This window comes from Choloepus didactylus, chromosome 1 (assembly GCF_015220235.1).
Source record: "Choloepus didactylus isolate mChoDid1 chromosome 1, mChoDid1.pri, whole genome shotgun sequence".
NCBI classification, from domain to species: Eukaryota; Metazoa; Chordata; class Mammalia; order Pilosa; family Megalonychidae; genus Choloepus; species Choloepus didactylus.
The window spans coordinates 190,386,486-190,601,428 of record NC_051307.1 but is presented as its reverse complement, the minus strand read 5'-3'; the positions used below and the strand labels follow the sequence as shown (position 1 = coordinate 190,601,428).

At 45.9% G+C, this 214,943-nt stretch overlaps 6 protein-coding genes across 10 annotated transcripts; 2 read left to right on the top strand and 4 right to left on the bottom strand.

The window, feature by feature from the left end:
- Positions 1-55,280: 55,280 nt before the first annotated feature.
- On the bottom strand, positions 55,281-56,204 carry LOC119528065 (stress-associated endoplasmic reticulum protein 1-like; the record flags this gene model as incomplete). The annotated part of the gene is made up of 1 exon (XM_037828720.1): positions 55,281-56,204. A coding segment is annotated over one exon (225 nt), but the record flags the coding sequence as incomplete, so codon positions are not given.
- Positions 56,205-58,009: 1,805 nt separating this feature from the next.
- On the bottom strand, positions 58,010-62,356 carry MYD88 (MYD88 innate immune signal transduction adaptor). Its single transcript, XM_037847370.1, has 5 exons — positions 61,959-62,356; positions 60,940-61,074; positions 60,366-60,546; positions 60,128-60,219; positions 58,010-59,877 (listed from the first exon to the last, which is right to left on the bottom strand). Exons 1-5 carry the CDS (start codon positions 62,284-62,286, stop codon positions 59,723-59,725), a joined length of 891 nt encoding a protein of 296 aa, XP_037703298.1. The 5' UTR covers positions 62,287-62,356; the 3' UTR covers positions 58,010-59,722.
- A 1,401-nt stretch (positions 62,357-63,757) lies between these two features.
- ACAA1 (acetyl-CoA acyltransferase 1) lies at positions 63,758-73,606 on the top strand. Its single transcript, XM_037847369.1, has 12 exons — positions 63,758-64,005; positions 64,184-64,277; positions 65,171-65,228; positions 67,138-67,217; positions 67,497-67,539; positions 69,327-69,425; positions 70,465-70,545; positions 71,694-71,881; positions 72,023-72,202; positions 72,495-72,550; positions 72,656-72,801; positions 73,189-73,606. Exons 1-12 carry the CDS (start codon positions 63,817-63,819, stop codon positions 73,262-73,264), a joined length of 1,290 nt encoding a protein of 429 aa, XP_037703297.1. The 5' UTR covers positions 63,758-63,816; the 3' UTR covers positions 73,265-73,606.
- Positions 72,892-169,381, bottom strand: DLEC1 (DLEC1 cilia and flagella associated protein). 4 transcript variants are annotated; one of them, XM_037847358.1, is made up of 39 exons: positions 168,935-169,381; positions 168,461-168,533; positions 167,821-167,926; positions 142,182-142,338; positions 128,101-128,211; positions 126,545-126,744; positions 126,107-126,324; positions 125,798-125,876; positions 107,874-107,961; positions 106,969-107,142; positions 105,968-106,104; positions 104,611-104,703; positions 101,295-101,385; positions 100,413-100,575; positions 99,040-99,232; positions 98,158-98,216; positions 97,423-97,591; positions 96,863-96,956; positions 96,591-96,721; positions 96,313-96,471; positions 93,713-93,852; positions 88,056-88,209; positions 87,297-87,407; positions 86,125-86,255; positions 85,483-85,674; positions 84,269-84,339; positions 83,636-83,787; positions 81,715-81,833; positions 81,148-81,218; positions 78,328-78,521; positions 78,107-78,223; positions 77,901-78,026; positions 77,700-77,794; positions 77,396-77,480; positions 76,989-77,207; positions 75,700-75,861; positions 74,514-74,667; positions 74,148-74,271; positions 72,892-74,055 (listed from the first exon to the last, which is right to left on the bottom strand). In XM_037847358.1, exons 4-39 carry the CDS (start codon positions 142,297-142,299, stop codon positions 73,932-73,934), a joined length of 4,818 nt encoding a protein of 1,605 aa, XP_037703286.1. In that variant the 5' UTR covers positions 142,300-142,338; positions 167,821-167,926; positions 168,461-168,533; positions 168,935-169,381; the 3' UTR covers positions 72,892-73,931. The 4 variants fall into 4 exon arrangements, with proteins under 4 accessions (XP_037703286.1, XP_037703280.1, XP_037703283.1 ...); XM_037847352.1 differs by lacking the exons at positions 167,821-167,926; positions 168,461-168,533; positions 168,935-169,381 and adding an exon at positions 148,166-148,593; XM_037847355.1 differs by lacking the exons at positions 72,892-74,055; positions 74,148-74,271; positions 74,514-74,667; ... (1 more) ...; positions 168,461-168,533; positions 168,935-169,381 and adding exons at positions 75,287-75,359; positions 148,166-148,595.
- Positions 169,332-192,516, top strand: PLCD1 (phospholipase C delta 1). 2 transcript variants are annotated; one of them, XM_037847368.1, is made up of 15 exons: positions 169,332-169,516; positions 178,757-178,921; positions 182,294-182,522; positions 188,318-188,447; positions 188,552-188,783; positions 189,419-189,620; positions 189,716-189,860; positions 189,943-190,092; positions 190,186-190,344; positions 190,556-190,703; positions 190,886-191,002; positions 191,362-191,540; positions 191,635-191,767; positions 191,844-191,993; positions 192,159-192,516. In XM_037847368.1, the coding sequence occupies exons 1-15, from the start codon at positions 169,483-169,485 to the stop codon at positions 192,242-192,244; spliced, it is 2,259 nt and encodes a 752-aa protein (XP_037703296.1). In that variant the 5' UTR covers positions 169,332-169,482; the 3' UTR covers positions 192,245-192,516. The 2 variants fall into 2 exon arrangements, with proteins under 2 accessions (XP_037703296.1, XP_037703295.1); XM_037847367.1 differs by lacking the exon at positions 169,332-169,516 and adding an exon at positions 174,689-174,914.
- A 290-nt stretch (positions 192,517-192,806) lies between these two features.
- On the bottom strand, positions 192,807-210,835 carry VILL (villin like). The gene is given in 21 exon segments (XM_037847349.1): positions 192,807-193,080; positions 193,345-193,632; positions 193,839-193,853; positions 193,855-193,911; positions 194,120-194,302; positions 195,905-196,049; positions 196,753-196,898; positions 197,466-197,639; positions 198,054-198,212; positions 198,311-198,448; positions 200,340-200,440; positions 200,554-200,692; positions 201,394-201,492; positions 201,595-201,673; positions 202,022-202,221; positions 202,506-202,616; positions 203,877-203,985; positions 205,262-205,467; positions 205,737-205,811; positions 205,935-206,001; positions 210,749-210,835. Coding segments are annotated over 20 exon segments (2,604 nt in total). The 5' UTR covers position 206,001; positions 210,749-210,835; the 3' UTR covers positions 192,807-192,966.
- Positions 210,836-214,943: the final 4,108 nt, after the last annotated feature.

Sequence of the window (214,943 nt, the reverse complement as noted above, 5' to 3'; positions counted from 1 at the left end):
CTCCACCTGCCGACACGCAGCGCGCTGACGTCAACACGCCGGGCACGCCCTGCCTCGGTCCCGCCTCTAGCCGCCATCTTAAGTGTGTCTGGATGGGCAGCGAGCAGCCAAGAAGCCTAGGAAGGTGGAAGTTGACAGTGAAAAGGAAGAAATGGTCAAGAAAGAATTCAGCAAGGACAGCACAGAGCTAGAGAAAAGCCTAAAGTAGAATAGGGGCAGTAGCCACACCAAGCATGGCGACCAAAGAGCGGAGGGGGAGGAACCACTTCTAGCGGCTGGGGCACGTTGCCGTCTCCGACATCGCATTCATTGGTTCGTTTGAGAGGGAATCAATAAGACAGTGGGTGAATGTGGACGTCAGTTACAAATTAGTCCCGCCTCCAGACCTTCAGCGCACTTTTCAGTGCTAGGGCTTATAGGCCTTCAAGATATCCAGTACTCAGCTAGCCTAACTCCTTTCACGGCCGTGACATCACGGCGTAACCGTCACACCCCTCGACACGTGCAGACGACTCCGCAGGATGTGGAGAAGCCGGAGGGAGAAGATGGGTGGGGTTGTCTTTGGGTGGGGATCGCCTAGGCCAACTAGGATAAAAGGCCTCGGGCTACGGGGCTGAATGGAACCGGAAGCTTACCCGTGACAGTTTTTTCAAGGCGGAAGTTCATTCTGCACACCCGGTCGCGGCGGTTTCTGCGGCGTAATGGTCGGGCAGGTACTTTTCTGTCCATTCTTTACTTTGCGTATGGACCGTAAATGAGCACTTTCCTTGGGAGTCTCGGAAAGTTTCTTTTTTTCCTCGTGGCGCGGCTTGGGTTATTAAACAGGTGAGATTCCGCCCATGCGGTTTGTGGTTGTTTAAGGGTCTTAACTTGTGTGACCTCACTGAGCTCGTTTTCTCAGGTTGACTACTCAGGGCTGTTGGAGAAATTTATGAGCTGAAGACTGTGAATGCACTTGGTAAATGGAAAAAAGAGCATCAACATGAATAGGTGCAAAACTCTTCTCAGTTGAATATCATTCGGGCTGGTAGTCATTATGGAAGGCTCTACCAGACACTGTAGGAGGTCCACCGACCACAAAACCGAAGCAGCCGACGAGGAGCTTTCAGAATCTGGAGCTGTTGGCAGGTTTTCATCTAGTTGGTGGAATTGGAGAACGGTTCATGGAGGAGGTGGCATTTGGCCAGCCCTTGCAAAGTTAACAGGATTTCAACAGGTGGAAATTGAGAGGATAGAATATTCAAGTCACAGCAAAGGTGCCAGAGTTCCAAGTTTGACATTATAGGATAGGTCTTGCTATAGAAACTGGTTTCAGCCATTGCTGCTGATACTTTTATTTACTGCACATGCTGCCTTTTTCTTTTTGCAGAGAGGAGAAGGGTGGGATCACATATGTGAGAGAGGAGATAAATCTGATAAGTATTAGAGATCTCAAGATTTGTAATAGTAGAAATACCTATAAAAATAGTTCTTTTTTTGTTAATGGAATTTTTTTAGATATGTTCACACACCATATAAGCCATCTAAAGTATACAATCACAGTATCATATGTTTGTGCATTCTTTGCCAAAATCTATTTTAGAACATCTTCATTACTCCAAAATAAAGAAAAAAAAATAAAAAAGGACATCTAAAATATCCCATACCCCTTATCCCTCCCCCCCCCCCACTTATTTATATATATTTTTTGTCTTTATTTTCTCACTCATCTGCCCACACACTGGATAAAGGAAGTGTCAGTCACAAGGTTTTCACAATCAACAGTCCCATGATGAAAATTTTATACTTACACATAATCATCAAGAATCAAGTCAACTGGACTACAGTTCAATGGATTCAGGCATTACCTTCTAGCTATTCTAATATACTAGAAACTAAAAAGGGATCTTTATATAATGCGTAAAAATAAACTCCAGAATGACCTCTCAACTCTATATGAAATCTTAGTCACTGAAACCTTATTTTGTTACCTTTTTTCCCCCTTTTTGTCAAGAAGGCATCTTCAATCTCACAATACCAGGGCCAGGCTTATCCCTGGGAGTCATGTCCCACGTTGCCAGGGAGATTTATATGCCTGGGATCATATCCCATGTAGAGGGAAGGGTAGTGATTTTATTTCCAGAGTTGGCTGGGGGAGAGAGGCCACATCCTAGCAACAAAAGATGTTCTCTGGGAGTGACTCTTAGATACAATTATAAGTAGGCAAGAAGGAGGACTCAGCCTACTAAATTGGGAGTCCCCAGTGCTTGCAAGAATATAAGTAATTCCCCAAGTGGGTAAGTTTAATATTTCCACATTTTTCCCCAGTCCCTCAAGGGGCTCTGCAAACACTTTTATTCTCTGCCCAGGTTACTCTGGGATGTATCAGGGCTTCACACTAACCTGTACAAACCAACCAGATCTCACTCCCTGTTCAAGGTTCCATATAGTTATGGTGGTTAAATAAGCTGACCATATGTTCCAGTTTGTTAGCACTGCTGTTATGCAAAATATCAGAAATGGATTGGCTTTTATAAAGGATATTTATTAGCTTACAAATTTACATTTCAGAGGCCATAGAAATGTCCAAACGAAGGCATCAAGGAGAGGTTATCTTCACTGAAGAACATCCAATGGCATCTGGAATGCCTCTGTCAGCTGGGAAGGCATGTGGCTGGCACCTGCTGGTCCTTTGCTCCTGGGCTGTGTTTCAAAATGGCTTTCTCCAAAATGTTTCTGAGTTTGTCTCTCAGCTTCTCCAGAGCAAACTCTGAACTAACATCTCCAAAGGTCTCCAAGCATCTGCAAGTGTTAGCATCAGCATCAGCTCTTAACTTCTGTCCAAAATTTCGCTCTCAGCTGCTCTGAGGTCCTTCTATCTGTGAGCTCTCTTATAGGACTCCAGTGATGTAATTAAGACCCACCCTGAATGGGCAGGGTCCACATCTCTACGGAAATAATTTAATCAAATGTTTCCACCCTAATCAACAGACTAATCAGTCTGCCCCCACAAGACTGCATTAAAGAATATAGTTTTTTTGCAGGGACATAATATATCCAAAGTGGCACACCATATAAGTTAAACTATATAGAATGCTACAGAAAATACGGATTTTCCACCAAATAATCATCTCTTCCTTTAATCTCATGCAGAAGTTGAAGTTTTAAAACACAGTCAATATCATCCTTTACCGTTTAGTCTGATTTACCTGAGTCCTAACCAAATCCATTTCATTCTTATCTCTAATTGAAGCCTGATCTCTTTTTTGAGTTTCCTTAACATTTGCTGCACGGGGTAACACTGATATTCATAGCTGCTGAACTCTGGCTCTGAGTCTTAGTTGTCACACAGATACCCAAAGTTCCACGGACCAACCAGGTTATACACAAAGAGCTCAGCATCTCACAGTTTAGAAATAACCATTGCAACACAGGAATGGATGTAACTGCTGTAAGAGCTTACAATCTAGGAACCTTTACCATAAGCCTTCCCATGATAACCTATGTTCTGAGAGTCAATTCGCAGAGTTTGTACATTACTGTTAGTCCATCTTAGTGAGGCATTCTAATGTTTGTCTTCTCATTCCTGGTTTATTTCCCTCAACATATTGTCCTCGAGTTTCATTCATCTAGTTGCTTCCCTAACAGAAGTGTGTTTTTAATGGCTAAATAAAGGAATCCACCCAAATGTCTATAGATAGAATGTGAGAACATTAATACAGGGGATACTAAACATTAGCAGAAATGTCTTACAGCTCCATAAAATTGCTTGGATAAATCTCAAAACAATCCTGATAGAAACAAAATAATAAAACATACAGAGAGAGGGGCAATATGTCAGGGTGGTGAGGTGTAGGTTTTAGTTACTCCTCCAGGGCAGTAGGTAGAAAGCCAGGAACTGCGTGGACTGGGCACTGGAGAGCTAAGAGAGCTCTGAGACACAAAGCAATGAGTCCAGTGGCTGAGAAAATTCACTAAACACCACAACTTCCCAAGAAAAGAGGGGGAGTCCCCTTACAGCCATCTTTCTGGTGGGCTGGGAACGCTCCTGCCCGGAGCCAGCGCCACAGCCCAGAGCTGCCCCAAACAAGCCAGTGTGACAGGAACTGTTTCCAACAACACATGCACACACCATAGTATCCAGCATGGACAAAAGCCTTTCCCACACCCTCAGCTAATTGTCCTGGAGCTGGGAAGGTGGAGCCGTGTGAAAAGGGGGAAATTAGCACACCCTATTCAGCCATCTTTTCAGCAGACTGGGAATGCCCCTACACAGCCCTGCAGCCCAGAACCTCCCTTGGGGGATGGTGCTCACCTGTGATGTAGCACAGTCATCACTCAGCAGAGGACCTAGGAGTGCACGGCTTGGAAGAGGGACCCACTCGCAAGTCCCAGGGACCATATGGCAATACCATGGACTTGTGGGTCAGCGGCAGAAACAAACTGAGGCAAAACTGAACTGAAGGATTAGACTATTACAACAACTTTAAATATCCAGGAACACCTGGGAGATTTGATTATTAAAGCCACCCCTCCTCCCTAACCGCTCAGACACACACCCCATATGCAGGGCAGGCAACACCAACTACACACACAAGCTTGGTGCACCAACTGGACCCCACAAGACTCACACTCTCACTCACCACAAAGACAAAGTGGGGGAGAACTGGCTTGAGGGGAATAGGTGGCTCGCGGATGCCATCTGCTGGTTAAAGTGTACTCCACGAAGCTGTAGATCTGAAAAATCAGAGATGAGGGTTTGAATCAGTCTACATACCCTAAAAGAACCCTATCAAGTTAAGCAAATGCCAAGAGGCCAAAAACAACAGAATATCTTAAAGCATATGAAAAAACCAGATGATATGGATAACCTAAGCCCAAGCACCCAAATCAAAAGATCAGAAGAGACACAGCACCTAGAGCAGCTACTCAAAGAACTAAAGATGAACAATGAGACCATAGAACGGGAGACAAAGGATATCAAGAAGACCCTAGAAGAGCATAAAGAAGACATTGCAAGACTAAATAAAAAAATAGATGATCTTATGGAAATTAAAGAAACTGTTGACCAAATTAAAAAGATTCTGGACACCGATAGTACAAGACTAGAGGGAGTTGAACAACGAATCAGTGACCTGGAAGACGACAGAATGGAAAATGAAAGCATAAAAGAAAGAATGGGGAAAAAAATTGAAAAAATCGAAATGGACCTCAGGGATATGATAGAGATATAAAACGTCCAAATATAAGACTCATTGGTGTTCCAGAAGGGGAAGAAAAGGGTAAAGGTCTAGGAAGCGTATTCAAAAAATTGTTGGGGAAAACTTCCCAAATCTTCTAAACAACATAAATACACAAATCATAAATGCTCAGCGAACTCCAAATAGAATAAATCCAAATAAACCCACTCCAAGACATATTCTGATCACACTGTCAAACACGGAAGAGAAGGAGCAAGTTCTGAAAGCAGCAAGAGAAAAGCAATTCACCACATACAAAGGAAACAGCATAAGACTAAGTAGTGACTACTCAGCAGCCACCATGGAGGCGAGAAGGCAGTGGCACGACATATTTAAAATTCTGAGTGAGAAAAATTTCCAACCAAGAATACTTTATCCAGCAAAGCTCTCCTTCAAATTTGAGGGAGAGCTTAAATTTTTCACAGACAAACAAATGCTGAGAGAATTTGCTAACAAGAGACCTGCCCTACTGGAGATACTCAAGCGAGCCCTACAGACAGAGAAACAAAGAAAGGACAGAGAGACTTGGAGAAAGGTTCAGTACTAAAGAGATTCGGTATGGGTACAATAAAGGATATTAATAGAGAGAGGGGGAAAATATGACAAACATAAACCAAAGGATAAGATGGCTGATTCAAGAAATGCCTTCACGGTTATAACGTTGAATGTAAATGGATTAAACTCCCCAATTAAAAGATATAGATTCGCAGAATGGATCAAAAAAAATGAACCATCAATATGTTGCATGCAAGAGACTCATCTTAGACACAGGGAAACAAAGAAATGGAAAGTGAAAGGATGGAAAAAAATATTTCATGCAAGCTACAGCCAAAAGAAAGCAGGTGTAGCAATATTAATCTCAGATAAAATAGACTTTAAATGCAGGGATGTTTTGAGAGACAAAGAAGGCCACTACATACTAGTAAAAGGGGCAATTCAACAAGAAGAAATAACAATCATAAATGTCTATGCACCCAATCAAGGTGCCACAAAATACATGAGAGAAACACTGGCAAAACTAAAGGAAGCAATTGATGTTCCCACAATAATTGTGGGAGACTTCAACACATCACTCTCTCCTATAGATAGATCAACCAGACAGAAGACCAATAAGGAAATTGAAAACCTAAACAATCTGATAAATGAATTGGATTTAACAGACATATACAGAACATTACATCCCAAATCACCAGGATACGCATACTTTTCTAGTGATCATGGAACTTTCTCCAGAATAGATCATATGCTGGGACATAAAACAAGCCTCAATAAATTTAAAAAGATTGAAATTATTCAAAGCACATGCTCTGACCACAATGGAATACAATTAGAAGTCAATAACCAACAGAGACTTAGAAAATTCACGAATACCTGGAGGTTAAACAACACACTCCTAAACAATCAGTGGGTTAAAGAAGAAATAGCAAGAGAAATTGCTAAATATATAGAGACGAATGAAAATGAGAACACAACATACCAAAACCTATGGGATGCAGCAAAAGCAGTGCTAAGGGGGAAATTTATAGCACTAAACGCATATATTAAAAAGGAAGAAAGAGCCAAAATCAAAGAACTAATGAATCAACTGAAGAAGCTAGAAAATGAACAGCAAACCAATCCTAAACCAAGTAGAAGAAAAGAAATAACAAGGATTAAAGCAGAAATAAATGACATAGAGAACAAAAAAAAACAATAGAGAGGATAAATATCACCAAAAGTTGGTTCTTTGAGAAGATCAACAAGATTGACAAGCCCCTAGCTAGACTGACAAAATCAAAAAGAGAGAAGACCCATGTAAACAAAATAATGAATGAAAAAGGTGACATAACTGCAGATCCTGAAGAAATTAAAAAAATTATAAGAGGATACTATGAACAACTGTATGGCAACAAACTGGATAATGTAGAAGAAATGAACAATTTCCTGGAAACATATGACCAACCTAGACTGACCAGAGAAGAAATAGAAGACCTCAACCAACCCATCACAAGCAAAGAGATCCAATCAGTCATCAAAAATCTTCCCACAAATAAATGCCCAGGGCCAGATGGCTTTACAGGGGAATTCTACCAAACTTTCCAGAAAGCACTGACACCAATCTTACTCAACCTCTTTCAAAACATTGAAGAAAATGGAACACTACCTAACTCATTTTATGAAGCTAACATCAATCTAATACCAAAACCAGGCAAAGATGCTACAAAAAAGGAAAACTACCGGCCAACTCCCTAATGAATATAGATGCAAAAATCCTCAACAAAATACTTGCAAATCGAATCCAAAGACACATTAAAAAAATCATACACCATGACAAAGTGGGGTTCATTCCAGGCATGCAAGGATGGTTCAACATAAGAAAATGAATCAATGTATTACAACAGATTAACAATTCGAAAGGGAAAAATCAAATGATCATCTCAATAGATGCTGAAAAAGCATTTGACAAAATCCAACATCCGTTTTTGATAAAAACATTTCAAAAGGTAGGAATTGAAGGAAACTTCCTCAATATGATAAAGAGCATATATGAAAAACCCACAGACAGCATAGTACTCAATGGTGAGAGACTGAACGCCTTCCCTCTAAGATCAGGAACAAGACAAGGATGCCCGCTGTCACCACTGTTATTCAACATTGTGCTGGAAGTGCTAGCCAGGGCAATCCGGCAAGACAAAGAAAGAAAAGGCATCCAAATTGGAAAAGAAGAAGTAAAACTGTCATTGTTTGCAGATGATATGATCTTATATCTAGAAAACCCTGAGAAATCGATGATACAGCTACTAGAGCTAATAAACAAATTTAGCAAAGTAGCGGGATACAAGATTAATGCACATAAGTCAGTAATGTTTCTATTTGCTAGTAATGAACAAACTGAAGAGACACTCAAGAAAAAGATACCATTTTCAATAGCAACTAAAAAAATCAAGTACCTAGGAATAAACTTAACCAAAGATGTAAAAGACCTATACAAAGAAAACTACATAACTCTACTAAAAGAAATAGAAGGGGACCTTAAAAGATGGAAAAATATTCCATGTTCATGGATAGGAAGGCTAAAGGTCATTAAGATGTCAATTCTACCCAAACTCATCTACAGATTCAATGCAATCCCAATCAAAATTCCAACAACCTACTTTGCAGACTTGGAAAAGCTAGTTATCAAATTTATTTGGAAAGGGAAGATGCCGCGAATTGCTAAAGACACTCTAAAAAAGAAAAATGAAGTGGGAGGACTTACACTCCCTGACTTTGAAGCTTATTATAAAGCCACAGTTGTCAAAACAGCATGGTACTGGCACAAAGATAGACATATAGATCAATGGAATTGAATTGAGAATTCAGAGATAGACCATCAGATCTATGGCCGACTGATCTTTGATAAGGCCCCCAAAGTCACTGAACTGAGTCATAATGGTCTTTTCAACAAATGGGGCTGGGAGAGTTGGATATCCATATCCAAAAGAATGAAAGAGGACCCCTACCTCACCCCCTACACAAAAATTAACTCAAAATGGACCAAAGATCTCAATATAAGAGAAAGTACCATAAAACTCCTAGAAGATAATGTAGGAAAACATCTTCAAGACCTTGTATTAGGTGGCCACTTCCTAGACTTTAAACCGAAAGCACAAGTAACAAAAGAAAAAATAGATAAATGGGAACTCCTCAAGCTTAGAAGTTTCTGCACCTCAAAGGAATTTCTCAAAAAGGTAAAGAGGCAGCCAACTCAATGGGAAAAAATTTTTTGGAAACCATGTATCTGACAAAAGACTGATATCTTGCAGATATAAAGAAATCCTACAACTCAATGACAATAGTACAGACAGCCCAATTATAAAATGGGCAAAAGATATGAAAAGACAGTTCTCTGAAGAGGAAATACAAATGGCCAAGAAACACATGAAAAAATGTTCAGCTTCACTAGCTATTAGAGAGATGCAAATTAAGACCACAATGAGATACCATCTAACACCGATTAGAATGGCTGCCATTAAACAAACAGGAAACTACAAATGCTGGAGGGGATGTGGAGAAATTGGAACTCTTATTCATTGTTGGTGGGACTGTATAATGGTTCAGCCACTCTGGAAGTCAGTCTGGCAGTTCCTTAGAAAACTAGATATAGAGTTACCATTCGATCCAGCGATTGCACTTCTCGGTATATACCCGGAAGATCGGAAAGCAGTGACACGAACAGATATCTGCACGCCAATGTTCATAGCAGCATTATTCACAATTGCCAAGAGATGGAAACAACCCAAATGTCCTTCAACACATGAGTGGATAAAGAAAATGTGGTATATACACACGATGGAATACTATACAGCAGTAAGAAGGAACGATGTTGTGAAACATATGACAACATGGATGAACTTTAAAAACATAATGCTGAGTGAAATAAGCCAGGCACAAAAAGAGAAATATTATATGCTACCACTAATGTGAACTTTGAAAAATGTAAAACAAATGGTTTATAATTTAGAATGTAGGGGAACTAGCAATAGAGAGCAATTAAGGAAGGGGGAACAATAATCCAAGAAGAACAGATAAGCTATTTAACGTTCTGGGGATGCCCAGGAATGACTATGGTCTGTTAATTTCTGATGGATATAGTAGGAACAAGTTCACAGAAATGTTGCTATATTAGGTGACTTTCTTGGGGTAAAGTAGGAACATGTTGGAAGTTAAGCAGTTATCTTAGGTTAGTTGTCTTTTTCTTACTCCCTTGTTATGGTCTCTTTGAAATGTTCTTTTATTGTATTTTTTTTTCATACAGTTGATTTAAAAAAGAAAGGAAAGTTAAAAAAAAAAGAAAGAAAAACAAGGAAAAAAATATGTAGTGCCCCCTTGAGGAGCCTGTGGAGAATGCAGGAGTATTGGCCTACCCCACCTCGATGGTTGCTAACATGACCACAGACATAGGGGACTGGTGGTTTGATGGGTTGAGCCCTCTACCATAGGTTTTACCCTTGGGAAGACGGTTGCTGCAAAGGAGAGGCTAGGCCTCCCTATAATTGTGCCTAAGAGTCCCCTCCCAAATGCCCCTTTGTTGCTCAGATGTGGCCCTCTCTCTCTAGCTAAGCCAACTTGGCAGGTGAAATCACTGCCCTCCCCCCTACGTGGGATCAGACACCCAGGGGAGTGAATCTCCCTGGCAACGTGGAATATGACACCCAGGGAGGAATGTAGACCTGGCATCCTGGGACGGAGAACATCTTCTTGACCAAAAGGGGGATGTGAAAGGAAATGAAATAAGCTTCAGTGGCAGAGAGATTCCAAAAGGAGCCGAGAGGTCACTCTGTTGGGCAATCTTACGCACAATTTAGACAACCCTTTTTAGGTTCTAGACAATTGGGGTAGCTGGTGGTGGATGCCTGGAACTGTCAAACTACAAACCAGAACCCATGAATCTCGAAGATGATTGTATAAAGGTGTGGCTTATGAGGGGTGACAGTGGGACTGGGAAACCCATAGGACCACACTCCACTTTGTCTAGTTTATGGATGGATGAGTAGAAAAATAGGGGAAGGAAACAAACAGACAAAGGTACCCAGTGTTCTTTTTTACTTCAATTGCTCTTTTTCACTTTAATTATTATTCTTGTTATTTTTGTGTGTGTGCCAATGAAGGTGTCAGGGATTGATTTAGGTGATGAATGTACAACTATGTAATGGTACTATGAACAACTGAATGTATGATTTGTTTTGTATGACTGCGTGGTATGTGAATATACCTCAATAAAATGAAGATAAAAAAATAAAATATAATGAAATCTAAAAAAAAAAAAGAATGTGAAAAAAAAAAAACTGAACTGAAGGATTAGACTATTGCAGCAGCTTTAAATATCCAGGAACACCTGGGAGATTTGATTATTAAAGCCACCCCTCCTCCCTAACCGCTCAGACACACACCCCATATGCAGGGCAGGCAACACCAACTACACACACTAGCTTGGTGCACCAACTGGACCCCACAAGACTCACACTCTCACTCACCACAAAGACAAAGTGGGGGAGAACTGGCTTGAGGGGAATAGGTGGCTCGCGGATGCCATCTGCTGGTTAAAGTGTACTCCACGAAGCTGTAGATCTGAAAAATCAGAGATGAGGGTTTGAATCAGTCTACATACCCTAAAAGAACCCTATCAAGTTAAGCAAATGCCAAGAGGCCAAAAACAACAGAAAATCTTAAAGCATATGAAAAAACCAGATGATATGGATAACCCAAGCCCAAACACCCCAATCAAAAGATCAGAGGAGATGCAGTACTTGGAGCAATTAATCAAAGAACTAAAGACAAACAATGAGAGCATGGCACAGGATATAAAGGACATAAACAAGACCCTAGAAGAGCATAAAGAACAAATTGCAAGAGTAAATAAAAAACAGATGATCTTATGGAAATAAAATAAACTGTTGACCAAATTAAAAAGACCCAGGATACTTGTACAAGACTAGAGGAAACTGAACAGTGAATCAGTGACCTAGAGGATGACAGAACAGAAAATGAAAGAACAAAAGAAAGAATGGGGAAAAAAATCGAAAAAATCAAAATGGACCTCAGGGATATGTCAGATAATATAAAACGTCCAAGTATAAGACTCATTGGTGTTCCAGAAGGGGAAGAGAAGGGTAATGGTCTAGGAAGATTATTCACAGAAATTGTTGGGGAAAACTTCCTAAATCTTCTAAACACCATAAATACACAAATCATAACTGCCCAGTGAACTCCAAATAGACTAAATCCAAATAAACCCACTCTGAGACATATTCTGATTAGACTGTCAAATACTGAAGAGAATGATCAAGTTCTGAAAGCAGCAAGAGAAACACAATTCACCACATACAAAGGAAAAAACATAAGACTAAATAGTGACTACTCAGCAGCCACCATGGACATGAGAAGTCACTGGCATGACGTATTTAAAATTCTGAGGGAGAAAAATTGCCAACCAAGAATTCTTTATCCAGCAAAGCTCTCCTTCAAATTTAAGGAAGAGCTTAAAATTTTCACAGACAAACAAATGCTGAGAGAATTTGCTAAAAGAGACCTGTCCTACTTGAGATACTAAAGGGAGCCCTACTGACAGAGAAGCAAAGAAAGGAGGGAGAGATATGGAGAAAGGTTCAGTACCAAAGAGATGCAGTATGGGTATGCTAAAGGACATTAAGAGAGAGAGGGAAAAAATATATCTGACAGACATAAACCAAAGGATAAGATGGCTGATTCAAGAAATGCCTTCGTAGTAATAACGTTGAATGTAAATGGATTAAACTCAGAAGATATAGATTGGCAGAATGGATAAAAAAAAATGAACCATCAATTTGTTGCATACAAGACTCATCTTAGACACAGGAACACAAACAAATTGAAAGTGAAAGGATGGAAAAAAATATTTCATGCAAGCTACATCCGAAAGAAAGCAGGAGTAGCAATATTAATCTCAGATAAAATAGACTCTAAATGCAAGGATGTTATGAGAGCAAATAAGGCCACTACATACTAATAAAAGGGGCAATTCAACAAAAAGAAATAACAATCATAAATGTTTATACACCCAGTCAAGATGCCACAGAATACATGAGACAAACAGTGGCAAAACTAAAGGAAGTGATTCCCTGGCAAGATGGCAGCATAGAGAGGAGTGGAAGCTAAGTAGTCCCCCTGGAACAACTACAAAAAAGCAGAAACAACTAGTAAAGAATCCAGAATAACTGCGGGGAGACAAACGAGACCGTCCACTCATCATATACCAACCTGAATTGGGAGGAATGCACGAGAACACAGCATAAAATCTGTAAGTAAAACCTGCGGATCCAAGTCGTGAGACCCCCTCCCCCATAGCCTGAGCTGCAAAGCCTCGTGGTGCCAGAGAGAAGCTCTCTCCCAGCAAGCAAATGTAGCTCAGCTGAGCTCCAACTGGGGTTTTAAGTAGTGAGTGTGAACTGCTCACTACAGATACGAATCCCCAAAAAACAGACAGAGGCTTTGGGTGATGACTGACCTTGGAGAGCCAGAGAGTCGCCTTGGACTAGGTCTGAAGGGGACTATCTGTTTCTTTTTTGGCTCAGTGGAGAAAGCCCCAGTCATTTTCAGTTTCCAGGGCTGTGACCCAGAGAAGGGTGGAGACAGCATAAGCAGAGAGAGACACCATTGAAATACTAATGACCTCCCCCTAGGGGGTCTATCTTCTCTAAGAGGAAAGGGGTGGGGCCCTTTCCATTCAGAACCAGATCCCAGAGCCTGGGGGAACACGGCCATACCTCCTCACACTAGTCAAGAATTATACGCTAACAGGCATCACCTGCTGGGCAGAAAATCACAGTGACCTCACAGGGTGGAGCAATTTTCTAAGACACACTTGCAGGGAAACCAGATACTGAATATTTCTTCCCTCTGGGACCTGAGCCTGTTCTGGTCTGGGAAAACCTGATTTGGATAACCAAGGAAACCATGCCTAGACAACAGAAAATTACAACGTACACTAAGAGAAACAAAGTTATGGCCCAGTCAAAGGAACAAATGTACACTTCAACTGAGATACAGGAATTTAAACAACTAATGCTAAATCAATTCAAAAAGTTTAGAGAAGATATTGCAAAAGAGATAGAGGCTGTAAAGGAAACACTGGGCATATATACGGCAGAAATTGAAAGTTCAAAAAAACAACTAGTAGAATCTATGGAAATGAAAGGCACAACACAAGAGATGAAAGACACAATGGAAGCATACAACAGCAGATCTCAAGAGGCAGAAGAAAACACTCAGGAACTGGAGAACAAAACACCTGAAAGCCTACATGCAAAGGAGTAGATGGAGAAAAGAATGAAAAAATATGAGCAACGTCTCTGGGAACTCAAGGATGAAACAAAGTACAATAATGTACGTATCACTGGTGTCCCAGGAGGAGAAGAGAAGGGAAAAGGGGAAAAAGCAATAATAGAGGAAATAATTAATGAAAATTTCCCATCTCTTATGAAAAACAAAATTACAGATCCAAGAAGCGCAGCGTACTCCAAACAGAAGAGATCTGAATAGGCCTATGCCATGACACTTAATAATCAGATTATCAAATGTCAAAGACAAAGAGAGAATCCTGAAAGCAGCAAGAGAAAAGCAATCCATTACATACAAAGGAAGCTTAATAAGACTATGTGCAGATCTCTCAGCAGAAACCATGGAGGCGAGAAGGAAGTGGTGTGATATATTTAAGATACTGAAAGAGAAAAACCGCCAACCAAGAATCCTATATCCAGCAAAGCTGTCCTTCAGGTACAAGGGAGAGCTCAAAATATTTTCTCACAAACAGACAATGAGAGACTTTGTGAACAAGACACCCACCCTAAAGGAAATACTAAAGGGAGCACAACAGAGTGATAGAAGACAGGAGTGCGTGGTTTGGAACACAATTTTGGGAGATGGTAGCAGAACAATGTAAGTACACTGAACAAAGATAACTATGAATACGGTTGAGAGAGGAAGGTGGGGAGCATGTGAGACACCAGAAGAAAGGAGGAAAGAGAAAGACTGGGACTGTGTAACTTGGTGAAATCTAGAGTATTCAACAATTGTGATAAAATGTACAAATACGTTCTTTTACAAGGGAGAACAAGCAAATGTCAACCTTGCAAGGTGTTAAAAATGGGGGGCATTGCGGGAGGGATGCAATCAACGTAAACTAGAGACTATAACTAATAGAATCATTGTATTATGCTTCCTTTAATGTAACAAAGGTGATATAACAAGGTAAATGCAGATAAATGGGAGAGATAGGGGAGGCATATTAGACACCTGACATTGGTGGTGGTATTGTCTGATTCTTTACTCTACTTTGATTTAAGGTTATTTTTCCTTTTGCTGCTTCCTAGCTGTCATTTTTTTTCCTCTTTCTTTTGCTTCTCCACCTTCTTTGACTCCCCCTCCTGCCTTCTGGAAGAAATGTAGATACCCTTATATAGATAGTGGTGAAGGTGGTGAACACATAAATATATGACCATACAGAGAACCATCGATTATTTACTTAGGATGGAATGTATGGTGAGTGAACAAAACCATATTAAAAAAAAAAATTGGGTTGATGACAAAACCTCGAGGGCAATATACTGAGTGAAATAAGCCAGACACATAAGGACAATTATTGCAGGGTCCCACTGATAGGAATTATAATATGTAAACTCATAGACATGAGATATAAGGTACCAAGATATAGGATGAGGCTTAAGAATGGGGAGCGGTTGCTTAGTATGAGCAGAATGTTCAACTAGGATGAACTTAAATGTTTGGAAATGAACAGGGGTGTCGGTAGCAAGATGTGAGAATAACTAACAGTGGTGAATGGTGTGTGAATGAGGTGGAAAGGGGAAGCTCAGAGTCATATATGTCACCAGAAGGAAAGTTGGAGGTCAAAAGATGGGAATGTATAAAACTGAATCCTATGGTGGGCAATGTCCATGTTCAACTATACAAATACTAGAAATGACTTCTATGAACCAGAACAAATGTATGACAATACAAGTAGAAGTTAATAGTAGAGGGGCATATAGGGAAGAAATATATACCTATTGCAAACTGTATACTACAGTTAGTAGTATTTCAACATTTTTTCATAAACAGTAACAAATGTACTATACCAATACTATGAGTCAATAATTGAGGGGTGTTGGTTAGGGATAGGGGAGGATTAGAGTTTCCTTTTCTTTTTTTCTTTTTTCATCTTTCACTTTATTTCTTCTCTGGAGTAATGAAAAGTTTCTAAAAATTGAACAAAAATTAAGTGTGGTGATGGATGCACAGCTGTATGAGGGTACCCAGGGGCAAGTGATTGTACACTTTGAATCTTTGGATAATTGTATGGTATCTGAACAATCTCAATAAAAATGAAAAAAAAAAAAAAGAAGATAGAATTAAAAAAAAAAAAAACTAAAGTAAGCAATTGATGTTTCCACAATAATTGTGGGAGACTTCAACACATCACTCTCTCCTATAGATAGATCAGCCAGACAGAAGACCAATAAGGAAATTGAAAACCTAAACAATCTGATAAATGAATTGGATTTAACAGACATATATAGAACATTGCATCCCAAATCACCTGGATACACATTCTTCTCTAGTGCTCATGGAACTTTCTCCAGAATAGATCATATGCTGGGACATAAAACAAGCCTCAATAAATTTTAAAAAATTGAAATTTTTCAAAGCACTTTCTCTGACCACAGTGGAATACAATTAGGAGTCAATAACTATCAGAGACTTAGAAAATTCAAAAATACCTGAAGGTTAAACAACACACTCCTAAACAATCAGTGGGTTAAAGAAGAAATAGCAAGAGAAATTGCTAAATATATAGAGACGAATGAAAATGAGAACACAACATACCAAAACCTATGGGATGCAGCAAAAGCAGTACTGAGGGGGAAATTTATAGCACTAAATGCACACATTAAAAAGGAAGAAAGAGCTAAAATCAAAGAACTAATGGATCAACTGAAGAACCTAGAAAATGAACAGCAAACCAATTCTAAACCAACTAGAAGAAAAGAAATAACAAGGATTAAAGCAGAAATAAATGACATAGAGAACAAAAAAAAACAATAGAGAGAATAAATAACACCAAAAGTTGGTTCTTTGAGAAGATCAACAAGATTGACAAGCCCCTAGCTAGACTGACAAAATCAAAAAGAGAGAATAAGAAAGGTGACATTACTGCAGATCCTGAAGAAATTTTAAAAAAATTATAAGAGGATACTATGAACAACTGTATGCCAACAAACTGGATAGTGTAGAGGAAATGGACAATTTCCTGGAAACATATGAACACCTAGTCTGACCAGAGAAGAAATAGATGACCTCAACCAACCAGTCACAAGCAAAGAGATCCAGTCAGTCATCAAAAAGCTTCCAACAAATAAATGCTCAGGGCCAGATGGCTTCACAGGGGAATTCTACCAAACTTTCCAAAAAGAACTGATACCAATCTTACTTAAACTCTTTCAAAATATCAAAGAAAATGGAACACTACCTAACTCATTTTATGAAGCTAACATCAATCTAATACCAAAACCAGGAAAAGATGCTACAAAAAAGGAAAACTACAGGTCTATCTCCCTAATGAATACAGATGCAAAAATTCTCAACAAAGTACTTGCAAATCGAATCCAAAGGCACATTAAAAAAAAATCAAACACCATGAACAAGTGGGGTTCATTCCAGGCATGCAAGGATGGTTCAACATAAGAAAACCAATGTATTGCAACACATTAAGAAATCAAAAGAGAAAAATCAAATGATCATCTCAATAGATGCTGAAAAAGCATTCGACAAAATCAAACATCCCTTTTTGATAAACACACTTCAAAAGGTAGGAATTGAAGGAAACTTCCTCAATGGTAAACAGCATATATGAAAAACCCACAGCCAGCATAGTACTCAATGGTGAGACACTGAAAGCCTTTCCTCTAAGATCAGGAATGAGACAAGGATGCCCACTGTCACCACTCTTATTCAACATTGTGCTAGAATTGCTAATCAGGGCAATCTGGCAAGACAAAGAAAGAAAAGGCATCCAAATTGGAAAGGAAGAGTAAAACTGTCATTGTTTGCAGATGATATGATCTTATATCTGGAAAACCCTGAGAAATCGACAATACAGCTACTAGAGCTAATAAACAAACTTAGCATAGTAGCGGGATACAAGATTAATGCACTTAAGTCAGTAATGTTTCTATATGCTAGAAATGAACAAATTGAAGAGAAACTCAAGAAAAAGATAACATTTTCAATAGCAACTAAAAAAATCAAGTACCTAGGAATCAACTTAACCAAAGATGTAAAAGACCTATACAAAGAAAACTACATACCTCTACTAAAAGAAATAGAAGGAGACCTTAAAAGATAGAAAAATATTCCATGTTCATGGATAGGAAGGCTAAATATCATTAAGATGTCAATTCTACCCAACTTATCTACAGAAATGCAATCACAATGAAAATTCCAACAACCTAGTTTGCAGACTTGGAGAAGCTGGTTATCAAATTTATTTGGAAAGGGAAGATGCCTCGAATTGCTAAAAACACTCTAAAACAGAAAAACAAAGTGGGAGGACTTACACTCCCTGACTTTGAAGCTTACTATAAAGCCACAGTTGTCAAAACAGCATGGTACTGGCACAAGGATAGACATATAGATCAATGAAATTGAATTGAGAATTCAGAGATAGACCCTCAGATCTATGGCCGACTGATCTTTGATAAGGCCCCCAAAGCCACTGAACTGGGACATAGTCTTTTCAACAAATGGGGCTGGGAGAGTTGGATATCCATATCCAAAAGAATGAAAGAGGACCCCTACCTCACACCCTACACAAAAATTGACTCAAAGTGGATCAAAGATCTCAATATAAAAGACAGTACCATAAAACTCCTAGAAGATAATGTAGGGAAACATCTTCAAGACCTTGTGTTAGGCGGCCACACCCAAAGCACAAGCAACAAAAGAAAAAATAGATAAATGGGAACTCCTCAAGCTTAGAAGTTTCTGTACCTCAAATGAATCTGTCAAAAGGGTGAAGAGGCAGCCAACTCAATGGGAAAAAATTTTTGGAAACCAGGTATCTGACAAAAGACTAATATCTTGCATATATAAAGAAATCCTACAACTCAATGACAAGAGTACAGACAGCCCAATTATAAAATGGGCAAAAGATATGAAGACAGTCCTCTGAAGGGGAAATACAAATGGTTGAGAAAAAATGTTCAGCTTCACTAGCTATTAGAGAAATGCAAATTAAGACCACAATGAGATACCATCTCACACCAATTAGAATGGCTGCCATTCAGCAAACAGGAAACTACAAATGCTGGAGAGGATGTGGAGAAATTGGAACTCTTATTCATTGTTGGTGGGACTGTATAATGGTTCAGCCACTCTGGAAGTTAGTCTGGCACTTCCTTAGAAAACTAGATATAGAGTTACCCTTCAATCCAACTATTGCACTTGTTCTAGTTTGCTAATGCTGCGGAATACAAAACACCAGAGATGGATTGGCTTTTATAAAAAGGGGGTTTATTTGGCTACACAGTTACAGTCTTAAGGCCATAAAGTGTCCAAGGTAACACATCAGTAATCAGATACCTTCACTGGAGGATGGCCAATGGCGTCCAGAAAACCTCTGTTAGCTGGGAAGGCATGTGGCTGGCGTCTGCTCCAAAGTTCTGGTTTCAAAATGGCTTTCTCCCAGGACGTTCCTCTCTAGCAAGCTAGCTCCTCTTCAAAACATCACTCACAGCTGCACTCTGTCCAGTCTCTTTGAGTCAGCACGTTTATATGGCTCCACTGATTAAGGCCCACCCTGAATGGGTGGGGCCACACCTCCATGGAAATATCCCATCAGTTATCATCTACAGTTGGGTGGGGCGCATCTCCATGCAAACAACCTAATCCAAACGTTCCAACTTAATCCCCACTATTATGTCTGCCCCACAAGATTGCATCAAAGAATATGGCTTTTTCTGGGGGACATAATACATTCAAACCGGCACAGCACTTCTTGGTATATACCCGGAAGATCTGAAAGCAGTGACACGAACAGATATCTGCACGCCAATGTTCATAGCAGCATTATTCACAATTGCCAAGAGATGGAAACAACCCAAATGTCCTTCAACAGATGAGTGTATAAATAAAATGTGGTATATACACACAATGGAATACTACGTGACACTAAGAAGGAACAATGTTATGAAACATGACAACATGGATGAACTTTGAAGACATAATGCTGAGTGAAATATGCCAGGCACAAAAAGAGATATATTATATGCTACCACTAATGTGAACATTGAAAAATGTAAAACAAATGGTTTATAATGTAGAATGTAGGGGAACTAGCAATAAAGAGCAATTAAGGAAGGGGGAATGATAACCCAATACGAACAGATAAGCTATTGTGGGTAAATTTAACGTTCTGGGAATTGTCAGGAATGACTATGGTCTGTTAATTTCTGAAGGGTATGGTAGGAACAAGTTCACAGAAATGTTGCTATATTAGGTTATTTTCTTGAGGCAGAGTAGGAACATGTTGGAAGTAAAGTAGTTTCTTAGGTTAGTTGTCTTTTTCTTACTCCCTTGTTATGGTTTGTTTGAAATGTTTTTTTATTGTATGGTTTTTTTTTTATTTTTATTTTTTGATATAGTTGATTAAAAAAAAGAGTTAATTAAAAAAAATGAAAAAAATATGCAGAGCCCCCTTGAGGAGCTGGTAGAGAATGCAGGGGTATTGGGCTTCCCCACCTCGATGGTTGCTGATGTGCTCACAGACATAGGGGACTGGTGGTTTGATGGGCTGAGCCCTCTACCACGGGACTTGCCCTTGGGAAGACTGTTGCTGCAAAGGAGAGGCTAGGCCTCCCTATAATTGTGCCTAAGAGCCTCCTCCCGAATGCCTCTTTGTTGCTCAGATGTGGCCCTCTTCTCTCTAGCTAAGCCAACTTGGCAGGTGAAATCACTGCCCTCCCCGCTACATGGGATCTGACACCCAGGGGAATGAATCTCCCTGGCAATGTGGAATACGACTCCTGGGGAGGAATCTAGACCCAGCATCATGGGATGGAGAACATCTTCTTGACCAAAAGGGGGATGTGAAAGGAAATGAAATAAGCTTCAGTGGCTGAGAGATTCCAAAAGGAGCCGAGAGGTCACTCTGGTGGGCACTCTTACGCACAATATAGACAACCCTTTTTAGGATCTAATGAATTGGAATAGCTAGCAGTAAATAGCTGAAACTATCAAACTACAGCCCAGAACCCATGAATCTTGAAGACGATTGTATAAAAATGTAGCTTATGAGGGGTGACAATGTGATTGGTAAAGCCATGTGGACCACACTCCCCTTTGTCCCCTTTGTCTAGTTTACGGATGGATGAGTAGAAAAATGGGGGAAGGAAAAAAAAAAGGCACCCAGTGGTCTTTTTTACTTTAATTTTTATTCTTATTATTTTTGTGTGTGTGGTAATGAAAATGTCAAAAATTAATGTTGGTGATGAATGCACAACTATATAATGGTACTGTAAACAACTGAATGTACACTTTGTTTTTTATGACTGCATGGTATGTGAATATATCTCAATAAAAATGAATTAAAAAATAATATATACAGTATGATTGCATTCACTTAGAGGTTAAAAGTAGGCACAGTTAAATAAATTTTATGTATTAGATATTAAGAAGAATGAGAAAAGAACAGAAGATTCAGTTTAGTGGTTGGCTCTGGTCAGGGGCATTGGGATACCAGGGAAGGGCAGAGGACTTATAAGATACAGGTAATACTCTATTTTTTAATCTGGGTGGTGGGTGCACAAGTGCTCAGAATAGGTTTTTATGCTCTTTTAAAGTGTATTTCATAACTTAAATTTTGAATTCTTTTTCACATCTCAGGCACTGCCAAGGTTTATGGAACCCCACATTCCCACTGTTTCCCTCTTTCAAACTGATCTTCCACCTGGGCCTTTCCTATGCTGTCCACTCCAGCCTGGTCTCACTGTGTATCCCTCTACCCCTTTAGTAAGGCCATTCTTCCTTCCAGGAATGCCCCCTTTCTTCTGCTCTACATGTCCAAGTCTTATCTATTCTGTCAGGTTCTGCTGATGTTCCACCTACCAACCCTGGCCCCAACTGCTTTTTCTGAGATTTTTCCAGCCCTGAAGAGAGTCTTGTACACTTACCACCTCACCCAGAATGTTCCCAGGTATTTAACCTGTGCCACTGTGTACCAATAGTCACCTCCTTTTATGACTATTCTGTATTTCATATTAGTTTGTGGGTCACTTGTGAAGAGTGGGTGATACCTTGAGATGAGTAAGTAAAGTATGTTTGTGGGGTTTTGTTTTTGCCCATCTTAAGCCCTGGCAGCACAATCTGAAATTGATGAGGGGCTGCTTTTCATCCCTTCTTAGGAAAATTTGCAAAAGTATTATAAGCCAGTTAAATCTCAACCTTTGGTAGGGGTTTATCAGAATCTCTTAGGGGTGGATATAGTTTATAAAAACATTCAAAATGCAGGTATTCCTGTCTAAACCAAGGAACTAAATAGTCATATTCTGATAATTTGCTCTCTCTCTCCATCTGAACTCAGGAATTGAATAGATTCAGACAACATGGCATATAATGCCTGTTTTCAAAACATAAAACATAGCTAATAATGCCTGTGCTGGTTTGAATGTGTTATGTACCCCAAAATGCCATTATCTTTGATGCAATCTTGTGTGAGTAGAATTATTAGTGTTGATTACATTGTAATTCTTTGATTGAGTGTGTCCATAGAGATGTGACCCACCCAACTGCAGGTGATAAATCTGACTGGGTAATTTCCATAGGCTTTTGGCCCTGCCCATTCAGCGTGATTACTTTACTAGAGCACTACATAAGCTCAGACAGAAGGAGCAAGCTTGTTATAACCAAGAGGGACACTTGAAGAATGCACAGGAGCTGAGACAGACATTTTGAAGATGGCTGTTGGAAGGTGATGCAGACATCTTGGAGAACGCCCTTTTGGAATACAATCTGAGAGCAAGCAGACGCCAGCTATGTGCCTTCCCAGTTAACAGAGGTTTTCCAGATGCCAATGGCCTTTCTCCAGTGAATGTACCCGATTGTCGATGTGTTACCTTGGACACTTTATGGCTTTAAGACTGTAACTTTGTAACCAAATAGGCCCCCCTTTTATAAAAGCGAATCCATTTCTGGTGTTTTGTGAAAAGGCAGCATTAGCAAACTGGAACAATGCCCAACAAAATCTTCATAGCAACAAATGGATTTACGTGCTTATTGTGTGCCAGGAGATGTGCTAAGGGTTATATATACCACAGAATCCATAAAATAACCTTGTGAAGTATTTATGCCAGTTTTACAGATAAGGAAACAAACACATGAAAGTTAAGAAACATGCCTCCAGAGATTCTTGGAAATGCTTAGCGCAAGTCCTGGCTGGCTGTAAGTATGCAGTAAGTGATAGCTGCTATTTATTAGTTGATGGAATAAGAAAGCATTATAGGGACAGACGTTGAACCATATGGTTTGACTCAGATCTTATTCAGGAAAAAGAGGTTTCAACCACCATCTGCATGATGTCATCCACATCACACTGCTGTTGCATCATTGCTGCCCCTACTATTGCCTAATTTCTTACTGTAAAATCTGATTAAGGAATAAGGGCTTTCTCTTTGATTCTCAGTGGATTTTCAAGCTTTGCCTTTAGCACTCAATCTGAACAGGTGAATTAGGGTTTAGGGCTACCAAAATTAAAGAAGCCTCTCCCTGTCTAGGCACTGAGTCAGTCTAGGCACTTTAGTGCCTATCAAGTGCAATGTCTCCATGTGCACAGCTGTCAGCAGGTTACCTGAAGAGAAGTTCATCTTCCATCATCCAAAGGGACCTGGCCTTGGGACTGATGTTGCTTCCCTGGTGAATGGCCATGGACCATGACAGAAGGAGGTTTCCCTGTTACCTTAGAACTGAGTCTAAAGCTCTGGCCACCCCATCTAGCAGACAGAGAAGGTATTATCCTACTGTTGTAATATTCTTCTGGTTCAAACACTCCCTCTGGGGTAACTTAGTGTCTCTTAGGTAAATGCTGACCGTTAGTCCCCATGTCCCATGCCATCCCTCCCTCGGGGCATCTAGTTGGACATGAGGATAATAAAGCCCCATATTGACCCCTTAATGTGTTCAAGAATTACATAAGAATGTCTTGCAGAATGCCCTCACCAAGTTTTACCTGCCCAAATCCTAAAAAGAAAAATAATAAATTTTAAGGATTTGGTAGATTTGTGGTAACTATTACAGAATATTTGGTGCTGTCATCAGTCTTCTTATGCACTTGATAAGCTGTTGGATACAGCCTGAAAGCAGGAAAACAGAGGAATTAACTCTGCATAATATTACACAAGCACTGAGTCTGTCTTCAGCAAGTAAAGCTGTATAGACTAGGTTGCAGTTAGAAAAAAAGTCTTTCTCAACTCAATATGGAGTGGGGTGATTTCTGTTCTTTAATGTGTGTCCTTGGGAAGTTGATGTGTGCCTTTGGTGTGTATGGTACGAGTATTAACATTTCACTTGACAGGGAAACCTCAAAAGGAAGCAAATTTGGAGTACTGAGGGTTGATTGGACAGTCCTGGTGAAGCATGTGGGTATGCACAGGCATATGAAAACATGTCATTCTTCCAGACTGAGTAACCTGTGCGGTAGGAAATGTGCTGCCAGGAGATGAATGTGTCCACAAATTGCCTGGGGGAAAGGAGTAGATCCCAGGGCCACAACCATGGATATAGAAAGGATAGGGAAGGAATTTGCACTGTGAAGGATGGAAGAAGAGAAGTTGGCAGATCTGAGGGCAGCAGAGTAGAACAAGCAACTGAGATGCTTCCACAAAACACCCCAGCAAAGAGTCTTACCTTTGAAACAGGGATAAAATGTGGGGGGGGGGGGGGGGCATCAACATTGTTGTCCTTGGAGGTCCCAAATTCACAGTCATCCTCAGCCCCCATATCATTCAGATTATGGCATCCCTTCCATACTGTCAGAAAAAACCCATCCACCTGTAATGTCCAAACCACAAAGCACTGCCCTGGAAAAAAAAAAAAAGGGAAAGGGAAGTAAAAGTAACACTTGCTGTTTCCTACCTGTAGGCATGTAGACAGAAGAAACAGAAGAAGGAAAGCCAGGAGGGCAGGCAAGCCCCAGGGTCCTCATTCCCCCTATTCATTCCCCACCAACAGCAACCCATCCCAGTCTTGAGAGGGGTGGGCTACAGAAATATCCAAGACAAGTATGGAAACTATGAAGAACCCGAGAATACTGAATCACTTCCCCAGGTATGATGTGGGAGAGGCTTCAAGCCACTAGGAGAAGCCCTGCACTTGACTTTGCATATGTCCAACATACTGTAGGAACAGTAATGTAGTAAATGATGGAGAGCAAAGTCTAGGCCAGTGAACACCAGGATACCATACCAGATTCCCCACAACCTATCAGGAGATCAAATGCTTCCCTGTGCCCAAATGAAGCACAAGGAGGTGTTGTAGGGGCTCATAAGCCAGCAGAAACAGAGAATTGATTGGAATGAGGAGGCTGCAGAGGTGGGACTTTGCAGCCAGAGGAAAAATGGTTGGGACCATGGACTTTTTCTCTGGGTACTGGCATCACACTCAAGGGCCAAATGAGGCCCAATCTCAGCAGATGATGCATGAGAGCTCAGGAATCAGGCAATTGCAGGCACTTGAAGACAGAGCCAGATGAGAATACAAAAACCTGCTCACAGGGATTCCTTCCACCACAAGGTCACAGGAGTCTTCCCTTTCCAACTCCCAAACACCATCTTGGCAAGATGAAAGGGGAAAGGGAAGAGATCTGAAAAACTAGGCATTTATCTAAGAGAGACCAATTTACTCCAAAGACACTGTTTGAACCAAAAGAATCTGGAATATTGTTAATTGGCAAGCCTAAATTTACCCCTCCCACCCAGCATGGCAGGAGCTCAAGGGAAAGATTAGCTTATAGAAAACAAAGAAGCTACATTGCCTCTGCATTTATGAGTTATAGGGTGAGTAAATATTCATCCTTGCTCTAGCTCTTTTTGTGCTTTAAATGATAGGGCAAATATATGAAGGGTCCAGTTACATCCAGCCCTTCAGTGAAACCTGTTGCACCCAAACAGTTAGCAGTGGAGCAGGAAAGGGGGGCTTTTGTGATGGGAGCAATAATGAACCAAGGCTGACTGTGGGCCCGGGGTTCAACAGCAAAGTGAGTAAGACCCACAGCAGAGCAGGGAGGAGACCATCAGTGGACACGGTGGGCCTGTGGTTGGATGGGCACTGCAGGGGGCTTGAGACAAACCCACTTAGTTAATTAGGACTCTGGGTTGCCAGTGATAGAAAATCCAAACTGCATTCAGGTGCCAACATTCCTTCTGTAATCATGGTCAAAATAGAAACGTGTTTCTCTGATATCGAAGTCTTGAGTGTAAGCAGTCCTGGGCTGATAGCTCAACTCCATGGTGGCAGGGACCAAGGCTCTTTCTATCCTGTGTCTGCTGTCCTCAACATGCAGCTTCTAGCTCCCACTACCACACCCACATTCCTGAAGCATGAAGGGGGTAGAGGAAGAAGGCACACACCACTCCTTTAAGGTCATGAACTAAAAGTTACACATATCACTTCCTCTTACATCTCATTACCCATAACTTAATCATATGGGCACGCCTAGGGTCTCAGCTGTTACTACGAAAATGCTATGCAAGGAACAACCTATACTAAAGATCATCAACAACCTCCTAAAGATCATTAACAACCCGGAGATTATCAGTGACATATGACAGTAAGCATTTATTTCTTGTCCATGTGTCTACAGACCAGCTGGTGTTTGGCTGATCTATGCTAGACTCAACTGGGCTTGACACCAGGCTGCAGATTGGTTTCAGATACCAGCAGGGTACCTAGGGCATGTGCTTCTTATGGTAATGACTTCATGTTAATAGCAGGGCACAAATGCCTTGGTAAGTCATATACATAGATTAGGAATCATGTGGAAAAGGGGGTCTCAGGGCAAGATTCATGGCCCATCCACCTGAGCTCACTCATTTCTGAACTTCCCTATCAGGGTCAAGGCAAGATGGAGGCCTCAGCCCACCCAACTGCACCAGCATATTTAAAGCCTTTGCTTGGATCATGTCTGCTGACATCCCATTGGCCAATGCAAGTCACAGACCCAAGCCTGACATCAATAGGGCAGAAAGTATACTTTCCCAGAGAGGGAGGTGGAGGGGAGGGAGTAAAGGTTTTATAAACAATAATCTAGCTATATAGGAGTCTGGGAAATTTGGTCTTTAGCAGGGTGCCCATATGCCCAGCTAAAACTCTGGAGTTCTGTTCCTAAAGGAAGAAAGGGAAGCTGGATGCTGGGGACAGTCTGCCACAATGTATCAGTCAGGAGGGAGTTTCCATTCCTAGTTTAATGGAGCCATGATTGTGTTCCCTGGTGGAAGCATACTTCCCTGTGGCATTAGGACTTCCTAACCCACTGGCCCCAAAGTTGCAGAGATGGAAAGCACAAAAACTGCTTTTTAGTGGTTTATTGGTATAACAGCAAGAGGGTTCACACCCACATTTACCCCTTATTTCCCAAACCCATGTATTCTGGTTATGGGGGAGATGGTACCCTATATTGGCTAATGGTTTAAGGCTTATTATCAACTGAGACTTAGATGGGCCAATCCACTGTTCTACCAAACCAGTTCTTTCTGGGTGATAGGGCATGTGGTAAGACCAGGAATTCCAAGAGTTTGAGACTCCTGTTATAATCCCTTTGCCATAAAATTGGTGCCTTAGTTGAAAACAGTATCATGTGAGATATCACAGCAATGGATAAGACATTCTCAAGTTCCACAAAATATTGGTGCAAAGAAATACCCATGATATGTGTCTATTCTTGTGAAGATACATCGCTGCCTCCAATATGTTGAAAGGGATCTAATAACCAGGTATCTGGTTGGTACCCCTGGAAATAGTGCCATTTCTGGGCTTAGCAGAGCCTCCTCACAAACCAGTTGGGCGCTCAACCGCAGTACTTAGGGAAATTTATAGCACTAAGTGCCTATGTTACAAAGAAGGCTGTTCTCAAATCAATGACCTCAGCTTCCATATTAAGAAATAGAAAAAGAAGAGTAAATTTAACCTAAAATACACAGAAGAAAAGACATAATAAAGACCAGAGTGGAAATTCAATGAAAAAGTAAACAAAACAAAGCAGAGAAAAATCAATGAAATCAAAAGCTGATTCTTTTAGAAAATCTATAAAATTGGTAAACCTCTGCTCATACCAATCAGGAACAAAAGAGAAAAGACAGAAATTACAAATATCAGGAATGACAGGGGTAGCATCACTACAGTTTCTACAGGTATTAAAGGGATGATACAGGAGTACTGTGAACAACTTCATGCCAATAAATTTGATAACTTCAATGAAATGGACAAATTCTTTGAAAGGCATCAACTAACAAAGTTCACTTAAGAAGAAATAGACAACTTGCCTAGATCTGTATCTATTTAAAATTTTGAAATTATAGTTAAAAATCTTCCCACACAGAAAACTGTGGTAGTAGACAGAGTAGCTTGGTAAGAACAAGTCTATGGTGTCGTTCCCATGCACAGTCTCCTTCCCTGTCACCATGGCTACTCTGTAAACAGGCCTATTGAGGAAGCACCAGAGCGACTGAGAAAGTGTTAGGTCGTCTTGTCCTCCTGATTACTGTGAGCCTCATCTATAACAGATACTCTTTGATGAACATTTATGTGGGGCATGAAAACCTTTATGCTCTGCATGCATTGTGAGAAATCCATCCATATATCTTTCTCCTAGACATCCCTGTTATTATTTTTTTTTTCCTAATATTGTTCTTTCCAAATCCTCTGCCCATGAGTCAGGGTCGATCTGTAGAAGACTACTGCCCACTGGAGGATATCTCTTTACCACTGGCTTTTGAGGCCACTCCAAAGTGGGCTGTGATGTGGCAGTTGTCCACTTCCGGCTGGTTCCAGCATACCAAGCATTAATTGATCATATGGTATTCCCCTTTAGGGCATAGGTAGTATTTTGAAGGAGACATAGTAAAGCAGTGGGATTGGGTAAGAGAAAAATTAGATAGTTTACTGTGCCTTCTGGACCCGCTTGGTATCACTCTTTCCATTTTACAATAGCAGACTGATATGCCCAACCAATTTTATGACACTATAAGAAGACATTATAAGCTTGGATTGCCAAGGACCCACTCCTCCCCCCCACCCCCAAAAGGCCACTATATTTGTCATACTCAATACGCCACTCAATTCCAGAATCTTACTTTAAGGCCACACCTGGTACTAATTACTGTTATCAGTTAAGGTCCCAACAGGAAATTAACTCAAAATGAATAATTTGAAGATAGTTTAAGAAAGGAGCTATTTGCACAAGCATGGACATGGTATAAGGAAACCAAAAGGCATAGTGCAGGACTCCATGGCCAGCAACCTCAGGGAACCATTACCACCCTTAGACCTGAAGGGACAAGAGGACAAGGGCCACTGGAACCAGAGAGGGTAGCTGAAGGAGAGGGCCACCTCACCTTATCTGTGGCCTTTGGTAAAGAAGCATAGTGATCCCTCAGCAATCCCACAAAAAGGAAACCAAGAGAATGAATACTCTGACTTCATTTTCCTCTTGCTCTCTGATCTCCTGCTGGTGCCTCCACTGGCCAAGCCCAATGGGAAATCAGAGGGCAAGGGGAACCTGTTGATGTAATCCTTGAAGCTCAATATCCTAGGGCATAGAGCCTGGTGGAGAATGTGCAGAGGAAGTGTGGAGACAAAAACAGACAATATCTAGCACACAACACAAACCAGTTTAAGCAAACAGGAAACTTACAGGCTCATATTCTGAAAATTCCAGCACTAAGGCTTGAACAGGGCTCAAATGATATCATCATTATCTGGTTTTCTTTCATTCACAGTCTTCATACACAGGCAAGCTCTCCCATCATGATCCAAGGTGGTTCCAGAACTTACAGTCTTTCATCCAAGTATGATAGTGTGATGGTTAGACTCATGTGTCAACTTAGGTAATTGTACCCGGTTGTTTGGTCAAGCAAGCACTGGCCTGTTACTATGAGGATAGTTCATGACCTTAAATCATCAGTAAGTTGATTGTATCTATGACTGATTACATCTACAATTAACTGAGAAGATTGCCTACAGCAACAAGAGGTGTTTCATCCATAGTATTTACAGATATCTCCTATTGGTTCTGTTTCCATAGAGAACCCTGACTAATACTGATGGGATCCATCAAAGAATTCACTGTGTCTCATTGACTCTGGTTGGGTCACATAACATTCCTGAAATAATCATTGAGCTCAGGGGAAGGAGAGGCACTGCTTGGTTTAGGTCTCCATAGGGAGTTGAGGCTGAGGGGAGCCATGGCATGGAACCTGAATGAAGAAGAGGAATGCTGGTGGTCGGTAGCCAAAACACCATGTACCTTTTCTCTCTTTCCCCAAATGTGTAGATCAGAGTTTCTGTGCCTATGAATGCAGGTTTTATTAAAGTACAAATTCTGATTCATTAGGTCTGGAGTAGGTCTCAAGATCCCTTATTAGTAACAGGTGATGCCAAGACTACTGATCCAGGGACAACTCTTTGAGTAGCAATATTCTATAGCTGCCCTATCCAGTATGATAGCCACTAGCCACATATGACTATTGAGATGTGCTTTAAGTACAAATTACACACCAGGCTTTGAAGACTTAATATGAAAATAAAAGAATATAAGATATCTAATCAATAATTTTTATATTGAGTACATGTTGAAATAATATTTAGATATAGTGGGTTAAATATATTATAAAATTAATTTCACCTGCTTTTTATTTTTTTAATGTGGCTATTAGGAAATTCAAAATTACATATGTGGCTCATTATATTTCTATTGGACAGCACTGCTCTAGAAGGAGGTACTTGAAGTATGTGAGGCTGGTGTTCTTAAGACACATCTGTTTTTACCTATGGATACAGTATTAGGCAGGGTTCTTCAGAGAACCCTGGATTTATTTATTATTACAAAGAAATTTATTATAGGAATTAGTTCATGAGTACTGACAAGTCCAAACTCCACAGGACAGGCCATAAGATAGGAAGTCCAATGAAAGTGAGGTTGAATTCCCTAGGAGAAGCTGGTTGGCTGAAGTAGAGGCAGAAATTCTTCTTCTTGACTTCTGAAATCCTCAGTTCTGGCTGTTAACACCACCAAATGATTGGATGAAGAGACTCCCCACATTGCTGAGAGAAATCTCCTTTGTTGAATGTAAATGCAATCAACAGTAGATGCAAACAACTGATTATGGATATGAATCCGTGTATGAAATACTTTCACAGTAACAATCAGGCCAGTGCTTGCTTTACCAAACAACTGGATACCGTCACTTAACCAAGTTGGCACATGAAATTGACTATCACAGCTATTCAACCAGAAGAATCTAACTAAAGCCAAGACCACTGTGCTGGTTTGTATATATTATGTCCCCCAGAAAAAGCCATATTCTTTAATCAGTCTTGTGGGGGCAGACTTATTACTGTTAATTAGATTGGAACCTATTGACTGAGTGTTTCCATGGAGATTGACTCAATCAACTGTGGGCAAGACCTTTGATTGGATAATTTCCATGGAGGTCTTGCCCTACCCAGTCAGGGTGCATCTGAATTAAATCGCTGGTGCCATGTAAAGAGTTCACAGACAGAAGGCACTCAGAGCAGCTAAGAGTGAAATTTTGGAGAGAGCTTGGAGAAAGCCATTTTGAAACCAGAACTCTGGAGCAGACGCCAGCCATGTGCCTTCCCAGCTAACAGAGGTTTTCTGTATGCCATTGGCTGTCCTCCAGTGAAGGTATCCGACTGTTGATGCCTTACCTTGGTCACTTTATGGCCTTAAGACTGTAACTTTGTAACCAAATAACCCCCCTTTTATAAAAGCCAATCCACTTCTGGTATTTTGCATTTTGACAGAATTAGCAAACCAGAACAACCAGATTAGACTTACCTCCTGGACCCATCCAGGACCTCATGTCCTCAGGGTCAGGTAATTGCAGGTTGAATCAATAGGTGAGTGCTTAGGACGGGGGAATGGAGCTAGGTGAGGTTTGATCTGAGGAAAGAGGAAAGTCCAGGGATCTCAGAGTCCTTCATTCCAGCCAATAGTCAATTCACATCTCAATTTTGTGCAGTTACCTGAAACAGAAATACCACTGTGCCTATCAACTTCTCTAATTTATCCTGAACAGAACCACCTCAAATAATCTTCTCCTCACTCTGGTTTCTAGAGTCTTCTTCTGCCCAGACACAGTCAATGCACACTGTTGCAGATGGCATCCCAGGGGCCCAGCCCTCCTTTCCAGGCCTCCCTAATGAACCCATGGGTCCTACCAGTTTATTTCCTGCCCTGAAATGTGCCTTGATTTTACCCATCTGCCTAAGTTATTCCCTTTCAGCCTGAATCTCCTCCTCATCTCTACCCTGTCAATTTCACCATCTTTCAAAGCCCACCTCAAGACACCTGCTCTGAGGCCTTTTCAAGACTGCTGACCCACAGAGGCCTATGCTCTGGACTTGTAGCATGTGCTGTCTTTGACACAAGGATGGATATCTGCTACAGAGGGTTCTAGTGTCTAACTCTTGGGCTACTCAGGTTTTACTGCATTTGTGCCTTGATTCTTCAACTGGGCTCTGAGTTTCTTGAGGACAGAGCCCAGCCTAGTTTATGTTCTGTTTTTGGCCTGCACCAATATAGTAAGCAAACCCTCAAGAAATATAATTTGGTTTATTTTCCCAACATAAAATGAAATAATGGTTTAAAATAATATACTTTTACATATATATTATCAGTGATCATTTTATAATGAAATTTCTTTTTTTAAAAAAAGCAAAATGGAAAACTAAACCTCAGACATTGCATGAAAACCCAAGGACCTTTTTTTTCTTTTTTTTTTTTAATTGAGATTGTTCACATTCCATACAATTATCTAAAGATCCAAAGTATACAACGAATTGCCCACAGTACCATCATACAGCTGTGCATCCATCACTACAATTAATTTTTTCGAATTTTTAGAACATTTTCATTACTCCAGAAAAGAAAAAAATTAAGAAAAAAAAAGGAAACTCAAATCCTCCCTTACCCCTAACTACCCCCCTTCCATTATTGACCCATAGTATTGGTACAGTACATTTGTTACTGTTGATTAAAAAAATGTTAAAATACTAACTGTAGTATATAGTTTGCAATGGGTATATTTTTTCCCTATATGCCCCTCTATTATTAACTTCTAGTTATAGTGTCGTATATTTGTTCTAGTTCATGAAAGAGATTTCTAATATTTGTACAGTTAATCATGGATGTTGCCCACCACAGGATCCACTGTTTTATACATTCCCATCTTTTAACCTCCAACTTTCCTTCTGATGACATAGGTGACTCTGAGCTTCCCCTTTCCACCACATTCACACACCATTCAGCACTGTTACTCTCACAATGTGCTACCATCATCTCTGTCCATTTCCAAACACTTAAATTCACCCTAGTTGAACATTCTGCTCATAATAAGCAACCACTCCCATTCTTTAGTCTCATTCTCTATCCTGGTAACTTATATGTAATAATTAGGGTTCTCCAGGGAAACAGAATCAATGAGAGGTGTCTCTGACTATCAAATTTGTAAAAGTGACTCACGCAACTGTGGGTATGCATGAGTCCAAATTCTGTAGAGCAGTCAACAAACTGTCAACTCCAAGGAAGATGTCCGAAGAACTCCTCAGGAAATGAACCGGGATCTTCGACGAACGTGTTCGATGAACTCCTCAGGAAACGAACCAGCAACTTCGACGAACTCCTCAGGAAATGCTTCGCTGGGCAGCCGAAGAAGAAGTGAAGGTCCTCTATCTGCCTCGCTTATAAGTCTTCAACTGATTAATTGGATTAAATCCAGCCAATTTCATTCTCTCACTGTGGAAGACATTCCCTTTGGTGAGTCATCAGTCACAGCTGCAGTCAATTGACTGATGATTTAATAAACCAGCCTGTTGGTTTATTAACCAGCCACAAAGGTCCTCACAGCAATTGTTAGGCCAGTGTTTGCTTGACCAGACAGCTGGGTACTATCACCTGGCCAAGTTGACACATGAACCTAACCATCACATTATACTTCATGTCTTTGAGTTTACATACTATATAATTAGTTCATATCAGTGAGATCCTGGAATATTTTCCTTATATGTCTGTCTTATTTCACTCAATATAGTGTCCTCAAGGTTTCTTCACAACCCATTTTTTTAAGACAGTTTTGTTCACACCCCATACATTCCATCCTAAGTAAACAATCAATGGTTCCCTGTATAGTCACATATTTATGTATTCACCACCATCATAAGAAAAGAAGAAGAAAAGTCAAAGAAGGTAGAGAGACAAAAGAAAAAAAAAAGAAAGAAAAAATAACAGCTAGGAAGCAACAAAAGGGAAGGTAGCATTAAACTAAAGTAGAATTAAGTCAGACAACATCACCAATGCCACAAGAGTCCCAAATCCCTCACTTACGTCCCCCTCTTATATGAATTTAGCTTTGATATGTTGCCTTTGTTACATTAATGGAAGCATAATACAATGTTGTTTTAATTATAGTCTCTAGTTCGCATTGATTGTATTTTCACCCAATACCACTCTATTTTTAATACTTTGCAAGGATTCATTTTTTCTCCCTCATGTAAAAACACATTTGTACATTTTATCACAATTGTTGAGCACCCTAGGTTTCACTGAGTTATACAGTCCCAGTCTTTATCTTTCCTCTTTCCTTCTGGTGTCCCACATGCTCTTAACCTTCCTCTTTCAACCATATTCACAGTCATCTTTGTTCAGTGTACTTACATTGCTATGCTACTATCTCCCAAAATTGTGTTCCAAACTTCTCACGCCTGACTATTCCTTTCTGTCTGCAGTGCTCCCTTTAGTGTGTCCTGTAGAACAGGTATCTTGTTCACAAACTCTGTCATTGTCTGTTTGTCAGAGAATGTTTTAAACTCTCCCTCATATTTGAAGGACAGTTTTGCTGGATTTAGGATTCTTGGCTGGCAGTTTTTCTCTTTCAGTATCTTAAATATATCACACCACTTCCTTCTTGCCTCCATGGTTACTGAGAAATCCACACATAGTCTTATCAAGCTTCCTTTGTATGTGATGGATCACTTTTCTTTTGCTGCTTTCAGGATTCTCTTTTTGTCTTTGACTTTTGATAATCTGATTATTAAGTGTCTTGGCATAGGCCTATTCAGATCTATTCTGTTTGGGGTATGCTGCACTTCCTGGATCTGTAATTTTATGTTTTTCATAAGAGATGAGAAATTTTCATTGATTATTTCCTCTATTATTCTTCTGCCTCTTTTCCCTCCTCTTCTTCTTCTGGAACACCCATGACACATACATTTATGCATTTCATGTTGTCATTCAATTCCCTGAGACATTGGTCATATTTTTCCATTCTTTTCCCGATCTGTTCTTTTGTGTGCAGGATTTCAGGTGTCTTGTCCTCCAGTTCCTGAGAGTTTTTTTCTGCCTCTTGAGATCTGCTGTTGTGTCTTTCATCTCTTGTGTTGTGTGTTTCATTTCCAGAGATTCTGCCAGGTGTTTTTTGTTTTTTTTTTGACTTTTGATTTCGACCTTATGTTCACCCAGTGTTTTCATTATACGCTTCATCTCTTTTGCCATGTCTTCCCTAAACCTTTTAAATTTATTTGGCATTGGTTGTTTCAATTCCTGTATCTCAGTTGAAGTGTAAGTTTGTTCCTTTGACTGGGCCATAACTTCATTTTTCTTAGTGTAGGCTGTAGTTTCCTGTTGTCTAGGCATCTGGTTTCCTTTATTACCCAATCAGGTATTCCCAGACCAGATCGGGCTCAGATCTCCAAGGGGAAAATATTCAGTATCGGGTTTCCCTGAGAGTGTGTCTTAGAAGACTGACACATCCTGTGAGGCCTCAAGCCACTCTGCTTTTCCTAACCTGCCCAGCAGGTTGTGCCTGTCAGCCTGTCGCTTCTGACTGGTGTAAGGAGGTGTGGCCCCCTTAGTCCTTAGTTTCTGTTTTGGCTGTTTTCCCCCAGGGTCTGGGGTCTGGTTCTGAATGGGAGGCCAGGTAGTAGGGCTGGGCACCACCTCTTTCCTCTGAGGGAAGAAACACCCCCTATGGAGTGATCATCAGCATTTAAATATGTTCTTTGTCTCTCTGACTCTGCTATCTCCACCCTTGTCTGGGTCAGAGAGCTGTGAACTGAAAATGGCTATGGCTTTCTCCACTGAGCCGCCCAGATTGAAAGGGAGCAAAAGGGACAGAAAGCCCCCCTTCAGGGCCAGTCCACAGTCCCCCCAGCTTCACCTGCTGGCCAGAGATAGCACCCAGCCTCTGGACTCCCCCTCCCAGTACAGAGAAGTGCTCTCGCTCTTTAAGGTCAGTCATCACTAAAAGCCTCTGCTTGTTGGGGATTTTTAGTTTGTATTCAGCACTCGACATTTGTTAATTAAAACCCCAGTTGGAGTAGGACTGAGGTATATTCAGTTGTTCATAGAGTGCTGCTCTCTAGCACAGTGAGGCTTTGCAGTTTGGGCTGCCATGGGGTGGGGGTGGGGGGTCACACAGCTTTTACTTACAGATTCTATGCTGTGATCTCAGGCATTCCTACCAATCCAGGTTGGTATACGATGTGTGGACAGTCATGGTTGTCCCCCAGCAGTTATTCCAGATTATTTACTAGTTGTTCATGGTTGTTTATTAGTTGTTCCAGGAGGACTAACTTCCACTCCTCTCTATACCACCATCTTCTTGGTCTCCAAGGACCTATTTTTTTTAAACTTTATTTGTCTATTAAAAATTTTTAACTTTTTAACATGAGATAATTAAAGATGCACAGAAAGTTGCAAAAATGGTACAGAAAAGTTCATGTACTCTTCACACAATTTCCCCCAATGGATAAATCTTACCCAACTATAGTACAATATCAAAACCAAGAAACTGACTTTCGTGCAATATGTGTGTGCCGGTTTGAATGTATTGTGTCTCCCAAATGCCATTGTCTTTGTAGTTTTGTGGGGCAGACGTTTTGGTGATGGTTGGATTTGCTTGGAATGTGCCCCACCCAGCTGTGGGTAATGATTCTAATGAGATGTTCCCATGGAGGCCTGGCCCTGCCCATTCAGGGTGGGCCTTGATCAGTGGAGCTATATAAATGAGCTGACTCAGGGGGGAGGGAACTGAGTGCAGCTGGGAGTGATGTTTTGAAGAGGAGCAAGCTTGCTAGAGAGGAACGTCCTGGGAGAAAGCCGTTTTGAGGCCAGAGCTTTGGAGCAGATGCCAGCTCCCTTCCTAGCTAACAGAGGTTTTCCGGACGCCATTGGCCATCCTCCAGTGAAGGTACCCGATTGCTGATGTGTTACCTTGGACGCTTTGTGGCCTTAAGACTGTAACTGTGTAACGAAATAAACCCCGTTTTGTAAAAGCTTATCCATCTCTGGTGTTTTGCATTCTGCAGCATTAGCAAACTAGGACAATGTGTATAGTTCTATGTCATTTTATCACATGTGTAGATTCATGTAACCACCATTACAATCAAGATACAGAAATGTCCCATCACCTTAAAGATCTCCTTTAGCTGCCTCTTTATAGTCACACGCATCTTTATTACCACCACCCATCCCTAACCCCTAGCAACCATGAATCTTTTCTCCACCTCTATAATTTTTCATTTTTAATAGAATTTCATTTTGATTTAAAGTGTTTTTTGAGTATGCTTCTACATAAAAGATTTTTAATAGGTGCTCTTGGTGTTGTATTATATGTACACAACTTATCACACTCTACTGGTGTCAACATTTTACCAATTTGAATGAGGTGTAGAAATATTCCCTCTTTTTAAGTCCCTGTTTATAATAGAATTTCTTAAATATTTCCTCTATATAAATCAAGAACCACATGAAATAAGCACAGTTGCTTAGGACAGAGGACATGGGATTGGCCCTGGTAGGGTTTGCTCTTGTGAGGAAAGAGGAAATTCTGCGAACTCCAGAGTCCCTCCTCCAAGCAAGAGTCACTTCATTTCTCTTTTTCATTTGTGAAGTTGCTTGCAGCAGAAATTACCACTGTGCTTATCAACTTCCCTAATCTATCCTGTGCACAACCACTAAATTAATCTTTTGCTTACACTATCGGATATAATTTAGAAAAATAAAGTGAAGGAAAGTATATTGTGATTATCCATATTTTTACTCATTCTGATGTTATTTTTTCCTTATTATGTTCCAAGATTCCTTCCTTGTATCATTTCCTCTCTATTTTAAAAGCTTCCTTTAGCCATTGTTTTTTTTTTTAATTCAGTTTTGTTGAGATATATTCACATATCACACAGTCATCTGCAGTGTACAATCAGCTGTTCATAGCACCATCATAAGTTGTGCATTCATCACCCCAATCTACTTTTTGAACATTTTCCTTATACCAGAATAAGTAAAAATAAGAATGAAAAATAAAAGTAAAAAGGAACACCCAAATCATCCCCCCATCCCTATTTTTCATTTAGTTTTTGTCCCCATTCTTCTACTTATCCATTCATACACTGGATAAAGGGAGTGTGAGCCACAAGCTTCAGCCATTGTTTTTGGTTAGATCTGCTGGTGACAAATTCTCTTACCTTTTCTTCTTCTGAGAATGTTTGATTTCCCCGTTATTCTTGAAGGACATTTTTGCTAGATACAGGATTTTGCGTTGACAGTTCTTTTCTTTCAGCACTAGAAAATGTTTTGCCATTTCCTTCTGACTCCATGGTTTCCGATGAAAAATTTGCTGTCATTCAAATTGTCTTTTCCATTATAGGAAAGGTGTTGTTTCTCTCTGGTTGCTTTCAGGATTTTTTCCTTGTTTTTAGTTTTCAGAAGTCTGACTATGGTGTGTCTTGGAATTTATTTGGGTTTATTATTTGGAGTTTGCTCAGTTTCTTGGATCTACAGGTTTATATCTTTTGGCATATTTATGAAAATGTCAGTCATATTTCTTTAAATATTTTTTTAGCCTCATCCTCTTTTTCCTTTCCTGCTGGGATTCCGATGCCATGAATGTTGGATCTTTTGTCATCGTCCCACATGTTTTGAGACTCTGTTAATTTGTTTCAGTGTATTTTCTCTGTTGTTCAGACTGAGTGATTTCAATTTTGTACTTTCAAGTTCACGGATTCTTTCTTCTCCCATCTATTCTACCACACGGCACATCCAGCAAATTTATTTCAGCTATTATGTATCTCAGTTCCAAAATTTCTATGTGGTTCTTCTTTATATCTTTTTTTTTTTTATCATCATTTTATTGAGATATATTCACATACCACGCAGTCATACAAAACAAATTGTACTTTCGATTGTTTACAGTACCATTGCATAGTTGTACATTCATCACCTAAATCAATCCCTGACACCTTCATTAGCACACACACAAAAATAACAAGAATAATAATTAGAGTGAAAAAGAGCAATTGAAGTAAAAAAGAACACTGGGTACCTTTGTCTGTTTGTTTCCTTCCCCTACTTTTCTACACATCCATCCATAAACTAGACAAAGTGGAGTTTGGTCCTTATGGCTTTCCCAATCCCATTGTCACCCCTCATAAGCTACATTTTTATACAACTGTCTTCGAGATTCATGGGTTCTGGGTTGTAGTTTGATAGTTTCAGGTATCCACCACCAGCTACCCAATTCTTTAGAACCTAAAAAGGGTTGTCTAAAGTGTGCGTAAGAGTGCCCACCAGAGTGATCTCTCGGCTCGTTTTGGAATCTCTCTGCCACTGAAGCTTATTTCATTTCCTTTCACATCCCCCTTTTGGTCAAGAAGATGTTCTCCGTCCCACGATGCCGGGTCTACATTCCTCCCCGGGAGTCATATTCCACATTGCCAGGGAGATTCACTCCCCTGGGTGTCTGATCCCACATAGGGGGGAGGGCAGTGATTTCACCTTTCAAGTTGGCTTAGCCAGAGAGAGAGGGCCACATCTGAGCAACAAAGAGGCATTCAGGAGGAGACTCTTAGGCACAAATATAGGGAGGCCTAGCCTCTCCTTTGCAGCAACCGTCTTCCCAAGGGTAAAACTTATGGTAGAGGGCTCAACCCATCAAACCACCAGTCCCCTATGTCTGTGGTCATGTTAGCAACCATGGAGGTGGGGTAGGCGAATACCCCTGCATTCTCCACAGGCTCCTCAAGGGGGCACTACATCTTTTTTTTTTCCTTGTTTTTCTTTTCTTTTCTTTTCTTTTTTTAACTTTCCCTTCTTTTTTAAATCAACTGTATGAAAAAAAAAGTTAAAAAGAAAACAAACATACAATAAAAGAACATTTCAAAGAGACCATAACAAGGCAGTAAGAAAAAGACAACTAACCTAAGATAACTGCTTAACTTCCAACATGTTCCTACTTTACCCCAAGAAAGTTACATAATATAGCAACATTTCTGTGAACTTGTTCCTACTATATCCATCAGGAATTAACAGACCATAGTCATTTCTGGGCATCCCCAGAACGTTAAATAGCTTATCTGTTCTTCTTGGATTATTGTTCCCCCTTCCTTAATTGCTCTCTACTGCTAGTTCCCCTACATTCTACATTATAAACCATTTGTTTTACATTTTTCAAAGTTCACATTAGTGGTAGCATATAATATTTCTCTTTTTGTGCCTGGCTTATTTCGCTCAGCATTATGTCTTCAAGGTTCATCCATGTTGTCATATGTTTCACGAGATCGTTCCTTCTTACTGCCGCGTAGTATTCCATCGTGTGTATATACCACATTTTATTTATCCACTCATCTGTTGAAGGACATTTGGGTTGTTTCCATCTCTTGGCAATTGTGAATAATGCTGCTATGAACATTGGCGTGCAGATATCTGTTCGTGTCACTGCTTTCCGATCTTCCGGGTATATACCGAGAAGTGCAATCGCTGGATCGAATGGTAGCTCTATATCTAGTTTTCTAAGGAACTGCCAGACTGACTTCCAGAGTGGCTGAACCATTATACAGTCCCACCAACAATGAATAAGAGTTCCAATTTCTCCACATCCCCTCCAGCATTTGTAGTTTCCTGTTTGTTTAATGGCAGCCATTCTAACCGGTGTTAGATGGTATCTCATTGTGGTCTTAATTTGCATCTCTCTAATAGCTAGTGAAGCTGAACATTTTTTCATGTGTTTCTTGGCCATTTGTATTTCCTCTTCAGAGAACTGTCTTTTCATATCTTTTGCCCATTTTATAATTGGGCTGTCTGTACTACTGTCATTGAGTTGTAGGATTTCTTTGTATATGCAAGATATCACTCTTTTGTCAGATACATGGTTTCCAAAAATTTTTTCCCATTGAGTTGGCTGCCTCTTTACCTTTTTGAGAAATTCCTTTGAGGTGCAGAAACTTCTAAGCTTGAGGAGTTCCCATTTATCTATTTTCTCTTTTGTTGCTTGTGCTTTGGGTGTAAAGTCTAGGAAGTGGCCGCCTAATACAAGGTCTTGAAGATGTTTTCCTACATTATCTTCTAGGAGTTTTATGGTACTTTCTTTTATATTGAGATCTTTGGTCCATTTTGAGTTAATTTTTGTGTAGGGGGTGAGGTAGGGGTCCTCTTTCATTCTTTTGGATATGGATATCCAACTCTCCCAGCCCCATTTGTTGAAAAGACCATTATGGCTCAGCTCAGTGACTTTGGGGGCCTTATCAAAGATCAGTCAGCCATAGATCTGAGGGTCTATCTCTGAATTCTCAATTCGATTCCATTGATATATATGTCTATCTTTGTGCCAGTACCATGCTGTTTTGGCAACTGTGGCTTTATAATAAGCTTCAAAGTCAGGGAGTGTAAGTCCTCCCACTTCGTTTTTCTTTTTTAGAGTGTCTTTGGCAATTCGAGGCATCTTCCCTTTCCAAATAAATTTGATAACTAGCTTTTCCAAGTCTCCAAAGTAGGTTGTTGGAATTTTGATTGGGATTGCATTGAATCTGTAGATGAGTTTGGGTAGAATTGACATCTTAATGACATTTAGCCTTCCTATCCATGAACATGGAATATTTTTCCATCTTTTAAGGTCCCCTTCTATTTCTTTTAGTAGAGTTATGTAGTTTTCTTTGTATAGGTCTTTTACATCTTTGGTTAAGTTGATTCCTAGGTACTTGATTTTTTTAGTTGCTATTGAAAATGGTATCTTTTTCTTGAGTGTCTCTTCAGTTTGTTCATTTCTAGCATATAGAAACATTACTGACTTATGTGCATTAATCTTGTATCCCGCTACTTTGCTAAATTTGTTTATTAGCTCTAGTAGCTGTATCGTTGATTTCTCAGGGTTTTCTAGATATAAGATCATGTCATCTGCAAACAATGACAGTTTTACTTCTTCTTTTCCAATTTGGATGCCTTTTATTTCTTTGTCTTGCCGGATTGCCCTGGCTAGCACTTCCAGCACAATGTTGAATAACAGTGGTGACAGCGGGCATCCTTGTCTTGTTCCTGATCTTAGAGGGAAGGCTTTCAGTCTCTCACCATTGAGTACTATGCTGGCTGTGGGTTTTTCATATATGCTCTTTATCATGTTGAGGAAGTTTCCTTCAATTCCTACCTTTTGAAGTGTTTTTATCAAAAAGGGATGTTGGATTTTGTCAAATGCTTTTTCAGCATCTATTGAGATGATCAATTGATTTTTCCCTTTCGAGTTTTTAATGTGTTGTAATACATTGATTGTTTTTCTTATGTTGAACCATCCTTGCATGCCTGGAATGAACCCCACTTTGTCATGGTGTATGATTTTTTTAATGTGTCTTTGGATTCTATTTGCAAGTATTTTGTTGAGGATTTTTGCATCTATATTCATTAGGGAGATTGGTCGGTAGTTTTCCTTTTTTGTAGCATCTTTGCCTGGTTTTGGTATTAGATTGATGTTAGCTTCATAAAATGAGTTAGGTAGTGTTCCATTTTTTTCAATGTTTTGAAAGAGTTTGAGTAAGATTGGTGTCAGTTCTTTCTGGAAAGTTTGGTAGAATTCCCCTGTGAAGCCATCTGGCCCTGGGCATTTATTTGTGGGAAGATTTTTGATGACTGATTGGATCTCTTTGCTTGTGATGGGTTGGTTGAGGTCTTCTATTTCTTCTCTGGTCAGTCTAGGTTGTTCATATGTTTCCAGGAAATTGTCCATTTCTTCTACATTATCCAGTTTGTTGCCATACAGTTGTTCATAATATCCTCTCATAATTTTTTTAATTTCTTCAGGATCTGCAGTTATGTCACCTTTTTCATTCATTATTTTGTTTACATGGGTCTTCTCTCTTTTTGATTTTGTCAGTCTAGCTAGGGGCTTGTCAATCTTGTTGATCTTCTCAAAGAACCAACTTTTGGTGATATTTATCCTCTCTATTTTTTTTTGTTCTCTATGTCATTTATTTCTGCTTTAATCCTTGTTATTTCTTTTCTTCTACTTGGTTTAGGATTGGTTTGCTGTTCATTTTCTAGCTTCTTCAGTTGATCCATTAGTTCTTTGATTTTGGCTCTTTCTTCCTTTTTAATATATGCGTTTAGTGCTATAAATTTCCCCCTTAGCACTGCTTTTGCTGCATCCCATAGGTTTTGGTATGTTGTGTTCTCATTTTCATTCGTCTCTATATATTTAGCAATTTCTCTTGCTATTTCTTCTTTAACCCACTGATTGTTTAGGAGTGTGTTGTTTAACCTCCAGGTATTTGTGAATTTTCTAAGTCTCTGATGGTTATTGACTTCTAATTGTATTCCATTGTGGTCAGAGAATGTGCTTTGAATAATTTCAATCTTTTTAAATTTATTGAGGCTTGTTTTATGTCCCAGCATATGATCTATTCTGGAGAAAGTTCCATGAGCACTAGAAAAGTATGTGTATCCTGGTGATTTGGGATGTAATGTCCTGTAGATGTCTGTTAAATCTAATTCATTTATCAGATTGTTTAGGTTTTCAATTTCCTTATTGGTCTTCTGTCTGGTTGATCTATCTATAGGAGAGAGTGATGTGTTGAAGTCTCCCACAATTATTGTGGAAACATCAATTGCTTCCTTTAGTTTTGCCAGTGTTTCTCTCATGTATTTTGTGGCACCTTGATTGGGTGCATAGACATTTACGATTGTTATTTCTTCTTGCTGAATTGCCCCTTTGATTAGTATGTAGTGGCCTTCTTTGTCTCTCAAAACATCCCTGCATTTGAAGTCTATTTTATCTGAGATTAATATTGCTACACCTGCTTTCTTTTGGCTGTAGCTTGCATGAAATATTTTTTTCCATCGTTTCACTTTCAGTTTCTTTGTGTCCCTGTGTCTAAGATGAGTCTCTTGTATGCAACATATTGATGGTTCATTTTTTTTGATCCATTCTGCGAATCTATATCTTTTAATTGGGGAGTTTAATCCATTTACATTCAACGTTAAAACCGTGAAGGCATTTCTTGAAACGGCCATCTTATCCTTTGGTTTATGTTTGTCATATTTTTCCCTCTCTCTATTAATATCCTTTATTGTACCCTTACCTAATCTCTTTAGTACTGAACCTTTCTCCAAGTCTCTCTGTCCTGTCTTTGTTTCTCTGTCTGTAGGGCTCCCTTTAGTATCTCCAGTAGGGCAGGTCTCTTGTTAGCAAATTCTCTCAGCATTTGTTTGTCTGTGAAAAATTTAAGCTCTCCCTCAAATTTGAAGGAGAGCTTTGCTGGATAAAGTATTCTTGGCTGGAAATTTTTCTCACTCAGAATTTTAAATATATCGTGCCACTGCCTTCTTGCCTCCATGGTGGCTGCTGAGTAGTCACTACTTAGTCTTATGCTGTTTCCTTTGTATGTGGTGAATTGCTTTTCTCTTGCTGCTTTCAGAACTTGCTCCTTCTCTTCTGTGTTTGACAGTGTGATCAGTATATGTCTCGGAGTGGGTTTATTTGGATTTATTCTATTTGGAGTTCGCTGAGCATTTATGATTTGTGTATTTATGTTGTTTTGAAGATTTGGGAAGTTTTCCCCAACAATTTCTTTGAATACTCTTCCTAGACCTTTACCCTTTTCTTCCCCTTCTGGGACACCAATGAGTCTTATATTTGGACATTTCATATTATCTATCATATCCCTGAGGTCCATTTCGATTTTTTCAATTTTTTTCCCCATTCTTTCTTTTATGCTTTCATTTTCCATTCTGTCATCTTCCAGGTCACTGATTCGTTGTTCAACTTCCTCTAGTCTTGTACTATGAGTGTCCAGAATCTTTTTAATTTGGTCAACAGTTTCTTTAATTTCCATAAGATCATCCATTTTTTTATTTAGTCTTGCAATGTCTTCTTTATGCTCTTCTAGAGTCTTCTTGATTTCCTTCATATCCCGTACTATGGTCTCATTGTTCATCTTTAGTTCTTTGAGTAGCTGCTCTAGGTGCTGTGTCTCTTCTGGTCTTTTGATTTGGGTGCTTGGGCTTGGGTTATCCATATCGTCTGGTTTTTTCATATGCTTTATAATTTTCTGTTGTTTTTGGCCTCGTGGCATTTGCTGAACTTGATAGGGTTCTTTTAGGGTTTGTAGACCTATTGAAGTCCTTATCTCTAATTTATCAGATCTACAGCTTTGTGGAGTACACTTTCTCTAACCAGCAGGTGGCGTCCACGAGCCACCTGTTCTCCACAAGCCAGTTCTCCCCTGCTTAGCCTTTTTGGTGAGTGGGGGAGTGAGTCTTGTGGGGCCCAATTGGTGTATCAAGCTTGCGTGTGTAGTTGGTGTTGCCTGCCCTGTATGTGGGTTTGTTTCTGGGCAGTCGGGGAGGGGGGGGTGGCCCTAACAATCAAATCTCCCTGATGATCCTAGAGTTTTAAAGCTGCTGCAATAGTCTAATCTTTCAGTTCAGTCCTGCCACAGTTTGTCTCTGCCACTGACCCACAAGTCTTTGGTATTGGCGTATGGCTCCTGAGACTTGCAAGTGGGCCCCTCTTCCAGGCTGTGCACCCCGGGTCCTCTGTTGAGGGATGACTGTGCTATGTCACAGGTGAGTGCCGTCCCCCCAGGGCAGTTCTGGGCTGCTGGGCTGTGTAAGGAGGCTCCCAGTCTGCTCAAATGATGGCTGAATGGGGCTTTGTTAATTCACACTGCTCCACCTTCCCAGCTCTGGGACAATCAGCTGAGGTTGCAGGGAAGGCTAATGTCCACGCCCAGTTTTGTGGTGTGTGCCTGTTATTTGAAGCACTTCCGTCACACTGGGTTGTCTGGGGCAGCTCTGGGCTATGGGGCTGGCGATGGGCAGGAGTGTTTCCTGTCCACCAGGATGGTGGCTGTGAGCGGACACCCCCCTTTTCTTGGGAAGTTGTGGTGTTTAGTGAATTTTCTCAGCCACTGGATTATTGCCTTTTGTCTCAGAGCTCTCTTAGTTCTGCTCTTGACTTGACGTGCCCAAATTGCAATTCTTTGAAGCTTTCAGAGATCTAATGGGTTATTGAAATGCTAATAGACAAAGCAACCAGGGCCATTAAGGAAAGGTCCACAGGGCAGAGAGATCAGCTTTTCTTCAGAATTTGCATATGCGCCTCAAGGCCTGAGCTCCGCCCTTCCCCTTTCTGTGTTCACCAGAACTCCAAAAATCCTCTGCTTTTATTTTGGAGTTTTTCGTGTTATTTTTTTTTTTTTTCTATGCCTGTCTCCTCTCTGTTGGGCTGGCAGCTCTCAGATTCTCTGGTGTCTGGTCTCAGTCTATCTATGGTTGGAGTATGGATCAGTAGAATGAGTTTCCGAGAAGGGCTACCACTGCAGTTCTCCCTTCTCCTTCCCGGAGCTGGCAGCCCCTCCTCCCACGGGACTGAGCCTGGCAGGGAGGGGCGCGGGTCCCCTAGCCGCAAAAACTTACAGATTTTGCTGATCTCAGCAGTTCGACATTTTCATGAGTGTTGTATGAAGTATGCCCAAAGACAGATTGCTCTGTGGTGTCCAGTCCACGCAGTTCCTGGCTTTTTACCTACTTTCCTGGAGGAGTAACTAAAACTTACAGCTCACCAGTCTGCCATCTTCTCTTTATATCTTTTACTTCTTTATATCTTTCTATTTTTTCAAATGTTTAAAGTGTGTTTGTAACTACTTGTTGAAGCATTTTTATGAAGGCTGCTTTGAAATCCTTGTCAGATAATTCTAACATCTGTGTAATCTAAGAATTGGCATCTGTTGATTGTCTTTTCTCATTTGAGCTGAGATTTTCATGGTTCTTTGTATGACAAGGGATTTTCCATCCTGGGCATTTTTGGTATTATGTTATGAGACTTTGGATCTTCTTTAAATCTTCTGTTTTAGCAAGTCTTCACTGACACTGCATAGATGAGGTAAGGGGAGGGGTGCTGCCTTATTGCTATCAGATGAAAGGAGTAGTTCAGGTTTCACACAGCCTCCATTGACATTCCATGCAGGGGGTGCACCTAGTTCCTGCTGGGCCTGGGTGAGAGTACAGTCTCCCCACTAAACCTCCACTAATGCCACCCTGGCAGGGAGGAGAATGATGACTTGTTACTGCTTCCCAGGTGGACTCCACTGACATGGTGGAGCTGCACATCACTGCTGCATGGTATTGAAAATCCTGACTCTTCATGAGGCCTCCACTGATATCGCCCCAGCAGGAAGGGGTGCTGTGGGAAGTCCAGGCTCCCCATTCGGCCTTGGCTGGCAGGGTGGGGGTGGGATTATAATTGTTTTCTGTGGTTTGGCTGGAGTAGGATGGTTATAGCCTAGAGGTTTTCTGTCTTGCTAAGTTGCCCCTTCCTGATCCGTAGGCTAGAAAGAACAGACTTTCATGTCTTTCTTTATTTGCCTGCATCCATTGGTTTCTGGGTTTCTGGCTTCTCTAGTACTCAGTCTGGGATGTATAAGGTAAAACAAAACTGGTCCCTAGACAGTCTGTCTTCTTCTGTCCACCTTCCAGAGTTGTCTAATGTTTGTTAATATATAATGTCAAGGGTTTTCCAGCTGCACTTAGTGGGAAGAAGAGGGAAAAGTGCATTTACTCCATATTGTTCTGAAACTAGAATCCCCAGGGGCTTTTAAAACATGTACTTGTCATCATCTGGCAAACAGCAACCAGTGGGTGTAATGCTCCCCTGAATTGATGGTGAGCTGCCTCCTCCCCCACCCTCAGTGACCCACTGCCCCTTCCTGTGCTCTGCTCTGTAATTCTAAGTTCACCTTCTGGAATTTGGAATAATCCCAGCCTAGTCTGCATGGGCATTCTTCAATTTTCTGTCATTGGCAATTCCCAGCCCCACTGCTCAGAATTCTGTCAACCAGAGGCCCAACACGGGTGCTCCTGCACTTTCTAGGGAGGGCAGTCGGTCCACCTCTTCCTGGGGTTGAAGAGTCCCGGGTCCCCTTTGCCAGGAAGCACTGCTTTCAGAGTGGCATAAGAATTCCGGGCAACTTCTCCCTTTGGGGTTGATGGTCTGTTCCCTTTGACTCAAAAACACTGCGGTTCATAAGAGTCTGTTCTAAGTTAAAGTTCAAGAATATATTTTGAGTTAAAGAAAATATTTCTGGTATACTTTTTTCAAGCCTCAAAATTAATGAATAATTTTTTAAAAATTGTCACAGCCAAGGTTTTTAGATGTCTTGCATATATGTTGTTGAACTTCCACTCCACTTCTTCACCCAGAGAGGAAAAGATTATTTTCTGTTTTGGTCATTTCTAATTAAAGATTTTAAACCTACATTAGGAATATTCAGCAAGAGAGACATCTGTCCAAATAGAGTAGCAGCAATCCTTCTATCTTTTAACTTAAAAATATATTGATCGTGAAAAATTCCAAACACAAAAGTATAGAGAAGAAATTAACCTCCAGATTTAACAATTTAAAATGGCCACATTTACTTCATGTATTCTTTTTTCTTTATTCGTTTACTTAAGTATTTAAAAGCAAATCCCAGACATCAGTCATTTCACCCCAATAATACTTCAGAATTGGTCTCTAACAATTATAGGCATCTTCTTCTGTAATCAAAATGCTTTTATCACATTTGACAAAATCATTGAAATTCTTTGATGCCATAGAATAGCCAAATTTCCCCAATTGTCCCATGAATGTCTTTTTATAACTGATCTGTTTGAATCAGGATCCAAATAAAGTCCACACTATATTCATACATTTGATTCTTTTGCATCTTAATACTCATCTAATGTGGGGAAAATCCCTCTTCCTGTTTTTCTACCCAGTAATTGTCTTGTGGCAGAATTCAGGTCTCTTTTCATGTAGACTTGTAGTCTTTTGTTCCCCAATTTACTGTGATATATTCACACACTACATTCACTGGCTCACAGTATCATCACATAGTTGTGCATCCCCATGATCAATTTTAGAACATTTTCATTACTCCAGAACAGAAATAAGAATAAAATAATAAAACCCAAATTCTCCCCTACCCTTTACCCCCCACCCAATGTTGACCCATAGTATTGGTGTAGTACATGTGTTACTTGATGGAAGAATATTAAAATATTACTGTTACTTATAGTCCTGTAATATTAAAATATTACCATTACCTATAGTTTGCAATAGCTATGTTTTTTCCTATATACTCCCTCTATTATTTTTTTACATTTGTTGTAGTTTATGCAAGAACTTATTTAAAATAACATGACTTTAAACAGCTACTTCAAACAAATTCACCTACAATACGTTACTATTTCTTATAATCCCAAGAATGAACTACCATCACATCTATCCATTCCCAAACATTTAAGTTGACCCTCATTAACAATTCTGTACATATTAGGTAACCACTCCTTCTTCTCTAGTTTTTATCACTAGGCACTCTATGTTCTACATTTTTTCCCCATGCGTGTCTTTATTATATTACTCATCTAACCATAGACTGGATAAAGGGGGTATCAGTCACAAGGTTTTTACAATCGCATAGTCACAAAATAAAAGCTATATAGTCATACAATCATTATCAAAAATCAAGGCTACTGGGTTGCAGTTCAACCATTTCATGTATTTCCTTCTGGCTATTCTAATACACTAAAAACTAAAAATAAATATCTTTATAATGACTCAACAGTGATAATCATTTGTTAAACCCTGACTTCTCTGTTACAATTCCTCCCTCTCATTTGATCGATCTCTCAATCTTCAGAAGTATTTGGGCAATGACTATTCTAACTTCTTAATGCTGAAAAGGGGTGTTGACATTATGGAGTAGAGGAATGAAACTGGTTGATGCTCTTGGAGATTGGTACTTCTGGGTTTCAGGGCTTATCTGGAGATTTTAAGTTCCAAAAAAAATAAACTTAATAAGTAAAACGTTTGTAAAGTCTTAGAGCCCAGGGTATTTTTTTTAGAAGGCATGAAATATTCAGGGAGCTTTATTTTTTTAAAGGACAAATCAAATAAGATACAATTTTCATTTACCCAAACATTCATAATCCATTCTTAATATAAAATGTACTCAATTGGTTGTATAAAAATGTAGCTTATGAGGGGTGACAATGGGATTGGGAAAGCCATAAGGACCACACTCCCCTTTGTCTAGTTTATGGATGGATGAGTAGAAAAATAGGGGAAGGAAACAAACAAACAGACAAAGGCACCCAGTGTTCTTTTTTACTTTAATTGCTCTTTTTCACTTTAATTATTATTCTTGTTATTTTTTTGTGTGTGCTAATGAAGGTGTCAGGGATTGGTTTAGGTGATGAATGTACAATTATGTAATGGTACTGTGAACAATCGAATGTACGATTTGTTTTGTATGACTGCGTGGTATGTGAATATATCTTAATAAAATGAAGGAAAAAAAATAAAAAAAAAATTCAACTACAGCCAAAAATATATATATATACTCAATTGGTAAATTACACATGAAATACAAAGGGAGTGCAATTTTACATATGTAAAACGATTGTGTCTATACCAGTTTAACAGTCAAATTAATCAAAACATTGTACATTTTTAAAAAACCCAACATTTTAAAGTCAATTATCTACAGTAATTTGAGGGAAATTCTGGTATGGAATGGTTTAACTCAAAGCAAAAATTAAGGCACCTGTTAGGAATTAAGGCACCTGCTTTCATTTTAAAATTATAAAATACATTTATTTAACCAAGACACCTGCTTCAAAGAAAATACCAAATATAGGGGTTGATTTACTGGGTGAGAAAGGCAGGTAACAATGCTGGCCCAAGGTCAGCTGATTCCTATTCCTTCATTTGGAGCAGCTCAGCTAACCAGAGTAGTCAACTTCCTTAACTACTCCTCTCCCTTTTTCCCATACTCAGGGAGTTATCAGAAACTCTCTCTAAGGTTCACACTGTTTATAGACTAGGTAGCAGACTTCCCTTCTGTTCCTCTTAACTGTTTAAAAAAAATATCCTGAAACTATTAACAAAACACATAGAAGCAGCTTTTTTTTCCAATTCATTAATAGACATCTCAGCCTTTTTTTCACCAAGTTATGGCTAAGAATATAAATAGCCAATACTTGCAGTTTTTCAACAGTACCAGAAAACCCAAAACCTACCTTATCACCCTCACCCTTATTAGTAAAAAGGATATTTGATTAAAACCTGTAAAATCATATGACAAAGGAGGATTAAAGACTGATCCTTATCCTTAAATCTAACTTCAGATGTTACCCAAGTCTGATGTATATAGTAACAAACAGCATTTCAATCATAAATCCAGTAAAAGCATTTCTAAATTAAGTGTAACTTTTGGTTTTGTTGATGTGCCTTTTTTGGTATTAAAAGTGCTGGTAACATGCCAAGATGTCTTATGGCACATTGGGCTCAATAGACTGTCCTGATGAGGCATCCACCTTTAGTAGTACTTTTTCCTTAAATTTTGTCTAGCATAGTAAACCCCTCTGACATATTAAAATAATTCTAGTGAAATCAATGATCAGCGCAGACAAAACAACCTTCCCTGACTTGTCTCCATGATAGCTTTTAATGAAACTGCAATGCCAAGTTACAAAATGCTCATTTTATTTTTAATGGCATCTTAGATCAGTATATTCATGCATGCAAAATCCAAGGCAGTATAATAGAAAGACTATTGTTAAAATAGATGTTGTGGAAGGGGCTCTAAGGTGGTGGCATAGAGAGGAGTGGAAGCTAGTTAGTCCCCCTGGAACAACTAATAAACAACCAGCAACAACTAGTAAATAATCTGGAATAATTGCGGGGGGACAAACGTGACTGTCCACTCATCATACACCAACCTGAATTGGGAGGAATGCCCTAGATCGCAGCATAAAATCTGTAAGTAAAGACTGCAGACCGAGCTGAGAGCCCCTTTTCACAACAGCCTGAACTGCAAAGCCTGGCAGTGACAGAGGGCAGCACTCTCTGAGCAAGCAAATATAGCTCAGCTTAGCTACAACAGGGGTTTTAATTAACAAACGTGGACTGCTCAATACAAGCTATGAATCCTCAACAAGCAAACAGAGGCTTTTGGTGATGACTGACCTTGGAGAAACAGAGGACCTCCCTGGGAGGGTGGGGGAGCCCAGAGGACCAGGTGCTGTTTCTGGCCAATGGGTGAAACTGAGGGTGGCCAAAAACTGGCCATGAGGGGGGGCTTTCTGTCCCTTTTTCAGATCAGTGGAGAAAGCCTCTGCTATTTTCAGTTCCCAGTGCTCTGACCCAGACAAGGGTGGAGATAGCACAGGCAGAGAGACTACTCAAACGCTAATGACCTCTCCCTAGGGGGAATATCTTCCCTAAGAGGAAAGAGGTGGGGCCCAGCTCTACTACCCGCCTTCCATTCAGAACCAGAGCCTGGGCAAAAACAGCCATGGGCCATACTTCCTTACACCAGCCTGGAAATACAGGCTGACAAGCGCCACCTGCTGGGCAGAAAAGCACAGTGGCTTGAGGCCTCACAGGATGCATCAATCTTCTAAGACACACCTTCAAGGAGATGTGATATTATTTGCCTCCTTCTGAGACCTAGCCCATTCTGGTCTGGGAAAACCTGACTGGGGTAACAAAGGAAATCAGATGCCTAGACAACAGAAAACTACAACCTACACTAAGAAAAATGAAGTTATAGCCCAAAGGAACAAACTTACATTTCAACATACAGGAATTTAAACAAATAATGCTAAATCAATTCAAAAAGTTTAGGGAAGATCTGGCAAAAGTGATGAAGCATATAATGAAAACATTCAGCTACATAAGGTAGAAATCAAAAGTTTCAAAAACCAACTGGCAGAATCTATGGAAATGAAAGGTAAAACACAAGAGATGAAAAACACAATGGAGACACACAACAGCAGATCTCAAGAGGCAGAAGAAAACACTCAGGAACTGGAGAACAAGATATCTGAAAGCCTACACACAAAAGAACAGATAGAGAAAAGAATGGAAAAATATGAGCAACATCTCTGGGAATTATAACACAAAACGCAGAAATGTGCATGTCATCGGTGTCCCAGAAGGAGAAGAGAAGGGAAAGGGTGCAGAAGCAACAATAGAGGAAATAATCAATGAAAATTTCTCATCTCTTATGAAAGACATAAAATTACAGATCCAAGAAGCGCAGCGTACCCCAAACAGAATAGATCTGAATAGGCCTACACCAAGACGGTTAATAATCAGATTATCAAACATCAGAGATAAAGAGAATCCTGAAAGCAGCAAGAGAAAAGCAATCCATCGCATACAAAGGAAGCTTGATAAGACTATGTGTGGATTTCTCAATAGAAACCATGGAGGCAAGAAGGAAGTGATGTGATATATTTAAGATACTGAAAGAGAAAAATCACCAACCAAGAATCCTATATCCGGCAAAATTGTCCTTCAAATATGAGGGAGAGCTTAAAATATTCTCTGACCAACAGACAATGACAGAGTTTGTGAACAAAATACCTGCTCTACAGGAAACACTAAAAGGAGCACTGCACACAGAAAGGAAAAGACAGGAGTGACAGGTTTGGAACATAATTTTGGGAGATAGTAGCACAGCAATGTAAATACACTGAACAAAGATGACTGTGAGTATGGTTGAAAGAGGAAAGTTAGGAGCATATGGGACACCAGAAGGAAAGAGGAAAGATAAAGACTGAGACTGTATAACTCAGTGAAACCTAGGGTGCTCAACGGCCGTGATAAAAGGTACAAATATGTTTTTACATGAGGTAGAACAAATGAATGTCAACATTGCAAGGTGTTAAAAATAGGGTAGGGTTGGGGGGAAAATACAATCAGCAAACTAGAGATTATAATTAACAGAAACATTTTATTATGCTTCCTTTAATATAACAAAGGCAATATACCAAAACTAAATGCATATGGGGGGGGGTAGGAATAGAGGAAGGGTATGGGACTCTTGGCATTGATGATGTTTGCAAGGACTGTGGTATGGACTAGAAAACTCAGAATGACTGTTGAAGAAACCTTGGGATGACACATGAAGGATGACATGAAAAGTCATTCTGAGGCAGGATGCTTTACTGAATTGTTCTACTTTAGTTTAATGCTATCTTTCCTTTGTTGCTTCCTAGCTGTCATATTTTGTTTTGTTTTGTTCTCTCTCTTTCTTTCTTTTTTCTTTTTCTTTTGTCTCTCTACCTTCTTTGACTCTTCCTCCTTCTTTGTGGAAGAAATGGAGATGTTCTTATACAGATAGAGGGAATGGTGGTGAATACATAAATACGTGACTATACAGGGAACCATTGATTTACTTAGGGCGGAATGAATGGTGTATGAACAAAACCTTAAAAAAAACGGGTTGATGAAGAAAGCTTGAGGGCACTACATTGAGTGAAATAAGACAGAAACGTAAGGACAAATATTACAGGTTCTCACTGATATGAGCTAATTATAATATGTAAACTCATAGATATGAAATATAAGTTACCAGGATATAGAATGAGACTAAAGAATGGGGAGCGGTTGCTTATTATGAGCAGAATGTTCAACTAGGGTGAACGTAAACGTTTGGAAATGGACAGAGGTGAAGGTAGCACGTTGTGAGAATAACTAACAGTGCTGAATGGTGTGTGAAGGTGGTGGAAAGGGGAAGCTCAAAGTCATGTATGTCACCAGAAGGAAAGTTGGAAGTTAAAAGATGGGAATGTATAAAACAGTGAATTTTATGGTGGACAATGTCCATGATTAACTGTACAAATATTAGAAATCTCTCTTGAACTAGAACAAATGTATGACACTATAACTAGAAGTTAATAAAAGAGGGGCATATAGGAAAAAATATATCCCTATTGCAAATTATATACTACAGTTAGTAGTATTTTAACCTTGTTTCATCAACAGTAACAAATGTACTAACCAAAACTATGAATCAGTAATGGAGGAGGGGTGGTTAGGGGTAAGGGAGGATTTGAGTTTCCTTTTTTTGTCTTTATTTCTTTTCTGAAGTAACGAAAATGTTCTAAAAATTGAAAAAAAATTAATCGTGGTGATGGATGCACAGCTATACGATGGTACTGTGGGCAACTGATTGTACACTTTGGATCTTTGGATAATTGTATGGTATGTGAACAATCTCAATAACAAAAAATAGATGTTGTGGCTAGAAGCATCTCCCTTCATATTAGGCATTTAGAAGCTTCTTAAAATTTTCAGGTGTTAAAGGTTGTGGTAAAACTAGGCTGTGTAGTTGTTCCATTCATAAGCACCCGATTACAGGATAGTTACTTGACCCTATATGAGAATGTGCTTTCAATTCAAGAGATAGTAATAAAGTGCCTACCTATAAAAAAAAACATAATTTCCAAATTTTACTTAAGCTAATTGCATTGACATATTAGGGTTAAAAAAATCTAGATCCTGTCCACACAGATTTCATCTAATTATCTATACTGTTTTAAACAATCACATGGAAAAGCTTACTCTTTACTAAGTAGGGCCCCCTCCTGAAGCTTAAGAATTAAATTGTATTGCTTTATTCATGTGGTGCTTTTGCAAGGTACTATGGTACGGACTAGAAAACACGGGATGACTGGTTAAGAAACCTTGGAACGACACATGAAGGATGATATGAAAAGTCATTCTGAGGCAGGATGCTTTACTGAATTGTTTTTAACCAGGATAGCAAACATCAGGAATGACTTCAAGTTAACATTCACAGGGAAACAGAAACATCTTAAGGTCAGTCACTTCACATGCCCATTCTGATACTTAGAATAATCTGGAAAACTGCAGAGGCACAAACAACAAAAATGAAGAGAGCTAACAACCAGGATCCTATAGATACCTTCTCTTCGGGGGCATTTCTGGAGATCTTGGAGACGCTCCCGCGTTGGCTGACGTTCTTGCTGTGCTTCTCGTTGGCCATATGGATCCACTGCTGGGCGACCACGCCAACACTACACCCGGCCACCCCTTAGACTCACTCACTCGCCTTCCCTTGAGCCGCTGCGAGGCGAGGCTCATAGAGCTGGCGCCACCGGAGAGGAGTGGCTGTCAGGCGGGGCGCTAGCTCCGGCCGCTGGGCCTGGGCACAGTATGCCCAGGGGTTGAGCGCGAGGCGGCGTGGGCCTTCAACTGAGTGCTGCCGCCGGACCCACAGGCCCGGGGAGTGAAGGAGGAAGCCCAGGGCATACTTTAGGGTTTTCAGGAATACTGTTGCTTGGGGCTTGGCATTACACGACAATTTGCAATATCTGGCTGAAGCTTGCATAAGAGTAACCCCCAGAATGACCTCTAAACTCTATTTGAAATCTCTAAGCCACTGAAACCTTATTTTGTTTCATTTCTTTTCCCCCTTTTGGTCAAGAAGGCTTTCTCAATCCTATGGTGCTAGGGCCAGGCTCATTCCTGGGAGTCATGTCACACATAGTGAGGAGAGAAGTGCATTTATTTGCAGAGTTTGCATGGAGAGAGAGAGGCCACATCTGAGCAAGAAAAGAGGTTCTCTGGTGGTGACTCTTATACATAATTATAGGAAGGCTTAGCTTCGCCATAATAAGATCTACCCTAGGCTCCATGTATTTAGGATGTTTAAATAACCTGACCAGACAGCTGAAGTTAGTGTACTATAGAAAATTTAAATTTTGGACAAAATAAACATCTCTTCCTTTGTAGACTCATAGTTTTGTATTTTAATTGTGCTTCTGCCCTCCAGAATGTCCTGCTTTTGCCTTCAGTAATTTCAACACTGAATTTTCCCTACTGAAAAAATGAAGGCTTCACCATCAAAAGTTCCCAGAGAACTGAAACCTAAGAAGAGGAAGCTTTAACCACATTTCAGAACCCAGCTAGTGCAGAGGTGGACACAGGGGGAAGGAAGGTGTGAGGGTTGTCAGGATCAGATGCAGGGCGAGGAGAGCATGTCACTGGGTTGCCAGCCTGGCCTGAGAACAAAGGTGTTCCTGTAAGGCATCTGGTGTCACCCAGAGACCTGTGCATGGCCAGGTATAGGACCTATGGACCATCTCAGCCAGGGTGGTACCAGGTAGACTCTGCTCTGCTGCTCTGACTCGTCCCCCCAGGACCACTGGAGAGAAAGTTCCTGCAGGACTGCTTCTGAGTACTGGGGGGCCTTCACAGTAGTCCCTGGGGGGAGAGGGGCAAGGTTGGAGGGCCTCCAGCATGCAGACAGCTCAGGAGCAAGGACACAGTGACAGAGACCATTCAGAGAGAAGCTATGGTCACTGATAATGGCTGGGCACTTTAAAATGTCACTAGAGTTTATCTCTGGAGTTTGGATTATGGGTGAGCCTTTTCTTTTTACTTTTCAAATTTTCTTGAATGAAAAAATGATACATTTTATTTAAAAATGGATCAATAGCCTAGGATTAACCCAGCTGTGCCTAAAAAGGACCATTAGTGTCAATAGTTGAGTTCGCAGGATACCTGTGTGCTTGAGTGGTGGTGGTGGTGGTGGGTGTCTTCAGACTCTCTTTGGGGCCTGGAAGAGCAGCCCCTGTCCACTAGCTGGGTCAGAACCCAAGAGGACCTTGGGTAAGCTTGGTAGCAGGTGAACAGTCTGGAGCACCTGGAGCTGCAGCTGGGACTCCTGGTTCTGCCCACAGCCCTGACTCAGGCCCTACAAGGAAGGGCCCAGCTTTCAGAAGTCCCTCCCAAACCCACCAGAACCTAGGAGCCAGCTTCTCTTACCTAGGAGAGACTTGCCTCCAGGTTACTATTTCCAAATACCTTCCAGATGCAAACGAAACCTGCTATTCCTGAAGCAGAGAACTTTTTATTTATTGTAAACCCAGGAAACTGAAGGAGGAAGGACAAACACAGGCATTTCTCAGCTCTCTTTGAAATTCTCACAATGCATACAAAATAGGTGTGGTAGATGCTTCCTCAAAATTGCTTAAAAATACCTCCCAATATCAAAGGGGGTGGGGACACAGCAGCTAAGTGCTTTATCAAGATCAGGAAGTGTTTCTAAATCCTCCACGCTCAGAGGGTCCTCAGTTCCCTCCGGAGATCCTGAGGGAAGGCTCCTTGCCTAGCCTGGTGGAGATACATCACAGAAGAAAGGCATTTCCTATTGTATTTAGGATCTGATCTGGGGCACAGAGACCTGAGACCATGACATTTTCTCCTTAAAGGAGAGCTTGAGGGTAATATACACATCCCCCTGGGAGAGGGAACACAGTCAGCTGTGCCTGCAGCTAACTTGTGGAGTGACTCCAAACAGGTTTCTTCCTCTCTCTGTGCTTCAGTGAAGGTAAAAATGCTAGCACATTGGGTCCTTTCCAAAGTTTGGTGTCAATAAGTTGCGGAAAACGAGAGGAGAGGATATTACCCCGAAAGAGAGAAGGAATACAGGAGGGCCCAATCTTTGTCCAGGGGGATAGCTGGGCCCCTCAATGGGGGGACATTTTCCCCAGCAGCTCCTGGGAGCTGTACCTAGGGAAATGTGGGTGTGTGTGTGTTGGAGACAGGGGGAGGGAAGTGAGCGAGAGTGCGCAGGTGTGTGCACATATGTGTCTGTGCATTGGAGTCTGTATGTGTCCATGAGCCCACACGCCTTGGGGCATGAGGCTCTTGTGTTTGTAAACTGGCCCCAGTAAACAACTCCATAAGGCAACCATGGTACAGAAAGTTGTGTGGAAGCTCCCTGTGGGTGGTCCAGGGAGGAAGGTTTCCTGATCACATCATCATGGGGACCCAGCCTCAGAAGCCGTTGTTGATGGACATGCCAGGCAGAGTGGAGAGCATGACCGCAGGCATCTTGATACATGGAAGTGAGAAGCAGCCCCAGCTTGGGAACTCATTGCTGCTGGAGGGTTCAGCAAGGCAGATGAGAGGTGGCTGGGTGGGGAATCAGGCTCAAGGGGGATCTCTCTGAGCTGGACCAGCCTGCCTGCTTCCCCACATACTCCAGCAGGCATCCCCACTACCGGGAGGCAAAGGGATGTGAGGTATGCATCGAGGTACTGCAGCAGGAAGAGGCATCACCATGGAAGCAGCACCCTGCAGTGCCATGGCCCCAGCTCTTCCTCAGTGAAAGTGTCTCCCCCAAGAGACCCAGAGAAATGCTCCACCATTTCCTATACATTCAAACATAGCCATTGCCTGGTCTCCTCCATCCTACTTAGTTCTCCGTTGGGGAAACTAAGGCCTAAGATGCATGGACGGGTCAGATCTGGCTCCTCTGGTCCTTGTCTTGGTCCCAACTGGCCCTGCTCCCTGCTATTCTGGCTGAGAACCCAGCATGTAGACGTGCCACTCACAGCCATCAGTTACATGCAGGGCACGAGATGTGATGCCCACTTGACAAGAGCAGCTGCTGAGACTGCAGATGTGTCTGAGGCATTGGCATCTCCAGGAATCAAGAGGCAAATGGCGCACAGATTTCCCCCCTTCGGCTACAGGAGGAGGCAGGGACAGAAGTACATGAACAGACACACATGTGCATACCCAGGGTCCAAGGGTAAGTTTTCAAGGCAGGGACAGGGCCTTGGCGAGGCGGGTCCAGAACCAGGACTTGGTGCAGGGGTTGGTGTAGTCGCAGATGGTGATGAACCGCAGGATGCTGGGGAACTCCTTCTTCATTGCTTTGTACTTGATTGGGATCAACCGCTTTTGATGGGCACCTGTTAGCCAAGGGGTGCAGCAGTGGCACCTGGCCCTTGCTCCACAGTGGGATGAGACCTGTCCCCAGCCCAGGGGTTAACAATAGGCAACAGCCCTCCCTGCACCAGGCACCCCTGGCCCACGTTCACCTACAAGTGTGCACACATGCTTGGTGTGCAGAGACCTGCAGGGTTGCCTTGGTAAAGAAAAGCTAGTGTCCTGAGGCCCTGCCCACCTGCTCCTCTCTGGTCAGGGCAGGGCTAAGCTTACCTGGAGAGAGGCTGAGTGCAAACTTGGTCTGGAAGTCGCATTCCTTACTTTGCAGGTAATCATCAGAGACAACCACCACCATCCGGCGGCACCTAGGGGAGAGTGGGCAGGCTGCGGATGCTGTGGCTACCTAGTTCAGCGTAGATCCAAGGATGGCCTTGGCAGGGGGCCACAGTGCCCAGGCTAGACAGGGCGCAGCTGGGAAGAGAAACACCCTCCCACCTGCCCCCTGGCCAACCTCTTCTCAATGAGCTCGCTGGCAATGGACCAGACACAGGTGCCAGGCAGGACATCACGGTCGGACACGCACAACTTCAGCCGATAGTTTGTCTGCTCCAGTTGTTGGATCATCTCCTGCACAAACTGGATGTCGCTGGGGCAGTAGCAGATGAAAGCATCAAAACGCTCGGGCATTTGCCCTGGGGGCAGAGCACAGGAGTGATGGTCAGGGCTCCATAGGGAGGAGTCTGGCCAGGAGTCCCCAGGCTAGGCCACCATGGTCATGGCCCCTACACCCATCCCATGATAATACTTCCCAGAGAAAATGTCCTTGCCAGGAGAGGAAAACTGAGCCCTGCATCCTGCCCCACCATGGGGGCCAGACCTCACTTCATGTTGTCTCACAGCAATCCAGAAGAAGGACTATTACTATTCCCATTTCTTAGGTGAGGAAACTGAGGCTCAGAGAGAATCAGTAATGTGGGCAAGGTTCCACAGCCCATCTGCCTCCGGCATCCATGCTCTTAACATGGACGGCTGTCCTATGGCCCACCTATCCTATCTGGCCCATGAGTGCAGCATATGGCCCTTACCCAGGGGATCATCAAGAGTGGTGATGCCTGCCAGCTCTGCCGTCCGTGGGACGCTGCTGTCTACTGCAGCCACCTGTAAGGGCTTCTCAGACTCTTCCTGCTGCTGCTTCAGAATATACTTCCGGCAGTCCTCCTCTGGGGGTAGGTGTGGGACAAAGACAGGGTGTGGCAAGATTCCCAGGGGTACCCCACCCCTCTCCCCAGAGGCAAGCCCCACCCCCTGTCCCACTTCCCCTAGGCCTGCTCTGCTCCAGGGCTTCTCCAGCCCAGTAGTGCCATCCACAGCTCTGTAGCTCTAAGATGCTGAGACCCCATCTGGCTCTGACCATCCCCAAGGGATGTCTCTGATGTCCTGGTTATCTGGGAGCCACTGAAAAAAAGCCAGTCTGAAAAGGCTGCATATTGTATGATCACATTTATATGACATTTTGGAAAAGACAAAACCAGAGAGGTAGTAAACAGAGGTTGCCTTGGGTTTGTGGGGAAGGGTAGCATGGAACAGATGAAGCATTCTGTATGATACTTTAAGACAGATAACTGCTCCTTCACCCTTACATCCCTTCGTAGGGCTCCTGAGAATGGAACCAAGATCTGCTCACTCTGGGATCACCAGGGCTAGGCATGCAAGAGGCACTCAGGAGAGCCAGTGGTTAATGCTTGGTGAGGGCAGCAACCCTGATGGAGCAACCTGTGCTGCCTATGTGTTGCTGTACCCACATGTGTATTATGTATGCGATTAAGTGATGGGGTGGGGGCTTCATTTCCCAGGGACCCGAAGTTTCCAAGACAGCCAGCTACCAGTCCCCCTCACCTGCCCTGCTGCTCTACCTTAAGCAGCCCAGCCCCCCCTGGAGAACCTCGAGTCTTTGTCCTGTCCTTACTTGAAACTTTGCCTAAGCTGTTTCCCTCCCTTCCACGCTTCTCCTGGCCTTCACCGCCTTCCTTCAGTTCCCATCACTTCCGGGATACTGAGAGGGCGAATGGACCCAGGTGGGGGACCAGGAAGGGGGCATCCTCACCGATTTTGGGCCCCAGCTCGTTCAGCACGTCCTCGCGGTCCAGCTTGGCGAGCAGCTCAAGCAGGCGGCCCACCGAGGCCCCCTGACGTCCCTCCCATGCATCCAGCAGGCGGCCCGTGGGGTCGGCGTGCGCCTCCAGCTGCCGGATCTCCAAGTACTCGAAACCTAGCTCCTCGGCCAGCGCTGTCCAGTCCGCCGCCACCAGCGTCCGTACGTTCAGGAACAGCGATAGGCGGCGCCGCACTCTCACGTTGAGCGCAGCCAGGGGCACGGAGGCCGTGAAGGGGGACAGGGGTTCGGACCCCAAGCCCAGGCCTCCTGCAGCCATGGCCGGCAACCTCTGAGCCCCACCACGATCGTCGCCGGCCTGCGCTTCCTCCTTCCCCAGCGGCTCCCGCCCCGCCCCGCCAAATATCGCTTTCCGAGAAGCGCCGCCCCGCCAGCCATCTGGCCGATGCATGGAGGGGGAGGAGGCAGCAGATGTGGAGGCGGGAACAGAGAACCTACATTTTGGGTTGTGGGGAGGGCCACGGCCCTGCCCTCAAAGATCCGGGACGGGGGGTAGGGTATGACCTTCGGGATGTAGGGAATAGGAGGAGCCTTGCCCGTTGCGATCTGATGTGGCTACATCCCTTCCACTGTGGATTTAAAGGGTTCATTTGGCTCTACCCTCGAGGCTGGGAAGAAGGGAGAGGAGGAAGCACCGGCTCTGCCCTCTGTGGTCCCTGGGGAACACAACCCTGCCTGTGGAAGTAGGGGGAGAAACGGCTGTGCACTCGGACGTGGGGGTGCTGCTGGGGTCTGAGGCAGGCTATGCCCTCCAAACGGGAGTCACGACTTTACCTACCTTTCGGGGTTGGGGGTCACAGAGCGAGCTGGCCCTTGGTGTCTGGGGTTTCGGGGGGACCCAGCACTGCCCTCTGGGGTCTCAGGGATCAGATAGCCCTACCCTTTAGGGTCGGAGGCACAGTCCTGAGCTCGAGAGCCCTGGTTCGTTCATTCATTCAACAGATATTTATTGATCACTACTCAGTGTCTGTCATGTTGCAGGATGTCCTAGTGGATATCCCAGCCTAGAGTGGGAGAAGGGCGCTAATCAAATCATCCCAAAAGAGGGTAAAATTGGTAACAGGTGTGTGTTGCTCCCGTTCTAGTTAGGGAGCTTGTTACCCCTTGGCACTTTTGTGCGTTTCCCCCGTCGCCCCGGAATTCAAAATCCCTTCGGTGTTCTCGAAAGACTTCCCAGTCGAGCCCGACCACATCGACGTAGGGCTCTGAGACGACCGTCCCGAAATTACCTCGGAACCCCAGTAACTGCTGAGCCGACTGGGAAGAGAAAAGAGGAGAGTCTGGTTCTCCCACTCCATCCCAAGCGAAAAGCCCTGAGCTGGTTCCTGGTGATCCCGCCTTCCGTTCGCTAGCGGGAAAGGGGCGGGGCTTTGGGGAAAGGGGCTCTACGAAGCGGGCTGGGCTTGTCTCGAAATACCGAAGGGCTTCCTGGGGTTCCGCCTCTGGTTTGCCAGCGGGCGGGGCTTCAAGTAGAAAGGGTTCCGTCTGCATTCCTGGGCGGGGCTTCAGTGGAGCCCATCGCCTGGTTGGCGGGGGTAGATTACAGCAGGTGGGGCTTTGGGAGGAAAGATCTTCCGGGCAGTGATTGTGCGCCCAATTTTTGTGGGCGGGGTTGGCGGCGGAGGGCGGGTCCTCAGGCGGACTTGCCTTCTGGTTGGCTGTGACGGGAGATGGGCGGGACTTTGGGAGGAAAGGTCGCTGTGGGCGATATTTAGGCTCCGGGGGTGGGGTGGTGCGCAGTTGATTCTGTGTTGGCTTCCGCGGTTTCTGAATATCGTTGTACTTGTCAATGGGGCCGACCCTCGCGATGCGGAGGTTGCAGGTGTTGCTGGGCCACCTGAACCGCCAGCACGGTTCGGGCCAGGCTCTACAGGCCGCGCCGTGCTTAAGCGACGCCCCGAGGGCTTCGGCCGCGGACGTGGTGGTGGTGCACGGGCGGCGAACGGCCATTGGCCGAGCGGGCCGCGGCGGCTTCAAGGTGCGGCCCGGGATGGGGTAGAGGCCGGCCCTCTTGCTCGTTCCCCGCTCCGCTGGAGGCGACTGCGCACCCAAGATGTTGCCGCTCTGCCTCCTTGGAGTGGGGATGGGGGGAGGGGGGAGCGGGGTCTGGGGACCCCGTCTGCGGGGGGTCACTGTGGCCGCACTTTCCGCTGCAGGACACCACCCCCGACGAGCTTCTCTCGGCTGTCATGACCGCGGTTCTCCAGGACGTCCACTTGAGTCCGGCGGAGCTGGGGGACATCTGCGTCGGTGAGCGCATCACCCAAGCCCTGGACTTGGCCCTCCCAACCTTTCATCCTCCCCAAACCCTCTTCTCACACCCCCCCCCCCCCGTGTTTTCATTCAGGGGGACGCAGTTTAATCGCCTCTTTAGAGCCAGACTTCACCTCCCCTTCAGGCATATTGTGTCCCCTCTGCGCACATTCTGTTGAGTATCATATAAAGTCCTGATCTCAAGTGACATTCTGACGCTGAGGCTCTTGACACAGGTTTGAGGACACCATGGGAGGCAGGGCTCTCCACCCACCCTGACATGTCTGTGCCACGTCAGAACAGAGAGAGAGCCAAAACTACCTAGTACAACTTCGTTCACTGATGCAGAAACTGAGGCCCAGGGAATTTGCAGAACTAAGACTTGAACCCAGGGCCCTTTGAACCCAATCTGTCTCTCTTTCCCACACCTGTACATCTGGTCTTGAAATATAGCAATGTAATATGGCAAGAGTCTTATCAGACAGGTGCCACCCCCAAGTTGGGAATCACTGTGCCTCTTCTTGGAGTGACAGCTGGGAGGCATGCATTTTCAGAAACTCGTTTCCCCTGACAGGACCAGTTCTTCTTTCCTTAAAATCTTGCCTGTTATCTTTAAAGACAGGCAACCTGCCGAGTGTGTGCTGATTGGGAGAAGTAGGGTGGCTGGGCAAGTGAGCTTGGGACCCTCAGGGTTGTTGTGTGACCAAGATAAGCTGCTGTATGGCAGGCTTCCCCTGCTCTGGACCCTGAAATTCCAGAGCCTCAAGTGAACCTGGTGAGGGCTTGTGTTCCTGAAGAAAGATTTGAAATGTCACCCTCATTGGTATTCACAGCTGTACCTTAGTGCCCAGAACACTGCCTGGCACTGAATAAAGGTTTGTTGTCCACAGGAAATGTGCTTCAGCCAGGGGCCGGGGCACTCATGGCCCGAATCGCCCAGTTTCTGAGGTAAACGTTTTTAGTTCTAGCTCTGGATCTGGCCATTTTGACTTTTGAGAGGGCCAGGCCTCAGGGAACTGGGTGGGGTGAGGATCGGGTTGGACACCACCTGACACAACCGGGGTTCTTGACATCCCGCTCTTTAGACCCAACTTTTCCCCTACTTTGAAGCGAAAGTGTGTTATCAGGTGCTGAGTCAGGGTGCACAGGAACAAAAGGTCCTGTGTTCCTTGTTGTTTTGTCTTTCATGAGTGTGGACCCTGTCCTCTTTTGTCAATTAAATAGCCAGGAAGGCATACTGAAGAGTATGGCTTTCAACCTTTTTATCAGTAAGCAAGATGGGGCCTCCAGGCACATCCATCAGCAGGGACTTGGGGACAGGACAGAAACCTGAGGGGCAACCCAGGAGGAACCATGGTAACCTTGCTTCCCAGCAGTTGCTGTCCCAAGACGGGGGAGGATTACTTAAATTATTTTCACATGTAGATTTAAGAACCATTAGCCTTTTACTTTCAGCTGCATGGGGAAGAAATAATAGGAATATTAGCCAGCAAAGGAAGAGGGGGAAAAAAAACCTCTAGGGACTGGCAGAGGTTTCAACTCCTTAGCCTGGAGTTTGAGACCTCCCACTATCTGGTTCCAGACTTACTTTCCAGCCTCATCTCTCGGAGGCGTACTTGCCCTGACTTCCTCCTTCAGCCAGCCTTTCTGCCCACTGTCGTCCTCATTCTTGTCTTCTGTTCCTCCCGAGTTCTGCCCCCATCTCCTCTTTCTGCTCTGGCTAAACCCTTCCCAGTCTCATCATTTTGGCATAATTTCCTCAAGCCCCTAAGCTTAAAACGAGAGTCCCTTTCTCTCCAGTAGCGAGCCACATGCTACCTTGTGATACATCTTTGTAATCTATTATTTGACTCTGCTAGTTGATTTAGTTTCTGTGTGTTGGTTGGTCCTCCTTTAGGGCAGGGACAGTACTAGAAATATCTTAGCATCCCTGGAGTGGGAGGTGTTTAGGGAACACTTGGTGGATTGTGTGCAGGGGTGATAACTACGTAGTGGAGAGTAGTTAGAAGACCTGAGAAGGGTTTAACAGGCTGCACAGGCCTAGCAGGCTACCTACTTGAGACATTCTCTGCAGAGCCTGGCCCAGGCACTGGCTCAGGGGTTCGCAAAGTTAGCCACACACCAGAATCACCAGGGTGCTTTCACCCCTGAGGTTCTGAGTCCATGGATCTAGGGAGGGCCTGGAGCATCTGGATCTCTCGGGAGCCCCCAGAACTTTATACTGTTTGCCAGGGCAGGTTACAAGGGGAAGGACAGGCAGCTCCTAGGGCTGGGTCCATTGCAAGAGGCTAGGGGAACCAATCAGGACAAGGGATTTTAGAACACATGGTACCCATCAGAGTTCCCTGTCCAGGTGTGAACAAGCTTTTCAGAGAGAATTGGACAAAAAGTTTTAGCCACATGGTTACGATTAAAGCTGAAGAGTAGGGATGGTTTCTGGCCTCATAGCTTTAGACATTTCTTTTGCGCCGGTACTCAGCCCCAGCAATAGGCCCTCTTCACTGTTCTTCAGGGGAAAAAGAGATGAGTCTCCAAAGGGAGAGAAATAAGGATCCCTGTGCCCCAAAAAGCCTTCCCTTGCCTTTGTGCTGTGCTTGGCCTTTGGTTGAAGAGAGACATAGGATGGAAGGGCAGGTGCTTACAGGCCTTGGAGAGTGAACACCTGCAGAATGGAGGCTGCCCAGTAGCTGCCCATCGCCACACCTGGATCTAGCCTGGAGTGGGGGCAGGTCTGGTGGGCTTGTTCCTCTGGCTTGCTCCCCTGATGGGGGCAGTCATGTTGGCCAGGAGCACAAGCCTGCTTTCCCTGAGAGCCTGGCAGGGGAGGGGGGGCTGACACTGTGATCTTCTGTTTCAGTGACATCCCAGAGACTGTGCCCTTGTCCACTGTCAATAGAATGTGTTCTTCAGGGCTGCAGGCAGTGGCCAGCATAGCTGGTAAGTTGTGTTTGGGTGGGTGCCTGGCCTTGTTCTTGGGCCCCATGGGTTTGGGTCAGCAAAATCCGTTTTTCTGGGTGAGCAATAAGGATTTCTGAGAAGATTCAAACCACAAGAAGAGTGAAGGAGCACCTCTTGCTGCTGTCCCCAGCTTTTCCTGGGTCTTCCTCTCTGAGGCTGGAGATGAAACCCGCTAGAGACCAAGTGGGGAAGAGGCTTCGCTGCTCCCTGAACAGATGGACTCTGGCGAAGGATGTTTATGAAATGCTTTTGTTGCAGGTGGCATCAGAAATGGGTCTTATGACATTGGCATGGCCTGTGGGTAAGAATTTCTTTTTGCTGAAGCTTATTAACCAACTGTGACAATAAAACTAATTTTCATCTCGAGTTCTCAGAGGCCATGATTTCAGGATTCTTCCCTAGCCTGTTTAGGCGTCTGGCTGGGAGTGGGTTCCTACAAATGCAGCTTAGAAGTGGCCTCAGTAATGGCTGCTCAAGAATTGCTGACACTTCTCACCAATAGTGGGGAGGGAAATCATTGCTAATGGGGAGGGAAATTGGCCTCTAAGAATTTTCCTTTTTGAAGTTCTGTGAGGCTGAAAATTGTGATCAAGCATTTTGAGAAAATACAGCACTGTGTTTCCTTCTGTGGCCCTTGATTCATAATGCTACTGAGAGAAGTTGCAGTTTGCATTCCCTAAAGCCAGGTCCAGCCATCTACTGTACAACTAGTCTGTTCATTTTACAGGGCTGTCTGTCCCCTTGGCCCCGCTCTGGTGGAAACTTCTGTCTCCTGGGTTCTGAGGGACATAGTCGGATCTCTGGTGGCCTGGTCACCTCCACTCAGGCTGTGGCTCCACTTATGTCTGGGGGAGGGATGCGCACTGGGACCCAGGCTTGGATGGGCATCTGGTGCCAGGAGGGGAGAGTGAATGGGAACTTTGTTAGGCTTGGGGAGATGAGTGGCCCCAAGGTTCTGGAGTGTTCCCTCTCCCTTTCACTTCCCCTTTAGAGTGTTTCTTGATTGAAAGTATTGTTGGCCCATGTCTCAGGGTTGTGCTGGCTGGTCCTAGTTGTATTGTCCTTCATCTGCATTGGAAAAAGAGCTAAGACCACACTTTGGGGACTTGAGGCAGGTGAGGTCCACTGCCCAATCTACCCTTTGGTATCTCTCATGTCTGTCTTTCTGGGGGTGTATTGGTGTTTCTTAAGATTTCCTCAAGAACTGGAGCCTTTATGAGTTGGAGTCCCAAAACAGGTTAGGGACCATGCCACTAAGTATTAAGGGTCTGAGTCAGGCCTGACACCCACATCACAGGCTGACTGCTGACCATAGGCTTTTACTGTGAAGAGTGTAGTCCAGGGTGTTCTAGTTGGGAGTGGGATCTGGGGTCAGATTGCCTAAATTTGGATCTGGGCTGAGTGACTGTGGACAGATTACTCAAGCCTCTCAGGGCCTCAGTGTCCTTATCTATAAAATGGGGATACCTACCTCAGCCCTGTTTTACTTGGAGTAATAACCACGGCTAACACTTATGGGGTATATACTATGTGACTGACACTGAAATACTCTAATACATGAAAGCCCTGTTACCTGTTATCCCTTGAGGCGTGGTCCTCTACCCCCTCGAAGTTCTTTTTGACCACACTGAGATCTTGTCTTCCTCTCAGTTCTAACACCTCCTTAGATGTGCAGATCAGTCTGTTATTTGATCTGTAGCTTTGTGGTTACCTTAAACAAATAGTCTCTTCTGCCCTCTGAACTTGAGGCCAAGGTGCAGCTTGTTGCATTTGTTTCTTCCACTGTGGCCAACATGGGAACTACTTATTGGCTGCTGGATCAGTGGTGTTAGGAAAGCAGTGCCCTGTCCCCTACCCCGCCCCCCAGGGAATGTGGACTATGTAATATTCTATCCTGGGATGAGCAGAGGTAGAGACAAAGTTCAGCAGCCCTACTGCCCAGCTCTGTCTTGTTGACCAAGTGCCCTGCTCATAGCTCCCAGATGGACTATTGGATTTCCTAAGGGCTCCCTATGTCTCAGTACTTGACAGGTACACAGCTCTTCTTGGGGGGAGTCCTGATAGTGTTTACTTTCTCTCCCTCCTCAGGGTGGAGTCCATGTCCCTGTCTGGAATAGGAAACCTTGGCAATATTACTTCACGCTTGACAGAGAAAGAGAAGGCCAACGACTGCCTGATTCCTATGGGGTGAGTGCCTGACCTGGAGCACGGGCTGAGGAACTCGGAGCATGTCTGTGGCCAACTGGGCCAAGCCCTAGCCTCCTTTGGGCCTGGTCTGCTCTGCAGGGACTCTGGGGATGGGACTTGATGCTGCCCTCATCTTCCCTTTTCCTGAGGCCCCAGGTCCTCTCTGTGCCCTGGGTTTCTAAACATGGCCTGGTTGAGGAGCACAGTCACAGGAGGGATAATGGTAGCTACACCACAAAGCCTTGGAGGCCAAGAAAATTGAAGAGTGAAAATTTGATGACTGAAAATGCTGAGGGGAGAGCTTGTGCCCCATCAGCTGCAGTGTCAAAAGTACGTTGCATTTGCATAGCATCTTGGCACTGTAGCCAGTGTCACTGAGCTCTTCGGCTATTCCCAGAGGCCCTGGGCAGGAAGTTTGAGAGTTGAGGCTCAGAAAGGGGCAGTGCCTTGGCTGCCTCCACATCTGGTGCCCATATCACCAGGGGAAGTCTGTGAAACCAGAAACCCAGGCTGGAAAGCCTAGCTGTGGCTCTGGGTTCTCGGGATGAGGGTAGACCCCAGCCAAGGGGAGCAGAAGGCCTAGGTGTGGCCTTTTCTTAAGGGACTTGGGAGTCATCATCTTCCCACATTAGTTTCCTTTGAGGTATAGGAGAGGCTGGCCAGTGATAGCCAGTTGGCGTCCCCACCTGTGCCCTTCTCTGCCCCCTTCCTCTCTGTGCTGAGACAGCCCACCCAGGGCACAAACACCTTCCTTTTGCACTTGCCGCCCATGCAGGCAGCTCTCTGTCCCTTTGATACACAGGCTTCTCAAGGTCTGGCCAGCAGTGCTGACTCCCTGTTTGTGCCCCTGCACTCCACCCTCATTCTGGGGGATGGTCTCCCACATCCTGAGCTGTCATACACTGTCTCCTTTTAATCTCCCCTGCCTGTAGCCCAGAGGACCCCGAGTTCTAAGCACATCTGTCTGTGCTTGGACCAGTTCTTCCAATCCTCTAGGCTATGAGGTCACTGCCCACACTGTTTGCTATTTGTGTTCTAGGATAACCTCGGAGAATGTGGCTGAGCGTTTTGGCATTTCCCGGGAGAAGCAGGACACCTTTGCCTTGGCTTCACAGCAGAAGTGAGTGCTGTTTGAGGTGGGGTGTTTAAAGGGCCAAAGGGTGAGGTTTTGAGGCTGTCCTGAGTGGTCTGAGGTGGAGCTATCCTGAGGATATAGCTGGGCAGTGAGTGGTTTCCAAGCCTTGTGCCTCTTAGGAGGGAGAGGTGGAAAGGGGTCAGGGCCACTGACAGTGAGTACCTTTTCCATGTTACTGTCTGTTCACCCTGAGTGTCTTCTCCCTGCCTGAGCCTTAGTTTCTCCATCCATTCAGTGGGGGGATAATGAGGACCAGGACTCTCTTCCTCACCTGGCTGGGGTTTGGTGATTGGACATGATTGCCACAGGCTTCTCTGGGAGGCCTGGAGTGTGGAGCCAGCAGTGAAAGGGATCCTGGCATCTCAGCCTGGGCTGGGGGTAGCATACTGGGGATGATATCAGAGAAAACCCCAAGAGTCCAGTGAGGCCTCTAGGTAGGGCAGGTTGAGGTAGGCAAGTCCCAGCTGCCCAGAGAGAAGACAGCAAAGGAAGGGCAGGGCATCTGGGCCAGGTGGGTTTCCCTGAGGCAGTAGATAAGAGCCATTTGAGGTCAGGTAACCATTTGAGAATTTGATGTAAGCTGTGGATCCTTCCCCATTGGAATGTCCTTGGCAAATGATTATAAGGATCACCCTAAAAGGCCTTTTGCTTTTAAACTGTTATTAGTCTTCCTAAAATTCATCAAATAGTTTGGTATATGTCACTTTAAATGTAAAACTGGGAAGAGATGAAATTGAGTAGTTGGGATTGAACAGAAAAGTTGGCAGAACTCAGCAGGAGCATTCCTGGGGCTCCATCCTCAGTTTGGCACAGAGGCCAAACAGGCTTGGTCCTTCTGCCCCTTGGGTGAAGGGTTCAAAGGGGGACAACCACCTCCAAACCATCTCTTCCCCTCTGTGGGATTGGCCGGGATCTGATCTGGGGCTGATGGTGAAGCCCTCAAGGCCGCAGGCCTCCCACCCCCCAGGGGCTGGTGGAAGTAGTGGGGAACCTGCACCAGTCCCTTCTAGCTCCTGAGGGGTGTGTATCCTCATTTGAGTAGCTTGAGCCTGGGTGTCTGCCCAGTGGGCAAGGGGTGGGAGCAGGGAGGAGAACCCCATGGGAGTCTGAGCCTGGTTCTTTGGTGCTGGCAGGGCAGCCAGAGCCCAAAGCAAGGGCTGCTTCCGGGCTGAGATTGTGCCTGTGACCACCACGGTCCGTGACGACAAGGGTGAGAGGACCATCACCGTGGCCCAAGATGAAGGAATCCGCCCTAACACCACCATGGAGGGCCTGGCCAAACTGCAGCCTTCATTCAAGGAGGGCGGCTCTACCACAGCTGGTGAGGCGGGACTGGGGAAGGGCAGGGGGCCACAGCCATGCTGAATATTCTACTCTGAGACCCTGGAACAGACCAGGTAGTTCTCTTAAGTAGGTGGAGGTGGGAGGGCTGGACCACCTCACCTGTACAATTTGCCCCTAGGAAATGCCAGTCAGATGAGTGATGGGGCAGCTGCCGTCCTGCTGGCTCGGAGGTCCAAGGCAGAAGAGCTGGGCCTTCCCATCCTTGGAGTTCTGAGGTCCTATGCAGTGGTTGGGGTGCCACCTGACATCATGGGCGTTGGACCTGCCTATGCCATCCCTGTAGCTTTGCAGAAAGCAGGTAAGATGGCTCCCTTACACTCTCTGATTTAGGATCCCACTCCTGCCCCAAATGCTATTGCTAGAGGTGGGAAGTGAACAGGAACTCAGAGTGGCCATATGGGTGCTGAAAGGTGAAGATGGGGCAGGCCAACATACCATAGCCCAAGCCCTTTATGACCCTACAGCTGGGACCCACTCACCCTTCTGAAACAGATGGACAGGCAGACTGCAGGCCCATGGGTGTGGCAGGGCCCTGGGGAGAGTCCTAAGGGCCCACTGGGTCAGCTCAGGCCTTACCCCCTTGCCTGCAGGGCTGACAGTGAATGATGTGGACATCTTTGAGATCAATGAGGCCTTTGCAAGCCAGGTGAGCCTTTGTTTCTTAACAGTGCCTGGGCCTTGGGCCGCCTGGTTAGAGCCAGTGGGGAAGTGGTAGAGGGAAGGGAGTAGGAGATGTTCTGCTTCCTTCCAGGCTGTCTACTGTGTGGAGAAACTAGGACTACCCCCTGAGAAGGTGAACCCGCTGGGTGGTGCAGTGGCCTTGGGCCACCCATTAGGCTGTACTGGAGCACGACAGGTCATCACACTGCTCAACGAGTTGAAGCGCCGTGGGAAGAGGTGAGGCCAGCTCTTCATGAGGGTGTCTCAGTATTCCAAGCTGGGGCACCTGCGGGGTGGGGTGGGTGGTAGTGTACATACACTTTGACCTGAGGAGGCAGGAACATGATCTATTTTCCCTGAGAGCCACCTTTGCAGAGGGGACCATGCCTTGCAGGAGGAATCTGCTACCCTCTGTGTGTGCCTATGTGGGCAATCAGGGCATCATATGCCCCACAGATCATCTGGTTCTTGAGGTTTTGCATTCCTTGTGCCCAGGAAAGTATGGGTCCATCCAGCTCACCCTGGCTTTCTTAATTGTTTAGTGAAGTCAGGTCTGGGGAGGCTTTAGCAGTTGGGTCTCTGCCCTTTGTGCTTTGTCCAGCCAACACAGTTTTGTTTCCACAGGGCATATGGGGTGGTGTCTATGTGCATTGGGACCGGAATGGGGGCTGCTGCTGTCTTTGAGTACCCTGGGAACTGAGCAAGGCCCCAGGTGGCTGAAGGGCTAAAGGCACTACTCAGACAGCCCTGCTCTCGCGGCAAGAGATAAACACTGGACGTGAGGCCACGTGGGAACATTAAGAACTGGGGGTGGTGGTGGCAGTGGGTAAATCAAGGCACTTCAACAAACTTGGGAAATGTGAACACCGATGACACAGTACAGGACTGGAGGGGTGTTGGGCTGCACCCTGTGAGGCTTCCTCAAGCTGGGCCAAAGTTTGACTGGGTCACCCAGGCCACAAGACTACTGTGTAACTCCTGGGGGAAGATGGCTTCATGGATGAGGAGTCCAATGGATGTAGTAAATGTGTGTTATCTTGTCTTGGTGGCTGTGGTTTTTTCCCAAGGACCAGTTCTTGACAGGCTGCTCTTCTCTCTATGCTCAGCCTGTGTAGTGATTCTTAACTGTCATGGTCTCCCTGGGGTGTGGCCTGGCCTTTATATTACTTCTGAGGGCATGAGATGCAGTGGCCAGCCTGAGACCACTGCCCTGGAAGCAGTCCCTCCATCCTAGGAGTTGCTCAGAGCCTACAGGGGGCCTGAGACACCAGCTCCTCCCAGTTCCCCAGTCTGCGGCCCTGCCCAGCAGACTGGGCCATGTTTCTTTCCAAAGCTGGGGGCCTGGGGCTGGGAGTGGGAGGCAGGCCTCAGGGCTGGTGGGCCGAGGCATATTTCTCATCATAGGAGCCCTGGCCCCGGAGCCGCAGGGTGCAGGCCTTCTCGCCGAGCACGCCCTCCACCACCAGCGTGGACTCACACAGCTCGCTGCTCCTGTGGGGAGGAGTGGGGCCGAGGTCAAAGGGTGGCTCTGGCCAGGGGCTCGGGCCTGTGGGCAATGCCAGGGAGGCTGGGAGGGGCCATACCTGGCAGTGAAGAAAACCTGCAGGGTGATGGAGGTTGGGGGTGCATTGACCTGTCGTGCCTCCAGCAGCCCACTTCTTGGAGAGACCCCGAAGGCCCCGGCATCCTTGGCCTGCTCCTGCTGGCCTGCACCGATGGAGGGGAGGGGAGGACACACACGGGGGCAGGCAGCTCCATACACTGCCCCAGGCCGCCTTTGCCCACCCCAGGCCTACTCTGCCTTGCAGGTGCGCACCCCTGGTCTCGCCCAGCACCACAGGGCAGGGGAGCCTGGGGGTCACTTGGCATCAGGGACCGGCCACCTCCGTGGGAATTCCACGGTTGCGAGGAGCTCCCAGGGGAGCAGTGGGCAGGCGGGAACAACATACTCATCAGCACGGTCCAGTAGCTCTGGCAGCCACTCAGGTTCATCAGGTAGACCTCCCGGAGCCGCCTCTGGTTCACAAAGCAGATCCCAAAGTCCACCCAGCTGGTGGACAGCTGCAGCTCGGGCACGGCCACGGTGGCCCGCAGGGGCACCACCTGCAGGGGACAGACCCTTCACCTCGGTGAGGGACCAGGCGACCTTTTCCACTGTGGCGGGCTACAGGGACCCTGCCCACCCCAAGGACTGAAGCTTCTGAGGAGAGCCCCAGGCACCCCACAGTGAGTGGAAGGGAGCTGGGGCTGGCATCAAAGCCACAGGGTGCCGGTGGAATCCTGCCCAGGGAAAGAACCGGGAAGGCGCCAACTGCGCCCTCTGCTGTCGCTGCCACCCTCACCCCGAACAAGTTCTGTGGCTTCTGCTCCCCAGATGGGTTACTCTCCTTCCCCTTCCCCCTCCTCCCATTGGGGGCCCCAAGGCCCAGCCCTCTGCTCCCCTGGGACTCTGGGGGCCACCTCACCTTCTCCCTCGGCCTCAGGCCTCACTGGGGCCCTGACCGCTGGGGCCTCTGGCTCCAGCCCTGACCTGCTCCAGCTCTTGGCAGTCTCCCTGCATTACCTGCAGGCGCTGCCTCACGACCACTCGCCTCTCACAGCCCCGTCTCCTGGGCTCCAGCAGCTGCCCAGGCACTGGGCTCGAGAGACCTCCCACGGCCTCCTGTCCTCAGCTCTTCTGGAGTCCACCCCCTAGGCCATTCCTTCACATCCTCACCTACACCTCCCGGTGGGGCTCCCTGCCTCCTTCCTCCAGCCCCTCCAGCTCAGCCTCCACACCACAGCCCAGTGACCTTCTGAAACGGGCAGAGAATTAGGCCCATGGTGGGTACCTGGTGTCTGAAGCCCCACACAAGCCTGAGAGTCGCCCCTCACAGCTGCCTCTGCTGCTCACTGTCACCTCCCCCACACCCATCAGGCCATGTCTTCCGATATGGTTTCCCTTCTCTTGATTAAACAGTGCATAGGCTGCATGTACCACCACCTCCAGGAAGCCTTCCCTGATTTTCCATCCCACAGGCCCTCACCTGGCTTGGAGCTCTCTGAGCACCCTGCCTGGGTGTGTCCTCAGACCCACCAGAACAGAGTCCAGCCGGTTCCACCCTCCTCACCGTGAGGGGCAGGCCTGGGACTCACCTGAGTGGTCTGGTTGGCGTACTCCAGCAGCAGATTCTGAGCAAACACCATCTCTTTCTCCCCACTCGCACGCTGCTGAATATCCACTCCGGGCAGCATCTGGTCATCTGGGAGCTTCTGGTAGGAGAGCAGCTCCAGGGAGAGCGAGAAGGACACGTTCACCTGAGCAGAGAGGGAAGCGGCTGAATGGAGGCAGCAGCTTCACCCGCTGGAGCTCATCCTCCTCCCCTCCGCTGCCCCAGCAGGCCCAGCAAGGCCCCCAGGCTGGCCCGACCCCCGCCCAGCAAACAGCCAAGTAGCCCAGCCCTTGCCCCCTGCCACCCTGTTCCCTATCTGGTGTTTTGACTTCACCAGCACCGCCCAGCACCTCCCTGCACCCTGTTAGTGCCAAGATGGTGGGACGCAGCATCATTACCTGATGTCCTTTCTCTGGGAACCTTTGGACTTCCCCAGAGCTGTCCACAGACTTCAAATACTAGTGACTAACTCTGGGGCCACAGGGAGCTCTGGTATAAAGGGACCTCTGGCTGTGCTTTGGGACTTCCCTTCAATTTACCCTTTTAAACTAGGAAGCAAATGCCAAGTAGGTGAAGGGTGCCCTTCTTCCTGCCTTCTGCAGATCAGTTTCGTCTCCCCGACTTCATGATGAGGTCCTTGGGGGAAGGGGCCAGGTCGTAGCATCTCTGCTGTTCCATCACCAGGCACTGGGCCCAGCATGTGGCAGGCACCCAGTACGCATAAACTGAATATACATTTTTAAAAAGAGGATATGGCTGCTCACTGATGCCCTGAGAGTAGATGAGAAGACCCAGGGATGTGCATGGTGAAGCAAGGGTGCAGCCCAGAGCTCCAAGGAGCCCAAACATAAGGGGAAACCCTCAGATGAGAGGAAGAAAAAGGGTCTCTGTCAGAAATGAAACTATTTTTAGCTCACTTGAGTCACAGCACAGAGACCCTGAGTGACGGCTTGAGAAGGGAGAGAGTCTGTGTGCAAAGTGGAGAAGCGTATTCACTGGAATGCTTCACCTTGACTAGGAGGTTGGCAGTGGGGGATTCTGGGACACGTGTGTGTGTGTGCACTAACATGTCTGGTATATACATGCATGTAGGAGCCACATGAATAGGGCATGGCAAGTTCAAATGTGCAGTTTGTGTCTGGATGCATAAAGGATGGGGTGTGTCAGTATGTGGTCTGTGCAAACGGGTGAGTACACGTGAGAAGAAAGGTGGCACCACGCCTAGGTGAGTGTGCCCATCGAGGGTGAGGGCTTGCTGAGCCCTCCACTGACCAGCATGTTTTCCTGTGGGTGAAGCACCAGCTGCTTGCTCGGAGCTGCTGTCTCCTCCTCACATTCCTGTTCCTGGCTGGGGCCAGGAGCTCTGTGACCAAGGCTGGCCCCATCTTGAGAAACAGAGAAGGGTTTGGAGACCAGGAGCCGGAAGTAGTGTGGGATTTCGGTAGTGTTGGTCAGCTTCAGGTGGTGGATGGTCACCAGCTCACTCAGCACCTGGGCAGCCACAGAGGCAGGGGAGGCAGGGGATACATCTCCTCCCTCTCAAGCCCATGGCCCTGGGGGTGGGGGTGGGCAGGCTGGGGGAAGGGGCTCAGACTGTGAGGCCTGTGCCCCCAGAGGGCTCTTAGGAACACTTGAGGCCCAGGTAAACAGGCAGGGACAAGAGGTAGCTGCACACTCACCCCAGAGCAGGGCTGCTCGGGGATGAGGTCACTGGCCTGGTGATGGAATTCCATGCTGCCGCTATAGTTCAGCTCCACGCTTAGCCTGCCCGGCAACAGGTTCTGCTGGGCTGGGCTAGGACTTTGGGGTCCCTGGCCGCCCCCCACTCTGCTTGTCTGGACAGCCCTTCCCTGGGAGCTGCTGACTTCTCCCTTCTATTCCCACCAGTCTTCCTCACAGAACCGTCTCTGGACCCTGCCAGCGCTCACTGCGGGTGCTCCCCACCGGGAGACGGAGGGAGGCTGGGCAGCCCGACCAACTCACTGTGCAGGCCTCACGTAGCCATGCAGGTCCAGCCTCAGTGGTCCCACAGCAAAGTCCTGCAGGCGGCGCCTCCTCCCCGGAATCTCCCTCTCCACCTGCCGAGCCCAAGTCTCATCACTAGCAGTCCCTGGGTTGAGCAGACAGCGAGCTACCCGGGAGGCAGGTGGTGGCTGTGGCCCACCACAGGCCTGGAGGGCTCACCTCGTTGTCCAAGCTCATGAAGCCCAGGGCGTAGCCGATACACTCCACCTTGTTCAGAATGTTGGGGCTGAGGACCATGGGTGTGAAGGAGATGGAGATGGAGCTACTGCCCCTGGCAGGGACCACCTGGCACAGACACAGCCGCCTCAGCCCTGCCCTGTGCCAACACAGACTCTGGGGGTGGCTCCCAGCCTCAACCCACTCACCACCTGCTTTGGGCTGATAGAGTACAGGTGGTCGGAGAGCACTCCCTCATGCTTCTGTAGGATGACTGAGATGATCTTCTGTGCGGCCCTGTCGCTGGCACTGGAGTGGCCTTCGGACTATGGTGGAGGAGTCCCTGAGGCCCACCCAGGCCCAACTAGCCCACTGCCCGCCCCTCAGCGGCCCTCAGAATGGCCGGCCCACCCCACCACCTGCTGCTCACAGAATGAGAAGCTTCCGACTCATTGGAGGGAATTGGAGAACAGGGGAAACTGCTGTCCTCGGGGGTCTCAGGGCACACAAGCTCATTCCCAGCTTGGTCCCGCAGAGGGAAAGGTGGCCCGTAAAACACCAGCAGCTCCACTAGCTGGTCTGTCCTGTCTTCCGGAGCATAGGTCTCCCAGTCCAGGCGGATATCTGGGGCAGATATGTGGAGGAGGGGCAAGGAATAAGGAACAGACGGACTTCCCCTGGGTCCCCACTTCCCTGCAGCCTCAAACAGACGCTGCCGTTCTCCCACACTCAGGGTGGAGCGGGGACCTCATATCCTTGCTAATGTGACTTCCAGGTAATTCTCCTTGTCTAAAAAAAGTCTTTAAAAGCTTAGGCCATCTGGCTCTATCACCTCTGGCCCTCCTCATCAGGCTCGCTTCCTGACCTCTAGGCCATGAGACCAGCTCAGCATCTTCACATCCAGGTGCAGGAATCCAGGCACTCCACTCTCCTGACCTCCTCTCCTGGCCTGTCTGCTGACCTCCTGGGCCTTCCAACCCCTGCATCCCCTACCTTCTCTCTCCATCCATCCCATCTGCTTTCACTTCCTTCCCCAGCCAGGCTAGTCTTTGGGGGGGGGGGGGGGGGCTTCCATTTCAATCTCTGTCTTGCCAGAATCTTCTTATCTCCCTTTGCCCCCCATCTTTCCACTCACCTGGCAAAACCTAACCCTAGATGAACTAAACTGGAAAATCCCCCAATCTGAGCAGATTGCTACCCCTATAAATCTGTTCCCAACCTAAATGGGCCCCCACATTGCCTGATACTTCCTAATCAGCTCTCCTTCCCAATCTATACCATGACAATGTCAAGCCTTCCCTGCTCTCCACTGACACCTCTATCTGCCTCGGTGATGCTCATGGGGTAGACTCACCTCCTCTCCCAGAAGTCCCCTGATAATCGGGAAGGCCCTCAAATCCTGGCCCATACTACACATCTGTCTGTGTCTCTCCCATCTTCCTCGTCTCTCTGCCTTCAGTCCTTCTCCCACAACCTTCTCAGGGACCAGCCATGTCCAGCCTCTCCTCTCTCTTGTATCACCAGACCTACATCTCTCCTGGCTGCTTCCCAACAGCATTTGAATAAGTTCAGGTGTCCCCCGCCATGAACAAGCTGCCTTTAGCCAGATGACTGACCTCCTCTAGTCACCACTCTCTCTCCTCCCCTTCGCAGCAAGCTTCTAGGATAAACCACCCATAGTCATCTCCCCTCCTCAGCTCTCATCCACGCCCCAGTTAAATTAAACACTGATTTACTAAATACTTGTGATATCAGCATCTGGGCTTGGTCCTGGGGAACACAACCCCCACAGCTCCTGATCTTCTTATTACGTGGCATCTGCCTCTGACTCCCACCAAAACTGCTCTCACCAAGGTCACCAATAACCTCCATTCTATGAAGTACAGTAAATAATCTTACTTTCAAGTAAAGATAGAGTAATATTCATCTGGTTATGTGCCCCCAAGAATGGTAACCACTAAAGAAAAGGAAAGTAGAAGAGAACTTCCAAATTAAACAAAACAAACAGAATAAATGGTAACTTGATTAAAAAAATTAGCAAAAAGAGGAAAATAAGTAACAAAGTAAAATAAATCATAAAATAAGATGCAAGAAATTTATGAATCAACTGACTTCCCACTAAAAGAGCATGTCAGACTGCATTTTTAAAATTTCAGCTCTGTTGTTTACAAAAAAAAACAAAAAACAAAAATAAAAAGGGTGAAAACAGAGAGATGGGCAAAGTAGTACCAGACAAATACCCATAAGAAGACATCAGGGGTAGCAATGTTAATATAAGGCATGGTAGAATTTAAGGTTAAAAGCAGTAATGGGGCCGAAGAGGAAGATAATCGGATGAGAGAAGGTATACTTTGTGAAGAATATCCAACACTCAAATGCATCTAACAAAAAGCTAAAGCTAAAACTGGAAATGCAAGGAGAACTTAAGTATGGTAAAATATGAGTATGAGTAAAATATGCAGACTTCAATACACTCAAAATTGCACAGATCTACTAGATTAAAAAAAAAAAAAGCAAGCTCCCATAAAGCAGCAATTCTCTACCCCAACCACACACTAGAATCACCTAAGGAGATTCAAAAACTAGGAGCAGCCCAGGCCCTGCCCCTAGGATTGCCCAGGTGACTCTGATGTGCAGCCAGGAGGCTCCTCACATGGGCTGGACTCCCTCGGGCCTCTGAGCTGGGTGTATGTGTGATGAACACTCTTCATCCCAATACTCTCCCCAAGCCACACTGCCTTACCCTTCCTCCTGGCCTCAGTGTAAACCTCCTCCCCAGGGAGACCTGGGTTGGATTCCCTCCACCCACTACCCTGGCATGCTAAACGCACTGGCAGCCCATGGCCACATTTGTCCTGCCCCTCAGAGGAGACACCGCTGTCCTGGTCCCTCCATTTCCCTAGCACTATGCACAACCCCTAGCGTGCAGCTCAGATACAAGTGAAGAATGGGAAAGTCACCCTGAGGAGAGCAGAGCATCTGCAGCCCCACTGACACTGGGAGGCCCAAGGTTGAGCAAGGGCAAGTCCTTCCTCAAGGTCTAAAGCAGCTGTCTCTGGAAGCCCCAAACTAGCTTCATCACCTCTCTACCCTGGCCTTTGGGGACCTTCCTTAGTGACCACAGGCCACCTGGACTCCTGCATCTTAAATGGGCCATCATCTTCTCCCCTCCCCATCTTTCCTCCCAGCCTGGCTCACCACAAGACACAGCCTGTAGTCAGAACACCAACTTATCCCACGAGCATCTCACCACAGGGGCTGGAGTTATTCAGGCGAAGGACCCGGGTGACTGTGTCTCCTCCAGAGAGCTGAGTGGGGAATCTAGGGATGGGGAGGGCAGGTTCAGCACAGCCATGGCCTGGGGCCAACTTGCACGTAGAGTTACTTCAGTGTCAGGGCCAGAGGGTGGGGGGACTCAGGCAGGGAGGAGGACTTTTCCTCACCCCCGAGTCCCCAAGACCCAGCGCAGGAGCCTTCCCCGAGCAGTGCCCTGTGAATTGTGATTCAGGGCTGCTCATTGCCCGCCCTCGCCATCACTGTACTGACTGAACTCATCCCTGCTCAGTTGGTGGGAAGGGCTCCAGTCTGGCACTGACCTCAGGCCACTCTGACTATGGACTACTTCTGGCCCCCCAAAGCCTTCAGAGATGTGCAGATGGCGACTCTGTCCCCAGAGGCTTCTCTTATCCAAGAGCCCTGATCCAGTTGGAGAGCAATAAGCCAGTGTGGACAGCCCAGGCTGAAGGGAAGGGGAAGCTCAGGCCAAAGGGTTTCAGGGGCTATGGGGGAACAAAGGATGAGGCTATGGGTCAGGCACCTGATAACAGACTCCTTCTGGGGCTGAGCAGTGGTGTAGTAGGTGGTCCTCAGGGAGCTGATGGGGCAGCCCACTACTGCCATGTGCACCGGGATGACGGATGGTGGCAGGTCACCCACCTGCAAACACACATTAGCCCTTTGTCACTCCTGTCATCAGTTGCTACCTAGCTCCCCAATCCCTCCAGGCAAGGCCTCCACTCCTCCAGCCAGCCCAGGGTCTCCATAGCTGGGTCTCACTCTGCCACCATTTGATGTCTACTCTAGACACCCCAGAGACAGGGACTGCCTCACCTCCCAGCCTTGGCTTCCCTTCCCTTTCCTTCCATCTCCACTATCCCTCCCTGCAGTCTGCACAGCTCTCCCAGCCTGAAGTGAACTCTCTGCCATGACACTTTGGCCTCCTGTGGCCCCTTTTATCAAATTTCTGTATTTTTAAAATGGAAAGAACACTATTTTTCTCTGCTAACAAGGAATACTTGCTTTTAAAAAGTTTAAAATATAGAGTGTGGTACTCACTCCTAATCCTACCCGCTGAGCTCCCAGCATGACTCTCTTAACATTTTACTGTACAACTGTCCAGACTTTGTGTGCGTAAGAAACATATATAAATGGGCAGCATAATGGACATGTTTTTTTTTTCTTTTTTGGTAATCTCTTTTCTATTAAAAATATATAGTAAACAATTTTACTGACAGAGATTTACAGAATCATATAAAGGACTATAGAGAATTCCAATGTATGGATGTATCCCAATGTTTTTATTCAATCCTCTATTGGAGAATAAGGATGCTTAGGTTGTTTCCTTTCTTTTTTTCCTATTATAATCAAAGCTGAGAAGAAAAACTAACATGGTATGAAGTTATTTGTCCATTATTCAACTCTTTTCTGAGGGAAACTTGATATGTGCATACCCAGAATATTTCAAAAGAATCCCCAAAGGGCCAGTACCCATTTACCCACCCCCCATGCCTGTGCCTTCCCCTGCACCTTCTCTAACAACTTTTAAACTGTGGTAGTCTGAAAAAACAAACAAACAAACAAAAACTAGTATTTCATTGTTATTTTAATTTGCATTTCCTTAATGACTGGTGTTCATATATTTATTGGCCATCTGTATTTGTCTTTTTGTGTATTGCTTATTCAAACCTTTTGCCCATTCAGATGCTTTTTTTCTTTATTGTTAAATAACTCTGTATATTAAGTTGATCAACCCTTTGTCATACATAAAACAAATAATTTAAAGCAAATATCTACCATAATTCACCTCTTCAATTTACTAAATAGTTCATAGAAATATTCTATGCAATAACTAAATACTGTAGGAGAATGTATACCTGTCTCTTGCCCCCACACTAAACTAGGAGCTCCTTGCAGGTGTCCTCTGCTATCCTATTCACCCCTATATCCTCCACAATACAGTGGACCACACAGGAACCCATACACGGTAGGTGTACAATTCCTGCTGAATGAATGAGTAAATACATGGGCCGAGAAGTGAATGAATGAATGCCCAGAGGGCTAGGCGAGGATGTGGCTTTAGGAGGCTGTTACTGTTCCTCCCCTCTCTCCTCCCCAGGTCACTGGCCCACTTCCCTGTCTGGACTCCTGGCCGAGGCAGGTATCCTGACTCCTCCGCCCTCCTCAGTGTGGTCCCAGCCCTGCACCTTGTGGGAAAAGATGTGAAAGGTTCTATTCTTCACCAGGACCCCTTCATGCCTGAACTGTCTCATCTTCAACCCCAGAGGTTGCTGCAGAAGGGAACAACCACCCCAAGCTTGGTGGGCACCACCTTTCAATTCAGTGAGAACTGAGAGGCTTAAGGCCAGGTGTTGGAAGAGAGAGTATCTAAACTTCACCCCAGGCCACCCTTCACCCCAGGCCACCCTTCACCCCAGGCTACTGCCTGCCTGGGCCCTTACCGTGCAGATGAGGTTGTCCCAGTACTCGCCCCACATGTTTGCACAGCCCGTGATGTCAATGCTTAGCTGCTGGTAGGCCCCCAGCATGCCTTGGGAAATGTGGGAAAAGAAGGCAGCTCCTTTCCCATGAGATAACATGCTTTCCATAAAATCTAGGGGAGAATTGGGAGTGTGGATTCAGGACCCCACAGTGGGACTGAAGTCCAAACCATCAGGTGTCAGCAAAGCGCAGCCTCAGACAAGCCATCCTGCGGCCTTGCCTTGGTGAGGCTAAACATGCCCTCCTCCTAGGAGCCCAGAACCCAGGGGCCAGCTGGCTCAAGACCCTGCTGGGTTAGCTTCTCTCATCTCCCAAGAGGCCAGGACTCAGAGGAAACCCTCTCTTATGGGCCCTGTGCCCTGTGCTCAAACTGTGGACTTAGTGGGGAGACAGCCTCATTAGAGAGAGGGGGACACTGTCAGGCAGAGGGCCATGGCCATTTCAGGAACCTCGGCTAGAAAAGACACTGAGGTGAGATCTCTGGTCCTGATCCCCCTCCCTGGCAGCAGCTAACCCACATCCTCAGAAGGCCATGGGGATCTCAGCTCTGGCCACGGTCTGGGCCCAGCAGCCCCCACCATGGTGGCTCTTACCCAGCTGCTCTCGCTTGGCCAAGCGTTCTCGAATCCGTGCCGACTTTAGCAGGGCAGGGGGTATGTCAGGGCTTTACAAGATGGAGATACAGAAACAGCATTAAGGCATTTGAGACTGTGCCAAGACCTGAGCCACCTCCCATGGCACCTAACACCCTACCAGGTTCCCAGCCATGGAAGGCAGCCCTGTCTGCTCCTACTGGGGGAGATTGCTGCTCAAGTCTCTTCTTCATCTCCTTCTCTGGTCTTTGCTGCCACCAGGGGCCCAAAGCATCCCCATCTGCAGGCACTAATCCACAGCCCCAGGGATTGCCTCCAAGCCCAGGAGGGCTCTGGAACAGGGGTCCCCCAACCCAGGCTCTTTGCCCTGGTGACCTCTGGATACAAACCGGGCCTGGCTTCCTCTCTCTTGCCCAGCCTTCTGCAACAGCTGCCTGCCACACCTCCCCCATGTCCTGCCTTTCCTGCTGACACCTGTCTAGCATCACGTGCACACTAACTTTTCTGGAGTGGAAAACTTCATGGCTTAGAAATCGTTGATGGCTCCCCACCATCCATGGCTGTGATTTTTGAAATTAGGCTCCCCTGCCTTATGAGATTAGGCTGTGAGGTGTTATGCACTGGTGGACTGATAAATTGGCTCTCCAGAAGTCAAAAAAAGGCCTAATTGTAGTGCGTGAAGATTTATGTGATGTAAATACTCTCGTAGTGGCTGACTTCAAGTCACAACTTGGCAAAAAGCCTGGAAATTTAATAATCAGCCCTCATGAGCAAGAACCAGCTGGCTCCATGGCTCTAGCACACCACTCTGTGTGTGTGTGTGTGTGTGTGTGTGTACTGCTCCCACTCTCACCTCTGCTCTGGACTACAGGACTGTCTCCAGCAGATCTCTCCCCTGCCTCACCTTTCCGGTTTGAGCCCAGGCACACTTCCTGTTCTCTGAGCACACACAGACACCCTCACAGCCATGCCTCTGCCCACTCTGTTCCCTCAGCCTACACGGACCAGGTCCATCCGCAGCCTTCCACCTCAGCAGGCCAGGCCTCCTCCATAGGCCCACTGGACATCTTGGAGGTGGGTGGCAGGAACGATTTCCTCTCATTGTGTCCTCCCACAATGGCTGACTAGCCTCTGGCCATCTAAGCCAAACAGGTTCAACAGGGTAAACCTCACCTGGCCATACCTGCCCTGGGAACTGCTTCAGAAAGACTTACAGGCTGGTCTTTTTGCTCAGGCTGTGCCTGTGGCTCCCGAAGTACTCAAACTTGAGGGTGAAAGGGGTCTGTATTGGGGAGTGATTGGTCAGGATGAGCTGGCGAATCACAAGGGTCCTCAATGGCACTGTGGAGCCGAAGTCCAGGTGGAGCTCCTCCAGGCAGCCTGGCCACTGCTTTGTGCTGAAAACACTGACCCACGCCCATGGGCACTGTGTCACAGGCCACCCTTGACTCAGCCCTGCCTGATGAGCCCCCTTGGGTGGGAGTGGGGGAGCTGCCCAGAAACAACCTTCTCAGACTCCCTCCTCATTGAGCAGCCACCCCACAGACCCACCTTTCCTGCCCGCCCCAATGCCAAGAGAAGCATCTGGCCTGTCTCCCAGCTGCCGGGCCTTCTGTGGGAAGGTCCAAGGTACCTACTGCCCAGTCCCCTACCATCTCCTACCTGCCCGGTCACCATGCTACACAGAGGGTGGGGATAGGGCAGGGGGATCTGTTCCACAAAAAGGTGGCAAGGAGACACAATAGCATGGTGGCCCTTCCCTGGTGTCAGGAATCAGCTGGGAGTAGACTGGCACTGGTGCTGGTCTTTTGTGGGTTGCCTCAGCCCTCAGGCCCTTGCATGAGCCCTCAGCTCACCTGCTGTCAGAGTCCCCCTTAGAGATGGTGATGGTCACTTGCAATCCCTGGGGCTTTCCAGAAATGCCCAAGATCAGGGATTTCTTCATGCCTGACACGTGACAAGGGAGGGCCAGATCAGTCAGCTCTTCCTACAAGAAAAGCCATTCAGGATCACGTCACTGTGGGAAAGATCTAGGATCAGGACCTCAGAAGATGGGCCCAGAAGGTCTTCCACAGCAGTGGTGGTTGCTGTGGGTGGCTCAACCCAAAGGTCTCGACCTCTCTCCTGGCTCATCTGTGTGGAAGGACCCCCAGATGCTCCAGTAAGCCACTGAGCCTTGGGGCTCAGGTCATGGCCCCTTCTAACCCACAGAAGGACTGACTGAGTGTGACCCAGTCATCGAGGTATGCCCACACGTGGTAAGACCACTCAAAACGGAGCTCTGGAGAGGCCACACATTTATTCTGATGAAGCTGCTACAACTCAGCCCAACAGTATTTTTGGATTTCACTTCAGGAACTCCTTCCACAAGACCAACACATAGAAATTAAACCCCTCTGAGTGAGGTATGCACTGTGCAAGGCCTGGGCCCATTTGTCTGTCACCACAGAGCTCAGGCTTAGCTGTGTGAGAAGGCCCACTGTCCCATATTTGCCTGTGAGGAGCTGGGACCTGGGTCTAAAAGTCTCGGGGAGGAACAAGTTTCATCATCCAACAAGAATGACAAAGGCACAGGCAGGGAAGGCCTAACTGCCAAGCATGTTCTACTCTGGGAACCTTTCTAGGGGCTACTCTGGGGAGAATTCTGTGCCCTCTTGGGAGGAATCTGGCTGTTACCCTCCCCCCGCAGCACCCAACACAGGACCTGCTGTAAGCAGCAGCTCTACTCTGGATCCCTGGGAAAATTGGAAATCCGGACCCTTTCAGAGAATGGCCTGGGAAAAGCTGGTGCCAAGGGTTGAGAGTGGCCAATGGGTTTCAGGACACTTCAGGTCTGCTCCAGGCTCTCTGCCCTTGTGTTCCTAGGGAGCAGGCCAGCCAGGAATGGGGACGCCCAGATTCAAATGTAAGAATTCCCATCCATCAGTACTGGGACCAGGGCCTGAGGCGGGACCTCCCTGTGGGCACAGGTGCAGACAGTTGGTTGGGTGCCTTCCCAGCCACTTAGGCCCCTCACTGTCTTACTCACCTGGGTTTGAGTAGTGAACTCCAAGTTGAACTGGCGCTCCTCGCTGGGGTTCAGTGTGCCATGTTTGGGGGAGACTGTCACTGTACAAAAGCCTGCTTGGTGCCCTAGGAGCTGGAAGACACATAAGTGGGCCTGTTGTCACATGCTGGGCTCCCAGGATTGGAGCCGGGGTCCACACAGTGTGCTCAGTACTGCTGTGACCTCCACTGGAGCCTGGCAGACTGAGCACCATCAGCAGGACCAACAGGACTCTGCTCACTCCTGGGAGATGAACCACAGGTCCCTTCTCCTCTCCACCCCGACCCTAGATGGAACTCACCACTTGTCAAGGAAATGCCTGGACTATACAAGCTACTCCGGGAGGCCCGGGGTAATGGGGAGCAGAGGGAGGCTGCCTCTGATGCACTTGGATGTGGCCCAGTCTCCCATGGCCCTCAGCCCCAGGGGCTCTGCCACAGCTGGGCTCCCGGCAGCTGCATGGACCTGTCACAGGCTATGTTGGCGGGAGGCTACAGCTGTATTCACCAGAGACTTGTTCTCAGGTAAGGAACTGGAACTCCCTGAAGGCAGGGCAAGGAAGAATTGGACCAGATGTGCCACTCCTTTGAGGAGCCAAGCTTTTCTGGGCACTGTGGGTGAGGGACAGGCTGAGAGGAGCATCTGTTCTGGGGCGTACTTGGGAGGCAATATTCCCTATCACATGGGCCTTTGTTGCTGAGGGCTGCAGACCTGGGTGCCTGAAAGCGCAGGCTCACTCACCTTGCCCCAGTGGAACCGGGTGGGCAGCAGTGTGCCATTGATGAGTGTGATGGTGGCCTTTGTGGGCACACCCAGGAAGAGGTTGCAGATCTCCACCTGGCTGCTCTTGAGGTACACATGGGGCTTCTGCACCTCAGCATACACAGGAAGGTAGCTGGAATACAAGAGTGCCCACCTGTGTGGGGACAGTGCTCTCCAAGGCCACAGAGGGATCTGGGCTGTAATTCCCCTTGCAAAGAGCCAAATATTCTGCATGTACAGTCAGAGGGCAGCAGGAGGATCTGATCCTGGCAGTCCAGGCTGGGAAGGGTGCAAAGGGTGTGGGGACTTCAGAAGCTGCCATATCTGGGCAAGTCTTGGGGATGTTATTTCTCTAGGACAGCCCAGAACAACAGCACAAGGCTCTGACCTCTCTGCAATCCAGAAACCATTAAAAATACCAGGAAGAACTAGGGAATGCTACCCGTGTATTGGAAGCCAGGGATAAGGTGCCATCTGTGTGCCCCATGTGTGGAAGCATGTCTGCCTGTTCTAGTGGAAGTGACCCCGGTCCTATTTCTCCAACAAACTATGTGTGTGCTTTATATGCCTAGAAAACAATCAAGAAAGATCCTGAACAGTGGTTACTTTGGAAGGGAAGGGTGATATGAGATGGTGGCAGGGAGGTGGGTAGAGTTGGAAGTTTAAGTTTCTATTATATATACTTATGAATTCTTTACAACCACATTTTTAATAAATTTTAAGCAAAATAAGACAAAAATCAAAAGAAAAATAAAGGAAGACAGTAATACCAGTAATAATACCAGCAATAGCAGCAAAGTACTAGTCCAAGAAAGACAAATCAGTGGAACACAAAGAGAAAGCCCAGATACAGACCCAATGTAATATAAGTACTTAATATAAGGGTGGCATTCCAAATCAGCAGGGGAAAGAACTGATTGTTCAATAGATGATGCTAGGACAGTTAATAACCATGTGGGGGAAAATAAAGTTAGCTCTCTACCTCAAACCATAGATCAAAATGAATTGCAAACAGATGAAAGAATTAACTGAAAAGTGAAACTTTAAAAGATTTACAAGGGGAAAACCTAAGATGGCGGCTAGGTGAGACAGGGCAAAAAAACACCTCCATGAAAAATACTAGATAAAAACCAGAAAGTGACCCAGAACACCAGTTCCAGCGATGCACCAGCCAGACAAGGTCTGCTAAATCCACAGGGACTGTGCATTTGGTGAAACTGGGAGTCTGCATTCTGAAACAAGTGAGTGACCATCTGAAAGTCCAGCAGCCATGCTGTGGTGTGAGGAAACGGTGGGTTGGTGTTTGGAGACGGACTAGTTCTTTAAAAAACAAACAAACAAAGAGAAAACCCAGGAGTGGCTGCAGATACGATGGTGAGAACCACGCAATGAAGCACGGCAGGAGCAGGCTGGGCCAACACCTTCCCACACCTGCTGCTGATTGTTTCGGGGCCAGGGGAGCAGAGAGGAGCCAAAAGGAGAAAGAAACCGCGCCCCTTGCAGCCATCTCCCTGGAGGGCTGGGGACACTCCTGCCCAGGGCTGGACCCACAGCCCAGAGCCATGCCAAGAAACCCAGTGTGACGGGGAGTCTTCCCCACAGCACCATGCACATGCAACAATATCAGCTGTGGACAACGGCCTTTAGTGCACCCACAGCTAACTGTTCCGGAGCTGGGAAGGTGGAGCTGTGCGGAAAGGGGGAAATTAACACGCCCCATTCAACCATCTTTAAAGCAGGCAGGGAATGATCCTGCACAGCCTAGCGGCCCAGGGCTTCCCTGGAGGCCGGCATGCACTTGTGACGTGGCACAACCTTCCCTTAGCAGAGGTCCTGGAAGAACACGGCTGAGAAGGGGAACCCACTTGGAAATCCCAGGGACCCTATGCCAATACCAAGGACTTGTGGGTCAGCCCCAGAGACAATCTGTGGAAAGACTGAAATGAAGGCTTAGACTCTTGCAACAGTCTTAAATCTCTGGGAACACCTAGGAGGTTTGATTATTAAAGCTGTCCTGCCTCCCTAACCACCCAGACACATGCCACACATTCAGGGCAGACAGCACCAACAACACACCCAAATTTAGTGCACCAATTGAACCCCACAAGAATCAGATCCCCACACACCACAAAGACAAAGTTGGGGAGAACTGACTTAAGGGGAATAGGTGACTTATGTATGCCATCTGCTGGTTAGTTAGATAAAGTGTACACCACCAAGCTGCAGTTCTGACAAATTAGAGATCAAGTAAAGCAAATGCCAACAGGCCAAAAACAACAGAAAATCTTAAAGCATATGATAAAATCAGATGATATGGAGAACCCAAACCCAAATGCCCAAATCAAAAGATCAGAAGAGACACAGTACTTGGCGCAATTAAACAAAGAACTAAAGACAGACAACGAGAGCATGGCACAGGATATAAAGGACATGAAGAAGACCATGGCACAGGATATAAAGGACATAAAGAAGACCCTAGAAGAGCATAAAGAACAAATTGCAAGAGTAAATAAAAAAATAGAAGATCTTATGGAAATAAAAGAAACTGTTGGCCAAATTAAAAAGACTCTAGATACTCATAATACAAGATTAGAGGAAGCTGAACAACAACGACTCAGCCTCCTCGAGGTCCACAGAATGGAAAATGAAAGAACAAAAGAAAGAATGAAGAAAAAAACTGAAAAAATTGAAATGGATCTCAGGGATATGAGAGATAAAATAAAATGTCCAAATTTAAGACTCATTGGTGTCCCAGAAGGGGAAGAGAACAATAAAGGTCTAGAAAGAGTATTCAAAGAAATTGTTGGGGAAAACTTCCCAAACCTTCTACACAATATAAATATACAAAGCATAAATGCCCAGCAAACTCCAAATAGAATAAATCCAAATAAACCCACCCCGAGGCATATTCTGATCAGACTGTCAAATTCTGAAGAGAAGAAGCAAGTTCTGAAAGCAGCAAGAGAAAAGCAATTCACCACATACAAAGGTAACAACATAAGACTAAGTTGTGACTACTCAGCGGCCACCATGGAGGCGAGAAGGCAGTGGCATGACATATTTAAAATTCTGGGAGAGAAAAACTTCCAACCAAGAATACTTTATCCAGCAAAACTCTCCTTCAAATTTGAGGGAGAGCTTAAATTTTTCACAGACAAACAAATGCTGAGAGATTTTGCTAATAAAAGACCTGCCCTACTTGAGATACTAAAGGGAGCCCTACCGACAGAGAAACAAAGAAAGGAGAGAGAGATATAGAGAATTTTAACAGACATATATAGAACATTACATCCCAGGTCACCGGGACACACATTCTTCTCTAGTGATCACGGATCTTTCTCCAGAATGGACCATATGCTGGGACACAAAACAAGCCTCAATAAATTAAAAAAAAAAATTGAATTTGTTCAAAGCACATTCTCTGACCACAATGGAATACAAATAGAAGTCAATAACCATCAGAGACTTGGAGAATTCACAAACACCTGGAGGGTAAAAATGAGGGGAAGATGAAAAATTCCCAGATAATCAAAAGTTGAAGGACTTCATCACCAGTAGATCAGTCCTATAAGAAATGCTAAAGGGAGTTGAGCAGGCTGAAAGGAAGGGACACTAAACAATTGACTGAAACTACATGAAGAAATAAAGATTTCCAGTAAAGATCATATGGTAAATATAAATACCAATACTACTGTATTGTTGATTTGTAACTCCACTATTTACTTCCTACAGGATCTAAAATACATAAACTGTAATGATAAATCAGTGGTTTTCGACTCAATGTAAAATATGTAATTTTTGACAAGAACTACATAAAGGTGGGGGAGCGATGGAGTATAGGAACATAGTTTATGTGTCCTATTGAAGTTAAGTTGGTATCAAAGAAAAACAAGATTGTTATGGATTTAAGAGGTTAAATTTAAGCCCCATGGTAAACACAAAGAAAGTATCAGAGAATATGATCACAGAGATGAAAAGCAGAGTATATGGGTTATGAGAAGTGGGGGAATGGGCAATGGGGAGTTAAGAAATGAGTGTGGGGTTTCTGTTTGGGGTGAAGGGAAATTTCTAGTAATGGATGGTGGGAAGGTGATAGCATTGCAACATTCTAAATGTGATTAAGCCCACTAACGGAATGCTAGGGAGGGGGTGGAATGGGAAGATTTATGCTGTATATATGTTTCCACAATTGAAAAAAAAGACAGTCTAAACAGATGACAATTAAATGCCAAGGATGATCCTGGATGGGATCTGAGGATGGAGGAGAGGAGGCTCAAAGGGACACAGATGGGACATAAGAAAAAAAAAGGAAATATAGAAAGTAAGCTTTGTAATAATGTTGAATTTCTTGAACTTCTTAGCTGCGCTTAATGGGATTGCATAAAAGAATATTCTTGTTCCTGGGAAATGTATATGTGAATTATATTGTTTGTTCAAAGATGTGTGCAGCTAGCTCACATGTGTTCAAAGGACAGAGCAATAGATGATGGATGATAGGCAGGGAGGGATGTTAAAGTTGGCGGATCGGGGTATCGGGGGAGGGGGGTCGGGGTGTGCTGGAGTTCTGTGTATGGGGTTTGTATTGTTTTGCAACTGTTCCTGTAAGTTTGAATTTATTTCAAAATAAAATTTAAAAAAAAATATTTATAAGAATGGTGATTGACTTATCTGATCTCTAAGGCAGGGGAGGCCTTCAAAGTATAAAACAAAGGAAACGATTGATACAATTGACCACAAAAAATTTTAAAACTGCTCATAAAAATTATAAATAGAATTAAAAAGCAAATGACAGACTGGGCAAAGTATTTGTTTCTCACACAGCAAATCAATAATGAGGAAAAAAACACCCCAAGGAAAAAGGGGAAAAGAAAGGAACAGGCATTTCAGAGAAGAATATAAAAAGTCAAAATCAATTAAATGTAAAGGAAAACTATGTTCCATAACTCACCTATTAAATTGTCAGTGATAAAGATAAATGATAATATGGAGTTTTGGTTAAAGTTCAGCAAGTGGATAATCATACATTGCTATTGGAAAGAAGTATAAAACTATGTAAATTTTGGTGGGAGGCAATTTGGCAATGTATATAAAGAATTTTAACAATGAATGTGCCATTGGACAGTCTTTCTTCCTAGGGAATTTATCAGGAGTGTGAACATGGAACCACAGTGCAAAAGCAAAATGTCTGTATCAGCCGTGTTTATAATGGTAAAAAACTGGAAATAATCTAAATGTATGTTAAATGGGTACTCGGTAGGTAAATTTTGGACCATATATATTATGGAATATTATGCGATAATTAATAGTGATAGTATAGATGAACATGAGATGGTAAGACAAACATTAAGTGAAAAAAGTAGATAGTTTAGTTATACCATTCCCATATTGTAAAACTAACAAAAATTAATACACATACACACACTAGAAGGATATTCCCCATAGTATTACTAGTGAATTATTTCTGGATGATGGATTATAGGTCTTCTTAATTTTCTTTTCCATAATTTCCAAATAGTATAAAACATGTATTCCAAAATTCAGAAATGTCTCTAAATATATAATTATGCATAATATAAACAAAGATACTGTTTATATTATGCATAACGTTTGTTGCAATGGCTCTCCCCGACCCTTACCTCCAGGTCCCGTTTTCCACCTCCAGCTCCAGGACGGTCTGCAGAGTCTGGCAGCGCGAGGCCTCCAAGGTGACGTTCACTTTGCACTTCCCCAGAGGGTAAAGGTGGCCGCTTGAGGGCTCAATGTTGAAGGGAGACACCTGAATGGGGGTTAAACTGGAAGGATGAGGAGGAATTGCAGAGGAACTAGGGGCTGGGGGTGCCTAACCAGGTTGCCCCCAAGTTGCCCCCAGCTCTCTTCAAAGAGTCATCTAGGATACAAAAGGGAGGCAAGCAAGTCTCCAGATTAGGAGGGCAAAAATGGATTCTCCAAGTTAAAGCAATACATGAGACAGAAGTGCCAGGCACACGCCCAGATCTGAGGGGTAGAAGGCAGGAGGCGGCACCCTGGGGGTGGGGGGTGGGGTGAAGAGGGCTAGGCAGCCAGGTGGAAGCCTCAGCTGGGGGAGCAGGAGGGAGAGGGTGTGCCATGCCAAGGAGGTGCAGCAGCCCTTTCCTGTCGCCATCTCCCACACAGTTAGCCTTAGGCCCTGTGCGCTCTTGCTTCCAAGGTTTCACCTCCCTGGCACTGGTGGGAGGGATGGGCTGGCCTTCACTGGAGGCTTCTCAGGCTTAACTGTCATAGAAAAAGAGGGCTTGCCAGAGCTCAGGCACTGGAGTTTGGGGCCCAAGCTCAGCTGATAAGAAAGACCCCTTTGCTTTCTCTTGTCTTTGTTACTTGTGTGCATCTCCCTCGGAATCTTGGGGGTATAGCTGTAGGTTGCAGCTGGGTTTTAGTAGATGTGGGTCCTCTGACCTGCAAACATCTAACAAACCCCAAATCCCAATATTATTTTTGAGAACTCAATAGAGTGCAGAGAACAGTAGAAACAGGGCTCCTGCCAGCCTCAATTATGACCCAATCTTAAAATATTATAAAATTGACAATTATTTCAATTATAAAGTGTAGTTATTCTTCATAGTGGGAGAAAAACACAGACTGGGAATTAGAGAACTGGGATGTGATCTGATTCCACTACCCGTAAGGTATGTGACCCTCGGGGGATCCCCTGTACCACTCTGGGCCTCAGTCTCTCTTCTGTCACCTGAGGAGGTTGGCTTAAGTTTGTGAGTTACCACCTGTGCTCTGGGAAATCCCAGGGATTCTCCAGAAATGCCTCGGACAGGGAACTGGGGTGTGGGGAGAGGCAGGATAGGGTAGGGTTTGCCTAGCAAGAGAGTGTCTGGGTGGCCAGAGTGGTTACACCTTCTACAAACTAGGCTTCTGCATAAGGCTTCATTTGAAGAAGGCTTCCTGTCAAAAAACCATGTGAACACCAAAGATACTGGGATACCACCCCAGCCCCCCAGCTCCAGTCTCAGCCCTCTGTGGTTCTCGGATCCAAGCTGGGAGACCAATGAGGCTGGAAAGAAAGCACTAACTCTAAGCCTGTGAACAGGACACTTGGCAATGTTTCTTGGCCATGGTGTTGGCCATTTGATGCAAACTGACACGACTTCAAAGTTTCAGAGTGCCCAGATAGAGAAGTAAGGCAGCAGGTAAAGGAGAAAGGGCTTCTGGTTGAAAGGGAAAAGTCCTAGAACATGAAAAAGCAAACTGGCAAATAAGATGTAGGTATGGCTTCTGAATGTGGAAGGAAAAGTATGCAGCATTCCAACTCGGAGGGCAAGTGGGCAAGCAGGAAGGGGGCCTTGGTAGGAAGCAGTCAAAGGAAGGGTGCTTCCACCAGGGAAGACTTGGCCACGGCCTCACACATGCAGTGACAACCTGTACGTCCTAGTCAGCTACAGCCATCAAGTATGGTGTTGGGAGCGGAGAAGGAGGGGGTGGAGGGTGTGTTCAATCAGTGACCCAGACTGGGCTCTCTTCTAACCAGTTAGGGAATAACTGGATGGTTTGTGTCACTTTGTCTTGTTCCAGATTGCATATCATAATTAAAGGTGATGCCACAACCTGAAGATGGTAACACGTAGCCACTTTCAGTATTTCCTATTTTTATAGTAAAAAGAAAGGAAGGAAGGAAAGGAGGGAGGAAGGAAGGGAGGGAGGTGAAGAGGGAAGGAGAGAAAAAAAAGAAGAAAGTAGCAAAGAAACATAGAAAGAGAAAGAAAGAAGCGATGTGAATGGAAATGAGAATGGAATTTTCTTATTTGAGACTCTTAGTTTAGCCACAAGTCCCCTGCCCAGGCACCAAGTACTCAAACTGCAGGCACAATCTCCACAATACCTTTGGGGTGAGCCTGGCAGACATGCCCCCTTCCCAGCCCTTGGAAACAGCAGCCATGCAGCCTCCCTCCCCCATACACAACGCAATTGCCTGCTTTCTTTCTAACTCAGGCTGCTCTGACAGTGGGAGAAACCCCATGTCCTATATCTGCATCAAAAGGTGGAGAAAGAAACAGGAGAAACTAGGGGGTACATTCTGCTATTGAAAGAATACCAGCTGCCTCAGTGATGGGGAGAACTGGGAGTACGGCAGCCATTTCCTCTCTCAGCCTCAAAGCTCTGAATGCACCAGCACAGGTTTCACAGTTCAGACATGGCACAGGTAAATGGGGTAGGGCTGGGACCCCACAGGAGCCAGCAGGGCCCAACTCACATCCTCACGCCTTTCTTCCAGGCACACCATGCTCTCCTTCATGTGCCACACGGCTGGGAGCTGGCTGACGTTCTGGATCTGGATGGAGTGCGTGGCTTTCTGCCCCAGGCGGAGCAAACCAAATTGAAGGGCTGAGATGTCGATGATGACAGCAGGCCCCTGAGACACCGGAGGGGCCTGTCACCGGGCCACCTGGGATTAGGCTCTGTGCCCCACCTATCCCTGCCGCCTTTCTGGGCCCACCCAGCTGATAGCATCCTCCCCCCGCCCCCCCGCACCTTAAAGGCTGCCTCGATGTGCAACACCACCGGTGAGGGTGAGTCTTTGATTTCACACAGCAGGTCCTGGCTGGTTGTGCCAGGAATACCCCCGGTAAAGTTCAACTCAAAATCTCCGACCTCATTGGGCTCTGGGAGAGAGGGAAGCGAGAGGTGGGAAAGCTGGGCCCAGATGCTGGCCTTCGTTGACTTCTCTACGCCTCAGCCGGAGCTGATCGCAGGGCACCATGAGCCCTGCACAGGCCCCGACCTCTCCACAGTCCCCGCGGTACCTATGACCCCTGAGCAGGGCTCCACTTCAATAATGTGGCAGTCGCTGATCTTCCCCCACGTGTATCTGATGGGTGACCTGCTGTTGTTCCACATCTGAAAGACACACCCCGACCCAGCCCTGCCCTTTCACAGCAAATGTGTACCTGCTGAAGGGCTGTGGGACTGCGGGCTCACAAAGGGTTGGCTTCGCACCCTCCCGGCTAATTCCTGGCTGTCCATGGCCATGGGCTTCCCAACCTAACAGCATCCTCACTCCCCACTGCAGGGCTTGTGAGGAGAGCTCTGAAAGCCATTTCTGCCAAAGACCTGTGAGCTTGGGAGTGGGTCCCCCAGCCCCATCTCTCAGAGGATGCTGGGAAGCTGAGACAGACAGACAGACGTGTAGCCCAGGCATCTGCACAAACCAAGCCGGGTTCAGGGGCCTCAGGAGCAGCCTCAGCCTCCATGCAGTGGCCGCCGCTCTCCGTCCCTCCAGCGAACTCCTTCCAGCAGGGGCGCCCAAGTTCAGCATCCTCTCGGGCAGCCTAGGCTGGGGGGGGTGGGGGTGGGGGCGACCTACCTTAAAGTCTTTCTTCACATTTATGCCAATGTAGTTCTCCCCTGGGATGATGAGGGCATATGGTTCTAAGAGAACCTGGAAAGGTTCTACTGAGCCTTTCACCTCGATTTCCAGGACGATCACGTCATCCACAGAGCATGGGGAGTCCTTCAGGCTCTCCATTTCTGGACTGAACACAAACCCACTAGGAGCTAGGCACCAACACAATCCGGGAGCATATCCCTACTTGTCCCTTGCCTCTGTCCCACATCTTTGGTCTTCCCTGACCCCCAGCTCCCAAGACCCCTAAAATGAGAGGCACCAGACAATGCTAAGGTCAGGGAAGGGGCACCTTCCCCACAGCACCCCAGCCAGGGATCACTGAGCAAGGCTGACTAGAGACCCAGCCTGGCAGCTTATTTAGGGATAAGCTGATGGAGGCACCCACCACGGAACAAAACCTTCCCTCTTCACTCCCTACCACCCAACAGCTACGAGTCAGGCTGCCCAGTCAGGCAGCAATGAGCCTGGGGCACTGCTCCAACATTCCCGGGGTAGCCTACAGCTCTGAGAGAGCCAGTGAGAGCTGTCCCTTGCATTCTGAGCCCACTGCAGGCCTAGGGTGCCAGAGCAAGGCTAAAGTGCTCCCACTTGCCAAAGCCCCTTGGGGGGCAGGCTGCTCATTCCCCAGAGGCAGCCCCAAGGAGAGGGCAGGCCCAGCTGCCCACCCTTCATCACGGAGCCGTCTCTGCTCACCTCACAGGCTCTGGAATTTTCTCCAGCACCATCTGGAGCACACTGTGAAAAGCCTGCAGCTGCAAGACAAACACAGCACCCTGAAAACATGGTTGTATTCTGCCCAGCTACCCAGGGGTAGACAAGAATTCCTCCCCATCCTGCCTTGGCCTCACCACCAGAAAGACCTTCAGAAAAACAAAACACAATGCTACTTCCCTATCCACCTCTTCCTCATCCTAGGGGAGAGAGGGATGGCTGCTGGGACACGAGTCATGACGAAGGGTTTGGGAACTGCTGCAGTCTCAAGGCTGGTGTGTCTATCTCAGCTTGCCCTGGGGAGCAGGAAGAAAAGTGCCCCCCCAAGACCCCAATATTGACCCCCCTGGGGGTACCCTCACTATGTGCAAAACACTGCACTCTCCCAGAAGAGACAGTGAGTTAGCTGGATGAGTTTGAGAGGCAGACCTGCTCATCTTAGTCCAAACCCCCCGAGTGTCCCCAGCTCTCATTGCCCATTACCAAAGGGCTTCTACACTGGGGCAGGGAGCTGTGTTGACCTCCTCCAGAAACCTTCACTTCACTTTCTCTAGGGGTTGCTGTGGGATGGGCAGGGATGGTAATGTCTCTGACGTAAGTAGAAATAGAGAAGAAACACAGAGCCGAGGAAACAAGCCTGAGATCCTGCTGCAGACAGGGTATATCTATGCAAAATTAGTTGCTTCTTTCTGCACACCAGGCATGTCCTTCAGGCACACTCTTAACTCAGTGCCAGCCTCGGCAGGATGGCAAGGTTATCTCATCAAACCCAGCTGTGGCTTCAATTTCATGAAAGAACATGGATGGAGGGTCAAAATATCATGACCCAAACCTGTGTGGCTACCCAGGTAGCACCATTTTAACCTCATGAGGAGAAAAGCTCAGGATGAACTCGTGGTCCATGTGGGGGCTGAGAACCCCCTTTTCAGGCATGACGGAGAAGGCCGTCTCTCTGTCAGGTTGGTACTTGATGCTGTCCATGCTGTAGGTTTCTCCTGGCATTAGAGGCTGCAGGTTGGGCTTCATGATCTGCCAGTGGAAGGCCAGCTCCACGTGCCTGTAGGGGAAACCCTGACATTGGGCAGTCGGTCCCAGGCCACATCCCAGTTCTGCCAGGACCGGATCCTCCCACCCCATGCCTGGCCTGGCCCTGCTCCAGGAGGGAGCAGGAGAGGACTCAGGAACAGGAAGCGACCAGGTTGGCCTTTGTGCCCTTCCCATGGAGGAGCCTAGGGAAACCTGGGTAAGTACAGGAAGTGGGTCAGGGAGTCCAAGTTGGAGACCACATAAAAGCCCCTCTCTTCCCACCCATGGCAGCCGGAGGGCAGAGCCACAGTGACTCAGGGGAAATGGTAAACACAGGAAATCATGCTCTAACCATTAAACTGTCAGGGTCTAGGAGTCTCCCTAGATTCCAGGAGAACTTCTGCAGTGTCTCCTATCACACGAGCACTTCAAAGATTTGCCCTGTGAGCCCTATCCCTGCCCTCCACCTCTCCAGCTATGCCCTCCCAAGAAGACCCGTGCAGCAAGGGATGTACCCACTGAGTGCCAACAGGAGCAGTGACAATGCCATGGCGATGGGAGGGATGGGACTCTAGGCATGTTGCTGCTAAGCAGCTGTCAGGAAGGAGTAATGAAAAACAGGTACTGCTGTGCATACCAGGTGACAGAATCCTGTGTAATGCCTGCAATCACCAGGCCAGCCCTGGCTGGGAGGCAACCTGAGCTCTGTCCTGGTACAAGGGTAGTCCTCAGAAGATGGTCAGGACAAATGGCAGGAAGAACTGAACCCACAGGTTATGGACTTAGATGGCTTCTCCTGCAAGGGCAGGGTTGAGCCTTTCTGGGAAACTGTTCCTAGCCAGGAATGGTCCATGCTATTCTAGATCAGTGCTGTCCCAATGTAACCTCCTGCAACAACGATGAAATGTTTTATATCTTCACTGTCCAATACGGTAGCCACTAGCCACACGTGATTATCGAGCACTTAAAATATAGCTACTGCCACTAAGGACCTGATTTTATCATTTTATTTAATTTTAATTGATTTAAACTTAACCACATTTGGCTAGTGGCTACTATAATGGACAGTGTAATTCCAGATCCTTCCATTCTGTGACCAGACTCTTCCCTGAGTCTTAGAAGGAACCTCCCATTCTCACTAGGAACTCAGGGCAAGGTGAGGAAGGAGAAGGGGGGTGCAAATTGGGGGATGTTGCAGAGGGGCCACTCACGTAGCATTTCTAATAATCAGCTGTTTCTTAGCTGTGGATCGAAGGTTTTCAGGCTCAAAACGTATGAAGTGCTGGGCTGTTAAGTCTGTGAGCTCTCCAGGCTCTGGTTGACTTTTTTCACCAGAAATGTAGACCAAATCCAAAGCAACCAGCTGCCCGACTCCTGACAAAGTAGGGTAGTAAAGTTCAGGCCAAGAGCCCAGGGCTAGAATCTGTGGTCACTGCCGCACGCCCCATGCCACCACCCACATGTGGCTCGTGGCCCACATAGGAGACCAGAGTAGCTTCCCTGGGGTCACCTCTCACCACAATTCCTGGAAGTGTTCACAAGAGGGGAATGGGGCCATTAGCATAACCCCACACAGACTCACGACCCCACATTTACACAGATGAAAAAGAGGTGATTTTGAGAATTTAGAACATAGTAAGCACTCAATTAATGTTTGCTGAATGAAACTGGATGACGGATGAATGGAAGGATGGAAGGAAGGAAGGAACATAGTAAAGAAAGAAGGAACAAGGCATCTTGGGGGAAATTCAGCAGGATGCTCCTTCTAATCCAACAGAAACCTAGAAGTAGCTCTGGTTGTTTATGGGTAAGTCACTGGCAATTCCCCAAAGGACATCAAGGTAAGTTTTAGAATGGAGCATGGGAAGGTTTCACCCCAGGTTTCCATGTGTCTCTGACTAGAAGGCTCCTTGAAACTCTTCTGGGTTGGGGTCTCCAAGATTTGACCAGAATGTCGGGCCCAGAGCTAGACCCCAGTGCTACAGAATTCCTGCTATGTGCTCTTGACAGAGTGCAGCTGTGCACTGCAAACACCAGTGTAGTAGCTCCTGGGGGGGAGGGGGCAGGAAGGAGGGGTGCAAGCACAAGCCCACCTATGGTCACCAGCTCCTTTATCTGACAGTTGTCACACAAGATGATGAAGGACTGCTCTGCCTTTTCTAGGCTCGTTGGGAAGAACAAAACCTGGGAGACAGAAGGGTTGCCCTGTTAGCTCCCATCAGGAGGATTCCATCTCCACCTTCTGCCCTCCTCTTCTCAGATGACTCCCCTCCTTTCGTCCTCCACTTTATGCTCCCACCCCCACACCTCCATCCACACACCTAAGGCCAGGGAGTTTCAGCCTAGGTTCCATCTCAGCATGTTGAAAGGATAAGAAAAGAGAGTTTACAGAAGAGGAAATGCAAATGGCTCTTAAACAAATAACATCATGTTCAACTTTATTCATAATAAAATAAATGTAAATGAAAACCACCCAGAAGAACCGTTTTTTACTTATATTAGCAAAAAGCAGAAAGTTAGCTGGATTTGCTTGAAAATAATCTAGAAGGGAGAGACAGGAATTGATTGGGGGGGATGAAGGGGAATAGATGCAACGAGATTGGTCAAGAGTTGATAATTGTTGAAGGTGGATGAGTACATGGGGATCATCCTACTACTCTCTCTACTTTTTCATATGTTTAAAAACATCTGTGATAACAATTTCCAAAAAAAGTTTAGTAACACGCTGTGTTGACGAGAGTGTGAGGAACAGGCACTCTCATACATTACTAGTAGAAATATAAATTGGTATAATCTTCATGGAGGGGATTTTGGTAACATATCATAATTAGGAGAGCACAGACCCTTGACCCAGCAAATCCACTTTAAAGACTGTATCCCAAGGATAGCCTCATACTTGGACAGAGAAACATATGCAGAGTTCACTGAAACAGACAAAGATTAGAAAAAATCGCCATGCCTATCAGTAAGGGACTGCGGAACTAAACTATGGCTCCCGTATATAGTGGACAACCATGCAGCTGTAAAAAAAAATCATATGAACACAATTTCTAAACACAGTGCAGAACAGAGTACAGAGCTGGCAACTATTTGTGTAAGGGGAAAATGGAGGGAAAAACTGAAAGAAAAAACATGTGCAGTTGCTTACTTAGGCATAGCATATTTCTGGAAGGGCACTCAAAAAACCAGTAAGGTCGTGGCCTCTGGAGAGAGGAGGAACTGGGTAGCTGAGGAATTAGGGCAAAAGGGAACATTTTGTTGTTTACTTATTTGCATCTTTTGAATTTTTAATCATGTGAATTTATTTCTTATTTAGAAATATGAATAAATTTAAAAATAAACAAACAAAATCCCAAACAACCAATAAACAAAATTCATACAGAGTTCAAAGGGGAAAGACATGCCTGCTGTCATCCTCTTCCTTTCTTCAGAGATCACAGGAGGATGGGGCAGCAAGGGGGCATTCTGGCCTAGTCAAGGGAGATTGGCCCCACATTCCTTAAAGTCACAATAAGGTTCTGATTTGGCCTGGGCTACAAGGGCAGAAGACAGTCTGGCCTGGGTGTGGGCCTCACAGACCCAACCTGCTCTTTGGCCACAGACAAAGTCTGATCAAGCCTTACTGCACCCTCTGACTTGACAAGGCCCAACCCCAAGAGCCAGGCTCTCATCCAAAATCAGAGTAGCACTGCAACCTGAGCAAGAGAGCCAAGCCCCAGTTGCCAGAACAAGACCCCACCAGACACTTGAAACTGGAAAAGGCTGACAAAAGGACACCCTCCTTTTCACCAAGGCAAAGGAGCTTATGGCAGCAGTCTTCAAACTTTGCTGCACAGCAGAATCACTTGGGAAGTTTTAAAAGTGCTATCCCCAGGCCCCACCCCAGAGCAATGAATTCTGAACCTCAGGGCAGGAGTCAACGTGTTCAGGTTTCTCAGGTGATTCCAATGTGCAGGTGAGTTTGAGAACCAATAGCTTATGAATCTCACTACCTGACTACATGGTGCAGGTCAAATCTACCCCAGCCCTCCAGAAACCCAGCAGGTTTTACTCCTGATTAGAGGGTGCCTCCCCCTAAACAGGCTAACGAGGAAGGCCGGGAACATCTGTTGCAGCCCCCAAACCCAGTTACCATGACAGCACAGAGTCAGATTCCTGGACCAGGGAGTTGGGGAGGGCAAAGTTGGGGAAGAGACAGGGGCAAGAAGGCACTATTTCTCACAGGCACTTCAGGGGACCAGTGAGCAGGTATGACAAGCCAAAGGAAACACTGAAAGGAGCCAGGTAAGAAAGGAGAAGCTCATAGCCAGGGAGTCAGAACCTCTGGAAGCATCTGCAGAGGTCTAGGATGAGGCCTAAGGAAGGTGAGCCTTGCTGACCATATAAACTGAGGATAAAAAAGAAAAGTGAGGGATGAGGTTGTTCTAATTTGCTAATGCTTCACTGAAAGATGGCCAATGGCATCCGGAAAACCCCTGCTCACTGGGAAGGCATGTGGCCGGTGTCTGCCCCAAGTTCTCGTTTCAAAATGGCTTTCTCCCAGGATCTTCCTCTCTAGGCTACAGCTTCTCTCCAAAATGTCACTCTCAGTTGCTCTTGGGGCATTTGTCCTCTCTTAGCTTCTCCAGAGCAAAAGTCTGCTTTCAAAGGCCATCTCCAAAATGTCTCTGTAAACTGCAGTTCTTCTCTCAGCTCCCATACATTCTTCAAAGTGTCCCTCTTGGCTGTAGCTCCTCTTCAAAATGTCACTCTCAGCTGAGTTCCTTCTGTTTGTCAGCTCATTTATGTGGCTGCAGTGATTTAATTTAGACCCACTCTGAATGGGTGGTAGGGTAACACCTCTGTGGAAATTATCCAATCAGAGTCATCACCCACAGTTGGGTGGGGCTCATCTCCATGGAAACACTCAAAGAATTGCAATCTCATCAACACTGATACATCTGCCCATACAACATTACATCAAAGATTATGGTGTTTTGGGGGACATAATACATTCAAACCAGCACAGAGGTTAACTATCATCATCCCATCACCAGACGGTGGTGGTGGCTGAGGGAGGGTCCAAGTGAGACTGAAGAAACGAGGAAAGATCTTGGGGGCAGTTTAGATGTTGGTGGAGGAGACTCTCAGGCTAAAGTTGTGGAAAAGCAAGGCCCCAGAATCATGATGGAATGCTAGGGCTTTCTGTCTTTTGTTTACAAAAGTAGTCATAAGACAGTCAAACAAGATCACCCCACAGAATGCAAGAACATGCACTTACCCAGAAACTTCTGAAAGTGGGTCCTGGGATGCAAGTGGACATTTGGGTCATAAAAATACAGAGGCAAATGAAATCATGCAAGCCTATGAGGAAATAGCCATGACCAATCATGAGGAGGAGGAAATATCTGCAAATATCTAATGACCTACCTCCACTAATACGGCCTGTCCCGGGGCCAGCTCAAACACTGAGGGCAGGATTCCAAAGGGAGGTTGCTCAACAAAGCCAATGGTTGCAACAGCCTTAAAAAAAAAAAAAAAAGCAGATTACACAACAGTGTGGAAGGAAATATGAAATCCAGTACTCACATTACAAACTTCTCCCCTCCAAACTTCCATTTTGCAAGTTGAACTTCCATTTTCCATGTACTAATGGAGAAACCGAGGCTCAATTCATCAGCAAGCATCCACTCAATCTTCACTATGCACCAGGCTCTATATGACAGGCTGAAGGTTTAAGACAAGAAAGTCACAGAGCATCTGTAAAGAGCTGACTGCCAGTAGCAGGTACAAGGAAAACCATGGCCAAGTGCTTGGGACACAAAGTGGAAGGAGTGAGAGAAGTTTGCGAGAAGCCCCTCTGGGCTCCCAAAGTACATTGTCCTCTACCCTGCTGCAGTGCCCTGTGTCTTTACTGCCTCCATCCTCTGTCCAGTCCTGGCAATAAGCTCCTGAGTCAAGGGCAGCTGTTGTCGTGTTAGCAAAGCTGCATTCTTAATGCCTACACAAGAGGCCACTTAGTGTGCCAGCAACACAAACCCATGCCTACAGGACCCTCGCAGGTAACGTGCATGAGTGAAATGTGTTTCCTGGAACATTTGGTCTTCTGGATCTATCACTTCTTTTCTGGAGATGTGAGGACAGAGAAATATCTCTACTATAAGAAAAAATAATGGTATGAGCATGATGGCAAATAGTGTCAGTGGTGGGGCTGTTCAGGACAGTGGTGGAGCTGGGCAAAATGAAAGGGAGTGTGATGCCCTGCCTCTCAGCTCCAGCCAACAGGATCATGGTGGAATCCAGGCCCAGGGCTGCACATCCTCCAATTTTCAAGGAGACTGGAAATGTAGATTTTTATGTGCAATCTTCCTATTTTTAAATGTTGGCTCAAAAAATGTTTCTATGTGGTGCAACACATAAACATGCTGGCAAAATTCTACCAAAGAGTTGCCTCTGATATACTCAATCATTTGCCACAACAATGACTGACTGGCTGGCTAAGTGAATGAATTAATGAATGCAGTGGCATTTGAGTCAGGCCTGGAAGAATAAAAGAGGTGGTACATCTTGCCTAAAGTCATGCAGGCATTGGTGGCATAACCAGAACTGCAACTCTGGTCTCCATACATACTCATTCTCATCTGGGCTGTGACAGTAGGATTGAGAGGTTATGAAACCCTGTTTTCTGGATGTTTCCAATCATAGGTGTATTCTAGCAAGCCCCTTGTAGGGGGTTATTTTCTCTGATCGATTTGTTCTTTCTCTGGGGAGCAATCTGATCACTCACCCTGAAACTTGGCGGTGGCCAGCTCTTCTTGGGCATAATGCAGAACTTGCCAACACTGAGGCCAACATTTTTGCAGATAAATTTGGTCATCTTCACTCCCCCAATGAGGCAGTAACCACAGTCCAACACCCGCGGCACTGCAGCCACAGGAAAAGATGAGCAAGTGAAACAATACATCAGCTTTGAACAGGTTCTGCTGTCACTGTTCTATGAGGTCCAGCCAGAGCTCAGAGCAGCAGTTGAAGGGCCTGGGGACCCCTGGCCCAGCACCCTGAGCAGAAAGGATGAATGGCACATGCCCTGACCCTTATACCAACTTAGGCGTGACTCAGGCTGCTGCTGGGCTACAAGGTGGCAGCACTTATCTACTCTTGACTAGAGCAGCAGTCCACTTTGGACTCATGCCTCAGCCAGGGCCACCCATCACGACCTTGGAGGTTGTGGCAGGTGTGTGTGTGTGTGTGTGTGTGTGTGTGTGTGTGTGTGTGTGCGGCAGAGTCCCAATTTCCTGTTGTGGCAGGTGTGTGTGTGTGTGTGTGTGTGTGTGTGTGCGGCAGAGTCCCAATTTCCAGCCCGTGCCTAGCTGAAGAACCTCGTAACTCAGGGAACCCAGATGAAGCCAGATTGCCAAAGGAATCCCAGCCCCACAGCCACGGAGGCAAGAGACACTCCTTCCTTGCCCCTGTGTGGTACAGGCCCACTCACTGGGTTCCTCAAACAAAATCCCTGTTGCGGTTAGCTGGGCTGCTGGCCTCTTCCCCTGCTGTGTGCAATTCAGTGTCAACCTCCAGTGGGAAAGCCCAATAGCAGGCAGGACAGTCAGGGCCTCACACCGTAGAAGACTGTGCAGAAACTCCCAGCTGTTCCCCTTCAGGACTCTGAAGCCCCTACCCAAGAGAGCCAAACCGTGCTGCTCTGAAGGGGCACTGAGCAGCAGGCAGTCCTTATAGGGACTCTCCACACCCTACCTGAATCCCTGGGAAGGTACAACTCACACTCACATGTCAGCATCGGGGGCGGTCTCCGGGCCTGCAGCGGGATCAGGAGAGTGTGGGCTGACTGGGTCTCTACTAAAATAAAATCATCAAAATCCCCAAGGCAGTCTGGAAAAAACTGGACAATGTACTGGCAGGTCATCCCAGGAGCCACCATTCCACCTTTTCCTGGGAACATCCCTGTGTGACAAAAGTAAGAAATGAGGATCTGGAGACCAGCCAGCCAGCCCCCAGGGCTTGGGTTCCACTGCTCCAGAAAGAAAGCAGAAGGGCAGGGGTAGATGGGCTACAGCTGGGGCTGGCTCCATGAGTAAATGGCAGAACCACCAAGATGTGCTGGGGAGCAGGCTGCAAGGGCGGGGACTCCAGGTAAAAATGCCAGGGTCTGAGGGGAAGTGATGTGACCCAATTAGAATGGATCTTGTGGGTAGCAGAGAGCCATTTGGGATTTGAGGGAGTGACATGATCAGAGCTGGTCTTGAAAAAAACAGATGTGGCACCAAAGCAGGAAGTTTGTTGGGCAGCTACTGCCAGGGTTTAAGTGAGGCATCAGGAGGGCCTGGCTGAAGGCAGTGACAGTGCAAAGGGTGAGGAGACATACAGGGACCAGAGAGGGCAGGACCAGAGAGGGCAGATCCAGGGCCTGGGTGGAGGTGATCCAGAGAAAGCTGCTGCTGAGACTCAGAGGCTTCTGGCTCAGCAGCCGGGGAGGGCGCCCCAAGCCTGACTGGGAGAATGAGCAGGTAGGCTGCTAGCTGAGCAAGGGCACCGTAGTGGCTGCTGAGGGAAATGTGGCCCTGAACTTGGGACGCAGAGGTGGGAGTCACCAGAGAGCCAGGTAGGTTAGCAACTGAGAGCAAGTCCGATGAGTAATTTTAATGCAGTCTAGATAACTGTTACATTGAACTCACCCAACCCTAGAGCAAAGTATGGGGTAGAAGGTGGGAGGACTCGCAGGTAGCGGCTGGTAGTGGTGGTGTTCTGCAGCGCGATTACCATCTGTTCAAAGGTAAAGGTGAGCTTTTTCAGACAGAGACGTTTATGGACGAAATGATATGATAGCTGGGATTTGCTTTACATACTATGGAAAGGGGGAAGGAGGCAAGGTTATTAATGAAGTAAGTGTGGCCAAGAGTTGCTAATTATTGAAGTTAGGAGATAGTTACATGGGGATTCATTTTGCTGTTTTGTCTACTTTCGTTTGTGTTTCAAAGTCTCTATAGTAAAAAGGTGAAAATGAAGGTGGAAATAGACCTGACCTGTATTTTGTCCTATTGTTTAAAATAAGAACTTCTGTTTATTGAGCATATGCTCTGTGCCTCCTCATCCTCAGAACAACCTGGAAAGGTGGTAACTGTCTCTATTTTACAGCTGAAGAGACTGAAGTTCAGAGAGGCTCCCTAGCTGGTAAGTAACAGCATTGAGATTCAAGCCCAGGACATCTGGTGCCAAAGTTTTGCCCGCCTCATGGCTCAGCCTCTTCTACACACCTGTCATATCCCTTTGGGCCATTTCTTTCCATAGATCCAGTCAAGGGCTGTGATGGGCACCTGTATGCCAGGTTCATAATTAGGTCTCTTTCCATCATTCAACTCATCCAGCCCTCTACTAAACTCCTCTTCTCTTCTCCCTCTCCCAAATTGGGAGAGTCCCTAAGGGCTAGGACTGAGATATTGTTAAATCTGCAACAGTACCCAGCACAGGTCTAACACAGAAGAGGAGCTCAATACATAGACACATACTTCATTCTATTATATGAAATACTATAGTGGACAAAATGTAGAAAGTTTTATCAGGATAAAAGCTATCACATATCTTAAGAAATAAAATATTACAAATACAGGTGAAGTCCCACCCAAGCCTCCACCACAACTTCTACACAAACTTGATGTCTTCATACTTTTATTCATAGATATGTATTCCTAAACCAACATTAAGCTCAACAACTTACTGCACCAGTCCATCTATGTACCTGGCCTAGATGTGGAGAACCCATATTTCAGTTTTAATTTTCATTTCCCTATTTATTAATATGATGAGCATCCTTTCATAGGAAAGGCAGGCACCAGCAGGTTACTTGGCTTCTTAGGGAATGTCTCGTAAGATCAAGCAATCAATTATACTTAATGATGGCCATTTCAATAATACATTCTCATATTGGCTTTCCCTCCTTCTGCCCCCTTTCCTTCACTCCTCCCTCACACTGGACCCCCTGATAAAATGATAACATATACTCTCACTACTTCAAGCTCTGCTTTTTGGGAACCCAGGTTATAACAGTTGGTATCAGAAGGGCCCTAAAATAGCAGACCTTTAGGATGGGATTCAGGAGTTGGCTTATTCACCAGACTAGCAGCAATAAGAACTCTAGCTTGTGGGTGTGACAGCCCCTGGTATGCAGATGCACTGGCATCACAATTACCAGGGTTAAATGAGGTCCAAGTGGAAGATGAGGCACTGAGACATGTGGTAGCTGTGGTGCCAACCTTAGAGACTCATTTGCAGTCTACAGCATGCAGAGGAAGTAGTGCTGTGTACCTTCCAATGTTAGGTCATAAAAGGTGACGCAGCCTCCATCTTCCTAGAGTACTCATTTTGAAGCACCGAACCTCCATGTAAGAGGTCTGATTACCCTGAGGCCACCACACTGTGAGGAAGTCTAGGCCATATGGAAAAGTGCTATATAGATGCTCCAATAGACAGCCTCAGCTGAGGTCCCTGCTGACAGCCAGCATCAACTGCCATGCAAGCGAAAATGCCTCAGATAATTCCAACCCCCAGTTGTTAAGTCACCGTGGGCAGTGGTCTCCCTCGCGGAGGCCTCAAACACTGTGGAACAAGCCATTCCCCCTCTGCCTTGTCCAAACTTAAGACCCAAAGAATCTGTAAGCATTACAAAATTGTTTTAAGCTGCTAAGCTTTGGAGAAATTTGAAGAAATCGAGCAATCCCTTCACCATTCACCTGGGAATTTCCTTTACCTCTCTCCTATGTTGGATCTCTATTTCTCACATACCATGCCTTCCTCTATCTTGGTTGATGCATCTCTATTGGGGGAGCATGTTTCCTGAGAAAGGGTGTATGGAACATAAATTTATAAAGACCTTGCAAATATGAAAATGTCTTTACCCTCAAACTTTATACATAGTTTAGCTGGGTAATATACACAGTCACATGCCCAACAGATGCAAGCTACTACATTTCCAAAAGAGACATCACCAGATATAATTCAGTCTAAATGCAGACTGTATTTTCCAAAAATGGCCACAGCAATATTTCTGGTCTTCTAGAACTTCACCATGCTCCACCCCAAAAGCGGCATCTATTTCTCCTCCCCTTGAATCTGGGAGTTGCTGTGACTGCTCTGACCAATTGAGGATGGCAAGCAATGTTTTGTGACTTATGTAGCACACACACACACACACACACACACACACACACATATATATCTTCTGCCTGGCTTTATCTTTTTAGGAGGTTTGCTCTTGGAAAACCAGCCTCCAAGCTGTGAAGAAGCCTGTTCTAGCTTATGTGGAGACAATAGAGGGAGATGCCCATGGGGAAAGGAATTGAGGTGCTGAGCTGACTGCCACCATCAGGCATGTGAGTGAATGAGCCTTCAGATAATTCCAGCTCCTAGTCTTCGAGTCTTCTGGCTAAGGCCCCAGACATCATAAATCAGAAATAAGCTGTCCTCTCTGGGCCTTACCTGATACACAAGGAAATGGTCGTTTCTCACCACCAGAGTCTTGGAGCAATTTGTTATATGGTCATAGTAACTGGAATACTAAATATATTAAAAGAGACACTAATGAAAGTTGCCCTAACCATACCAGAAAGGACCATTTCAAGTACTTTTTTTTATTTTTATTTTTTTTTCAATTCAAGTACTTTTAACTAAAAATACTGTTCTTAAGCTTTAGAACATCTTGGGATAAATGCCTTCCAATGTATAAATGCTTAGAATCCTGCAACCTAGACATCCAGTCATCCTGGAGAGCTGACTCTGAGGCTCACTAAAAAGTGGCCAGAAGCAGAGAATTCCAGAAGTACAGAATTTTATTCCAAGATTCTTCATTTGACTGTGGGAGAAGGGACCTATAAGCACAGAATGGAAGAAGGCACTATGGAATTTGATAAAAGGTATCAGTATGAACTCCTGAGTTTAAATATGTATATGTAAATATGCATGTATATATCTGCACATACATATACATATATAAGGTTGAATCCATAAAGTTGCCATTTTTCCCCCTAGTTCTGTCCATTGAAAGGATCTAGAAGCAATGATATCCCAGGAGCAATGAGTAGACCAAGCATTCAGATCTCAGTTTCTAAACCCCATTCCCCTCTAAAAGGAACAAGGACTTCTTGGAGACTTATTACAAAACTGGGGCAAAGAAATACAAGAGAAGCCTGGCACATCTTGTAATGCCAGAATGGAAGAAAGTGCTCAACAAATACATTGTATCATTATCAAAAAAAACAAAAAACTACAAGCGTTGGAGAGGATGTGGAGAAACAGGTACACTTATTCACTATTGGTGGGAATGTAAAATGGTGCAGCCACTCTGGAAGGCAGTTTGGTGGTCCCCGAGGAAGCTAAGTATAGAATTGTCATATGATACACAATCCCATTACTAGGTATATATTGGAAAGAACTGAAAGCAGGGACATGAACAGACATTTGCACACTAATGTTTATAGCGGAACTATTCACGACTGCTAAGAGATGGAAACAGCCCAAATGTCCATCAATGCACGAATGGATAAACAAACTGTGGTATATACAAACAATGGAATATTATGCAGCTGTAAGACAGAATAAAGTCATGATGCATGCAACAAAGTGGATGAACATTGAGGACATTATGTCGAGTGAAATAAGCCAGAAACAAAATGACAAATACTGTATGATCTCACTAATATGAACTAACTAAAATGAGCAAATCTGAGAGTTAAATTTGAGAACACAGGTTATCAGGAGATAGAAAGAGGGTTGAGATTGGGCATTTGATGCTTAAGGAGCACAGAATATGTAACAAGGTTGATTGTAAAGGTTCAGAAATGGATAGCACAATACTGTGTGATGGTAGCACAATATTACTAAGTATAATGAACAAGGCTGAGTGTGGGTATGGTTGAAACAGGAAGGCTATGGGCATATATGTCACCAGAAGAAAAGCTAGAGGATAAAAATGGACTGTATAACTTAATGAAACCTAGAGTTGACGATGATGGTGGATAATTGTACAAATATAAAAAGTTTTTACATGAACGAGAACAAATGTATGTCACTATTATAAGGTGTTAAAATGGGAAGGTAAATGGAAAAATACAGTTAATGCAATCTAAGGTCTACAGTTAACAACAACACTGTGATATTCTTTCATTAATTGTAACAAAGGCAATATACCAAAGCTAAATGCCAGTAAGTGGGGAGGTATAGGGGAAGGTTATGGGATCTTTTTCCCCTCTTTTTATTTCTTTTTTGGAAGAAATGGGAATGTTCTTATAGATTGTGGTAGTTAATGCCTAACTATGTGATTATACCAGGAGCCACTGATTGTACATTTAGGATGTATTGTATGGTATGTGAATAAAACTGTTTTTTTTTTTTTTTAAAAAAGATAAGTTATGTCAAAAGAACACAGGAGGGGAAGGATCTAAGATGGCAGCATAGAGAGGAGTAGAAGCTAGTTAGTCCCTCTGGAACAACTAATAAAAAACCGGGAACAACTAGTAAATAATCCAGAATAAACGTGGGGGGACAAACATGACCGTCCACTCATCATACACCAACCTGAATTGGGAGGAATGCCCGAGATCACAGCATAAAATCTGTAAGTAAAAACCGTGGATCCAAGCCGGGAGACCCCTCCCCTCATGGTGCTAGAGAGAAGCTCTCTCCCAGCAAGCGAATATAGTTCAGCTGAGCTCCAACTGGGGTTTTAATTAGCAAGTGTGAACTGCTCACTATGAGCTACGAATCCCCAACAAGCAGACAAAGGCTTTGGGTGACAACTGACCTTGGAGAGTCAGAGGGTCACCGCAGACTAGCCCTGAAGGGGATGTTCTGTCCCTGTTTCAGCTCAGTGGAGAAAGCCTCAGCCATTTTCAATTCCCAGAGCTCTGACCCAGACAAGGGTGGAGACAGCAAAGGCAGAGAGATTATTCAAATGCTAATGACCTCTCCCTAGGGGGTCTATCTTCCCTAAGAGGAAAGGGGTGGAGCCCAGCTCTACTATCTGCCTTCCATTCAGAACCAGACCCCAGAGCCTGGGGGAAAACAGTCATGGGTCACACCTCCTTATACCAGTCTGGAATTACAGGCTGACAGGCACTACCTGCTGGGCAGAAAAACACAGTGACCTGAGACATCACAGGGTGTACAAATTTTCTAAGACACACCCTCAGGGAAACAAGATACTGAATATTTCTTCCTTCTGGGACCTGAGCCAGTTCTGGTCTGGGAAAACCTGATTGGGGTAACCAAGGAAACCATGCCTAGACAACAGAAAACTACAACCTACACTAAGAAAAATGAAGTCATGGCCCAGTCAAAGGAACAAACTTACACTTCAACTGAGATCAGGAATTGAAACAACTAACAATAAGTCAATTCAAAAAGTTTAGGGACGATATTGCGAAAGAGATGAACTGTATAATGAAAACACTGGGCGTACATAAGGTAGAAATTGAAAGTTCGAAAAACCAACTGGCATAATCTATGGAAATCAAAGGCACAACACAAGAGATGAAAGACACAATGGAAACATACAACAACAGATCTCAAGAGGCAGAAGAAAACACTCAGGAAATGAAGAACAAGGCACCTGAAAGCCTCCACACAAAAGAACAAATAGAGAAAAGAATAGAAAAATACGAGCAATGTCTATGGGAACTTAAAGACAAAATGAAAAGCAAGAATGTATGTGTCATTGGTGTCCCAGAAAAAGAAGAGAAGGGAAAAGGGGCAGAAGCAATAATAGAAGAAATAATCAATGAAAATTTCCCATATCTTACGAAAGACATAAAATTACAGACACAAGAAGCACAGTGTACCCCAAACAGAATAGATCTGAATAGGCCTACACCAAGACACTTAATAATCAGATTATCAAACTTCAAAGATAAAAAGAGAATCCTGGAAGCAGCAAGAGAAAAGTGATCCATCACATACAAAGGAAGCTTGATAAGACTATGTGTGGATTTCTCAATAGAAATCATGGAGGCAAGAAGGAAGTGGGGTGATATATTTAAGGTACTGAAAGAGAAAAACCACCAACCAAGAATCCCATATCCGGCAAAACTATCCTTCAAATACAAGGGAGAGCTTAAAATATTCTCTGACAAACAGACAATGACAGTTTGTGAACAAGATACCTGCTCTACAGGAAACACCAAAGGAAGCACTGCAGACAGAAAGGAAAAGACAGGAGTGAGAGGTTTGGAACACAATTTTGGGAGATAGTAGCAAAGCAATGTAAGTACACTGAACAAAGATGACTGTGAGTATGGTTGAAAGAGGAAGGCTGGGACCATGTGGGACACCAGAGCAAAAGACAAATGATAAAGACTGGGATTGTGTAACTCAGGGAAAGCTAGGGTGTTCAACGATTGTAATAAAAGGTACAAAATATGTTTTTACATGAGGTAGAACAAATAAGTGTCAACATTGCAAGGTATTAAAAATGGGGTGAGATTGAGGGAAAATACAATCAATGCAAACTAGAGACTATAGTTAACAGAAACATTGTATTATGCTTCCTTTAATCTAATAAAGGCAATATATCAAAGCTAAATGCATATGGGGGGTGGGGTGGGGAATAGGGGAAGGGTATGGGACTCCTGGCATTGGTGATGTAGTCTGACTCTTTATTCTATTTTAGGTTAATGCTATCTTTTCTTTCATGATTTTCTAGCTATCAAGTTTTGTGGTTATTGTTTGTTTTTTTCTCTTTCTCTTTCCTTTTTCTTTTGCCTCTCTGCCTTCTTTGACTCTTCCTCCGTCTTTGTGGAGGAAATGGAGATGTCCTTATGTAGACAGTGGCGATGGTGCTGAACACATAAATACGTGACTACAGAGGGAACCAATGATTGTTTACTCAGGATAGAATGTACGGTGTGTGAACAAAACCATCTTAAAAGAAATGGGTTGATGAAGAAAGATTGAGAGCACTATATTGAGTGAAATAAGACAGACACATAAAGGCAAATATTGCAGGGTCTCAGTGATATGAACTAATTATAATATGTAAACTCATAGACATGAAATATAAGTTATTTAGAATGAGGCTAAAGAATGGGGAGCGGTTGCTTATTATGTGCCGAATGTTCAACTAGGGTGAACTTAAATGTTTCGAAATGGACAGGGGTGATGGTAGCATGTTGTGAGAATAACTAACAGTGCTGAAAGGTGTGTGAAGGTGGTGGAAAGGGTAAGCTCAGAGTCACGTATGTCACCAAAAGGAAAGTTGGAGGTTAAAAGATGGGAATGTATAAAACAGTGAATCTTGTGGTGGACAATGTCCGTGATTAACTATACAAATATTAGAAATCTCTCTCATGAACTAGAACAAATGTATGACACTATAACTAGAAGTTAATAATAGAGGGGTATATAAGAAAAAAAAATACCTATTGCAAACTATTACTAGTTAGTAGTATTTTAACATTCTTTCATCAACAGTACCAAATGTGCTATACCAAAACTATGAATCAATAATGGAGGTGGGCGTGGTTAGGGGGATCGGAGGATCCAAGTTTCCTTTCTTTTTTTGGGGGGGGGGTCATTATTTCTTTCCTGGATTAATGAAAATGTTCTAAAAATTGAAAAAAAAAATTAACTGATGCACAGTTGCATGATGGTACCATGGGCAACTGGTTGCACACTTTGGATCTTTGGATAGTTGTATGGTATGTGAACAATCTCAATAAAATATATACAAAACAAAAAAACACAATAAAACAATAAAATCATATTCTGGTTTAACAGAATAAATAAATATCAGATGTATAAGGAAAAAAAAAAGAACGCAGGAGATGATTTGTAAGACTCCAACTGTACAAATCCAAGAAAATTCCAGAAGCAAAAAATGAATACTGAGAATAACAAAGAAACAACTCATTATAGGCTAGAGTAAAACAACTTCATTATCTAGGATAATTCTAAATAGCAGACTTGCCCACAAGATTAAATCTGTACAAAATTGGCCAAAAACATAAAATCTATATAATAGCTAAGACATTTGATAGTGCCTGGGTATTTTGAAAAAGATGAAACAATCAATTAATCAAGAGGAAAAAATTAGTTAACTAAAATTGACCCAACTGATCCCTAACACTTATTCTTCTGATTACAGCTATTTTCTTCTAAATGTTTTTTATAATATGTATAACTGTCTTCATATTTTCTTTAATCCACTGTTTGATATTCAGGTGTTGAAATGTTGTCAGCCAATATTGCGATGACATTCAATACTGATTCTTGTCAGATACTAAAGCCCTTATGGTTAAATCCACTCCTTTAGGGACTTCTGACCAATGTGCGAGAGTTGAGAAATTTCAATGAGGGAAATGGTACAGACCTGGCCTAACTAAGAGAGAGATATGAATGGAAGACACTGCAAGACACAGTCTGTCACATATATTCCAAAGTTAATTTCTCAAGGATATTTGGAAAATTCTATTTTTAAAAAACCTGAAATTATTTCATTTCATGCCCTGCTTAAGGACAGATGACCCAAACTGACCTCTGTTACCCCCAAAATTTAAAAACAAGTTTCACTGTTCCCAGACTAAGTAGTTTTTTCTCCTCACCCATTTTTTTTTTTACCTTTGCTCACTGACAACAGTCTATTGACTTTAATTCTTCATATAAGCATGCAGACAACTAGTATCTTTTAAGTGTTCTTTGACAACATCTCTTTGTTAATGAGTCTTCAAATCCATGAATATAAACATACTCAGTAGTGTGCTGCTAAATGTTTCAAGTCCAACTCTTGGGGGCGAGTGTGGGAGCATGGGGAGAGGGTAGAGCGAAGGAGCTCTGATTTGGTAATGTTTGCTGATTTCTGCGTGTAAATACACTTACTGTGGTCAGTTTCAGCCTATCAATGCAACATCACTGAATGTGGAGGCACGAAGAGATGAGCATCATGAGCTCTTCTAAGCTAATATGATCTGGCTACAGAACATCACTGGGTATATCTACCCATCTACTTAGATCTTTAATTTCTTTCATTTATATTTTTAGTTTTTTGTCAAAGTCTTCCACATATTTAGTTGGGTTTATTCCTAAATTTGATTTTTATGTACTGTGAATGGCATCATTTAAAAATTTTCCCCCTGAGGAGCTGGGGGAAAATGCAGAAGTGTTGGACTTCCTCAACTGGGTTGTTGCTGATATTCTCACAAATATTGAGGACTGATGGCTTGGTATGCTGAGCCCTCTATCTTGGGGCTTGCTCTTATGAAGCTCGTTACCACAAAGGAGAGGCTAAACCTGCTCATAATTGTGCCTAAGAGTCTCCCCCTGAGTACCTCTTTGTGGCTTAGATGTGGCCCTCTCTCTCTAGCTAAGACAACTCAACAGGTGAATTCACTGCCCTCCCCCCTACGTGGGACCTGACTCCCAGGGGTGTAAATCTCCCTGGCAATGCGGGATATGACTCCCGGGGATGAGCCTGGACCCAGCCTTGTGGGACTGAGAACATCTTCTTGACCAAAAGGGGGATGAGAAATGAAAAGAAATAAAGTTTCGTTTGGCTGAGAGATTTCAAATGGAGTCAAGAGGTCACTGGTGGACATTCTTATGCACTATATAGATAACCCTTTTTAGGTTTCAATATACTGGAATAGCTAGAAGTAAACACCTGCAAGTACCAAACTCCAACCTATAGCCTTGACTCGTGAAGATGACTGTATAACAATGTAGCTTACAATGGGTGACAGTATGACTGAAAACCTTGTGGATTGCACTCCCTTTATCCAGTGTATGGATGGATGAGTAGAAAAATGTGGACAAAAACGAAATGAAAAATAGGGTGGGATGGATGGGATGATTTGGGTGTTCTTTTTTACTTTTATTTTTTATTCTTATTATTTCTGTTGTAAGGAAAATGTTCAAAAATGGATTGCGGTGATAAATGCACAACATATGACGGTACTATGAAGAGCTGATTGTACACCATGGATGATTGTATAGTATGTGAATATAGCTCAATAAAACTGAATATAATTTAAAAAATTCCATTTTATAATAGTTTGCTACCATACATTGAATTTTTGTATATTTACTTCCTATCAAAATATTGCTAAAATCACTGATTAATTTCAATAACTTATCTGTAGATTCGTTTGGATTTTTGAAGTACACAATTATGTCATCTGTGAATAATGACAGTTTCATTTTTATAGATACCTTTTATCAAATTAAGAAAAATTTATTCTATTCTGTTTGCTATTTTTAAAAATAATGAATGTGTATTGAATTTCATCAAAATCTTTTTCTGCATCTTTTGTAAGATAATCATATGAGTTTTCTGCTTTATTGTGTTAATATCATGAACTATATTGATTCTTTACCAAATGTTAAATTTGGCATTGCCAGAACAAACCAACTTGGCTGAGATTATCTCATTTATATAAAGTTACATTCAGTCTGCTAATGTTTTGTTCAGAAACTCTGCACCTCAGCTCATGACAAATTAAGCCTTTCTTATAATATTCTTTTCCAGATTATGCTTGTCTCTCAAAACAAGTTGGGTTGCCTTCCTTTTTTTTTTTTTTTTTTCCATTTTCTTTAAGAGTTTGTATAAGATTGTTACATTTTTTCCTTATGTGTTAGATGGTGAGGTAATCAGAGCCTGAAATTTTATGAGGTTTTATTTTTTAAAAAACAGATTTCTTGAGATATAATTCACATACCATACAATTCACACACTTAAAGTGTTCAATACAATGGTGTTTAGCATACATAAAGTTGTGCAACCATTACCACAATTTAATTTTAGAACACTGTGGAAAGGTTTTTAAATTTTAGAACACTGTGGAAAGGACAGATTCAACGTCATAAATAGATATAAGACTGTTCAGATGTTGTTTTTTTAATTAGAGAAGTTGTGGGTTGTTCAGATGTTTTATTTCTTCTTGTATATGCTTTGTAAGTTGTGCTTTCCTGGAAATTTGTCTACTTCATTCAGTTCCAAATCTTTCAGGCATAAAGTTGTTGATAACCTTCTTATTAATGTCTATAGGATCTATAATGAGGTCTATTTCCCCATTACTGGTACTTTGTACCTTTTTCTCTTTTCTTTTTGATCAGTTTCGCCAGATTTATCAATTTTATTAGTCTTTTCAAAGAACCAACTTTTGGCTTGCTGATTCTATTGTACATCTGTTTTCTATTTTATTAAATTCTATTCCTGGTTTTATTATTTCATTCCTTATAGTTTCTTTTGTTTTAATTAGATTTTTTCTAAATTTTGAGATAGATGCCTAGATAACTGATTTTCAGAATTTTTCTTTTCTTTTTCTTTCCTAATATGTGAATTTAAGTCTATACATTTTTCTCTCAGCATTGCTTTAGCTGCATCCCACAAGCTTCAAGATACAACTTTTCATGATCATGCATTTCAAGGTATTTTCTAATTTCCATTTTGACTTCTTCGACCTATGGGTTATTTAGTAACAAATTCCTTATTTTCTAAATATTTGGTGATTTTCTAGTAAATTTTTTTGTTATTGGTTTCTGGCTTAAGTCCACTGGATTAAAACTTTATACTTTCAGTCCTTTTAAATTTGCTAATTGTTTTATGACTCAGCACATAGGCAATTTTGGTAAATGTTCCATGTGCACTTTTAAAAGAAAATGAACATATCAGCACTTGGTGCAGTATTTCACATAACTCAGTGGGGTACAGTTTGTTAATCATACTGTTCAAATCTTCTATATCCTTACTGATTCTTTTTGGTCTATCTGCTGTTTAAGTCTTTTAAATTCTTGAACTTTTTATTTTGAAATAATTTCAAAAATACATGACAGTTGCAAGAATGATACAAAACCCATACAGAGACTTCCAACCTACCCCTATCCATATACCCAGATCCACCAACCTTTAACATTCTGACACATTTGCTGTATCATTCTATCCATTTAGCTATCTGTCTTCTAAACATTTGAGATACGGTTGCATACATCATGCTCCTTGAACACTTATTACTGCCATGTACATTTCCTAAGAACAAGAATATTATTCACCTACGTAACCACCTTATCAAGTTAAATAAATTTACATCGATATAAAGCTTATTGTCTATGTTCCAATTTTTTCATGTCCCAATAATAATATACTCTGGAGCCTTTTCTCCTTTATTATTAGATCCAGTCCAGGATCAGGTATTGCACATAATTGCCATTGTCTCTTTAGACACCTTTTTTTTTAAATTGTGTAAACACAGATACAACATAAACTTTCCCATCTCAACCATTCTGAAGCACACCATTTGGTGGGATTAATCGAATTCACAACACTGCATTACCCCCACCACCATCCATTACCAGAACTTTCCCATCACCCCAAACTGATACTCCAAACCCATTATACATTTAACTCCTTATTTGTCCTTTTGTGTCTGGCTTATTTCACTCAACATAATGTCTTCAAGGTTCATTCATGTTGTAGCATGCATCAGAAATTTTACAGCCAAATTAATCTTCCATTGTATGTATATCCCACATTTTGTCTACCCATTCATCTGTTGACGGACATTTGGGCAGCTTCCACCTTTTGGCTATTGTAAATAATGCTGCTATGAACATTGGTGTACAAATATATGTTTGAGTCCTGCTTTTACTTCTTTGGGGTACAAACCTAGAAGTGGGATTGCTGGGTCATATGGTAGTCCTATGTTTAACTTTTTGAGGAACCACTAACTATTTTCCACAATGGCTGCACCATTTTTCCTTCCTACCAACAATGTACTAAGTTTCTTATTTCTCCACATCCTTGCCAGCACTTTTTATCTTTAAGTTTTGGGGAGAAGAATGTTAAAAAAATCTCCTATCTCTTTGTCATAGTATCTATTTTTCTTCTAGTGTTCTAAAATTTTGCTTATATATTTTGAGGGTAAGACATTAGAGCATATTGATTTTAAATAGTTGTACCTTAAGGAAGGATTTTTCTTTTTTACCTTTGATCAGTATGAAATGTCTGTTTTGGTTTTTGCTCTTTCTACAAATGCTTCTTGCCTTAAAGTCTACTTCCTTTGAAATTGTATAGTTACATGAGCTTTCTTTTGGTTGGAGTTTGTCTGGTATGTCCTTTTCTACCGTTATATTTTGACTTTTTCTGGAGCTCATGGACCCGGCATCATGGGATTGATATCTTTACCTTTAAGATTATCTCATGTAAGCATTTAGTTGGTTTTCGCTTTTCTCCCCAGGCTTATGATCCCTCTCTTTTATTTACTTATTTATTTTTTAAACTAAGGAGTTTATTTTTAAATGAAGCATAGTCATGGACACAGTAGAATCTTCAGAGCCACTTAGGAATAATAAAGCAACATAAAGGGGAAAATAAAAGGTTCACAAACAAATTCTGGAACTCATTTGCCCTCTTTTAAAAACTGTTGGCTTGCAAAATATGATAAACAATCGTTAAAATAATGCAGATGTTCTGATTGCAACATAACAATGTCAGGCAATTCTGGGTTAAACAATAAGCATCCTACACATGGAATGCTTTCAGATGCACAGGTGAGAGCGTGTGTGGGCAGACACACACACACTCATGCACAACCCCCTCAAAAAGACAGACTGCATAGTCACAGTAACCTTTTAAACATTTTGCTTTTATCACCCACAGTGACCACCAGTCTGGTGCAATCATCCATTCTCTCTCAGAAGAAGTGATATCTCTAATCAGTAACTCACAAAGCAAGCAAGTTTTACAACTAACTCCACGAACTTAATTTGTCCCACATTAAAATTTTTTTTCTTTTTTAATTTCATAAAAACTGTACTGCCCAGATCTTCAATGTTCTTGGCCTCCCAGGTCACTACAGAAAGCAATCTGTTTTTCTTGAACAAGCATTTGAATAAATAATCCCCATCACCTGACTGCAAGTATTCATTACATTTGAGCTACAGAAAATAATCAGCCATAATGATCCCTCTCTTTTAATTGGAGTATTTTGTGCATTTATATTTCATGTAATTACTGATAAATATGGGTGTAAATTTACCATCTTATTATTTATTTTCTATTTGTATTACTAGTCATGTTCCTTTTTTTGTCCTTTCTTGACTTCTATTAACTTAATCAAATATTTGTTTATAATTCCATTTCTCTCTTTATTAGCTTGTATCTTATATTATTTTACTATTCTATTTGTAACTACCCTGAAGATTAAAACAGGCATCCTTGAATTATTAAAGTTTTCATAGAAATTAGCTTCCAAAACAATCCAAGAATCTTAGAACACTTTAATTCCATGTACCCCTCCCACCTTTGAACACTTAGATTTTTAATTCCACATATATGTATTATTAGGCAAGAAAAAGAAATAAAAGGCATCCAAATTGGAAAAGAAAAAGTAAAACTTCCCCTATTTGCAGATGACATGATCCCATATACAGAAAATCCTGAAAGATTTTAGAGCTAATAAATGAATTCAGCAAAGTGATGGGGTACACTAATAATGATCAATTGGAAGAAGACATCAAGAAAAAATTCCATTTACAATAGTAACTAAAAGAGTCAAAATACCCAGGACTAAATCTAATCAAGGACATAAAGGACTTGTACTCAGAAAACTACAAAACATTGCTAAAAGAATTCAAAGAAGACCTATATAAATGGAAAGACATTCCATGTTCATGAATTGGAAGACTAAATATTGTTAAGATGTCAATTCTACCCAAAGTGATTTACCCTGTGCTTTTGCTCTGGGTGGCTGAGAAGTTTCTAAATAATTATGGGTGTGCAAATACTCTTTAAACTGTAACACACAATCCACATGTGTGTGAAGAGATTGTTATCATCATCCTTAGTTGTCCTAGCACTTCACGAGGAGAGGTAGCAACTGCTAAACTTTGTCTTGATCTGATTCCCCGGATGGTGGGAGGCTAGCATTAAGAAAGAAGCTGGGGAAAAGGAATACACTGCTTTGTAGGGATTGCTGGATATACTGTTAAGTGAAAAAAATCAAGGGGCAGAGGACAGTAAGAAGGGGTCCAAATATATATATTTGCTTAAGATTTCAAAAAGAAACAATGGAAGAACCTAAACTTATAAAAGTAAAGAGACTACAAAGAAGAGCAGACAGTAAAAGAAGTTAGAAGGGAAGGGGCTTTTTTTAACACAGAAAATCACTGCTAATAAATGCAGAAGGAATGATAGAATTAGAAATCATCATTTTTGTAACCCCTAATAATAAAAAAAAAACAAAAAACTAGATCTAGGAAACAATCATCTAAGTCTAAAACTACTAAGTAAGAAGTTGATTAAAAAAAAATTAAAGGAAGTCAGGCTCACAACACCTGAAGCCATTAATCTATGTTTTTTTTTTTTTTTAAATAATCTTCATTTTATTGAGATATATTCACATACCACGCAGTCATACAAAACAAATCGTACTTTCGATTGTTTACAGTACCATTACATAGTGGTACATTCATCACCCAAATCAATCCCTGACACCTTCATTAGCACACATTATAATGTAGAATGTAGGGGAACTAGCAATAGAGAGCAATTAAGGAAGGGGGAACAATAATCCAAGAAGAACAGATAATGACACACATTAGCACAAAAATAACAAGAATAATAATTAGAGTGAAAAAGAGCAATTGAAGTAAAAAAGAAGACTGGGTACCTTTGTCTGTTTGTTTCCTTCCCCTATTTTTCTACTCATCCATCCATAAACTAGACAAAGTGGAGTGTGGTCCTTATGGCTTTCCCAATCCCATTGTCACCCCTCATAAGCTACATTTTTATACAACTGTCTTCGAGATTCATGGGTTCTGGGTTGTAGTTTGATAGTTTCAGGTATCCACCACCAGCTACCCCAATTCTTTAGAACCTAAAAAGGGTTGTCTAAAGTGTGCATAAGAGTGCCCACCAGAGTGACCTCTCGGCTCCTTTTGGATTCTCTCTGCCACTGAAGCTTATTTCATTTCCTTTCACATCCCCCTTTTGGTCAAGAAGATGTTCTCCGTCCCACGATGCCGGGTCTACATTCCTCCCTGGGAGTCATATTCCACGTTGCCAGGGAGATTCACTCCCCTGGGTGTCTGATCCCACGTAGGGGGGAGGGCAGTGATTTCACCTTTCAAGTTGGCTTAGCTAGAGAGACAGGGCCACATCTGAGCAACAAAGAGGCATTCGGGAGGAGGCTCTTAGGCACAACCATAGGGAGGCCTAGCCTCTCCTTTGCAGCAACCGTCTTCCCAAGGGTAAAACCTGTGGTAGAGGGCTCAACCCATCAAACCACCAGTCCCCTATGTCTGTGGTCATGTTAGCAACCATGGAGGTGGGGTAGGCGAATACCCCTGCATTCTCCACAGGCTCCTCAAGGGGGCACTACATCTTTTTTTTTTCCTTGTTTTTCTTTTTTTTTTTTTTTAACTTTCCCTTCTTTTTTAAATCAACTGTATGAAAAAAAAGTTAAAAAGAAAACAAACATACAATAAAAGAACATTTCAAAGAGACCATAACAAGGGAGTAAGAAAAAGACAACTAACCTAGGATAACTGCTTAACTTCCAACATGTTCCTACTTTACCCCAAGAAAGTTACCTAATATAGCAACATTTCTGTGAACTTGCTCCTACTATATCCATCAGAAATTAACAGACCATAGTCATTCCTGGGCATCCCCAGAACGTTAAATAGCTTATCTGTTCTTCTTGGATTATTGTTCCCCCTTCCTTAATTGCTCTCTATTGCTAGTTCCCCTACATTCTACATTATAAGCCATTTGTTTTACATTTTTCATAATCAATGTTAACATCACGGAAAATGGGAAAACCAGGTATCATGCTCCTTCTGATGGAATACAATAAGAAATTCCAAGAAAGTATTCTTACCAAAAATAAAAATAAAGAAGAAATTGAACCTGAACCTAATCAAACCTCTACACATAACACAAATTTATAGGAGATATGGAGAATGAAGGAACATATTTAAATGTCACCAAAATAATATAACTAGCCAAATCCAGGCTGCGAGAAATTGCAGTTTTTGCCACAAATAAACAGCATAAAAAAAATAAAAGCAGGGGATGAGGGTTGGGAGAAACAGAAAAGGAAGTATCATCAACTAAGAGATATTTTAACCAAATGTAACGCATAGCCCTAGACTGGAGTCTTTGGATTCTGATTCAAGAAACCAACAACAACAAAAACGACTTTTTATATTTTTTTTGGTAAAAGATGGGGGAAAATCAGATGTGGACTGGGTATCAGGTGATATTAACTAATCACTGTTAATATCATTAGGTGCGATCATGGTATTACGATTACTTTTTAAAAGTCCTTAACTGTTAGAGATTCCTACTGGAGTATAAACTGAAGAATTATATGTCTAGAATTTTCCTTAAAACACTCCAGTGCATACATGTGCACACAGACACATACACACAAAGAAGCTGTGAGTATATCGGGTAGAAATATATTTGCAGAATACAGGTAACTGTTGAAGCTGGGTGATGGGCACATAAGGGTCCATAGTCATTTCCCTAATTTTGTATATAGTTTTAAAATTCCCTAATAAAGACTGAAAAAAAATAAGGAAGCAGTTGGAGTGGGATCTGTAAAAACAAAAATTCTACCTCATAAACTGGTCCAATTTCATAATCTGTGAAAAACCCAACTGATGGCTTAGCTAGAAACACTGGAGTATCAGCACAACTGTGGGAGGGAAAGAGAAGGAAAAAGGCTGTTAGTTTCATCCATCTGAGTAAACACTATGCAGTGACTGATTGATGTAAAAATAAATACATCTGAGCCATCAAAAATATTCATAATATGCTCCTCAACAGTCTAGGGGGTCTTCATAAGCCAGGCCAAATCTAGGACTTTCTGGTTTTCACTCTCAAGGGTCAGATTTTCTGAAAGTATGAGTCAAGAAAAAGACACACCTTTGTTCTGGCTTTCCACTCTGGCATTCTATCCATCCTGCCTTCTTTGGAGGAAAAAGGAGAGACCTGCCTCCATGGGGAGTATTAGGAGGGAAAAACCGAGGGTTTTTCAGGAAACGGTTTCGATTTTCCATTCTGGCAAGTAGAAGTCGCTCCATTTCTCTCTGTGGTACACGTAAGTGGTTCATCCAGTTTTTATTCTTTGGTGGACTTGCTTTCTTTGGAACATACAAAAATATATAGCTAATGTCAGGCAAAGGGACAGTGTGGGTTGACATCTTGGCCAACAGGCTGAACTACAGACAGCAAATACAAAATCTACTCTATTTTGCCATGGATTCATCACAACTTTTTGTGTCATCTTGAATTTCTTCCCCCTGACCACCTCCCCGTCCCAGCTGTGCACACATGCCACTGTGCATAGGCTTCAAAACTAACCTGGATAGTTTCTTTGGTCCTGTGTTTGGCCTCAAAAGATGAGTCCCATGTCGGGCTGTCCCTACTGAAGTCTATCTCGTCCTCAGAAGCGGGAAGTTTCTTCTGGAATGAAACTTCAAGCCTCTTGGTCAGCTCTCTCTTTGAGCTGGAATGCTTCCCACAACTAAATGTCAGTTTTTGACATCCAGGGAGGAAGATGCCTATGGCACCAAGGAAATAAACTGAGTTATCACACCTGAGTGAGGAGGTGGAATTTTCTAAGATGACTATAAAACTACCAAAGACACAGCTTGATATTTTCTCCTAAACTTTCATATTTACTGCACCAGATGTAACTGCTCTTCAGCATAGTAACTATCACTGAAACTTATTCTATGTATTCAAGACTTAGGTCTAGAGCATTAAAATATGTGTTCAGTTTTCCAACATAGTCAAAGAATATGAATAGACAATTGTAACACACACACACACCCCATATATAAACATGATTTTTAAAAAGCTCATACAAAGAATCAAAAGATGTGTTAGCTTTTCATGTCTATAAAAATACCTCCCCAAAAGAACATCCCCAAAATGTTAAATGACACTATTTATTGCTAGCAAGAATGAAACTAGTACCACCATACATTTCTTAGCACAATACCTAGTAAATGCTCAACAAATGTTAGGTCCATCCATAATTACCTGCATAATATAGTGAGTTTCCAACTAGCTTTAAGAAGTTAGTTGGCCTAGTATCCCATGACACTTGATTCTGCTACCTCTTTCTGGCCTTACTTCCCTGTGCTGCACAGTCTATCAGTGGAACTCTTTTTCTCACCAGCACCTCCAATTCTCTAGATCCCAATCCTCCCACCCCAAACCCCTTCTTAGCTCCAAAGCCCCACAGATCATCAAACAATCCTGCAGACTGACGCTGCTGGATAGCCTGTCTTCTAAGCCTGGTACTGCTGGGCAATTCTGATGCTTGTCCACAGTCCGTTCCTTCCCCTCATCTACACAGTAACTCTCAAAAATTCACCTTGCTGGTTTAAGCCTGCAACACATCCCCCACCCCCATTCTCAGAGGTCCTTGCCTCCCATATCTAGCCCCAAATTACACACACATACACAACCCTTCTCTACCCCACCCATCTTTCCCCCCAATCTTGAGGATGAAAAGTCATTCTTTTCCGGGATGCGCAAATCCTAGGACAATGTTCTGACTCCATCTCCTTTTTCATTCCATCAGGAACTTGCTTCATTGCTTATCTATGTCTTCAGTCTTTTCTTCTCTTGGTTCATTCAATTACATCTTAAATATTTTCACATCTTTTGGTGCTGGACAGCTGACCAGAGCATCAAATGCTACCTTGAGGAGTTATGTGTCTTGCAGGCATTTGGGAACTAGTGAGGAAATGGCATGCTCAGATCTGACTCTCCTAATAAACACTATCAAAATTAAAGGGGAAAAAAACACTAATACTAATGATAACAAAGTAGCCGATGAAATCCTGCTACTAAAGAACTTCCCTGATACTAAAAAAAAAGATTCTAAGAGAGTATAGGAGCATTACCTTTAGGTGCAGAGCAAAATGGCACTGGATCATTGTAGTAATCTTCTGGGCAGATCAAATGATGTTTCCGTAGCAACTCACTGTCCACACACCATCTGAAGACAGACTTCACTACACAGAAGAGAATGAAGACAAAGGTATTTCACAAGCCATACTGATGTTGAAGAACCTGCACCCAAACTTCCGTCATCCACCCAGACTATACAATGTATCAAAATTTTTTCTCAGGATCCTCTGGTAATGTTGAAATTTAAGAAACAAATGAGCAAATACTTGGCCAACCAATGGGAAAGGCTGTGTTGCACCATTATTTGAATTAAAATATTATTACTCACAGGGAAGTCTATTAACAAAATAGAATTAAGAATTATGGTAGATTGATTAACTGGCCTCAATCTTGACCTTTCCCATAGCCACACTCTTTTTCATTTGACTTTATAGTCCCTGCTGTCAGAAGCAGAGTGCACTTGTTTACCCTTGACTTGGCCTGGGCCATGTGATGTGCTTTGGCCAGCGAGAGGTAGAGCAAACCTGAGCCCAACCTGCAGCAAGAAGCCAAACCCAGATGAACCCACAGCTTGAAGCCAGCCAAGCTCAGCTATTATCAGCCACCTCCCAACTGACCTGCAGCCAAGTAAGAGAGAAAATTTCATTTAATAGAGTTGGAAGTTAATAATTAATGTCAGTGGTGGACAATCCAAGAAATAGTAGTAAAGACATATTGTTTAGAGGTATCCAAAAGAATTAAAGCTAGAAATGGTTGCTTTGGAGAGTAGACTGAAGTTGGGAAGGATGGAAGCTTTTTATATTTCATTATAAGATCTTCTAAGATATTTGATTTTTTAAAACTATGTATATTTGATATTTGATAAACTTAAGGGAAAAATAGGATTAGTGGAAGACTTGGAAGTTTTCAAACTTTCTTGCTTGCTCCACTAACTGACATTATCTTAAAATATGGTGCCTTTAAATGGCCTTTCCCTTGGGAGGCTCCCTATAATCAAGGGTATAGGTGAGATTTAGGAATTTTGAGTTTTGGCCTAATTACTATATGTTATGAATTGAATCATGCCCCCCACAAAGACATGCTGAAATCCTAACCCCCAGTTCTGTGGGTAGGAGATGAACTAATTTGTAAATACAATATTCAAAGATCCTATTAAGCTGAGGCCAAATTGAATAAGGTGGGACTTAATCCAACATGACTGAAGTTGTTATAAGCAGTAGGAGTGAAGAGGAACATATGATAGAGGCAGAGAATAAGTTATGGACTGCTACCAACTTCTAAGAAAGCAGGACCTGCTGATATTTTGCTTTTGGACTTCTAGCCTCCAAAACTATGATAAAATAAATTCCTGTTGTTTAAGCCAACCAGTCTGTTGTATTTCTCATAGCTTCCCTCACAAACTAAGACACTGTAATAGTCAGGATTCCATCAGGAAAACAGAAACCATTCTAAGTATACATAAATATAAAGGAGTCTAATACAGTAGATTACAGATTGGGGGAAAGAAGGTCAGGGAAGCCATCTTTAATAACATCAGCCTGCATCACTGAAGCAGGGAATTCCAAAGAAGTTTATCTGGAAGCTGCTCAATTATCTACCTGCAACTGCTTCCTTAGAATATTGGCTTACCCTTTTCTTTCCTCTCCAAAACTCCAAAACTCACCAGTGGCCTCTTATCAGCAGACCCTATCCTAGAACCATAGGAAAGAGTGCATCCTGGGAAATGTAGTCCCTGATCTTTCTCCTCTGAAAAGCAGAGAAGACCTTAGCAAGGGGTAAGAGCAACGCCAAGTTAACACAATCCAGCCCAGTTCCCAAAAGATAAAACTTCCATACAAAGGGCAAAGGCCACTGACAAGGAGATCTATCCTCTCTCTTCTGATACCATTCCCTCTACCATCTTCCCCCAGGATGTGTGTGACTGGATATTACATCTGCAGGAGCCTGGGGGCAGATTGTTTATCAGATTTTTGGAAAGTCTCTCTCCATATTAGCTTGGACTATGTACTAGGTGAGCCTTGGAAAACCCTGCATTGGCCTTGTGACCATCCTCCTCCACCTGGGAAGGGTGGGCCTCCTACACCGACAGAATGGCTCTTGAACCTGGTTCTGCAAGGGTTGGTTGCTCCATTCCTAAAAAGATAATGTGACAAGTTAACAGCAAGGAAAGAGAATGAAAGCATAAATATTCTTCAGAATTTTGATCTTGCTCCCTCTGGAGAATAATTTCAGCATGTTGTCTACTTTGTGACATGTGTATTAACAAATAGAAAAAGGCTGCCTCTGTGCCTCAAATAAGAAAAGTTTCAGGGGAATGTCTTCACCGTCAATCATCTAAGTTATACAAAAGTTCTAGGGACACCTCATCCCTCCTGAGAAGCAGGGAGGAAAGGCGTCCATGGCACTGGAGCAGGGTTTATATTTCTGTCACTTTTGAAATAAAAGAACCACTACCAGTAGAAGGCTGAGAAACCAGGGCAGATAATGTTTGACTATAACTTAATATTACCTTGGGTGAGAAACAAAATGAATGTCATTGGAACACTCTCCTGATGATATTCATCTCCCAATTCTCAGTGTTTTATTTCACTTTTATAATACAATCCAGTAATCCATTAATCTCCCCTGATCTCTGGCCAAAAAATCCTACCAAAGATAGGGAAAGTATCTGACTCCCACGACTCAGGCAGCTATCAGGCAACTAATAAACCCTTCTGAGAATCTGTCATCAAGGATCCCTGCTCACAGGGACACAGGTGAGGGAGGGGTCCTGGAAGCTACATGATTACAGTGGTGAAGGGGGTAACAGGAAAGGATATAGAATCTGCCCAAGTGCTCACTACCTAACAGGACCTGAGCCTCAGATGTGGCAGACCTGACAAGGGTAGGGCCTCACACTCAGAGCTACAGCGTAAGGGAAGTCATCCCTAAGGGAAGTCGCCCACACCTGTGTGATGCTGGGTCTAGTCAACAATCTTCCCTTCTCCTCCAGTAAGAAGAAAGAGAATGGGCTTTGACAGTAGACAAACTCAGGTTCAAATCCGGGTCCCACACCTTCTGAGCTGTGGAACCTTGGGGAAGTTATTTGACCTTCTCTCTAGGTTAGTTCCTGCACCTGCAAAATGGAGAGAAAACCTAACTTATAGGGCTCTTAGAAGGATTCAGTGGGATGATCTATGTAATGCATCTTGCACAGAATCTGGTGCCCAGCAAGCCCCCATAAGTGTGAGTGCCTTTCTAAGCACTTTATCTTTCACCTTTCCCTCTAGATACTTCCCTCTAGGCCACAGATATGACAGGTTTCCCAATCCTAAAAGCACTGTCCCTTCTGCCTACTGCCCTGGAAAACAATGATCTTCAGGGATGCAGGAGGACAGATCAAATTCTCTGTGGGGTGTAAAAGGAACATGGATTTCTTAAAGAAATGGCTAATTCCAGGTCTGGGTAGGAAGTGCACAAGATAATTCTGGAACATCTTATCATTCCAGAAAGTGAGAAAGCTAGCAAAGACAACTGATACTGTATCAAAAGAACTCAGGAGTCAACTTGAAAAGACTCCCTTTGGCCAAAAATGAGACAGTTTGAGCATTAATAAAGATGATAAATACCACTGTGGTTATGAAATTTATGAGTTCCTAATGAGATGAAAAACCAAACAAATACACTTCATTGGTCACCTTTGGAAGATGCTAGGAGAATCAACTTATTATTTTAAAAACTGGCAAATAAATCAATTCTGCTTTTCATATATGAACTGCACCTTGGGGTAATCAAAGTAGCTGCTGAAAAGTTTCTCTCTATAGAAGTATTCAATAGAAGTGATAGAATTATCATTATCCTTATCATTTGTAACCCCTAATGAAATAATACATTCAGGAAGAAGTACACAGCATCACTTATGTAGTGGTCTTGCCAAAAATAAAAATTGAATCTGAACCTCATAAGTCTCTAGAACTAATTATAGATTTATAAGAAATAAAGAGGCTATGATAACAGCTTAAACAACATCACAACTTTGAAATCAGCAAAATCCATGCTATAGGAAAGTCTATAGAAAAACAAACCAAATTTTTAGCAAAGAAATTGCAAGTTAAAAAAAAAAGACAAATAAGGAGGAGGGAAACTATAGGTTAAAGGAAACTTAAGAAAGATAATGACCAATTGCAAAGTATGTACCTCATTTGGATCCTGATTAAAACAAACAACAAAATAATATTTTTAAGACTACTGAGGCAATGTGAACACTGACTGCATATCTGATGACATTAAGGAATAACTGAAGTATAATAAGAATATTAGAGTTCTGTTTTAAAACTAATCATTATCTTTTAGAGATACATATTGAAATATTTTTAGATGAAAAACTATGATGTCTAGGATTTTCTTCCAAATGACTGGTAGTGGTGGTAGTGTTGGGGGGAGTTGAGATAAAACAAGATTGGCCATGAATTGGTAATTATTGAAGCTCCGTTATAGGTACATGTGGGTTTCTAACCTCTCCTTTTGTACATATTTGAAATGTTCTATAATAAAAAGTAAAAACAGAAATTAGAAAGAAAAATCTTGGGGAGAGAAGTTTGTTTATTAAAATTAAAAACTACTGTTGTTTTGTTACAAAATTTAAATTACTCAGCAATGCCAAACAACATTAAAGGGGCATTTTGAAAAAGGTGGAAAATTCTGCCTTAGCCTAGTTCTCCTTCACAAACTTCTTAAAAAAATTGACATTTCCTTATTCAAAACTTGCAAAGAGACACAAGGGAAACTTTGGGGGTGATAGAAATAGTCCATATCTTGATTGTAGTTGTGGTAAAAGATTGCGTATGTTTTTCAAAACTCATAGAAGCATATACCTAAAAAGAATGAATTTTACTCTATGTAAATTATATCTCAATAAACAAACAGAAACAGAAGAAACTATCACTGTTCAGTAATAAATGTTTCACATTTATTACCTTGAATTTTTAAACCAATGAAAATGCTATGATTAGGTAATTTATTCAGTATAGAATTGTTTACATAAACTAAAATTTTGTGATTGATTCCTTAATTGGTTCAACTGAATCAATAAATTATAAAATTTCCTACCAGAAAAAGATAAAGACTCTAACTCCACCTACTCACTCTTGTATTTGGTGGCTCTCAATTCTTTTATTTTTTTAAATTCTATTGAGATACATCCATATACCATACAATTCATCCCAAGTATAAAATCATCAGTTCACAGTATGATCACATAACTGTGTATTCATCATGATCAATTTTAGAACATTTGCATTACTCCAGAAAAAGAAAAAAGAAAATCCCAAACATCCTATACTCCTTATGCCCCCCTTTTATTGACCCCTAGTATCACACTCTACCCAATTTTAAGACTTACATTAAAGATGGGTTAACTAAGACAATATAGTATTTTCAGAGATAGATATATAGATAAGTGGAACAAAATAAAACATCCAGAAGTAGATCCATACAAACAAGGGTAACCAACTTTTTTTTTTTGCTATATAGCTATATAGTCATTATCACAGATCAAGGCTAATGATTACAGCTCAACATTTTCCAGTATTTCCTTCTAGCTATTCTAGAACACTAGAAACTAAAACGAGATATCTACACAATGAGTCAGTAGTCATAATCATTTGTTAAATCCTAATTTCTAAGCTACACTTTGTTCCAGTTTGCTAATGCTGACGGAATAAAAAACACCAGAGATGGATTAGTTTTTATAAAAGGGGGTTTATTTGGTTACACACTTACAGTCTTAAGACCATAAAGTGTCCAAGGTAACACATCAGAAACTGGGTACCTTAACTGGAGGATGGCCTATGGTGTCTGGAAAACCTCTGTTAGCTGGGAAGGCACGTGGCTGGCATCTGTTCCAAAGTTCTGGTTTCAAAATGGCTTTCTCCCAGGATGTTCCTCTCTAGGCTGCACTTCCTCAAAAATGTCACTCTTAGTTGCACTTGGGGTATTTATCCTCTCTTAGATTCTCTGGAGCAAGAGTCTGCTTTCAACGGCCATCTTCAAACTGTCTCTCATCTGCAGCTACTCTCTCAGCTTCTGTGCATTCTTCAAAGTGTCCCTCTTGACTGTAGCAAGCTTGCTCCTTCTGTCTGAGCTTACATAGTGCTCCAGTAAACTAATCAAGGCCCATACCGAATGGGCGGGGCCACACCTCCATGGAAATTATCCAATGAAAGATCTCAGCCTCAATTGAGTGATCACATCTCCATGGAGACATCCAATCAAAAGTCTCCAACCTGATCAACACCAATACATTTCCTGCCCACACAAGACTGCATCAAAGATAATGGGGGACATAATACATCCAAACCAGCACATTCCACCTCCTGGACCCCAAAATGACATGATCTTTCCATATGCAAAATACATTCATCCCATCACAATATCATAAAAACTTAAAATCATTTCAGTAACAATAGGTAAGCACAAGATCCCATCAAAATCAGTTACAGGTGGGTCTGTCCAAAAGCAAAATTCCCCTTTGACTGTGTACCTGTAAACTTAGAACAAGTTATGTGCTTCCAATACACAAAGGAGGGACATTCATAGGATAAACATTCCCACTGCCATAAGGAGAAACTGAAAGGACCAAAACAGTTCCTAAAACCCACAAGGCAAACTCTATTAGATTTCAAAGTCTGAGAGTCATTTACAGAAGAACGTTGCATCCTTGGGGCTTGAGAGAGTGGGAGTCTAACCCTCTCTAAGGGCCTTTGCAGCAGCCCTTTCCTTTCCAAACGCTGAGGTGAGTGCTCCAACAATTCCACACATTGGGGAGACCACCTTATCGGCCCCTCCCTCCTCAAACATTGGGGCAGCACCTGCATTCTCTTCCATCTCTGGGGCACACACTTCAACCCCTTCAGAACAGTGGGGTGGTGGCCAGGCTCTCCCCAGTACCCTGGGAATGTGCTCCACCTCTTTGAGGCCTGAGGTGGCAAATCTTTCCTGAACATCGAGGTGGAAGGCTCACCCTCGACCTCCGGGGCAAACTCACCCTTTCCATGCATGTGGGCCACTCCCCTCTCCCAGCCCAAGACCTCATGACTCCAGACCTCAAATTCCACGGCTCTGTCTTTGAAGAAATGTTTCCTTCAATATGTTCCTTGTCTGTCTCCTCCAGTCCTGACCGGCAGCGGCTCCGTCTATACAGATCTCACAAAAATTCTGTTGGCTTCGCATGAGGCACACAGGTGTCAAAGCTGTCAGACAATAGGACTTTCCACAAATCCTTTCTGGATAACTCCATCTCCAATTTTCGCTTGTACTGGAATGGCGATCGGGTTCCATGTTTGATTAAATCCTCATGTTGGGCTGTAGCTTCTGGGGTTCCACCCCCTGGAAGCCTGGAATTTTACAAACCATCAGTTTCTGGTTTCTTTGAACCCAAGAGTTCAGTTCTAAGTTTATCTCTGTCCGCTTGCATTTTACTATAAGCTGCAAGGAGAAGCCATGCTATATCTACAACTTCTAGTTCCAAAATCTCATCAGCCAAGTATCCCAGCTCGTCACTTTCAAATTCTGTCTTCCATCCGACACCAGGATACCATTTTGCCAAATTTTCTGCCACTTTAATACAAGGATCACCTTTCTTCCAGTTGGCAATGACACAGTCATCATTTCTGCTCAAGACCTCACCAGAAGTATCTTTAGAGTCCATATTTCCACAAACAATCTCTTCAAAGCAGTTTATATCAAGCTCCTCACAATTCTTCCAGAATCTTCCCCTTATCCATTTAAAAAGCCATTCCAACATTTTTGGTATTTGCAAACACAGCAGCAAAAGCACCCCACTTCTCTGGTACCAAAATCTGTTCCAGTTTGCTAATGCTGACGGAATGCAAAACACCAGAGATGGATTGGCTTTTATAAAAGGGGGTTTATTTGGTTACACAGTTACATCTTAAGGCCATAAAGTGTCCAAGGTAACACATCAGAAACTGGGTACCTTAACTGGAGGATGGCCTATGGTGTCTGGAAAACCTCTGTTAGCTGGGAAGGCACGTGGCTGGCATCTGTTCCAAAGTTCTGGTTTCAAAATGGCTTTCTCCCAGGATGTTCCTCTCTAGGCTGCACTTCCTCAAAAATGTCACTCTTAGTTGCTCTTGGGGTGTTTGTCCTCTCTTAGCTTCTCCGGAGCAAGAGTCTACTTTCAACGGCCGTCTTCAAACTGTCTCTCACCTGCAGCTACTCTCTCAGCTTCTGCGCATTCTTCAAAGTGTCCCTCTTGACTGTAGCAAGCTTGCTCCTTCTGTCTGAGCTTATATAGTGCTCCAGTAAACTAATCAAGGCCCATGCTGAATGGGCAGGGCCACACCTCCATGGAAATTATGAAAGATCTCGCCCTCAATTGAGTGATCACATCTCCACAGAAACATCCAATCAAAAGCGTCCAACCCAATCAGCACCAATACATTTTCTTCCCACACAGACTGCCTCAAAGATAATGGTGTTTTGGGGGATATAATACATCCAAACCAGCACACACCTCCTCCTTCTCATTTAACCATGCTCTCAATCTTCAGGGACATCTGGGCAATGACCATTTTAACTTCTTTGTGTTAGAAAGGGGTGTCAATCTTATGGGTAGAGGAATTAAACTGGCTGATGTTCTTGGAGAGACTGGTACCTCTGGGTTTCAGGGCTTATCCGACATGGGAACAATATGGAGGCCTTAAGTTTCTGAAAAAAATAAACTTACTTGGTAAAACATTTATAGAATCCTAGATAGAGCCCAGGGTATTCTTTAGGGTTTTCAGGAATACTGTTGATTGGGGCTTGGCATACTGTGGCAATCTGCGATATCTGGATGAAGCCTGCATAAGAGTAACTCCAGAATGACTTCTCAACTCTATTTGAAATCTCTTAGTCACTAAAACTTTATTTTGTTCCATTTCTTTTCCCCGTTTTGGTCAAGAAGGCATTATTTTATTTTCTAAGCACTTTTTTAATACCAGCATTTTTGGCACTATGAAAGAGTACATTAAAAGATTCAATAACCACTAGAGATATCCATTTTCAGCAACATAGCAGGCAATATAACCAGAAAAGTTTCCTACCATAATACACCTAAAAATGCTGTATAAAATATAACCAATAATCTTTTGAATACATAGCTGAGCACACAAGAAAGTAAAGGAAATCTTTCAGTGGGTCAAAATAATAGACTTGTTTTAAATCAGAGAAGTAAATGTGAGCTGACACCAGAGATCTCTGGGGAGAATTTGCTGGGTGGATGGAAGGAAGAGGAGTCCTTTGGACAAGGTAGAGATCAGCAATTGAGACCTTGGAATAAAGCCATACTCCTCAAAGCCAGAATCCTCAGTGAAAGAGCTGACTCCAAGAAATACATCTACCAACCCAGGAAGTCAAGTTGCAACCTAAGCTCTAGGTAGTGTTAGAAACGTCTCCCCCAGGAATTTGCAGCCATGGCCCTATCCTTAAGAGGATTTGAATTTTGATTATTCACTATCTACATTGTCTGGAAACTCTCAAGTCTAGCAATTAAGACAAAAATAGTCTAGTAAAGCCCTTAGAGTGAACAAACGGGCCCTCAAACAATACTGCATGGGAGTCTCATGGGTAAAGTACCCCCCCAACACACACAATGAGTTCATAATTCCAAATTATAAAACTCAAGAAAAAACTTTCCACCATGATGAGAGCCAAAGACAAAATTAACAGCAGCAATAGACCTCTAAGGAATGTCACAGAAATAGTGATACAGACTATAAAATAGGTATGTTTAAAATGGTTACAGATATAAAATAAATAATGACAAACATGAGAAAAGAATAAGACATTATCAATAAAAAAGACTAAACAGGTTTCAAACAAAAACAGAACTTCTAGAAATGAAAACTATAATACATGAAATAAAAAACTCAATGAGTGTGTTAAACAGCAGATGAGATGCAGCTTAATAGAGAATTAGTAATCTGTATGATGAACGAAAGAAAATTTCCAAACATAAAGCAAAGAAAAGCAATGAGAGGCTGAGACATGGATGGTAGAATAGAAATGTAGAGAATAGGGGAAAGGCAATATTTTTTTTAAATGGTGGCTGTAAATTTTCCTAGAATTGATGAAGATATGAATCCCCAGATTTAAGAATTGCAATTAGTCCCCAAATTGTAAATTCATCTTAGACATCGATCAGAGAAGCAGAAGAATCCATAGACAAAGAGATCTAAAAACAACCAGAGAGGAAACACAGAATATCCACAAAGGCATTACAGTTAGATGACAACAGACTTCTCAACAGCAGCAATAAATGTCAGAAGACAATGGGATATCTTTGAATTGCTAAGAGAAAATAACTGTCCACCTAGAGGTCTACACTTAGCTAAACTGTCCCCACATACCTAGATCCCTACCTGAGATTCTATAAAAGATTCACTCACTAAGTTTTACCTCTCAGAAACTTAAATCCACCAGAGTGTTCCTATGCCAGACAAGTCCTAAAACCCAGAGGCAACAGCCTCTTTAAGAATAACAATCAGATGCAGTCCCCTTCTCCATACTGTTGACATCCCCTTTCAATATGAACACATTAGGGTGGTCACTGCCTGGACACCCCTGAAGATGGAAAAAGAGATTAAGTGAGAGGAAGGGGTAGCAACAAACAAGATAAGATTGAACAAAGGTCTACAAATACTGAAACTTTATATAAATATATATATATTTTTAGATGCTGGGGTGTTGGAAGGGCTGGAAGAAGGTAAATGACATGGTGGAATTGTAATCTATTACATTCTTTGAAATTTTCTCTGTAGCTACTCGTTGAATTGTGCTTTGAAAGTCTTCACCTTTCTGTATACCCTATATTTCATAATAAGGAAAGAACTGAAACTGTGGAGCTATAACCCATAACCATTTTTGAAATTACCTATATAACTGATTGTTGAGCTCTACAATGAAAGTTAACACCTTTCTACATATATTTTATATCTTACAATAATGGAAACAGCTGAAGTTGTGGAACTGTGACCCATGACATTTTTGAAATTTGTTTTCTACTTGTCAAATTGTACTTTGAAAGTTATCACTGTTCTATATATATGTTAATGTTCACAATAAAAAAAAAAGCATTAAAAATTTTTTAAAAAAAGAGTGACGGTGAAATAGGCATTTCAAACAAACAAAATCTGAGAACCTTACCACCCTCATTTAAGGAAATATTTTAAGAAGAATAATAGTAAATCCAGAGGGAAAAAATGAGGTACAAGAAGAAAAGATAAGAAAAAAAGACTAAATGTGAGTAAATCTAAACAAGCTTTGGCCATATTAAATAATAATAATAATGGCTACTTTGGGGATGTAGAATTGATATACTGCACATGATACTGTAACAGAAACAATACTGTGTATTTCCCATATCCTTTTCTCTTCCTGGGAACACAAAAAGACATTTCCCAACCTCCCCTGAAGTTAGGCTGGGACCATGTTGCTTGATAATTGTAGCCAATGAAATACGAGTGGAAGTACCATGTGTGACTTCTGAGTTGAGACATATAAAAGCCCCTGCCTGACCCTCCAGCTCTTTTTTCCCCCTTAACTCAGTGACCTTGAAGACACAACCCTGAGATTATAGAACCACAAGATGAAATCTGACTGGATTCCTGAAAGGAGCTGCTCTGGAAAGCTGCTAGATCCAAGGTAGACTTTGCATAGCAGAGAAATCAATTTGAGGGGTTGATTTGTTTACTTGGCAAGGCCTATCCTGATGAATACAATTAACATGGAAGACATCTAATGATAAAGGGGGTAAATCACATTATGGGTGAACATATTTATTTATTTTAGGATTTTTTAAGTCAAATATATTAAAATTTTTATGGGTAATTTAAAAAAGAAATAAAATAGAAAGCTTCATATCCCAGTCAGTAGGGAGGGAGAGGGAAAAAATAAAGAAAATTTAATAAATCCAACAGAAGGCAGGAAAGGAAAAAAAAAAAAAAAGAAACCCAGAAAGGGAGGATAAATAGAAAGCACAAATTAATAGTAAAAATAGTAAGTCCAACTATATCAGTAAGCCCAACAAATGTTAATGGACTAAAATAAAGATTGTCATACCTATTTTTAAAATGCCAGACAACTCAGCAAATATTAATTACAGAATAACTTCCACTACAGTGCAGTGATATCTCAGAGTTTCTATAAAAGCATCAACTATCATCATCCCATTCAGGTGACCACTTCTTATCAATGTGTTTACTGCTCTGAGCTCACTCATAATCTCACGAGGCTAAATTTTCTCATGTTCCAGGAAACAGGAGTTACTGCTTTGAAACCAGCATGAAATTATGGTATAACCCTTATTGCTTCTTGTGGCAAGCTGGGCCCTGCGTATTCTGCATCACACAACCCATTTAACTTACACATAGCCAAAATCATCATAATAATTTTGTCAAAAACAAAATTTACACATTAATCAAAATCTGATGGCTGTCCCTGTTTCTTCCCATATTCCCTTTTCTTCCCAGCTTAGGATGCAGAGTGGTTATGGTGATGGGGAGTGATTTAAGGAACCATGCAAAGGCACAAACCAGGACTGGGGAGCCCTATGGAAGCACAGGCCAGTAGGTCAAGTGACCAAAGATGTAAAGTGGTGGCATGGGGAGGTGTGCAGAGCTGGCAGGCAGAGAAGATGGCTGGCATGGTTAGAGACTAACTACACTGGGCAAATATGTGAAGTGCTTGGGCAAATAAGTAAATATATGGAGGACAAGAGGAGCCAAATTTCTCATGTCTGGAGAAGGTATTTACAAACATGGCAAGTAGGAAAGCTAGAAAATACACTGATAGATATAGAAACCATTATAGATGCAATGATACAGCTATAATGAGGGTATGGAAGTAATGATAATGAAAGCCCAATAGCAATGAGCTCCCCTAGTACCTGGATCTTGGCCTACAAATTACATTGCCCACTAAAGGAACCCAAACTCCTTGGAGAATTGGCTGATTCCAGGGCTAATATGGGATAGTACAAGATGAGCCTGGAACATTTTATTGCATCAGAAAATATGAAAACAATCAGCAAATGATAGCGATATGTCAACACAATACAGGAGCCAGCTTGAAAGGGTTCCCATGGTCCAAGTCAGGGATAATTTGAGCATCAAAATAAAAAATGATAGTAATGGATTATAACACATTGAATAAAATCATTATTCTTGATTCCAAAGTGATTAAATAAATAAATAAATAAACGGTGAAAGGAAAGCTCTTCTTTGGAATAGAAATCCAACTTATAAAAGAAGAAATTATTACAATCATTATTGAGGTGGCTGGTTCAGGAAGGAGTTGTCAATGAATGCTGGTAGGTGGAGATTTGTTTTAGAACAAGATATTGGTGTAATCTGAGACTGCCTCTCCATAAAATACTAATGAATTATAAAGGAAAAATGGTGAATCTAATGAAGAGACCTCTGGCATACACCAACATGACAAAATGATCAAGGTGAATGTCACCAGAGCGGGCAGGTCAACATCCTATGCCTCTCGATGTAAGGCAGTAAGAAGAACACATGCATAATTTATGTGAGCCGGGAATGCATGTCTGAGTCCAGGCATGAGGAAACATTAGACAGAACCTCCTGCAGAATGAAAGGCCTGTCAAGGACTATCAAGAACATGAAAGACAAGAAAGATCAAGAAACTGTTCCAAACTGAAACAGTCTGAAAGAAACACTTGAAAACTAAAAGTAATACATTCCTGAATAGGATCCTAGACAAGAGAGGAAAAAAGAGACATGTTGGAACAGCTAGTTAAATCTGACTGACTGGGATCAGTGGATTGGAGATTACAGTTGTACCAAAGCCAATTTCCTGATCTGGAGCAGCGTATGCTGGTTTTGTAGGATAGTGTCCCTGTTTTGGAGATATGCACACTGGAGTGCTTTGTGGTGATGACACATCACATCTGCAACTTGCTGTCAAATGTTCAGGAAAAAACTTGAGAGTGAGCAATGGAGAAAACATCGTAAAACATTCACAGTTGGGAAACTGGGGTGAAGGGCATACGGGAGTTCTTTATACACACCTGGAGGCAACTTGATGAAGCTGGGGGCCTCAAGGAACTGTGCTTCTGCCTGGTGTACTATCCGCTCTTCCTCCGCCATGGCCCGAGCACGGGCCTGAATGATATGTCTCTCCAACATTTCAACCCCATCCAGCCGCTGCTTGTAGACTTCTCGAATCTGGCAGGTGGTGATGACCAAATGCACAGAAATATTGTGAGAACACATCGCTTTACTCAACCCCACCCCAGCATCGGAGCTCCTCATAAAGCACAGAACAGTCACGGAAACAGAGAGATCATCTGGTCCAACATAACAGATGTGAAAACTGAGAACCACAGAGGGAAAATGACTTAAAAGTTTCATAGTAAGGGCAGTAACAGAGCCAAGACTGGCACCCTGTCTCCTGACTCCCTAGTAGAGAAAGCTGTCATTCAAACTCTGCGACACCAAATCCAAGTTAAGTTACCCCACCATGTGTGGTAGACAAGGGGATGTGCTACCCAGATCCTCCTTCAAGGAAGGACTTGCTGCCCAGCTGCAAGGAGTGCAGTTGGCATACAGCCTCTAGCTATTAGCACCTTCAGAGCCTACAGCAGCTGCTTGAAAGGGCCTGATTGAGATGATGTCCTTCTCGGGACAACTATAACTGGTGACTAAGAGAGGCAGTGCTACCAAGACCTGGCCATTTTGGCCCAAAGAGAGAAACTCTGACAGGCGATGCCATCTCCAGAGCAACCTGTCACATTTGCCAAGTGATGGGCATGCATCACAGTTCGACTCCCTCCACTGCCCAGTCCCGCTTTTGCCCCCTTCCCTTCACAAGTGTTGATCTCTAATAAACATCTTGCATCCCCAACTTTCTCATAGCATCAGTTTCTGAAGAACCCAATATGGATGCCCGACACACTCCTCCAGATTGATTACAGATTGACCAGCCAGCCAGTCAAGCTTCTGGTCCATATTTTCTAGTTCAGACTTCTCAAAGTAGGAAGCAGAGTACTCACAGTGACAGAAAATGTGAAGGTCAGTTTGTACAGGGAGACAATGTTCCTTATTATATTTCTACAGTTGATAGATCCTCAAAGATGTTTTAGTTGTTAATAAAGACTTGTGCACTTACCATGTACAATAGAGAGGAATGAATCAGAAATAGCCTCTCCCCTCAAAACGTTTACATTCTAGTAGGAGGGGCAAGGCAAGGATACAAATAAGTGGAATAGAGTCTTATGAGTCCTATGATAGGAGTGATATCAGCAAAATGGGAGAGTAAGAAGCTTCAAATGCACACCCCAACTCCCCAAAACATATAAAAATAAGCAGAAACTGTCAGAATGAACTGTTCCAGAACTCTGAAAAACAATCAAAGGTAAATAGCAACCAAGTGGATGCTGAATCAAGAAAAGTAACTTTCAAATGATAAAAAAGCTGCTTGGAGCTTTTAACTGCCCTGATTCCACCCCCTACCGAGGCTTGTACATCTGTGGGTGGTGGTCTGCGTTACCAGTGCAGGTCCCTGGTGGAAAGAACAGAGCACACTGAACGCACAAATTTAGTGTGTTTATATGTCTATTGCAATCTGTCTGGTGGCTGACTTAAGGCACTCATCTTTTTCACCAAACTGGAGTGGAGAAGCAGTGTGGAGAAGTGGTAGAGAACTGAAGAAACTGTGTGTGCCCAGGGTAAGACAACATGCTTGGAAAGATCTGAGAAGACCCTAAATGTATAACTTGGACTCTTCCTTTCACAGGCTCAAAAAAAGCTTGGATAAGTGTTGAAGGAAGGCCTCAACATGGAGTCAAAAAATACAGCCACAAACAATCGAAACAAACAAACAGAGACAAAAAGAAAACAAAACAACCAGCAAACCCTGGGGAAGAAGCATTAATACATCAAAATATTCAAATATCCAGACTTACAAAAAACAAAAATAAAAACAAAAACTCAAGGGCTACAAAGAAACAGGAAGAGTTATTCACAACAGCCAAAAGATGGAAATATCCCAAGTGTCCATCAACAAATGAACAGATAAACAAAATGTGGTATATGCATACAATGGAATATTATTCAGCCATAAACAGGAATGAAGTTCTGAAACATGCTATGACATGCATGATCCTTAAAATCATGTTGAGTGAAATAAGTCAGACAAAAAGGAGAAAGTATTCCATCTATATGAAACATCTAGAATAAGCAAATTCATAGAGACAGAAAGTAGATTAGAGGTTATCAGGGACTGATGGGGGAAGAACTGTTTAACAGAGTTTCTGTTAGGGGTCATGAAAAAGTCTTGGTAACACATGGAGGTGATGGTAGCAGAACATTGTGAATGTAATTAGTACCACTGAAGTGTACACTGAAAAATGATAAAAATGGGAAATTTTATGTTGTATATGTTACAATAATTAAAAAAAGTGCTATAATAGAAGTATGAAGGAGGGTATAATGGAAGCTAGGAGGAGGTAGTTGAATCTGTTTAGAGTCAGGAAAGGTCTGCTTCAGTGACAGGGACCATATATACAAAGTATCATGTGTTTTGTGTCATGTGTCCTATTATTGGGTTTGGCACTAATCCCTGACTACCAATACTTAGATGCATTGTATTCAAACAATAATAATAGTATAAATGTACAACTTTATGATGATACCATGAACAACTGATTGTATACTGTGGATAAATGTATCGTATGTGAATATAACTCTATAAAATTGTAGGAAAATATATATATAGGAGTAAAAGTGTTGGAGAAAACATGGTGAGAGGGATGATGCCTCACCAATAAGGACTAACTACAATGTGTAAACTCAGAATTGAATCTTAGAACATAGCCTAACGTGGACACAATAATTGTAATAGTCCCTAGATTGTAAGCTCTTACAGCAGTTAACTCTATCCCTGAAGTGTAAGGACTATCTCTAAACTTTAAGATGCTGATCCCCTAGCGTATGTTGTCACAAACATTGGGACTGGCAGTTTGATGTGCTGAGCCCTCAAGCATGGGACTTGCCCTTATGAAGCTCATTACCACAAAGGAAAGTCTAAAGTTGTATGTAATGGTGCCTAAGAGTCTCCCCCTGAGTACCTCTTTGTTGCTCAGATGTGGCCCTCTCTCTCTCTAACTGAGCCATCTCGACAGGTGAACTCGCTGCCCTCCCCCCTACGTGGGACCCGACTCCCAGGGTTGTAAATCTCCCTGGCAACGCAGAGTAAGACTCCCGGGGATGAATGTGGACCCGGCATCGTGGGACTGAGAGTATCTTCTTGACCAAAAGGGGGATGCAAAATGAGACGAAATGGTTTCAGTGGCTGAGAGATTCCAAATGGAGTAGAGAGGTCACTCTGGTGGACATTCTTATGCACTATATAGATAATACCTCTTAGGCTTTAATGTATTGGAATAGCTAGAAGTAAATACCTGAAACTACCAAACTCCAACCCAGCAGTCTGGACTCCTGAAGACAATTATATAATAATGTAGATTACAAGGGGTGACAGTGTGATTGTGAAGACCTTGTGGATCACACCCCCTTTATCTAGTGTATGGATGAGTGGAAGAATGGGTATAAAAACTAAAGGACAAATGGTGTGGGATGGGGGGATGATTTGGGTGTTTTTTTCACTTTAATTTTTTATTCTTGTTCTGGTTCTTTCTGATGTAAGGAAAATGTTTAGAGATAGACTGTGGTGATGAACACATAACTATGTTATCATACTGTGGACAGTGGATTGTATATCATGGATGATTGTATGGTGTGTGAATGTATTTCAATAAAACTGAATTTAATAAAAAAAATAAAAAAATAAAAGAACACCAGACTCAGAAAAGCAAAAAAAAAAAAAATAATAATAATAATAATAGTAACAACACTAACCATCATTTTTGAGAGCTTACCATGTGCCAGGTGCTCAATGTTGTACATACTTTATCGCATTGACTTATTTAATCTTCAAAACAATCTAGGGGATAGATATTATTATCTTCATTTTATAGATGAGAAAACTGAGGCATATAGAATTAAAGATTGCCCAAGTTCATATAGGTATCACGTGGAAGAGCCAGGACTCGGGCCCAGGGAGGATGGTTCCAGAGAATTACTCTTAATGGTTAAACCATGCTCTACTTCTATAGGAGGACATGGGGAAGAACAGCAGTCAAAGAGGTCGCCCAGGAGAGAACTCGGATTACGAGAGACATATTGGATGGAGACAATCACATCTCTTAGAGAGAATAAATTATAGACCTGCAGAGACAGTCGTACAGATCCAGTTCAATCCAGAGAAAAATGGAAGCAAAGAAGAGAAAAGGAGAAAGGAGAGAGAGAGAAATATTGGCATGAAGACAGCAGCATAAAAGAAGTGAGAATAATGGTTGCCTGCTTTTTATACTCACAAAATCAATTCATGTGCATTGCAAAAGTTCAGACAATACAGAGTATGCAAAGGAAAAGTTAAATCTGCCCCAGCAAGAACACTATTAAAATTTAGATATAAAACTTTTTAGATTTTCCTATACATATACATTATCATAAAAATAGGGTTATCCTAAATATTGTTCTACAACTTTTTTTTTGCTAAATTAATAAGTTAGCAGGTAGCTGACTACGTCTATAACATATAGATGCAATTCATTCTTTTTAACAGCTCCAGAGTATTCCATAATGTAGATATTCCATAATTTATAAGCTTAACATATCTTTACATAGTTGTATTATCAATAGGATCACAGAACATGTATTACCGTCATCTTCAAAAAATTAAAATCTTTTTTTTAAGAGGGATCACTCTTTGCCAATTCAGATCCTGATGTAATGGCTAATAGTGGGAAAGATACTAAGAAGGTAGAATCCAATGAACTGGCTGTAAATGTTAATGATGCCCCACATGCTCTGGCTCACGTGAATGACAGCAATGTGAGTCAGAAGTTCAAAGGAAAGATCTGGTCTGGATAGGCTGCAGTCTTAGCAGAGTGAATATCCTGGCCTAGGAAGAGAAGAGCAGGGAATCCGATCCAGGGGTCCTGCCTGGATTTCAGGAAGCCTATAATCCATGGAGGAGGTCAGGCTAGCCCCATCAATATGTCACATACTACATAGACACTCATTTTCTTTATGTCTATCCACTCTAGTTAGATTGTAATGTACAGAGGACAGGTTTTCTGTGTGCTTTATTCAGCGCAGAATCCCCATTGCCCAGAACAGAGTGTAGTACACAGTAGACACTCAATACATGTGTTGAATGAATGAAGCTGGGGGGGGGGGGTCACTTAAGGGACACACAGAGGAACAGAAGAGAATGGAGATGACAGAAAAAAAAAAAATCTGAGACGCAGGAGGCATTCCAGGGCCATGGGGGGAATGGTGGTAGTAGTATGTGTGTGAAAGCCTAGGGGAGGGGGAGTTTCAAGTTTGAAGGAGTGGTCAGTAGTCAGGGCAGCAGAATCAGAATCCACAGAGAGGGCCCAAATCAGCTGGTTTCCTTCCTCTACTGATGAGGAAAAAGGGTTGCTGTTCCAGAGATAGGGCATGCCTCTTAAAATGCGGGCATGAATGCCTCAGTAAAGATTACGCTTTGTGATACAAAGGTAGCCCAAAGAGGGGTGATTTTTGACTTCATCACCCACAAGGGAACTAAGGCTAGTTATTCAGCTGTCTGCCCCAGTCGCTTTATTTATAGATGTAATACACAATGTGCATGTGAATGTGTGCAGAGAAATACGGATGCTACAGATATGTCATAGGTGTATTTATATACATATGTGTAGATAGGGAGAGACAGAGAGAGCGTGTCCTTCCACTAGAATGTCAGCCCCATGGCGGTATAAACTCGGTCTGCTCTTTTCCCATACATCCCCGGAACAGCGCCTAACACGACGCTGTGGGGTTGAGTCAGGCAGGCACCCGCCTTCCTCCACCAGCACCCTGGCTTCCCTGCCCAGTCCACAAACGTGATGCTCCAGCGCCCCCGCGCGGGCACGGGCAGAAAGCGCGCAGGGCGCAAGTGCCTTACCTGCTGCAGCTCATCCACGAACTTCTCGTGGCGCGCATCCTCGCTGCCGCGGGCCTTGATCAGGCTCGTGCTCACGTCCTCGCCAATCACCTCCACCGAGTAGAGATTGCGGAAGACGCAGGTGAGCAGGTGCGAGATGTCTTGGGTGCGCAGCGAGGCCGGGCGCAGTCGTAGCAGTTGCGGTTCCGCGAGCGGTGCGAGCGCAGCTGACAAGTCACGGCGGAGCCAGCCCCCAGAGTAGGCGAGGGAGGATTGCAAGGAGGACCTCCAGGAAGACTGGCCGGGGCTCTGGTACCCGATGAGACGCGAGGTTGGCCTCCGCATTGTCCCCTGGGACATGTAGGGCCCGGACTCTGCGGACCTCCGCCCGCCGCAGCTCCCGGTCTCCATGGCAACAAAGCCGCCGCTAACTCACGCATTTCCGCTTCCTGCCCCGCCCCTTCGGTAGCTTTTTCGGTGTTGTGGTCGTAATCAGCAGCAGTACCGTCTACTTTTTAATGGATCTTATTAAATGTGAGGCACTCATGGAGAAAGAATATATGCCACAGCCAGGCAAGTCTGATTACAAAACCTTGTTTCTAACTACCTGCTTCCATCTACCATTCCTTAATTAGTGCAGCGATTATTCATTCACTCATTTAGTATTTATTGTATAAAGATTGTTTCAGGTCTGTTCTGCTGGTCGCTGCTTCTGCTTTCAGAGCGCTCTCAGGTGTTTGTGTGTGTGTGTGTGTGAGAGAGAGAGAGAGAGAGAGAGAAATTGGGGTGATGGATGGTGGGGAACATTAAAATAACAGCAGTTGGGTAGTTCAAAGGTAAAGTGGCGAGAAGTGTTAGATGTCATGGAACCACAAAGGACAGGAACTTGATCCGTTTATAGAGTGAGAGGAGACTTCTTGGAGGATGTAACGTCCAAGCAGAGATTTAAAAGAGTTAAGTGGGCTCAACATTAGTCATTAAGGAAGTGGAAAGTAAAACCACAATGTGATATCACTACACACTTAGTAGAATGGCAAAAATTAATTAATTAAAGAGCCCAAACAGGTGGGCTACTTTATTACTAGTCAGCAATAAAAAGGAAACAGACTATTGATACATACAACATAGATGAATCTTTAATGCATAAATGCTAGGTAAAAGAAACCAGTCTCAAAAGGCTTCATATATACTGAATCATTCCATTTATAGGGCATTCTGGAAAATGCAAAACCACAGGGACTGAAAACAGATCAGTGGTTGCCAAGAGCTGGAGATATGGGATAGGGTTAGTTACAAAGGGCATAAGGGAATTTCTTGGGGTGTTGGAACTGTTCTGTATCTTGATTGTAGTGGTGGTTACATGACTGTATGCATTTGTTGAGCCTTGTAGGATTTTATGCCATAAAGGGTGAAATTTTCTGTATGTGTACTTCAACTTTTTAGAAAAGTAAAAATAAAAAATGAATGACTGGAGGTGCCTAAGGGTACACTGACTGAGGAACAGAATGGTGAACTGTGGTGTATGCATACAATGGAATATTGAGCAACTACAAGGAGTGAAGCTGTGAGACACGCAAGGAAGTGAATGGATCCTGTAGACAGCATTTTGAATGAACTATACCAGAAACAAAGGCAAACACTATAACGCCTCACCAATATGAACTAACTACAGTGTGTAAACTCATAATTGAATCTTAAAGCACAGTCTAACAGGGAAACGATTATTGTAATGGTCCCTAGATTGTAAGCTCTTACAGCAGTCAAATCTATTCCTGAATTGTAATGGCTGTCTCCAAACCCTAAATGTTGATCCCTTTGTTATAACCTGATTGATCTCTGGAACACTGGGTATCAGTGTGACACCTAAAACTGAGAGCTAGAGCTCAGCAGATATGAATGTCAGTATTAACACATACAGCAACTATTAAAAAAAAAAAAAAAAAAGCTAAAAAAGAGTCCAGACTTCAATTAGAGATATGAACGAAGCAGAACTGGTTAAGACTAGGGCAAATTGGGCCAAAGGGTAAAGGTTGAAACTGACTGTGTTAAAACTTCAAATTCCATATGAGACCAAGGGAAGAGATGTTTATTTGGTTGTAGGATCTGTATTTTCTAAACAATATAACTTCTACAGTCAGTTTGTTCAAACACCACAATTACATGGAACTTAGAATAGGAAGTGAGCTATGGTAGGTCTGTATAGGTTAGAGTGAAATAGCAACACATCCCAAAGTAATTTTTTTTTAATCATTTTATTGAGATATATTCACATACCACGCAGTCATACAAAACAAATCGTACTTTCAATTGTTTACAGTACCATTACATAGTTGTACATTCATCACCTAAATCAATCCCTGACACCTTCATTAGCACACACACAAAAATAACAAGAATAATAATTAGAGTGAAAAAGAGCAATTGAAGTAAAAAAGAACACTGGGTACCTTTGTCTGTTTCTTTCCTTGCCCTATTTTTCTACTCATCCATCCATAAACTAGACAAAGTGGAGTGTGGTCCTTATGGCTTTCCCAATCCCATTGTCACCCCTCATAAGCTACATTTTTATACATCTGTCTTCGAGATTCATGGGTTCTGGGTTGTAGTTTGATAGTTTCAGGTATCCACCACCAGTTACCCCAATTCTTTAGAACCTAAAAAGGGTTGTCTAAAGTGTGCGTAAGAGTGCCCACCAGAGTGACCTCTCGGCTCCTTTTGGATTCTCTCTGCCACTGAAGCTTATTTCATTTCCTTTCACATCCCCCTTTTGGTCAAGAAGATGTTCTCCGTCCCACGATGCCAGGTCTACATTCCTCCCCGGGAGTCATATTCCACGTTGCCAGGGAGATTCACTCCCCTGGGTGTCTGATCCCACGTAGGGGGGAGGGCAGTGATTTCACCTTTCAAGTTGGCTTAGCCAGAGAGAGAGGGCCACATCTGAGCAACAAAGAGGCATTCAGGAGGAGACTCTTAGGCAAAAATATAGGGAGGCCTAGCCTCTCCTTTGCAGCAACCGTCTTCCCAAGGGTAAAACTTATGGTAGAGGGCTCAACCCATCAAACCACCAGTCCCCTATGTCTGTGGTCATGTTAGCAACCATGGAGGTGGGGTAGGCGAATACCCCTGCATTCTCCACAGGCTCCTCAAGGGGGCACTACATCATTTTTTTTTCCTTGTTTTTCTTTCTTTCTTTTTTTTTTTTTTAACTTTCCCTTCTTTTTTAAATCAACTGTATGAAAAAAAAAGTTAAAAAGAAAACAAACATACAATAAAAGAACATTTCAAAGAGACCATAACAAGGGAGTAAGAAAAAGACAACTAACCTAAGATAACTGCTTAACTTCCAACATGTTCCTACTTTACCCCAAGAAAGTTACATAATATAGCAACCTTTCTGTGAACTTGTTCCTACTATATCCATCAGAAATTAACAGACCATAGTCATTTCTGGGCATCCCCAGAACGTTAAAAAGCTTATCTGTTCTTCTTGGATTATTGTTCCCCCTTCCTTAATTACTCTCTACTGCTAGTTCCCCTACATTCTACATTATAAACCATTTGTTTTACATTTTTGAAAGTTCACATCAGTGGTAGCATATAATATTTCTCTTTTTGTGCCTGGCTTATTTCACTCAGCATTATGTCTTCAAGGTTCATCCATGTTGTCATATGTTTCACGAGATCGTTCCTTCTTACTGATGCGTAGTATTCCATCGTGTGTATATACCACATTTTATTTATCCACTCATCTGTTGAAGGACATTTGGGTTGTTTCCATCTCTTGGCAATTGTGAATAATGCTGCTATGAACATTGGCGTGCAGATATCTGTTTGTGTCACTGCTTTCCGATCTTCCGGGTATATACCGAGAAGTGCAATCGCCGGATCGAATGGTAGCTCTATATCTAGTTTTCTAAGGAACTGCCAGACTGACTTCCAGAGTGGCTGAACCATTATACAGTCCCACCAACAGTGAATAAGAGTTCCAGTTTCTCCACATCCCCTCCAGCATTTGTAGTTTCCTGTTTGTTTAATGGCAGCCATTCTAACCGGTGTTAGATGGTATCTCATTGTGGTTTTAATTTGCATCTCTCTAATAGCTAGTGAAGCTGAACATTTTTTCATGTGTTTCTTGGCCATTTGTATTTCCTCTTCAGAGAACTGTCTTTTCATATCTTTTGCCCATTTTATAATTGGGCTGTCTGTACTATTGTCATTGAGTTGTAGGATTTCTTTGTATATGCAAGATATCAGTCTTTTGTCAGATACATGGTTTCCAAAAATTTTTTCCCATTGAGTTGGCTGCCTCTTTACCTTTTTGAGAAATTCCTTTGAGGTGCAGAAACTTCTAAGCTTGAGGAGTTCCCATTTATCTATTTTCTCTTTTGTTGCTTGTGCTTTGGGTGTAAAGTCTAGGAAGTGGCCGCCTAATACAAGGTCTTGAAGATGTTTTCCTACATTATCTTCTAGGAGTTTTATGGTACTTTCTTTTATATTGAGATCTTTGGTCCATTTTGAGTTAATTTTTGTGTAGGGGGTGAGGTAGGGGTCCTCTTTCATTCTTTTGGATATGGATATCCAACTCTCCCAGCCCCATTTGTTGAAAAGACCATTATGGCTCAGTTCGGTGACTTTGGGGGCCTTATCAAAGATCAGTCGGCCATAGATCTGAGGGTCTATCTCTGAATTCTCAATTCGATTCCATTGATCTATATGTCTATCTTTGTGCCAGTACCATGCTGTTTTGGCAACTGTGGCTTTATAATAAGCTTCAAAGTCAGGGAGTGTAAGTCCTCCCACTTCGTTTTTCTTTTTTAGAGTGTCTTTGGCAATTCGAGGCATCTTCCCTTTCCAAATAAATTTGATAACTAGCTTTTCCAAGTCTGCAAAGTAGGTTGTTGGAATTTTGATTGGGATTGCATTGAATCTGTAGATGAGTTTGGGTAGATTTGACATCTTAATGACATTTAGCCTTCCTATCCATGAACATGGAATATTTTTCCATCTTTTAAGGTCCCCTTCTATTTCTTTTAGTAGAGTTATGTAGTTTTCTTTGTATAGGTCTTTTACATCTTTGGTTAAGTTTATTCCTAGGTACTTGATTTTTTTAGTTGCTATTGAAAATGGTATCTTTTTCTTGAGTGTCTCTTCAGTTTGTTCATTTCTAGCATATAGAAACATTACTGACTTATGTGCATTAATCTTGTATCCCGCTACTTTGCTAAATTTGTTTATTAGCTCTAGTAGCTGTATCATCGATTTCTCAGGGTTTTCTAGATATAAGATCATATCATCTGCAAACAATGACAGTTTTACTTCTTCTTTTCCAATTTGGATGCCTTTTCTTTCTTTGTCTTGCCGGATTGCCCTGGCTAGCACTTCCAGCACAATGTTGAATAACAGTGGTGACAGCGGGCATCCTTGTCTTGTTCCTGATCTTAGAGGGAAGGCTTTCAGTCTCTCACCATTGAGTACTATGCTGGCTGTGGGTTTTTCATATATGCTCTTTATCATGTTGAGGAAGTTTCCTTCAATTCCTACCTTTTGAAGTGTTTTTATCAAAAAGGGATGTTGGATTTTGTCAACTGCTTTTTCAGCATCTATTGAGATGATCAATTGATTTTTCCCTTTCGAGTTTTTAATGTGTTGTAATACATTGATTGTTTTTCTTATGTTGAACCATCCTTGCATGCCTGGAATGAACCCCACTTGGTCATGGTGTATGATTTTTTTAATGTGTCTTTGGATTCGAATTGCAAGTATTTTGTTGAGGATTTTTGCATCTATATTCATTAGGGAGATTGGCCAGTAGTTTTCCTTTTTTGTAGCATCTTTGCCTGGTTTTGGTATTAGATTGATGTTAGCTTCATAAAATGAGTTAGGTAGTGTTCCATTTTCTTCAGTGTTTTGAAAGAGTTTGAGTAAGATTGGTGTCAGTTCTTTCTGGAATGTTTGGTAGAATTCCCCTGTGAAGCCATCTGGCCCTGGGCATTTATTTGTGGGAAGATTTTTGATGACTGATTGGATCTCTTTGCTTGTGATGGGTTGGTTGAGTTCTTCTATTTCTTCTCTGGTCAGTCTAGGTTGTTCATATGTTTCCAGGAAATTGTCCATTTCTTCTACATTGTCCAGTTTATTGCCATAGAGTTGTTCATAATATCCTCTTATAATTTTTTTAATTTCTTCAGGATCTGCAGTTATGTCACCTTTTTCATTCATTATTTTGTTTATATGGGTCTTCTCTCTTTTTGATTTTGTCAGTCTAGCTAGGGCTTGTCAATCTTGTTGATCTTCTCAAAGAACCAACTTTTGGTGATATTTATCCTCTCTATTGTTTTTTTGTTCTCTATGTCATTTATTTCTGCTTTAATCCTTGTTATTTCTTTTCTTCTACTTGGTTTAGGATTGGTTTGCTGTTCATTTTCTAGCTTCTTCAGTTGATCCATTAGTTCTTTGATTTTGGCTCTTTCTTCCTTTTTAATATATGCGTTTAGTGCTATAAATTTCCCCCTTAGCACTGCTTTTGCTGCATCCCATAGGTTTTGGTATGTTGTGTTCTCATTTTCGTTTGTCTCTATATATTTAGCAATTTCTCTTGCTATTTCTTCTTTAACCCACTGATTGTTTAGGAGTGTGTTGTTTAACCTCCAGGTATTTGTGAATTTTCTAAGTCTCTAATGGTTATTGACTTCTAATTGTATTCCATTGTGGTCAGAGAATGTGCTTTGAATAATTTCAATCTTTTTAAATTTATTGAGGCTTGTTTTATGTCCCAGCATATGATCTATTCTGGAGAAAGTTCCATGAGCACTAGAAAAGTATGTGTATCCTGGTGATTTGGGATGTAATGTCCTGTATATGTCTGTTAAATCTAATTCATTTATCAGATTGTTTAGGTTTTCAATTTCCTTATTGGTCTTCTGTCTGGTTGATCTATCTATAGGAGAGAGTGATGTGTTGAAGTCTCCCACAATTATTGTGGAAACATCAATTGCTTCCTTTAGTTTTGCCAGTGTTTCTCTCATGTATTTTGTGGCACCTTGATTGGGTGCATAGACATTTACGATTGTTATTTCTTCTTGCTGAATTGCCCCTTTTATTAGTATGTAGTGGCCTTCTTTGTCTCTCAAAACATCCCTGCATTTGAAGTCTATTTTATCTGAGATTAATATTGCTACACCTGCTTTCTTTTGGCTGTAGCTTGCATGAAATATTTTTTTCCATCCTTTCACTTTCAGTTTCTTTGTGTCCCTGTGTCTAAGATGAGTCCCTTGTATGCAACATATTGATGGTTCATTTTTTTTGATCCATTCTGCGAATCTATATCTTTTAATTGGGGAGTTTAATCCATTTACATTCAACGTTATAACCGTGAAGGCATTTCTTGAATCAGCCATCTTATCCTTTGGTTTATGTTTGCCATATTTTTCCCCTCTCTCTATTAATATCCTTTATTGTACCCATACCGAATCTCTTTAGTACTGAACCTTTCTCCAAGTCTCTCTGTCCTGTCTTTGTTTCTCTGTCTGTAGGGCTCCCTTTAGTATCTCCAGTAGGGCAGGTCTCTTGTTAGCAAATTCTCTCAGCATTTGTTTGTCTGTGAAAAATTTAAGCTCTCCCTCAAATTTGAAGGAGAGCTTTGCTGGATAAAGTATTCTTGGCTGGAAATTTTTCTCACTCAGAGTTTTAAATATATCGTGCCACTGCCTTCTCGCCTCCATGGTGGCTGCTGAGTAGTCACTACTTAGTCTTATGCTGTTTCCTTTGTATGTGGTGAATTGCTTTTCTCTTGCTGCTTTCAGAACTTGCTCCTTCTCTTCTGTGTTTGACAGTGTGATCAGTATATGTCTCGGAGTGGGTTTATTTGGATTTATTCTATTTGGAGTTCGCTGAGCATTTATGATTTGTGTATTTATGTTGTTTAGAAGATTTGGGAAGTTTTCCCCAACAATTTCTTTGAATACTCTTCCTAGACCTTTACCCTTTTCTTCCCCTTCTGGGACACCAATGAGTCTTATATTTGGACGTTTCATATTATCTATCATATCCCTGAGGTCCATTTCGATTTTTTCAATTTTTTTCCCCATTCTTTCTTTTATGCTTTCATTTTCCATTCTGTCATCTTCCAGGTCACTGATTCGTTGTTCAACTTCCTCTAGTCTTGTACTATGAGTGTCCAGAATCTTTTTAATTTGGTCAACAGTTTCTTTAATTTCCATAAGATCATCCATTTTTTTATTTAGTCTTGCAATGTCTTTTTATGCTCTTCTAGAGTCTTCTTGATTTCCTTCATATCCCGTACTATGGTCTCATTGTTCATCTTTAGTTCTTTGAGTAGCTGCTCTAGGTGCTGTGTCTCTTCTGGTCTTTTGATTTGGGTGCTTGGGCTTGGGTTATCCATATCGTCTGGTTTTTTCATATGCTTTATAATTTTCTGTTGTTTTTGGCCTCGTGGCATTTGCTGAACTTGATAGGGTTCTTTTAGGGTTTGTAGACCTATTGAAGTCCTTATCTCTAATTTATCAGATCTACAGCTTCGTGGAGTACACTTTCTCTAACTAACCAGCAGGTGGCGTCCACGAGCCACCTGTTCTCCACAAGCCAGTTCTCCCCTGCTTAGCCTTTTTGGTGAGTGGGGGAGTGAGTCTTGTGGGGCCCAATTGGTGTACCAAGCTTGCGTGTGTAGTTGGTGTTGCCTGCCCTGTATGTGGGGCGTGTTTCTGGGCAGTCAGGGAGGGGGGGTGGCCCTAACAATCAAATCTCCCTGGTGATCCTAGAGTTTTAAAGCTGCTGCAATAGTCTAATCCTTCAGTTCAGTCCTGCCACAGTTTGTCTCTGCCACTGACCCACAAGTCCTTGGTATTGGCGTATGGCTCCTGAGACTTGCAAGTGGGCCCCTCTTCCAGGCTGTGCACCCCGGGTCCTCTGTTGAGGGATGACTGTGCTATGTCACAGGTGAGTGCCATCCCCTCAGGGCAGTTCTGGGCTGCTGGGCTGTGTAGGGAGGCTCCCAGTCTGCTCAAATGATGGCTGAATGGGGCTTTGTTAATTCACACTGCTCCACCTTCCCAACTCTGGGACAATCAGCTGAGGTTGCAGGGAAGGCTAATGTCCACGCCCAGTTTTGTGGTGTGTGCCTGTTATTTGAAGCCCTTCCGTCACACTGGGTTGTCTGGGGCAGCTCTGGGCTATGGGGCTGGCGATGGGCAGGAGTGTTTCCTGTCCACCAGGATGGTGGCTGTGAGCGGACACCCCCGTTTTCTTGGGAAGTTGTGGTGCTTAGTGAATTTTCTCAGCCACTGAATTATTGCCTTTCGTCTCAGAGCTCTCTTAGTTCTGCTCTTGACTTGACGTGCCCAAATTGAAAGTCTTTGAAGCTTTCTGTATTGGGCTTCTTAGAGTAATTGTTTTAGAAAAAGAAAAAAGGATTAAAAAAAAAAAAAAAAAAGGGTCCTCCTCAGAGATCTAATGGGTTATTGAAATGCTAAGAGACAAAGCAACCAGGGTCATTAAGGAAAGGTCCACAGGGCAGAGAGATCGGCTTTTCTTCGGGATTTGCATATGCGCCTTAGGGCCTGAGCTCCGCCCTTCCCCTTTCTGTGTTCACCAGAACTCTAAAAATCCTCTGCTTTTATTTTGGAGTTTTTCGTGTTGTTTTTTTTTTTCTATGCCTGTCTCCTCTCTGCTGGGCTGGCTGCTCACAGATTCTCTGGTGTCTGGTCTCTGTCTATCTATGGTTGGAGTCTGGATCAGTAGAATGAGTTTCCGATAAGAGCAGCCACTGCAGTTCTCCCTTCTCCTTCCCGGAGCTGACAGCCCCTCCTCCCACGGGACTGAGCCTGGCAGGGAGGGGCGCGGGTCCCCTGGCCGCAAAAACTTACAGATTTCGCTGATCTCAGCAGTTCGACATTTTCATGAGTGTTGTATGAAGTATGCCCAAAGACAGATTGCTCTGTGGTGTCCAGTCCACGCAGTTCCTGGCTTTCTACCTACTTTCCTGGAGGAGTAACTAAAACATACAGCTCACCAGTCTTCCATCTTGCCCCGCCTCTCCCCCAAAGTAATTTGGGTGGAGAATAAAAATATGTATTCAGGGGCCCCTTGAAGTTCTGGGGAAGGATGTGGAGGTATTGGACTTCCTCACCTGGATTGTTGCTGATGTTCTCACAAACATTGTGGACTGACAGCTTGACATGCTGAGCCCTCTGTCTTGGGGCTGGCCCTTATGAAGCTCATTACTGCAAAAGAGAGGCTAAACCTGCTTATAATTCTGCCTAAGAGTCTCCCCCTGAGTGACTCTTTGTTGCTCAGATGTGGCCCTCTCTCTCTAACTAAGCCACCTTGGCAGGTGATCTCACTGCCCTCCCCACTATGTGGGACCTGATTCCCAGGGGTGTAAATCGCCCTGGCAAAGCAGGATATGACTCCTGGGGATGAATCTGGACCCAGCATCATGGGATTGAGAACATCTTCTTGACCAAAAAGGGGATGCGAAATGAAACGAAATAAAACTTCAGTGGCTGAGACTCGATTTCAAATGGAGTTGAGAGGTCACTCTGGTGGACATTCTTACACACTATATAGATAACACTTTTTAGGTTTTAATGTACTGGAATAGCTAGAAGTAAATACCTGAAACTATCAAACTCCAACCCAGTAGCCTTGACTCTTGAAGACAATAATTAACAGTGTAAATTACAAGGGGTGACAGTGTGATTGTGAGAACCTTGTGGATTGCTCTCCCTTTATCCAGTGTATGGATGGATGAGTAGAAAAATGGGGACAAAAACTAAATGAAAAATAGGGTAGGATGGAGGGGATGATTTGGGTGTTCTTTTTTATTTTTATTTTTTATTCTTATTCTTTCAGGTATAAGGAAAACGTTATAGATTGGGGTGATGAATGCACAACTGTGTGATGGTACATGAACAGCTGATTGTACACTATGGATGATTGTATGGTATGTGAATGTATCTCAATAAAACAGAATTAAAAAAATAGATTGGGGTGATGAACGCACAACTATATGATGGTACTGTGAACAGTTGATTGTATACCATGGATGATTGTATAGTATGTGAATATATCTCAATAAAACTGAATTTAAAAAAAAATGAATGACTAAGCCCACGCAGCAGGTGAACTCACTGCCCTCCCCCCTACGTGGGACATGACTCCCTGGCAATGTGGGACATGACGCCTAGGGATGAGCCTGGACCCGGCATCATGGGATTGAGAAAAGCTTCTTGACCAAAAGAGGGAAGCGAAATGAAACAAAGTTTCAGTGACTGGGAGATTTCAAGTGGAGTTGAGAGGTCACTCTGGAGGGCATTCTTATGTGCTATATAGATATCCCTTTTTACTTTTTAGTGTATTGGAATAGCTAGAAGGAAATACCTGAAAATGTCAAACTGCAACCCAGTAGCCTTTATTCTTGAAGATGATTACATAACTAGGTAGCTTACATGGGGTGACTTGTGGCTCACTCTCCCTTTATCTGTATGGACAGATGACTAGAAAAATAGGGTGGGATGGGGAATGGAATGTTTTGGGTGTTCTTGTTTACTTTTATTTTTATTTATTTATTTATCGGAGTAAGGAAAATGTTCAGAAATTGATTCTGGTGATGGATGCACAACTATATGATGTTAACTATGAATAATTTATTGTACACTGTGGATGATTATAAGGTATGTGAATATATCTCAATAAAAGTGCATTTAAAAAAAAAATACCTGATTTCTTGCTGCCTCTCGATTCACAAAGCTGCCTTTTCCAAGACCTATTCCCTCAGGTTTTTTCCAATGTGACATACTCCCACACTTTTCCAACAAATGTAAATTTGTTTTACTCTTAAAAAAAAAAAAATGAATGAGTAGGAGTAATCCAGGAGAGAAGGAAAGATGGCACTCCATGCAGAGGGACCCAGGTGTACATAAGCTAGGAGAGAGCACCACATATGGGAGGAACTGAAAGAAATTCAGCATGAGTGGAATTTAAAGTTTGAGGGGATTCAATAAATGGTGCTAGGAAAACTGGGTATCCACATGCAAAAGAATGAAAGTGGACCCCTACCTCACACCGTATATAAAAATTAACTCAAAATGGATCAGAGACCTAAATATAAGAACTTAAACTCTAAAACTCCTAGAAGAAAACAGGAAAACATCTCCAGGACCTTGTATTAGGCAATGAATTCTTAGACTTTACACCAACAGCATGAGCAACAAAAGAAAAATTAGATAAAGTGGACCTCATCATTAAAAAAAAAAACAACATTTTTACATCAAAGGTCTTTATCAAGAAAGTGAAAAGACAACCTACAGAGTGGGAGAAAATATTTGGAAACCAAATATGTGATAAGGGTTTAATATCTAGAACATAATAAAGAACAGCTACAACTCAACCACAAAAAGACAGTTTTAAAAATGGGCCAAAGACTTGAATAGACATCTCTCCAAAGGAGATATACAAATAGCCAACAAGCATATGCAAAGATGCTAAATATCACAAGTCATTAGGGAAATGAAAATCAAAAGCACAATGAGATACATTGAGATACCACTTCACACCCACTAGAATGGCTGTTATTAAAAAGCAGAAAATAACAAGTGTTGACAAGGATGTGGAGCAATAGGAATCTTTGTGCATTGCTGGCAGCAATGTGAAATGGTGCAGCCACTATGGAAAACAGTGTGGTGGCTCCTCAGCAAGTTAAGTATAGAATTACCATATGAGCCAGCAATCCTACTTCTAGGTATATATCCCAAAGAATTGAAAGCAGGGACTTGAACAGATACCTGTAAACCAAGATTCATAGCAGCATTATTCACAATAGCCAAAAGGTGGAAGCAACCCAAATTTCTATCAATGAATGAATGGATAAACAAAATGTTGTATATACATACAGTGAATATTATTCAGTCATAAAAAGGAAGTAAGTTCTGATACATGTTACAACATGGATGAACTTTGAAGATATCATGCTGAGTGAAATAAGCCAGTCAGAAAAGGGCAAATATAGTATGGTCTCACTTATATGAAACAACTAGAATATGTAAATTCATAGATACAGAAAGTAGAATACAGGTTAGCAGGGGTGGGGTGGGGAAAGGTAAGTTAATGCTTAATTGGTAGCATTTCTGTTTGGGTTAATGAAAAAGTTTTGGTAATGGGGGGTGGTGACAGTAGCACAACATGGTGAATATAATTAACATCACTGAATTGTATACTTGAAAGTGGTTAAAATGGGACATTTTATGTTGTATATATATTACCATGATAAAAATTTAAAATAAAAAATGTTTGAGGGGAGACGAATGAGACCGGTAAGCAAGGGCCAGATCATAAATGGTTTTATGGGCCACATTAGGGAGTTTGAACTTTATTCTGAGTACAGTGGGAGACCATGGAGGGTCTTAAGCTGGGGAGTGTTATGGGCAGATCCATATTTTATTAAGATCACTCTGGTTGCTGTGAGAGAATAGACGGGAGAGAGGCAGGTAGCATCAGGGAGATCAACTGCAGTAGTTTGGAAAGAGATGAAGGTAGCTTGGATTAGGGTAAGAGAAATGAAGCAGAGATAGATCTAAAAGGTAGAATCAACAAATTTGCTGATGGAGAATGCAGGTGGAGGGGGTGCGAGGGTGAGAAAGGAGGGTGGCCAAGAATACCTCCCAAATATCTGGTGGGTGCAACCAGGAGCGTGATTACATCATTTGCTGAGCTGGGCAAGAGGACTGTGATATCTTGACATCACATTGTTGCCATTGGCCCACTATGGCTTCTGTTCACAGGTGATACAACTAGCCACTTGTTACTCCTGGGGTGAGTTTACTTGCCCCCCATCCTGAAGTTCAAACCTGCTTCCTGAGATGAGTCCCAGGATAACTGACCACAGACCTAGGCCACTTCTGCTTCTATTGGCTGGGCCTGGCTCCTTCATCTGTGCCTTCTATTACCTTCTCTGCCCTTAAAGCCAGGAAGTCAGGGCCTCCGCCCTGGATTATATACTCAGGGCCCTGCTCTGGCCCTTCTCCGGCTGCACATTTCCCCACATAATGAAAAGTGATTTGCCCCATGCCTGCCCTCTAGGCACCTGGGACCCCAAAATTATTTGCCCAAACATCCTCAGCCCATTTCTAGGGCCTGTGCAGGCCTCTCCTGCAAGTCCCTCCTCCCAAGAATGACTGGTATGTGCATTAAGAGGTGGCTTTGGGGGAGGGGTGGAGGGAGCTTGGCAAGCTGGCTGGTTTTCCCAATTGTCCACAGGCATGGGAGGCCCCTAACGTGCAAGAAAGAGCTGTGGGTGGGATGAAAAGTGTGGCAATCTGGATGGTCTTGTTAGGTGGGGGCAGTTCTATCTGTGAAAGCTCCCTGGCCCCCTCCCCTATGCTAGGGAGGAACAGAACAATGGATTCTTGCCAATCACTTTTGTCCTCTCCATTACGCCTCCAGAAAGCCTCAAAGAAAGGCACAGGTGCGGTCGCGGTTACTGCTTCTGGGGGGAGTGGCGGCCGGTAGCAGAGCCCTCAGCTCTCGGGGCTGCTTAAAGGGTACCGGCGGCGGGGGCTCTTTCCCGGAGGCGAGGGCGAGGCGGAGGACTTGGCCAGGTCCTCGGCGGGAGGCGTACAAGGTGTGGAGGGCGGCGATAAGGACAAGACACTCTTCATCCAGTAGGAGTATGCGCCAAAAAGAGATTTTTTCAGGGGTGATCACAGGTTATATAGGCTGGTAAGAAGGGCAGGGCTGGAAAGGAGGTGAAGTAGCCTTAAATGGCAATACTGAAGGGAGAGGGGCTAGGATTGGTTCTGAGAGGACGCAGGAGCCGTTGCAGCGGGCGGGAGTTGTTCTGGCCACGGTGCATGCGCGCTGGCGGTGGCAGGAGTTGCCTTGGCACAGGGGAGTGTGCGGGCAAGATAAGGAAGTGGGGAAAGGGCGGTTGGGAGAAAGGCGGTTCCCTCCGGCAAGCCTCCCCTGCCCGTGACATTTTGGGTGAGGAAAAGGGAGCTGCCCTGACCTCGCTCCCCAGGCTCGGGGGGGCTGCAGAGGGCACTAACGCCCGTACCTACTACCCTCCCCAGGGGGTGATATCAGGTCCCCTGGCCCAGGCCTGGTAAGTCGAGGTACAAGCTCAGTCACCCGCACACAGGAAGTCTGGCCCAGCCTGGAAGAAGGTCCCCCCATCCACAATTCCTTTTACCCTCTGGCTTCAGTCCCCTCTGCTTAATGGTCACTGCCCAGGTCAGGGACTCCAGCCACCCTCCAGTCCCGAAGCAATGGCCACTCCTCAGTCCTTACCTTCCTCGACCTCTCAGTGGGGTCTGATGCTGCTGCCCATTCATTCCTGTTGACACTTTGCTTTCCCCTGTCCTTTGTGTTTCCTCATCTTCACTCATCTCCCACTTCTGGTATCTCTCTGCTTGATATATAGGATTCTCTGCCTTGTCCAGCATTCGATTTCTGTCTTTTGTCTGACTAAATAAATGAAAGGCTCAAATTCTGCACCACAAAGAAAGGGCTCAGGTCACCTCTGGAACCATTCTCCAGCCCCTTTCTCAAGGGGGCTTCCTCAGCATGATGGAAATTTCTTGTTGGGCTCTCTTCTTAATTTTATAACCTGTTCTCCTGACCAGAATTTTTGTTTACCTTTAGGTTCCCACACACTTTTCTGCCCCCCCCCTTTTTTTTTTAACTTTTTTTAAATTTCAAAAATTGCACATCACCATGGTAAAAAAAAAAAAAAAAAATCCAAATGGTAAATAAAGAGGAGAAAGTCTGTGTCCTCCTCATAATCCTTTCCCCCAGACTATTTCTGTATCCCTCCAGCCTCTACAAACATAAATATCTACATAGTCCTTTTTTTAAAAAAAAAATTTCTGAAAAACACAAATGACATCAACATGTACATATTGTCTTGCCACTTCCTTTTTGTCACTTATGTTTTGGAGTTCTTTCTATAGCAACTCACAGAGAACCTTTTTTTTTTTTTAATAGCTGCAGAGGAGGCTATTGTATTTCCATAATTGCACCGTAATTCATTTGACCAGGCCCCTGCCAATGAACTTCACCTTGTTTCTGATTTTTTTTTTACTAAAAACAATGCTGTAATAAGCAACCTTGTTCATATTGGTGTATACTTTGCATAGCTGTACAATGTTTCTATAGGATGGTATCATAAAATTAGAATTGCTGGGCCAAAGGATTTAATACTTCAATATTTGAGATATTGCTAAATTGCCCTCTAGAAAGATTATACCAAAGTAGTTTCCTACCAGCATTATGTGAATTGAATATTTAAATGTTTTGAACCATATCCCAAATTTTATCTCCGGCCTACATTTCCCCCATAAACTCCAGAGTTATACATCCATGTCATGCTTGATATCTCTTCTTGGATGGACACATCAAACTCACCTCCAAAACAGCACCTGCTCCTCCTTCAGCCTTCCCCATTTCAGTTAATGGGAACTCTGGCTTTCTTGTTGCTCAGGCCTAAACATTTGGAGTCATCCTTGACTCCTCTCTTTCTCTCATGGCCCCCATCAGTAAATCCTGATGGCTCTACCTTTAAAATGTATCCAAAATCCTACCACTTTTTCAACTTCCACTGCGACCACTGAGATTTGAGCCACCATCCACTCTCACCTGAATTAGTGTTAAGAGCCTCATCACGGGGCTCCCTGCTTCAGCCCTTGTCCCTCCATGGTGTCCTCTCTTTCCAGCAGCCAGAAGGATCCTTTTAAAACATGAGTCATATCATGTCCCTCCTCTGCTTGAAACCTTCCAACTGATAGCCGGTTCTCCCAGAGTAAAAGTGGAGGCCCTTACAAGGCCCCTCCAGGACCCGACCGCGTTACCTCTGTCCTCCTCTTCCGTTGTTACTCCCTGTCGTTTCCTCCGCTCCAGCCACGCCAGCCTCCTTGCCAGTCGCCCAACACGCCAGACACACACCTGCCTCAGGGCCTTGGCTCTGGCTGTTCCCTCTGCCTGGAATCCTCTTCCTTGATTGTATTCTAAGAAAGGGTTAAGTTTAGCTTCCACATAAAGGCAACCTGGAGTAGGGAAAATGGAAACTAAACAACAGTGGTTCAAACGGGCTCCTCGGTTAAAGGGAAGGAGAGAGCCCCTGACATAAGCCCAGAGCTGGCGCTAGCTACAATCAAAGGCGGGAACTCTCAGTGGGAAATTAAACTGGATGAGCTCTCTCAGATAGGCTGTACAATTTAAAATCCCAAAGCGGACTAGTTAGCGCTCTCGGATAGGCTGTACCCTCTGGAGCATCCAGCCAATGGGGAAACAGGGGAGGGGCTTGTGTGTTAGACTTTGGATATAAAATGGTGCTGTGTTCTATCGTTTGGCGCGCCTGCCACGTTTGTTTGGTGGTGCGCCCGCTCTTGCAAGCCCGCTCTTGCAAGATCGTGAATAAATTCTTTTCTCCTCCGCAATCCAACAGTATCCAAACGGCTCACTCCCTTGCCTCTCTGCTCAAAGGTGACTTTCCCCATAAGATCCAGCCTGACCATACTATTTAAAATTCAACCCTCCCTTATTCCTGAACTCCGTTACCTTTTTTTTTGTCATTGTCCTTATCACCTTCTAATAATACTATACAATTCACTTATTATATTTATTATATAATATCTCTTTTCTTCCATTAGAATGTAAGCTCTATGAGGGTAGGATCTGGGGTCTGGTTTGTTCACTGATGATTCCCAAGCCTCTATCTAGAACAATGCCTGACATACAGTAGATGCTGAATAATGAAATAGCATAATAATTTTCAAATGGGGGTTTTAGTATCTTCTTCAGCTCACACACTCCTTAAGGTTGGGTCTGCGGGCATGTGTCCTGACTCCTCACCCACACCAAGCACTAGACTCTGCCAGTGAGGTGGGGTGGGGTGGGACAGAGATTGGGATTTAGTTCCAGTGAAATAAACAACCATCACAGCTATATTCACAAATGAATAGACACAATAAAATTGCACAAATATAATTGTGGAGAAGTAACCCCAAGTCATTCCATATTCTGGGATTACCAATGGATCCAGCAACCCCGTGGTTGGTCTTGGCATCCTAGAGCCCTGCACAGTTAGGGGTGTCTTCCTGGCATAATCTGTGGACCCTCACTTTGCCATGGCTGCTCCCTTGGAAGAGGCAGCCTTTGCTTTTCCTCCAGATGCCTTTGTGTTAGACTTGGACCCAGAACCCTCTGGAGGGAGCCCGGATGGTGTTTTATGGCCCTGGAATGTCTTTCACAAGCTGCAGTGGCCTGTCCTTAGATCAAGAGCCTCAGGCTGTGGCCACCAGGGTCTATAGAGAGGACAGCTCTAGGTAGAGGGGACTCTAGCTCATGTCCCTCCAGCAGGCACTTATTTATGCCAGGCACTCGACATCTGTTATTTCAGCGGATTTCAAGGATGACTGTGGCTCCTGATTATAGAGCTCAGAGAGGTAAAGTGACTTATTCAGAGTCTCTCAGTCAGGAAACTGCAGGCCAAGATTTAAATGGTGCCCTCACCCTCATGCCCTGGGACAGGAGCTCTAAAGGCAGAGAGGGGGCAGAATAACCTTTCCACCTTGGCTCTCAGGCTGGAGCTTGGTTTGAGCTTCATGGGGAAGGGATTGGGCAGGGCCAGCCCCGCAGCACACCTGGAGTCTGACAACCCTGAAAATAAATGAGCATTCTTGGGTTGATGCTCCCCATTCCCCAGGGGTTCCAGAGAGGGTGGTAGGAAAGTGACTTGAGGCAGACACTGGCCCTAACATTAGGTCTCACCTGTCTCCAGTCATCCCAGAAGCCCCACCCCCATCCCCCAGAGCTTCACACACACAGTGAAGTCTGTGGGTGGTGAAATGCCTGAAACTCCACCATTAGAGAACTGGTCTTTGTGCACCCAAACCAAGCCTGCCGCAAAGCCCTGTGAGTCACAGGATCTCAGGGGCAATTTGCAGTGGTAACTGAGAGCTAGGTTTTGAGAATGGTAATTTAGGCATCTGGCCAGGGCTGGACCCATGGAGGGCCCGGGGAGTTGAGAGTAGAGAGGGTAGAATCCAGCAACTTTATGGTTTGGTCAGAAGCTGCTTGCTCGGCCTCTCATCCCGCCCCCACCCACATCGTTATGTACAGTCATACCCACACAGGCTTATACCCAAAAGAAACAAGCAGAGTGCCTCCCAGCCTGTGTGAGAGTGGGAGAGGCAGACAGGGGGGGAGACGGGGTAGAGGGTGAGGGCTGACCCACAGATCAGAGCAGTAGCCTGGTTTCTCTGAGCAGGGTGTGACCCAACCCTGACTTCTGGCAGAACATGGCCTCATGTAGCACCTCTGAGTCAGCCATGCCCATCCTGCCTGACAACCCCAGGCCAGGGAGGAGGCGTCAGCTCCCACATCTGGGCCAAAGGCCAAAAGAGGGCCTATGTGAGGTGGATTTGGTGTGTGCAAAGGAAGACCCTGGCTGCAGCCCCCACCATAAGCATCTGGGGCAGAGGGAGAATGAGGGTCTCGGGCTGATGCCCTGCTTTGGGCCTGGGACTGAGAGTTGGGAAATGACGGGAATAAATAGGAATGACGATTAAGATGAAACCACTCATGTCAACTAACGCCTAGTGCCAGAATTTCATTGTGCCTCTGCCCGGGGGAAAAGGAGTAGGGCATGAGGAGACCTGACTTACTGAGTAGATGAGTCTGCAGGTTTCCAGAGGTGTCAGAGGTCACAGTGGTAGGCTTCAAAGCCTAGAGAAACCCCCAGAGGGTGGGCATGGGGGTGTGTGTCTTGCCCTAGGAGAGAGTGGAGAGAGATAGGTAAGAGTAGAGATGGAAACCCCCAGATCCTCCCTGCCCAAAGGCTGGGTATCCAAAGTGGGGCCTGGCAATGTGGGCTTGCTCATGGACCCAGAGGGGAAGGGAAAAGAGGGCTCAGACAGGGGTGCTCCCGTTAGAGGATAGGACTGGTGGCAAGTGGCAGAGGAGGGTCTAGCCCCGCTCTGTGTAGCAGGGGAGGAGGTGTGCAGCGTGGGTGGTGCTCTCCAAAGCCTCCAAAGCCTGAACTCAGTCTCAACCCTCAGAACCGGGAAGACCTGTCCCTCAGGTCACTCAACTCCCTTCCCATGGTATTCCAACCCACCTAGGCCTACTGTCCTGGGAAGAGGGGCTGGGAGTGTGACAGCCCTCCTCCTCCAGGAGGGAGTCCAACTGACTACTGCCAGACTCTCACATTTGCTTTACTGTCTCAGGGAGCTGGGGTGGCTTTACTGGGGGACCCAGCACCCCCCTTCCCCCCCATCCTGGCAGGCTCTCTAGTGGCTCCCCTACCTCCGGAGCTTGGCTCTTCCAAGGAGTGGAGGTTACCAGGATTCACAGACCTTCTCCGGGTGTCTCAGTCACCCTAAAAAATGAGTGTTTGGGTTACCAGAGTTGAGGGATCCACCTAGCGGCCCCTTGCCCAGACAGTCCCTTGGGAGCAACCCGAAGCTGTGACCCTGGGGGTTTCACACACACACACACACACACACACACACACACACACCAGCCCCAACCCCCCCCCCACACACACACACCCGCCCCAAACCCCACATCTGTCCCTGGCCCCCATGCACAGATCAGCAGGGATTCGGGGTATGAAGGGCTCAAAGCCGAGCTCCCTCCACCAGCCTGCTGAGAACTTTCCTCGCCACCTCCTCCCTTCCCCACAAGGCGCTCCTAGGGTTAGAAACCTCTCAGCCAGTGTCCACCGGACAAGCCCAGGTATTCCTCTCCGAGGACCTCCTAAGTCGACCCGGTCCCCACCTTTGGCAAAAGGGAAAGCAGACACCGTGGGGAGCATCCTGGACGCCGCGGATCTCTTACGCAGCAGTCGAGCTGGGCGTCGGAGGTTACGCGGTCAATTCTAGGGGACCGCGCCGGATTCTTCCTACCCTCGCCCCGACACGGGCGAGGCGCCCGCAGGCAGGGCGTGGGGCCCTGCCGCCCGCTGTAATAACAGGGCCCGTAGCCCGTTGGCGGCGGCTGCGGAGGAAGTTGGACGATCCGGCTATTTCTGGCCGGGACGCACCCACCGGCCCGAGCCAGAGTGGGCCCGACTGCCCGGCCCCCACCTCCGCCCTCCCTGCGGGGCTCCGGGGACTGGGCGGGGAGAGACGCGGGTTGGCGGGCCCAGGGGGCGGGGGCGCGGATTGGCTGGGGGAGGGGCGGAGTCCGGGGCCACTCTCGGCGTCCTCCCACCGCAGTTCTGTCGAGTCCCTCCACTGTGCTCTGCTGGGACCCGAGGCCTCCGGCGCTGTCGCCGCGCACGTGTGTCCTGCGGTGCCCCTCTCCCCGCGCGCTGCCCGTCGGGCATGGACTCCGGTCGGGACTTCCTGACTCTGCACGGTAAGTGACGGATCGGCGCGCGGGGGGGAGACTCTGCAAGGGCGGATGCCGCGGGAAGCCATTCCCCACCTTGGGCCCGGGGCGCCCAGCTCCCTCGGCCGCCCTTCCGCTCCTCCTCGGGTCCTCCCCTTAGCTCCTTTGCGGGATTGCAGAAATCTCGGCCTGCGACTCCCGGGGCTGAGATTGCCGGACAGGACCCTGGGCGATTCCAGGCTTGTCATCCAGATACGGCCTAGGGGGCGTGCATGAGGGTTAGCAGTCCCAGGAGCTCCCCCTTGTTGCCGTCACTTAGAGCTGGGCTCCACGGCCCGGTACGCACAGAGGGGCTGAGGAGGCAAGGAACTGACATCCAGGAATGACCAAGTTCTCCCTGCTTCTCCCCTTTTGGGCCGCCCCGAGAAAATCCCCAAAGCTCTTGCATGCCTGGACAGCGTCAGGCAGCACGGGTGTGGCAGGCGGTGAGGGGTGGGGCGAGGAGGTGTGCCAAGTTGGCCCAGAGTAGAAATCATAGTCAGTGATGCTCAGCCTGGAAGGAGCAGGTGGAGTCTCCCATCTGCGGACCGTCCTGGCTTGACAGGGCTGAGTCTCAGCTCAAGCTGCCTGCATTTCCGTCCTTTGTCCAGTGGAGGTCTGTTTCCTTGGACCTGGGCACAGAGTCTGGGCCAGCTCCCTGTCCTATTGCTGGCCTTCCAGCAGAGGGGGCAGCTCCTGGCTGCAAAGCCTGGAGGGCTTCTGGCCCAGTGAGACCCCCAACCTGGACATGGCATCTCTTTGCTCGTGCCACTCTTACCAGGACCTTGCTCTACTGTCCCCCAGATCATCTGACAGCTCAGCAAACTCTGCCCCTCTCACACAAGTTGCTGCTCAACCATATTTCCCTTTCTTCTCTAGTATCCTTGGGATTAGAGACTCTAGTGCCCACCACACATCCATCTTAACCGTTCATGGAGATGATAGATGGGAAAGAGAAGAGCAGAGCCATGTGGCCCTCCACTAGAGACCTGCTGGAGGTCAGTGGGACTCCAACATGTTCCCAGAAGCCAGATCCCCAGTCTGTCTTGTGTCTTCTGTTTCCCAGTTTACATACAGCTGGTCCCTGTGGCCCAGAGACACCTGTGCCCAGAGCTGTTGCCCTCATTCCAGTAGCCCGAGATCCTCCAAGCAACATCATCCAGATGGGTCATGGGATCCCTGCCCCTTTCAGTGCTCCTTCTTCCCTCCTCAGGCCAGAGTCATCCTAGCACTCCTGCCAGAGTGGCAGGAAGGGAGGCTGGGCAGTTCAGAGGATCACAGTGGAGACCCATGCTTTTTCTCTCACCATCCATTCATTAGCTGGGGCTGTTCACTTTGCAGACTGCCACCCCTTCTCTGCTTGTCTTAGACCTCCTAAAAGCCCTCTCATCGCCTCTGGCATGGCTTAATTCATGTTGGAATGGGCTCCTTCCTCATGTGTCTGTACATTTGTCCAATCTCTCTCCTGGAGCAGCCCTGGCATCTTCCCTGGGAATCCCTCATGAAGCCTCAGTCAGAGCCTCCTAGCCCTGTGACATGGGCTTGGCCACCAGGGTGTTGAGCTGTGGCCCATCATGTTTGAGACTTGCCTCCCAAATGCCTGACCCTGTCCAGCACTGACACTGTGACGCCTAGCTATTTTCCCTGAAGACCCTGTCACTTCTAGCTTATCACCCAAAATCAACTCCCTGAACTGCTTTCTGTCCTCCCTGTTAAAGCAGATGGCGAGCAGAGAACCTGGGGTGGGGGTGGGGGTGGGGGTGTGTGTCACTGTGTCCTGTGCTGTTCCATGTTGTCTATCCTTCCATTGCAGAGTCTGCACCCCTCTCACAATGCGGGTCCCAGGCCAATGGACATGTGCTATAGGACCACAACCTCTGGCTTGGGCAGTCAGTTCTGCTATAGGAAGGCCTTGTGGGTTCCCACCATTGACCCAGGGGACTACAGAACCCTCCTAAATATGAGAAGTCCTCATATGTCCTAGCCCCAGATGCATGCAGGGGCAGTGTAGTATTCAAGCATGGAATCTGGAGGCAGACTGCCTGAGTTCAAGTCTTGGTTTTTTCATCTCAGACAAATCCCTTGACTTCTCTTTACCTCAGTTTCTTCATCTATAAAATGGGGGTAATAACACAAATACTTCATAGGGTTTCTGTGAGGGTTGAATTTATTTATACCTATAAGACAGGACATACCTCCTATCCAATAGGTACTGTATTCCTGCAGGAGGCCCACCCACCAAGTTCCCACATCCTGTGAGTTGTTTTTACCTCCCTGTTCACACCTTCCAGTTCTTTGGGAAGTGGGGGGTCACCATGGGGTAGTTCCTGGGCAGGGAAAATATGGTCAGAACTGGGCTCAAGAACAAAGGGGTTCCATGTGGCAGGTGAGCTAACTGCCCTTCCCTCCTACGTGGGACTTGATTCCCAGGGGTGTAAATCTCCCTGGCAATGTGGGACATGACTCCTGGGGATGAGCCAGCCCAGCATCGTGGGATTGAGAAAATCTTCTTGACCAAAAGGGAGAAGCAAAATGAAACAAAATAAAGTTTCAGTGGCTGAGAGATTTCAAATAGAGTCGAGAGGTCACTCTGGCGGGCATTTTTATGCGCTATGTAGATAACCCTCTTTAGTTTTTAGAATATTGGAATAGCTAGAAGGAAATACCTGAAACTGTAGAACTGCAACCCAGTAGCCTTTGTTCTTGAAGATGATTGTGTAACTATGTAGCTTACATGGTGTGACAATGTGATTGTGAAAACCTCATGGATCCTTCTCCCTTTGTCTAGTGTATGGACAGATGAGTAGAAAAATGGGGTAGGATGTGGGAGATGGAATGTTTTGGGTGTTCTTTTTTACTTTTATTTTTATTTTTTATTTTTTTTTGAGTAAAGAAAATGTTCAAAAGTTGATTCTGGTGGTGAATCCACAACTATATGATGATAGTACTGTGAATAGTTGGTTGTACACTGTGGATGATTATAGGGTATGTGAATATATCTCAATAAAACTGTATTTAAAAAAAAAGAACAAAGAACAAAGGGGCTCCTTTCAGGGCCTCTGATGCCCTCAACTTGATGTTCTTGGCTCTCAGCCACTCCACCCCCACCCCCTCACCCTGCTTCCTCTGCTGTCCTTCCATTCTGGCCAGGCCTGAGCTGGCTTCTCTAGTAGGTTCCCAGATGTGCCTGAAAGGACATCTCTTCCCAGGGCTCTCCTCTCTATGAACCCATCCACTTCCACTCACTTTTCCTACAACCCGTCCCTCTAGCTCTACTGCAAGAACTAGCATTTGTAAAGATGGAAGACAGGCCAGGAGGGTCCTCATCTTGGTCCTAGGATACCTGGGCTCCAGTCCTAGCTTTGCCTCTACTTAGGGTGGGACCCTTTGCCTCTCTGGGCCTGTTTTCTCATCCATGGGACAGCAGTACCTCACCGGGATGTTGTGAGGATGAAACACTATTGGCTGTAGGAGTGCTGGGTTGGCCAAAAAGCCATTACCCCCAAAAGATGATGGTTCCAGACCTATCCTAGCAAGTTGGCGTCGCCAGCTTTCACCCACCTTAGTTATGTTTCAAAGCTGTCAGTCCTTAGGGTTCCAGGCCAGTGCTACACAAACACATACTGATCCTCAGGATTCTTAATTTTTTTTGTGCCATAGACCACTTGACCTGTGGTCCCTTTCTCAGGATCATGTTTTAAAATGCATAAAATAAAATACATAGCAACTCAAAGGAAACAAATTATATTGGAATGTGATTCTCTCTCTGAAGCCTTAGGGGATCCTGGTTCCCTGATTAAGAACCTCTGTATGGTGTCTCTATAATAGAGGCTTCTCTGCCCGTCCCCCTCTCTGTTCCCACCAGCTGAAGGACAGCTTCTCTGTAACTATATTTTAGCTATCAGTGTACTATACAAACCTTGTTCGTGATTTATTCCCTGTGGCATGACCTTAGACAAGTCTCTCTGCGCTTTAGTTTATTGTTGTTATTGCTGTGCTTGTCTGTCTAATAACTGGCTTTGTCAGTGACTCACTGACGATGCTGGTGACTGGAGCTGCAGTGAAGCAAATGGAAGAATTATTAAGAGGCAGAGAGAGTAAAAAGGAGAGGAGTGAGTCAGGCCTCTGGGAGGTGCCCTGATGTTGGCACACAGTAGGGGCTCGGTAAATACTTGCTGAGTGCATGAAAGGGAAACTATAATGTGCATGAAAGGGCCACTGTTCCTGAGCACGCTGGCAGCACAGATTTGTTTAAAGTTGCAGTCCTTCTCAACTATTCATCAACGCAAGCCTGCGTTAATGGGCACATTTTAAGATCAGTATTTTTTTCAAGAATTCCATTCATTCACGTCCGGAACTTTGGGGATTACCCCACTCAAGAGGGAAGGAAACAGGCCTGCTTGACGTTCATCAGTGAAGAAACAGTAAGCTGAGTCACAATGAATTCGTTGAGAAATTGAGGTAAAATATTTGGCGGGCTCGGCTGTCTAACTCAGGCTCCGTCCTCGGCTCCGCCGGGGCGGTTCCTGTCCCGTTCTCCGCTAGACCCCGCCGTCCCAGCCAAGGCCCACCGTGACCCCCTCTTCACCTCCGCCTGGCTCGACCTCGCCCTTCTTGCTCTCTGCCAGCCTGGGAGCGGGTGTTAAGAATTCGCGGTTTACGCTCCGCCCCCCGGCCTGACTCCGCCCCCTATCGCCGGCCCTGGCCCCGCCCCCACACCGCCTCCAAAGCTGAGGTTCCGCCCTTCCGCGTGCAGGATCCTCCCCTGTTTCACCTCTGAGGCTCGGCTCCGCCCTAGGACGGTTTCCTGGTATAGAGCCTTACCTTCATGTCGCCTCCCGGGCAATGGCTCCCTGCCTGAACTCAGTCTACCAGGCACGGCCCCTCCCTCGCCCCACCTCCTTGGCTCTGGCTTCGTCTCCGACCCTCTTTTGGGGCTCTGGCTTTGCCGCGGATCCACGTCTTTATGGATCTGTCCCAATCGCCTCCCGGCCCGGCCCCTCCCTCTCCACCCCGCCTCCTGGGCTCTGGCTCCACACCCACGGCTGGATTCCCGTCTCTCCCCTGCTCCGCCTCCCAGGGTCTGGCCCCGCCCCCCCACTCGGATTTCACCCCCTCTCGCCCTGCCCCTGCGGCCCCGCCTCCTTCTCTAGCTCCGCCCACCCAAGCCTGGACAACGCCCCCGCTCTCTTCCAGGGCTGTGGTCCCGCCCCCTGGGGCGGGCTGGCTCTGCAGGCTGCACTGTCTTGCGCCCCGCTCCGCGGGAGGCAGGGGCACTGCGAAGTCGACATGCAGTGCCTGGGGGTCCGGAGCGGGAGCCGCTCTAGGGAGCTCTATCTTCAGGAGCAGAGCCTCAAGGTGGCGGCACTCAATGGACAGAGGCTGGGTAAGGGGCGCAAGGGCCACCGTGATATGCGGGGAGCGGGAAGGCAGCTGGGCGCAGGTTGCAGAACACATTTCTGTAAGCTGGGGGCCACCTGCCCTCGAGTCTTTGATTGGACCTGTTTGGTATTCCTGTGAGTGTGTGACCCATTTTGGAGCTGTGTTTGCAATGGTGGAACAATGGGGTGCCTGCTGGGAGAGGGGAGGAAAGTAGTTACCCCACCTTGTGATCTCCTTCAGCCTCTCCAACGCCCTCCCAGTTACCACTGCTAACCCCTCCCGTTTATACATTTCCTGGTACCACTGGATATGTGTGTAACTGGTTATGATTGTGTACTCCATGAGATGATCTGCAAGACAAAATTATGATTCAGTGTGATACTGTGTAAATGTGTGCACCTCTGTGACAAGTGTGACAGTGGGTGACCCAGAGTGTAATTCAGGGTGATGGAGTCTTTCCTCCTATGTGGTCATCTAGGCTGCTGTGCAGCACTGATGTGTGCATTGCTAGTTTAACCAATGGTGTGATGTGGCACTGTAGGTGTCTGTGTGTGATCCAGCGTGAAGGTGTGTGATCCAGTGTGATGCTGTGTAACTGTGTGTGACAGACGTGACAGTGGGTGGCTCAGGGTGACTGACCCTGTTATGGAGTCTGTGTTATGTGGATTGTCTGACAGTATTTCTCTCGGAGGCAGTGTGTCCCTGGGTGGTGGCTGTATAAGGTAATGTTTCATAGCACTGGCCCTGTGGGCAGGCTGCCTGCTTTTGAGTCCTGACTCCACTGTGTAACTTCCTTGAGTCTCAATTTCCTCATCTGTAAAATGGGAATAATGATCATGCCTTCCTCATAGAGTTGTTGGGATTAAATACATGTGTTATGAACAGTATCTCACAAAAATATTTATTATTTTCATGGTGGATGCTATTATCATTATTTGATGATGTTCTGGCACTGTATGTTGTTACGTGTGGCTGTGTGTGACTCCATGTGACAATGTGTAATTCTGAGTGGCAGTATATCACTGAGTGAGTCTCATTGTCTCTTCAAGGTTGTGTGTGGCAGTGTGTGACTGAGTGTGGTGGTGTGGGGTGTGTGACTTTGAATCCATGTGGCTATAGCTCTGTGTATTGCTGTGGACCCAAGCCCAGCATGTCTCCATTGTGCATTGCCCTCGGTATGTGGGTAGGACTCCTGGCACCCCCTCCACCTCCCATTTAGCATCCACAGCACCCTCCACACTCCTCAGTGACCACCTCACTCTGCAGCTAGCTGGGCAGGTTGGTGATGCCCCCGAGCTCAGAGAACCCTCACCACCACCACCCCACAAAGGAGGAGAGGGTGCTATGGCTGGGTAGGTGGGGCTGGGCAAGGGGTGCCTACAGACTTTCTGGGGGCTGAGGGAGTAAAGGTGGTGGGGTGGGCAGCCCAGAGGCCTCAGAATCAAAAGGGCCCTAATTAGGGCTCAAGAGACAGAGATGCCAGCTCAGTTTCCCCAGTGGCCTGGAGGGGAGTGGCTATAACCCTCTGGAATTATCAAAGCCCACCCTGGGGCTGAGGTCTCCATTCCAGAAACCATAGCAGCAGGCAGGGGGGTTTTCTCTGCCTGACCGCAGACAGGGCTGCAGCTCGGCTCCAGGGCAGGATGAACATGTCATCTCCTCACGGTGTTTTCCAGGACTGGAAGATGGGTCTCACCTTCCTACTTCCCGACCCCTCCATTCCCATCTGTGTTGTCAGACAGTGACTGGTCCTGATGTATGCCCAGCTGGGGCGGGGGTGGGGGACAGGCAGAGGGTAAGGGGATGTCCTGCCTAGTTGTACCTCAGCCTGAGAAAGGACATGGGCTCCCTGAGCAGAGGCCAGAGATGGCCCCTTCCCCATCCTCCTGTCCTGGGCCCGACAGACACAGCCAACAGTTTAGGACATCCTGAGGGAGCCCCTTCTCCTCCACTAGGCCTTCCCTTGGTCTGAAGGGAAACTGTTCTGCTAAGGCAGAGTGGTCTCCTGGGAGGGGTTGGGAGGCCTGGGACAAAGATGGGGGCAGGTCGCATCAGACTTTCCTCTGAGGAGGCCAAGAGAGACCTGCCTTCTCCAACGCTGTTCTCACCCCAGTGCTGATGAGGAGACAGAGGCCGCTGAGAGGGAAGGGAGTTGCCTAAAGCCATGTGGGGGGAGGGTGGGGGCATGTAGCACTGGGTTCTGACTCTACTGGAAGCAGAAGACTGGGAAGGGTTGGAGAGGATGTGGGTAACAAGGCCTGGGGAAGTGGTCCAGAAGGTTCTGTAAGTCCCATGGGTGTGTGTGGTAGGCTGGTGGAGGTGTGGATACAGTGGGAGAGGCTATCAGGGATTGGGGGTCTGGGCTCAGAAAAGAAAAGTTTGTGGCTTTGTGAGGGATCTGTTCTTATGCCTAGGCCCAGGCTACTCAGACTAGACCCTCAGGGTCCCTGATGCCATCACTCTGTTGTAGCAGCAGGACAAAGATTTCTGAAAGGCCATGTAGTTTGGGGGACAGAAGTGAGGTGGTTATTTGACTCGAAACAGAGCTGGCTGCTGGGCCACAGGTAGCCAGGGTGGTATGAATCTCTCTCTCTATCTCTAACGTTTATGGATGTATCTCTATCTCTATATTTACCTATATCTATAACTATATTACTTAGGTGGGCCAGGAGGGTGTTTGTGGGGGGTGTCTCTCCCTTATTAAGCCTTTCGGACCACAGTTGGTGCAGGGTCTGCTTGGGATGAGGGCTCTGAGGAAACAGGGCCTGGTGCCCCTTTGGAGCCTCCTGTTTGGGCCTGGTAGGACAGTGGTCATCATATCTTTGGGAACCCACACCTCAGGCCCAGCCTGGGTCTCTGAGAGCAGCGAGAGAGCTGGGCAGGAAGGGGGCAAGCAGTCAGGGTTCTGGGCCTTGCTGTGGGGCCCTGAGCCAGGCCCCACTCAGATTCTGAAAGGGCTGCACTGTGCCTTAGGCCTTCAGGGATGGGGGTGGGCAGCGAAGGGCAGGGGCAGCAGGCTCATCTCTCTCTTCCAGGGGCAAGGATCAGAGACCCACTCAGGCATGCTCAAGTCAGGAGTAGGGACAGCTGGGGCAGGGGTGGCAGGGATGGGCACAAGGGTCCCACAGCAACCAGTGTTGATGCCAAGAACAACTGTCATTGCTGAGTGCCCAGGACCCTCCCCAGATACACACATCATCTCCTTTAACCTCAGAACTTCCCTTTGAGGGGGGTACTGTTATTATTCCCATTTTAAAGATAGGAAAGCAGAGGTCCATTAACATGAAGTTACTTACCAGGTCACAGCAGAACCCAGGCAGGGGTAATTCCAGAGCCACTGGAGCTGGGAAGTTGTTAGGTTCCATGAAGCTCTGGGGTCCAATTCCCGTCTGTGTCTGCCCCGTTTCTCTCCTGGTCTCCCTGTGGTCCCAGCTTCCTTCAGTTCACTCTGAACCCTAAGTGTGACCAGGTGGGGTCCATCACATCTTTCAAGCCAGGCCATATCCTAGGGAGCTGGTCCCCACCCCCAGGAACCAGCTGCTGCCCATCATTCAGCTAAAGATGGCAGGTCACAGGGTATAAAGTAAGGCCCTGGGTGGGCAGGTTTCTAAGGTTTGGCATGGCCACTTCAGCTGGCTATCAGAGATGGCTTCCTGGAGGAGGCAGGGTCCCGGCAGCATGTTGGAGCATGGGTGAAGGAGGGAGAAGTGAACAGAGGACCAAGGAGAGGATGAGGCTGGCACAAAGGGGACTCTGAGAGGGTCTGGGGGTGGGCATGGCCATATGGATTTGGGGCAGCAGAGACACTGATGGAGGAGATGTCATCCTGTCTGCTCTGTCCCCCAGGCCTGCAGAATGATGAGGACCTACAGGCACTGCTGAAGGGCAGCCAGCTGCTGAAGGTGAAGTCCAGCTCATGGCGGAGAGAGCGCTTCTACAAATTGCAGGAAGACTGCAAGACCATCTGGCAGGAGTCCCGCAAGGTCATGCGGACCCCAGAGACCCATCTGTGTGAGTGCCCAGGGGCAGGCAGCAGGGGGCAGAATCCTGTGCCTTGGATGGGGAAATGGAGGCTGGCTAGGATGGTATAGGGTTGGAGGTCAATCATGGACCAGGACCACAGATAGAATCTGAGGCCTGGCCTGATGGATCTTTGGTCAGTCATGCAACCAAGACCAGAGATGGGGAAACTGAGACTGGTTGGGGTGGAGGAGAGGAGCCAGTTAAACCACTGATAGGGAAACTGAGGCCTGTTCTGGGCTAGAGAGGGCAGTCATGAAATGAGAACCACAGATAGAGATACTAAAGCCTCGAGGGGGTGGGGGATACATAACCATGACCACAGATGGGGCAAGCGAGGCTCAGAAGTAAGGAGGGAGCTGGGCAATGTTACCTGAACTCACAGGTACGTGCCCAGGCAGTAGTGGGAAGGAGGGAAGTTGGAAAGACTAGGACTCCAGGTGGGGTGAGGACAAAAGCCAGGCCCAAAGTCCAGAAGCAGTTAAGACACTTCCGGGAATCACTGGCCAGGGTGTGAGGTGGGGCCACAGGGAGCAGACCCCTCCCTTGGGTTGGGACTATATGAGGGATGTTGGGGTGGAGCAGAGTTGGTTCACCCAGAACAGTCCACAGCTGGGGAGTTCCCTCAAGGGTGTGGGTCTGGAAGGTTCTGAAAAGGCCTAGGAGCTCAAAGCTGAGGCTTGCCAATGGAGAGCGCCTTAGAGAGGAAGCTCTGCTGACTTCTGCCCTTTAAGGCAAGAACTCCTAAAGATCTGTAAAATGAGATGTCCCTCTCCCATATCTCTGCACATTTACTTGGTGGAAAAGTTTAGACCAATGCCGTCCAAGAACTTTCTGTGATGGTGGAGAAGTTCTGTATCTGCGCCTTGCAATGTGATAGCCACTAGCCACCAGTGGCTCCTGACCATCTGAAATGTGGCTAGTATGACTGAGGAACTGAATTTTTAGTTTAATTTAATTTGAATTAATTTAAATTTAAATAACCACACTTGGCCACTGCAATAGATCACTGCAGCTCAGACCCCTGGCAGGCCTCCTCCCTTCACCCCACCCTTGGCTACAGCGAGGCAGGGTCAGCCCTGGACGTGACCACACAGCTGACATAGGGAGGGGGAGGGTCAACTTACTAAGGGTGTCCTCTGAATGGGTGCCTGAGGGTAACATTTGACCAGCACGTGTCTGCCAAGTCTAGAGATGCTGGGGACAAAGATAGGAGAAGGTACAGCCTGCCTGCCTGTGGCCTGTGGAGGGCTGAGAGGTGAGGCAGGGCAGGAGCAGGGGCAGGTGGGGGAGAGCGGTGCTGAGTCTTTGGGGCTGTGGGCCATGAAAGGTTTCTGAGCAGGGCTGGGCAGGGTCTGAGGGGCTGGGGGTCCTGAAGCACCCTCAGGAAACCACTCGAGCCTGTGTCTGCCCCAGCCCAGCCCACTGCCACAGAAGCACAGGAGTGACTGCCTGACCTTGGCTGTCTGTGGCGCCAGACAGACTCCTTCATAGGGCTCCTGCCCTGATAGGGGATTTCCTGTTATATGTTGGTGGGCCCGCCCTGGGGATCATGGGTGGGGGCACCGTGGGAACGGGGCAGCTTAGACTCGGAGTCCTGGGGATTCCCTTGAGCCCACTCACCACACATGCACGGCTCCCCAGCATGTGCTTGCATTTGATGGGGGGTGGGTGTGGGGTCATACAGAGGAGAGAGAGACCCAGGCCTTGCCAGCAGGAACCCCCATTTGGGCTGGTGAGATGCGGGCCCCACACCAGGACAACTGTGAGCAAAAGGGCAGGAAGAGCAGTCCAAGCAGTAGACCCCATGTGAGCAAATGTACAGGGGGGAAGGGCCTGTACCCTGAGAGGAGAGGCTCAGGGTGATAGGCCCAGGGTCGAGGAGCCAGGTGTGCTCAAGTGAGGAGCATGGAGTCTGCCAGCATGGCCACAAGGGGCTGTCTTCCATGTCAGAGGTGGTGGAGACAGGTCCTGGGTTGGGCCCACTGGCTGCTGCCCATCTCTGGGTGGGCAGTGAGACTGTGGGCACTGACACCTGGAGAGGCAGAGAGCAGATGAGGGAGGATTGGAGCTGCCCCCACCCCCTGCCCCAGATCTCTCTGGCTCTGCTTCCTGCTCCCTGAATCTCTCCCTATCCTGCCCTCGGCCCCGTGGGCTCTGGTTCCCAGAGGCAGGCAGGGTGTTATCAGCAGTGAAGGCATCTGGACTTTCTCTCTGGTGCGGGTAGGAGTGCTGCCCTGGGGGGCTCTGTATCTCAGGCTTTCTGTTTTCACTTATAACTGCAGCTGGTGTGGGATATAGTGGGGCACAGGACGCTGCGGGTGGAGGGATTAAGCAGGGATAGCCTCTGCACCCCAGATGGCCTGGGGAGTTCACGTGTCCTACTCCTCAGAGCCCGCTGCCCAGCCTCACGTGGGGCTGCAGGTGGCTGGGAGGCCCCTGGGCACTCAGAGTGGGGGTGGGCACAGGGAGGGACAGGAGGCTGGGCCTCCTAGGGCAGATGGATGAGGGTGGCTCAGGATGGGGGTGGGAAAGGGGCAGAGCCTGGGTCCTGCTGCTGGGAGGCCCAGAATGAACCTGGTAGGATGGGCTCCGGCCATGGAGGGCACACAGGGGCTGGGGTGCAGGCAGGGCCTTGCCTCTCCCTGAAGCTTGGAAGGCTGGGCTGTGAAGGGAAGGCCTTCTCCCCGGCTCCCAACGATGTAATCTCTCAGACCCCCAGGGGCCTTCCTCCACCCTTGCCACCAAGGGGCTCTCTGAGGTCAGGACACATGCAGACACACACAGGACAGGGCCATATCTACCCTCTGATGAGGGCACTTCTCCCTCTGCCCCCAGAGGGCTGACTGGGGCTGGTTCCAGTCTCCTGAGCAAACAGGAGAAGGGCCTTGGGGCTCTTCTGGCTGTGTGAGGTGGGGACAGGCCCAAAGTCAAGTATGATCAGAAAGACTTGTGTCCCCAACTTCCATAATGGTATCTTCTTATCTCCCTCTAAGAACCCTACCCAATCCTCCCCTGGGACCCTGCTCCCTTCCTGTCGCTGAGACAGCAGGCCTGGTGGCCCGGGTGTCCATCCCGCCCTAAAACCTCTCTCTCTGTCTCTCCCTGTGCATTGCCGCTCTGCCCACTCTGCCCCACTCCATCTCCACCTCAGCCTCTGTCCTCCTCCCTCCTTTATGTCCCATGCTGTCTGTCCCCCTGCCTCTCTTCTCTTTCTTTCAGAATCCTTGGGCTCCTGCCTGAGCTCCAGCCCCGGCCCTGTCTCTAAGCTCTGCTGCCCTCCAGTGCGGAGGCAGCTGTGTGTCAGGGGCAGGGACTGGCGAGTCATGACTCTCTGGGCCCCACCCCTGTCCCCACTTGCAGTCTCCATCGAGGACATTCAGGAGGTGCGGCAGGGACACCGCACTGAGGGCATGGAGAAGTTTGCCCGTGACGTGCCTGAGGACCGCTGCTTCTCCATCGTCTTCAAGGACCAGCGCAACACACTGGACCTTATCTCCTCATCACCAGATGACGCCCGGCACTGGGTGCAGGGCCTGCGTAAGATCATCCACCATTCGGGCTCCATGGACCAGCGGCAGAAGCTGGAACAGTATCCTTGGGGTGGCGATGGTGGGTCCAGGAGCCTGACTGCACTGGTAGTAGCTGTCTCCAGGGCAGCCTGGGTCTGGGAGGGAAGCAGGGGAGGTGCTTGGAGCCTGCTTTGGCCTGCTCTGCCTCAGGACCCAAGGGCCAGACAGTTAAGCAGCCCCCTCTTCCTCCCTACGCAACCAGCATGGAGTTGGGGGGCTGGGGAGCCTGAAGGGAGCAGCTTCAACGGGGGATGTAGTCTTGGACATTTTAATTGTGTTTCCTAGAGTTACTACTTTTTTTTCCCTCTGGGAATTTGGGGAGCCGTGGTACACCCCTGTGCCATTCTTATGGGAGTGATCAAGTTCCCCCAGGCCAGCCTGTGAGCTTAAAATGAATTAACTGCACAATCCAGTTCCCCTACACCATACTAGTCTGTGGTTCAAGCTGATCAGGCGTCTAGTACACATGGAATAGAGTGGAACCAGCTCCAGCTCTAACTTTTTATAGGCTATTTTTAAATTCTTTTTTTAATCAAGAAAAACTTACTGAGGTGAAATTCACGTACCATAAAATTAGCCATTTTAAAGTGAACGATTCAAGTGGCATTTAGTATATTTACAATGTTGTGCACCATTATTTCCATCTAGTTCCAAAACATTTCCATCACTCCAGAGTAAAACCCCATACCCAGGAAGCAGTTTCTCCCCATTGCCTGACTCCTCCAGCCCCAGGCAACCAACTACCAATCTGGATACTGTCTCTAGGACAGATATTCTGGATCTTCTATATAAATGGAATCATTCAATATGTGACCATTTATGTCTGGTTTCTTTCACTTAGCATAATGTTTTGGTGGTTCAACCACATTGTAGTATCAGTACTTCACTCCTATCTTTAAATTTCTTATGCTGTATTTTTAAAAAAAGTTTTTTCTTAAAAAGTTTTATTGCGGTAACATACAACACAAGATTTTCCATTTTAAGAACTTTCATGTGTACAATTCAGTGATATGAACTAAATTCAGAATATTGTGCTACCATCACCACCAACCATTACCAAAACTTTTTCAGCACCCTAAACAGAAACTCTCTATGCATTAAACAATAACTCCTGTTTTCCCACACCCACCCCCAGCCAATGGTAACCTGTAATTTACTTTCTGCCTCTATGTATTTGCGTGTTCTATTTATTTCATATAAATGAGATCACACGGTATTTGTCCTTTTGTGGGTGGCTTATTTCACCCAACATGATGTCTTCAAAGTTCATCCACCTTGTAGCATGTACCATACTTCATTTCTTTTTATGGCTGAATAATATTCCATTGTATGTATATACCACATTTGTTTATCTGTTCACTGGTTAATGGACGCTTAGGTGGTTTGCGTCTTTTGCCCCTTGTGAATAGCACTGCTATGAACATGTGTACATGTACTTTATATGAGCACCTGTTTTCAATTCTTTTGTGTATCCTAGGAGTGGAATTGCTGGGCCATATGGTAATTCTATACTTAACTTTCTGAGGAAAGGCCAAACTGTTTTCCACAGTGGCTAAATCATTTCCACCAACAATGTACAAGGGTTCCAATTTCTCCACATTATTACCAACACTTATTTTCCCTTTTTTTAAAAAAATATAACAGCCATCCTATTTGGTGTGAAGTAGTACCTTGTTGTGGTCTTGATTGGCATTTCCCTAATGATTAAAGATGCTGAGCATCATTTCATGTGTTTGTTGGCCATTCTTGTATCTTCTTTGGAGAAATGTTTGTTCATGTTCTTTGCACATTTTTTAATTGGGTCGTTTGTCTCCTTGTTGTTGAGTTGTAGTAGTTCTTTGCATTGTCTGAATATCAAACTCTTATTGGATATACGGTTTGCAACTATTTTCTCTCATTCCATATGTTATCGTCTCACTTTCTGATAATTTCCTTTGATACATAAAAGTTTTAAATTTTGATGATGTCCAATTTATGTTTTCCTTTTGTTGCCCATGCTTTTGGTATTACATATAAGTAGACTTCTTCCTATGTTTTCTGCTAAGACTTTTATGGTTTTGGTGATTACATTTAGGTCCTTGATCCATTTTGAGTTAATTTTTGTGTGTGGTGTGAGGTAGGGGTACAACTTCATCCTTTGCTTGTGAATATCCAGTTGTTTCAGCACCATTCATTGAAAAGACTGTTCTTTCCCCCAATGAATTGTCTTGGCCCACTTGTGACCATAAATGTGAGGGTTTATTTCTGACTCTTAATTATATTTCGTCGATCTATAGATCTCTCCTTTTATGCCAGTATCACACTGTCTTGATGACTGTAGCTTTGTACTAAGTTTTGAAATTGGTTAGTGTGAATTCTCCAAATTTGTTCTTTTCTAAGATTGGCTATTCTGGTTCCCTTGAATTTCCTTATGAATTTTAGGATCAGCTTGTCAATTTCTGCAAAGAAACCAGCTAGGATTTTAATAGGGATTGTGTTGAATCTGTAGATCAATTTGGAGAGTATTGCCACTAATAATACTAAGTCTTCTGATCCATGAACATGGGATACCTTTGCATTTATTTAGATCTTCTTTAATTTCCCTCAACAGTGTTTGACGGTTTTCAGAGCATAAGTTTTGCACTTCTTTTGTTACATCTATTCATTATTTTATTCTTTTTGATTCTATTGCAAATGTAATTGTTTTCTTAATTTCATTTTCAGATTCTTCATTTCAGCTAGCATATATCCAGCTCCCTTAGGGGGCATGCTCTGAGCCCTTTTAGTGTCCTCTGTGTGAGTTGAGTAATTCAAAGACTTTTAAGTGTTATTTCTCAAGGCTATGTCTGCCTGATTTGGGGATTTCTAAGAAGTCCAATTCTGGGGCACTTGTGGGCCTTTAAAATTTCATTCTAAGATATTGATATTTTCCAAATTTTCTTTCCCTATCCCTAACACCCTTTAAAGGGCCATAGTCACTCCTTTTTGCCCAGCTCTGTCCTTGGACAATCTTTTTCCCATGCATGTCTTTGTGCAGGGTCCTACTGCCCAGACCCTGAGATCATAAAGCTGTCCTAGCCAACTGACTAGCAATGAGCATGAGGACCTTGTGCTTGGCTGGACCACTGAGAACTTGATTTTTTCACCTGGCAGTCTGCCATATTTATTTTTTCCACATATTCATGTAAATATATATATTTAAAAAAAGAATATTTGGAAACTATTAGTATGTTAGAATGCAATTTTTAAAACATTTGTTATTGTGAAATGTAACATATATACAGAAAAGTGATAAATTTCAAAATACAATTTAGCAGGTAGTTATAGAGCAAATTTCAAAGTATAGTATGAGTTACAGTTCCACAATTTCAGATATTTCCTTCTGGCTGTTCTAATACATTAGAAATTAAAAAGAAATATTTATATAATGATTCAGTAGTCATAGTCATTTGTTGAGTCCTAACGTCTCTGTTACAACTCCTCCCTCTCATTTGATCATTCTCCCAATCTTCAGGGATATTTGGGCAATGACCATTCTAACTTCTTCATGTTAAAAAGGGGATGTCAACATTATGGGATAGGGGAATGCAACTGGTTGATGTTCTGGGAGATACTGGTACTTCTGAGTTTCAGGGCTTATCTGGCACAGGAACAATCTTAGAATTAAAATTTTAAAGGCCCAGAAGACACAACTTATCAAGAAACTGTTGATATTTGGGTCCTTCTCCTCCTAATCATTTTTTCTGTATTTCAGTTTGCCTAGTGACACATTTGCCTAAAATAGTGGAAACCATATATTTGTATCCATTTTCTGTGTAACATTACATCATAATTATTTCCCAGTGTTATTACAGTCTCTATTAACAGTTTTAAGGACTGTATAATATTCCACTGAGTGGATGTACCATAAATCAGTGATGCACTCTTTTAGTGTTGAACATTTAAGTTATGTTATGTCTTTCATTATTACACTAACACAGCAAAGCACAGCTATGTGCGTAAAACCTTTTCTGTATTTAGGAGTATTTCCTTACCAACAATTCCTCAGAATTACTGAGTTAATTGATATAAACAGTTTAAAATCTTAGCTATCCCTATGCTGCTTTCCTTAAAGGTTGTAACAAGTTACCTTCTCCTAGTAATGGATGAGAGTGTCCATTTCACCCCGCACTTACTTGCACTGAGTATCATACTTTTAAACTGCTAATTTTATAGTTTAAGAAATTACATCTCATTTTCAAAAATTTAATATTTTTGATTACTAGTGATGTTTGCAAAAGGTCAGTTTGTCTCCTTTGCAAATTTAGTTATTAGGTCATCTTACTATTTTCTTTTTAATTAAATCTTCTAGGCGTTTGCTGCAGATGTTTCCCCCAACCTGTCGGAAGGATGACTTTGTTTTTACTTTATCTGATCCTCAGAAAAATTTTAAAGTTTACATGGCATCAATTATATTGTTTCCTTTGTGATTTCTTCTAAAAACATGCTGTCCCTTTTTTAATAGTGATCCTGAGGTTTCCTTGTTGTTCTATTGTTAGCTCTCTAATGTCTTTGGAAAGCACTGTATTGTCTGGGATGCCTGCACCCTCCAGAGACCCCTTCTTTAGTTCCTCAGGGTTCCAGTCTGAGAGAAGAGAAGACAGAGGTGAAGGATTAGTGGGAATTGAAATTCCCTAATCATGGCGACTTGTTCTGGGCTTTGTTTTTGCATGTGATATCCCTACCTTCTAATCAGTGGTTTGTTTCTTATAAGATAAGTCTAAAGTGCTTTAGCCAAGTTGACTAAATATTATATATTGAAAACCAGAAGGACATACCTCAAAATGTTAAAGGTGGTTATCACCGAGTGGTAGAACTATAGAGGATTGCTTGTTTATTTATTTTTCTGTATTTTCTAAAATTTCTACAGTGAGCCTTTTTATTTTATTTTATTTTTTTATCTTCATTTTATTGAGATATATTCACATACCATGCAGTCATACAAAACAAATCACACTTTCGATTGTTCACAGTACCATTACATAGTTGTACATTCATCACCTAAATCAATCCCTCACACCTTCATTAGCACACACACAAAAATAACAAGAATAATAATTAGAGTGAAAAAGAGCAATTGAAGTAAAAAAGAACACTGGGTACCTTTGTCTGTTTGTTTCCTTCCCCTATTTTTCTACTCATCCATCCATAAACTAGACAAAGTGGAGTGTGGTCCTTATGGCTTTCCCAATCCCATTGTCACCCCTCATAAGCTACATTTTTATACAACTGTCTTCGAGATTCATGGGTTCTGGGTTGTAGTTTGATAGTTTCAGGTATCCACCACCAGCTACCCCAATTCTTTAGAACCTAAAAAGGGTTGTCTAAATTGTGCGTAAGAGTGCCCACCAGAGTGACCTCTCGGCTCCTTTTGGAATCTCTCTGCTACTGAAGCTTATTTCATTTCCTTTCACATCCCCCTTTTGGTCAAGAAGATGTTCTCCGTCCCACGATGCCAGGTCTACATTCCTCCCCGGGAGTCATATTCCATGTTGCCAGGGAGATTCACTCCCCTGGGTGTCTGATCCCACGTAGGGGGGAGGGCAGTGATTTCACCTTTCGTGAGCCTTTTTATAATGAGAAGAAAATTATCCTCAAAAATTTGAAAGGTCTCCAAGCTAGCAAATAGAAAAAGACCCTTTAATAGGATGTAACACTTTCCTCCAAAGAAGTCACCAGGTCTTGTCCCTGAAACAGTGTCTGCAGGTGGCCTCAGCCCAGTGCCCGGAGCTACAGCTCAGGCTGGGGCCTCGGGGAGTACCAGCACTCCTGGGTTCTTTCCTTACTTCTGGCCCAGCTGGATTCACTCCTGCCTGCGAAAAGCTGACAAAAACAAGGACAACAAGATGAGCTTCAAGGAGCTGCAGAACTTCCTGAAGGAGCTCAACATCCAAGTGGATGACAGCTATGCCCGGAAGATCTTCAGGGTGAGGCCGGAAGTGAGGTGCTGGGTCCATGTGGCAGCAGGGTCCTTGACCCTGGACCTAGGCCCACTCTGAGCCTTGCCCACTCAGCTGTCCTGGCTTCACAGGAATGTGACCACTCCAAGACAGACTCTCTGGAGGATGAAGAGATTGAGGCCTTCTACAAGATGCTGACCCAGCGAGAGGAGATCGACCGCATCTTCACAGAGGCCGCGGGCTCTGCGGAGACCCTGTCAGTGGATCAGCTGGTGGTTTTTCTGCAGCATGAGCAGCGGGAGGAGGGGGCAGGGACTGCACTGGCCCTCTCCCTCATCGAGCGCTATGAGCCCAGCGAGACTGGTGAGGGCCTGGCCTGGGACTACAGCCTGCAGGCCCAGGGCCCTGGGGGACTTCTGGGGAGAATGAGGCCCGAGAGAAGGGAGCTGGAGGGAACAGGGTGGGGGACAGTATCTCAGCCAGCCCCAGAGCTCCTTGCCCTCCTGGCAGTATTTGCCCTCCGCATTAAAGCAGGCAGAAGGGAGATGGTTCTAGCAGCACTACCCCTCTCTGGGCCTCAGTTTGCATCTTGGTTCTTCCTCTAGTGGGACCCCTGGCCCCCAATAAATATATAGAGAGTGGTAGGAAAGGCGTTTTTCTTGCTTCTTTTTTGTGCTCATCCTGGGCCCATCTCTGAGAGGTGACAGAACAGGGGACACGGGGCCCTGCTCTGGAGGGGGCTCCAGTCCGGGGACACAGAGCAGGAGGACATGAGGTCCTGCCCTCAGGGAGACCTCACAGTGTGGGATCAGAGGAGACAGGGCTCCACCCTACGGGAATCACAGTCTGGTCCGGAGACTCGAACTCACTGTACTTCCATGGCATGTCACGAACCAGCTCAGGACAGGGAGGCAGCGGGGCTAGGGAGCTGGGTCCCTGGAGATGGCTGGCAGGCGACGGCTCTGACGGGCCCTGACGGGCGGCCTCTTCCCTCCCAGCCAGGGCGCAGCGGCAGATGACCAAGGACGGCTTTCTCATGTACCTGTTGTCGGCGGACGGCAGCGCCTTCGACCTGGCGCACCGGCGGGTCTACCAGGACATGAGTCAGCCGCTCAGCCACTACCTGGTGTCCTCCTCGCACAACACCTACCTGATGGAGGACCAGCTCACCGGGCCCAGCAGCACCGAGGCCTACATCCGGTGGGGCCCGGGGCGGGGCCGGGCCGGAACTCGGGGGCGGGGCCGGGCGGGGTGGGCGGAGTCCGGAAGGTCCTAGCCGCCTCCCCTGCCCGCAGGGCGCTGTGCAAAGGCTGCCGCTGCTTGGAGCTCGATTGCTGGGATGGACCCAACCAGGAGCCCATCATCTACCACGGCTACACATTCACCTCCAAGATCCTCTTCTGCGACGTGCTCAGAGCCATCCGGGACTATGCATTCAAGGTAGGCGTGTCCCCGGGGTGGCAGGTTGAGGAGGGGGATTTTAGGGGTGTCCACCCCTCCTAATGCACCCTCGGGCCTCCAGGCGTCCCCCTACCCTGTCATCCTGTCCCTGGAGAACCACTGCAGCCTCGAGCAGCAGCGCGTGATGGCGAGACACCTGCGCGGCATCCTGGGCGCCATGCTGCTGGACCGGCCGCTGGACGGGGTCACTGCCAGCTTGCCCTCCCCTGAGGTAGGCGGTGGGGATGAAGGCTCCCGGAGAAGAGGGCAGGTGGACCGACAGGGAGGCCAGGTGGGTCTTGATCCGCTGCCCCTCCATCCTCAGCAATTGAAGGGGAAGATCCTGCTCAAGGGGAAGAAGCTTGGGGGTCTCCTGCCCCCAGGAGGGGAAGGTGGCCCTGAGGCCACTGATGTGTCAGATGAGGACGAGGCTGCTGAGATGGAGGACGAGGCAGTGCGGAGCCGAGTGCAGAACAAATCCAGGGTCTGAGAGGGAACTGGGGGTTGGGGCAGCCCTGGGGCCCTCCCCTGGCATTATCCCACCACTACCCCACGGGATGTATGCGACTGCCACTCAGACCCTCTGCCCCCCTCTCTCTGTCTGTCTTTCTGTCTCTCTGTCTCTGGGATTCTGGCTCTCAGTGCCCATCCTGTCCCAACTCTGACTCTAATCGGGGCCTCCCCATGGCTCCCAGGAGGACACGCTCAGACTAGCAAAGGAGCTCTCCGACATGGTCATTTACTGCAAGAGTGTTCACTTTGGGGGCTTCGCCCCGGGGCAGGCCTTCTACGAGATGGCGTCCTTCTCTGAGAACCGTGCCCTCCGAATGCTCCTGGAATCGGGTGAGCCCATGCCCTGTATCCCAAGGTTGCTGTCTATCTGTCTGACCATCTGGGCTGGCCAGGGCCAGGCCTGGCTCCCCACCCCTCAGGACGTCACCCAGAGTTGCCAGGCAGAGCTGGCAGGGAGGGGCTCGGGCCCCACCAGGAGGTCTCCCCTCCTGACTAACCCACACCCCCTCCAGGAAACAGCCTGGTCCGCCACAACGTGGGGCACCTGAGCAGGATCTACCCTGCTGGCTGGAGAACAGACTCCTCCAACTACAGCCCCGTGGAGATGTGGAACGGGGGCTGCCAGATCGGTATGGGCTGGCTGGGGCTGGGAGGAGGCCTGCATGAGGGTTTCTGTCCTCAGGGCTGGGGTCTGGAGCCTCAGAGACCACGCAGGGGGAAGTCTGGTCCCGCTGGGGCTTGTGGGCTCAGAGGTCGGTAGTCCAGGCACCTCACCAGCAAGTCTGAAATGCCAACATTATCTCAGCAGTCCTTTGAATTCCAACTTCAGAAATTGAATATGTGATCAGTGGGGTGGCTGAGTTAGGGAGGCAACGGACCCGGCTTCTGACACACCCTGTGACTCTAGGCCTCAGTGTACCCTGAGCAGACTGGGCTCAAGAGCCTCCAAGGCCAGCCCACAGCCTGTGTCTGCCCTGTGTTGCCTTAGTGGCCCTGAACTTCCAGACCCCTGGGCCGGAGATGGACGTGTACCAGGGCCGCTTCCGGGACAACGGGGCCTGTGGGTACGTGCTGAAGCCTGCCTTCCTGCGAGACCCTACCTCCACTTTCAACCCACGTGCCCTGGCTCAGGGGCCCTGGTGGGCTCGGAAGCAGCTCAACGTTAGGGTATGGCAGGGCTCAGGAGGGACAGGTGCCCACGGGCCACCCTTCCTACTCAATACCATTCCCGAAGACCAAACTGTCCCATGCCTTTGCTCAGGTCATCTCGGGGCAGCAGCTACCAAAAGTCAACAAGAACAAGAATTCAATTGTAGACCCCAAGGTGACAGTGGAGATCCATGGCGTGGCCCAGGATATGGCCAGCCGCCAAACTGCTGTAGTCACCAATAATGGTAGGTGCTGGGCCTCGGGTGGGCCCAGCCACTGGCGCCACTGTCCATGCTGTGGACACAGTGCCTGTACCCCTAGGTTTCAACCCGTGGTGGGACACGGAGTTTGAGTTCAGGGTGGTTGTGCCTGAGCTTGCCCTTGTCCGCTTCGTGGTGGAAGATTACGACTCCTCCTCCAAGAATGACTTCATTGGCCAGAGCACCATCCCCTTCCACAGCCTCAAGCAGGGTGAGTGGGTATCGAAGGGAAGGGTGGGGCAGGGTTAGGTGGGGGCAGGGCCTGGCATCCCCTGGGCTGGGGCTGGCTGGCACTTGAAGCATCCTTCCTGAGTGACCAGGATGCTCGCTCTCTGCTCCTTGCTGCTCTCCACCTTACTGCCCATCTGTCTGCCAGGATACCGCCATATCCACCTCTTGTCCAAGAATGGAGACCAACATCCGTCAGCCACGCTCTTCGTGAAGGTGTCCCTCCAGGACTAGGCTTGGGGACCGCCCTGAGCCAGCCAGGCCCTCTGTACACACCTGGGGACAGAGCTGGTGTGGCTGTCCCCTTCCAGCCTCTCACTCGGAGCTAGAGGACCCTGTACTGACTTCAGCTCTAACATATTGTCTGTGCTGCTTCCTCTCCGGGGTCCTGGGAGCCAGTCAGTCCCTGGAACTCTCCTTGATTCCGTTAGGAACACATTGCAGCCCTCCCTGCCTTCTGGCCAGCCCTGGGTTGAGAGTTTTTTATAAAAATCATGGTAAACTAAGCTGGATGATCTCTTTACCTGGATGCCAGAAAATCCCCTGCAGAGTGCATGTGTTTGTGTGTGTGTGTTCCAGAGCACTGGACTCCCAATTCCTCACGCCCCACCGTCCCACACAGACTGGTCCCCGGGCAGGAGGGAGTAGCAAGAAACAAACCCGTCTACGGAGGAGAATACAGAGATCTCAGTCCTGGCCTTCTCTGGATGGCACAGACCACCCCAGCCCTGGAGGCTCTGTCCCCCAAAATTGGCCCCACTGAGTGCTCTAGGCTTCAAACCACACACCACACCTGGTGTGTACCACAAGCTTTTATTGAAAAAGGCGGGGGGGTTGACCCAGAAGCCTCTTGGTGGGGGGGTTGTGAGCAGGGTCTCCCCAGGGGTTTGGGTCTGTGTAGATTCTTGCAGTGGTCTTGGCTGTGTCGGTGACACTGGCAGGGGAGGGGCCTGGCTTCAGAAGAAGCCAAGCTGCTTTTTCTCCTGCTGCTGCTTCCACTTGGCCATGCTGTAAAATTTCTCCTTGGATTTCCCAAAGATATCTTGGAAATCAGAGTCTGAGAGATAGAACTGGGGATGGGGGTGGGTGGGGTGGGTGGGATGCAGGGAGAGGGGTGTCATGTGAGCCCAGAATCCTGTCCTACCCAGAGCTGTCATCCCAGAGCTCAAGAGTCTCCCACATCTGCTTATCACCCTCTCACCCTCACCCCTCAGAGCAAACATCTCCCCAGGCTGCCTGCCCTTTGCCTGAAACTGCACCATCTGTGGGTCACACCTTGGTCTTTTAGATGCATTTGTTGGGGCAGTGAGTGGCAGGGGATCTCGGGCACCCACCTCCTTGCGGGCTGGGTCCACGCCCTCTGGCAGGTCCTCTGCAGCCTGGTGCATCAGCTGTTCCCGGGGCAGGCTGCCACTGACCACCAAGCTGGTGCTGCTGTAGTAGCTGCTGGTGCTGGTGCTGGTGCTGCTGCTGGTGCTGGTGCTGGTGCTGCTGCCGCCCACCTTAGGGCCCAGTTCCAGCTCGTTCTCTGAGCTGTCCTGGGAGCCCTTGAGGGCCTGCAAGGCCAAGGGGCCTGTCCTGCCATCGTCCAGCCAGTGGGACAGCTGGAAGTTGTTGACTTCCTGCCCAGAGAGGGGCCTCAGGCTGGGGAAGATGGGGGAATGGGCAGCCCACGGGAGACCACACTGAGCCCACTGGCCCCCTTACCCCCATTGCAACCCCTCCCACCTACAGGCCTGGCCTTTCCCCTGGCCTATTCTGGATTGTGCCCTCAGAGCCCAAGTGCACAGACCACTGTGGGGGGGATCCAGGAGCCCCAAGTAATCACCGCTGTTATCCTGGAGAATGGCAGACACTTCACCCATGCTGCCCTCCACCTCCTCTGAATAGGACTGGCTGTTCTTGGGGGACAAAAATCAGGGCAAGTTTCAGGATGGAGGGAGAGGCGGAAAGGCAGGACTCAGCGTTCATGAATGAAGAGACCCAGGAGGGGGCCTGAGGACAAGGCCGGGTCTCCCCACCACCACCCACACTGGAGGCCCCCAGGCAGGGCAGTGCCTCCTCCCTCTCGTCCCAGGGTTAGGGTGGGGCTGGGGTTTCAGGCCTCACAGTCCACTTGTAGGGGTCCCAGGCCTGGAACCATCCAGTGAAGGTGGGAGGCTCGTGGCCTTGCTTGATCAGCATGATGGGTGTAGCTGGGTTCCTCCCCACCGGGTGGGTCCTCAGGTACTCCCGGCCCCAGGCCAGTGCCTCCTCCTTCCACTCGGCAGCTTCCCCGAGCCACAGGAAGATCTGGGCCACAGAGAGGGTGGGTGGAGGGGCTGCCCAGAGCATCCATCAGATGGTCTCAGAATTGCCCCCTTCCCTGCTGCCCCACCCCCCCCCACATCCCTAGCCAATCAGATACATGCAGCAGGTCACTATACCCACACCACTGTGGGTATTTATTTTGAGCACCTATTGTGTTCTGAAGTGTTTATTGACCATCTACTATATGCCAGGCACTCTTCTAAACATGGGAAATTCAGCAATGAAAAAAAAAAAACCCTAGCCCTGTAGCACTTTCATTTTATTTGGGAAGACAGAAAAGTGAGCCAATAATAAGTAAAATATATACTATATCAGATGGACAAAAGTAAAGCAGGGAAAGAGGCAAAGAGGTGGTGGTAGTAGGGATATTGCAATTTTAAATTAGGGTCAGGGAGAGCCTTACTGAGAAGGTGACATTTGAATAAAGGTCTGAAGGTGAGGGAGCAAATCATGTGTATGTCTGGTGGGAATGTGTTCTAACCCGAGGAAACAAACCAGTGCAAAGGCCCGAGGCAGGAGTGTGCCTGGCACCTTCGGGGAACAGCGAGGAGGCTGCTGAGGCTGGAGCAGAGCAAGCGAGGGGAGTGAGAAGAAATCGGGTAAGGCAGCTAGGGCCAGCCAGGTCACGGAGGGCCTCGTGGCTGTGGGAAGGACTTTGCTGTCACTCTGAGTGGCCTGGGGAGCCCACAAGCCTCATCACCACGGAGTCACAGACAGCCCCACACGCACAACAGCATAGGGACACACAGCTACACAGAAACAGTCATCCACACAGCCAGACAGCAAGTCCCACAGTCCTGCACTGTCATCCACAGTTGCACTACCACAGGTGGTGGCACATAAACTCAACCACACTCAGTTACAGTCACGTGCTCCCAGCCAATTCCACATAGCCTGAAAAACCCTAAAAAAAATATTGCATCATAGTCACATAGAAACAGAATTACCTAGTCACACAAATAGTCACTCAGCCATTCACACCTACAGCGAGCCAGTCACATAGTCGCGCTCTCTCTCTCTCACACACACACACACACACACACATCTCACCGCACTGCCAGACAGGGCCGGTTTCTTGCCCACACAATCGCTGATGCAGTCAGTCTCTCACACACAGTCATTCCCACAGGGGCAGATGCACAGCCACTCAGTATCACCCATGGCCCCACATGTATATGTGTGGTCAGTCACACAGTTGTTCAACTATGGTCACTCACGTGACACTGACACATGTTCAGCCAGAGACACTTGGTCACCTGGAGTCACACACACCATAAGGCACACTGTTCCACACAACTACAGAAACCATCAAAAGTCATGAGTTCCAAACAGACAGTCAGAGGCTCCGGCAGTCTCACATATACACCGTGGACAGACTCGTCCAAGGCCCCACATCCACAGTCACAACTCCACACAACCAGTGTTACACACACAGTTGCTCACACACACAGACTCACTCACAGCCTTACAAACAGAGTCACATGGCCAGATACACACACACAGTCACCTACCTATGCCCAGTTACCTGGACACACAAATACAGATACACCCCAGCCCAGGCCTCGGCCAGGCAGCAGGCCTTACCTCCTCCCAGGTGTCCAACAGCATGATGTCATACTTGTCCAAGTCCTCTTGGCTGAAGAACACCATTTCTGTGAGGACCAGGCAGCCCACCTGGCTGGAGCACTCAAACAGTCGTGGCTGGAAACTGGAGCCCTCCTCGGGGAGCCTGGCCAGTGTGGGCAGCAGGGCCGTGAGGGGAGCAGAATGCTTGTGCCTGGGCCAAGCTGGTCCTCAGCACAGGCAACCCCACCCCAGGTGCTGGGAAGCAACTTCTCCTGGGGATGGGAGGTACAGATCCTCCTCCCAGCTCCACCCAACCCACGGTTGACTCCAGGCGCACCCTGCCTCTCTTTGGGCCTCAAGTATCCCCTTCTGTCAGTAAGGAAAGCAGATTTGGTGACCCATCTAGCCCTAGCCAGCTATGATGCAGCTGCCTGTGAATTTCCCCAGGAATGGACGTGAGGTGGGGACAGCTGGCACACTCCACACACACTGTATACCCACATGTCATCTTACACTGTATATGCACACTCAGGACACAGATGTCCCTTAAGGACTGTGTGAATGGGGAAAGTCAGGTGTCCCCTGGACAAGCCTCTCCCTACCAGTGGGCTGCTCCCGGGCTGGGGCAACACAGGGAACAGGTTCAGCCAACAGAGGGTGTCACTGCCCCTGCGCTCCCTGGCATCTTCCTGATCCAAGTTATCTGAGGCCAGGGGCGAAGGCTCCTGGGAGACCCTGGAGGTGAGCTGAAGTCTGGGGTTCTAGTTCTCAATAGCTCTGTGTGACCCTTAATTAGCCACTCACCCTCTTGATGTCAGTTTCTTCCTCTGTATAAGGGAAACACTCCCTGCTCCCACCCCTGTTACCTCTTGTTGCTGGGGTAGGGAGCCCGGCCCCCCAGGGCCTCCCAGAAGCAGAGAGGCTCCTGGCCCTCCAGCACTGTTTCCTTGTTCTTCCTGGAGATGGCCGTGGTCACCATCCGCGCTGTCTCACGCTGGTCGCCGCTGCAGCCCTGGCAGGCAAAGAACAGGGTAGGCCCTGAAGGGGAAGGGTCTTCTTCTCCAGTTGCACATCCCCCACTCATTGTGGCCTTGGGGTGCTAGGCCTGAGTAACGCGGCCTACACTGATGGAGGGGCACACATGAGCAAGGGATCTATCTTCCTTCCCCTTCCAGGCCTCAGTCTCCCTATCTGAGCCATGGGAGAGTAGAGGACCTACAGCAAGGGATGGGGGACCCCCAGGCTTGAGGCTCATTCATGGTTCTGGCTGCTGCTCAGAGAAAACACTCTGGCAGGCTGGATTAGGCCTCCACCTTCCCTCCAGAGACGTGGGAAGGGACGTGCCCCCTGCTCAAGGCAAGCAGGAGGGGAAGGGGGAGAGACAGCTTGGGCCTGGCTCTGACCCATGGCCTCCCAGGCTCACCTGTCACTCTATAACATCCTCCAGGGTCCAGAGGGGACATGGTGTTGACCTCTGTCCCCACGTCTCCCTCCCCCATGCATCTCCCATGGAGTGCACCCCTCCTGGCCTGGCACCTCTTTCCCCAGGTGTGAGCCGAGTGGTGAGGGCCGGGAGTACCTTTCCAAACCAGAGGTAGCAGTTGCTGCCTGTGATCAGCAAGAAGACGTCACTGGAGTTGAGGGACGGGGCGCGAGCTGGCACCTCTGTGGTCCTGGTGTTGTGGCTGTCGGTGCCTTGCACATGGAAGAGCCTTGTGGCTGGCTGCCCCTCCCCATCAGGCCCAGGGCCCCCCTACAAGAGAGCTGGGCCTCAGGCTCTCAGGTGTGGGACTCACTACCTCAGGGATCCAGGGACCCCTGCTTTAAGCCACCCCTGTCTTCTGGACCCTCTGCGTGTGGAGTCCAGGATAGGGAATAAGCCCCTTTCTAAATGAGAGGCCAGGGCATGGTCTCCCGGCCTTGCATGTGGAAAATGGGAATGTGACCCCAGGCCTGGCTTCCCTTGGATCCAACTGCCTCACCTGGGCTCCCGCTTTGTGCCCAGCTCTGGGGGCTGAGGGAGGAAACTCAGGCAGGGGGTCACCCCTGGAGAGCCTGGGCTTCAGCCAAGCCCCCCAGAAACCAGAGGGAGATACGCTGGGCCCCAGGCCTGAAGGGAAGGTACTTAGCGTGTATGTGAGGGCCCCAGCGGGAAGGTGGGCCCTACCTGGAAGACCACCAGCTGGCCCTGGAAGATGGTGAGGAAGTGGGGGGGTTCGTTGCCCATGTGCACATGTGCCTGCACCAGGGCTCCGTGGTACATGAGGTCCAGCTCCTTGGCGTGGCTGTTCAGGGCCTTGATCTTGTCTGGAGTGGCCTGGTGGCCCTGTAGGCAGGGGTGGTGAGGGCCCGGCCCCACTGTCCACTATCAGCCTCTCAGCTCTCGGGCTTTAGGTGCCTGCCACCCCCCTCAGGCTGGCGCACCTGCCACAAGTATAGGAGGTACTGGACATGACCGAGCTTCTGGTACGTGTACAGGACAAGGTAGCAGTTGCCTGAGCACAACTGTGTGTGATGCTTGGGGTCCACAGGCTGCCTGCTTAAGTCCTGGATGCACCACACCTGGAGGGGGGAAGGAGACCCATGGGCGCAGGCAGAGCCTCTACCCAGACCAGCCTGCCCACCCTGTGCCCAAGGAGAGCCCTCCTTGGCTCTCCAAGGTATTCCGTATCTGTGCAGGTGAGGGGTCGCTCCCAGCTCTACACCTACCCTGTGCTTTGTGTTGGGCTGGTGCAAGGATCTGCAGATGACCCTCCTCCCCACAGGCCCCTGGGACCCATCGAACTTGCACCCACCTGCTCTCAGGCAGGCTCTGAGTTTGCATGTGATGCATGGGATAAACAAGTGGTGAGGGCTCCAGAGGCTGCTGAGGTGGCCAGGTCCCTGCTACGTGCCACACCCAGCCCTGACCCCACCAGCCACAGCCCTGGTTAGGGGCAGACAGACCCGGGAAGCTTCCTGCCTGGCAGTTAGGTGGGAAGCAAGGCTTCAGAGGCTCTCAGAAAAAAAAAAAAAAAAATCCCTTTTTCAAGCATCACTGAAAAAAAAAAAAACAAAGCCTATTCAAAGACTGAAAGGAAAATGCTTCTTCACACTGGTCAGTATGATTTCTTGTTCCTGTAGGCAGCAGAGTTTGGACTCTAGAGCCAGGCTGACCCAGGTCAAATCCCAGCTCTGCCCTGTGTTGGCAGAGAGACCTTTCTTGGCTGTGCTATGGGGGTAACACCACCCACCTCGCTGCACCTCGACATGGCAGGAAACGATGACTGGACATCCCTTGCTCACCCAGAGTCTGGTCTCCCGGCCAGAGCATCCAGAATCCTGCCTTTTGCAGGAGGGGCTGGCCCTGACCACACACCACTTATGGGTGGCACTTACTTGCAGCCAGGCCTCCTGGTTTGGGTCCTCCCTCTGCCTGCCTGTCCATCGCCTGCTGGGAGGTGTCCCCTCTTTGCCTTTGTGCTTGGAGCCTGGGATTGCACAGCCTGTTCTCTCTTGCTCACCTCTCCGCCTTCCTGCTCCCCCTTTCTATCCGTCTTTCTGTCCCTCTCTGTCTCTCCCTATGTACCCCATCTTTCTGACCCCCGTTTCCCCCCTTTATCTCCCTCTCTCTCCCCGCTCTCCCTCACCCCATCTCCTCCTCTCTCTGTGTCTCCCCTCCCATCGCCTCTGTCCACCCATGTTAGAGCAAATGCAGGAGGAAACCTTGGAGAAACGGTATTTTCCCTACCTTGACCTACCTCGAGAACTGGGACCCCTCACGTAGGCCCAGCACTCCTGTCCCTGTACTTTCACTGCATTCCTACACCAGCTTTGGAGCCAGACGGGACCACAGCTTCTGCTCCCATTTACAGAGAAGGAAACTAAGGCCTAAAGGAATCAAAGGCCCAGTCCAGGGGTCACCCAACAAGCCAGGACACAACCCTGCCCTGTACAGAGTCTGGAGGTGGCTCCTAAGCCCTGGGTCTCCCAGATCACTGAGTGAGTGGCTGACAGCGTGTGGCTGTGTGTCTGCCTTGGTGTGGATTGATGCTTGTGTGTAACTGACTGCAGGTAATGTAGAGTTTGTACAATTACATGCTGGCACTTGTGTATGTGGCTGTGATTGTGTGTGACTGGGCGTTGCGATTATGTGCCATCACAAGGTGTGAGTATGTGTGACTAGGTGACCGTGCATATGTCTGTGTCATTCATAGATCATAGATTAACAGGGCATCAAGTGTCTGAGCGTAACTGTGTGTGTTGTGTGCCTGGGAGTGTTACGTGAGCGAGTGGCCATGGTGTGACTGTAGGAGTGGGCAGTCAGGAGGGTGTGTGTACATGTGCACGTGTCCCTGACTGTGTGCGGATGTGCACCTGGGCGTACTCGGGTCACCTTAGGTAGCAGCCATGACCTTCACCTGTAGGCAAAGGTGTGTGACCACCCTCCCCCGGCTGAGCCAGCACCCCTCACCTCCACCTTCCCGCAGCCGTCGTCCACCATCCTGAGCTGGGCCGCTAGCTCAGGCTGGTTGTGCAGCTTGGCCACATTCAACTTCACCTGCATCAGTTTACCTGCGGACGGGGCAGAGGGCTTCAGTGGCGCCCGCAGTCCCTTTCCCCGCCCCCGCCTGTCCCGCCCTCAGGGATTCTGGGCCCCGCCCCGGCCCCGCCCCCGCGCCGCTCACCCTTCCCGCGGGATTTCCTATTCTTGTCCTGCCCCTGAGTCCACGTCCGGAAGAGCTGCTTGAAGGCGACCGGCTCGGCGCCGTCGTTCACCACCTCCACGCTGGTGTCGATCGGGTAGCCCTTGGCCTGCATGAAGCTCTGGGACAGGGGCTCTATCAGATTTGAGGCGCGACGGCCGCTCCGCTCCACCCCTGGGGACCTCCCACTCCGGCTGCAGGGCCTCGGGGCCCTGAGCTGCTGTAATTACGGAGCTCACGTCCCACTTAAGGAGCTGGCTCCTCACTGCCACTTCTCCAAGGGCCCAGAGGGTGGGCAGGGTCCACTTAATCTGGGCTTGGGGAAGGGCCGGCCCTCACTCTCCCTCAGACTTCACTCAGACAGAGCCCTGTGGCCCCACTCGGAAAGGAGAGGGCATCCAGTGCAGTACCCTCAGGCCTTAAGCCACCCCCACCCCCCCATTACCCCAGAGAGGGACCCTTTCCTCCCCTTCAGACCCCTGGGCAGAGCTGTGTCTCCTCTCTCAGACAGGGCCCTGCTGTCTTCCCCCTTAGGCCCCAGGGCAGGGTCATGTCCTCCATCAGACAGGGCTCCCAGGGCAGAACTACCTCTCCCCACTTCAGACTCCAGAATAGGGGTGTCTCCCAGCTCAGGGGCTACGGTAGGGCCGTTTCCTCCCTCAGACCTCTAGGCAGGCTGCCCCCTACCCGATTCCAGGGCAGGATGGTCACACACCTTAGCCTTCAGGGCAGAGCTGCCCCCCCTCAAAACCCAGAGCAGAGCTGCTCCCCCTTTGGACCCCAGGGCAGTGTCATGTCCCTCTTGGGGGTCCAGGGCCTCACCATAGCCCAGCTGAAGGCAGCCTTTTTCTCCTGGAGGCTGGACATGCGTCCCTGCCACACATAGATCTTGAAGCCACCCTGGTCCAGGATGTGGCAGAACTGGGAGCAAGAGTGGGGCTGGTCAATAGGTGCTCCAGATTGGGCTGGGGTTGTGGCATGGGGTGGTTTGGGTGGGGGTAGCTGGGGCCAGGCCTGCCTCACCTCTTTCTGCAGGAGGTCCTGGGTCAGTGGGGGTGTCGCCAACTCCTGGACCACCAGGTCCTTGCCCTTCTCGTAGATACTGGAGAATAGGCAGCCAGGTGTGGGCAGTTCTGCCCCTCCCTGGTCTGACTCCACCCCGGCCCCCTCTACCCCTCCAGAAGCAGAGGGTCTGGGGTTGGGGCCCTGAACTGCAGTCCTGACTTCACTGCTGCCTTGCTGTGGCTCCCTGGCTCTCTCTGGGCCTCAGTTTCCCTGTCTGTACATGGGTCTCTCAGCCAGGCAACAATGAGATAATACAGGTTGGGCCCAAGATCCCATGTGAATTGCCCCCAGAAACCCACGGGCGTTTTCTGGAGGGCTTTCTTGAGATTCTGTGTATTGCAGTAACAACTGCCCCACCCACCCCCGCCACCCCAGGTCTGCTCACTGGTAGAGGCGAACATTGGCCTTCTGCAGCTGGGTAATACACGGGTAGGGCACAGCAGCCTGCAGGTTGCCCACTCTGATGCCCAAAATGGCATCCATGATCTGCATGAGGTCAGTGGCCTGGACCTCCTTGTCCACCACACCAACCTGTGCACGACCACCACGCTCCCTGTCCCAGAGGCTGCAGGTCAGGGCCAGCCCCTGCGGGAGGAGACCTGGCAGTCAGGGCTTCGGCTGAGGGCCCCCCTGACCCCTCAGACGGTATAGCCCCAATCCTCCCAGTTACTGCTTAGCCTCCAGACACTGGGCTGGTGGTGTCCAGAGGCACCACTGTTGTGGGGTCACTCTCAGCTGGCACCTAATAGGTGCTTCTCAGATTGTGGAGTTGAGCCAAGCCCAACCTCCAGGGTGGCTGGATTATGGGAACCTGGAAGACCACCCCATCCCAGAAACCTGCACCCCTAATTCCCGGGGCAGACACTGACCCGTGCCTTCTCAGAAATGCTGGCCTTGGGCCCATTCCACTGGATCATCACCTTGCCTAGGTCCAGCAGGAAGATGTCGCTCTTATTAAAGCTTTTCCAGGAGAGTTCCACCTACCAGAGCCAGGGGGGAGGGGACCAGGGAGGAAGATGGGTTGTTACACCACCAGCACCCAGTCCAAGGGGGAGCTGGGCTGTATCACTGTGTGTGCACGGAGCTCTGTGGGTTTATGCATGACTGTGCCAGCACCTGTCATGGTGTGCAGCAATGCATCTTTGTCAGTGTTTATAGGTGAGACCATGTGCGTCTCTACACATATGTGACTGTATGTAGGTCATGATGCATTTCCCACAGGTTGCAATACTGAGTGTGACTTTTTACTCTCTGCATGGTACATGTACATGGGTATAAAAGTGGTTTTTAAATCTTTTTATCCATGTGCAAGTAGATGTGTGTGTACATATACATGGGTACATATGTGGGGGCATATGAAATGTGAACAAGTGTGTGCACTCATGGGTGACAGTGTATATGTGCCTATGGAGGAGACACTGTGTACCCATGGAGAGGAATTGTTATCATCCAAACAGAGACACTTTGGAGAGTCAAAGGGGGCACTCTAAAGAATTATGCCAGGACAACAGGCAAAACTTGGGCTGCATGGCATCCCTGCACGGCCAAGGATGCAGGGTCACTGGATCTGTGGGAGACAGCATGGGAGAGCATTTGTGTCACAGGCTGTCATATAACCATTCAGACTGTACTGGGCAGAATGCAAGGGTCATCCTTCACATTGTAGCATCACACACTTGGAAGTTCATTACACCAAATTCCTGCCAGATGGCAGCAAAATGCCTTGTTCTAAGAAAGTTAGTATTTCATGATAATTTCCTGACAAAGGAAAGTAAGGGGCACTTTGTTCTATTTTGCACAAAGGCACTATACGGACCAGAGTGGCCCTGCTTTGATGTGTAGCAGCAGGAGATGACATGTGTGCCCATGAGTGGCAATGACAATTGTGTGACAATGTGCACCTCCCACCCCATATCCTGCTGCCCCCCCACTGTGCTGCTTCCAGAGACCATCCAGGTGTGTCACAAGTCTGCCTCACCTCTCCAGCTTATTAATAAGACCCATGAGGCAGGTGGGAAAACCAGAGGGGGTCAGGTGAGCAGTGGCAGCGGTGGGACCAGAAGCCTGGCTCTGCTTTCTCGCTCCTCATCTCCAGATGGGCAGTCTAGGAATGCTGACATCCATTACCCGGTGGCAGGCCTCTTTGCCCCCGCTAGCTCCACACTTCCCTATACTCTCAGGACTCAGCCCAGGCTGAGGCCAGAGGTCTGGGGCCAGGTGGCATCCCTGGTGGTCCTCACCTCGGTGGCAGACACATGCTTCCTTGCTTTGATGTGTAGCAGTCGCTGGATGCTGTACATGTTGGTCTCCACATGCTTGAGGTCAGAGGCTAGGCCTCCCTTCCTGTAGCTAAAGAGGGAATGGAATCCTATGTAAGAACACATGCTGCCATGTGCAGGAAACGAGTGCAGATGTGATGTGGGCACGTGCGTGTTCGCATGTGGGGGATAAGCATGTGCCAGCTTATTCCACGGGTGTGAGTAGGTTGAACACATGTATGTACTCGTTCATGGATACACATGTGGGGGTCTTAGAGTGCATTTGCTTACACATGGGTGTAGATGTGGACACATGCATGTACATGTACATATGCATACATGTAGGGCATAGTGTATATCTGTTTATCTATGTGAGCATAGATGCCAGTGCAAGGAATGCAGACAGCAGAATATGTGTGTGGGTAGACATGTTTATTCACATCTGTAGGGAGGTGTGTCCATCTGTAAGTCCACACACATAAGGAGTGGCATGTGTTTCTGCAGGTGCATGTATATGTGTGTGCATGTGTTAATGTATACACTACATGCATGTGTTAGGTTCAACTGTATGAAATTGAAATGGTTGTCAATTTCCCAGGGTTCAACCCAAACCCATTGCAATTATTAACTTAAAAATCATTTGAAGAAATTTACAGCAAAAGACATATTTCTCCCAGGTAGTAACATAAAACCAAACTCAAAACCATATTAGCATCCACTCCTAGGTATATATCCAAAAGAAATGCAAATGTGCCTACACAAAAGCTTGTACATGAATGTTTGTAGCAGTGTTTTCGTAATAGCCCCGAAGAGGAAACAACCAGATATCCGTTAACTGATGAATGGATAAAATGTGTTATTATCCATAAAAAGGAATGAAATTCTGATACATGCTACAACATAGATGAACCTTGAAAACCTTATGCTAAGTGAAAGAAGCCAGTCACAAAAGACCATGTCAGATAATTCCATTTATATGAAATGCCAGAATAAGTAAATCTAAAGACAGAAAGTAGATTAGTGGTTGCCTAGAGCATGGAGAAGATGGTGTTGGATGGAAATAGGGAGTAAATGCAAACGGGTATGAGGTCTTTTGGGGGTGATGAAATATTCTAAAATTGACTGTAGTGATGGCTGCACAACTCTGTGAATATGCTAAAAACCACTGAACTGCACACTTTAAATGGGTAAATTGTATAGTATGTGAATTGTAGCTCAATAAAACTGTTACCAACAAAAATCCTCCACACATTAGTGGGTGGTGGAGATAGTCACCCCAAGGCCACCCCAGCCCAACCACCCACTCCACCGCACCGCCCTCTCCCCACATCACCCTCTCCCCAGCTCTCCCCCTGCCCCTGGCTCACATGATTCCCTGGCGGAAGTAGCTGAGGAAACAGTCGGACTCGCGGCCCTGTGCCTCGCGGTGCTGCACAGTCCAGCTGCCCAGCCCCTCTTCCAGGTGCTGCACAAAGGCTCCCGCGGCAACCTCTGCCTCTGTGCTGGCTGCTTTTCCGACCCAATAGTGGAGGTCGCTGGACACCCCCTGTGTGGCCTTCGGGTTCTGGGGGACCTAGGGCCGTGGTGTGTGTGTCTGCAGGGGAGGGTACTGAGGACGGAGGGGTGGGATGGGAACCCAGGGTGGGCCAAGGCATGGGTGGAGAGGAGGGCCAGGGATGTACGAGGGCCAGGGGAAGGCACTGGACAGGGGCTTCCATGGACCCAGGAGACTGTGAAGCACGAGGAAGTGAAGAGGCCTCAAAGGATGGACCTTATGTCTGTGCTGTCAGATTCCCCAGCCCTGGGCCAAGTCACCTCAGACAGACTCTCCAAGTGACTCACGTGGAGGATGACGTAGCAGTGTGCCTCAAAGAAGTTCCCGTAAGCCCTCTCGGGTACCGGCACCATCTTCAGGTCCTGGGAGAGGAGGGTACACAGCGACAACTCAGGAGACTCCTCCCCCACAAGGCCCCTACTCCAGTCTCAGAGACCTCCTCACTCTCTTTGCTGCTGGCTCTGCTGAATGGTCATGACTCTCACCTCAGTGATCCATATGTGGAGGTCCCTGTGGCACCTGATGGCTGGGAAGCTTTTGTTGATGTCCATCCTAGGCCAGGTGGGAGTGAGGGAGGAAACAAGGAACAAGAGCCAGATTTCTCAGGCTGGAGGCCAGCCTGTGCTCTCGGCTCCAAGCAAGAACTCTGCCCACCTACAGCTCTCCAAAGCACCTTCATCATAGAGTGTGACTTTCGTTAAGTGGGCTCTGCAAACAGGCTTAGGTTCTGCAAACAGACAAATGTCATCAAACCAGAGCAGACGCTGCAGACTGGCATACAGAGGCTTTATAAACAGGGACCTAGTTTGTCTGGAATTGTGTTCTTGAAATAGGGCTGAGCTTTGTGAAAAGAGATGGGTTTCAAACAAAAGGGGGCAACCACTGCAAAAAGCCGGGGGGTAGAACTAAGCTTTGTAGACACACATGGTACTTGCAGTCAGGGATAGTCTCCGTAGATAGTGATAGGTTATGCATATTGAGCTAGTCTCCAGAGCCAAACGACCTCTCTGCAGTCAGACAAAGGCTCTGCTAATAAGACGATACTACAGGGTGGGATGGACTCTGCAAACAGTGACAGGTTCTGCAAAGCGGGACAGGCTTTTGAAATATAATTGAATCCTGTAGGCAAAGACGGGCTCTGCACACAAGGACAGCGCTGCAAATAGATGTGCTCTTCCAGACAGAGTTAGGAATAGGTTTTGCATACAGGCACAGGACCTGCAGAGAGTGACAGGCTATGTGGATAGAACAAGGCTCTGCACACAGCGGAAGGCTCTGCAAACAAATATAGGCTCTGCAAATAGGGACAGCTTCTCCAGACAGAGAAAGGGGAAGTGGGAATGGAGAAAGCCTATATGGAAAAGGTTGAACTCTAAAGACTAGGATAGGCCCTACGAACAGGGAAAGATTCAAGACAGGGCAGGTTCTGCAGACAGGTAAAAGCTTTACGAATGAGGACAAACTGCAAAAAGAATGGACTATACAGATGCACATTAGTGCTCCAACAGGCTTAGGTTCTCTGGACAGAGATGAGGTCTGTGGACAAGGACGGTCTGTGCAAATGGACACATATTTTTCCCACGGAAATTCAGGCAGACTGGGCAAGCAAGCAAAGGTTCTGAACACTGACAAAGTCTCCACAAGCAGTCATGGGTTCTGGGGAGCTTTGCAGACTGGAAAAGGCTCTGCGAATGTGGATGGGAGACAAACTCTAAAGACAGGGACTCTTTGCATGATGGGTAGACTCTGCAAATATGGACTGGTGCATGGATAGGCAGGGATCTGCAAAAGGGACAGCATGTTCATTCAGAGAAATACTTCCCAGATAGAGGCAGTCTCCTGAAACAGGCAAAAGCTCTTTAGATATTATCAGGCTTTGCATACAGGGAGAGCCTCTGCAAACTGACTCAAATCCTGCAAACAGGGAGATGGGAAAAGGCTGTGCAAATCTCTGCAAAGAGATTCAGGCTCTCATAAAAGACAGGCTATGCAGACAGAGGCTTTGCAGATAGGAGAGGTTTTATAAGTCTGCATGGGCCCTGAAGACAGACAGGCTCTGTTAACAGTGACAGCTTCTCCAGCGAGGGACGGGATCCACTGAAATGAGCTATCAGGACAAACAGCTTTGTGTACAAGCACAGATGCCCCAGATACCAGCAAGATCTAGAAATAGGGCTAGATTCTGTAGACAGCCCCAGCTTCTGCAAACAGAGCTAGGCTTTATAGAAAAGGATGAGTTCTGGATGCAGTAAATGTTCTGTTAATAGGGACAGGCTCTGCTACCAGGTGCACATGGAAATAGAATAGAGTGTGCAGAAATGCATAGGCTCTGCAAATGAAGATGTGCTCTGCAGAAAGACACAGATGCTGTCAGACAGACACAGATACCTCCTGACAGTGATAAACTCTTCATAGGAATAGATCCTGCAAGCAGTTTCTACCCAGGAAGATCATATAGGTGTTCAAAGACATCCAGAGTCTGAAAAAAAGACAGACTCTGAAAGACACAGGCTCAGGACAGACACAGGCTCTGCAGACTAGGCAAAGGTTCTGCAAACAGGGACAGGTTCTGTAAACCCACAGACTCGGCACACAAGGACTGTCTCTGAAAATGGTGACAGCCTTTGAAGCACGGGACAGACTCAGCTGACCCAAGCAGAGGGGGCAAATCAGGCATAGGTACTCCAGACAAATTCCTGAAACAGGGGTGAACTCTGTAAACACACACAGACTCTGCAAACAGTCACAAGCTCTGCAAACAGGACGTAGCTCATCTGAGGTTGTGCAGAACAGGGAGAGAGAGGTATCTGGGAATGAAGGGGGCTCTGTTTTGTTACATCTGGGCAGGTCAGAGTCTGCTCTTTTCTTCACTCCTAACCACTTGAGGTGGCCTGCACTATTCCCTGCAATCTCTGAGTGGGTTTGGTCATTACTTCATCCACGGAAGTTCTTTGTACATCAAACCTAAATCCTGCCAGGTGAACCATTCTGTTCTTGTTTCTTTGCTCAGTGGACCCATAAGTCACTTCTTTCTGAATTTCTTACCCTTGGTGGCTCTGACAATGGTGTTAACTCCCTCCCTGCCCTGGACATGCTGAGAGGAGAGATACAGTTACCAGCTCAGAGACACAGCACAGAGTGGCCTGCATTCCTTACGCCTTTGTCCAGGGCCCCTGAAGGCCGGACCCAAGCCCTGGTGTGCCCACAGCACACCGTGGAAGCAGCCAACCCTCTCAAAGAGAGCCAAGGTTGCCATGGATGTGTGGGAGAGTGTGTGTGGGTGTGGGGGGCGAGGGGCTGCCCCCAGCTGAGTCATGACAGCCCAGGAGGCTGTGGGGTGGGGCGGAGGAGAGGCAGGGCTGCCTGGGAGTTAAGCTGCTTCACCACAGCTTGCAGCCCCTCCTAACGCCCAACGGAAACCATGTATGTTGTTGGTTTTGGGTTTCCTCACTGGAACAGAAGATTCCTGAGAGCAGGGTTTTGGCCTTTTGTTTACTGCCTGGCACCCAGTAGATACTGAATAAAGATGAACAGGGAAGGCAGTGGGTGTGTGTGTGTGTGTATGTGTGTGCATGTTCATGTGTGTTCTAATTGCACCTAGAACTCCTGTTGCAGTTGACAGCCTGTTGGTATGACTGTGGCATGAATGACAGACACTGTGACCGTGTAGTGGTGACACTAAGTGTCAGACACTGTGACTGTGATGGTGACACCAAATAAGCAGATACCGTGAAGTGACAAGGAGTCACAGGCAGACCCTGCAGTGTGACAGTGACACCAACGGATAGACACAGTGATCTGTGACAGTAATGTGAGTGACAAGCAGATGCAGTGTCCAGTAATGGTGTCCTCAAGCAGCTGGAAACATGTGATGACACCAAGTGACAGGGGTGATGACAAGTGAAGGCCGTACTGAACCCAGACACCATGATCAGGCGATGGGATACCGAGTGACAGGCAGAAACAGTGACTGGTGATGGCAACTGGGACAGGGCAGTTACAGGGACCGTGGGGCAGGCAGTGACCAGAGGTATGGACAGGAACTATGAGAGGTAGATCACATAACAGCAAAACAGTGACAGAGAACAGGGGTAACCAGGGCCCCGTGTGGGACAGGAAAGTCAAGGAAGCGGCAGCCAGACTTGGCTGGTTTCACTGGGAGGGGACGGGGTTCCCCGATATCCAGCCCCAGCAGTGGGGGGCAGCTCAGGCCACACTGGGCACCCAGGGCCTGAGGACCCCACCCCCATGCATGTGGACAGTCTCCCAACTGCATCCCAGGGGAGCTGGGGGAGAAGGAATGATCAAAGGGTGGGCACCCCTCCCCTAGTGCTCCCTGCTTTCCCCATTGCTCCCGTTCTCCCCAGGAGCCCCCTCCTTTCCCAGAGTGTCCCCTCTAACCCCTCACCTCCTTCCTCTCCCCATATGGGGAACTCCCTTCCACCATCCCTCCTCTGCCCTAGGGGGCCCTTTCCCTCCCGGAAACCCAACTCCTTCTCTGTTGCCCCTTCTCTCCCCTGGCACCCATGCCTTTCCCCAGGCACCTCCCATCCCTTTTCTTCTCCAGACTCTCTCTTCTCTCTTCCTATGTCCCTTCCTGTCCTAAGTACCCTTTCGCCCTATAACTCCCCATCACCTTCCTCTCCTGGAAGCCCCCGTCTCTTCTCTGTGGACCCGCTCCCTCCACCTGGGGGCCCTCTTTCCCTTCCTCCTTGGTGCTCCCTTCTCTCCCCGGGCACCCCCACCTTTCCCGGGGTGCCTTTCTCGCCCTCTGGGTATCACTTTTTCTCCTCCAGATGCCTCCTTCTCTCCCCAGCACCACAAGTTCTTTCTCTGGGTGCCCCTTCTCTCCTTCAGTGCCCTGTCCTTTCCCCCAGTTCCCCTCCCTCCCCATGGAGAGCCCTTCCTCCCTCCTTAAGAATGTGCCGAGGGGTGGACACTGAGGGTACTTTGCCCAACTTCCAGGAAGCGGGGAGGGACGCTGCCTGCTGGAGTGTGTGTGTGGGGGGGACGGGGGCAGGGCCTCCAGATGCAGGAGTCCCGGGGCCTGGGATCCTCACCCACATCCACAATTGACCACTATCTTTCCTTTGGGCCACTCCAGCCACAGCCCTTCTGCCCCCACGGTGCCCTCACTTGTTGGGCTGCTCACTGCACCCCCGCCTGCCCCCTCCAGTTTTGCCGGCCCCTGAACCTGTGAGCCCATGCCCTGTGCCGACCCTGGACTCCCCGCCCACCCGCTTCCCAGAGCCCCCTTTCGGCCCAGTTGTGCCCCGCGCCCCCTCCCTGCCAGGCCTACCTGCTGGAAACTGCTCCGCGCCTTCGCCCTGCCTGCGGGCAGCGCCGAGCTGGGCACAGGGCCAGGCCCTGCCCACTGCCCTCCCCCTTCCCCTGCTCTGTAACTCAATCCAGCTCCCGCCCTGTGGGTCACACCCACCGCTCTGAGGGCCGGGCGTTCACACTCAGTCCATCCATTAGTCAGTCGACAAATATTGGCAGAGCTGTCTGCGAGCCAGCCCCTCCCCAGGGCCTTGGCTGAGTGTGCCGGAACTCACTCTGCCAGGACCAGTGGCCAAAGAGAGCAGGGGATGGAGGACTGGGCTGGGCTAAGATGTGGGGGGTGGACGACACTATGATTTTCCTTTTTCCCTCAACATGGAGCTTGTTGCCCGGCATGGCCCTCCCCAGGGAGCCCTGATACTCATTGTGGGAGAGGGGGGTGGGGGCCGGGGAGGTGCTGGGGATAAAGCCTCCCAGGGACGCCCGAGACCTGAACAAGGAGACCACCCCTCACCTTAGGCCCCGGCCTCTGTCCCAGCCAAGGCCCTGCCAGCATGGGCAGCCCCTTCAAGAACCCAGTGCCAAAGCCTGTCCACTGGCCCCCAAGACCCTTTTGCCCTGCCCAGTCCTCACCCAACAGCACTTCCTGTCACGGGGTTGGGGTGTGGGGGGATCCAGGAAATTGGGGTCAGCTGTGCCACACAGAGTTAACGGGTCCCTGGGCATGGAGGGGGCCTGTTTAATCCCTGCGTGTGACCGTGTGCCTTTCTGTCCCTGCGCGTGACATCATGAGTGTGTTCAGCTCCGCTTGTGCATACCTGTTTCCCTGTCTCTCTTTGTCCCTGTGCCCAGCAAAATTCCATGTATTCACTTCTCCCCACTTCCTCATCTCACCTCTCCTGGGCCCACCCGACTTGGTCTTTGTTCCTATGATCCCAGGTCACTTCCTGAGGTCACCAGGGCCCCTGCCTTGCCAAAGCTGGAGGTCTGTTCTCTGTCTTCATCTTTCTCTCTCTCCCAATGGACAGGGACCCCGCAAGACCCCCTTCCTCTTGGAGCATGTTCTTCTCCAGGCCTCCACGATGCCCACAGTGGACATTTTCCCTCCCTCATGGCCACTCCTCCTGTCCCCTTTGGGGGCACAAGCTCAGGCCTTAGCTCCTGTCTTTTCCGCATCCTTCCAAGTTCCAGCTGCAGCTGTAATACTGCTGAGCATGGGCGTCTCTCCCGTCCTGCCCCCCACCCCCACCCCTCACGCCCAGCCCCAGCTCCTTCCTCACATCTCTCCTGGCACATCTGACCCTGCACTTGACACTGCAGCAGGCTTCTGAGGTTCCTCTTTCAGAGCCACCTCCTCCGAGCCTCAGGAAATGGCCCGATCATCCACCTGGTTGCTTGGGCCCAAACCTGGTTGTTGTCTGGATTCCCTCCTTTCCCTCCCTCCCACTCCTGGTGACGCCACTGGCCTGATCTGCCGGGGCCTCTCAGGACCCCTGCCTGCTCTGGGGGCCAGCCTCCCTCATCGCCCGGCAGCACAAGCCTCCCTCTGTGTCTCCCAGCAGCCCCCCCTCTGTCCAACCTCCCATGGTAGTTAGAAAGAGCTAGTAACTGTAAATCAGATCATGCCACTCCCCTGCTCAAACCTTCCCATGAAAGCTAGAATAAAACCCCAAACTGCCTGCCCTTCCTCTCCCCCTTGCTCACCATGTTCTTGCTACAAGATTCTTTTTGTCCCTGAAGACACCAAGCTCATTAGAGACTCCAGACCTCTGCCTGGAAGCCTCTCCCCTAGATCTTTCCAGGGCTGCTCCTTTTCCACAGTCAGGCCTGACCACCTCAGCCAAAGCAGTCCCCTCACCACTTCCCCTCATCCTCTTAGGGCACACAGAACCTGATACCCTTACTGATTTGGATCCATGTCTACCATCTGTGTGCCCAGCTGGAATGTAAGCCCCTTTGGGCAGGCCTGCTGAGTCTTGATGTCTAGAATGGTGCCCATCTCTTTGTTGACACGTCCCTGTAGCCTGGGCATGACCAGGGCGCGGGTGGTGGGGGGTGTCGGGACCCTTTGCTGGGCTCTGTCCTGAAGCCAGGGCCTGGAGTTGGGTTAGAGCAGTGACCTTGGGTCCTCTCCAGCCCATGCTCACTGGCTGAGTGACTTTGGAGACACTTCTCTGGCTCTCTGAGCTGGTTTTCCTATTCTGGGAAGCTGGGAGGTAGGCAGGGCACCCTGCCCGGCACAGTGTGACCTCAGCAGCTTAGTGTGGGGGGCACAGGACCTCTCCTAGGCCCCTCCCTGCAGAATTCTTTGGCTCTCTGGGACCCAGGAGACTTTGGGGTGGGGGTACAGAATTGGCCTACCCCAGAACTGCCCCACCCCATGATCCCCCAACCTGTGATCCCAGGCCCAGGAGAGATGGCAGCAGGCCCTGGGGCTGAGTTAATAGCACCACATTGTGCCTGGATGTCTGGGACAGTCTGGGGCTGTTTGCTCTCACATCCATGACACGCAGAGAGGAAACCGAGGCCCAAGGCAGTGCTCACAGGCAGCCAGGGGCTATAAGACTGTTGGGGGGTCGCCCAGCCTCTCCTCTATCCCCTCCCCTGCAGCAGGAAGCCCCCACCCCCGCCTGCTCAGCCACCCTCCCACGGATCCCGGGGCTGCCCGGGGGTCAGAACGTGGCTGAGCCCGGCTTGCCCAGGCTGGCTCCGCCCTGGCCATGATCCCCGTCCCACTGACCTCTGCGCACCCGGGCCCGCGATCCACCCCCATCCCACCCCGCAGGTTCCCAGGGCTGCCGGCTCCTACTTTGCTCCTTCCGGGCTTATCTCGCAGGCCCAGCCCCGCTCAGCGTCAATATTGACAAAGGCGTCAGTGTGGCCGCGGCCAGGACGGCGCAGGAAGCCGGCGCCGCCCCTCAGGCTCGGCCCCCAGGTTCCCTCCGTCCCTGTTCCCACGTCGGCGTCCCGGGAAGGCCCTGGTTAGGCCTCCGCGGAATCGCTCCCGCTGAAGTTGCAAAACAATCACCTCTCTTGGAGTCGGTCCCGCAGGAGGTGCGCCCCTCCTGGACGCACGAGGGGGTGGGGGCAGTGGGAGCTGCCAGACCCGGATCCCTGCCTGGGAAGGCCCTGGCCCGACGCCCTGGAGGACGGCACCTTGGGCCCGCGTGGGCCCTGGCTGGCCACGCTCCGACTCTGGGCGGTGGGGGCAGCAACACTGTCACCAGGCGCATGGCCCGGGATCGACTCCCCTGAGGGCGCGGGGACCCCGGTGTGGATGCTAGGAACGCACCCTTCCACTGTGGGTGCCGGACGAGGTCGGGTCTGTCACTGGGCCCCTGGGGCCACTACTCTGATCGGCCGTATGCAGGGTCCGAGTCCCAGGACAGAGCGAGGAAGAGTTCCAGCCCCCTGCAAACAAGGAGGTGTGACTGGCTTGAGCACCAGGGGCTGGAGGCTGCTAGAGCCCTTATCCCACCCACTCAGGCTGGGAATCCCTCCTCCCCGCCTGCAGGCCCGGCCTGGCTCAGCTATTCCCTTCCAAGAGTGCAAGCCCCATTAGTTCCCAGCGGGCGCTGTGACCCAGTGCTCGGGCGCCAAGTGCGGATGTGCACTCTGCTCCCACCTTAATGGCCAGCATGAAAGCAGAGTGCTGTCAGCCAAGGGGGCTTTTCTCGGGCCCCTGTCCTCACCCCTGCCTTGGGAAGGCAAGTGTTCCATTTTTAAGAACAGTCAAATGCATTACCTGTCACAGAGATGGTCAGGCAGTAGTACCAAATATCGTACTTAAGATCTTTTTTTTCTTAATATACAAGTTAGTTTAAAATGATAAGTGTTCTGTGAGAACTAAGAAAGCTACAGCCTGTAGATTAATATTAGAAAAAAATGAAGACAATTTAAAAAGATCCATAGCATCCAGCATTTTGCTGAACTCCCTATTTATAGCACCTATTTCTCTAGGTTTGAAGATGAGAATTCCAGAACCAGTGATCTACGCCTTGTACCGCCAAATTAGGGCAGACTTGCCGTCTCCCGTCCCCAGCAGTTTCCCACCAACAAGGAGATGACACTTTCTTTCCAGTCTCCCCACTTACACCCAGAGCAGCGGGAATAACTGGGAGAGCAACTTAGAATCTGGGGTGCAGGAGTAAATGTGACTTTTCCTTTCCCCATGATGGGCTGTTGACAGAGAAGCAGAGTATGTGCTTAGAGAA

What these genes read in the sequence shown, in the direction of transcription:
- MYD88 (XM_037847370.1), bottom strand. Translation starts at nt 62,286, where the DNA reads ATGGCTGCAGGAGGCCTGGGCTTGGGGTCCGAACCCCTGTCCCCCTTC. An exon ending in CGAGCTGGGGCCCAAAATCG is followed by an intron (nt 61,075 to 61,958) that starts GTGAGGATGCCC and finishes ACCTACCCCCAG; the next exon opens with AGGAGGACTGCCGGAAGTAT. An exon ending in TGCACTCAGCCTCTCTCCAG is followed by an intron (nt 59,878 to 60,127) that starts GTAAGCTTAGCC and finishes CTTGGCTAACAG; the next exon opens with GTGCCCATCAAAAGCGGTTG.
- ACAA1 (XM_037847369.1), top strand. Translation starts at nt 63,817, where the DNA reads ATGGGGCCGACCCTCGCGATGCGGAGGTTGCAGGTGTTGCTGGGCCAC. An exon ending in GGCAGTGGCCAGCATAGCTG is followed by an intron (nt 67,218 to 67,496) that starts GTAAGTTGTGTT and finishes CTTTTGTTGCAG; the next exon opens with GTGGCATCAGAAATGGGTCT. An exon ending in GACTGCCTGATTCCTATGGG is followed by an intron (nt 69,426 to 70,464) that starts GTGAGTGCCTGA and finishes TTTGTGTTCTAG; the next exon opens with GATAACCTCGGAGAATGTGG.
- DLEC1 (XM_037847352.1), bottom strand. Translation starts at nt 148,555, where the DNA reads ATGGAGACCGGGAGCTGCGGCGGGCGGAGGTCCGCAGAGTCCGGGCCC. An exon ending in AGTGGAAAGCCAGAACAAAG is followed by an intron (nt 125,877 to 126,106) that starts GTGTGTCTTTTT and finishes TCCCTCCCACAG; the next exon opens with TTGTGCTGATACTCCAGTGT. An exon ending in CTATCAGCCCAAAGCAGGTG is followed by an intron (nt 78,027 to 78,106) that starts GTGAGTGGGTTG and finishes TGTCTGTGCCAG; the next exon opens with GTGGTCCCTGCCAGGGGCAG.
- PLCD1 (XM_037847367.1), top strand. Translation starts at nt 174,818, where the DNA reads ATGCAGTGCCTGGGGGTCCGGAGCGGGAGCCGCTCTAGGGAGCTCTAT. An exon ending in CCGAATGCTCCTGGAATCGG is followed by an intron (nt 190,704 to 190,885) that starts GTGAGCCCATGC and finishes CACCCCCTCCAG; the next exon opens with GAAACAGCCTGGTCCGCCAC. An exon ending in GGAAGCAGCTCAACGTTAGG is followed by an intron (nt 191,541 to 191,634) that starts GTATGGCAGGGC and finishes GCCTTTGCTCAG; the next exon opens with GTCATCTCGGGGCAGCAGCT.